This window comes from Sminthopsis crassicaudata, chromosome 2, assembly GCF_048593235.1.
Source record: "Sminthopsis crassicaudata isolate SCR6 chromosome 2, ASM4859323v1, whole genome shotgun sequence".
NCBI classification, from domain to species: Eukaryota; Metazoa; Chordata; class Mammalia; order Dasyuromorphia; family Dasyuridae; genus Sminthopsis; species Sminthopsis crassicaudata.
The window spans coordinates 136,590,724-136,879,081 of record NC_133618.1 but is presented as its reverse complement, the minus strand read 5'-3'; the positions used below and the strand labels follow the sequence as shown (position 1 = coordinate 136,879,081).

Below are 288,358 nucleotides of genomic sequence, written 5' to 3'. Positions count from 1 at the left end.
ATTATTTTTAAAAATTATTTTTATTAGATTCATTAAATGTTCTATTCTGTCAAGATCTTTTTGAATCCTAAGTCCAGTTTGGGATTATCATTATTTCCAAGTTTTGTGTTATATATAAATCTAACAAGCACACCATTTACTCCTTTATTCATTATGCTTTTATTTAAGTATGTCCCCATGTCCAATGTCTGGGGGCCCTAAAATTCTGGGTTAACATTAGACAAAGTTTGATCTTAGAGAAAGAACCAAAAAATCTGTTTCTTTTTTGTTCATTATGACTTCACCCAACATTTACTTTGGGAAATCTCTAAATATGTTCACATCTAGTTTTCCACAATTATGAGTAGTAGTGTCCCCAATTCCTTTATATTCATTGAAGGTAACAAATGTATATTTGATAAAATATGGAAAAAAATCTAGCCCCACAGAAAATGCAGATTTCCATATCTTCCAGGAGCCCATAAACAGATACAAAAACACATTAGCTCTCCTTGAAAGGGAAATTAACTTAGGGCTACTAGTAGGTTACATTCAGGTTTTCTAGGTCTCCCACAGGAACATGGTGCCTACCAGACTCATAGTACCACCTTCATGTTTGGTTCCCCGTGGAAAGCAAACACTCTTTGAGGCTGCTGGACAGGCAATCCCCTTCCCATTGCACCTGCACTATCTAAATAATTTGTGGCAATAGTAGAAGGGCAAAGTATATGTCTTGTACTTCCCCATCTCATGGCTTTAGTCTTTTATTACTTTAGCTGTGGAAGCCACATGGGTTATCCTGTTCTAGCTCCAAGGCATACTGCTGATGATTTTTCCTTCTTTCCTTTAAGTCATAACTGTAAAACTGTAAAGCACGGGTTTTCTTTTAAGGTACCAAGCACTCAAGACTGGCATTGATTGCCCAAGCTATTTCCCTTCTAAGCAAGAATGCTAGATTCAGGGATCATGCTTTTAAGTTCCCTTTCTTTTATAGAGGATATTTAGAAACATTTTCTATGAATTACCCTTCTTGGCCTTTGTGACAAGCACGTTGGCTTCCTTCTGCAAGAACTCTTGATGCTCTGCTATTGTCCAGCTGCTGTCACCATCTTTAGTGTTGGGAAATTCATTCTTAGTTCTTAGGCCTCTGAGCTATATTCAGAAAAGGAAACAAGGGCAGAAAGCAGCTATAAACCTGAGATGTATGAACTCCCTTCTCTGGACATCTGAGTGAGCACATACAGTCTACTGTGTGCTTCTGCAAAAGTCGGCCATTATGGACTCCTGTTTAGGGAGAAGATAAAAACTCCTCTCCCTTTCCTTTACCCAATCCATGCTACATTCCTAAAGAAAGGCACAAGTAAAAGAGAAAAAAGAGGATAAGGAGAGATGACCCCTCCAATAAGTTCATCCCTTAGGGTCTGACCAATCAAATCATCTTGGCTATAATTTCAAGTCACTGTTGTTGCTTGTCCTTCATTCTCGAAGTGGACCATGACATCAGGGAGGTCACTACAAAGTGCTAGTGGATTGAATTTAAGTGAGAAAGACTGTGCAAAGTCACCAGCCTCACTTTCTCCTCCAAAGCCATCTGGATGACTGTAGATGGCCCTGAATGCAATACTGTGCCTAAGGTATAATGGGGTTGCCTTGACACATATCAATCATTTCATATTGTTTCGGTTTTCACCTCTGAAACTTAATCAGAAGTTGTCTTTATCCTTTAGACTGTCAGATGCTTTTAAAACTTTAAGATAAAATCTTACCACCAATAAGCTTATCATGTTAATTGGGAAACTCCACAGATGAATCTTACTCTGTTAAAAAAGTCATTGATGAAAATTATAAAAAGCAGAGGACCAAGCACCAATCCCTAGGCATTCCAATGGAGATTATTATTGGCTCAAGAAAACACTCTAGAATTTTGCTAAGAGTTGAAGTCAAGCTCATTGATCTATAGTTTTCAGGCTCTGTCTCTCTGTCTCTCTTTTGTTCTCATTCTCTCTTTCTCTGCCTGTCTCTCTGTCTCTCACTGTATCTCTCTCCCTCTGTCTCTATTTTTCTGCCTCTCTGTTTCTGTCTCTGCCTGTCTATTGGTCTGTCTGTCTCTTTCTTAAATTAGGATATTCTTTTAGCACATTTCCCATTTTCCATGATCCTTCACAGATCACTGACAGTGATTCAGCAATCATATCTGCTAGTTCTTTCAGTCTCCAAGGATGTAGTTAATCATCTAGGCCAGTTGAACTGAACTCAAGGGCAACTAAGTACTCTCTTACTATTTCCTTGCTTACTTTGCTTATCAACACCCAATTATCTGTTCTTGCCCCGCACCTTGACTTTGACTGTCCAGAGACAGTTCTCCTAAAAGAGAATTGAAAAAAAAAAAACAGAAGTAAAATGAATCAAGCAGCAATGTCTTATCTCCATCAACAGTTATAATGCTCTCATGCACCCCAAGCACTAGTCCTATCCTTTCTTTTTATATTTAAATTTTTCTTTTTAATTATTTTATTACATTTTTGAGTTTCTATATCCCTTCTTTCTTTCCTCCCAACCTCACACTAGAGAAAACCAACATTTGACACAGATATATATATATATGGAACTATACAATACATACCTTCATATATCAGTTCTCCTTTGGAGGTAGATTGCATCTCCTTTCATAGGTCCTTTGCAGTTGATCTGCCTATATTATTCAGAGTAATTAAGTCATTCACAGTTACACTTCCAACAATATTATTCATACTGTATACAATATTCTCTGAGTTCTCTTAGTTTTACTTTTCATTATTTCATGCAAGTTTTTCAATTTTTCCTGAAAATTAACCTGCTCATCATTTCTTATTGCATTGTATCCATCACGATCATATACCACAAAGCATTTAGTCATTCTCCAATTGATAGACATCTTTTCAATTTCCAGTTTTTTGTTACAACAAAGAGAGCTGTTATAAATATTTTAGAACATATAAGTTCTTTGCCTTCTTCCCTGATCATCTTAGGACAAATCTAATCATAGTATTGCTGGGTCAAAGAGTTACACAAATTTATTACTCTTTGGGCATAATTCTATATTACTTTCCAAAATGGTTGAATCAGTTTACAATCCCACCAAAAGTGTATGAATTTCTCCACATCTCCTCCAACATTTGTCGTTTTCTCCAATTCTGACCTTCCTATAATCCTGGTTTCCCCGAAAAAATAATTTTAAAAACATTTTGGGGTTAACCTTTTCTTTCATTTTGTCACTACTCAATCTGAACTTTAAGATGCCTTATAGGCAATGTCATACTTTTGAATTAATTTTCTCTAATCAGCACTTGCTTGTATCTTCAGTACATTTATTTTTTAAAATCTAAATGCATTGGTTAGTTCCCTATGCATCAACATGGATTTATCTTTTTTTTTTTTTATCATAGCTTTTTATTTACAAGACATATTCATGGGTAATTTTTCAGCATTGACAATTGCAAAACCTTTTGTTCCAACTTTTCCCCTCCTTCTCCCCACCCCTTCCCCCAGATGGCAAGTTGACCAATGAATGTTAAATATGTTAAAGTATTAGTTAAATACAATATCTATATATCTATATATATACACATTATGTCCATAGTTATTTTGCTGTACAAAAAGAATCGGACTTTGAAATAGTGTACAATTAGCCTGTGGAGGAAATAAAAAATGTAGGCAGACAAAAATAGAGGGATTGGGAATTCTATGTAGTGGTTCACAACTATATGGGAATTCTTTCGCTGGGTGCAGCTGGTTCAATTCATTACTGCTCTGTTGAAGCTTATTTGGTTGATCTCATTGTTGAAGAGGGCCACATCCATCAGAATTGATCATCATATAGTATTGTTGCTGAAGTATATAATGATCTCCTGGTCCTGCTCATTTCACTCAGCATCAGTTCATGTAAGGGTGTCCAGGACTTTCTGAAATCATCCTGCAACATGGATTTATCTTTAGACAAATTATCTCTTCCTCTTCTTTGAAATTATTTTTCATTGTATCTTCAGTATTTCATTCTTGAGAACTTGTCATACCTCTCCAGGACTTTCCCTGTTTTATGTCATGAGAACTTGCTATTTTCCCCCTGAATACTCTGAAACCTCCTCTTTCCAAATCTAGAATGCATATCATATTGTTCTCAGCTTCCCTCTCTTTCTCTATCATAAATTCTTTGGTAGCATGAGTAGAGAATCTGATCTCAGGATGCTAGTCTATATGGGAAAGATTTCTCAAACTTGTATAAACTTGTATATAATTTACAATTTATAATTCAAAAACATATTTCTGAACCAGGATGATTCTGTTACTTTTGAAATTTCTCTCTCTCTTTATTTTTGTACACTTGGATCTCACCATCTCTGTCCTTTTACACTACTGAGCTTTCTGAGGCTTATTGGAATATTCCTTCCTTACATTGTTTAGATGGTCTCTATTTTCAATTCTATACAAAATCAGAGAGAATCACTTCTATTTTTCTCCCATCTTCCCTGGAACCAGGTTGATATGCCTCTAATTTGCCTGAGTATCACCCACTAAGTCATGAAATTTGAATGGAAGTCCAATCCTCTTTTCACTTCACTTTCAATCCCATCTTCCTTTGGGGCAACTGGCTGGGCTATTCAAATTACCTCAGGCTTGCTTGTGGAAAGAGCTTTAGAAGGAAAAAAAAAAGCTAACTCTCCCCAGAGTAGGTATTTGCTGAGAGAATTAAGGAAATATGAAGTTCTATATACAGTGTAATTTTGGGGGGTATTTCGCTTATAATGCCAACTGAGTTGTCCCTCTTAGGGACATAGACCAAATCTTATTTATTCTTATTTAACCTGAATTCCACTCCAGCCTACAGTTGTTTTACAGAGGAGACTTGAGTAGAAAAGACCTTTTGGGAGGCAATGGAAAATAGTAGCCTGGAGGCCTCTGAGCCAATGACACCTATGGGAGTGATTCCCATCATACTCCTGACCTCTAAGCCCTGAAATTATTGAAACGGCTGGAGTACTTCCTCTGGGTGATATAATTTTCTTTCTCTTGTTTTGGGTTCAAATCTTATATTTATTTCATTCCAACAGAAGAATATATCTACTTCTGTGTGTATTTTCTGTAGAACTTCTCTAAATCTCAGCTGTTTATTTGCATAACTAGAATTACTTACAATTCACCATTTGAGACTGTCTTTTATACAAATAGCATTTAGTGGATAAGGGTGACAAGTGTAAGCTAAAGGCTACCCTTCTTCTTAAGACTGATCAAAGGAAAGCTGTCAAAATTGACATTGTAGCCCATAGACCAGAGGGCAGATAAGTATCATTTTAGCCCTATACTCATCTTGAAGAATGGAGAAGAAACTGTCTAATGTTGACTATCCTGCATTTTGCCTTCCTCTGCGCATTGGTTGCTTATAGTCGGTGAAACAAGAAGTTTCTTCTAATCTCCTCCCCCCAAAAAAGGGGCAGAATTCCTATCATATCAACCCATATCACCTAAGAACCACAACTATTTATTTAGGCAACCCTTTCCTCCCCAAAACATACATCTTATATCTTGGTTATATTTCTTCCCAGAATAGACTTCCCTCTCCTTACACAATCTCCTCACATTAAGCACAATGCTTTGTACATAAAAGGTATTTAATTAATTTTGATTAATTGAATAAATTAATGAAGTGATAGTCTGGATAGCATTCGTTTCAGCCATTAGCACAAGCCTAGGGAAATAGAGAGGCCTGGAGTATTGATTGCTTCAATAACATTTTGGCCAGCTTCTTTGAAGAAGAGTGACAACTTTTGTGGTTTTTATAAACATAAACTTGTGGAAACAACTGAAAGTCCAATTTATATGCTGCAAGACTCCAGAGGGCCTGACACAAACAGAGGAAATCCATTCAAACTATTTGCTTCAGAAACACTTTGTTTCCTGACTTTGAATTGTTTTATATCTTGGCCTACTTTGTTATGGTGGAATAACTTTCTCAGTGTTTACACAACACAGGTGCAATAATACTGGATTTCCCTGTTGTGATTGGTCAAACTTTTTGACCAAATCTTTTTGACAAAGCTTGATTGCTAATTGGCCATTTTTTAATGCTGTGCAGGGATTAATTGATTTGGAGTGAATAAAGGCACTTCCAGTCACTTCAGCTTTTGATTAGTGAGAGCTCTGATAATATATGGGTTACTATCTTTCCCACAGTTGAGAAGTCTTGGAGTAGTTTGGTTATTTCCATTTCTGCATGCATTTCTTTGCCCAATAAACAGACTGATTTGATCTACTAGCAATTAAGTTTATAGAATATTTGCTGGCTCCAATTATTCAGTGTTTATATGTTTGATACCCATGTAAAGATTTCTGGGGAAAACATTCAAAATCCTTCATCTATAAACTTATTCAAGGGTCTAATAGTTCCTAGGAAAAGTCAGTTAATTAATGGAAAGAACATTAGTTCTGGAGTCAATGGGCATGGATTCAAATCCCATTTCTGCCATTTTTTACCTGTGTGACCTTGGGCAAATCATTTAACCTTTTTGGCACTCAATTTCCTCATGTGTGAAATGAGAAGGTAAAATTAGATGATTTCTGAAGTCTTTTTTTTTTTTTTTTTGCTTTAAGTATATGCTCCTATGCTTTTTTAGAGTTGGCTTTCTCATCTATAAAAATGAGAATACTAATAGCCATAGTGCTCACCTCATGGGATTATATGGAACAAAAGAGATATTATATGTAAAAATTACTTTTTAGAAAAACCATAAGATGCTATTTAAATGTCAATATTTATTTTTGTTATGATTATTGTTATCTGAATATTTTTCTATCAAGACAACAGAATCCCTACCATCATAATTTGATACCTGTAATAAAGAACATGATACATATACAAACATCAGGACGTGTAGTCATCTATATCCTTTTAAAACTGATTTTCCTACCACTTTTGGCCCAAAGAAGAGATGTGAGAAGATTTTTCCTTCCCTTTTATAGCACATGTGGGAGACTATTGATGTGGGACCTTTGTTATAATACTTTTCAATATGTAATTTTATTTTGCTAAACTATTTTTTCCCTTTTTAAAAAATGTGGCAGATGTGACTCTTTGGGTGAGGGAAGGAGAAAGAGGAGGGGTAAATGGGAAAATGTCATTAATGTAAAAACAAAACCCAGACATCAATAACTAATTTTTAGAGAATTGTCCCATTTTGGGAAAGGATTAAGAAGGAAGATCAGTAAGTAGTGTAATCATCAGTGTTAGCTTCTTTGTAGGCGCATTACAGAAAAGATCACTTGAATTCCTAGAATGAAGGGGCTGAACTGAATGAGCTACCTTCTAACTCTAAAATATTGGAGGCCCTTTGAAGTTAAGTAACTAAAGACCCTGACTAAGAACCAGTGAGGATCTTTACTGAAACAGGCTGCCTGTGATGGATAAAGGTCTGTGTAAGAGGATTTGGACTGACACATGGCTGACCTAATTAGAATCCTAGGGGTAGAAGTCATTGTAGACATCCTCTAGCTTAGATTCCTGCTTAGAACAGGAATCACTTCTACACATAGCCAATTTCAAGTTTTTCCCCACTTAATTAAAAAAATTATTAAATATATGTGTGTTATATATTCAATATACCTAAACCCAATAAGCAAAAAAGGCTAAAGTGAAAATAATGTGAAATTGCAAATAGAGCCAAGGGCAATTATTTCAGACAGAATATGAAGTGTTTTGAAAGTTTTGCATCTTAGTCACTTTAAAACTCTATCAAAGTTAGATAAGACCACTGAATTAAACTTCTCATTTATAGTCATTGAGGTAAAAAATCCATTTTAACTAAGTCAAATCAGCTAGTTAGTTTCTCAGTATGCTCTCCAGAATTTATTTTTGGAAACATAAGAAAGAACAGATCAAGAAATTTGTTCAAAATAAGGTGTTTACTATTTTGTGTATAGTAGTTAGAAGAGAATTTAGTCATAAAAAAGTTTCCTCTGAAAGACTTGTCAATTTCCTGTTTACCAATGGGAGTACTTAACAGGGGGAAAAAAAAAAGGAAAAAAAAAAAAAAAAAAAAACCTTGAGCAATTTACTACTTGTCCTTCACCCTCTGGACTTCCCATCACTAGATGAGTCGTGACCAAAAGTGAAACTAGAGATAGGCTGGGGTGGGGTGGGGACAGAATGGGAAAGCTGGGATGGCAGGAACTGGACTTTCTTGGTAGAACAATTTCCTGAGCATTTGTTATACTTTAACATTGGCCCAAACTTTTACATTTATTGCCTCAAAGTTAAAAGTTTTGGCTTACTTGGTTGAAAACTAAATTAAAATATATTGTTAATTTTAAAATCTCATTTTACCAATCTGCAACAGTGATTCTCTCAAACAAACCTCTTCTTGAGCTTGATTTTTTTAGCTCTATATCCTGTGCTGTGTCATTTCCCCTGACAACCATCAATTTCAGAATTAGATAAAATTTCATGACTCTTCTAATTGTTTTCTTTTAGGGAAGTGATTGCCAGGTTACACAGCCAGTAAGTGTCTGGGCCTGGGCCACTTAGCTGCCCCATTCTGCTGATTTTCCAAACCTTTCCTCTCCACTCATGTCTTGCAGCATTTCATTACTTCCCTCCCGCCTTTGACTTTTTCTTTTTCCCCCTCCCACAAAGACTTTTCCCTAGTAATATCCCAACTCTTTCAGTCTTTGTGCTGCTACTCACCACTATAAACGAGGATTGCCTCTTCACCCTTCACTTTCCAAATTACAATTTGGGGAACTGGTCAGGATGGGTTTATTGACCTCAAGAACTCACTGATTGAAAAGATTCATTGTATTAGGGAACACAGTGCAGTGGATAGAGAGCCAGGCCCACGGTCAAAAAGACTCATCTTTTTGAGTTCAAATCCAGCCTCAAGAGACTTCCCAGTTCTATGACTTTGAATAAGTCACTTTATTTGCCTCAGTTTCCTCATCTGTAAAATAAGCTGAAGAAAATCACTCCGGTATATTTGCCAACAACCCCCCCAAAGTGAAGTTATGAAGAATTGGACACACCCAAACAAAAACATTAGGGGACACAAGCCTCTTCAAGGAGAACTCTTGCTGAGGAATGTTGACAAGGGCATTCCTGTTCAAGTCCCGGTTACTCTAGATGACTTCTGGGTCCCTGTAATTTCCAGAATTTGTGATCAGCGGGTCCTAACCAAGTCCACTAACTTTCAGACATAGGGACACATGACATTGCACCAGCAGCATGTATAAACCCTTCTCTTAGGAGTCACCCTAAATCAGGTGACATGAATCTAGGGGGAGGAAAGACTTTGCCAGATGAATCAACGAACGAGCAGAAAAGGAGATCTGTGGCTAAAAAAGTACGTTGTTAGGCCTGGAAATGACACTTCACCGGGAGAGCCCAAGGCGCTTCCCAGCGGTTTGTCTAAGTGCGGATTTTAAGAATGGAGAATTTGTGTATCCGGCAGGGATGGGGATGGGGGTTGGGGAGAATGCAGATAACAGAGGAAATGAACAAGAGGGACTTAGGCAGTGACATGCGGCGTGGCTTGTCCCCAGCATTTGTTCCCTCTTCACAAGATGGGGTGCTGGTTGGGGGAAAAGTTGCGGAGCAGAGAAAAACAGTGGCGAGGAGAAGCCCAAACGTCTTTCATCCTCTTTAGACAAAGAAGTGCCTCTTTGGACAGCAGCTGCCAGTGCCACACACACCATACGGCACTAGGGGGGTGAAGGGGGGATGGAGGGAGAGGGGAGAAAGAGAGTGTCTGAAGCAGGAACTGGTTCTGACTTTCAATAATGGGGTGGTTGTCATGGCGACGAGCCATCCATCTAAAGGGGATTGCTGAAAGGACCCATTGTTCTGGGGTTAGGCTGCCCTGGCTGTGCCTGTCTCTAAGAGATACCTTTAAACACCTCCATTCTTTAAGGGAAGGGCTAGGGGACCTTCCTCTGAGAGAATGCCATTAGGCGTTTCACACGAGGCGCGTCCGCCCAAGGCACATAACTCCCACACAGCCTGTCCCCAGCAGCACTCTGGGACACATGGCATTCGCAACACACACACACACACACACACACACACACACACACACACACACACACACACACACACACGCGCACACACGCGCACACACACACACACACACACACGCTTACACGGTAGCACCCGGAGGTAAAGGGGCGCGGGCTTAGCTGAGCAAGCAGCCTGGATCTGGGGGGGGGGGGAGGGGGAGTCTGGTGCGGGGATGATGGGAGGGATGCTGGGGAAACCGAGCCAGGAGACCGACACACCCCCCCGCGGGCAAAAAGGGTTTTAGAGGTCTGGTTTAGTCCCCCCGTTTCACCCACGAGGTCACCGAGGCCGAGAGAAATCAAACCGCGTCCGAGCTGGCCCCAGTCAATCCCCGAAGGCCCAGACATCTCAAGTCAGTCCATCAAAAGTGAACGAGAAGTGCATTTGTTCTTGTGGGAGGCGGTGGGGACCCCAGCCCAGCGCGCTCCCCGCCCGGCCTCCCGCTAACTTTTGTCCGGGTAGAGGCAGAAGTCTGCACGCAGCAGCCTCGCGCAGGGGCGGGAGCTCCTCTGAGTAAAAGCGCTCTCCGGGGATCCCAGAGCTTCAGTACGTGTACATGAGCCGGGTGCGCTCACACGTCCGCGAGGGCTCCGAGGGCTTCGCAGCCTCGCTCCAGAACACGGGCTCTCACTCCTCCTTGGTCACCTTTCTCCCGCCTGCCCGGGAGCCGGCGGTCTCACCCAGAGCCCTGTGTATCATCCGCTGTGCATTTATTACATCAAATACATCGCGGGCCCCCAAACAAAACAAACGTTATGTTAGATCGGGAGGGACCGTCCCTGCTATAAAGCACACATCATTAAGGAAATGAAAGGTGGCCAGCGTCAAGGCCGCTCTTTTCTACAAGGAAAGTCCCGGGTGATCGCGTGCTGAGCGGTCGGCTGCACACCGGAGGACCCGGGCTCACACTCCACTTCTGACAATCACGAGCTGTCTTAAGTCACTCAGTCTCCTCCTCAAACCCCCACCCCAGACTCAGTATGCTCTTCTTTGAAATGGGGACAATAACGTCTATAATAGGTACCCTAGGTCTAGTGAGAGGGTCAAATGAAAGAGAGAAGTAAAACACTTTGAAAACTCCAGTGATATATAAATATCACTTATAACTGTGATTTTTTAAAAAAGATCTCCCCGCTCTCCCCCACCAAAAACCCTTTAGAGGAATGCAACTACATAGTGCACTCCTGAGACTAAATAAAGCACCAGGTTGCTCACAAAAAAGTTTGAGCATTAAAATACAGTGTTTGGTCTCAAATGTGTGCTTTGCTGAAATAGAAGCTTTATTCAAAATAATTGTCTGTAAAATTTCAGAATTCACAAACCCAGATAGATAGCCTTAGTGCTGTTATATTCTAATTATTATCCAAATCTACATATCCTGCCTTCATTTTTCTTGTATTACCAACTGTGGCTGGCCATCTGCAATGGAGTGTTCCATAAGTCACACTTTTGACTCTCCCTCAGCTCCTAAGGTATGTAGAAAGGCTTGCAAGAAGGAGCTGGCTGATAGGGAGAAATTGAAAGGGAGGGAAGGATAATGGAATCACTCCAATGGAGGAGATGGAAGAGGATGGGACCAACCAACTATGTAGTGAGTTTGGCCTTGGCAACCGGGATCACCTCTTAGAGACTGGATTTAAGAAGGAAATCGTGTATTTTTGTGGGAAAGGGAGGGGAAGCATGGTACCAAAAGCTTGTGAGACTATGGGGTGAGAAAAACAGAGAGTTTGATCTTTATTTGTTCCATCTAAAGGGCTGGGAAGGTCTAACCTGACCCCAATTAATCCTCAAAGATCCATCTCCAATCAATCAAAAGTAAACTAGAAGTGAATTTTGTTGTTGAGTCATTTCAGTCATATCTAACACTCCATGACCTCACTTAGGGTTTTCTTGGCAGAGTTGTTGGAGCGTTGTGCCAGTTCATTTTATAGATGAAGATCTGAGGTAAATAGGATTAAATGACTTTCCCAGAGTCAATAAGTAAAAAAGAGTCTAAAGTCAGATTTGAACTCAGGAAAGGGAGTCTTCTTGACTCCAACCCCAGTTCTCTATCCACTGTCATCTGGGAACTCTAAGTATGAATACAGTCTTAATCAATCAAAGGCTTTTATGAACTTTGGATCATTGGATGAAAATAGATGGAGCCACACAGGAAATATCTTGTGATTGGCTGAAAGAATCAGACATAACTCCAGGTCTATATATGATACAGAAAACCAAATCTTAGATTCTAGCAGTAATAAGTTCACCCATGGTTAAATCCAGTGTTAAAAGACTTGTTAAAAAGACTTGTCTTGTGGGGAGGATGGGGAAAAGATTCCTTCCCCTCTACTTTCCTCAACCAAGTGACAACTTTATTAACTTTAAAAGATTGGAAGACTTTGAATTCAGCAACAATATCCATTGAAGCAACAGTAGGCAACTAAGTGTCACTAAGGTTTCTAGTACTCTCATTCATTAACTTCCAACATTGTATTCCCCATTGAAGCAAGCATTAATTATCTTTTAGAAATGGAGTTAATTAAGCAAATAGAACAAGAACAATAAAACCCCCAACATTTTTCTCCCTCTAACCCTCTCCTCCCAAACTAGGGCCATACTTTTTCTTTATCCTTGGGGAGGTGGGCTCAAAATTTGAGAACATTGTGGCTTAAGAGTAAAATATAAGTGCTGGTTACCCTAAGGCAATAGTAGTCAACCACTCTCTGGGGTCTCACCTTACCAATAAAAGTGCCATTTGGACAAGTGAGCCCAGAGGGTGTGTTACACAGAAAAGTATGAGTAGCGCTCCTTACTTGAAAGGGCAGGAGGAGGGGGAGGTGAGAAATATGAGAGCAAAGTTTGGAACAGATCTTTCCAAGATGAAAGAAGGAGGGGAAGTACTTCTAAGAGCTGACTGGCTGTCTTGACAAGACTGGCTCTATCAGGCTCAGAATAGGGAACTGAGACTATTTTGAAACTCTCAGTTTCTTTCTCAACTCCTTCCCCAAACAAGCTTATATTCATTTTTTTTATATATGCTGTATATTATATATTGTCTACCCCATTAAATGTAAGCTCTTTAAGGGCAGGTGCTGTTTCACTTGTGTTTAATAGGGAAAGCCCTTAATAAACACTTGATTATTTATTGATTCATTTGCGAATGTGTGAGGGAAAGTCACCGGGGCAATTCTGCTCCAGAGGAAGTCTATTGTCTTGGTCAGTACTTGGTGGAGTTTCCTGTGCTTTTCCTATGATAGTGTGGCCACTCTAAGTCTGAAATGAACCTAGATCTTAAAAGTAGGGCCTAAATGGTATTCTATCCTATGCCTTTATAAACTACAAGTGGGCCACTCAAATCTGACACTCTGCAATTTTATCCAGTGGATTGGTGGACTCTGGAGCTGCCATACCTAGATCACCCTCCTGCCCACCTCCCCTCCCACATAGGTATCTCAAACTCAACATTTCCAAAGCAGAACATGTGATCTTTTCTCCAAGAACCCTATCTTTACTAATTTCCTGTTTGTCAAAGGTAATACCATTCTTCTACTCATCCAAGTTAACATCCTTGAAGTCACCACTGATTCCCTCCTCAACTCCAATCTGTTTAATTAGCATCTCTCTGCAGACAATTTCCAGATCTTTATTTTCAGCTCTAAGCTTTCTCCTGAGCCCTGCACTGCCAACTGACTATTCAACATTTTAAATTGGTTATCCCAAAATCAGCTCAGAATGTTCAAAATGAAACTCTCTCCTCCTTCCCCGACTCCAAGCCATCCCTTTTCTAAATTTCTTCATTACTTGCAAAATCATTACCATCACCACAGGCTTTAAGTTTCAAAACTTCGGAGTTATCCTGGACTTCTCACACTCCTTACCTAGCATATCCAGTCAGATGCCAAATATTGTCATTTATGTGGCTTTCTCCAACAATGAATTGATTCAGACCAGTTCCAATTGATCAGTAATGAAGAGAGCCATCTGCACCCAGGGAGAGGACTATGGGAGTGTGGACTACAATATAGCATTTCCATTCTTTCTGTTGTTGTTTGCTTGCATTTTTGTTTTCCTTTTCGGGTTTTTTTTTTCTTTCTAGATCCGAATTTTTCTTGTGCAGCAAGATAACTCTATGGATATGTATACATATATTGGATTACTTGCCATCTAGGGGAAAGAGTGGGGGAAGGAAGGGAAAATTAGGAACAGAAGGTTTTGCAAGGGTCAGTGTTGAAAAATTACCCATGCATATTTTTGTAAATAAAAAGCTTTAATAATAATAATAAACAAATATTGTCATTTATACAATATCTTTCCTATCTGGAATCTCACTATTCACATACCTTTATCACCTCTCACTAGTACTTTTGCAATAGTTGTCTAATTGGTCTCCCTGTTTTAAGTTTCTCCCCACTGTAATCTATCCTCCACAGAGTTGGCAAAGTGATTTTCCTTAAGTACATTCTGACTATGTCACTTCCCTAACTTATCACACTACATCGATCCCCGCACCTTCCCCCTCCCCATCATTGTCCCTAAGAGAAAATATAAATGTTACAAGGGTCTGGATTATGAACCCAGTTATTTCAAGCATTTGCGTCATGCTCTGTTTATGCAATCCCTACATTGAGCATGCATAGACATTCTGTAACAACTGGTTCCATCTTTTAACCATGATAAAATACAGACTTTTGATTGATTACTGAAGTGTATTGCATTCAAAAGACACTAACTAGTCAAAATCTTCTAATTTTTTCTGTCTTCTGATTCCAAGAAGATAAACATGCTATAACCTGGGGTTGACTTGTAGCCTATGAATATGTATCCCAGTCCCCTAGCTCTTTGTATTTGTTCTTTTTTGTATTTTTGGTGGCATATTGGAGAGAGCTATGGACTTCAAAAGGTCAGAATGGTGAGCCACCAGAGATCCAGGAACCAGATTCTGTGCCAGATTTTGTGACCAGCTGAGACCGTGAGGAGCAAAGTCCTGAATAACCAGTTTGACTAGAATAGATCAAAGAGAAACAATAGTCATTCATCCATTGGCTATTCTTCATGCTAAAGTGAACTTGAACTTGGTGGGCTAGGTGCCTTGAGCACTCTAAGTTTGAGTTCATTCTCCTGAGAGACCAAGATGGTATGGAGGAGAGTATTCCCTCAGGTGTTGGGGGAAATGTTTGTAATTTCTGTTTTTGCTGTTCTTTCTGCTAAATATCTTTTTCTAAAAACTTGTGAATTGGTTAAATGATACTGGGTGATAACTACTAGTGGTTAACATTGGGAGAACACATAGAGCCTTGAAAAATAATATTATATAAGAATCCCTCAAACCCTCAAGTATATCCCTAAAACTCTCAAAGGAATGTGTAGCCTTGTTCTGGGGCATCTGATTTCATCATTATGAGTGGTGAATTGAGATAGAGAAATCCAGAACTCGATAAAAACTCTATGTAGGGGCTCATCTGAGAACAGTCTACTCACACTGACAATCACTCCACTGCTATGACTTCCTCCTCTGATTGGGGAATTCTGAGGAAATTGAGATGATTAGGATAGCAAGTGGTTAATTGTGGGAATTGAGTGAACCACACTGACTCTTATCTTGTAACTCAATTCTGAGGCTAATTCAGTTCCCTTTTGATTCAATTATGGGTCTCATCCAAATTCTGTCTTGTGAGAGAAGTTTATTCATTTGTAAGAATTGGGAGAAAACTATTGCATTATTTGAACCTAGTCCTTTGTGGTCATGAAACTGGACCACTTCTCCCTGCTGCTTAGAGACCTTAAGGACCTAGGTTGTGCTCACCAGAAACTCAGTCAGATCCAAAGATCAATGCAAGGAATTTTTTTTTTCAAAATTGTATTATAAATAACCTATATGTCTTATCTGAAACCTGGTCCCTTACTGGTCAATTTGTTATTGTTTCCATATTCCTTTGATTGATTACAGACACTTGGGGGTAATGGGACATTTTCTTTTCTGATTTCAAGAAATTTCATCTTTTTACTCTTCCCCTCCCAACTTGGGAAGTTTTTAATTTTTCATGTAATTAGAAATCAGCTTACCTAATGTTGTATTGTTTCCCTTTAACTAATTGACTCTATTTGATTAATTGTCTTTAATGTATAAAGCCTGTCTCCTCCTATATTAGGATCTAACCCTAAGTTGAGAAAAAAGCCTGGTCCCAATTTGTTAAGCAGTTGGTATATAATGCTTATTATGCTCAGAAGATTGAACTTTTGTTTCTTCAGTCATTTCATCTTTCATCAGCCACAGTTCCTCTCATTTGAGAAAACTCACACCAGCTATGCTCACTTCAACGTTTTCTTAGCCCATGACTCCCCAGTCTACTTTTCTATCTTCGTCTCTTCTCTGAACACCTTGACCTAAACTTACCTCCTAACTCCCCTTTATTATGTTACCTTCCTCCCTTCAAATGTAAGGTCCTTGGGGACAAGAGATTGTCCTTTATGACTGTAGACTTACTTTTGCGTAAGTGCTTGGAGCATAGTAAGAACTTATTAAATACATACACTTTCTAACTACAAAGTTAGGCCCTATGTATTCATCAAGAATTTGAGATTCTCTGGCACTTCAGTTATTGGACGCTCTGGTTTTTTTTTAAATCCACTAAAGAAAAACCAGCCATTTCCCTTCCCTGTTATTTTAGACTAAAATTGAATAATCAGTTTCCTAGAGTGTTCCCTTTATGTCAGACTTGTTCTTTTTTGAGATCATTTTTGCAAACTTTTGCATTTGTTGAATGTTTAAATGTCACTATGTGACTGAATTCTCTTCAAGTATTGATATTGAAATTACTATGAGAATCATGTTTTTATATCACTAAAATACTGATGCCTAGTTGATAAATGTTTATATATATTTTTGGATCTAGATCTATATTTGCTTTATTTCAACATTATTAAGGATTGCAGATCCAGAGAACAAAGTTTGTCTATTGACATAGAAGCATCAAATACTCAATCCAATATCTTTAATTCCTTTTTTTATGAGCCATCCCTTACCTTCCATTCTGATTTTTTATAACAAGAAGTATGGAAAGAGAATGCTTATATAATTGTCCTTCCACTTTCTTATTTGATCTTATTTTCTTCAGTTTCTCATTTAACCTACTTATCCCGGTATTGGATAAGCTTGGAATTCTAGCAGAAATGCCCTTTTAGTGGCAAATATCCATTGAGGGAAAGTCCAGGTGCCTTTTGGTATGGGAATCCAAAGGAGATTTGCTTGGACTTCTGCAAGGATTCTCTGTGGGACTGACTCCTGGGGAAATTTTGATTGCCTGTATAGAAAGGGATATTTAGAGATTTGCATAGATTTCAATTAGGATGATCTTATGCTCTAATGCAGGGCTTCTTAAACTTTTTCTACTCACAACTCCTTTTTGCCCCAGAAATTTTTAGAAGAATAGAGATATGTAGGTTTGTAAAATAGGTATACAAATCAAACATTTACTGTTAATAACTCATAATTTTACAACCTCCACATATAGTTATAAGACCCCATATAAGATCATGATCCACAGTTTAAGAAGCTTGGCTCTAAAGGAATCATTGGGAGCATTGTCACCTAGTTTGTTGTCTTACCTGAGGATGATGGAGTAACTTCTAGTCAACTGTCAACTTCAAGAATTACTGTGGGATTCACACAAGACCCCTGAAGGACAAAAACTTTACTTCCAATAAGGATTGGTTTCCTTTTTTTTTTTTTTTAAGTAACATCATGATTAAACACAATTCTGTGAGTTAAGGATATAAAAGAAAAAGATGAGGGTAAAGTGCCCTAGGTCCTTAGGTCCATATTGGTTTAGTTTCTCACATGATGGCTTGTTTGGTGAGGTAGGGTGGGAGCTCAGGAGAAGCCTGACTCACCAGTGTGAGTTGAAATTGGGTTAATGATATGCAGAGCTTTATGTTATATAACTTCCTCTGTTTGGTAAAGTCTATCACAAATTTTCACCAATATCCTTTTTTTTTAAAATGAAATTTTATTCTTTTATTTTGAACTTAAACACCAAAAATATTTTTCCATATACGCAGCAAAACACAAAAGGATTGTTTATGATACATGAATCTCCATTTTACATTGCTTGATTTTCTTTAAAAGTATATCATAAAACCTACACATTACTTTCAAAACTGTGCTCCTTGTCTGTGTTTCCTTCTGAATTGTTTTTATATTCTTTTTTGTGTCTTTAAAAAGTGGCTCTAATTTTTTTGCAGGAGGCATGATTATTGCTACCCTTTATTTCCTCTGATCCATTTCCCCAATAAATTGAAAGAAGAAAAAAATACCCTTGTGACAAATCGTCCAGCAAATCTACACGATGGACATTTTTAAAAAGTGTGTTTTTGCACCTTGTATCCATCATCTTTTTGCTTCTTCTCATATACACTTCACATCTCATCATTTTTCTGCCGTTGTACAAATTGTTCCCCCACCCCTGAAATATACTCCATGGTCACCTCTACCTTACCCTTTATGTCTTTGAAAACTCTGTGCCATTTGAAGCCTTTCCTGATTTCCCAAGCTGCCTAGAACTTTGTTTTACTGTTTATTTTGGATGTATTCTTTATACACTTAGATATGTACATGTTATATTCCTTAATGGGTTATAAGTTTCTTGAAGTCAGGAACTGGTTCTGCTAGTATCGAACATAGTGCCTGGCAAAACAAATATTTGATTGATGCGAGACTCTGCTTTGCTCTACAATATAACCAGTTGCCAAGTCTTGTCAATTCTATTTCTGCACCAACCTTTGCATCTATCTTTCTGCTCACTTAGATATTGCCCTAATTTAATCAATCATCACCTCTCACTGGGATTATTGTAAGAAAGTCAAATGGTCTCACTTCTTCCAATCTCTCCCCTCTCTAATCAAGCTTTCACACAGCTGTCATCATATTATTATTTTGTCGCAATGGGATTAAGTGACTTGTTAAGGATCATACAACTAATATGTTTCTGAGGCAGGATTTGAACTCATAATCATATTCTGCCTCTATGATTATATTCTTAAGGCATGGGTCTGACCACATCAAACTCTTGCTCAGGAAGCTCCAATAGTTTCCTATTGTATCTAGGATAAGGATAAGATGCTATTTAACACCTTCCAGGGCAACTAGATGGCACAGTGGATAGAGCACCAACCCTGAAGACCTGAGTTCAAATCTCACCTCAGATACTTAATACTGGGCAAATCACTTAAACCCAATTACCTCAGGAAAAAAAAAATCTTTCAATCATGGCTCAATTTCTCTCCACAGATTTATCATATATTACTTCTTTCACATCCAAACTACCATACTCTAGCTAAACTACCATATTTGTAGACATTGTACCCTCCCTCCCTATGTAAGGGAGTTAATGAGAGGAATTTAATAAATTTACCAGAAACTCCCCAATCAGGAAGCAAGTCCAGTCTCTAAATTCAGTTAGCAAAAATGTCACTAAACAAAGTCCATTTCCATAGGAGGTGCCCATAGCAAAGGTCACACCCTGAGGCCTTATCAGATTATTGGAGCCAGGAGAGAAAGCTGTCAAGTTGATTAGCTCTTCCTTAGTTCCCTAACTTCTTTCTAGGCTCAGTTAACCTAATAATAGGCCTTTCCCAAGCTCCTGAATTACCAGTGCTGTCCCCCTCTCAAAGTCACTTCTTATATATCTTGTTCAGATTCTACATTTACTTATCTGTGACCATATTGTTCTCACAAGTAGAAGGTAAGCAGAAGAACTGCAGATTTTTTTGTCTTCATATACCCAGCTTCCATCATAGTTCTTGGTACATAATAGATGCATAAGTAAGCAGTTAGGTGATAAAATGGATACAGCACCAGGCCTGGAGTCAGAAAAATCTCAGTTCAAATCCAGCCTCAGACACTTGACAGTTGCTAGCTTTGTGACTCTGAGCAAGTCACTTAACCCTGATTGCCTTGCCAACCCCCCAAAAAACAAAACAACAATAACAAAAATAAATGAAATGAACTAAACTGAAGAGGTCTTGAAAAAGTTTCCTTCCTTTTCTAAAATGAAAGGTTAGATTAGATGCTCTCCAAGGTCCTTTCCAGCTCCAAATTTCATGTCAGTGGTAACTGGTCTACATTCATTTGTGAAGTCCTTTACTTAAATGTGGTTCTTGAGATTCTTGTCCATATCCTTTCATAAATCCTCCACAGAGGATCCACCTGATATGCTACAGGCCTTCCCGTTGGTTCCCTGAATAACTCTAGGATACCTACAAATGTAGCACCTGGCTGATCCATCTGTTATCTCTCTCTCTTGCCATAGGCCCCACTTACTACTTCCTTTTCTAGTCATCCATGTCCCTGATGAAATGTTTTATGCTTCTTCTCGCCCACAAACCATTATTGGTAATATCATACTGTGCCCTGCGGATACCCACCATATGTTTCTCCATTGCTTTTTGGGTCACCTGCAATGTCCAGTAATGTTGCCAAAATGGAAGAGAAATTTGACATTGTAGTTTCTGGACTCTCAGCATAGGTTTGAGGGATTATAACACTAAAGGAAAAATATAATAATAATAGCAATAATGTTGCAACAACAATAATAGCTTTTATGTAGAGTTTTAAGATTTGTAAAATGCTTTTATAAATATTCATGTAGTTCTCACAGAAACCCTGGGAGGAGAATGCCATTTTCATTCCCATTTTAGAGATGAAAAAACTGAGGTAGACTTGAGGGGAAACAATTTAGTAAATAAATGGCTCAGGCAGAATTTGAGGTCTTCCTGACTCCAGGTCCAACACTATCTATTGTACCATCCAGAGTAATTGAAGATTACGATAATAACTTTTGTTATGTTGGTTACTATCATTTTCCTGAATTATTTCAATGATACAATGGGACATTTCATTTTAAAGACTGACATGAATATTTTTTAGCAACAAACAGACAAAAAAATCTGGCAAAATAGGAAATAGTGAAAATGCCCTAGCTATGGAATCAGACCCCTGATATCAAATTCTGGCTCTGACACTTAATACCTGTGAGATCAAAGGCCAAATCACTAGTTTTCTGATTTGTTAATTGCATGAATAATAAAACATTTATTAAGTGTTTACTCTGTGCAAAGCACTGTTTCAGCTAGGTCCTGGGGCACAAATAAAGAAGTAGGACAGTCCCTGTTTCCCAGGAGCTCCCATCCAAGGGGGAAGACCATACATAGAGAAATTTTCAGCTGCATGGTTCTTACAGGGCAGAACAAAGATAAAATGATCTCAATTTCTAATGTTTCACCATATGACGGCATCAAGGATTTTTCTGGGTTTTCATTAGATGTACCTGCAGGAACAGTTGTCAGGTTGTTTCTCCAGGACTAAGGAAGAGGTTGTTCCAGATCCTTCTATCTGTAAATGATTCTTCTGGGAGGCATGAGAGGGTGTGGAGGAGACAGAGGCCACTCCTCATGGGTAAGGGACTCTCAGAAACCCTTTTCTGCACTGTTCCATCACCTCCATCCTTAGAAGAATGCCAGCTGCTCCACGCTTGTTGTGCTATTGCACAATGAAGAAATTCTAGCTTGTGCCCACAGACACCCTCTGCTTCTGTGAGCCAAAGGTTGTGGGTGTCCTTTGGGAAGAGAGCCAGCTCACTCTGAAATTTTGCTTCCATGCTCTGGGAACACAGGTCTCCAGATGCAACTCCACCCAGCTAACAGCTGACCTGTGTTGGCTTGTCTGCACTGATGAATCTGGCTTCAGTACAGAGCTCTTGAGAAGGGAGCATTGAACGGGTCACCAGATACTTCCCATCCCTCCCTCCTAATCTCCCCTGTGACACCTTACCTGGCTGGACCCACCTTACTGATGCAGAGCAGCAGAAGCTGTTATTTGGGAGCCTCCATATTCAAACTTTTTAGCATTCCTCTCAACTTTCTATCTGCCATTTCTTCCCCCATACCACACCCATTCTCCCCATGCCATTGAACTTTTCCTGGTGACTACGAAAAACAATTAAACAAAACATCCAGCATGGCGTCCCCACCCAGAAATGTGTGCTGTTCTCTCTCCTTGTCACTCCCTATTTCTCAGTATTCCATCATCTTTTCCTGAAGACTTTCATTGGTTTTGCCATTACTCAGTTTTAGCAATCGTTTTGTCTCCCCTGTTGCGGTTATCATGCTATCATTGTCTTTCTTTCCTTCACTCTGTGAGTTTGTGTAGATTTTCCCATTAGATTCTGGCCATCTGCTACTTAGCCAGGTAACCTTGAGAGCCCTGGAGAATAAGGGCAGCCTCCCCTGGGCAGCTTCTACTCAGGCACAGCCAGCCCCTAGGGAAGGACCCTTGTGTAGAAGCAGCCTGGAAGTGCCTTCTCAGTGTGCAGAGCTACTGAAGACCTGTAAAAGATACTTTAACATTCATAAGGACTATGGTTTTATTAATGGCAGTGACCCTAGATGAGATGAATTACCATAGACCCTGCCTTTGCACTCTAAGGACCTCTAACTTTTTCATTGAACTTGGAGCTGAAACTTCCTAGATTATTATCTTCCTGTATTAGAAAGTGAACTTTTGGGAACAGTACTGCCTTTTCTATCATCAGTGTAAATAGTAAGCTCTTAATAAATTTTTAAAAGTACTTAAGTATTAATTTCTCTGAATCTTTGTATTGGTCATTTTGTATTGTAGAAAAAAAATTCTATTTCACTATGGAGGGATAGGGATCAGACTAATGATATTATGGGTAAGAGAACAGCCAAGTGAGGAACTCTCTCTCTATCAGTAAAGGTCTATATCTTCTCTGCAACTTATATATGGTCTTAGAGAGTTGTCTAAACATTGAAATCTTAAGTAAAATGGCTCAGGTTCCCATAGCCTGTACATATCAGAAGAGACAACTTATACCCATGTCTTCTTAGTTGTAATTGATGGGCATCCATTTTGTTTCCGGTTCTTTGGTCCTACAAAAAGTGCTGCTATCAAATTCTTGGTATATGTTAGACTTTTGTTTCCATCCCTGACTATCTTGGAGATACATGTGTCCATAATTGGATGGCTTTGTCAAAAGGAATAGAAAGTTTAGCTACTTTTCTTTCATAATTCCAAACTAAAATCAAGAATAGGTGAAACTTTTCACAGCTCTCCCAATAATATAATGCATCTATCTTCCCATGGTCCCTCTATCAATATGGATTGTTCCCATTACTTCTCTCTATCTTCCATAGAAGGAAACAAAACTGATGTTTGGGACATTGAGAGAATTGCTCCTGTGGAAATCATTTGCAATCGAGTAAACTACACCTGAAAGAGAAAAAAGCTAGGTTAACAAGTTCTAACAGCTTCCATAGCTACTTTCAGAAATTTTGAGAACATGATAGAAGAAATCATCTGTGCTATTCCAAAGTGAATAATTCTGAGCTTAGGTTTTATCATTCCCCTCCCCCTACCCCAGTTATCGGTCATCTATAACTGGCATCAATAGTAATATTAATCAATAAACATAGTTAATATTAATTATATATTTGTGTAGTTCCATGAATTTCAATACTATATTTCATTTCCTATGCTTAATTATGTCTTTTAATTCTGAAAATTGCACTAAGCACCCTTAATGACTGTGTCAGTCTTCTGACACTTTTTCTCTGATTCCCTTAATATACACACACCAATTTCTTTCTGCTGCTCCCAGACTATCCATTAACTTTCCATCCAGCCCTTTCTTTTTAAACATGCAAATAAATTAAAATAAGTGCAATTTGACAAATGAACATTGCATATTCAGCTAATTAGTCTTAATAGCATTTCTTAGTTCATTGTTATGTGCTATGAAACCCCACCTCATCATGTTAATATCTGAACATGACAGAAGGTAGATTTTTTTTTATAAAGGCATATATCTTTAGATGAAAGAAAAATCACTTATTATACCCCACTATAAGCCTTTTAAATTTCTTCTCCATAAAGCCAATAAGAGTAAAACAGCAACCTGGAGAGATTGGATATAGGTAATAACCATCTTAAGAAAAAAATTACTAAATTAAATAAAACAATTGTATTTTCTTTCAAAAAAAGACTATCTTCACTTAGGATATGAAGGTTTTAATAAAGAAGCTAAGGCGTTTACATTGAACAAGAAACTGGGAATTAGTGACTAAAATGTTTCAAATTTCACCTCAGATTTACTAAATTATGGGACCTTGAACAAGTTAATTGACAAGAATTTATTAAGCACCTATTACATGCCAGACATTATGCTAAGCATTAGAGAATTCAAAGAAAATTAAAAAAAAAAGATCTTGCTCTCAATCTCAGTTTCCTCATTTGTAAAATGGGGATAATAAATTCTACTTCATAGAAATATTGTGAAGATCAATGAGATGCAATATGTAAAGTGCCATGCAAATCTTAAAGCACATTTATTATTATTATTATTATTATTATAGTAGTATGTTAAGACTTGAGGACACTTGAAGAAGTCATCTAGTCCATCCTTTTGCCATGAATTAGGGCCTCATATAAAATAAGCTAGAAAAATAGATTATTCCATTAAAAAAAAGAGACACATAAAGCCCACAACTTCCCTTAATAATGTGCTTCAAAGCATTTTAACTTCAAAGTTTTCTCAAAAAAAAATCAAATGTGGGTACTTACTCTAAGGATATAATGCCTCTGTGGTCTCTGATCTTTGAGAGGTGCTAGGGCCTCAAACTCTGTTATTAACAATGTGAGGAACCTCACCTAACTTAGCCAGGTTAGTTCACAGACTACAGAGATGCAATCCATCCTTGAGGCCATATTCAATCTTTCCAGCTTGGATGGACCTGTCCAAACTTGTACTCCACTGTGGTGACCTTGGTGACTATAGTCACCTCCAAACTGCGTGAAGAATTGAAATAGACCTAGTGAAAATTTGCTACCTCACTTGAAGAAAATTCTTCTCAAGTTCATTCTCTTTATTTTTCATTGTTGTATGTTCAAATACAAATAGTGTCTATCCCTTAGAACCCCTGAATTTTAGATTTGGAAGGGAATTTAGCTATTTGCTATTTCAACCTTCTTATTTTAGAGAAGTAGTCATATAAGTGAATAGTTGCTGGGCCAAAGCCCTAACCCTCTTGATTCCCATGCCAGGACTTTTTTATAGATGGAAAAGGAGAGGATGAAGACTATTATTAAGTTATATTTTTTTCCCACTCCAAGATGAATAAACCTAATAACTTTATAACCCTATATTCACAAGTCTGATTCCCCAACCAGTTGATCTCTTTTTTTTTTTCCTTTAAGCCAGCTCCATAAAAATCTAAAACTGTAACTAAAAATTCTTGAATCCAGAGCAAATCCACTGAAGGGAATGAGATGGTTCAGAGAGGAATTCACCCAAATTGAGTGTAGTCATAAAAAGAGAAGAGCAGCCTTCTCCCCAAAGGGGTCAGACTTTGCTAGATATAGCCAATAGTTCCTAACTCCCTATGCCTCTAAGAATAAGGAAAAATAGGCTAGGCTGGGGGGAGGAAGCAATCTCTGAGAAAGGGGGCACAATGAGACCCTGGGAAGTGAGCAAAGAAGCAATGACAGTCACGGGAAGGCATGAATTGTCCCTTGAAAGGACTCTGGGAATAAATCTTGTCATTCCACCCTAGTTGTGGTTGTATAATAATCCATATACTATATTGACTATGATCCTATGATCAGTAAAACTGTATTAATTCAATCGCCACTAGTTTAGAACCAATAACTTTTGAGCAAAGAAATTGAGATAATTTCTTCCTCTATGAATTTTTAGTATTTCACTCATGAACTAGGGAACTATAACAAAAAAATCATTATTTTTTTTTAAACTAAAGGACTAAAAACTTCAAAATTCCTTCTGTGTACCACTACAACCAGCAAATACAAGGGAAATGACTTTTTGTATTTATCATGCATTATTGTAAAATGAAAACTTATTATTAATGATTTCTCCTTAATCAGTATACAAGTATTGATTGGCCCTCCCAATTGAGTTTCTATGTGATGTGACAGGTATTGTGGGTTACATAAAGAAATAGAAATCACAGTTCTCTAAAAGAGAAATAGGATATAATTACATGAAACAACAGCATTTATTAAAGATTTATTATGTGCAGAGCACTATATGCTAAGCCCTGGGGGAAATACAAAGCTTAGTTAAAACCAGACAAGTTTAGTCTAGACTGGGATTTCAAGAAGCTTGCAGCCAGAGACTAAATGTTAGATTATAAACTCCTTGAGGGCAGGGCCTGTTTGGTTTTTTGTCCTTGTATTTCTAACATGTCCACAGTCCTTTGCACATAGGGGCTTAAACTTGATTGAATTTAATTCAGTGAGTTCATAAACATTTTCAAGAGACATTTGGTCATTTTGTCTTTCAGTGTTGACTGTGGGCACAAACAAATGGACTATCATGAAAATATGGCTTCTGCACCAACATCTGTTGCAGCTGATAAATAAGGAGAGAAATTTTATAGAGCATAATAAGATTCCAGCAGATTGTAAGTTTCTCAAAGACAGGAACTGTTTCATCTTATCTTAATTTCCCCAGGTCCTAGTCAAGGTCTTGTGCATAGTGAGTACTTAAAATTTTTATTTATTGTATTGAAGATCCTGTTGAACCAACACATCTACCTTATTATGCCTTAATTCCAAAAGAGAAAGAGACAGACAGACAGAGACAGAGAGAGAGAAAGGGAGGGAGGAAGTGAGAGGGGAGGAAGAAGGAGAGGGAAAAGAAGGAGGGAAGAGAAAGGAGAGGAGAAAAGAGGGGAGAGGCAAGGAAAGTGGAGGAAAGGAGGAGAGTCCACCTGGACTATGGCACCTTGTTCTTGGTCTCCTCATCTCTAGCTTCTTGTCCAGTCTCAGGGGCTTGGCAGGCCCTCTCCTCCATCCCCAGAATATTTTCTTTCTTTGTCTCTGCTCATAGAATCCCCTAGATTAGAGCACAACTCAGCATTTCTTCTTGTAGGAGGTATTTTCTGACAGTCCCCTCTCTCCCCTTGTAAGAGCTCTCTTCAACCTAAATTTCGTTTATGTTTATACTGTAGTCAGGATAGGGACTGTTTATGTAATCAGTGAAAAAAGTCCCCAATACTTAGTGTTGGCTGTTGTTCAGTTATTTCACTTGTGCCCGACTCTTGGTGACCCTATCTGGGGTTTTCTTGGCAGACACTAGAGAGGTTTGCCATTTCCTTCTCTAGCTCACTTTACAGATGAGGAAACTGAGGCAAGCAGGATTAAGTGACTTGCTCAGGATCACAGTCAATAAGTGTCTGAGGCCACATTTGAACTCACAGAAATGAATTTCCTGCACTACAGACCAGAGCTTTTAAATCTTAAACTCATTATTGTCCAAGGTCATTCAGTCAAGAAGATACATCAGAAAGGCAACTTAACCCCAAGTATTTTTTGCTTTTTTTTTTTTTTGCTTCAAGAGCAGATCTCTATTCATTGTTATATTGCTTTTTTTTTTTTTTTTAAACTGTTTCACTTCTTTGCTTGTTAAATTAAACTGAATCCAGAGGAATAATTCAGGGATATCCATGGTCAAGATTTTATATATTGAGTGAAAATGGAGATATCTAAAGAGCTTGGATGGTCTCCAGCTGCTCTGTAAAGTACAAAGTGAGGTAATCATTTGTTGAGAGTGATCTGAGAGAGGAAAAGATATGGAAAAATTCTTTTGAGACAATGCCAAGAAATCAATGAAGAGAATGAAAGTATTGATGAGCAGCGTCAAAGGACTGATGGAATCTAGAGTCTAGCTTCTGAGTTCTATCCATCATCCAGATCCCAACCTATTTCATCTTTTATTTTGTGCCATCTCTGTGTTTCTGCCCAGACAACCAAATATTATACTTAGCCCCTCTCTGAGTCCTCATTCAGAATTTCCCAGCTCCTACTAGGTTTTCTCTTGCCTGGAATGGTGCCCCCATGCTAACTTTCATCTTGACTCTTTCACAGATAGGTTTAAAATATATCGTCTCCAGGAACATTCCTGCAACAAAGTCAATCACTTTTGAGGGGGGAAGGGAAAGGCAGTGGGCTGGTCCTTCTAGAGCTAGAATATTACTGCCTGTTCTAGTCTATATTGTTGCTATATGTTAACTTGTGCTAGTTGGGGGTTTATAATCATTTCAATTGTATGTATTTTGACTTAATGTGTTTAATAAGATTATACTGAGGAGGAACCTAAAGGCTTCCCCAATAGTCAAAAGGGTTAAAAAAAAAAAAAAAAAAAGGTAAGAACCCTTTTGTTTTTTGAATTGGGCCACTTCTCAGATTGTTCCACGTGTTTGCTTGTGATAAATGCTACGGTCACAAATCAGTGTTTTTTCCATGAATAAAATGGTTTGGAGACAAAAGCACAGAAGAAAAACAAATTTCTTTTTTTCTCCCAAAGGGTTACAAGAAATAACAAGGAAAAAATGATTTTCCCCCCTGCTCAGTTTGTTAAACAGTTCTTTCTCCTCCCTCCTCTCTTCTTTTTCAAACTGACACTGACTTGGTGAGCTCCAGAATCAATTTTGTCATTTTCCAGGAGGTCCTAGTTCTTCCTTCCTTTTGGGAAAAATTATGTCTAACTCTTGCTAGTGTCTGTGTGGATGGCAATTTGAAAAATTACACAACTGCTTACTTCTTGAGAAATGCTGGCTAGCTGCTTCTGAGTTGTCAGCATCAAGGTCATATTTCATTTTAAAACTAAGTGAGTGTTCTGCTCTAGAATACTTGAGGGACCACAGGAAACTTGAAAGGGAGAAAGAACTCAAGGAAAGCAATCCTTAGAGTTCCAGGCTTAGAACTTCCCCTCCCTCAATCAAAGTACTAAGTACAACTGGTAGCACAAGTTTAGAATGTACTTTAGATCAGGGAGGAATTGAGCAATGATCTGATAAAATACATTTTTAGAGTAGGCAAAGCAGATTCATGTTTTAGGGATTGATGTTAGGAAATTTTCACTTTTAATTGTTCTGATGAACCAAAAGTCTTTATTGAACATTGAGATTGACTTCAAAACACGACTTTTAGAATTTCATTTTTGTGGACACTCCCTCCACTCTTGTTTTGTTATTTATGGAAGCCAAAACAATCATCATTGTCATCCACTGCCTGGTATCTAATTTTGTGGTAAAGAATGTAGCTAGCCTGATTCCTGGAATGAGAAAATTAAAGGCAGGGTCCATTTTGAATCCGTTCTCAAAGTCTTCTGCTCAATAGAAATCATTAAATCTTTTACTATGCTAGCCAGCATAGACTTCAAGAATACTATATCATTTTCACAATATGGAAAAGTATTAGAAGAAGACTTTAATGGAGATACATCTGGATTTTCTTTGTTTTCTTCATTTGGATTTTAAATGATCTAAATATGTTATAGGAAGAAATCAGATAAGAAACAAACTTTAGTCACAAAAATTCTTAAAAAGAGATAGTTGATGTACAAAATATTAATAGTTATGTTAAAATGAATGTACAGCAGCATAATAATTATAGAAATATGTATAGAAGAATTGCATATGTTTAACATATATTGGATTACTTGCTATCTAAGAGAAGAGTGGGGAGAAGGAAGGGAGGAAAAAATTTGGAACACAAGGTTTTGCAAAAGTAAATGTTGAAAACTATTTTTGCATGTATTTTGAAAATAAAAAAGCTATTGTTAAAAGATTAATGTACAGGGGCAGCTAGGTGGTATAGTGGTTAGAGCACCAACCCTGAAGTCAAGAAGACCTGAGTTCAAATGTGGACTCAGACACTTAACACTGCTTACCTGTGTGACCCTGGGCAAGTCACTTAACCCCAGTTGTCTCAGCAAAAAAATGAATGTACAATAGTATTTCATAACAATTAGAAACTATAAGTGTGCCTAGCCATTCCCCAGTTGATGGGCATTCCCTCAATTTCCGATTCTTTGCCACCACAACAGGAGAGGCTATAAATATTTTTGTACATAAAAAAATAAAAATGAATGTACATATATAACCTATATCAGATTGCTTTCTACCTTGGTGAGGAGGGTGGTAAGGGAAGAAGGCAGAAAAGAAAATTTGAAACTCAAAATCTTATAAAAATGAATGTTGAAAGCCATCTTTATATGTAGTTGGAAAAATAATATGCTATTAAAAATTTTAAAGAAAATATTAGTGGTAAAAGTTATTCTGTTTTTACTTTTAAAATCCTTAAAGAACTTAAAATATATAGTCATTAGTTAATTCCTTTTCGTATTATATGGATGTGAAGTGGTAAAGACACAGTGTTAATTGCTCTCTTTTTACCAGTGAAGAAATAGAGGCCCAGAAAGGTAATAAGCGTTTGTATAAGATGAGGAAGAACAAATTATCTAGAATGCCATCATCAGTCTGTGGGAAAAAGCCGCTTTAAAGGAAAAAGATTAGAAAAATGAGCATGTGAGTTTGGTATTAGGGTTCTATGAGAGGGCCGTTTGACTTCTGACCAGGCATACCCCCCCAAAATAGGAAAGGATTCAAAAGATGTCACATAGTTATTTTACGACCCAGATCATCATTTCTAAAACCCTTTAACAGTTAGTTGCTGTCCCTAAGACCTTAGAATTTAGAAATTAGCTTATACCTAGGAAATAGCTTAAAACTTTCTCAGGAACACACAGCAACACAAGAAAACACAGACATACAAGGTAAAACCTCTGGGTAACCACAGATTCACTTGATCTATGCCATTCTTCAAAGAAAAAGTTTCCCCTGGCTTTATTTGCCACCTCTCTGTGTAGGCAATCATCCTTGCATCTACACTAAAATGACCATATCATATAATCACTTGAGTTTCTCTTCTTTCACCTACTGTCTTTTTTTTTTTTAACAGTATCACCTAGATACAATATATGTGTGTAAATCCAATTTTCTTGTTGCACATTAAGTATTGGATTCCGAAGGTATAAGTAACCTGGGTAGATAGACAGTAGTGCTAACAATTTACATTCACTTCCCAGTGTTCCTTCTCTGGATGTACTTGTTTCTGTCCATCATTGATCAGTTGGAAGTGGGTTGGATCTTCTTTATGTTGAAGATTTCCACTTCCATCAGAATACATCTTCATACAGCATTGTTGTTGAAGTGTAAAGTTTCACCTACTGTCTTTAGGAAGTTTGAGAGCTGGGAGACAAACAGATGTCATCACTAGGAGTCCTGACAGGATGATTTCAGAGAGGTCTGAAGAGACTTACCTGAACTGATGCTGAGTGAAATGAGCAGGATCATTATATATTTCAACAACAATACTATATGATGATCAATTCTGATGGATGTGGTTCTCTTCAACATTGAGAAGATTCAAACCAGTTCCAGTTGTTCAGTGACAAAGAGAACCATCTACACCCAGTGAGAGGCCTGTGGGAACTGAGTGTGGACCACAACATAGTATTCTCACTCTCTCTGTTGTTGTTTGCTAGAATTTTGTTTTCTTTGTCTTTTTTCCCTTTTTGATCTACTTTTTCTTATGCAGCAAGATAATTGTATAAATGTGTTTACATATATTGGATTTAGATTTTTAATATGTTTAACATAGATTTCTAGGAGAGGGAGTGGGGGAAAGGGGAGGAAATTTTGAACACGGGGTTTTGCAATATTGAAAAATTATCCATACATATGTTTTGAAAATAAAAGACTTTGGGGCAGCTAGTTGGTACAGTGGTTAAAGCATCAGCTCTAAGTCAGGAGGACCTGAGTTCAAATCTAGCCTCAGTCACTTAACACTTGTCCAGGGTCACCTGGCAAGTCACTTAACCCCAATTGCCTCAGCAAAAAAGAAAATAAAAAGTTTTAAGAAAGGAAAAATTTTCTCCGTCAAGTTCACTTTTAGATGTGGGAAGGTTAAGGATGACTTGTTCCCTTGATTGACATTGTGTCTTGGCTATTATGTCAGGACAATATTAGGATGGCTTCTCATTAGGTTTGGCTATTGATACTACTAGCAGACTCAGTAATATATTCTAGTTGCTGGACCTCTGATAGTTCTTCCCACCTTTCAAAGCATACAAGATTATAGTTGTTGGCTTGTATTTTGTTTTCTTACTCATTTTCTTTCCTTCTTATAAAGCAAGATAATTGTATAAATATGTTTACATATATTGGATTTAACATATATTTTAACATGTATAACATATTGGATTGCTTGTCATCTATGGGAGGGGGTGGGGGAAAGGAGGGGAAGATTTGAAACACAAGGCAATGCAAGGGTCAATGTTGAAAAATTCTCCATCTATATGTTTTGAAAATAAGAAGCTCTAATAATAATAATAATAAAAGAAAACAGTAGACATATCATAAATGCTTGTTGGTACTGATTGGATTGATTCATCATTAAAATGTAAAAAAAAAAAAAGATCATAACTTGATCCATACAAGGGTATCTTTAATGAATGAATATTAACGATCAAGAAAGAATATACCCAACAGAGACGATATCCAGGTGGCCATACAAGCTACTGCCATATCGGTTATCTCTGTCTCTACTTGGAGGCTTCCAATAGTTCCTACCTCACTCTCACCTATGAGAACAGTGAAAGTTAATTCAAGTCTGTTGTATACTTTCAATCACAGCAGCCCAATTCATTAGCTAATTAATTTTTAGTCAACATGCAGTAATGGCTGGGATACCTGTACTTGTTCTGAATCATAGAGGGAAGACACTCCTCCATTAACATTTCTGTACATAAGCTTATTAAGCCTCCACGTGAATGTTTGCAGACATTATGCCCTCATTGCCCAGTAAAGCCTACGTTCCATTTCACCAAGAAGGAAGCAAAGGGACAAGGGAAATAAAATAGTATGACATAAAGTAAAGACATAGTATGACATAAAACTGATGTAACCAAGTATGTTAATTAGGAAAGTAAAAAAATATCAAGCCACATGAAAGGCAAAGGGAGCCACGTAAAATGACTTAAGAAGAAAATAATAGGTTTATTTTGGCAATAACAGTTTAAATAATTTCAGATGGTAGAGACAGTACCTGTGTTATCTACCATATATTTTATCTGATTCCATGTCTCTATTTTCAAACAATTTCAAGCAGAAACACTTGGGGTTTAACTTACCACACAAAGAGAGGTGCACAATGAGTGCAATGAGCCTTGGAGTAAGAGAGAAAATCTGGGTGTGCACCTCTCACTACTTGTGTGTGCCCTGTGTGACCTTGACAAGTCTCTTAAACTTCTTACAACATCAGTTTCTTCAAGTGCAAAATGGATTCTGAGGTTAATTCCAGCTTTAGAGCTATGATCCTATGGCTGAAATACTCTGCCTTGCTGAAGTGAGCACCATTATTCCTCAGTTGAAATTCATAGATTTAATGAGCTCTGGGGGTCTTGGTAAGAAGAGCAGTTCAGTACAGTAGAGCCAGCTCTGGCTTGTGCAGAAGGTATGGAGAGAAAAAGATGCAGAAAGATGGAAACAGGAACAGGAGAGGGACCAAAAAGGACAAATGACTGTGACAAACTACAGGACCAGAAAACAGTGTTCCCAATGACCACAATAGTGACTAAGACAACATAAACAGAAACAAAAAGAGATGAATACTATTTCATTATAAGGACCAAGCCTGGCCCAAGAGGTGAGATCAGGAAATCCTTCCCTTCTTTAGACAGATGACAGACTATGTGTATAGACTGTTGCACATACATTCAGATATGGTTTCTGTGCAGGTTTTGCTGAGCTGCCTTCTCCCATCCCTTTTTTCTTTATTATTTGTTTTAAGAGATGGCTCTCTGAGAATTGACTCTAATTTATAAGAAATCAAGCCTTTCTCCAATTGATAAATGGTCAAAGGATATGTTAATTTTTGGATGGTGAAATTGAAACTATTTCTATTCATATGAAAAGGTGTCCCAAATCATTATTAATCAGAGAAATGCAAATTAAGACAACTCTGAGATATCACTACACACCTGTCAGATTGGCTAAAATGACAGGGAAAGATAATGCGGAATGTTGGAGGGGATGTAGGAAAACTGGGACACTAATACATTGTTGGTGGAGTTGTGAACACATCCAGCCATTTTGGAGCGCGATTTGGAACTATGCTCAAAAAGTTATCAAACTGTGTATACCCTTTGATCCAGCAGTGTCACTACTGGGCTTATATCCCAAAGAGATCTTAAAGATGGGAAAGAGATACACATGTGCAAAAATGTTTGTAGGAGCCTCTTTGTAGTGGCCATCAATTGAAAAATGGCTGAATAAATTGTGGTGTATAAATATTATGGAATATTATTGTTCTGTAAGAAACGACCAGCAGGATGATTTCAGAAAGCCCTGGAGAGACTTACATGAACTGATACTGAGTGAAATGAGCAGAACCAGCAGATCATTGTACATGACAACAACAAGATCAATTCTGGCTCTTTTTAACAATGAGATGACTGATGCCAATTCCATTGGTTTTGTGATGAAGAGAGCCATCTATACTCAGAGAGACTGTGGGAATTGAATGTGGATCACAACACAGCATTTTCACTCTTTTTGCTATTTTTTGCTTGCATTTTGTTTTCTTTCTCATTTTTTTCCTTTCTGAGCTGATAATTGTAGATATTGACAGCACAATAATTGTAGAAATATGTATAGAAGAATTGCACATGTTTAACATATTAGATTACTTGCCATCTAAGGGAGGAGGTGGAGAAAAGGGAGGAAAATTTTGGAACACAAGCTTTTTGTAAGGGTCAATGTTGAAAATTTATCCTTGCATATGTTTTGAAAATAAAAATCTTTAATAAAATTAAAAAAGAGAGATTAGGAGAAGAGGAAGAATATATTTGGAAATTAAGAAGTGGTGAAAACAAAAATATCTATTAACATTACAAAACAAAAAAATAAAATACCTCCTCAAAAATGAGAGGGTGACTTTGAATAATGATGAGAATGATGAGGATGATAATGGTGGTGATGATGATGTCTAGCATTTACACAACACTTACTAGGTGCCAGAAGTAGAGTGATTTGACTGGAGTCACCTCTGACTCTTCCCAGTCACTTACCTGGTCAGGTAGGGTTTGGTCAGACCTCAGGCAGGGCCAGTGTATTTTAGTATTCTAGCTTGTTCTAAGTTTTGGACTTGGAGCCAGAAAACACGAAGTTTGTGAAATCATCTGTGAAATAATTTAATTTTTTTCTTGGTGCTTCTAGATAAGAATGGAACCTATGTCATACCTTTGTCTTTTACCTTTTCAAATGTTTGGAAGGAAACTGATTTCAATTCATTTTGTCACCCATGCCAGTATTTAACAAGATGGCTCTTTCAAGCTTAACTTAAACCTACAACTGAAGGAGTTCTCTAGGAGAAGACTGGTAAATCATTCCCTTTATAAATAATCCTTTATGTACTTCAGTAGGATGGAGGTTTCTTTTTTTCTGACTTTTGTTTTCTAAAATTCAATTTCTTTACCCTTAAAAAGAAAATCTCACTTTCTAAATCTGAAGTCAGTTTTTTCCCCCATTTCTTCTACATCTGGAAGGGGTGTGTATGTGTGTTTGTGTGTGTGTGTGTGTGTGTGTGTGTGTGTGTGTGTGTGTGTGTGTGTGTTGGGCAATAGAAAAGAATTGCAGCAGAGCAGAATCTTCCCTCTCAGCTAACACTTGGGAAATACTGCCTGGGAAGTTAGCCAGAGAGTTCTTATTCATGTTCATGGCAATTGTGGGCATGACTCGTCAATCTAAAAGACTCTCCATTATCCAACCCTAAAGTATTCACTTGGGACGCCCGCGGCAGAGACCTTCTGAATTTTTATTATTAAAGTTAGGTGAGACATTAACAGTTCAATTCAACAAATATCTATTAAGTGCCTGTTGTATACGCTGCACTGATGTATTTTTTCCTAAAGTAACAGTAATAATTCTCATTTAGAGAAGCAAACTATCTAAAGGTTTGAAAAACCTAGGATCAAGCCTTTTGCACAAAAGTTGTAGGATCCTGGGCAAATAACTTAATATTTCAGTGCCCCCAGGCAACCAGTACACAGTAAGAGCTTAATAAATACTTATTCCAGGAGCAGCTATGTGGTGTGGATAAGAGTATGGAGCTCTGGAGTTGGGAGGAACTGAGTTCAAATTTGGCCTCAGATACTTACTAGCTACATGAGCTTGGGTAAGTCACTTGACCCTGATGATTGCCTCTTCTTCCTCCCATCCTTCCCCTTACGTACTTGATCCTTTCTCTTCTCTTCTAAGACTATAATTATGGAACAATTGCTGATCCTCATTAACGGGAGGAAAGAAACAAGAATTTATTAAGCTTAACTTAAGTGCCAGGCACTATGCTTGCTCATATTCACTAAACCAAGGAAATCACCAGATCTAAGAGGGAAAAAAAAGTCACATTTAATAAGCTCTTTAAAGTTTATAGGAAAGTGCAGTCTTCATGACAACTTTGTGAAACAGGCAATGCAAACATGATTATTACCATTTTATGGATGAGAAAAATTGAGGCTCGGTAGGTTAGCATCAGAGGCAGATTCAAATCTAGGTCTTCATAACTAAAACAAGGGCCATTCTCCTCAAACTGCACTGTAGGCTAGTCTTGATTACATTATTTTTGAAGGCATCATAGCTCAGGGAGCTCTGAACAAGGAAATGGGGTATTCTGCTTATAGCTGGGATATAATTTCACTGTTCTTTCCACCTTGCACATCTTAGTTTCCCCATTTGTAAAATGAAAACAATAAAACTTGCCTTATCTTTACTACACAGGGATATGATGAGGGAAAAGCAAGATAATACCTATAAAGCCACTGTTTGAATGAGTAAATCATAGTATCATAGATTTAGAGCTAGAAGAGATCATAGGACGGTAGATTTAGAGCTAAAAGGAACCTCAGAGTTTTTTTTTTCCTTTCTCTTTTCTTTTTAAAAATACTGTTTTTGTAAGCATTGCTCTCTGAGAGGGGACATGGGAAAGATACTGGGGAAAACTATGAGAATATAAAAAATCAATAAAAACTTATCTAAAAAAGAAGATAAAAGCTACAATAATGCCATGATTCCTTTATGAGATGTGAACACCTTTCTCTGATGAAATTAAAGGGAGTGACTTTATAGGACAATAAAAACTAGACACCATTTTAAACACTATTTCAGAGCTTTAAACAGCTAGGAACCAAAGAATTGGAGGGAATGAAAAAATGAACTGCTGCATAGAAGGTGGGGTAAGGGAATTTTCTTCTCATGCCCCTCATCTATCATGTAGTAGATTCCCTAATTCTCTTAAATTCTCAGCCAAGCACTATTATCTACCTGAGTCCTTTCCTGATACACTTACCTAGTGCATATCATCCTGATGTAAATTTTGTTTTAACTCTGACTGTGAATATATATGCATTTATATAAAGGAGAAGGGACTGGACCACAAGAGAAGTAAGCCCAGTGGAGAAGTTCCTCAGTCAATGTGGATGGTAGTTGTTCAGTCTTGTCTGACTTGACAAAGATTCTGGAATGCTTTGCCATTTCTTTCTCCAACTCTTTTACAGGTGAGGAAACTAAGGCAAACAGGGATAAGGGTCACACAGCTAGTAAGTGTCCAAGATCAGATTTGAACTTTCATCTTTCTGAGTTCAAGTCCAGCACTCTATACACTGTGCTGCCTAGATGCCCTATTGTGTTAGCCCTGTATCAAATTGGAGAATTCTCTAATCAAAGAGTTTGGGCTATAGAATTAAAGAAATGAGCTACCTCATGGCCCATACATAAGCTGGTTCTCAGCCCAAATTCACCTATTTCCTTGCACTTTCTTCCAAAGAGTAGAAGGGATTTTTCTATTCCTCCATCTCATCCTAGATGACAAATTATAGTAAAATCTACTTCTTTCACTCCTGTTCCTGAATAGAGTTGGAGGAAGTCATGAAAAACAAGCTGATTGGAATTACTACAAATATATGCTATCTAACCTCAATTGTCCCCTCTCTGCATTCAGGCAGTCCAAGGCTGTATGGAATATTCAGGGAGGACTAGTACCTGTGATGTGAGGGCTTGCTGAGCTCTTTTCAGGACTGCTCATCTCCATCTATTCTGCTACCTTCAAACAGTCTCATCTATACTTAAAACCCTTCATAATCAATCAATCAATAATGTTTATTGATCACTACTATGGGCCAGGCTGTGCTAAGCTCTGGGGATACAAATACAAAAAAATACAGTCCTTGACTTCAACAAGCTCATAATCTAATGGGGGAAGACACCCACAAAAGGAAGTTGGAAAGCTGGAAATGAGAGAGAGGAGCATGTTTAAAAAGTTAGGGGTGTCCTAAAGTAGTGCAGTGCAACCAGGTGAGAAATAAGCCCTTTTCCTATCTTTCCCCCTTCCTTTCTCAGTCATACTTCTAGGAAAAAAACTATCTACCATCCTAGTTTCCACTTGAGGGAGGAAAATGATTTCATTGTATTACATAATTCTTAGTGATGAAATTCCCTCTATCAGGGATGACTGGCCACTGTTATTTACTTTATGGTTTTAGAGAATTGGCGAGGGCTTAAGGGGCTTGCTCAATAGCCACTAGGTGTCAAAGGCTGCACTTGAACTCTGTTCCTTCTGATTCCAAAGGCATTTTTCTGGTTAGTAAACCAAGAGTTTCTTTACATACTTTTTTTTTTCTGAGGCAATTGGGATTAAGTAACTTGCCAGAGTTATATAGTTAGTAAATATCTGGAAAAAAAAGTAAATATTTGAGGTTGGATTTGAACTCCATGGGAGGCCCTCTATCCACTGCACCATTTAGCTGCCCCTGTATATAAAGTCTAAGTCAGTTGGTGAGTTCTTTTATGTCCACATCAGTATCTTCAAAGTCCCAAAGTTTTAAATCTATAATCCTAAAATCCTTTTGTGTCTTCATAATTTCCTTCCCCAGTGTTTCCCTATCCATGTTGGTCTTTGCAAATAGAATTTTATTTCACTGAACTTCCTGTGGACTCTTTGAAGTCTGCTCTTAAATCTAGGATGCATGTCAGACTATATCCAGCTTTCCTCTTCTCTATCATAAACTTTAGGAGGGAGCGGTCATTTCCCCCAGTTTTCTCCTAATTTTCACTCCTGTAAGTAGTTTCTCTCAGTTAATGAAAATCTGATTTTGAATAAAATTTCCCTTTGTTGTTTCTCCATCTTTTGTACAATGAAATTACTATCTAGTCACATCAAAAAGCTATCAGTTGCTTTGCTTGTAGCAGAAAGTTCCATGCTTTTTTTGCTCTGGTTTTTGAAAGTCCTTAAATGAGTATGCCTTCTTAAAATATAATGCTATGTCTTTTTTACTTAATGTTTTTCTTTTGAATAAAGTATGCCCTCCTAGAATAAGACTGCAGTCTTGGGCATGCCTAAGTAATACTGTTAGCTGAAATTTCCAACCTTATGTGGGGATTTCCCTCTGGTTCATCTTTCTTATTGCTTAAAGCTTTGGATATTTGTGTATAAACATTGGAGTTTTACTATTGATTCTTTTCTTGATTATGGAGCTTACAATCTCGTAGGGAGATAAGATAAAAACACATCGAAACATACAATATTATATTCAAAGCAATTCTTTGTGGGCCTGTGACCCTGGGTTTTTTATCATTATTATTTACCAGTACTTTATTTTTCCAGTTACATGTAAAGATAATTTGAAATATTCATTTTTGGGAAAGATGATTTCTAAAATGTTTCATCCTCTCTCCCTTCTTCCCTCCCAAAGACAGCAAGCAATCTGATCAAAGTTATACATGTGCGATCATGTAAAACATATTAGTCATGTTGTAAAAGAAGAAATAGAACAAAATGAAAAAATCATGAGAAAAAAACAAACCAAAAAAAGTCCTTGAAAATTGTATGCTTAGATTCACATTCAGACTTCATCAGTTCTTTCTCTGGATGTGGATAGCATTTGCCATCATGAGTCTTTTGGAATTGTCTTTGAATTGCTGAGAAAAACCGAGTCAATTATAGATGATCATTACACAATGCTACTGTTAACTGTGCAATAATTTGTAAACCTGTTTTAAAAAATATTTTGAAAATCCTTTTAAAATATAATTGTTTTCCATTATAATTTTGTATTTTATGTATTTAAAAATGTGATTCTGAGAAGGGATTCCATAGACTTCACCAGACTATCTGTCAAAGTGGTCTATGACACAGAATGGCTAACTATAGAGGGACTCTTTTTTTTTGTTGTTGTAGAATTTGTTTCCTGAAGAATTGAAGGGACTCAAAGCTAACTCTCATGCTTTACTTTAAAAAAAAAGTAGATCACATTTTTTTCACTTGGGAAAATATTAGAAAGGTGACTTTACAATCAATATCTCATGACACTTGTATGCATTATAACAAAATCCTTAAGAGTGTCATGATAGTATGGGATAGTGGAAAGGGTGTTGGGTTTAAATCCTACTTTTGAATTTTACCGGACATGTGACTAGGCAACTTGCTTAGCTTGCCTTAACTTTGATTTCCTTATTTGTAAAATGAGGATACCATTTGTAGTCCCTATTTCATAAAATAGTTCTGAGAATCCAGTGAGATAATGTGTGGAGAAGGGAAAATGACTTGTGTGGGTATATAGAAGTAGATACATTAAAACCTATTTTCAGGAACTATTCTGTTTGCACATCAGTTGTCCTATTATCACATGCCAAGTACAAAAAATTTTAGTATAAATAAGAGCTTTATTGGAAGTTTAAAAAAAAAACCCAAGTATTTAACATTATTTTAATCGAATTTAAGACTATTTTCTTTATGTGGTGGAGAGAGAGAGAAGTTGATTAGGACACCCTGGTCAATTGATTTCTTTTTAGCCAAGTTGATGAAAATACAGAAGATAAGAAGATAACATACATTAAGGTCTTAAAGTGTCCCTTCTCTCTCTCTCACCCTCCCTCTCTGTTTCTCTTCTCCCCCCTTCTCTTTCTCCTTTTTTTCCTCTCCCCTCCTTTCTTTCTTCCTCTTTCTTCTCTTTCTCTCCTCCATCCTCTTTTTCCCTTCCCCTTTCCCCTCTTTTCATCTTTTTTCCTCCTGTCTCTTTCTCCTCCCCCTTTTTTTCTCATTCCCTCTCTCTCCTCTCTCCTTCCCTCTTTATTTCTTTTCCTTTTCTTCCTTCTTTCATTTTCCATCCTTTCTCACTCCCAAGGAGGCAGGAGACAAATCTAAGAAGGGTGACCTCTGGTAGCAGCTATGAAAGAAGAATACACCTCCTGGAAGGGAATTGCTTTCTTCTTGCTAGGGAAAGGATTCCACACACACCTCCTCCCCCACCCATCAACAATGGCTAGAAGGAAATGACTCACTCAGCAGAGAGCAGGCCCAGAAAGCCTGACTGCATAGTGGAAGAGCTGGATCTGGTAATTGGGAGGTGCAGATATGAACAGGAGCAGGGATACTGGTGGAGTGATTTGCCCAGAAGACATTGAGACCCAGGGAAATAGCATGAGGACATTATGGGAAAACTACAGATGTATAAGTACTAGTATACTCTATGTGTGATACCCATTCTTCCCACTGATGGTGTGGGTGTGAAGATAGAAAAGAAAATACACACACACACACACACACACACACACACACATATATATATATATATATATAGGAGAATGTGCTCCATATTTATAGGGAAAATGCTTTGTAGCTACTTTGTGACATTACAGTAAATGCCTTTGCTTTGAGCTAATTGTGTTATTTGACTCACAATTAAAGGCAAGTACACCGGTGGGGGCTTATGACCCAAAATTTTAGAAGCACAGAGTCCTGAGATACCTTTAATCTGCGGTAGCTATTCCCTAGGGAACAAAAACTATAAGTGTAAGAAGGAAAGTGCCACAGTTTAATTTACTGTCAACAATGTTACGAAGAAATGATTTTTTTAAAATTTGCACAGAATCTTGAGTTGAAAATGTCCTCAGAAAACATAGGCCAATCTATACCTAAACAGGAAATCTCAGACCACATCCTTTACAAAAGGCTATTCTAGCTGAAGACCTCTAGTAGAGGCAGACTGTCTCCCAAAGCAGTAACTTTTACTTTTGAAGATCTTTCAATGTACACACTTGGGTAATGCCAATTGTTTGTGGGTTTTTTAAACATGTAGTTGATGTGCATTATGTTCCTTAGCACCTAGGCAAGTGAACTGCAGACCAGCTGAGGTGGTTTGGGTTGTTTCCCTTAAGAGATGAGGAGTGGTTCTCTGGGGAATGGTACTTTACCTTTTTTCCAAAAGAATTGGAAAGATCCAGGTTAGAGTGAAATTATCAGTTACCCTACTTGATAGATCGAATCTATGACACCTCTTTCCCTGTCTCCCTTCTTCACAGAACAAAACACAAAGTATTAGCTGTAGCAGTTCCCAAAAGGAATCACCTTCCCATGTCACTTGTTGCCTTTATTTCTTCTCAAGACAAAGATGTCCCAGGATTAGTCCCCGGTTAGTTAGTTGCTGCTTAATAACAATTTGTGCGGTATAATGTGAAGGATTTGGAAGACCTGTGTTTAAATTCCTACTATGACTATTCAATCTGGGACTGTTGTCTTCTATAAAGATGAGGAATTTTGACTTGATCTTTAAGGTTTCCTTTAACTTTATAGCCTAGATATTGTAAAGGCTGATTTTTTTTTTTTTCCTTTTCTTTTAATCAAGCCATGCTGTCTCACATTGTGGCTAACTTGGAAATGGTGTCCAATGGAGGAATTTTCCCATATGGCTGAGGACTCTAATTAGCAAAGTCTAAGACACAACTGGATCTTGAGGCTGTTCTAGTTGCTCTAGGCTGCTCTAGTTTTTTTCTCCAATTTTCTTAGTACCCTTTGTCTAGGTCTCTTTTTCCTGTTCACACCCTACCCTGAGTTATCTTTATCCCAGCACATTTTGTATCTCCTTTCATAGAATGTAAACTTCTTGAGGAAGGGCATGTTTATCTTTGTATTTCTCACCCCAGCACAGTGCCTTACATAAAAGAGGTATTTAATAAAACTTTACTGAATTAAACTGAACAGAAGAATATAAGATGTAAGTCTTCCTTTCATTAACACATAGATGAGAAAATTTTCATTAAAAAACAAATAGAAAATCCTCTACCCCCAAATCAAGAACTTTTATCTCCGTAATTTGACTATTATTATCCTTATTATGAAGCATAAGGGCATTTCCCTGAAGTTTTGCATACTGGCATTATTACCATCAAGTACAATGTTCTTCAATGTCCTTGGTTAGCATTTGCATATTGTAGAACTGTTTAGTCTCTGGAGATTTGAATGTTTGGGAATGTGTCCACATTGAATGTTAGCCATGTACCACAGCAAATGAGAAGAGGTTGGAAAAATAAAACTACAAGGAAAGACAGGAAGAAATTCGTCTTGAAGCTCATGTTCCTACTGTTATTTTTAGCACGTGTGAGTTTCATTTTTTGTGTCCACAGGAATTTTGTTTAATTCAAGGAAATGCTATAGTTATTCTTTATGGGATTCTAATGGTCCCCTTCAATTTATTTTACTCATTCTGTTTATTTTTGTCCAGAGCTGTGATTTCATTGAGTTTAGGGAACTCCTGGCGAGCAAACTCCGTGTACCAAATGCAGTGAAAAGATTGTTTTGAAACAGCTTCCTGAAACACTGAGGAGTTAAGTGACTCCAGGCTTACACGCCCAGTATGCAGGAGAGGCAAGATGTGAATCCAGCCAGCTCTGGTTCTCTCCACTATGAATCAAATCCTTTAAAACCTTATTTTAAAAACACTTTCTGCTGATCTTCTCCTCTAAAGCCTTCTAGTTTGGGGGATAACAGGTCAGAATCTACGACCCTGAGGTCATCAAAGCTAGGCCAACAGAACATAGGCTCTGGAGGGCTCTCCCAAATGGCAAAATACTTCAAATATTTGTTTGATGTGTCAGTTATCCAAGAGCTGTAAAATGAGGGGATTGCACTAGGTGGCTTTGGGTTCTAAAATGATGATTTCATGACTGAATTTAGCTCCCTTCAGTGTGGTTCATCACAGGGTTTAACTGATTTTTTTTTGATCAAAGTAATTCTTGAAGATTACCTCATCTTTTAAATCATATTAGATTTGGGATCTACATTGAAGTGGGAGAGGACCTACAAGGATAACATTGTAGATCCTTGACCAACAAGTTTTAAAATACAGGTTCACTGTGTCTTCCTTTTATATTTGATTACCAAATAGGTTCTTTCTTCCATATGTTGGGAACAAAAAAAATGTACTACACATGATCCCCTTCTAAATTATTGTCTTCTGTCACCTAACTGGCATCCTTCTGGAATGGGCCTTCTCTGGGGATGTTATGTCTTCAGGGATTCATCAATTGAGAGCTGGGAGGGACCTTAGATAGCTATTGGGTCAACCTCATTATTATACAGAAAACTGAAATTCAGAGATACCAATTGATCTGTCCAGGGTTACAGAGCTAATCAAAATGTTAGCATCCAGTCTCAGGGCTTCTGATGAATCAATGGATTAAAAAACATTGATTAGTCCCTTGGCTTCTGAGATGGCAACAGAAAACAACTGAAAAACAAAACCCTGTGTCAGGGAACTCCCATTCTAAAGGAAGAAACAATACATAGAAGTTTCAATTGCAAGTCTAATGGGGAAAAAAATCGCATGGTCTTTACAGAGCATAAGCATCTTTAATATGTCTACTCAAAAAACCCTGTTTCTAATGCTGAACCATTAAATAGTGCTAAAGACTTTGGCTTTGAGACTTTGTTTTTCTGGGGCATCAGTAGCTGTGGCTACTCAGAGGCAGGGGCTGGAGCACCTACAGAAACTGCTGTCTGTTCCATTGGGTTGGCTCCTCCAGATGATGGCATCAAGAGCTCAGCTGCAAGCAGGACTGGTGGTCTCAGGGGTACCTGTACATGAATGGTAGTTGGGGCCAGCAGCAAAGCTGAGAGCCTCCTCCCCTTAATGATAACTAAAGATCCTGGGCTGGGGGGAAGGCCAGTGTCTGGTGGAGAGAGCACACTGCCCCAAAGCTTTTGATTCAAAATTCTGAATTATCCTCCTCAGGGTTGGGGGGGGTAGAAGTCCAGGTGATGGTTAAGGTTTGACAAAGGTGGGCAATTCTCTTTCTATGCTGATAAATAATATTCATGATTTTCTCTCCTCCCAATCCTATAGAACTCTGATGGTTTCTGATAGAATACAGCAATTTAAGAATAGCAGGGGTCTAATCAGTTAGCCAGTTCTCTGGATACTTAAAAAAATGTGTTTGTTTTAAACTTTAGTTACCACTCTAGTCAGACAAAAGCAATGCCGATTGTTTTGTATTAATAGAGGCCTCTGGGTTTCCAGAGTTTGGGATTGGTTGTTTGTTTGTTTGTTTGTTTGTTTTTCCTGTATTTTTTTTGTTTTTTGGTACAGACCTATAATTTTGTAGGTGTAAAGAACCCACAACATGTAAGGAATTTACCAATGCAAATTAGCTATTGTTCCACGATTTTTAGTCTTAAAGAGCTTGCTATATAAAAGTGATTTGCCTAGGGTCATACAGCCAATGTGTACAGAGCTGGGACTTGGACCCAAATCTCAGTGATGAGATTTCTAAAATTTCATAGATTTACAAAAGGGACAATCCTTGCCTTTCCAGCCTCCTCTTCCTTCTGGCCAAGAGCTATAACTTGTTGATCAAGAGGGTGGGAGTTACCTGCCCCCTCCACCAGATCAACCTGGAGCCATTTGACCTGGCAAATCTCCATTTGGGGCATGGTTGAGGTTGTATTCCTTCTGGTAGGGGGTCTGTGGCATCTCATCTGGTATCTCCCCTCTTCCTAGGTATTGGTTGTCCAGGGATAAGAGACAGAGACAGTGGCAGAATGGCCAGGAAGGAGAGTTGCCTTCAGAGGGAGAAATCAGATGGCAGAGCTCACCTGGCACTGATGAGGAAGTACGCATGGGGGTGAAATGCCAAAGAGCCCTCACGGGTGAGAGGATCCCATCAAAGCTAGCCTCTCAACTAACAGGACTCACTCTGAGATTCTTTGCTGTGCACTGTTCCCTTTCTGTGCCGGATTAAAAGTGCCTGTTCTTGATTCCTTTGCATACTCTGGTTACCTTTTTTTTTTTTTTTTTTTTTTTTTTTTTTTTTTTTTTTTTTTTTTAACTGCCTCTCTCTCCCATTCTGGGGAAGACCCTTTAGACTAAAACCAAAAAGAAAATGATTCCTCAGGAATCTGGGGGTGGAATTGAAGCACTAGGGAGTCGAGTTCTCCTACTGAGAAGACAGACAAGCCCAGAGCAAGGAAACAGGGGCCAATCAGGAGGGCAGGTAGAAGACAGGTGGACAGATAGCTCCCCTGTGGCTTCAGCCTAGGGTTGCCTGGCTAACTGCTGTGCTGCACTCCTCCCTGGGCATATCTTTACTACTCAGCACTTATACTGACATACACATACATCCATATTTCCAGATGTCCCAGATAGGCAGAAACCTTGAGAGCAATTACGAACAGAGAGAAGTAAAAATATCAGGGAAGTCCTTAACCTCTCCTAATTTCCTAATCTGTAAAATGAGGAAAGAAATACTTATCATACCCACTTCAGAGATGTTTATAAGGAAAGTCCTTTCCTAGTCTTTAAATGCTATATAAATAAATGTTTATTGTTATGCAGGGTGTCCCAAAAGACTAACTGCAGTATTAAGAAAGCTATTATAGTTTAAAACTTGGGAACTGAAGCTCAACATTGCACTAAGACTTTGGGGATATTCTGGATAGTGGTGCTAGAGCCACTATATGAGAATTTTCTCTCTGCCAAAAGCAGAGCAGCTTTCAAATTCTTGGCTAGCCTTCATCATAATTTTATTCCTCAAAACTTGGAAGGAATAGTAAGGGAAATGATCATGACTTAATTTTTATCAACAAGGATGAATTCAACAAATATTTATTAAATGCCTATTAGGGCTTTGGCAAAGAAAGACATAAAACAGAATGTCTGCTGCCCTCAGAGAACTTTATGTTCTGCTGGGGGAATATTTGAAGTGAAAGGACCTGGATTTGATCTCCATTTTGCCACTTGTTCAGGCATTTCCAACTTTTTGTGACTGAATTTTTCTGGCAAAGATAGTGGAGTGGTTTGCTATTTCCTTCTCCAGTTCACTTTACAGATAAAGAAACTGAGGCAAATAGAATTAAGTGATTTACCCAGGGTCATACGGCTAGTAAGCGTCTGAATTCAGGAAGAGGACTTTTCCTGACACCAGGCCCAGTGCTCTACCCAACCATCAAGGTGTCCTGCCATCTTGCCACTTACTCCCTATATAACCTACAATAAATCAATTGAGCTCTTTGGGTCTCAATTTTCTATAAAATGAGGGGTTTGGACTTGATAACTTTCTGAGGTCTCTTCCAGCTCTAGATCGATAAATTTTTATTAATAATTAATCTGAAAAATATGATGTATGTGGAGGAGGGTTTGGTTGGAGAGGGAAGGAGATTGGGAACTCTAGCTATACAAAGTAAATTGTGATAGCTATGCTAATGGTACTCATTTAACTTCCATTAGATGGATGTTAATTTGGAAACTTCTTGTCACTATTGTCTAAGGCCCAAATTCTTGCCTGTCCCCTGTGCTTGCAAATGAAGGATAAAAAGATGCTTAGCTTTGGTATAAAATAAGTCAGGTTGTGAGGGGCTAAGAGTTTTAATAACGAATCATAAAAATGTAATGGAATATTATTGTTCTGTAAGAAATGTAAGAGATGATGATATAATCTTGTTGTTGCCATATACAATGAACCAAGAGATCATTGTGCACGGCAACAGCAAGATTATATGATGATCAATTCTGATGGACGTGACTCTTCAACAATGAGGTGACTTAAGTCAATTTCCAATAGTCTTGTGATGGAGAAGGCCATCTGCATCCAGAGAGAGGATGAGGGGGACTGAATGTGGATCACAACAAAGTATTTTCTCCTTTTGTTCACTTGCTTGTTTTTTCTTTCTTGTTTTCCCCACTTGTGATCTGATTTTCCTTGTGTAGCATGATAAATGTGGAAATATGGTTAGAAGAATTACACATGTTTACCTATATTGAATTGATTGCTGTCTAGGGAAGGGGGTTGGGAGAAAGGAGGGAGAAAAATTTGGAACACAAGGTTTTGCAAGGGTGAATGTGGAAAATTATCTTTGCATGTATTTTGAAAACAGAAAACTATTATTAAAATTTTTAAAAGTTGTAACGAACTATTAAAAGTTATTGGCTTAAGTGAAAACAAAATAATGAATCATATACCACTATAGTTTTGAAGCTTGAAAGGAGCTCAAAAGTCATCTAGTCCAATCCTCTGATTTTATGGAAGAGGAAACAAGTCTAGACAGGTTGAGCTATGTGGCCAAAGCTCTACAAAAAGGGCCTGAGAGTTAAAGTCAAACTGTCTGACCCCAAATTCAGCATCTCTTCTAATGCACCAAGTCTCTAATAAGATACTTTATTAGGTCAACTTTTGTTATTAGAGATATATTACCATTGTACACTTCATCTGTGGTGCAGTGTACCATGGGCCAGAGAACCAAAATAAAAATAACTGCAGTCATCTAGGAGGACTTTTATTAAGGCAGAAATAAAATGTACATTAATAAGTATAACAAAAGATAAGATAAGAGTGTGATGGAGAAAAGAAAAGTCCCAAAGTGCCCAGGGAAAAATATAGTAGGAAGAAATAACTTTGAACTTGAAGTGAGGTGGGACAGGGAAGACTGGAGATGGAGTCACGAAAGAAGTGGGACTTGAAAAAGAGATTTCTGAAAGACAGGGATGAGGAAGGAATGAGGCACAGCCTGAGGAAATGTGTGGAGGCAGGAGACATGTCAAATTCTGGAAGTCATAAGCAGGGTAGTGGGTGTGGAAGAGAACATGTGTGAAAGGGAATAGCAAGAAAGAAGGCTAAAAAGGTAGAATGGAACCAGCTGGCAGAAGGACTTAAATGTCAGGTTTATGCAGAATTACTGAAACCACATAAGCAAAAAGATCACTAAAAGGAAGTTGAACTCTGCATAATTGAAAAACCATTGAAGGTCTTAAAAATCAAATAATGAAACATACACCCTCTTCAAAGCCAGGAAAGCTGAGGGTTACTGGGATAGAATATTGTAACAGATTTGGTTTTGCTTAATTGTTTGTTGTTGTTGTTGTTGTTACAAGAGAATCAATCTAGACTATGGTAGGTGGAACTGTTGAAATTATTGTGATGTAAAGAAAAAAATGCCTCAATAATTTTTTTTTAAATGCCAGGCTAAAGGTTTTTGTTCTATCTTAAACAATGACAGTAACAAACTACTGAGTTTGAGTAGCAGAGTAAAATGATCAGACCTATGTATTAGGAAGATTATTTTGGCAGCTGTGGGGGAAAAAAATCGATTGGAGATACTAGAAGCAGGGATATCAGCTGTGAGTACTAAAATGGTATAGGTGAGAAGTAATAGTAGCCTAAACAAGGTTGATAGCAGAGCCTGAGGAGAAAGGGTGTTGATTCTGTTTGTTTTTACAAAGATAAATGTAGTATTAATTGGAGGGGGAAGTAATCGAGGTGGGGAGCCTCAAAGCTGACTATTTTGTGTCTGAATGCCTGGGAGAGTTGGGATTCCATCTGCAAAAATAGGAAGATTAGATAGGGACAGAAGATAAGTTTAGTTTTAAATGTTTTGAGTTTAAGGTATCTGAAGGAAGTCCAGGTGGAGATATCCAAGATGCAAGATTGACCAAAGGGTTCTTTAGTCAACTCGAACTTGTACAGTAGTAAACCTTTGAGACTTTTAAATGTATCTTGTAAAATATATGGACATGCTCTTTAACAGGTTGGTAAGAAGACTAATGTACCTTCTAATTATTTCAGTGATCAAGACTGACCCCAAGATTAATTGATTGATTCTCATTGTTGTGGGATAACTTTTTTGAGAGGGACCACCTTTTTGCACTGGCTTATAAGAGGAAGCCTCAAAACTCTGTCCACCTTTTATTATAGAGAGTTTTTAATTTAGTAGGGAGGTGTTATCTTTGGGAGGTCTGTCTAGAAGGCAAAAGAGTAATATGGAGAGCTGCTTATGCTTATATAACCTGAAATAAAAGCTTCTGTACCTCAAATTCTTGGCTATTTTCATCTTCCTTTCCCCATTTTCTGCACATAGATAAGAGATTAGAGATCTAAAAGTGGACTTTCTCAGCCCAGGGACAAAAGCATCTAGATTAGGGTTGAGTATCACGAATTCCTAGAGAAGTTCATGGCAGAGACAGATACTTAACTGAGTGGCCTAAGGTGTGAATTCCAGGTCAGTGTACCTACCTTGCAGGGGTATGATCTCCCAGACACCTGGCAGTTATAGTTGGGGAGCTGATGATTAAGAAATGAAATTTCCTGAGTCTTCTCTTTAGTAGGCCTGAGTTTAAGAGTCTTAAAGGAGTAGGTCCTAGCTAGTGTGACTCTGGAAACTAGACTTTTAGCTGGAGAAAAGGAAAATGCTTATGAAACAGCCCCAAGTTTGAGAGTTTGGGAATTTGGCCTTAATAAAACCAAGAGTTTTATTGAACTTGAAGAGTGCTTCACTTGGTGAGAAGAGAGAACTGAGCACATACTGGGAAGGATAAGAGTAAGGAGCTGAAGTCACAACATGGAAGAGCAAGGAATTTGAATTTTGCATTCCTCTATTACATTGAGTTAGACAGTAAGGATCAAATGGCAAGCAGGTCACCAAATGTCGTTTTCTTCTGGGAAAGTCCAAGTCCTCAGGATAGTAGCAGAAAGCTGAATCTCTGTTTAATCCTTCCTTTGAGGTACTTCTCTAATTCGGCATTTGCAGGTTTTAAGGTTAAGTTCAAGATAAGGCTCAAGGTTTATTAGGTTCTAAAATACTTCTGAACTCCCATCAATGAGTTTACTGTTAATAGTTAGTAAATGGATACAATTAAGTTAAAACAAAAACATTTACTAAAATGATATAGCAAGAGCAGTAACTATAAGATAAAATGTTACCCTCCCAAACTTGGGGCACATTCTCCCACAAATGCACACAGCAACAATGGGAAGAGTAGGCAAAAAACAAAAACAAAAACAAAAACAGAATATACTTATGGTGAAGACAACATATATCTCTGTTGCTGAGGGACCTGATGACTTTTTTCTTATCATGGTATCTTCATACTCTTCCCTTATAATGCAAAGATTTTACCAGGCAGATGTTACCTAGACTCCCTGGATCTTCCTTACTCCACAAAGATATTCTTTATTGCTAGGACTATTTCTCTACTGAATTCTTTCTTTTCTGCTGCAAGAGGTAATGATCCTTGAAGCTGCTTCCTGCCTGACTCTTCTATGTTTGTGCCTTTCTGTCCTCCTTCTAAGTATATGTCTTATACTGGTCAAGTAGTTCTACTGCAAAATACTATGGTCTTCCTCTACTACTACCCATTTTCTGATATGGATGCAAGGATCACATTATAAAAAGCTAATCCTGCTTTGACTGAAACTCAATTTTTTTCAGGGCTGAAAGGTTTATCTTTTTTTTTTTTTTTTAAAGACCACCTGGATTATCCAACCAATGGCTAGCTGCCCTTCTAATTCCATCTCTGTATTTCATTTTAATGTATTAATACTGCAATACCTCATCTCTCTGTTACATGTCTCTCTGGTGATTTTGTCAACTAGGTTTAGGAATTCAATTCTAAACTTCCATCTTTATGGGTCTCTGTGGACTGAATGAGAGACTTACCGATCAGAGGGAAGTTCCAACAGTGTCAAGTTCACTTTTCTTTAAACTTCATAACACCACTGTTATTGTGGAAAAGTTTAAGAGTTGGAAAGAAAAGGAGAGGGAAAATAATTATATTTATTGCTTATGGGCTTCAGTTAATCTTTGGATTTTTCTGTAAGTAGAATAAAGGTTCTATTGCATCTGATAGTTGTAGTTTTGCCTTGAGTGCTGAGGATTGGCGGGGGGGGGGGGGGGGGGGGGGGGACCTTGTTATCTCTATCTGTGAAGATCTAAACACAAAATGCTGGATTACACAGCAGAAGCTCTGAGTTGGAGAATAATGAACCAAAGTGTAAGTGATCTTTTGTTGGGGTAGATTCCCAGACTAGAACCCAAACTCTGAAAATAGATCATAGCTCCCTGGTTCATGGCTTACTAACAAGTAATTGAAGATGAGATGTTGTAGTTTGGGAGAAATATTATGACTGGATTATAAATTAAGAAGTTATCTATATAGAGATAGATAGACAACAATAGAACTTGGAGGACACCATAGTTAAGGGGTGGTAGAAAGATGGACCAGTGAAGGATACTAAGAAGGAAAATTATTCAACAGATGGGAGAATTAGGAGAAACAGAAGCCTTGTGAGGAGAGAGTATTCAGGAGGAGTCATTCTACAAAAAATGTCAGGGATGATGAGGGCTGAAAAAAGGCCAATGGATTTAGCCATTAGGTTACTATTGATTTTTAAGAGAACAGTTCCAAATGAGTGATATCAGAAGACAAATAACAAAGGGTTGAGGAGTGAATGGATGGTGAATAAGTAGAAACTGGGAGTGATCTTGCAGTTGAACTGTCATTTATATGTCATTTCTTCCAATTAGAGTGTAAGCTCTTTGACAGCAGGAAATCTCTCAACTTTTTTTTTTTTCTATCCATATTTCCAGGATTTTCCAGAAACACTTAATACTTTTTAATCCATCTGTTAATTCATTCATTCAAGGAATACAGACTAGTCCTTCTAAGCATTTGGGAAGAAAGGTGTAGAAACATAGTTTGGGGAAATGGCAATGGTGAGGAATGGGTTTTTAAGCACTTGAGGAGACCTAACCATGTTTTCAGTCACTGCAGATGGAACAAGTAGCTGGACATTGAAGAGAAGATAGTGAGAGAGTATGATTAATGGATGGAAATAGGAGGGGGTTAGATCAAAATTAGGGATGGAGAGGACGTTAATTTTGATAAGGAGAAGGAACACCTCCTATGAGATTAAAATAAATGAGGAGAATATAGATGATGATTGTAAAGGGGTTTTAAATTGCAGAGTGAGAAATATGAAGACATTCACAATGATGGCTTAAATCTTTTGAGTTAAGTAGCAACCAAAGTTTTCTGCTAAGAGAGAATGATAAAGATATCAGTAAGGGCTTGAAGAGAGAGATGATTTGGAGCAGTCACTTCAATAAGCATCATCTTTTGTGAAGACTTTAGGGAAAAACTTGGCAAGAGTTACCCAGAATGGGAAGACCTGGAGAGATTTAGATGTGTGCTAGTGAAAGAGTAATGGACTCCAATAAAAAAACAGAATATTAGTGTTGAATGGGACCTTAAACATCAATTGGATCATGGTCCTCATTTTAGAGATTAGGAAATTGAGGTCCAGGGAAGGGAAGGAATTTGTCTATGGTCAAACAGTAACAGGCAAAACTCTTCTAGTTTGGAACTGCAATCCAGACAAAAATCCATAGATCCATCAATTTATAAGATGAGAATCAAGAAATTTTACTATATTCCCTAGCATATAATATTCAGCTTAATTTATAGAACTGAATAACAATATCTTTATATTTTATTTTTCCATGAAGCAGAAAGTGCCTTAGAGATATTCTCATTAATGTTCACATAATTCTTAGCTCCCATTTCTACAATATTTTATGGTTTACAAAGCAATTTCCTCATGAGAATCCTGTGAGGTATGTGGTAAATCACAGTGTTATCCCCATTTTACAGAGAGAAAACTGAAGATCAGAGAAGTAGAATGATTTGCCTAGTCACCCAGTCATTGAGGCCACGTTCAGTGCTTTTTTGTATGTTATAGATAGTGGAGAATGAATTCCATGGGAGCAGGGACTGTCTTGCTTTTCTACTTATATCTCCAACATTTCACACAAAGCTTTGCATATAGCAAGTGAATGTTTTTTTTTCATTGATTCATTCATTCATGACCATTTTATAAGTTGAAAACTCTGAGATAGAGATGCTAACTGCCAAAAGATGCCAAAAGATGCCAGTTCTACAGTTAGAGCACTTTCCCCAAAGTAGTAGTGCTGTCATTTATTATCAAATATTATTTAGCAAATAAGCACTCATGTGGATCTGAATCACTGTATCTAAAGCATTTGGGGGTGCCTTTTTTAACCTCTACCAATGCAGATTAGCTCTTCCTTATCTATGTTCAGAGAGTGGCTCAGACTCTAAGACATTAACTTTTCCAAGACTTGGACCTATGTCTCCAGAACTATAAGACCCACTCCCTATCCACTACATAGAATTTCTCAAAGTGTAGTCTGAGAATCATTGGGAGTCTTTTAGATCCTACCATTTAGTCTGCAAAGTCAAACCTAATTTTATAATAATGCTAAGATATTTAAATTTATAAAACAATAAATATTGTTATATGTATATTTATAAAATAGTGATAGAAATAATCTATATAAACAAATGTTCTCTGTGTGTGTGTATCTTCAATGATCTTTAAGAGTATAAAGGGGGAGCAGCTAGATGGCACAGTGATTAGAATACCACCCCTGAAGTCAGGAGGACCTCAGTTCAAATCTGTTCTCAGACATTTAAAATGTCCTGGCTGTGTGACCTGGGCAAGTCACTTAATCCCAATTGCCACAGGAAAAAAAAAAGACTATAAAAGGATCCTGAGATCAAAAATTTTGAGGGCTGCTGCATTATCCTCTACTGTCTTTGTTATAGTGTGAAACTAATACTTTGACTTGCAATTCAATGTTCGATTTTTTTTCTTTAAATACTATAGTTTAAAAAAAGTTAGCAAGCCCATGAATGCATCCCAGAATAACTATTCTATCATTTTTCTTCTTTACTCACAGGAAAAAAGTAAAGTAAAGGTGACATGAAGTTTGAATACAATTTAAACTAATTTTGTTCTACAAAAATTTTTCTTGACTTTCAAATCAAGAATGGGAAATGTTAACGTGGACACAATAAACATAAATCACATTTTAAAATAATCTTTATTTCCATATTATGTTTCACTAAAGGTTTGAAAGTCAGAAAACAAGAAAGAATCAGAAGGAAGTCAAATGGGAGGAAGAAAGACCAACAGGTAGAAAAAGAAATGGGAAAGGTGAATTAATGTAGTGAGAAAGTATTTATTAAGTGCTTACTGGATACAAAGCACTGTGATAAGTGCTAAGATACAAACAGAAAAAAAAAAGCAGTTTTTTTGCTTTTGTGGAAATCACCTTCTAATGGGACAGAAAGCACATATGGAAGGTTTCAGTGGCAAATCACATGGAAAGACCCTAAGGTTCACAGGGTTTAATCATACCATGCTTTAATGCCTCTATTCCCAGGACTCTTACTTGTCCTCAATTGACCCCATCAGGGTCTGAGGTAGATGGTGACTGGCACATTCTGCCTCCTGCCCCTTGCTTGCTGATCCAGCTAAGCCCACCCAGCTGACTCATGCGAGGAAGTAGTTTGGCTGTTGCTGAAGAAGGCTGACCCTGTCTCTCCAAGAGTTGCTTGCCCAGGTAATGGCTGTAAGGGCTAGACTGAATACTCCTGGGGCTTCTCTGTCTCTTGGTGGCAGCTGGTCAGCAATTGTTGGTGATGTTAAGGAACCAGGAACCTGTCTCCACAGTGGTTTTTCCTGTCACGGATACCTGCAGTAGCTGGATTACCAGTAGCTTTGGGGAGCATTGGTAATTCCCAACAACTTGGGAATTTCAGTCTTCCAAGAAAGATGATAGCCAAGGTAGTGATTTAAATTGCCTGGATACAGATAAATAGACCTTGTAGACTGAAATGGAGGGAGAACAGAAAGAAAGAGGAAATATCAGGGAGCCCAGAATTCCAGCAGATTCTGAATTAGTAACTAGTTCTATCATATGTTCTCTTCTCATGGATGTGTGTTCAGACTGCTGTCATCACATCTAACTATCAATTGTTTACAAACCTTCCACTGTTTTTGGCCTTTAAAATATCTACAGCTGCAGCTCTTCTCTGAATAAAAGAGCTGCAGCAACCCACCAAGAGGAAAATTATTACCTGGGATGTAGTTGTAGGACCAAAGTAAATTTTTTTTTTATCCCTCCTCTATAGTATTCTACACCTCATTGGTGACAAACAGGTATCAGCTACTTTTATCTAGTCATGTGCTTAATTTAGTTGGTGGCTCAAGAAAGAAATCATACAAGACAAATTTTATTACAAGTAATATAGTTAAAATGCAATAAAAATTCATCATAACTTTTTTCAAGCTCCAGTTATAAGCCATAGCAAAGCAGTTGCCTAGGACACAACACTAGGTAAATGAGAGGACACAATGAAGAATATCCTTTAATATTACCCCTAATAAATGCACATCTTTTTAATGTCAAAAAATCCTGCCTTCTTGGTACATAGATAAGTATTTTGTGATAAGTCAAGTCACTTGTGTTATATTGAAGGCTTAAAACCTCTGGGGAACAGTAACCTACACAGGTGTAATTTTCTAATCTTGTTTGGGATTCACAAATGCTTGTCTTGGCTCTGACCCACAGTCATTGTGTTCACACTGAAGGGAGATGAGATCAGTTATGCTTTGCAGAAATAGGAAGAAATAGGACTAAAGGATGGATGTTACAGGGAGAAAGGTTTTTGTTCAATATTACTCATAACTTGCTAATAACCTAAAGTGCTTCATTTATATATCATTTTAAGATTTGCAAAACAATCTCTTGAGAGCAACCTTGTAAGATAGATATAGTAAATATTATCCCCATTTCATAGATGAGGAAATTGAGGTATAAATGACTTGCCTATGGTTTCATGAGGCTCTATTTAAATTTAGGCTTCTTAACCATAAATTTAGTGCTATATCTACCACATAATAGTTCTCTCTCATCATAAGGAAAAATTTCTTAACAAGAATGATTGGGTTTGGGGTGAGGAGTGAAGTAAAGAATTGTGCCACTGGAAGCTTTTAAATAGAATAGGCTAACCACTTTTTATAGACATTGTGGACTAGATTCAAACTTTAGATAGGATTCGGACTTAAGTGATTCCCAAGGTCTCATCCTACTTTGCAATTCTATGAATTCATGATTGTAAGGTTGGTTGGTTATAAGGACATTCACTAGTGAAATTAATTCAGTCCAAGTACATACCTCCCTCTGTCCTGGCCAAGCCCTTGGAAAGGACTATCATAATTTTTGGATGTTAAGTCCTAAGTCAAAAGCATCAACTTTTAAATTACTTATGAATATAATCCATGGTCATGAACTTCCTAAAACTCCTAAGATCTGGTCCATCTAAGTTCCTGGTTCCTTCCAAAGCAAATATCTTCCTAACTTATTATCTATTATCCATTGTTATTATCTATGATTTATCCTGTATATATCTCATTTGTACACAGTGGCTTTCATGATACCATTCCATTAGACCATGTGCTCGTTGAAGGCAGGGATTGTTTTTGGCTTTTTTTGTATTCCCACCATTAATACAGTGTCTGGCATATAGTAGGCACTTAAATGCTTATTATATTTGAATTAAAATACATGGTAAACTAGAAGTAATTTCAAAAGGAAGGCACCAATAGTGGGAAAAGAGGTGGAAATACTTGGCTTCTTGAAGAATGTGGAATTTGAGCTAAGTCTTGAAGGAAGCCATAGAAGTCAGGAGACAAAGGGATGCAAATCTTAAATGATATATAAAGTCATGTTCCAGGAACAGCAAGAGGCCAGTCTTGGTGTAGAGAGAAGACTGGCAAGGCAAGAGAAGACCCAAATATGAAAGGTTTTAAAAGCCAGAGGATTTATGTTTAATCCTGGAAGTAATTGGGAGCCATTGGAATTCACTGTATAGTGGTGGGGAAGGTGACATGGTCAGATCAATGCTTTAGGAAGATTGCTTTGAGAGCTAAGTGGAGGATGGAATGGAATGGAGAGAAACTTAAGGAAGGCAGACTAACAAGGAGGCTTTTTGCTCTATTCCAGGTATGAGGTGATGAGAGCCTGAATAAAATGATGGCGATGTCAGAGGAGAGGAGGGGGAATTTTTGAGATGTTACAAAAGTAGAAATGACAATACTAGGAGACAGATTGGATATATGTGATGAGAGGAAGTGAGAAGCTGAGGATGATACCTAGATTTTGAAACTTGATAATTGGTAGTAGGGTAATTCCCTTAGTGGTAATAGGGGAATTAGGAAGAGAGGAGGGTTTGAGAAGGGAAATATAATTAGCTTAGTTATGGACATGCTGATTAAGATTTAAGGTAATTAACAGTTTGGCTCAAGAGATTCAAAACTTTGCTCCTTGAAAATGAGAATGAATCAAATAGAAATCAATGATTCCATGAGGCAACAAGAAATATGAAAACAAAGTCAAAAGACTAAAAAAAAGAATAAAATGTAAGTTATCTCATAACAAAAACAAATGACTTGGAAAATAGAACAAGGAGAAAAAATTTAAGTATCTTAAGACTACTTGAACACCATCACCAACAAAAGAGAGCATAGATGCCAAATTCTAAGAAATCAAGGACGACAACTCCCCAGATCTCTTAGAATGAGAAGATGAAGTGGAAATAGAAAGAATCCACTGCTTTCTGAAAGAAACTCCAAAATGAAAACTCTCAGGCACATGATAGTCAAAATCCAGAACTTCCAAGTCAAATTAAAATACTGCAAGCAGTCAGAAAGAAAAAAAATCAAGTTTATTGAAGGGGTAGGGATAGATGGGTAACATGGTTAAACCTGTGCTTTAGGAAAATCACTGAAGTGGATGAATGGAATTAAAAGTGGGGAGAGACTTGATGCAGGCAGACCCACCAGAAGGTTATTAAATAAGCCAGGCATGAGGTGATGAGGGCTGGCACCGGAATGGTGACAGTATCAAAGGAGAGAAGGGAATAAATTCAAAAGATGGCTTCAAAGGTGAAGTTGTTAGGCCTTGCCAGCAGCATGAATGGCAGGGGTGGGAGGAGTGAGAGACAATGAGGAATCCAAGATAATTCTAGGGGTGAAATCTCGAGGGGCTTCAGAAAATGTACAGTGTAGGGGAGGAAAGACCTGGGTGTCTACTAGACTGTCAGGTGTCTGACAGTTGGAGATGTGAGACTGGAAGTCAGCAGAGAGTTTGGAGCAGGATAGGTACATTGGGGAATCATCAGCATAGAGTTGGGAATTAAATCCTTGGGAGCTGATGAGGTAACAGAGAAGAAAAAAGTGCTAAGAACAGAATCCTGATGGACACTTACAGTTAGATAGCATGATCTGGAAAAGGAAACAGAGAAGCAGTGGAGAACCAGGAGGAAAACCAGGAGAGAGGTATCTCAAAAACCCAGAAGCAAAAGAGGTCAAGGTCGTCAAGAAGAGTATTTTCTGAAGAACTGAGAGGATGGAGTCAAGGATGCATGTACTTGGCAAGGAAAAAAGGTTACCTCTTTGTCTATAATAGGAGTGAAGGAGGACGTAGCAGGAGAAGACATCTAAGTGATGTGAGATTATGAGATGAGGAGAAGGGAGCTCTCAGCAAATGGCCTCAGCATTTTTCAGTAAAAGAGTTATTTAATTCTCCTTTACCTTAGCATTTTTATTGTCCTGCATTAAAACCTCGTGGAATCAAAATGTTTTAGTAGAGGCCAACCTAAAGAAATGGTTATTTCACATTTCATAGTATCTAAGGACAGGCCTGTTGTTGGTTTCAGAGGGTCATTTAGGATCCTTTTATAAATATCAGACCCCAGCTGGGAGTGTCCCAACTTAAATTCATTCCCACAGCTAATAACTATTGTAAGAAAAGCACCATTCTGAGGGACCAATCATTTTTACTCTTGCTTTACTGTACCCGACACGGTCTTCAGAAGACCCATCTTTTGAGTCCCTGTTTGATCATTTACAGATTGGATGACTCCTTAATCACTTTTCTCATCTGTTAAATGAGGGATAATACATTACCTACCTCATAGAACTGTTGTGAAGAAAATGTCAATTAAACATAAGGCCTTATAAAAAAGATGTGGTTTCCCTGTTTCTACATTCTTATGTAGAATGTATATATGTATGTACTACTCAGTCACCTAACTGAAATAGAGTATATAATCTTGGGTCCTTAAAGGCTGTGGTGAATGAGATCTGAAAGGTTTTACCAAGCTAGACAATGGAGAGTAAGGTCTGGTCAGATTGAGTCTACTATTTGAGTGCCAGTGAAACCAAGAATGGAAAAGCATACCACCAATAGGTTGGCTTCCAGGTGATGACATTTTTGGCCATAGCAATTCATGAAATAAAGAAAATGATACATTTTTAGGTGCCCCTAAGCCCTGTATGGTTATCTTCTACTAATGTTTCAGGGGCTCAGAACAAAATTCTTGTATGATGCTCAGATCAAAGTCATTTGACTCTGATTCTAAGGAATTTGGTAGAAGAAGAACTTATTGTTATTATTATTATTCTGGGCCCTCAGTAGATGTGTTTTATAGCATCTTCAGGAGCAACTGTTTGATTGCAACAGAAGTTTATTGCTTCCCAAGGTAGTTGAAGGTATTGGACTGGAAGCATTGCTATTACCAAGGTCCTCAAGTTCAAGGTCCTGGGCTTTCTCAATCAAGATCTGAGGGAAATGATGGTCATAGTCATGGTGGTGGTTTATCTTGACTGGCATCTGCTTCCTCCTGTCTCTCTTGCTGCTTCAGATAGAATTGTCTATCAGAGTGGAAAAAAGTAGAGATAGTAGTATGTACAACATGGTAGATACTGAGGTGCTCCTTCCCTCATGTTTCTCCCACTTCCCAAATGGACAAGCAGGCTTACTCCTTGTTCCTTACTATGAGTTCTAATCTGTCCCTTTGTCAGAATCACTCAGCAGCTACTCCCTTTTATAGGTTCATTCTGTTTGTCTGTAATGCCCAGGTCAGATGCTTGTTATAGTCTTCTGTTAGCCTCCAGGTTATTTGGTTCCTTTTCAGGGAGTTCAATATCTGGCTCACAGTCTTCCTCTCTACCACAACCCATACTCTTTGGTTTTTGAGTAAACGTGATGTCTTTTCAAATATTTTAGTCTTTATTTTTTAAAGCTTTTTATTTTCAAAACCTATGCATGGACAATTTTTCAACATTGATCCTTGCATAACCTTGTGTTTCAGATTTTCTTCTCCTTCCCCCCATCCCCTCCCCCAGATGGCAGGCAATCCAATGTATGTTATACAGGTTAAAATATATGTTAAATCCAACATATGTAAACAAAATATCTTAATCTTCCAGTTCATCAACTTCAATTCTTTGCTCCTAATTGCTATTTTCATATTCTCTATCACCATCACTCATTAACTTTTCCTTATTTGAGGTTTATGCTATCCAAACTTATCACCGAATCAAGAACTTGATGTCCTTTATCTATCTATTCCCAGAAAATTCTCTTGCTCTCATACTAGGGGACTTTAACGCATGAATTAATGATTCCTAAGATATAACAATTTCCCAGTTCATCAATCCATTTAGTTACCATGAATTACCCTTTTACTTCATGCTTACAAAGTCATGTTGATTGGGTCTACTACAAATTTATGCTATTTAATCTTAAGTAGCTCCTCACTGAAGTGCAGAAATCTAAAATCAAATCACTATTCCACTTTCCATATGGTCTATTATAAATATTTTTATTTTTTCTGAGTCTTCTCATGGCACTTTCTTCCCTACACTTTCAGCAAGACTTCAGTATATACTTCACTGAAAAAAAAATTGAGGCCATTTGGTAAGATCTCCCTCTTCTCTCCTGCTCATCACATGTTACTTAAATTTCATCCCCTAGTATCTTCTACTTCACTCTTATCTTGTATTAAGAGTGGCCTTTCTCCTTTCTAAGATAACTCCCTCTCTATGTATCCTAGATTCCTTTCCCTCATGTCTTCTCCATGAGATTGTCCCCACTAACATTTTTACTCTCTCTAATCTTCAATCTTTCCCTATCTATTGGCTCCTTACTGGCATTTTACCAAATGCTTCTTATGCCAAAATTTTCTTGGCTAGATCCTATTTTCTTATATGTATTGTAACTCTACTACAATGTAAGCTCATAATATATAGAATGTAGAAGTAGGTAGAGCAAAATCTCCAGTTTTTTCTTAGAGCAGTGGTTCTCAAAGTGTGATCCATAGAATCTTGGAGGGGAAGGTCTCTGAAACCATTTCAGAGGGTCTAATAAATTCAAAAGTAGTTTTTATTTCTAATATGATAAATATCTATAAATATAACTCACATTAAAAAATTCTTTGGACAGATTCTCAATAATTTTTAATAGTAAAAAGATACTTAGAACAAAAGTTTGAGAACCATTGTCTTAGAAGACTTGTACATTCCAATTTATACCATAATTAACTATCCTAGTCATCATCCTTAAAATCAACAGTGAACATTTCTTGAGGCTATGTAGAAGTCATTGTAAGGCCTTGGGGATTTAAAAAAGCATATCTATAACACAGTTCCTGTTGAGAGAATAACAAAATTTAGTTGAGAGACAATGTCTACAATATATGGTAGTATGTATTAAATGCAAGGTAAGTGGTAAAGACAATAAATGCTTGTGGAATTCAATGGAAGAAATGATAAATCATGCCTTGGGCAGTCAAAAAAATCTCCAAAGAAAAGCTGCTGTGATTTGGGCCTTAAAGGATGGATAGAACTAAGAAAGGTATGGTGACAGTAAAAGAAATGGTTGTAGCCTAGAAGTCTAAATGTACTGCCAGGATTTAGTGAGTACCTATTGAGTTCTTAGCTCCATGTTAGTTTGGAAGGAATTAAAGATGTTTTAGATTGAAAACTGGTTCTGGAGTTAGGAAAATATGAGTTTGAATCCTCATTGAGGATCACACAGCTATTATGTACAGGCATATTTTCTCAGCTTTATTTTCCCAATATATAAAGTGGGCATAATAATAGCACTAAATCACAGGAATATTGCTAGGGTCAAATGAGATAATATATGTTTATTATTTTGCAACCTTAAAATGTATATACATGTCAGTTATCATTATTAATACTTTTAGAGATGTAACAAAAGTATAAGACATTCTCTCAAGTACTGTGAATGTACTGAGAATGCAAAAAAAGGGGGAAAATAGTTCTTGCTCTCCAGAAGCTCTTAATTTAATACAAAAGATAACATGTAAATAACTATGTACAGATAAGATATACAAAGGTTGGTGTGAGATTATCAATAGAAGGAAGATGTGAATATTAAGGTAGATCAGGAGAGGCTTCTTGTAGAAGGTAGAATTTTGGCTGGGATATGAAGGAAGAGAAACCAGGATACAGAGATTAGGAAGAAGAGAATTCCAGGCATAGGGAACTGGTAGAAAAAATACATATAGTTATGAGATGTATGTGAGGAACAGCAAGGAACCCAATGGCACTGGATTGAAGAGTTTCTGGGCTAGAGTAGGGAACTAAGATATATAAGAAAGGCTATCCTGGAGACAGCTTTAATGAGAGAGCCAACTGTTCCATTTTTAGCACCAGCAATTACATCTCAGAGATTATCATAAATCAAGGTTTGATTTATTGTTTTTTGATTTCATAGACTTAAGAAAGTTTTAATAATATAGATTAAACATAAAAGTGTATATGCATATATTTCCCCCCCTAGAAAGATAGGTTGTTAAACATTTACCCCAACATGGTGGTATTGTTCTTTAAACAGTGCTTGAGCTTAGAAAGAATATGGTAGAAGGTTTAAGAAATCACCAGTAGATTAGAGGCCTGGGAACTGTAGGCTAATAATAACTGGCATTTATATAGCGATTTCAGTTTTGAAAAATCTTTACATCCATTATCTCATTTGAGACTTACAACATCCATGAGTATAAGAATACTAGAAAAGTTATGAGAGGGCCAGGTTATATAAAGGGCTGTTAATGCTGGACGGTTTTCTATTTGATCCTGGAGGTGAGAGCACTACTGGAATTTATGAAGTAGAAGAGAGATAACATGGTCACATATATGTTTTAGGAAGCTAATTTTGACAGTTGAGTGGAAGATGGACTGGAGTAGGGAGAAACTGGGGCAGTGAGACCAAGGGGAGGAAGGTCTACATGACAGTGGTGATAGTATCAGAGGAAAAAAGAGGCATAATGTGAGAGACATTTCAAAGAATTGACAAGATTTGGCAACAGGTTTGACATGGAAAGATGAGGGAGAAGAGGAGCTGAAGATGACACCTTTTGAGCCTGAGCGACTGGGAAGATGGTGGTACCCCCAACAGTAACAGGAAAATGAATTTAGGTGGAAAGATGATGTATATAACACCCAGAGAGGAAACTAGTACAGGTTAAACTGGGCTTGGGCTCCAGATGCTTGTATCTCCTACAGTACAGGAAATACTTTCTCTTAACCTTTTCCTTCAAGGTTGAACAGGTTGTGCTCCTCTTCCAACTGCATCTGGAAGTGATGCCTTATTCAGGTTGAGTTGCCTAGCCTGGGAACCTCAAGCCAGACTCACAGGTTAGTGTGAAATCAGTGTGGAAGGTGGTTTGCTTCTGACCTCACTAAACCTCTGAAACCTGAGTAAACTCAATTCTGGTTCTTTCTAATAACTGTTTTCTATTCTCCCTTCATTCATTCAACAAGTATTGATGAAGTAATAACTCTGATTCTTCCTAACAACTATTTTCTACTCTTCATTCATTCAAGAAGTACTGATGAAGCAACTACTATGTATTAAGCATAGGGGAAACAAGAGACTATAATTAATTAGGAGTCCCCGAGGTGTTCACATTCTAGGGCAGCAGTGGGGAAGAAACATATATAGAGAAAATTAAATGTAAAAAACATCAAAAGTTAAAGGGAGGAGGGCTTTAGTCACTGTGGGTTCTGGAAGGCTTTCTTTAGGAAGTAATACTTGAGTTGATTTTTGAGGGAATTGAGGATTGATCCTTTGGAGCTATAGTGAGCATGGAGTGCTTTCTAATTATGAAGCATAAGAGTCTTTGCAAAAGAGCAGGTGTCCTGGGGCTGGCAAGCAGTCCAGCTTGGTGAGAACCTAGAGTGGCAGAGTGATTGATGGGGAAGGAGAATGACCTTCTATTTTGGAGCAGTGGAAAGATCCTGGGTTTTGTGGGAGGATCTGAATTTGAATTCTGACTTTGCCACTCCCTGGCTTTGAGCCTCTGACATGCTCTCTGGGCCTTGGTGCTCTCATCTTTAAAGTGGGAAAGGTAGAGGAGATGGCCTCAGAGTTCCTTTCAGCTTTAAATCAATGATGCCAGACTGGTAAAAATCTAGCATCTTACTTCTTCTTCTTCTTCTTTTTTTTTAAATGTAGATTTTTATTTATCAGATATATGCATGGTAATTTTACAGCATTGACAATTGCCAAGCCTTTTGTTCCAATTTTTTCCCTCCTTCCCTTCACCCCTTCCCCCAGAGGGCAGGTTGACCAATACACGTTGAATATAGCACCTAACTTCTTTCTGCAATTTAGCTTTCTCCTAAAGACTCTTGGCACTTTCATGATGGACTTGCTCTGTCTATCACATTCCCTGACACTTAGGTCCTCCAGCAGTCAGTGGGCTTTCCCCCCTTTTCCCTGACCCACTGCCATTCTACAGTCTTTCAGATCCTTCCTCTTCCACCAGCACTCAGGAAACCTCTTTCAAACTTCACAATTAATTCCAATCTGCACAGACCTTGATTGTTGCAGTCTGTGGATTTCCAAGTCACTCTTCCTTTTTCCCAATAAATTCAATCTCTAGCTCATGGGTGGCTCCATTACATAATCCTTGCCTCCCAATTCTCCAGCCTCCTGAAACCCATTCACTACCTCTGCACCTGTTTATCACTACTAGAGATGAATTAACCTACCTTAGAACATTTCTCTCTTTCAGACACACACACAGACACAGACACACACAGAGACACAGACACACAGACACACTCTCTCTCTCGCTGGCTTCTCCCTCCCAGCTGAAATCCCAGAGTTTCTGGTTACGACTGTAACAGTAGCTGGCTGTTACAGACCGCTTTGTAATTGCAAGTGGCTTTACTGACTCCTCACTTGATACATTCCTGTGAGCTGTGGAGCCGCAAGTTACACTATCCTTACTTTCCAGACGAGGAGCCCCGATCTCAAATGCGGCTTCCCCTCAAGTAAGGGACTTGCTCAAGGTCACATAGCTAAGCCACCGGGAAACGGTAAGTAAGTCCTGGCTTTAAGACACCCAAGTCCAAGGGAGTTTTTTACGTACCCATGTAAGAGGCTTCTTGTTAAGGAAATTGCCGTCAATGGCAAGGCTGAGACACGTACAGAAGCCGTTGCAATAGAAAGTGGGATGTGTAAGGTGCCGCACCTCACAGACCCAGGTGAGCATGAGAAGTAGGGGCAAAGTGCTTGGGGGAAAGGGGCTCAGAGCGGGGAGAGACCAGCTCGCCAGGAGGGGAGTGGCACTGGGACGGGACCTGAAGGAACCGGGAGGAAGATCCGTTCCCAGAGTCCTGACAAAGAAAAACATGTGAGCCAGCTGTGGAGAAGTGAGCAGAGACCCAGGGTGGAGGGCACAAGGCCAGGTAAAGTTAGAGCTTGAATGAAAAAAACAAAAACAAAAAACCACGGGTTTTGAAGCACGGGATTACTTTCTGGTCCTGGCTAGCTGACACTTTAAGGAAGGCACGTGAGATGGGGTCTCAGTTTCCTCATCTGTAAAATGGGGATGCTAACATTTGCATCTTCATTTTCAAAGAGCAGTGAGGAAAGCATTTTGCAAATGAGTTTGTGGTTGAATAGCTACGGGGCTGCCTCCAGTGACACTGAAGTAAATCCAACCCCCAATGCCTCAGTTTCCCCATCTGTTAAATAAGAGATAAATCAGCTCTTTCTTTTTCTTAGCCCCTGCACCACCTAAAGGAGCTCTTGGAGGTAGGAAAGAGCTTCTAATTGTTGGTCTCCCACCTCACGAAGTCCTCCTCCCACTTTGGCTTTGGCCTTTTGTACCGGCCTCACGTGACCCTCTAGGCGGCTGTTTCCCCCCCCTACTCTCTTCCCACCACCCCCCGCCACGCCCCGCCCTCTGGCCCTTCCCCCCGCGAGGCGCCTTCGCCCTCCCGGCTCTTCCGGCTCCCGGGCCTCTCCCCCACTCTGGCGCTCACCCTACCTCCCTCCTCCCTCTCCGCTGCCTTTCCGGCTCTTCCCACTCTCTACCCCCGCCCCCCGTCCCCTCCACGACCGCCGTTCCCTCGCGACCGTCTCCCTCCCCCCGCGGCTGTTCCGCCGCCCCGCCTCCCCTCCCCCCGCCCCAAGCTCACTGTCTCCAAGATGGCGGCCGTGTCAGTTTGGGGCATCTCCGCCGTCCGGCCTGGGGCCCCGGGATCCAGGCTCTTCACCGCCTCGGTAAGTAGCTGTGGAGGCACCCGGTGCCGCCTTCCGCCGCCGAGTCCACGGCTGAGCTGCCTCGGGAGCCACCTGGCCGCCCCTGGGGTCCGCGGGCGGCTGCAGGCCCCGTCGCGGCCTGCGCCGCCTCCCGCTGCTCTGCGCCAGGCCTCGGGCCGGGGCGCCGCGGCCGCCCCCTCGCGCCGAGCCGGCGCCCGGCTTCCCCTGCCGCTTCTCCGCGCGCCGGGCTGCCTGCGCCTGGTCCAGGCCCCGGCTCCAGCCCCGCGCTCCCCGGGCCCTCCGCCCTGCCACCCGCCGGCCGGGCCCGGGTCCCGGTCCCAGGCCCGGGGAAAGGAAGAGAACGAGCGAGCGGGCGGGCGGCGCAGGCCTTGGAGTCGCAGGCTGGGCTGGGCTACCCCGGGGATCCCGCTCCTCCGGCCCTGCCTCCGCCTTCTCTCACCTCCCGCCAGCCGACGGAGCCCCGGAGTCCCCTGTCCGGGCCCGACGCCCGGCACCGGCACGGCCGGGATCGTCCGGGGACGGGGCCCCGGTAGCGGGGGGCGGGTGACAGGCGGGCGGGTGTTGTGGTGCGGAGGAGGCAGCACGTGTGTTGTGGTGTCTGTCGGGCTGTCAGTCCGGGTCCGTGCGGGTGGCGGGGGCGACGGGCAGGGGCTGCCTGTCAACGCCGAGCTCGGGCTTGGAGAGGAACTGTCCGACCTGTCAGCCCTCCCTGAAGCCCGGGCATCCCCTGGCCCGAAAGGCGCAGCCGGGCTCCGGCGTGCGCGGGGCTCGGGAGCTCCGGAGGTGCTGGGCTCGGGAGATGCTGCTCCACGTGATTTCATTGTTAACTTACTCCTCTGTTTCTGTTTTGACCTGATGGGAAGGGCGGAATGACTCGTTAGCAAGAAGCGGGGCTTGCCTTTTAAAGTTTGTAAAGTTGTCGTCCCTCTTTCTTTAAAAAGTGGGGGTGAGGGGGAGGGACTGCGAGTGATGATGCTCTTCCAGGTAAAGTGCTACACTTTCAGATGTACGGGCATCAAGTTTTGAGACGCTGCATCCAGAAGGCATGGGAGCGAAGGAAAACCCTTGTTGGAAGATTGAGGAGTTGTCACTCATTGGCTTACCTGAATGGTTCATTAGCAGGCAAATCCCAGTTTCTTAAAATCAGTCTGAAGCATCGTTATGCTAATTCTAACATATACATAATCAAATTTACTGAATTGATCCAGTTTAAAAAAAATTTTTTCCCTTACCGAAATGACAAGCATCTATCTTTGAGGAAAAAAAAAATCTTGTTAGGTTCAGGAGAACTAAATACTTTTTCTACTTACTTGTATGTCATTACTTTGTCTTTTGGAGGTAATCATTTGTCTCCTTTTAACTTTAATGTCTTAATTAAGAATAGTTGCTGAAGATCCTTTTTTTTCTGTTTATATTTACAGTGTCATTTATAAGTGCTTGATGAGACGTTAAAGTAATACTAGTTTAAGTATCAGCTTTAAGTAAAACACTTTTTAGGTGATGTCAACTTAGATTTGAAATGTATTATTATTATTTACCATTTTCAAAATGTTAGCAAGAAAAGAATAACAAAATTTGACTCACTAGAGGCAGTTTTGGCATGTTTTTAATCTGTTAGTTAAGGACATGTTTCTGTCTGGACAACAGCCTGAGAATCTTGAGGTCATATTTGTGTGACTTCTCCCTCCTTTATTATATGTTAAAACCAGTCATTAAATTTTTTTCTGTGCTCTACAGTTGACATGGAGGTGATTTGCTAGTCTTATCACTGCTATTTCTTTGATCCTGGACAAGTCCTTTAAAACCTCTGAATTTTATTTGCAAACTAGATGCTAATATTTTCCTTTTGATAACTAGTGGGTCATGTTTAGCTGATGGTTCATAGTGTGTGAGTTTTTATAGAAGTTCAGGATAAATTAAATTATTGCTTGCAAAGTATTTTAAGCATCCAAAAATAGTAAAATAAAACAACAAAATAACTTTTTTGTTTTGGCTTTTATTACTTTATTTGAGTTGTCTAGTATATTTTGTTGCTTCCATTTAGGACTCATAATAGTAACGTACTTGAAACAAGATTTGAATTTACACGTAAATTGTGTTTCCTTTTTTTTTAATATGTGAAGTAATAAGGTTTTTAAAGTTTGATTTTATATTAATTGAGTGATATGACCAGTCTAAAAATTCTGGAATTCTTTTGGAGATGGAAGATTCACTGTTGATTTCATTGCAGGATTCTTTCCACTAAATCTGTCCATTTGCTGAAGTATCGAATGTTTTCTTGGGGGAAGATATCAAGGAGCAGCTCAGTTGCAATTCACAGACTGGTGAGCAAGGGTTGTAGAAGATAGCTTAGCTGGCACCCTTCACGGAATTCTGAATTCATTGATTGTTTTCAAACTGTTATTACCTTTTTGTTGGTGTTTAGGACTGATTTGGAACATTTTTACTGGAAACATCTTCTTTATAAGGTATCAACACTGGGTTAGACACATAAGTGCTTATTAAATTATCTATATCTCTATGTTTAGATATATGTGTATATTTTGGGGCAGATTGACATGAAACTGACGTTTTGATTTTCTTTCAGGTGTAAGGTACACATTTTTCTCATGTGAGTCTGGACATCAAAAGGAGCTGTGAGATGATCTGATTTCTGTGCACCTTTTGAGGAAAACCCTATCTCTGCAGTGCTCTTTAGGAATCTATTGGGAAATATGCAGACATTTCAAACATTACATTGGTTTGGTTTTTAAATTAGAAGCGGAAAAGTGTTCTTGTTTCTGAAAGGAGGAGGGATTCAGGCCAGAAAACTGTATGCTATGGTTAACTGGTTCCCAGCCTCCGAGAATCTTTTTTTCCATGGTGTGAAACATATTCAGCATCAGGATAAGGGATAACGACTCTATGGATATACAGAATTCTTCACCATGGTAAAACTCGCTAACCCGCTGTATACGGAGTGGATTTTGGAGGCGATCAAAAAAGTGAAGAAGCAAAAACAGCGTCCTTCAGAAGAGAGGATATGCAATGCCGTGTCTTCGTCCCATGGCTTGGACCGGAAAACTGTTTTAGAGCAATTGGAGTTGAGTGTTAAAGATGGAACAATTTTAAAAGTCTCAAATAAAGGACTCAATTCCTACAAAGATCCTGATAATCCTGGGCGAATAGCACTTCCTAAACCTCGGAACCTTGGAAAGTTGGATGGCAAACAAAATGTGGATTGGAATAAACTTATCAAACGGGCAGTTGAAGGCTTGGCCGAATCCAGCGGTTCAACCTTGAAGAACATTGAACGTTTTTTGAAAGGTCAGAAAGATGTGTCTGCATTGTTTGGGGGCAGTGCTGCCTCTGTCTTTCACCAGCAGTTACGATTGGCTGTCAAACGTGCCGTTGGCCACGGCAGACTACTTAAAGATGGACCTCTTTATCGGCTCAACACTAAAGCGGCCAATGTGGATGGGAAAGAGAGTTGTGAGTCTCTTTCCTGTCTACCTCCTGTGTCTCTCCTTCCTCATGAAAAGGATAAGGTAAGTGTCATGTGCCTTAGCATTCTTTTATAGAGGGTAAAATAAGAAGATGCAAATAACACCATAACTGGCCTAGTGTGTTTTTGTGCAACATTGGGATTTGGGATCTTTTTTTGCAGTTATTAATGCTGTGTTTTATTTCTTTTGGGTAAGTTTAGTATGAGATCATTAATAGATAATAATTTATTTTCTCATATTTGGAAATACTTCATTTTATGCTTCAGTTGGGGAATAATGATGATAATACGATTCTGCCTAAAATGCATATTTTTCAGGATATTTAGCGTGTCATTAAAAAGGAACAAAACTTTAAAACTTCTGACAAGTAGTACTTCGGATCTATTTTGATATGGAAGATGACCTGCTGATCATTGGATACCAGAGAGTAAAGGAATTCCAAATTTGAATCCTATGTTGAGTGTCATGTTTATACTGAAATTGTGATTGACTTTCATGGCAAAGAGTAGTATCTAATGAAATTTGCCTTTTAGTCACATGACAGTTTTCAGTGTCACATCTTTGTAAGTGTTCTGGTCCCTTTATCATGGACTGTCTTGCTGTTTTAGTATGTTTTCCTTATCCTGATTTAATGGATTTTTAGCATATGAAATAGTTAAACATTTTAGTGATTTTGAGTTGCAGTGGAAATGTATTTTTTTTTTTTTTTGTTTGTTTGTTTTTTAGCATAGACTTTGCATTTTACATTAGAGTAACTGAAAATATATCTTCTTTGGGTAAATTATATTTGTGAAAATTTCAAGGATAACAATGTAGGGGTGATTTGAATTTGTTTCCTCAACTATGTGTGTTTTATTTATTTTATTAATAGCTTCACAAACTGAAATTGGCTTTTAGAATTCCCACATAACAAAGATTAGTATAAAATTAGTATATTAGGATTGTAAGTTTCTCTTTTACTTAAAATCTTGGATACTACTTCTAAGATCATTAAGTTAAAAACAAAAAGTAGAAAAATATCTAAATTTGACCTAAATTCATGCCAGGTATTATGGCCCACCATATGCAGACTTTTAAAAAGCTATTGAAAGGTTCTTTTGTTGATTAAGCAGAATTTATTTTAAAAATTTCCATTTAATCCTATATAGAAGTGGCACCATTATTTTTGTCTCATTATTTTGTTTTATTCATTATTTTTTTTTTTACTGAAATTAGCCTCAAAAATTAATCTAGTTCAGTCAAATATAAAAATACTAAGTATCCTAGTCATAATATTATTCATCATTTGAACACATGTTGAACATGTGGTAAAAATTCAAGGTGAGCAAAGAATTGAAATATTTGATTCCATATTTCAAGAACTTTACCTGTAAGAAGCATAGTCAGACTTGAGAATTGAAGGCAAAATTTAGATGAAGGAAATTTTGAATACTACTATTTTTGTTGAGTGAAGTAATTGATATGTAATCTGTAGTTTGTCCATGTTAATTTTTCATTCTATGTTTAAATATGATTTATTTTGTTAATATAAGCAACTAGTTAATGTAGATTAAATGGTGTTTATCCTATGAATGAAGATTTGTAATCCAAAGGTTAAATAAAGCTAGAAGAGACTATACAGATTATCTAATTCAACTTCCTTATTTTTTAGTTGAGGAACTGTGTCCCTTAGCCCTTAGTTAACTAGGAACAAAATTGGGACCAGACACCAGTTTTGTTTTATTATTTTACTCATTCCACTACATCCTTCTCTAGGTATTTCATAGATGAAGAAACTGCAACAACCAAGATGTTGATAGGATCAAAATTCTTAGAGATTTATTTTTGTAACTTGCTCAGGATGAAGCCTCCAAAATCCTGAATTCGTCCCAAATTCTAGGAACCAGCAGGACTACCTACATGCAAAATAAAAAACTTTAAAAGTTCATTATTGAAGACTGTATGATTCTTGAGGGCAGGGACTGTCATTTTTTCATCCTTGTATTCCCAGTTCCTCATATACTTCCTTCCATGTGGTGGGAAACTCTTAATAATTGTCTATTGAATTAAATTATCTGGAGTGCTCTTCTCAAGGGAAATGTTCCATCAACTTAAGTTTATGTGATTTGAGTGCCTTTCTCTTAAATCATTGTATTGCTGAGAGAGCATTTAAAATCTCACAGGACGTGGCTTTGATTTCTGGCTCTTATCTTTTTTGGCTGAAGAACCTTAATCAAGTCACTTAAGTTTTCTGAGCCAGATTTTCTTCAGTTGTAAAATGGAAATGATAATTCTTGTACTACTACCTACGTCATAGGGTTGTTGCTAAGCAATTGTTTTGTAAATCTTAAAAGTGCTATACAAATATGAGATATGGCTCTGTTAACTTGGTATGTAAGATTTATATTCATGTGGTTGAGCAAGACGTGTTAGTGCTTTTTCATATCACTTTAACATATTAAATTCTGAGTTGATAAGAGTTTGGACATGAAAAAAATGTTCCAAGTCAGGTAGGTTTTTGTATATGCATGCAGGTCACTGAAAAACTAATCATGGGATGGGCTATCTAAGAAATTTTGATTAAAGATATCTTTGACATAAGGTAGTACTTGGGAAACATCCTCATATTTTTGATAATGAATTTCTTGAATAAAATTTTCTTAAAGTTTCATTCTAAAACATAATGCAAAGTACTGTAGAGACTGGGTCCCCTTCTTCCCCTCAGCAGATCCATTTTCCCACTTTTTCTCCTATTATTGTATCTGTTTTTCTTCTTTTTTGAAGTACTGTTTTACAAAACTGTTTGGGGCTCTCTTAAGAACCAAACAGTGAACTCTAAAAAATTATTTTATGGTATGGAAAAAGAAAAGCATAAATGGGCAATGGTTGGAGTTAAAAACAAGGTGCTGCCTTCTCTGGAATAATACTACATTATATCAACTAGAGAATAGTATGGGATAATAAAGTTAAACACAAGAATCATTCCAGTCTTCCTGATAGTTATGCAGAATAACCTTTTTTTCTATTCCATATAAGAGTAATATCTAAAAATTCTGCTAATAATTTGAAATGTATTAAGCTGTTTGGGTTAACAGAGAGTATTTAAATTGAATGTGTAATTTCTGGGCAGCAGAATAATTTTTTTTCCCCTGAAAGGTCACTGTTGAGAAAAATTTCTTATTTTAAGTAATTTTTAGAATTCAGGGCTTTTAAAATCATGTTGATAAATAAATAAGAACTTGTTTGACAGTTAAAGAGTGATGTATATATTTTAGGAAGAAATCTTCTGAACCAGCTTTTGAGATTGATAATACATGATAAGTTCATAGTTATTCTGTGTACTCCTTACTACAGGATAATATTAACTGATAACTTACCTGTAAACTGGTAAATCCATCCCTTTGATAAGCCATTTATATTTTCTTTTCCTTTCTTTTTCTGTATTAAGTTGCAAAATTAGGGTTATGTTTAATCTTCATGAAATTTTATATTTGAACATCTTCCTTTGAAGATCATTTTTGCACAATAGGTTTTTTTTGGGGGGGATTGTTTTTTACAGCGTTAAATTTGGGGGATTTGGAAAACATGATTTTAGTAAAAGACCTTTATTTGATACCCAATTTTTTTTTCTTATTGTGGAGAACCTAGATTGTTTGGCCTTTAGGTTGTTTTTGTTTCTCTTTTTGTTTCTTTCTTTCTTTTTTTGTTGTTGAAGCAATTGGGGTTAAATGACTTGCCCAGGGTCACACAGCTAGGAAGTGTTAGGTGTCAGATCCACATTTGAACTCAGGTCCTCCTTTAAGGGCTGGTATTCTATCCACTGTGCTGCTTAGCTGCCCCCTAGTTCTCTTTTTCTTGAACAAGTTCATCTTCTATTATTAAAAAGGCACATTCTCCTAAACAATGTATACTTAAGATAAACAATCAAATTTCTTTTTGTCTTCTGTATTTATAGAGTACTCACTTTATAAATAAAATTACTAATATGCATGGAGGAGACTAGGAGTGAAATTTTGTCCAAGTGTGTGGTGTACAAGAAAGAGTATTAATACATTTGAAATCAGCAAACTTGATTTCTACTCCTGGCTCAGTGTCTCATCTGAGTTACTTTTGGTATTTCAATTCATGTATATATTTTTAATAGTACTTCAAGTTTTACAATTCTTTCCCTTTCTGAGAGGTAGATGGCATATAAGTTTTATCATCTTGATGAGGAAGATGAGGCTTAGAAAAGCTAAATAACTTGCCTATACATGACCACAAAGTTATTTTTAATGTTGAAAACTCAAGTCACCTTGTATATCCAGTGCTTGATTTTCTTCATTATGTTGCCTTTATTTTTATTTTAAATTTTTTTCATAGTACTTTGTGTATATACATATATACATGTTATCCATGTACATTCTTTTTTTTTTTTTTTAACATATTTTCATATGAGTTATTTTTGCCTTTATACTTAACATTTCTGAGTTTTCGTTTCCTTATCTTTAAAATGAGTTGGACTGGAATCATCTCCAAGTCTTTCCATTGCTAAAATCCTATGATCCCAGATTTCTTTGGCTTTACTAAGAAAAATCCATCATCTTAGAAATTTAAAAATGAACATTGAAAGGGGCATAAAATTGCAAATACCACACATTTACTTGACTTGATTTTCTTACAGGCAGTTGGTTACCTTGTCTGTTAGTATTTTTCATTGTTCTCCATCTAAACCACCAAAATCTTTAGATATGGGCCTGATCTTTTACTATTTAGAGTTGGTTTTAAGAATTTTCTAGGAATATAAATTTACCTGAAATTTATAGTGCAGCAGTAAAAATACATCTTTGCTTTAGTTCAAAGATGTGAAAATTAAAAGGTTGACAGATTTTTGTGATTTTAATTGTGAAATAAAGTCTTTCCACAGTATAACTTGAGCACAATATCAAATAGAATGTTTTTTCCCCTTTATCAAAAATAATGATAATAATAATTAGCTAGAATGATAAAAAAAATTTGGACTCTATACTACTGAGAAATGAATAGTTGCCTACCTTATTCCTGTTGATCATGATTATTAGTTGTCTTTAATATTATGGGATACTGAATGGACTTCATTTTTTGGGAGGAGAATTTCACTAGTTGGGAATTACAGGAATAGGCATTCTGATGCTGATATATTGGGGAACTTTAATCTACTTGGTTTTTCTGAGCTGGTTTGGTTTTCCTTACCTTAGGCAGTCTGTTCAGTATTAACTAAATTTTGATTTACTAAAGACACAATGTAAAAGAGGGCTTGAGCCCTCCTGCATCTAGCAGTCTAAGTCTACCCTAGAAAATTCAAGTGATTTACCAGTCTCAGCTTCACTTAAGTAGTGGGGATTACAGGCAAAAGTTATCACACCCATCTTGAGTGGATTTGATTTAAAATTTACTTTCCTTTGCTTTGCTCTCCTATCTTCCACATAGAAAATGTGGTAAGAGATGATTAAATGGCACATACCTATTTTTTCTCCATCATAAAACTGTAGTGACTTTTAAAATGCAATAAACTAAAAACAGTAAGATAAAATGTTTCTGCATTTTATTTACTCCAGAAATCTTTGACTTTTTTATTAAAGTGGACCAAATTATGGAATACATTGCTTATTTCTATAGAGCATACATTTCTCTAGAGCATACACAAAGTATTTTGTTTATAATAAACATGTGCCTATTCCAAGTATAGTTATTTCTACTTTACAGATACAGAAACTGAGGCAGACAGAACAGGTCATTTGACGTGCCAGAAGTTATTTCGTATCAATCAGAATCGGGACTTGACCTCTTATCTTCTGACTGTTAAGACCAATAATATTTCCACTGTGGAATATTGTAAAGTTAGTTTATAGATGAATTCTTTGGAATAAAATTTTAGTTTTTTTAATTTTTCAGTTTGAAAAGAGAATGGGGACAGAGATGTCTCTGAATAAAGTGTTGATTGGATTAGTTTTCTATTTGATTTTTAGCAAAAAGATAATTCATAATCAAGTGCAATTCATACACCTGTCGAATGACTTCTGTAGGCTGTCCAAGTAGTGTCATTTTGTTGTATTGACTTACTTGAAATAAGTTGGCCATTGACTGGGTTTTAGGCCTCAGATTTTGATAGTCACGTTTGTCACAATGAGATTTGACCTCTAGCATACTAACAATTAAGAATGATAATTGAAGGTTATTAAACCTGAAGAAATTGATAAGATTTTTGTTATTTTTAAAAGCAGGGTGTTTTATTACAGGCTTTATAGTAAATTTATTTCTCATGATCCATTATAAAATCATATCTTAGGTAAGAAAAATACACATAAGTCTATCTAAATTGCTTTTTTTTTTTCTGATATTTTATCACAATGACTAGTAGAAGAGGCTAAATAGTAGCTGTTTTTGGATTGAGAGATGTGTTTTTCTCTGGATGGCAGCTTGGCAAAATGATTGTTTGGTGTTATGTTGAATTCTTGTTTTATCAAATATGTTCAGAATAGTCAACAAATTATATGAAATGACACAGTAGTTACAAGTGAAGAGACATGTTTTTATACAGTTTTATAATTGGTTAGTAGAGCAAATATGCTGTATAGTAGAAATAAATTGCCATGCTACCTTTTAAAATTACAGATTTTAATTCTTATGCTTTGTAGGTCACTGAATTGTTATGCTGAAAATGAAGAAGACTGTGTCAATGTGCTCCTAAATTCCATGTAGTGAAACTTTCCTTAACCATTTATCATTGATCTTCGTGATTCACAGCAGCAGGGAAATAGTGACATAGTTAATTTAGACTTTGGAATTATTTTGGTTTTCTAGTTGATTTATCCTTAGGACTATATTTTTATAGCATTACTATTACATGTTTTATATTCTTTTTATTTCGCTTGATGATTGGGGGAAGTAAATGAAGATTGTGCTGCTTACAGGGAGGAAGTTGGCCTGCTATTAAAAATTTGTTATTAACAATCTTCACCATGAATGAAACACAAAGGAATAAACTAGAATTTGAGTTTCCTTAAATAACTATCCATTAAAATCTAAAGAGCTAGAATATGTTTTCATCAGCTGGAGATATTATATCTGATTTAAATTACCTTTTTCTTAAGCATGGTTGTAATCTCTTTTGCCAGCTTTGCAAATAGTTTAAGACCTATCTTTCCGTGTCTTAGTGTTTTTAGTCAATCATATATCATGATATTTCTACCATTCCAGTCATCTACTTAAAGACTGTCTATAGATATTCATGTCTCCAGTATGTATACACATACACTATCATCATCTTTTCTCCATCATGGTGACTATTTCATAGAATCGTAAGAGTATGGATTTAGACTTGGAAGGGACCTTAGAGATCATCAGATCCAATTCCCTTTTTTTACAGATGAGGAAACTGAGGCACAGAGAGGTTAAGTGACTTATCCGGGTTCATAGTAAATGTTTGAGGCAGGATTTGAACCCATGTCTTCCTGACTCCAGGGCCAATCCCTAATCTACTATGCCATGCTGCCTCTCATCAGCGGCTCCAGGTGAGGATTTAAATTCATTACCTTGGCATTTCTTGCCTTTGTACTGCTTCACAAGTACCATGTGCTAATGTAATGCCATTTTGGAACTTTTCATACCAGTTATTTTAGCCATCCATTCTAGCTTGCACTATCTTCTCTTCTTTCTCCTTAAAACATTAACAGATTATAGAGAGAAAAATGCAGAAAACTTTCTCCACATATTGATTGAAGGAATATAAATAACTGTCTGTCTTAATATATTTTTTGTTTTTCATGACAAATTCTCATGAAAAAATGAATAGAAAACTAAAATACCAGATAGTGAATTTTTCACCAGGTTTGCCATTTGATTTTCATTTGGCCCATCCAGCTTTTCATGATTTCAGGAGAATAAATAAATCATAGGTACAGATCTACAAATCAGGAAAATATTATTCTTTCAATATTTATACTACTTGAATTTGTGAGAATACTCTTGATATCCTTTGAATTCCCCCTCCTCTTTTTCTGTCAAATTTCTAGAAACCATAAACTGACTTAATTCTTGTCAGGCTGGTAGAACTCAAACCAAGTTCCATTTACCAACCTGATAATTGACATTGTTTTTTATTTTCTGATCAAATAGGTGATTTTGCAAGACATTGTAAAATGTGACAATAACATTTTTTATGCTGTATTTTGAAATATTTTAACAATGAACACATGGTAAATATAAAGACCAGGAGTTCTGTTCTGATAAAGTTGTTTATATGTTGGCTACTCTTGGGTGGAGTCATTGCACAAAGGATTTGTAGCAGATGAAGTATCATAATTAGACTAGGAGCGACTTCACCCTTCTGCCGTCGTTGTCCCAGCTGGAGCAGGATTAGGATTCATTCTGTTGCAGCTGGTTCCCAGGAAAATTAAGGCTGTTCCTTCTGGCTTTCTCCTTTGACAGAAAAGTCATAGCTTCCAACATATGGTTTTCATCACCACTGTACATAATTCTGGAAATTCAAATCCAAAGAATTATTTTCAACTTCATTAGAAAACAGGTGAATCAGTTCATAATACAATACTGTTGAGTCAGTCATGCTATTACATGCTGATTTTCTGAATATATTAAAGGATGATATGCCATGCAAGAGTTATGATTTTGGGGTGAAATAATATTAAATGCTTTTCAAATGAGTGGAATAAACCCACATTTTCTTCAGCATGCCTGGAAGAATGTGACTATATATATTGCATCTGATTTGTGTTCTCCATATACATTTTACATTCATTTCTAGAAAAAAAAAACACCTCATCTTCATTTTACAGAAGAAATTAAGAACCAGAAAATTTATGTGACTTGAGGAAGGTCACAGAGGTAGTATGAGCCAGAATAGATTTCAAACCCTGATCCCTTAACTTCAAATCCAGAGATTCTTTTTGTTATACCACAGGAAAGATACCTGCAACCTCATACAACAGCTGAAAAAATGACCTGGTCATAAGCCCCAAAGGAAGCATCATAGAACACAATTCTGGATGCACTCTGGTTAGAAGGGCTTTAAAACTGGAATATAATCATTATGCAAACAACTGATAATGCAATTGGTTTAATGATGAATAATGATTCTTCCTGAAGACAGTTTCCCTTCATTATATAGCTGAATATTACTACTTAAAAAAAAAATCCCTTATTTCAACCAACCAAGTTTTGAGAGTGCCATTAGGAAAGAAATATTATTAACTGGGCCATAAGAAAAAAGTTCAGTTTGAAAGCAACAAAAAACTGACCACAGTGCTTGAGGAAGAGAAGTAATGAGTATAAAAGTAAAAGGCAGCCTGAAACTAAATCAGGTGCTTAGTAGCAGAAACAATTGGGAACCATGATAACAGTACACTAAATTTGCAAAAGACTATTTGTAAAGCTTCATAGGTACTAGGAAATTCAAAAGGCATTAAGTACCTCCTTGCAGCCAATGACTGAGAAAAAAGAAAACATATACTCTACTAAGCAGAATGGATTAAAAACTAACACTTATAGCTGTTCTCTGGGTCAAATACAGTTCACGATCCCCTGGAGATGCAAAAGCCTATAGTACATGCAATGATAACACTGCCACACACTGAATCCACTTCTGCACAGAGGGTAAAGGTCAAAGGAATCAGCTGTCTTCTTTCACACATACAGATTTTTAGCTGCCAGATAGTCTAGTGCCTAGACATCAGTTATTTTCTCTTTAACAATAGTCTCAACAATGACCTTAAAATCAGCCAATTATTTCACCATAAAATTACCCCAACTTTAATCCTATTGTGAAATCTTTCTTTTTAACTTCCAAAATTCAATTTTAATACTAACAAATTAAAGTGATAAAAATATCAACTATTTAGAATCATGAGAACCAAAAAAGTCAGAAGACCTGCTATTATCCTGGGATTCTCTTTGATTTTTGTCCATTTATAATACAATTTCTCTAACATACTCAAAAGTCAAAATGCTATGTACACAATAATGAAGTCTAGCCTTCCACCTCCTGGTTTACTCATATTTTAAGTCTTATATTGTTAATGAATAACTTCATTAAGTAATTAACAGAATATTTGGGATATTCCTGTTATCCAAGTTTCAAGAATATTAGGTTCTTAGAAATATACTTTGCAATTAAAGTCAATTCTATCCTTCCAGAACGACTGAAGTCTCATCTCTAACACTAAGAAGGTCTCAACTAGTACAGTTTATTTAAACATGCAAACTCTTTAGTAGTTTACTTTGTACTTTCCTTCTAATTTTTAATTTAAAAACTTTCTAATCCTTTTAACTTTCCATATTAAAGCAGACTTCCTCCTAATTTTTTTCAGCTATTATTGCACCACAGTTGTATTCATATTTATATATTAATTTATATATTTATGGTTCACAAATATTCTCTAGACTATAGTTTACCCTATGGTTTTTGTCAGGTCTTATTGACATTATTATTATCTTATAAAATATTAGCATGTATGTGGTATCATGATATACTGGGAATATGCAGCGAACTGCAAACTGGGACACCTAGATGATTCTAGGCTTGTCTCCAATACTAACTAGCTATATGACTTTGGCCAAGTCACATAACCTCTCTGAGCTTTAGTTATTTCAGATGTAAAATGATGGAGTTGAGCTGCATAATCTCTAAAATCCTATGGAGTAAGAATGGACAGGATTTGACAACTGATTGGATATGTGGATGAGTTTAGCTTTGTACATATCAAGTTTAAGGTATTTCTGAGATATCTAGTTCAAGATATCCAGGAGACATTTGGAAATGTGAAATTGGAGGTCAGAATCTCCAGCATAGAGAGCATAATTGAATCCATGGAAACTGATAAGAGATGTATGGAGAGAGCAGTGTTTCTCAAACTTTTTGGCATTTGCACTCTTTAAATTATTGAGGATCCCAAAGAGCTTTTGTTTGTGAGTGTTATTTTTATTGCTCTTTACTATATAAGAAATTAAAACATCTTTAGTAGTATTATGAGAATAGTTTTGATTTTGAGAATCACCTGAAAGAATCTCTGTGACTCCTAGTTGTTTTTGGATCACCCTTTGAAAAACTCTGGTATAGAGGGAGAAGAGAATTAAGCTCCTATCAAGCTGGAAAGACTTTCAATATAGCAACTTTGCTGTCATTCAAGAATCTGTCTAACTAAATTGGAAGAGATATAGTATCCAATTAGCTTCAGGCTAGTGATTTTTTTTTTTTTTTTTTTTTTTTGTGGCAATACAAAAAGACTTTCAACTAAATTAGGGCAACCAGGTAAATCTTTACCTGGGGCCCATAGACTATTATATTATATTTCAATATAATGGGTTTCCTTTATCATCCTATATATTTTATTTAATGCATTTAAAACATTATCCTGAGAAGGGTTCTGTAGGTTTCATCAGACAGCCAAATAGGTCCATGACACTAAAAGATCCAATTGATACAGGGAATAAGAATGTTTGTATTAAATGATAGAAGATTTTGGTGAAGGAATATCATTACCAGTGAGACCATGTATCCCTGGTGGAGGTGAAGGCTGTGAGATAATAAGAGTAAATACAAATTTTAGACCTGTAATTTGGAAATGGTGTCATGTTTGTCAAAGAAAAAAATATTAGGGTTGGTAGTCAGCATGCCAACCACTATCTGCAGCAGCCTATTGCACTACCCTGGATCCTTCTGTTTTCTATTTCTTGTTGTCTTCTTAGGTTCCTGGATGCTATTATTAAATGATTAGCATTTTTTATTGGACTTTTTTCTTTGTTCATCTCAGTCATTTCCGGATAGTCTCCTTCCTCTGCCCAGTGACCTTTTCCTTGTAAACAGAGAAAAAATAGTTAAACAAAGCCAGCAGAGAAGATGATTTTTTTTTCTGATAGTATGCCACATTCTTCTCCTTTAAGTTTTCCATTTGTCTGCTGAAAGGGAGGGAGTATTCATTTTTCTCTTGAACCAAAATTGGATATTACAATTACTTAATGGTTGGGTTCATTATTAACTCATTTAAAATAGCATCAGTGCAGTTGGAGACTTTTTCAAACTCTGTTTCATTGGCTTTTGGAGACTAGGAGGACTCCTGTTCCTAAGAGAAAATAATCATTTTTACATGCCTATGAATATATATATATATATATATATATATATATATATATATATATATATATGCTTCAGTGAAAATTTCTAGAAACAATGGGCATTTTTGTTATCTTTAATATACATTTATTTGAATAACTTGATGGGCCAGATTTGTATTAAAAGACTATTAAAAATGCAGAGGTAAAGTTTTAGTTAGTGTGTTGAAGACTAAAAGTAGCATGCATTGCCCAGAATTTGGGACAAGTTTTTTAAAAAGGCATTTTTTGAAATGGAGAACATAAAATAAATAAATTGTTTAAGAATAGCCCACACTGGGAGATAGTATGTAAGCAGATTTTTTACTTAAGACTGTTATCTCGCTCTAAAGTTTAAGGTGACTATTGATAGATGGCTAGTGGATTTTTTAAAGAAATTTTAGAAAGATTTTTGTCACCTAACTTTGGAGGATAAAAATTATAGAGACATATCTTTAGTCACTGAATCCATAATATAGATAGATAAAATTTGTGTCACTAGAAAGGTATACTATGCAAAAGAGGAAGAATACTTCTTCAGGCTCACACATAACATGCATGAAATATTGAGACAATCCAGTTTTCCTTGTTTTAATTCCACGTTCAGCAATAATGTAGATAGCATGTTTTGAAGGTTGTCATCATCATTGTTGTTTTCTTCCCTCTCTTTCCCCTCTTCTTTCTTCTTCTTCCTCTTTTTTTCCTTGTCATTCTCTTCCTCTTTTCCTCTTTTTCCTTCTTTTCTTTTCCTTCCCCTTCTTCCTTTTCCTGTTTTCAGGTGAAGAAAGTGTTTGAGAGGTTAAATGACTTGTCCAGGGTCATGTTGGAATTTGAACTCAAGTGTTCTTGATTCACATTTTACTTACTGCTTGGTCCACTAACATGTTGTTTCCCAAGTAACCCCTATGATTAGCAATTTGGCTTCTCAGGTGCCCTGATATTGGGGATAGAGTGGCTGGATAGTAGTCATTAGTATGTATATACTGGAAAGGCATATTCCTTATTGTAAAATCGTACATTCAGATTTACATGTCTTTTGAGTTTGGTTAGTGTGAATCAGTTTCATAGAGCAATGATTATTGCTCTTTTTAAAATGATGTATTCCTATCATTAACCTTTTTTTTTTTTTTTTTTTTTGAGGATGCACTCCGGATATGTATTTAATGACACTATGTAGATGTTAACTATACTGATGATTAAAAAACTTTCACAAAAATAAAAACTAAAAGAAGATGAGATTAAAAATTAAAAGCCACTGGAGTTTGAGTATAGTAGTGACATAGATGGACCTATACACTAGGAAAATCACTGGCAACTATGGAAGATGGCTTAGGGGAAAAATTTGAGACAGGAAGACCAATTAGGAGATTATTGTAATTATTCCAGACCAGAGATGATTAAGTTCCTGAGTTGTGATGGTTGGATAAGTAGCGTGAAGGGGATAGATCAGTCATTTGTATGTTAAAAAAAAAATAAAATTACAAGATTTGGCAGTTGAATATATATGTACTGTGATTGGTATGGAGAGTGAGAATTTGTGACAGTGAAGATGACATCAAGGTTGTAAACCTGGGTGACAGAAAGGAAGGTGGTGCCCTTGACAGTAACTGAAAAAGAAGCGATGTAATGAGATCTGAAAATGTAGCACATAAAACCAGCCATACTTGCTTGCTCATCTTGTGTGACTCATTCTGTACCACCCTAAACAAAAATAGGTTAAATGGAAATCATATTTACTGGTCACTACCTAGAATACCTACTGTTCTCATGAGAGGATAACTGGGATTGGGGACCTGCTGCTGAAGACTTACACAGGAAATTTTTTCCAGTGACACTTGCACATCTCTTATGGGTGTATGGTAATAGCTCTAGGGTATGTCTGTCTTATGAGACTAATGACTGTCTTAGAAAAGGGGAGATTGTGAGCCAAGGATATGGAGTGTGGAAAAGTGATTTGCTGAAGATTTTATAGCTAGTTAGTAACAGAATTAGAGGTAAGGGACCATCTTCTCATTCTGACTTTTAGTGTAGCTTTCATTATGTTATATTAAATTGACTGCCATAACAAAGCAGAAAGTTGAGCATATTTGGAAATTCTTGTTTAGAAAAAGTTTGATTTAAAATGTAATAGGCTAGAGGTAATTCTGAAAAACATTGAAACACTTTGAAAATGTAAATCAGGTTTATTAGATAGGTAAAGTGGGAAAGAGCTTATTTTTAAGTTTACATGGTGAATTAGCTTTTCTTTTTTCAGATAAAAAGTCATATTTTTCTAACTTTAACATCATGAAGACAAAAAGGAGATAGCTTTAGGAAATGTTAAGAATTTTCAAAATAATTATTGCCTAGATTTCCTTCTCTTTTCTTTTTTATCAATTGTTCTTTGTTTCTCTATCCCATTACATTCAAGCCTAGTTTAATGATATATCTTCAGCTTTATATTCATTTTTGTCAACAAGTTGTCTTGTGATTACTTAACTACTTTATGCTTAATGATTTTCTGAAATAATTCAGTTATACAACCATTTCTTTTTTACATTTAAATTTATTTATTTTATTTTTAATATATATTGCTTTAAGAATCCATGTTGGGGGAGAAAAGTCAGAACAAAAGGGGAAAACTATGGGAGAGAAAAAAACAACGGAAAAAAGAAGTGAACATACCATGTGTTGCTTTACTATCAATCTCCATAGTTCTTTTTCTGAAAGCAGATGGCATTTTCTGTGCAAAGTCTATTGGGATTGCTTTGGATCTCACCAAGTTTTTCATAGTTGATCAATAGCATTCTTGTTGGTATTGTGTATAATATCTTGGTAATGCTTATATAGCTATTTCTTAAGCCTATTCTGTATGTAGAACCATCCAAAGCACTGGGAATTCGAAGGTGGGAAACCATTGATAGAAATCCTACCCTTGAGGACATTACATAAATAAAAATGATACAATTACAATGTGATAGGACAAAAAGAGATCCAGACAAAGTTTGATACGAAATTTGAGGAAAAGGAGCTCAGGAAGGGAATGATAGAATAGTTAGCTCCTCATTTGAGTCTTTAAGGAAAAAGAGGATTTTTAACAGGATGTACAGGGCCTCCTGATAGTATTTAGGTTCAGAATATGACTTAGAGAGGACAAGATTGGAAGTCCAGAAGGACTTAGTCCTTCCCTTAATCCAGAAGGAGATCATTGCAGAGAAGAAATGGAGTTTGGAGCCATAATGTGGTTTTACGTAATATTTTACATATATTCTTATTTAACGCTCATAAAAACCTTATGAGGTGTGCACTGCACTCATTAATATCTTTATACATAAATAAACTGAGTTTTTGAGTGTCATACAGCTGTTGTCTGATAATAGTGGAACCTAGATTTTTTTCTGAGTACTGTCGCTCACTGTGTTCAAGAACAAAATGTGAGATGTCAGGGGGAAGGTCTCTACCAATTCTGGGAGATAATGAGAAGCTTCCTGGAGAAAGTGGCATTTGAGTAGGAGGGGAGGGTATTTTGGGCAAAAGGAGTAGGGTGAATACTGATAAAGAGGTATGAGAACCTGGCTAGTATAAGAACTCATGTGGGGGTGGGAGGAGAAAAAGAGAGGGAGAGAGAGAGGGGAAAAAGGAGGGGAGAGGGAGAAGGAGAATATGTCTGTCTGTCTGTATGTATGTGTACTTTTTATGGACAAGTCAGAAAACCCCATCAACCCTTTAACCCTTCAAATAGTTGTTGTTCAGTCATGTCTAACTTGTGTCACCCCTGGACCATAACAGGCCAGGCCCTCTGTCTCCTGAAGTCTGTATGGTTGCCACAAACATTATAATTTATATTGACTTGCTAAAAGTTCCTGCCTAAATTCTCTGCCTTGCCATTATTTCCATGACATGGAGCTACATTCAGGTCCAAAATGATATTTTCCTTTGTTAAACAATTTTTAAATGAAAAAAAAATTTTTTTAACAACAGCTATTTTCCAGTACCTTTTCTCTATTCAATAAAGAAACATCATTCATGGTTATAAACTTGACTTTTAAAACCTTTCCTTTCTATGAGAGGCACTAAAGTTCTCTCCTGTTCCCTACCCTTGGAGGTCTCCCCTCTCCCCAATTCCTCCTCTCCACACACACTCATACCCAGAAATAGTGGTTCAGAGGGTATTCTTGAAGAGCTAATCTAGGCTCATCTCAGCAGTCAAAAAGAACAAATCTTTCTAAAAACCAGTGGAAAGGAGCACTGGATCTAGAGCCAAGGGATCTGGATTCAAATTCTGATTCTGCTAAGTAGAATAACTGTAGATTTTATTGGCCATGTAATTTCAGGCAGATTTTGGTTCTCACTTTCTTCATTTGTACAATGAGGGACTTGGTTTTGTAATATCTAAAATCCTCTATAACTTAGGATCTTAGTAAATACTCACTACTTTGCTAAGTATTGACCTCGCAGGTCATTAGCAAGAAAAAAGGGGTTCACAAAAGGAAAGTTTTTAGTTGATTCTAAAATATAATAAGACATCCATTTTATTTATTTATTTTTGCTATATTTGGTCTTTTATATCATCTTCATTTAAGAGTATTCTTCCCTTCCTCGGCTCTCCTTTGTTAGTGAGCTGTCCTTTAAAACAAAGTTTAAAAAGATGAGAAATTGAGCAAATTGGCAAAATCAACTATATCAGTCTTGGGTGACAGTGTATCTAATATTCCACACCCATGATCCCTTCTGGAAAAGAGAGCTGTCTTTTCTCAACTTTTCTCAGACCCAGTTTGGTTATTATAATTACACAACATTGAATTTTTCTTTAAATTGGTATTTTTAAAAATGCAATTTTACAGATGAGGAAATAGGCTTAGATAGATAAAGGGGCTTTGAAAGGGTAAATCATTGTTGACAGAACTGGGAAGTCAGGACAAAAATCTTAGACTACAAAAAACATAGCTGTGATAATAAGTGGAAAATGAAGGATTTAGAAAACCTCAAAATAGCTTTGCAAATTTTCATATTAGTAGACTATCTAGTATTCTGGTCAGCTTGAGACAATTTTAGTTCTAGAGGAAATTGCAAATGGTCAAATTTATTTCTGTTAAGTTCAGAGCCTTTCTTGAGTGTACAATGTATGCTGAGTAATATGTTAAATAAAATGGGTAGGTATAAGAGAAATAGAAATCAAAAGATGTTGACATTTACATAATGAGTTACAACATAGGAGAGGCAGCATGGAATAATGGATAAAGTGTTGACCTCAAAGTCACTACTGAGTTTGGATGTTGAAACCTGAGTTCAAGGCTTTGCCACTGACAGATGAATGAATGAAAATGATTTATGATGGGCTTATTGTGTGCCAGGCAATATTAATTGCTATGACAAAAACAAATATAGTTCCTTTGCTCAATGAGCTTACATTCTAAAAAAGGAGAGAGATTATATACAAGGAAACAGGGACCAGGTAGGGATACTTTGGCTTAGAAGTTACCTAGATTGTGTGGTTAGACCCTGAACCAAGCACTTAATCTCACAATTCTTCAGGTAACTCTCTTATATTATAAATTGCAGAACAGTTGTTTATCTTATTGGCAAAAGTTTCTTCTTGATGGGAGTTTCCTATATGAATGAAATCAGATGTTGTCTTCCTTGCCCCCCAGATAGTAACAATAAAAATCCATCATTATTAAAACACAAGATATGAATGAAAACAGATAGCTATAATGCAAAACATGTAAGAACATCTTTGATCAAGAATTGATCAGGTACTTAATAGAATGTTTTTTGTGCAATCATGGAGAATCCTAATATGCCTGCTCCCTTATTCATAGAGACTTCTTTTGGGGTGAGGGTGGTTAGAAAAATTGAAATATATGTGATTTTTAAATACCCATTAATAAACCTAAAATAATTTTGGTTAAGAATTTAGGAATACAATAAATGATTTAACTTGATTTGTTCATACAGTTATGTTTGGTATATTTAGATGAGTAAAGCGTCAGAACAAATTTCCCCTTTGAATTCAGCTCTTCCTGACTCTGGGCCTAGAGCTCTACCTTTCTCCCCTTCCCCAAAGCTCAGCAGAATGAAGTAACTGGCTCGGGTCACCAGCTTAGGGCTGGGATTTGCTTTAAAGAGACTTGGGAAAATCTTGTAGAAGGTGGTGTTTTACCTGGAATTTGAGGGAATCAAGTGAATCCAGGTGGTGAAGAGGTGGAGGGAGAGCATTCTGGATATGGAGATAGCCAGGAAGCTAGTGTAGGTGGATTGAAGAACACTGGTGAGAAGAGAAGTATAAATAAGATGTAAAAAAACTGGAAAGGTAGGAGGTGAGAGGACTAGTTATGAAGGACTTTGAATACTTGAGTGTTTTATATTTGATCCTGGAGGTCATAGGGAGCCACTGATGTTCATTGTGTGTGTGGGAGGGGAGCAGTGGGGTACAGGTGTGGCATTGTGGTGTTGGTGACATGCTCAAACCTGTGTGACAACAGAGTCTAGGATGGAAAGAGACTTCTAGCAGGTAGAACAATAAGCAGTTTTGTGTGTGTGTGTGTGTGTAGTGTGTGTGTGTGTGTGTGTGAGAGAGGGGGGGGGGGGAGGAAAATCTGTCCCAGGATGGTAGCAGTGTCAGAAGAGAGAAGGAAGTATATATAAGATAAACTCTCCAGGTTTTGGCCACAGATAGGATATGAAGGGATGAGAAAATGAAGAATCAAGGATAACAACCTGAGTGTTTGAACCTTGATGAGTCAACAGAAATAACAAAGTTAAGAATAGGGGAAGACTTGGAGTGTAGGAGGCGGGAACTCTGGAGAGTATATTTGGTGTTAACTCAGAAATGATGAGATTATTGTTCTCTAGATTACACATATACTCAGTACTTAGTATGGTGATGTAATGGTTCTCTAGTTCACACATATTTATTAGTATGCTATAATGATGTAATTGTACTAAGACATATAAGGGCTGAGAAGGATTAGAAATGAAGTATTCTACCTTTCACCAGCCTCTTGGTAGCTGTCCTGCCTCTAGTCTCCTGCACTAAGATTAAGGCCTTTCTGAAGGACCTCCAGAAAGCTAGCCTGAACATTACATTGGAAGGTGAGGAGAAGGGAGGAAGATAATTAGTTCAGTTTTGGAAATGGTGAGTTTAAGATGTCTGTGAGATATCCATTTCAACATATCCAAGAGGAAGCTGGAGATATGAGACAGCTCAGCAAAGAAGTTTGGGCTGCATAAGTAGATTTGAGAATGAGCCAGGTAGAGATGATAATTGAATCCATAGAAGTTGATGAGATCACCAAGGAAAATAGTACAGGAGAAGACAAGGGGGCCCAGAAAGAGAGTCCTGTGGGACATCAGCTATTAGCAGGAGGGATAAAGATTCATCAAGAGAGACTTTAAAAGCAATGATCTGATAGGAGAAGAACCAGGAGAGAGGTGACCTGAAAAACCTCAAGGAAAGGGAATATCAGCAGAAAAATGGTGAATGACAGTGTGAGAGCTTACAGAGAGGTAAAGAAGGATGAGAATTGAGAAAAAGTCATTAAATGGGGCAATTAAGAGTCATAACTTTGGGTAGAGCAGTTTCAGTTGAATGATGAGGTCAAATGCAAGACTACAGAATTAAGAGAATGAGAGGAAAAGAAACTGGAGGCACCTTTTGTAGAAAGCCTTCTCATGGAATAATTTAGGTATGAAATAGAGGAGAGATGAGATAATAGCTAGCAGGGATGAATTAATCAAGTGAGGATTATTTGAGGCTGGAAAAGATATATGGGCATGTTTATAGGCTGTAGGGAAGAGGCTAATAGATAGGAAGAGAATGAGGATAAATAAAAGTGGGGATGCCACAGGGGGCCATCTGGTGGATGTGACAGGATGGAATAAAATCACCCGTATGGAGTTTGCCTTGTGAAACAGGGGTGAAGGAGGAGATGAAGGCAGGAAATAAGCATTTATTAAGTAACTACATATGTCAAGACTCTGTATTAAGCACTTTACAAATTATCACTTAAAACTCAGAATCTTGTAAGATTAGAAGCTATTATGATCCTGATTTTATAGGTAAAGAAACTGAGTTAAGGAGTAGTTAAGTGACTTACCAATAGTCACTTACACAACCTAGTGTCTGAGATCAGATTTGAATTTGGGTCTTCCTGACTCTTAAGCTCAGAGTTCTTTCCTCTGCACCACTTAGTTGAAGAGGCAAAAGATATCCAAGTGATGAAATGAGGAGGGGGAGATAAGAGATCTTACTGAATGACCTTAATTTTTTCAGCAAAATATGAGGCAGGATGGTCTGAGAGGATATAGTGTGGGGAAACCATAAAGAGAGGTGAGGTGAGATGAAAAAATTTGGAAGAGTTGTTGTGTTGAGTGAATTGGTAAATTGAATAGTATGGTAAATCGATCGTCTTACTGTAATTGAGAGCTCAGGTGAAGTTTATAACATATATTTGCATTAAATCCAACCAGTGTCGTTTAGTCATTTTCTTTAGCTTCATTCCGCCCATGTGTGTAGAACCTAACATTGATGTGTGATAGGAGTAATTGAAAGCTGAGGTTGAGTAGAGCAAGATCAAAGATAGAACAAAAAATTAAGGGGCTCAACAATTTAGACTTGGAGTGGTTTATCATGAGGTTAAGATAGGAAAGAGATGAGAAAATCCCCTGATTCAAAGGGAAATAGCCTTTGAAAGAGGGAAGAAGGGAACAAACATTTATTTAGTATCATTGTGTGCCAAGCACAGGACTAAGCACTTAGGAATATCTCTTTTGATCAATCCTTTGAAGTAGGTGCTATTATCCCCATTTTACAGTTGTAGAAACTGAAGCAGAGGTCACTGCTAGTTTAGTGTTTGAGGCAGAATTTGAACTCAGGTTTTCTAGACACCAAGCCTAATGCTTTATCTACCTAGCTGCCTTGGGAAAGGAAAAGAACTGGATAATGGAGGAACTAGAGGTCAGAGTAAGAAGAAAAGTAGGTATAGGGGTTGTGAGGCAGAGGGAGAGGTGGTATGATCATAATCTATGATCAGATAAGGAATTTCAAAGTTCATGAACTTGGAATTGATGCATTTTTGGGTAATGGCATGATCAAAATTGTGAGTGTTTTATATGGGGCTGTGAGGTGGGTCATGAGTAAGTTGAGGAACTGTGAAGTTACTGACATCAGACTTGTGTTTGATTCTTTATATGGGGGTGTAATGTTGACCATTAGATTACTGGGTATTCCAGTAATGCACTCAGTTCCTAAACAGTGTGGGGAATGAAATAATGGCAAATTGACAGTTAAGACTTTATTATTGAATTGTCAGTTTGTACATAGGATTTTCAAGTTTAAAAAGTGTTTTCCAAACAATAATTTAGTAAGAGAGGTAGTACAGGGTCCCAGCTCTCTATCAAAACTAACTTTGTATGTCTGGCAATATCTTGGACATAGTAGACACAATCAATATTTGTCTGATGAATAAGTGAATGGAGAAGGCTTTGGGTAGTCTGCTTGTGAATATTGTAGATCAAAGGCATTGGATATTTATTATTTACTGTTGTGATAGAGGGTGCTGCTAGGTAGTACAATGGATAGAGCCTGGCACCAGGAAGACTTATCTTCTAAGTTCAAATATGACCTCAGACATTTACTAGCTATATGACCCTGAACAAATCACTTAAACTTGTCTGCCTCAGTTTCCACATTTGTAAAATGAGAATAATAATAATCATAATATCACCTACTTCTCAGATTATAGCTGTGAAGATCAAATGGGGTTATAATTGTAAAGTTCTTAGTATTAATATATGCTAAGTGCATTATGTTAGCTATAATAATAATACTTATCATTAATAGTAGTAGTGTACCTGGTGCCCAAGTCTTTTGAAGATAGCCTAAGCACCAAATTTAGTGGCCTCTTCTTAACCATAGATATCTCTTGTTCGTGTTAATCACTTTTTAATTCTTGGGACTTCCATCTTTCATAGTACTGTCCTTTTTTTGTTTTCCCACTTATTCTGACTTCTGCCTCCCTCAGTGCTTTCCCTACTTTTCTGCCTCTTTTTAAAAGTTTCTCTCATAGTGATCTTAGTAGTTCCTTACCCTCTGATACAGGTCATAGCTAAGAGACTAGGAAAAAGCTCAGAAGATAATGTAGTAGATGAAGCTGTAGTTTAGTATTTTTTGTGACTGCCACTTGGAACAATTAATAGCATAGCTTCCTGAAGGACAAGAAAGATCTTCCACTGACTCCATAGTACATAGTGGAATACAGGAACACAGGGAAGTAAGATCTACAGAACTATACAGTGTTTCCTTGTAGTAGTCTAATAACCTGGCTTGGATTTTATGGGACAGATTTAGCAAAGTAGGCAGTTCTATATATAGCATACTTCAGTCCAGAGGTTCTGGCTTTTCATCTACAGGCCACCTCAGAATAGTAAAAAGCTGGTGTACTTGTTGATGCTGTTACCAACAGCTTCTATCTTCATGTTTCACAGATCTTTGCCTTTGACTTCCTAATTGAAGTAGCATCTTGGTGGATGATTCCCACATTTCTTTCTCTGATCCTGGTTTCCCTGCTGACCTCCAATCTATTTCTAGTTCATCTAGCATTTACTAAGCACTTAATTTAATGTCAGGCTCTATGTCTGGCTTTTTGGCACACTAACACAAAAACAAAGTAGCCTTCACCCTCAAGGAGCTTTTATTCTCTTGGGAGAGACAAGTTCATCTGAAGTTCTTTACCTTTTTTTTTTTTTTTTTCTTTTGTTTTATTTTGGACTCCTTTGCAATGTGGCAAAGACTAGGGATTCCTCTGAATGTCTTTAAAGGCATAAAGTACAGACTATTACAAAGGAAACTATAATATTGAAATATAACTGTCAAAATATTTATAAAATGAATTCGTAGATTTCAAGTTAAGCTCCCTAGTTGTATACAAGTGAATAAAAATAAAGAAATTAAAAGGGAGGGGAAGATGTCTTATAATTTGATGCTTTAATTGAACTTTGAAGGAAGCTAAGGCTTCTAAGAGAAGGGAGAATTTTTATTTTTTATTTTTTTACTAATTTTATAATTATACATTTTTTGACAATACATATGCATGAGTAATTTTTTTTATAACATTATCCCTTGTATTCATTTTTCCAGATTTTCCCCTCCCTTCCTCTACTCCCTCCCCTAGATGACAGGCAATCTCATACATTTTACATGTGTTACAGTATAACCTAGATATAATATATGTGTGTAAATCCAATTTTCTTGTTGCACATTAAGTATTGGATTCCGAAGGTATAAGTAATCTGGGTAGATAGACAGTAGTGCTAACAATTTACATTCACTTCCCAGTGTTCCTTCTCTGGGTGTAGTTGTTTCTGTCCATCATTGATCAGCTGGAAGTGAGTTGGATCTTCTTTATGTTGAAAATATCCACTTCCATCAGAATATGTCCTCATACAGCATTGTTGTTGAAGTGTACAGTGATCTTCTGGTTCTGCTCATTTCACTCAGCATCAGTTCATGCAAGTCTCTCCAAGCCTTTCTGAATTCATCCTGCTGGTCATTTCTTATAGAACAATAATATTCCATAGCCTTCATATACCATAATTTACCCAACCATTCTCCAATTGATGGACATCCATTCATCTTCTAGTTTCTTGCCACTACAAAAAGAGCTGCCACAAACATTTTGGCACACACAGGTCCCTTTCCCCTCTTTAGCATTTCTTTGGATTATAAGTCCAGTAGTAGCACTGCTGGATCAAAGGGTATGTACAGTTTGATAACTTTTTGGGCATAATTCCAGATTGCTCTCCAGAATGGCTGGATTCTTTCACAACTCCACCAACAATGTATTAGTGTTCCAGTTTTCCCACATCCCCTCCAACCTTTATCATTATTTGTTCCTGTCATCTTAGCCAATCTGACAGGTGTGTAGTGGTATCTCAGAGGTGTCTTAATTTGCATTTCTCTGATCAATAGTGATTTGGAACACTTTCATATGAGTGGATATAGTTTCAATTTCATTATCTGAGAATTGTCTGTTCATATCCTTTGACCATTTATCAATTGGAGAATGGTTTGATTTCTTATAAATTAGGATCATTTCTCTATATATTTTGGAAATGAGACCATTATCAGAACCTTTAACTATAAAAATATTTTCCCAATTTGTTACTTCGAGAAGGGAGAATTTTTAAGCATGGAGGATAACCTGTGCAAAAGCATGGAGATTACAGATGGAGTGCCACATATATGACACCAGATAGTCTAGTCTGGCTGAATAGAGAGTGTTTAGAAATGTGCACATGTATGTGTGTAGGAGAGAGAATGAAGGTAGACTAACTAAGTAAGCTTATAGATTTGGAATTGCAGACTGGAGCCAGCTTACAGAGTTTGAAATACCAAATGAAAGAATTTCATTTTATATATTTTATCCCAAAAGCAGTGGGAAACTCCTAAAGTTTTTTGGGCTGGCAAGTAAGATGGGCCAAACCTCTTTGATTTAGGAAGATGATTTTGCTAACTGTGGAGAGGATGTTTTGGAAAGGGAAGAGATTAGAGTCAGAGGGAGGCTGGGGAGGCTGTTGTAGTGGTTCAGGCCAAGAGATAAGGATCAGATAGTGTGATCCTTACCTCTTGTGACCATGAGAATGGAAAAAAAAAGTTTGGATTAAAGTGATATGTGGAGGTAGAATTGAGTAGACTTAGCAAGTGATAAGATATAAGTGATGAAGGAGAATGAAAAATTTAGGATGGATGACTGGAGATTGATTATAGATCAGAGTGACTGGCAGGTCCCTGATTCTTTTAAAAAAGTAGAAATTAAGAAAGGATTCTCTATCCCTCATCTGAATTCCTCCACCACCCCTGTTATGCTTTCATCTCTGTGCAAATGATTCCTTCATCTGTGATTTAGTCCTAGTTACTTACTTGAGTTCTAATCCCAGATCACTTAATTCCTTAATAAACATTATCAACTCAAAAGATCCTCTAGGCACCTCAAACTCAACATGTCCAAAACAATTCATTGTTTTTTCTTCTACACTCTTTGTTAGTCATTTGACTTGTACTAAGCACTTAACTGTGAGAGATGTTGTGTTAAGTGTTGGGGATATAAAGAAAGGCAAAAAATAAAATCTCATTATGCTTTCTCTTATACTTTTCTCTTTATCCAAACTGGCCTCTGTTTCCTCAGACATGACAGTTCTCATACTTTGAGTTTCCTGGTCCTGGAAGAATGTACTCTCCTCTCATTTGTTCCTCATAGAACCCTTTTCTTTCTCTAGGGTGAACTTTATTCACTTTCTATGTGAAGCCTTTCCTAAACCTAATTGTTAATTAAGTAAAGTCATTTTTGTTATAATGTGTTCTTATAAATCATTTCCTTGTGAATAGAAACCACAAAAGGGGTTAATGTTTTAAGTTTTGAGGGGAAAATGGAGTTAAGGCCACAACACCTAAACCTTGTCAGAGACACGTTAAAAAAAAAGATAGGAACCTAATAAAAAAATTTGGTACCATTGTTTTATATATTCATTAAACTATTAATAATTACAAATAATACAAAAATAGTGGCTGGCTATGATACTACCTTCAGATTGCTCCTCCAATGATTCTGGAAAAGTTGATAACATAAGAGAAAAGAAAGAGTTCATGGCTGATGGTGTTGGGGAAGCTTGACCAGAGAAAAAGATTTGGAACAGATTGTGTAGGAGGACTGTGTGATAGTCAGTTTCAGAGAAGTGAAATTGATTTGTGGCAGTGAGGATCCAATTGAGATTGGATAATAAAAATTCATAGTGAACTTAAATCTTGACTTTATCACTGTAACAGCAGCATCAGAAGAAGAATGAGAATATTGGTGTTGAGAACAATCTAGGATTAGGACTTGGAAGGGCATGAACAATGTTAAGTCAGAGAACAACAGATTTGAGTGGAGAATACAATATAAAAGTGAACAATACAAAGGGCCAGATTTGGAAATGAGAAAAATTAAGCCAGAACCATAGTGTTCCTTTGTACCTCAAGTTCAAACTCAAACCAAACTTATATACCTCCTCAGGCTAATTTGTTCTTCTGTCTTCTCTTATCTTTGTTGCTGGTATCACCATTCAGTTATTTACCAAGCCTGCAAAGCCATATTTGCCTAGTATCTCTCTTCAGTTCTCTCTCCCTTCCCCCCATCCATGCTTCTCCTTGCCATTTCATCCTTTTGTTCACTTCTAGTTCAAGTTCTCAATACTTTTTCTCAGAATTCATTAGGGTGTTCTAACCCATTTTGTGTTAAAAGCACTGATTTGGTATTTGGAGGGGCCTGTTTCTGATCATGGTTCTATTAGTCAATAGCCATGTGACCTTGAATAAGTCATTTATCCTTTTAGAGCTTTAGTTTTTCTCTTTTAATACTTAGTCCTATCTGTCCATAGTGAATCAACCAATAAACATTTATGAAGCATTTAACTTTCTGCATTCTGGGAGAGTATAAAGAAAGGCAAAAGAATCTCTTCCCTCAAGGAGCTTACAATCTAATAGGAAAAGACTACACACAAAAAGAAATTGAAAGTGGGAAAGCAACAGGGGATGTACCTGGGAAGGACCTGATGGAGAAATCACAGAAAGTGCTTTGAAAATCTCAAAATGCCATAGAAATATAAGGCAGTACTCCAGTTTTCCTTTCTTCTGCTTACTGCTACCACCACACTAATTGTTCTCAAATAGAGCTTTCTGATCTTATTTCCATGCTCAAAAATCTCAAAAGTGAAGATCAGCTAAAATCCAAATTCCTTAGCATGAAATTCAAGGGTCTCAATGTTCAGGTTTTTAAAAAGTAACTTTCTAGCTTTTTTTCCCAGTCTAGCCAGAATTAATTTTATCTCCTTACTTTTCTTCAGAGACCCTTTGAGCTCATTCTTCCATCTGGAATGACCTTGTACAGACTTCAATAGTCTTTAAGGACTCAAATGCTATTTCTTTCATGAAATCTTTTCTAATCTTCTTCCAACTCTCAATTAGATGTAACTTATCATTACATTTCTTTCTTTTAGCATTTTTCATATTCATATTATACCTCCTGAGTCCTTAATATATCCTGATGTGTGTGTGTGTGTGTGTGTGATATCTAGGCATGTCACTTAACCTCTCAGTGCCTCAGGCAATTCTAAGATTAAACATTATAATTGAGTTGCTGTTCTTCATTGGTGATTTTTTTTCTTTTTTTCTTTTTTCTCTTTGCTGCTGGGATGGGAGTGAAAGAAGTGATGGGGTGGAAAGAGTAGAACCATTCTAACTAATTATAGTTTTGCCAGTTGTTAAATTCCCTCCTTCCACTCTAACCTGCCCCCACCAGATTGTAATTTCCTTGAGGACAAGAGCAAGAGGACAAGTTTGATACATTTTGTTAGTTTTTTTCCTTTTCCATACATATATTTGGTGTTTAATAAATATTTGTGAATGAGTAAATCAAAACATTTCTGAGCACAGGTTTAAAATTTAACAAATCATTAGCAACAATAGCAGTGAATAAAGATTTTCATTATAAAAAGTGTAAGGCAAAAAAAACTCTTTGAATTGGCATATTGGACTTGAGAATTGTGTAGTTCCTTTAGTGGGCTGGGAGGCTTTTGTTTTCTAGTGGGCCAATCTGAAACATTATCTCAAAGATAATTTTTTATGTACTTTGTTCAGACTCTGATGGTTCCTTCTTTTTTAAAAACAAACAAACTGATATTTTTGTTGTGGTCTAATTCTCTGCCATTGGATAAGCTATCCTAAATTAGAGACAGAATTGAATCGGACTCATGGATCTTGGCATATTTATGTACTTAGTGTGGTTGGGAGTGACTATTCAGTCAGGAGGATATGGCATGTATGCTCATCTTTGTAGAACAGGTTAAGTGACTAAGGAGATTTGTCCAAGCATATTCAGTAGAAGGTGATCATGAGACTAATCCTGACGATCAGGTGAGCCTGGAGCCACTCTAAAAATATTTGTGAACTGAATATGGACTATTAATTGTTGAGTACAGTGGGAATAGCATTTACTTAGCTCTATCACTTTGTGACCTGCAATGATAGATCATTCTATTTTTTAGATATTGGTCTGTAGAACAAAAGAGTTAGACTAGGAATTCTATTCTGCAGTCTGCAAAAAAAGTTTTAAAGCATCTTGGTAATTGTATTTCAATATCATTAGCTTCCTTTGAAGTACTATGTATTTTATTTTGTGCATTTAAAAACATTGTTCTGAAAAGGGTACATAGGCTCTACCAAACCCACAGGGGTTGTGATGCAGAAAAGCTTAAAAACCCCTGAATTAAATGATCAGAAGGTCTTTTTCAAATTCTGTGATATTGTGATTCTAATCATTACCTTTAAATTTCTTGTATAAAAAGATGCTACCTTAAGAATTATGTCCTCCTTTATCTTCCTTGGGTTAATCAAAGTACCTAGTATTATATTTTCACACTGTAGTCTCTTAGGGAGTAATTGTGTTGTTCTTTTATTATATGCCATTGACCTTTATCCCTAGAGCTGTGTTATAAGTAGTATTGATGGAGTTTTTTAATCCATTCATAATTTTCTTACCAGTCCCTCTTATGACTAGCAGGATAATTTTATCAGATCACATCTCACATTTATATAGTCCTTGAGAGTTATAAACCATTCTTGTTGTCTCATTTAATTCTTATAGTGACATTTTGATGTACAGGTACAGTGATTTTTCCAGATTACAATTTGCTTCATTTATACAAATTATACTTTATTCACACATGAAAATTTTATGAAGCATTCAAAATATAGAAATTCTTATGATAATGTGGGAAATAACTGCAGAAGATAGAGAAGAATCAAGTCATAGTTGGTTCAAATATGTAGGGTTTTTTTTAAAATGTAAAAGTAAGTGCTAAATCTGCTAGTATTTTTCACCTATCAATTCTGTAAGGTATACTAATGTGAAATCATATTTGTGTGGCTTTCAAGGCCTTCTACAATCTCTTCCCACCCTGATTTTTTGATCTATCTTATCGATTATCTGCCCTCCTTTCCTTAATTCCTATACCTAACATACTCTATTTTTTCTTTCTCTGTATCTGCTTAGTAATTCTTTTGGACCTTTTCTAGCATTTTGTTTTATCCTAATAGTTTTATTATGTATTGTTATCTATAACAGTTAACTCTGTATATATCTTATTTTTTTCTTTATGTATTATAGCTTTTTATTTACAAGATATATGCATGGGTAATTTTTCAAAATTGACTCTTGCAAAACCTTCTGTTCCAACTTTTCTTCTCCTTCCCTCCACTCCCTCCCCTAGATGGAAGGTAGTCTAATGGATGTTAAACATGTTAAAGTATATATTAAATATAATATATGTACACATATTTATACAGTTAACTTGCTGCACAAGAAAAATCGTATTTAGAAATAAGTAAAAAACCTGAGAGGGAAATAAGAAATGCAAGTGGACAAATAACAGAAGGAGTGGAAATGCTATGTTGTGGTCCACGCTCATTTCCCATACTTCTTTCATTGGATATAGCTGGCTCTCTTCAATACTGAACAATTACAACTGATTTGGTTCATCTCATTGTAGAAGAGGGCCACATCCATCAGAATTGATCATCATATAGTATTGTTGTTGAAGTGTATAATGATCTCCTGGTCCTGCTCATTTCATTCAGCATCAGTTCATGTAAGTCTCTCCAGGCCTTTCTGAAATCATCCTGTTGGTCATTTCTTACAGAACAATAATATTCCAAAATATTAATATGCCACAATTTATTCAGCCATTCTCCAATTGATGGGCATCCACTCAATTTCCAGTTTCTGGCCACCACAAAGAGGGCTGCCACACACATTCTTGCATATACAGGTCCCTTTCCCTTCTTTAAGATCTCTTTGGGATATAAGCCCAGTAGTAGCACTGCCGGGTCAAAGGGTAGGAACAGTTTGGTAACTTTTTGAGTTCTCCAGAATGGTTGGATCCATTCGCAGTTCCACCAACAATGTATCAGTGTCCCAGTTTCCCACATTCCCTCCAACATTCGTCATTATCTTTTCCTGTCATCTTAGCCAATCTAAAAGGTGTGTAGTGGTATCTCAACTCTGTATATATCTTATAATAATAACTTACATCTTTGTAGTTCTTTACTTTATCTTACTTGAACCTCACAACAGTTCTCTGAGATGAGAACAATAGCTTATTATTATCCTCATCTTTATAAATGAAGAAACTGAAGTCCATGGGTTTTAGCTGACTTTCTCTTTATTATAGATGGCTGGTAAATGTTGGAGATGGGATTTGAACCCAGGTCTTCCTGCCCATAAGTCCAGTATACTGTTCACCAGGCCCCATTGGGCCTTTTGTTTACTTATCCCTTCTGGTAGAGTATTAAGTACCGACAGGGCAGGATTATGTCTTAAGCCGAAAATTTTATTTCATACAGTACCTATTCAGTATATAGTACTTCTTCACTACTTAAATGTGTCTATGATACCATTGATGTGGATATATTCCCTTGAACAGTGCTGGTCATAATCCACCAAATCATCTCATTCTGTGTAACTTGTTTACATCTTCCAACAAAAACTTCTTAGGGTGACTGTTCATTAGCTGATGGCTGCCTTTTAGTTCTTTTGACATTGAATAGGCATTAGTGTTATACTCTCACTCTGTAATCTTTTTTCATTTTACATGATAAATTTATGTCTTTTCTGGTCATACATCTTTCTGATGAGAGATACTCCATCAATTTTGTTTTGGACAGATCCTGAAGCTGGCCAGTGAACTTGGCCTGGGGTTGAATAGGGGAAGAGCTCAGGTTAGATTATATTTGGGAAATTGTGAAGTAGTTGTGAAGCTTCTATCTTTTTAACACCAGTATTCTGGGGGTACTATCTCTAAATCATGGAATACTATAATCTCTGAGCAATCAAAATTGAGGACAGCAAATGGCATAGTAGATATGAATAGACTTCAGCATGCCACTAATGATGAACTGCATAAGAACAATATAGTGCATGCATATAATGTGTTAGGTAGAATTGAATTGAATCTGCTACTCCTATATCATGTGGCAGCTTGAACTACAGCACAAACTAAGGGTTTGCACACTGCAACCCTTAGATTAGAAAGCAGCTGTTCTTTAGATGTGGAACCTGAAACTCAGATGGGCCAACTAATATGTTCTAGGTCACACAGCTATTAAGTGGCAGAGAACACATAAATTTTTTTTTTTTTTTTTAATGACTGCTTTGGTTAGTTTGGGGTTAGAAATAGGGTCTTAAAACTGATTTGATATGAAAATATGTTTAAAATGATTGTAATTGCTGTCTGAGGAAGGGGAGGGAGGGGAAAAATTTGGAAGTCATAATCTTATAAAAATAAGAGTTGAAAAATACTTTTACATGTAATTGAAAAAATAAAATACTGTTGAGGGAAGCAAACAACTGATTTGAGCCTTAGACTGGGGACTCATATGTTATTAAACTAAAGCTCTCTACAATTAGAAAGGAAGGCATTTAAGACAAGGATCCAGCATAGAAAATACCCTGTTCCTGATTTTCTAATCTGAAAACTGTTAACAGAAACACTGTAATTGAGATTAATTGCTTTGACAGTGCTTAGGAAGTAGAGATGTTTTCTAAATAAGTCTGTCACTTCCATATTGGATTGATTTGTGTTTTGTCCAATAAATATATGATTTTATTTTAATAGAACATTATTCTCATGTACTAGCATTTTCATTATCATGCTGAAAAACTTGTAGTTAATGAGTATGACTTTAAATCAGTTTCCTAAAATGATTTGAAAATAGTATGGAAGTAAAAATGTAAATTCCAGTGAGAAATACTACTAGAGGAGCATTGTACAGGTTTCAGTCAATCAAATCAGACAATTAATAAGTAATTATTAAGTATCTTTTGTGTGTCCTATAATGTACTACATGCTGGTGATGGAAAGACAAGTTAAGTAGCTTAATTTTGTGAGAATATTTTGAACTTTGACATTTTCTAGGGGTATCAGGGCATAAAAGAAAGAAAATCTTTTTAGCTTTAGGATTCCTGTCTTGTCACTTGGGTTTTTAACATTTTCTCCTAATTGATCCTAACCAAAATCCCATGGGGGAAGTAGGGAAAGTATCTGTCAATTAGCATTTGATAAACACTTGAAGTGTGCCAGGCAGCATTAGGCAGTGAGATAGAAAGACAGAAATGAAACAATTTTTCCTTTCCTAAGAATGGATGGAGATGTGTACACATAAAAGTAAATATAAAATATATTCAAAATAAAGTGTTAAGTTAATTTTTTGGGGGGAGGTAGAAGCATTAGTTTCTGGGACATTAGGAAAAGACTTTTGTAGGAGGTGTCCTTTGTGCTGAACTTTGCAGGAACCTAAGAATGAATAAGGGAGGAATTCTCGGTATGGGAGTAGCCTGAGTAAAAACATGGAGATGGAATGTCCTATTTGAAAAATAGCAAGAAATATAGTTTCACTACACTATAAAGTACGTGAAAAGGAATACTGTGTATTAAGTCTAATATGGTAAATTAGAGTTAGATTGGGAAGGGATATAAATGCCAGATGAATTTATATTTGATCTTGGGGGGATAGAGAGCCATTAGGATTTAACAAGCATGGTAATGCAGAGATAGTCAGACCTGTGCTGTAGGAATTTAATTTTGGCAGCTATGTGTATTGTAGTTGAGGCAGGGAGACCAATTAAGAGAGTGTTGAAATAGTCTTGGTCATAGAGATTAAAGGAGTGTTTTGGGGCAGTGGTTATATAAATGGAGAAAGATACGGACTTGGCAATTGATAGGATATATGACGTGAGAGTGAGGAGTCACAAATGACTGTGGTTGTAAATCTGGGTGGGTACAGTCAACAGAAATAGGAAATTTGGAAGGGAGTGTGTCTTGGGGGAGAGATCATTCTGTTTTCAGCATATTGAGTTTGAAATGCTTACAGGACACTTACAGGCATGACTGTCCCCCCTTTTTTTTTTTTTATAGATAATAAAACATACGGAAATAGGTGAAATGATTTGCCAATGGTCAATAACTAGTTAATGATATACACTGTAAATCTTTTCTTGAGTTACATATTTCATTTTCAATATTGTGATTAAGTGCACAACTTAGTTTTTGTCATTTTAGTAAGTCACTTTCTCTCTGTGAGCCTTAGTTACCTCATCTGTAAATGAGGAAGTTGGATTAGCTATCTTCTAAATCCCTTCAGCTCTAAATTTGTGAGCCTATAAACATATCTTAAATGACATGATACTAAAAGTTATGCACAGTTTATGTAATCACACTGGGCAATGGTCTAGCTCAATTTGTAGTTGAAATGATCATTTTCTAGTTGAAAAAAAAATCATCTACATTATAGTTGTATGGAAAAATCATTATATTGAAGAGAGAAGCAGGAAAGAGGGAAATAAGCATTTATATAATACCTGCTATGTGCTACTATAAGACACTTTGCAAATATTATCTCATTTAATCCTCACAATCACCTTGGGAAGCAAGATATTCTCATTTTATAGTTGAGGAAACTGAGGCAGACAAGTTAAATGATTTGCCCAGGGTCACATAGTGTCTGGGGCAGGATTTGAATTCAAGTTTTCCTGACTAGCATCTAATGCTCCATCCATTACATCACCTCACTGCCTCAGGAGGCTTTGTTTCAGATCCCAGTTTTGCCATCTAGCTGTGGAATCTTTGGCAGCTCAAAAAACATTACACTATTATAAACCATCTGCAAGAGTTTGCTGTTCTTAAAGTACTTTACTGAGTTTTGGATGTGCAAATATAGATAGATTTCAGGCCTTATTTTAATTTTATTTTTTAATCTCCCCCCCCCCACTTAATAGTATTTTATTTTCTCCAATTACAATGCATAGATAGTTTTCAACATTCATTTTTGTAAGATTTTGAGTTCTATTTTTTTCCCTTCCTCTTTTTTCTCTTCCTCCCAAGACATCTGATATATGTTATATATGTACAATCATTTAAAACCTATTTCCATATTAGTCATATTGTATAAGAAAAATCAGAACTAAAGGAAAAAGCCATAAGAAAGAAAATACAAACAACAAAAAGTGAATATAGTATACTCTGATCTGCAATTGATCTCCATAGTTCTTTCTCTGGATGCAGATGGCATTTTCCATTTCAAGCCTATTGAAGTTGTCTTGGATCACTGCATTGCTGAGAAGAGCAAGGTTTGTCATGGTTGATCGTCACATAATCTTGTTTTTGCCAAGTACAATGTTCTCCTGGTTCTGCTCACTTCATTCAGTATCAGTTCATATAAGTCTTTTCAGGTTTTTTTTGAAATCAGAGTGGCCCTATTTTTAGTATAAATCTCTATTTGCAATCTAAAAATGTGTGGGGAGATGATGCAAAGGATTAGGGAGAGAAGTGCAGAGGAAAGGGCTGAGCGGTTGTGGGGCATTCAGGAAGCCAAGGCACAAGTAGTCAAGAAGGCAATTCAAATCCCATTTTAGACATGTAGTGGTTTTGCGATCTCCTGGGCAAATTCATTCCTCACTCAGTGCCTCAGTTTTTCTTACCTGTAAAATTAAGGCCATAAGGAAATTTGGGATGAGAAACGACTTTACTGGTGAAGAAGGGTCTAGAAGGACTTTAAGAGGTCACTTAGTTCAATTATTTAATTTTATGAATGAGAAACAGGGCCAGACAGTTGAAGCCCAAGGTATCATGGTAGAGCCAATGTTTGAATCCAGGCTCTCTGATTCTAAATAGTTTTCTCTGACTCAATTATTTTTTTTGGAGGTGACACCTAAAAAAGGGCCCTCAAGACATGAGGTCTAATGGGAACATCCAGAGATGGAAGCAACAGGAGGAGAATAGGAGACAAAGTAGTACAATTTCTTGAAATATAGATCATGAAAGGGAGTAGCAAAATGAAACTAGGCAAGTAGATTGAAGACATTAGAGACTCTTGTATGCTAGACCGGGAAGTTTTATATACTATTTAGGATTAAATAGAAGTACAAATGGAGGAGCATCTTTTTCATTTTAGCAAGGACTGCTATTTCTGAGAGTTGGAGAGGAGATAGGCTAGGTGATGATATTGAGAGACTTATAAATGGAGACTATTTGAGAGAGTTCACTACAGTAGCCTTAGTGTTTTGGGGAAAGCAGAAGGCAAAGTCAGCTGAAAGAGGAAGAAGGGATGAATGAATTTGGAGTTTGAAGGAAAATGAGTTTTCAAATAGTGGTACTGTAATAACTAATAAAAAATAAATAAAAAGATTGTGGTACATACAGCGGTCAAAGTTGACCAGAAGATAGCATATATTTATAGTAGACCTAGAAGGCATGATAATGTGATTTCTAGAATTATTTGACATTTTGGTAAGAAGGAGCAGAGGAAGTAGGTGATGAATTATTGGAACTAAGTCTTATTATTTAATCTCTTTGGATCTCACTTTCTCATCTGTAAAATGAGAGTGACCTAACTAAGCTCCCTTCTAGTTTATAAATATTTTATGATTCTGTGATATCCAATTCAGAGAGATGCTGCAGAGATCCCTTCTTGTAGTTGTACTGGACTAGCGAGATCTGTGTTTTAGTTAGTACCAGTCACTTAGTAACTCTGTAATCTTAGGCAAATTTCTTGAACTTTCAGAGCTTTAATTTCTCTATAGGGTTAAAATAGGGCTCCTTTAAAGATGAAATTAAGTAGATTTATTAATTGTTTACCATCTATGGGAATATAGAACTGAAATGTTTCAGTCCCTTGACCAACAGGCTCTTCAGATGTAATATTAGAAAGGAATTTGACAGGTGATTAAGTAACTATATAATGCTAGGCAGAATGTGATTAGGATAAAGGTATAGTCTAAATAATGCACTATATATAGGCGATTTGAGGTGCAAGGAATGATTTCAGCTGGGAGCATCATAGAAAATTTCATGGAATATGTTGAAGAAAAATAGTTCATCCAGCAGGCACTACCCAATAGGGCAGTGGTCCTCAAACTTTTAAAATAGGGGGCCAGTTCACTGTTCCTCAGACTGTGGGAGGGCCAGACTATAGTAAAAACAAAAACTCACACTCTGTCTCCACCCCTCAGCCCATTTGCCATAACCTGGTGGGCCGCATAAACGTCCTCAGCGGGCTGCAGTTCGAGAACCCCTGGAATAGGGAGAGAAATCATTCTAAGTATGGGAGAAGGCAGGACTAGAAAACATGGCCTTAAAAGAATTTTTGAGCATTAGGGAGCTTTCTCACTAAAATAGCTGGTTATGTACTGAGAAAGGGACCTGTAATGATTTAGATGAAGGAAGTTTGAGGAGAGATGTGGTAGATAATTAGAATATACCATGTAGCTGTGAGGGCTCAGTTGAAATTAGGTAATAGAAATTTATAGAAACTCAATCGGACAAATTTCATTATTTGCTTCGACAGTTTTGTCATGAGATGAGCAGGAAGAGATTCATTGAAATTATTGATCATTGGGTCAAGATTAGGTATGGTGGAGCTCAATGAGACCAGATAGGGTCAATGGCCCTGGGAAAATGGAGAGGTGTTAAAGAGTGAAGGTGGCCGACATTGACTTTTGAACTGATTGGGGAAAATAGGAGCTTATGATCAAAGATAGTATCTTTCGATGTGGCTTGCAAATTGCAAAAGTAATACACAAATTGTAGCTCTTTAATGTAGTAATTCAATTCATGTTCATATCATCTCGCTACTAGACTCTTAAGCCCCAAGAGATGGAACTTGTTTTATCTGAACTCAGATTTCTCTCAGGGTTTAACACAACATGCATACATTAAGGTAATAAATGTGTATATATAGTGTTGAGGAAAATATAATTATTCCTAAACTCTTTTGAGTAAATGAATGAAAGTGTCTTTTTTGTTATCAGCCAGTATTTAAGCCTCTATTGTGTTCCCTGGCATTGTTAGATGTATACACAAGAGCAAAGAATGGAAACATTTCTTACTTTCAGATAGCTTCGATTTGATCCTGTATAATATTGAGTTGCTGGAAGTTGCTTTGCAACTAGAGGATTTAAGGAAATCTTATTCAACATATTAATTCTAAAACATTTATTAGGTGCCTGCTATTCACTGAGTATTATATTAGTCTCTGGGGAAATATACAATTTAGATAAGATATGGAATTTAAATTAATATACTTCATTAATGAAACATGCATCGGAGAGTGCAGAACAAACTGCTCTGTGACATCTTGATTGTTAAAGCCTTCGTGGAGGAAATGGGATTTGAGATGAGATTTTAAGAATGGATAGAAATTCTTCGATAGAATCTTAAATTTTAGACTAGTTCATCCTATTGGGATTATGGAAATTGAGAGATAATGGATATTATAGATCAACTTCTTTTAGGATTATAGTTCTAAAACTGGAAGCAAAGTGAGATTGACTAGACTAAGAAAACCCAAGGGAGTTTCTTAGGAGGCTAAGCTTAGGATGTCAGAGATAGGAAGCTTCAGGAGCAAGGACTGAACCCTTGTTACCTTCTCTGTGTAGTTCCTCTATCCCTCTCATTCTGAAAAGTGAAAAGTAATTGTCCAAGTTTCATAATAATTAACAGAGTCTGGATTTAAACTGCGGTCCTCTGTCTCCAATTCCAAGATCCTTTCTATTCACTATATTATAACTTCACAATTGACTATTTTTGCATAATATGATGACTTTTTTCTTTGTACATAATGTTGAGGAAAAAATAAAATTAATTTTTTTGTTTGTTTAAGGGAGAGGGAAGGAGGGAAGAAGGGAGGGAAGGAGGGAGGGAGGAAGAGAGGGAGAGAGAGAGGGAGAGAGAGAGAGAGAGAGAGAGAGAGAGAGAGAGAGAGAGAGAGAGAGAGAGAGAAAGAAAGAGAGAGAGACAGAGAGACAGAGAGACAGAGAGAGATATCTTGTTTAAGAGGCTCTGCAGCTCATGAGTTGATGCATAATTGGCACAATTTACTCCTCAAATGAGCATCTTGAGGACCTTGGTATATAGGAAATTCCTCTTCAATTTAGACTATTATGATGATAAATATTTTTTGTCAAACATATATTTCCCTGATTTATGCTTCACTTAGTTTTAATAATCAGAGGATAATCTTATCAACAAGCTATCTCTGTTAAACATTTCAGAAAGTTTTATGTAATTTTGACGTATCCATAGAAAGATGCCATGTTGGAGGAAAGCCTTTAAGGATAAATTTTGCTTTACTAAATTAAATGCTTTTTCTGAGGTCCACAAAAAATAAACACAGTAAGATCTCATATAGACTTTTCATTCAGTTGTGTGACTATAAAGATATGCTCAGTTCTTCAACAGATGTTGGTTCTAAAGCTACTATTATTTTCATGGTGATTTTTGCAAATGCTTATTATGAACACTGTAATATGAGATGATCAAGTTATCCAATGAAGTGATGTTTCTGGTTGCTTCTGGATGAACAATAAAAATCAACTCTGCCAACTCCTTTATGTGTCTCTCTGGGAGAACTTTTGAACCATCCTTAACTTATACTGCAACTTAACCTTCTAATTTCATTTATAATGATAATGTCAAGGTTAATATGATATCTGTTTATTGGTTGTTAAATAAGGATCTCACATTTAAAAGTCTGTGTTTACAGATGATCTAACAATTTGGGTAATTCTCAAAGTACCTATTGCTCCCTTTCTTTTACTCTTTCACTGTCTTTGGAAAACCAGAAAGGAGGCTGAATAGGACTTCAGTACTACTTTAATATTTCTTAGCATTTTTCCTTTATTTTCTGATTTGCCATGGTTAAAAAATCTGTCACCAAATGGCTACTTTATTAATAACAACGAGACTCTTCACACTTAGCTAAGTACCAGGAAAGCACAATAAGTTTTGTCAGAACAGTCTTCAAGAAGCTAGGACTGTTACTTCAAAGCCATGATAAGGCAACATGTAGTAGAATTATCATTGAGTTCAAATCCATCATTTTAAAGGGAACAAAATAAAGACATGAATGGGAAAAATGATTACCTGAAGGTCATATAGTTAGCTAATGTCAAGATCAGTAATTGAACCCAATTCAGCTCTTTGGAGCCTTCTATTCCTTTCCATATATTTCAGACCTTACCTGAATTTTTGTAGAGAGATAAAAGAGTAAGAGGGAGATATAAATTAAACAGTGTAGTACAGTTTAAACTTCAATATTTTTGTTAGGGTGCTGCTGTTCTTCCAGTTGTTCAGGTTTATGCCTTTGGTTCATTCTTGAACCATCCTTTTCTAGTATCCCCATCAGTATCTGATTACTCTTATCAATTCTAGTATCTCACCATCTCTTTCATCCATGCTTTTTCTCATTCAAACCACTAACCTGGTTTAGGTCATTATGATGTTTTGACTGAACTACTACTGTAGTATCCTATTTTTCCTCTTGCTCTCCTCTCTCTCCTTTTGCCAATCTATTTTGTATATAGCTAGCTGTGCTGCTTAAGAATTTCAGTAGTTTCCTATTGCTTCCAGAATAAAATAAAAAAAAATCAATCTGATATTTAAAGCTGTGTACAATCTGGCTCCCATCTACCTTTCCAGAATTATTTCATTTATTTCCTCTCTCCTATATGCTCTTTCCAGCCAAAATGACCTATTAGAATTATTCCCTGAAGTAGTTATTCTATTATTCACTTTTGTTTATTTGCACAATTTCCTTCTTAAGGTAATAATTCACTACCTCCATATCTCTACCTCTAAAAACTATTCTCTTGATTTTTGACTCAGTTCAGGATACCTCCTTCATGTGAACTTCTTTCTGATTCCCTAGTTAGTCATCTCAAAATATCTTATATTCATTTATATGTGTAAATATTATATCAAGTAATTTCTGAGAAGGGAATGTTTAATTTTTTTGGCTTTATATTATGTCAGTGTCTAGCACACTGTAAATAGTAGATGCTTAATAAATGTTTTAGAATTGGAAAAATTTGACTGATAGGGCCTCAGGATTTTTTAAAATCTCTGTTAAATAAGGTAAGGATAATGAAGGGGAGTCTACCTAATCACCAGGCCCAGCTTAAGTCCATTATTCCACTCCACTCCATCCTAATTTCTTATAATTATTATTACATACACTACCATTATTAAATGATTTCCAACAATTTTTCCTGGTTATCTCATATTATCATGATGTTTCCCATCTGGATTGTAAGCTTTTTGAAGGCAAAGACTATGTCCTAGTGCTGAATGGGTAATAATAACCATTCGTGTTTATGTAAAATTTAATAGTTGATTTTCATAATAGCTCTTTTGGTTAGGTATTTACAGATATTATCATCATCATTTTACAGATAATTTATAATGGGAATAAATTGAAAAAAGTTGTTAATAAATGGAAAAGCACATATATTACAGGCCAAGTCTAGTGATTGCAAATGCACTTCTCTTTCCATGATATTTACTTCTTAGTAAGTAGAAGGTTTTAGAATTGGAAGGAACCGTAGACTTTATCTTACTCAAGCTTTTCTCTTTATTGATGGTGTGAAAATTGACTAATTAGCAGATCAGGGATTATGTATCTCAAATGACCATGCTCCCTTTTCTTTCTCCTTTCTATCATACCTGACTGCATTCTAGTTGATTGCTTGATTAAAACAAAGCAGTATTAAAGTTCTGTAAATGCACAAACTCTAGCCAAATCTTTTTGTTTTTGAATTCCTTCATATTATATGTGTATTTCTTTTTTCCTATGCTGTTAGATTAATTTGAAGCAGATTGGATGTCATTTTCAGCAGCACAGTATGTAGGAGTATGACCTTGAGCACGACAGGAATAGAAAGACTGGTAGTTTACTTGGTTAATTTATTATCCAGGGTGGGCTGTGCTTCTATGAATTCTTACTTTTTAAAATAATTATGCTAATTGTAATTATTGTATTGGTGTGGCCACATGGATAGTAATCTGCATATCTAAATAGTTGATACATGCTTTGATTTTATTATTATATTTTAAATTTTAGCTTTGTAGTTAGATAATAGAAGTTAGAGAAGGGATATTATTATTTTCCTTTTCCAGTTTATATAACGGAGATTTGCATCTTTTTTCTCTCAAAAGTGGTAGTACACCTTATACCTTTTCACTTCCCTATCTTCTTCCCCACAAAAAAAAAAAAATGGAACACAGGATTTTGGGGGATAGGGAACATAGGGATATTTGTTCCTTCCAGTGCTTAATATAGTATTGGGTGCATAGTAAGTGCTTAGCGAATTCTTGTTGATGGAATTGATCACTTTAATTTTTAGAGCATCATTTTGTTTGTTCATACAGTAGCATATTTGTGGCTGGCCAAGTGTCAATAAATCATGACCTTACACTGGCATTTTGTAGGGTAGTTGTTGTTTTTTTCTGCAGGATAGAGGCAATTTTTTTCTTTGCTGAATTCAGAGTTTTTAAAACTGAGTCATTGGCTGTGAATCAAATCTTTAATTAAAGGCTTTCTTCTTTCCATAGGCTGTTCTCTTCTCTGCAGTTGTCTTTGGGTGGGGTATGTGTGCGCAGTCTTTGAATCTGTGTAGCGCGTTGGCTTTCTAGACATCCTTTGTATAGTAACAGCATGTGCTGAGGGACTGGCAGCCTGTAAAACATTCTCCCTCCACTCCCCTTCCTCCCTCCCCACCACCCCCAATCCCTGGATATGGTGACATTACATAGATAAATGTGCTTGCTAGAAAACAGCAGAAGGAGTTGAATGTCTGCCAAAAATTTGCAGCATGAAACTGAGCTGGCTGCTTTCAGCCTCGTTTTCCTGATCTCTCATTGTGTGTATGCAGTCTGCACTTGCCAGGGCTTTCCTTGTTGAGCATTACGTCAATATATTCTCCACCCTTATTGCATTGCTTTCTCTAATATAAAGCTCCATATCCTCTCCCCTAAGGCCCATTAAATACTTTAAAGTTGTCCTTATATTGTTGTAAAGGTGAAATTGAAGCTATATATTTTTACTATAAACCTCAAAAAGAAAAATTTAAATTATTGAGTAAAAATATGTTAATTTAACTTGATAGTTTTGGGATATATATATTATGGAATCTTTTTATTTTTATTTTTATCAGTAATGGGAGTGGATTAGGAAGTTTAATGCACATAGAATAGTGTACATTGGCAAATACTGACTGTTAGTGTACTATGAATTACTTCTCCTTGCCAAAAAAAAGTACCTTCCTAATGTCTAGAAAACTGGTTGTCCTTTCCAAGGTAACTTGGTGGAAATCTTTTTTTTTTTTTTTTTTTAATAATATGTGTAGATTAGCATCAAAATCACTTATTCAGGGCTTTGGGTATAGAAGATTGATTTTATTTATTCCTTTTTTCTTTCCTAAGCTGAAGTCTGTTTTGGAATGAATGAAGAGAAAAAGGAAGACTGAGAGCTAGAAAGTTTTGCCTCTTATTTTACATGCTAATGATAATGAATTTAAGAGTTCATTAGACAAAGTATGTACAATGAATTGATAATTTTATGTTACTTGAAAAATTGTACTTTTCCTTTCAAAAGTTTAGTAAGGATAACATTAAAAAATTCTGCTTGGTAGTCAAAGCCCTTCATAATCTAGATTCCCCCATCCCTCTCCAGTCTTGTACTTTATACCTTTCCATATCATCTTTTATTCTGTAGCACAGGCATCTCCTTGCTATTCTTGACACTCCTGACTCTGAGCACTTTCACAAGCTGTCTGCCATGATGTAATGCTCTCCATGACATACATGAGGATATGCCTCAACTCTTTCTTCCTGGCTTTGGCTTCCTTCAAGTCCCAGCTAAAATTTTAGTTTTTACAAGAAGCCTTTCCTGATCTCTTTTAGGTATTCATTCTTTAAATTATATGCAGTCAGAAGGTAATGTTTTTGATACCTCTGATACATGTTTGCATATCCTTTTTTTTTTTTGCATATCCTTGAATGACATATCACCTAATTTAATTTATGAATTACTTTTGAGTCAGAAACAAAATTATTTTTACAGTTGTTCCTAAATGTAGAAAAACAACCTGAAATGCTTCAAATTTGAAAAAAGAAAACTATTGATATTATGTAAGTAATAATGGGTAGTTTAAAATTTTTTAGATGCTTATGTAGTGACAATACACATTTTAAATTTTGCAAATCTTGTTCTCTTTGAGCTAACAATTTCTTTTGTTGTTTGTTTTGGAGGTTTATTTTGATTCCATTTCCAAAGATAATTCTTAGCCAGTGGTTGCCTCCAAATTTATCGATATCTTTAAAAAATACGTGACTGACTCTTTAGTTAAGGAAGGCTTCCTATGTAAGAGATGGAAGAAAGAATCTTGAGAGTGATCAAAACAATTTCAGAAGAATATGATTTAGTTGGGAATAGAGTGGCCCTTGTATGGGGGGGAGGGGTTGGTTTAAATTAAAGGCTTAAGACATACAACGAATCAGAATTTGTCAGCTGGAAGAAGGTATGGTTTTCTTTATTGTGAATTCTTTTCCAGAAAACACGAAATTAGGATAAATTATATTATAGGTGGCAACCAGTTCCACAGGAACAATGTATAGGTGTTGTAAATGAGTTATTGTAATGTCACTTTGAGCGAGGGTTTTGACTTTTATAGTGGTGTTTGGTTTTAGTGCAGTAGGGATGGTGTTATTGTTGGGAGGAAGCAGTATTGATCAGGGCAGTCTTATGTGGGAATATACTTGTAGTATATTCCAGTTAAGTTTTAGAAACAGTAAGCTCTATTTCCCTATTGTCTTCCATTTTTCTGAGGGGAAAAAGTTTTCCAAAGCAGATATAATTCATCCAAAGTCTTTAATTAATTCCAGCAAAAAAAAAAAAAAAATAGTGTTAGGTTTAACAGTGTTATATGGAACAATTAGTTCCATAGGAACAAAGTTAAAAATGGGCATTGAATGCCCTGACATTATAGTTGGAGTTCATAATTTTATGACATATTTTAATTATAGGGTGACTATGTAGGGTTTGCCCATGATTAGGAAGCTTTTGGTGAAAAAAGAAGTTATGCTCATTAATTCATAATCATTATTCTATAGTTATTTTATATGTTTTAGTGGTTAGTCATAAGAATAAGAAGACATGAAGAAGGGACATTACAGGTAAAACAGACAAATAAGCATTTATTAAGTCATTCATTGTCTTGTGTCAGTCACTATGATAAAATGAAGGGGATACAAAGACAAAAAATGAAGAGTTCCTGCCACCTAGAAGTTTCTAAGTCGGATTAGAGGTATACTATGTTTTCATATAAGGAGATAAAATATAATTTTGAAGTAATAAAAGGACTTCCCAAAAAGCTTAGTGTAGTTTTAAAGGTTTTAATAGTTTAAAAAGCAGCACTAAGACTTTTGGGACAACCTATAATAGAGTATTGCAGAGGTGGTGAAGGCATTAGCAAATGGAAGGAACAGTAAAGGCTTTGTGTAGGAGATGGCATTTGAGCTGGGTTTTTGAAGAACCTAAGGTTTTGAAGAAGCAGAGATTGAGGAAGAAGTGCTTTCTGATAATGGGAGGATGGTAGGTATAAAGGCTGAAGTGGAATGTTGTGTGATTGATTGCAAGTAGGATAATTTGACTTGACCGTAGAAGAGGCATGATAAGAAATAAGTTTGGAAAGGTAGGCTTGGAGATTTTTAATACCAAACATGTATTTGAGTTTGATCATAAGAGGCAAAAAGAAGTTATAGTAGTTTCTTGAGTAGGGAAATGACATGATTCAAACCTTTGCTTTGGAGGTACCCTCTTCACCTAATTGGAGAGGGGAGAGACTTGAAAACAGGTATCAATTAGGAGCCTCTTCCTGTAATAATTCAGGCAAGAGGTGATGAGGACTTGAATTAAAGAGATAGTAAAATAAATAAATGAATGAATGAATAAACAAACAAACAAACAAACAAATAAATAAATAACAGCTCCAAAACACCAAGCATCTATTATGTGCCAGCACTGAGGATATAAAAAAAGGCAAAAGATAAGTCCTCTACAAGGAGCTCATAGTCAAATGAGTGAGACAAAATGAAAATAACTATGTACAAATAAGCTATCTGTAGGGTAAATGGGAAATAATCAACACAGAGAAAGCACTAATTAAAAGAGATCAGGAAAGGCTTCTTGTAAAAACTAAAATTTTAGCTGGGACTTGAAGGAAGCCTGGAAAGCCAGGAAGATAGAGTTGAGGCATATCCTCATGTATGTCATGGAGAGCATTACATCATGGCAGACAGCTTGTGAAAGTGCTCAGAGTCAGGAGTGTCAAGAATAGCAAGGAGATGCCGGTGCTAGAGATTAAAAGATGATATGGAAAGGTATAAAGTACAAGACTGGAGAGGGATGGGGGAATCTAGATTATGAAGGGCTTTGACTACCAAGCAGAATTTTTTAATGTTATCCTGGAGGTAATAGAGAGCCACTAGACTTTATTGAATAGGGTGAGGAGTGGAAGAGAGTGCAATCTATTTATACCTGCTCTTTATTATTTTTTTTAATTAAAGCTTTTTATTTTTCAAAACATATGCATGGATAATTCTTTGACAATTAATCCTTGCAAAACCTAGTGTTCTAATTTTCCCTTCCTTCCCCCACCCCCTCCCCTAGATGGCAAGTAGTCCAATATATGTTAAACATGGTAGAAATATATGTTAAATCTAATATATACATACATATTTATACAATTATCTTACTTCACAAGAAAAATCAAATCAAACTGGAAAAAAATGAGAAAGAAAATAAAATGTAAGCAAACAACAGCAGATAGAGTGAAAATGCTATGTTGTGAATCACACTCAGTTCCCACAGTCTTCTCTATGGCTCTCTTCATCACAAGATCATTGGAACTGTATACCTGCTCTTTAGAAAAGTTACTTGGGAAACTTGGAAGATGGATTGTAGCTAGGAGAAACTTGAGGCAAGCACATCCAACTGCAGGCTATTTCAGGAGTCTAGGTATGAGGAAATAATGCCCTTCACCAAGGTGAGGCCATTTGTTGGAAAGAAAAGGAGTTATATTTGAGAGATATTAAGGAAGGAGGAAAATCAACTGACCTTGGTTACTGACTGGATTTAGGGAATGAGAAATAATGAGTAATTCAATCCACAAAAGAATTATCAGCTGATTTTGGATGTGGCTTAGTTTACTGACCCAAGGAAACTGAGATCCAAGAAGGTTGTGTCTTGCCCAAGGTCACACAGGGATCCAGCAGCAGACCTGAGATTTGAACCATGAATCTAGTATTCTTTCCACTACATGTTCCTTTTATTTGTAATGTCCTAAAAGACAAAGAAGACATTTTTAACTTGCTTGTTTCCCCTACAATCCCTCTAATGGTACTGGCATATATAAATCATAAATTTAGACAAATCTCAAAATAGAGTGTAGAACTTCCTTAAGAAAGAGAGATAGAGTACACAAATTAGGAGAAACCTGAACTTGAATCTTAGTTATCATTTATCAGCAGCTTCCCTTTTAGCGAAGTCCCACAGTCTTCTTGGGCAAAACCTTAGAGGTAATATAGTCCAACTCCTTTATGTTACAGATAAAGAGGATGAACCTATTTGGTTGAACTTGCCTTGGGTCAAGTAGATAGCCAGTGTCTGCCAAGTGGTAAGAATTTAAATGTTTTTTGACGTGTAAGTGGCAAAGCTAGGATTCAAATCCAGGCCTTTTGGATTCTGTAAACATAGCACCCACTGCAGTGTACCATTTTTTGTTTAGTAGGTACTCAGTAGAAGCATGATGGGTTGACTGTGTTGGCAAATAATGCAGGATGGAGATTACAATACTTTGAGTCCTGTAACATTTTGAGAATTTTATAATATTTTTCTGATTCAAGGATTTTTCCTCTGCTATTGAATAATACTTCTGGACTGTCTGTCTTCATACTTTTTGAATTTTTTAAGTGACTAAGAATCTTCTAAACTAATACTTATTCATATTTATATTTATTTATATTCTCTGTCTTGCTTCATTAGGAGCTATTGTTATAGAAAATTCCTTAAGTCTGAAGTTCTGGAAGATGAATTGTCCCTTACCACCTCCTCCTTTTTTGACCAGATTTCTATATTTGAAATTCTATGGTATAGTGAAAGATCCTTTTAAGAGGCAAGTAGGATGAGATCATATGTTAGTGATTTGAAATTTAATAAATTTATACTGATTTTGAGATTTTCTTGGGTGTCACTTAGCAACATGGAAGATTATTTAATCTGTAGTTTGGAGAAAGTTTTAAAGTAGAGAGAGAGGTACTAACTGTGTAGTTTGGAAAGGAAATTATAATTAATTATGCACAAAGTACAGACTGTTGGTTACTAGAGAACATTCTACCAGCCATTGTAGAAAATTCTAAAAAGATATGATTAATTGGATTTATTACTGTTAATAATAATTATTATTATTATTGATTTCATAGAGCAGGATTACATTAGAAATGTAGACCCATTGTAAAAAAGGGAAATTTACATTAGATTTAAGGAAGAATTCATAAGAATTAACTTCAAAAGTGAAATGGGTTGTGGTGGAAGTTGTAGATTCCAGTTTATTAGACATCTTGAGACAAAACAGTGATATTCATGACTACTTATTTAATATCATATTGTTAATATCATGTAGTAAGTGTTTTTTTTAAGGTGTGGTTTGAATTATATGGCTTCTAAGGGTTTTCCCCACTCTAATTCTGTGATAATGGCATAATAATTGAAATTTATATAATGCTTGGAGGTTTACAAAGTATTTTACATATATGATCTCATTTCTGTTTTAAGAACAACCTTGTGAAAGAAATGTCATAGGATATTATGATCATCACTATTTTATTTTACAGGTCATAGGATCATGAATTTAGAGTTAAAATTTAGACTAATATCTTCATTTTACAGAAGAGAGAATTGTATCCCAGGGATTTTACTGGGAAATGACAGAACTGAGATTCAAATTCATGTCTCTGCTGACTTCCACACACTATCTCCCTTTCTTAAGGAATCCTAGAATCTGTTCTGGTATTTGTCCTGACTTACTTTAAAATTATAATTGAGATAAAAATTGATTAGTTATTCTCTTTCTGTGGTAAGGTTAAAGATGTTCACTTTATATATTATATAAGTCCATTGCTAAAATTAAATTATAGGTAGTTTTTGTATTGTTTAAGTACTATTTGGAACCACAGCTATTACAAACCAGATCAGTTCACCAAGTCTGTCCCACAGTAAATCTTCAGGTTTTAGAGGATGGAAGAGTAGCAAATTTTATTCTGATTATTAATTATATTTCTGACTTATAAACGTATTTTGGAAATAGAGTCTGATAAGAATGGATCAAGGGAAAACCATTATAGTTAAAAAATGTTTTGTATACTTTTTATGTATTTATTTGCTGTGAATTTCACATATATAGAATGTGAGCTTGTGAAGGGATATTTTGTCTTGTATCCCTAGTGCCTAACATAATACCTGGAATATAATAGATGCTTAATTTAGAAGTATTGTGTCCTTAGATCTAAAAGAAGTTTGGATGTAACTTCATTTCTTTATTTTTTGTATTTCTTTGATAAATTTATTGTTTCAGTTATGTGCATCACCAGTGCAGATGATAACCTTTTTATGGTATATGATTTTTATCTGTATTTCCCTATAATTCTTCCTTAGACAATCTGCTCTTTTAATTGAAGATTTTTTTTTTTTAAGGTCTTTTGTAACATTTCAGTGTTATCATTTGAACCCTTAGGCTTCTATGAGTATATGCGCACACACAAACATATATATACATACATGCACACACATATTTACTCATTTGTCTCTATATCACTGTACTTTCATCTTTCTCAACTCCTGCCCTCCCATTGAACCATTCATTATGTCCAAAAAAAAGTTAGGTAAAAATATCCAGTCTAGTGACTGCATCTGACAAAGCGCGCGCGTGTGTGTGTGTGTGTGTGTGTGTGTGTGTGTGTGTGTGTGTGTGTGTGTGATCTTTGCCATGTGGGAAAGAGGTAGGTTCTCCAGTACCTTTCTCTTTTTTCTTTACTTGTCGTTTGAGTACTCAGGCTTATTTTTGATTTGTGATTAATTCTATTTTTTTCTTTTCAAGTCACATATTTTCTGGTTAATTTCTTTTTACCAATTCTTTTATCCAAGTCATCTTTGACCACCTTGTGTAGCCTATTTTCAATATTCCATTTTATGTCATTTCTATGTTCACAGTTTTTTTTTGTACAGATTATGGTTCCTTATTCATAGGTAGCATCACTAGAAGAGTACTGGTATTAAGAAGATAGGTTTTTGTCTCAGGGGGCATTAGGAATAATTGAAAGTACTGTATAATTTGTCTAGTACAATTAAGTCTGCTCCCTTCTTTCTGTTTAATCCTGGGATCAATTTGTTTTCCATCTAGGGTATTTGTCCAAGACATGTTTATTGATAGAGTTGTTCAGTGAGTTGACCATATAATTCTAATTTTATAACGTGGGGTATATTCATTCTTTATAAGTTTGATTTTTCTTTTATCATTTGTTAGTTTGAGTGAGTGTGTATTGAGGTCAGGAGGTCTGCAGTATTTGGGATTTTGATGCAGTCAGTACTAGAATAGTGTCTTGCTCAGCAGGAATGTTTGGAAGACCTTACCTTCTATTGGGAATTCCTCTCTTGTTTGGGTTCTGCATCCTAACAGTAGGAGATGATTCTTGAACATATGCATTTTTGTTTTATGTCTTATGTAGATACTGATAATCAAAGGATGGATTATTTTAAAATTTCCCTTTTTGTTACTGTGAACTTGACAAAAATAATATGTATGTATATATATATGTGTGTGTGTGAATATATATAATATGCATATGTATGTGTGTATGTATAGTGTTTTAAAGTTTGCAAAGTGCTTTATAAATATTATCTCATTTGATCCTCACAATAACCTTGGGAGATAAATGTTATCATTGTCCTTATTTTACAGATGAGGAACCTGAGGCAGATAGAGTTTAAGTGACTTGCCCAGGGTCATACAGCTAGTAAGTATCTAAGGCAGGATTTGAATTTAAGTTTTTCTGAATTAAGTTCACTGTGTCACCTAACTATTTAGCATAGAAAAAGAGGACTATCTGTCTGTCTGTCTATCCATCTGACTATCTATCTATAATTTTACATGGTAGTTCACCTACATTGTCCAATTTATCTAGTTTCTGTACTTCATTTTGTTCTCTTCTATGTATATTTTTTAATGATTCTTGTTCTTCCTTTTTAAAAAAAAGTGTCACTGTTACTACTATTCCTACTTTCCTCTCTCCAAATAAGATAAGCTTTCCTTATTACAAATAAGCCTAGTTAAGAAAAACAAATCCACACATTGACCTTATTTGAGAATGGAATACCTGACTTTAAATCTAGTCTTAACCTATTATTAGCTGTGTGACCGGGGCAAACCACTTAATGTCTGTTTGCCTCAGTTTCATCAAGTGTGAAATAGGGTACCTAGTGGCACCTACCTTCTAGGATTGTTGGGAAGATCAAATGAAATATTTGCCAGACACATAATACAGTGCTCTCTCTTTGTCCTCCTCTTTCTCCTCTTCCCTATCCTCCCAACCTCCTCTTTCTCACGATGATTCATTACCAATTCTGCCCATCAGTCTTTTGGACTTAAAAACTATGACCAATGCAATGACTAGTTGATTTTATAGTCCTTCACAAATTGTTTTCCTTTATATTACAGTCGTATAATTTGTTCTGGTTTTGTTCACTTTACTCTGCATCAGTCTATAAAACTTTTTTGTTTGTTTTCTGTTTTTTTCTTTTTGCTTTAATAATTTTTTTTTTAAACATTTAGTGGTAAAATTTTGAGATTAAATTCTCTTCCTTTAGATCCTTCCCCACCCATTAAGAAGACAAGCAATATGTTACCTATTACATAAGTGTGAAATTATGCAAATAATTTTCCATATTAATACCATATTGTAAAAAAAAAAGCAAGAAAAATAAAGAAAAGGGGGAGAAGGAAATACTGCATTCATACTTTTATCAATTCTCTCTCTGGAGGAGCATAGTATTTTTCATCTGGAATCTTAGAATTCTCAGGGATCATTGTATTGATCAGAGTAGCTAGTCTTTCACAATTGTTTATCAGTACAACATTGTGTAATTGTTGGCATTTCCTTAGTTTTCAGTTCTTTTCCACTAAAAAAAAAAAAAAACCGAGCTGCTATATATATATTTTAATGTATGGATCCTTATCTTTTTCCTTTGATCTTTTTGAGAGATAATCCTAGCAATGATCTTGTGTTAAAGAGAATGCACAGTTTTATAGCATTTTGGGCATGGTTTCAAGATGTTCTCCAGAATATTTTCTAGTTAATATATGGTGTGAATTATTAATACATCTTTTTTCTGCCAGTCTCCATTTTTTCTCAGAAGTTTTTTTTTTTTTTTTTTTGAATGGTGAATTCTTATACTTAAAGCTTATGCTTTGGTTTTTATCAAATATTAGATTACTGGAGTCATTGTCTACTTAATCTCTTCCACTGATCACTATTTCTTATCCAAGTACCAAATTGTTTTGATGATTACCCTTTATAGTATAATTTGAAATCTAGTACTACTAGGCCTTCCTTCACGTTTTTTCATTGATTCCCTTAAAATTCTTGATCTTTTTATTCTTCCAGATAAATGTTATTATTTTTCTAGTTCCACAAAGTAACCTGTGAGTAGTTATAGTAACATAACATTGAATCTGTTAATTTAAGAAGCATTGATCTTATTATTTTCTTCTCGTTCTATACGAATTCACTTACAGATATTGGTGATCTCTTCAACTTCTGTGAATTTAACCACCATCTCTTTGCTCATCATTCTATGCCAGGGCTTCTTAAACTTGTTCCCTCTGCAACTCCTCTTCACCTGAAAAGTTTTCATTCAACCCTGGATATATAGTTATATAAAATAAATATACATATCAAACATTTACTAATAATAAGTCCCAATTTCTTGACCTACACATTCAGTTATACCACCCCATATGGGGTCTTAACCCATAGTTTAAGAAACTTTGCTCTATGCTAGCCTAATCTTTTTTCTGATCTCCAATTTCACACCTCTAGATGTCCAGTAGACACCTTAAACTCAACATATCCAAAACTGAAATATCTTTTCTCTCTAAACCTTCCCCTTCTCTTTTCTTTTACTATTGAAGGTATTACCATCCTTCTAATTTGTTAGGCTCACATCATAGGTGTTATCCTCAATTCCTCATTGCCTCTCACCTTATATCTAAACTTTTACCAAGGCATATTGGTTCACCTTTGTGTCATCTTTTGAATATATGCCCTTATTTTTCCTCTCACACTATACTCTGGCACAGGTCTTTTATTGCCTCATGTATGTGCAAATACAATAGCTTACTTATTGGTCTATCTGCCATATGCCTCTCCCTCCTAGAATCCATCCTCTCTTTGGCCATCAATCTGACCATGTAACAACTTAATCAGTAAATTTCAGCGGCTCCTTCATGGCTCCAGGATTAGATACAAAGTTCTCTGGCATTCAAAGCTCCTTCATAACATAGCCTTACCCATATTGAAGTCTTACACATTGTTACCTACTATGTTTTCAATTTAGTGACAATAACCTCTTTGCTGTTTCATGAACATGATCTCTTGTCTTTGGGCATTTTCTCTGCCTATTTTCTCATACTGTGTTAAGGACCATACTTAGGTGAAGGGGCAGGTCAATTCTCCTAGAGTCTCCACAGGTGTGGATCATAACATCTGAAGAAGTTGCAAAGTAGCCTTTACTAACACCGGTGTTACTTGTGGACTGGGAATGAAATAAAGTGGAGGCAGAGGGAAGAGGAAAGAGAACAGCAACTGCCTCTCAGTCTTCTTGTATCATCATCTCACATGAAGAGATCTATTCTACAAGTCTGAGTTAGACTTCCAGGAGCCACTGGCAGATGGCTCCCATACCACAGCATACTTCCTTATCTTGGTCTTTTGGCTTTTCCTGCTCTCTTTGAGCCTCAACTAAAATTTCATCTTCTATAAGGAGCTTTTTTCAACCCATCTTAATTCTTATGCCTTCCTGCTCTTATTCACTTTATATATATGCTCTGTGTTGTGTGTGTGTGTGTGTGTGTATGTGTGTGTGTGTGTGTGTGTGTGTGTGTGAGAGAGAGAGAGAGAGAGAGAGAGAGACAGAGAGACAAACACACACAGAGAAAGAGAGACAAGAGAGAGACACATAGAGACACACACACACACACACAGAGAGAGACAGAGAGACACATACAGAGATACATAGAGACACACACAAACACATACACTGAGAGAGACACATACAGATATGTGTGTGTGTGTGTGTGTGTGTGTGTGTGTGTTTGCACATATTTATTTGGTTATTGCCTCTGTCTTTAGGATTGTAAGCTCCTTGAGGGCAGGGGCTATCTTTGTATCTTGTCTTTTGTATTTTGTCCCTTTTTTAACCCTGCTAATTTAGTACAGTGCTTGGTACATAGTAGGTGCTTAAGAAATGTATATTCATTGCTTAACTTAATTATATTGACTGGACACAATTATGGGCAGCTTCTCTCTCTCCTATTAAATACTTTCTGCAATGTAATAGCTTGCAAATAATTTGTTAGGATAGAACTAATTGTTCTTTTTTATCTTTGATAAAGTAATTCCATGTATGAGTGAAATCTCATTCACTTTTACATTTATGATGGTTAATTTTTTTGTCTTTCCATCATAACTTTTTTTTTTTTTTTTTTTTTTGCTGAGGCAATTGGGTTTAAGTGACTTGCCCAGGGTCACACAACTAGGAATTGTTAAGTGTCTGAAGTCAAGTTTGAACTCAGATCCTCTTGACTTTAGGGATGGTACTCTTATCACTGTGCCACCTATCTGCTCCTATCATAACCTTTTATATTTTTTTCCCTCTTCCCCTGGCCATCTTTTTTCTGTACAAGTAGGTGGGTGAAGTGGGGGCTTTGAGAAAGAAAAGAAATCAATGATAAATACTGATAATTTATGATTGAAGTAGTCTGTTTTCACTTCTTTGTTTTTCCTTTTTTGTTTGTTTCTTTACTAAGTCCAGATTTCAGTCTGTTTTTCTTATTCTTTGTTTCCCTTTTTAATCTGACTCACCCTCCAAAGTATCTGATTATACCTTTTCTGTCTCTACTCTCCTTATAATCCCCTCTTCCCTGTACCTATTCCTGTCAATTTTTTCACCAAACTTGAAGAGAAAAAAAGGGGAGACAGAGACAGAGACAAAGATAATGAGAGAATTCAATCTTCCTTTTCTTGGCTTGGATAATAAAAGTTCCCTTCCTCTAATTCTCAAATACTCCATTTACACAAATAGGTATTCCTCATTTCTTTTCCAGTGTATTCTCTCTCCCTTCCCCCTTTTCTTTACACTTTTAATACTAACACAAGAGAACAGCTCTATATTGATGCTGTTTTTCTGACTGAATTTTCTGTGTAGTCCTTGAAGACATAGAATTCTTAAAGGACATGTTTCTTTTCCTTCTATTAGATCGTGATTTTATTATCATTTAGTCCCTTCCACTTCCTCACTTTTTTTTTTTTAAACTTTACTCCTGAATTTGCATGTTAGAGTTTCTACTCAGTTTAGTCCATTTTATTAGGAATGCTTGAAAGTCCTATATTCTGTGAAATTTTTTCCTCTAAAGTAATAAACTCAATTTTTAAGGGTAATTCCATTTTTGTTTGTAAATCTTTTAAGCATTTTGGAATATTTTATTCCAATATTTTCTTTCTGTTATAGTTAACGCTATCCACTTAAAGGCCATTGTTAATTCATTATTTAACAATTTTTTTTAATTTGATTATGCTTTAGCAGTCTATTCTTAAATTCTCATTCTTCAACCTGTATTGTTTTTATTTTTATTTTTTTCTATTATAGGTTTTTATTTACAAAACATATGCATAGGTAGTTTTTCAACACGGATCCTTAAAAAACCTTCTGTTCCAACTTTTCCCCTCCTTTCCTCCACTTCCTTCCCTAGATGGCAAGTAGTCCAATACATGTTAAATATATTCAACCTGTTTTTCAGGGCTTTTTTGTTGTTGTTTTTTAATAGTGGATAACCTTACATTTTCTTCTATTTACAATCATTTGACTTTATTCTAATCCTTATTGTCTTATGGAGCCATTGAATTCCGTTTGGCTTATCCTTTCCCTCCCTCCCTTCCTCCCTCCCTTCCTCCCTTCCTTCCTCTGTCTCTCTCTTTTTCTTTCTCTCTATTTCTCTCTTTAATCTTTCTTTTTTTCTTTTTCTTTCTTTCACTTCAAACACTCTAGTTTCACTTTTTTATTTCTGTATCTTGTGGTCAGACCTATTTTCCTTCCTTTACTCTTTTTTCCCCTCCTGAGTTTACCTTGTAAGCTTCTCTTAATCTTTAGTATTTCTTTGTTGAATTTAGTGTTTTCTTCTCTTTACTCATATTTCTAACTTCTCTTCTTAGTTTGGGATTTTGTGCCTGGGCAGATGCTTTCCAGTACTCTTCGATAGTATGTATATTCTTATTTCATTTTCTCCTGTGTAGTCTTGGATGTCTTTGATACAATCAGCTTTGATGACCTGACTAGTACTAAGTCTCTTTCTCTGCTTCAATCTCTTGGCAGTTCACTTTGAATTTTGGTCCTGTGCATAATCTCTTAATTTCAGAGTAGGTTCTGCTCCGTGTCGTGTCTCTGACAGGCTCTGTTTGGATGTTGTAGCTCAGTTTGGTCTTGGTTCTTTTTACACCACTACTCTATTCCCCCTTCCACACATGTACATGCACTAAGTTAGTCTTTTCTTCTGCTGTGGTTGTCAGAAATCTATAGCTGGGCCCTGTCTCCTTTCACAGTGACTTGTGAGTCGTTTGATTTCTGTTCTAAGCAGTCCAGACCTGATTTCTCGCTTGAGACTCAAAAGTAGTAGTTTTCCTTAGTTGCAACTCTCCAGTTCAGATTACCAGTTGGCTTCAGGACTGTTTGATGGAGTTTGAAAATCCTCTCCTAACCAAAGTTTATACTGGCTTCTCTCTACTGTGGCTTTCTTTGTCATCCTTTTGTACAGTTTTGCATTGAATGGAGCAACTAGTTTCTATTTCTCTTTGATTATCTTAATCATTTGCTTATGTAGGATCCTTTTCACATATTAGCTGAAACTTATATAGGAGATCTGTGCACTTCTATGATTTTAACAGAAAGTGAAAAGATTGATCAATTAAACAAAGTTGTTCAAACAGGTTATATTGGAGCTATTATAACCTAACTTTACATGGCGCAGCTAGAGACTCAATCCAGGAGTCAGAGAAATTTGGATTCAAATGTAGCCTCTGACACACATTGGTGGTGTCATCGTGGGCAAGTCAATCTCTCAGGACTCTAGACAACTCTTAGCACAGTTTAAAAAGAGCATTTATTATTAAGTTTTTAGTATATGCCAGGCACTCTGGTAAAGTGCTGAAAATACAAATATGAGCAAAAGCACATATAGTCCCTGTCCTTAAAAAGCTTAAATTCTAAGTATTAAAGAAAGGTGAAAATGGGAGAGAGGGTGAAGATGCTTGATGCTGAGACATGGAGGAGAAATCTGGAGGAGCACAGCTTAATAAGAAATGAAAAGATAGCTGGGCTGAGTGCCTTCCTTAAATGGAACTTCTAGAAGGAGCCAGCCAGCCAGAGGCAAGGGTCCCAGGAGCAAAGGGGTATTTCTGAAGTTTGAATTAGTGAATGCAGAGCTGAAGTATCATTCAAGGTATTGAACTTGCAGCAGGCATGAAGGTTCCTTCATTTTAATAAGTTATACCTAAATATTTTAATAAGTTATGCCTAAAAGTTGATCTGCATAGGTAGAGGCAGTTTGTTTGCTAGATTTGGTCTCATATCAATGAAATCAGGTGGGTTGGAAAGCAAAACAAAACCCAATGGTATAACATTCATTTTTGTGTGTGTGTGATGATTTTTACATCCTATAGCTTTTGATTCTTTTTTGAAGAAAATATTTATGACTATTTATTTGAAATTTTTGAATATTCTCCAAGCTCATGGTCCCATTGATTCCTTTCTCATTCATTCTATAAGCTTTTCTTAATCTTAAATCTTGGATTCCCCTCCCCCCCAGCCCCTTCCTGTTTCTATTCTATGCTTACCTTAGGATTAAAGTCACCAATAATGGTGTATATTTTGACTTGGTTTGGAAAATTTTATTTTTAATTTTTCATAGAACCGTTTTCACTTTATTCTCTGCATCAGATATAAAATGTATCATTTCTTTGTGGTGATCTTTTTGCTTATTCTCATTATTCCCACTGCAAGGTTAAATGATCAAAATATTTCATTAGATGATTTTCTTTAGATACATAGTAAAACCAACTCTCAATTTCTTTATTTGCTTCTTTGTGAATCTTTTAGCTGAAACTTTTTTTTTTTTTTTTTTTTTTTGGTGATATTTATACTGAGAATGTCAATGTTGACATTATCCAGTTCCCTTATATGATTGAAATACTATGTCCTTCATCCTTTTGCCTATTCTACTTGATCACTGCTGAAGAGCTAGCTTACATAAAATTCAGGACTTTTTTGTATTTTCCCTTTTTTCATAGGTTGTCACACCAGAACATTTTATCATTTAATTGTCAGCTTTCTGGTAATGAGCTCTCCATGGTCCTTGGAGAATAGTAACAATCTTTGGCTTTATTGGGAACCTTTTAAGATTGGTAGAACTTGCCAAAACTTGTGCTTTGCAGCTTTTGAATTTGTTCACTCACTGCCAAGATGGAATTGGAAAAGGAGGCAGGAGGCATATTTAGGTTGGATAGAAGTAAAAGCTTCTAATAATGAAAGCTATTCAAAAGAGGAATGGCCTTCCTTAGGAAGTACAGAGGCTAGATTACCACTTGTTCAGTACTTGGTAGAAGGGGTTTCTATTCAGGTATAGTTTGGTCTCTTTAGTGACCTTCTAACTCTGAGATCTTATTAAATTATTATTGTTGTCAATTGTGTAAAAATTAAAGATTAGAAATTTTGGAGAAATGTGCCCATACCAAATTAATCTGAAAAGTAGCTTGAGTAGAAAAAGTTATGCTAGCTTCAAATAATAACAGTTGAAAGGAATAAATATTCTTATCAGCTTCAATTTCTTTTAAAAATCTTTCCTAGTGCATCAAATCAGAATTTGTATATAATAATTATGAAAGCTTCTATAATAGATATTTCCTTAACGCTGCCATCTGGTGGGTCTCTGGGAAATATCTGTTTGGTATTTGAGGGCAACAGAAGAAACAATTTAGAATTTCAGTGTCATTTTCCTGTGGTTTATATGCACTTTGTAACTTTATGCTGCAAAGTGGCTAGTATCTAGCTGTTTGGACTCCTGCATGCTGCTCATTTGTCTCTCTGCAGTTGATTGAGAAATACCAGCATATTTTAAAAAACAATATAGACATACATAAAATTTCAAAAAATTGCTGAATCTCCTAGATACTTCAATTATATGTCTACCTATTTGCCATAAAATTTCCTCAAAATATAGTATTAACTATCAATGTGTTTATTTAGATAACAGTTATAAAGACAAACATATATTTAAGACTAAAGTTATGAAAAAGTATGGGAAGACTGACGTAAGAGAATTCCTCTTCTGTTTTGCACTGTCATTAAAAACTTAGGAAGTGAAATTGTTTAAATAGCTTTATAGCTTAAATAGTCTAATTGAATACATTCAAGAGTCAAGCAAGTTCACAAATAGGTTGATATAGAAGATTTATCTCAACTTAGTAATGCTCTATCACCAATAATTTTCAGGAAGAAAGCCTTACTTATGACCAAGATGCTTTATTGAAATTATTTTAATTTGCAGTTCAAAAGTCAAATGACTAGTTTCAAATTGCCAATACTTCCTACTGAAATGAGTAGGGGGTAGGTAGGAAACACAGTTACAAACTATTTTAATTATCATTATCATCATGCCATTAAAGTTGCTTTTGTATAACCATTTAGGTTCAGTCTTATTTGGGAAGATATAAAGTGCATCATTCTTATCTACATTTTATCCATGTAATGAGTTTGAGTGAACAGCAGTCTTCAATGTTTAGATAACTGAATGTAACCTCACATATTTAAAAAAGAATGAAACATTTTATTCTTTCCAGCTAATTGGGAATATTAATTTAGGCCCATATGATTTTTTTTTTTAAACTTGAGAAATATACTTTCAGGTTGTAAGTTCAGTATTCTTTTGAAAAATAGTGGTAATGAATAGAGCGACTAGCCTTGTCAGAATCATCTGGCTTGAAGCCTCACCTCTCTGACTCATACTGGTTGTATGAACTTGAGCAATTCTCTTAATCTCTCAGTGCCACAATCAGATTTTTAAGGCTGATTGTTTCATCATTGATCTGCATCGAAGAAGATGGTTTTCTTGACTTGAGTTGCCTACATTACTACATTTGATTACAATCACAGATCCCTACCAACATAAAGGTCAAGATTCTTCTTATTTCAGCCTTAGTCATACTTAACACATCAACTATTTCATACTACTAACAAATGGGATGTAAAGTAGTCATCATTATAATGCTGTACTTTAACTTCTAAGATAATAGGATTATTGATTTAGAACTTAAAAGTTAACTAGTCCTAACTCTTCATTTTTGTGTGAGGAAAGTAAGACCCAGAGGGGTAAAGTAGTTTGTTCAGGGTTACACAGAAAGTAATTGACGTGGCTGCAATTCAAACTTAGGTTATTCTAGGCTCCAGTTCGTTGCTCTTTTTCCTGTCCTAGGATAGTTTCCCATTTAATTGATAGTGGAATAGTTGTATGTTTTCATCCCATTTTCTCTTTTATTTCCTCTTTTAATCTTCTTCCTTTGAGCATTGACAGACAGAAACAGATTCACTTGGTATGTTGTCAGGCTTAATAAATGTTAGTTAAACTGTGGTAGCATCTTTAGCTTACATAATTTTCTATACTATTTCTGTAGTTTGCTTCCTTTATCTTGTTTTTTTTTTTTTTTGTTTTTTGGTTTTTTTTCCCCAACTGTTTGATGCCTGATCCATATGGCCAATATTTGGTTCTTTATTTTTCTGGTTGATTCCAGTTTCCTTTTGTCAACTAGAATGCTGATGTCACAATGAACCAAGTTTGAGTATCATAGGTCATATAGTCAAAAGCTCACAAGATCCTACATTTAGAACTGGAAGGGACCTCAGGCTCTTTATCTTACAGATGAAGAAACTGAGGCTTAGAGAGATTGTAACTTGACTAATCTCATAGCTGTAAGTATCATAGATGAGATTATTTCCCTGATTACCTAACTTCAAATCCAATAATTTACCTTCTGTGACATGTTAGTTCTCTTTTGATTTGCGTTATTTTCTGAGTAGAATCCATTGGTAGTTTATTCAGAATGATGCATCCACATTTTTTCTTCCAGGCTCATTATGATCAGTATGTTATATCTTCAGAGTTATGAGTTCAGCCCATGTGGAATGAAGTCACTTTAGTGTTGAGCAGATGTAAACACAGTCATACACATACATTTACATATAGATAAACCTCTGTCTGCAAGGAGCTGTGAAGTGCAATTTGACTACCTTTATAAATTTGTTCTTTTACTAGCCAGTTTACTGAAAGAAATGTAATCTATATGAATGAATTATGTTTGTTTCTTTACAGCCAGTTGCTGAACCAATTCCAATCTGTAGTTTTTGTCTTGGTACAAAGGAACAAAACCGAGAGAAGAAACCAGAAGAACTCATCTCTTGTGCTGACTGTGGCAACAGTGGTATGTGATCCTCTATGTTCCTTATAAAATATGTTATAAGAGGCATAGTAAAATATAGTTATCAGAATTCACAAGCTGTTCCTGAATGAGCTAAGTTATATTTGTATGATTTTACTTTTAGGGTTCTGGGAAGAGTCTAGCCAAGCAGCTCTTTGCCTGACCTAGACTGGGTGATCTGGGAATGTGACCCAAATTTTGTTTAGCTTGATGAATCCATTTTTAGTTTTACTCAGTCCTTAGTGATTAAAACACACACACACACACACACACACACACACACACACACACACACACACACACACACACACACACACACCCCACAACTTTCTGTAGACTTAATTTTCCTTCTGTTTATCCTCATAGTTGCTCATGAAACATCTGCTAGGAGGAACTGCAAATCATTTTGTAGTTATTACTGGTTTCTTTAATAATCAGTATTTGTTTTGCTCAGTTTTGCCAGGATGAATGGGACTGGGATGATTCCAAATTTGTTTTCCCTAATGTGAACCTGAATTTATCTCATTGAAAATAGATGCCTGACACAGCAGTTTAATGAACAGTGGTGTCAATTTAAATTCTATGCCTCCTAGTAAAATTTTGCAGAGAGGCTTCCCACCAACCTGTCACCCCCCAGCTCCCAGAAATATTACCACTTTGCACTCTAAGAACTGCTTTTTAATATTGCAGGATGGCTACCTAATTTAATTAATCTCTTGCTGATAACTATTTTCATTGATATCTTTAATTTATATTAAAATTATGTAAAGTAACTTTTCCTTTTACTGCCAGACTTCTTCAACGAGAGTTTACACATACTGACTACTTCTCCAACTATTTATTCATGCTTTATTATCTTGTAGTTTGAGTTCCATTCCCATCACCCTACTGAAAGTGCTCTATCCAAGAGCACTTAGACTTCTTTAAGATATTGATCTGAGTGAAATCCATTCATTCAGTTATTATCTTTGATCTTTCTGCAGAATTTAACATACTTGACCACACTTTTCCTTATTCCCATGAGGTCTTTGGCAATTCTATTTGAACATTCTTTTTTTTTTTTTTTTTTTTTTTTTTTTTAATTAAAGCGTTTTATTTACAAGATATATGCATGGGTAAATTTTTAGCATTGACAGTTGCAAAACCTTTTGTTCCAATTTTTCCCCTCCTTCCCTCCACCCCCTTCCCCAGATGGCAGGTAGACCAATACATGTTAAATATGTTAAAGCATTTGTTAAGTACAGTGTATATATATATATATATATATATATATATATATACATATACATACAGTTATTTTGCTGCACAAAAAGAATTGGACTTTGAAATAGTGTACAATTAACCTGTGAAGAAAATAAAAAATGCAGGCGGACAAAAATAGAGGGATTGGGAATTCTGTGTAGTGGTTGAACATTATTTCTGTTGTGTCTTCCCCTTTCTAATCTAGTTCAGGGCCATACTGTTTTTTGTTTGTTTGTTTTATTGTTGTCAACTCCTAACTGGTTTCACTGTTTTAAATTTTTCCCTTCTTTAACTCATCTTTAATAATGCTGCTAATATAATCTTCCTAATGTACCACTCTTATTATGTTTAGTTGCTTTAAAAAAATAACTTTCTGTTACTCTCAAAGTATAAATTCTTAATTATAGTATTCTGGTCTATTAGCAATCTGATTCCAATCATTGACTTTCTGTTATGTTAATTGCTTCTAAATATGTTACAGCCAAATTAGAAAAATATCTTCCTTTCTTACCAACCTACCTACTTCTGTCTTTCTAACTTTACTCACCCTTTTCCCATTTCTAGAATGCTCACTCTCCTTACCTCCAACTCTGCTTGTCAAAATCCCTTCTTTCAAATCCTTCCTAAATTCTGCCACCCCCCCCACCCCCCAATCCCTCCTCTTTTTCATATACAGCAAGATTTTGGTACCTAATGCAGGTTCCTAATTGAATAACAGAATTTGACTCAATGTCATAGGTCATGAAATCTGATCCTTATTTCAGTTATGGCATCTTCTACAACAACATAATGATTTGTTTATATATTGCCTTAAAGTTTTTGAGACAATGAGATATAGTGAATAGAGCAGTAGTATCAGTGCCAGAAGGACTTAGGTTCATGTCCTGTGTCCCATACTGACTTTTACTCTGGGCAAAACACTTACTTGTTAGAGCTGTAGGCAACTATCTGAGATTGAATTGCAGCACAGGTGTTGACCTGTATTAAGGGAGGTTTTTTTTTTATCCAGAATTAGCATAAACTAGTCAAATCACTGGTTTAGTTTGTCTGCTCTTTCACTTCCTAATTTTTTAAATGCTTTCCTCATTAATGCCCTTATAAAGTAATATGAATTGAATATTATTTCTATTTTACAGATGAAGAAACAACTCCTAGAGGTTTTAATTTGTCCATGATCACATAAGCTAATGTGGAGAGATTGAATTTGTACCCAAGTCTCTTGGTTCCATATCCAGCACTTTATCCATTTTACCTTGCTGTCTCTAATCTTCAGCCAAGTTGTAATTTACTTCTCTAAGGTATACTTACCTCTAGTGGTGGTAAAACAATATCTCCCAGAGCTAGCCAGTTTACTTTTTAATGGACTCAGATTGTTAGGAGGATGTTCTTTTTATTGGCTGAAATATGCCTCAGTAATTTTGAGACATTGGTGCTCTTCTGTTTTTTGGGTCTCAGTCAACAACAAAAAAAAGTATGACTTTGATTTTATATGACAGGCCATCTAAACTTGAAGATACTATCATATATGCCCTCTTCCTTATAACCTGCTTCCTCCCTCCCAGGTTTTCCTTCTTCAGGCTAAACATCCCTGGTTTCTTCAGTTGATTCCTTTGTGGTATTGAGCTTCATCACCATTTATTCATTCAATCATTGAATTATTTATTCAACAAGCATTTTATTACTCTGTGCTAAATACTGGGGGAATACAGAGATAAAAATGAAATAATGCCTACCCCCAAGGAGCTTGCATTCTATTGGGGAGAAACAATAGGAATAGAGCTAAATACATGCAAAGTAATTACAAAATAATTTCCAGAAATGAGATAGAAAAGGGAGTACTAGCAACTGGGAGGATTGAGATAGGCTTTGTATTGGAAATGGTGCTTGAGCTAATTAAGATTCTAAGAAGTGGAGGTGAGGGGAGAGTATTCCAGGAATAAGTGCTACTCTTTGTAAAAATACAGAGATTGAAGGTGAAATACATGTAGGGAAGAGCAAATAAGTTGAAAGAAAATAACGTATAATAAAATCGAAAACAAAGGTTAGAGACCTATTTGAAAGATTTTAAATATCAGAGTTGTTTATCTTATATCCTTGAGGCATGTAAGGACCAGTAGAGCTTCTTGAGTTAAGGAAGTAACATGGTCAGACCTGTGCTTTAAAAATATATTGTTGGCAACTGTGTGGGGAAAGGATTGGAGAGGAAAGAGCCTGGGTACAAGAGAGCAATTAGGAAGCTATTTCAGTAGCCTCCTTTTTTGATGAAGACTTGATTTACGAAGATAGTGGAAAGAAGATTTAAAAGATGTTACTGAAGTAGAATTGACATGACTTGGTAACTGGTTGAATATATAGGTTGAGCAAAAGAGGGGAAGAATCAAAGATACTCAGTAGTCTTGCTCTTTAGTAGTTATAGTTTCATGGAAAAACAAAAAGTGGACATGGGGCCAGAGTAAAAGGACAAAGCTTATTAAAAAAAAAAAATCAGATCACCAGCACTAGCAAATACTTTTTCTCACAAAAGATATCTTTTTTCCTGTCACAAGTGAACTTTTAAGAGAGGTCAATAATATGTATGTATGTATATAGAATGTATTTCATTTTAACTTCTTGCCATTTTGGTCAGTTTACTAGAGAATTTCCTCCATTTTTTTTCTCCTTTTGGTAGATGTTGAGCTATTATTTCTTCTAGTTACTCATCATAGCATAGAGATGGCCTTGGATTCTCAAAGACTGCCCCCAGAGGCCCACAACCATCCATTCCTAAGGAGCCTTCTAATCTTAAGGTTTTAATACCAGCTTGCTTCCTTTCCCTCTTTGAGTCTAATGGCTTTTCTTTGGCTTGCATCTTCCCTCAGCCCAGTTGCTCTCCTTTTCAGACTCCAGTCCAGAATGGGTCCTGTCCAGGAGTAAGTTTGAAAGTAAAAGTTGTTCTTGCTTCGTTTCTCTAGGGCCTCCTATTGTCTTATGGCTCACAAGGAATCTATCCACAAATCTATTTTTTGATTGCTTAATTAAATGTGCAGCATAAAACACCCACACAGGTAGCTCTGACAAAATCTAAATGCCATTGTATTCAATCTGTTGCCTTTTTACAATTTGTCCCCTCTCTACTTCAGTCTCAATTCCCACATTCAAGTAAGCAGAATAGGCACAATTTCAAATTGGCTTCAAATTTTAATATGTTGTGATGATACACATATCACAAAACATTTAAAACAATAACATTTACTTAAACACTAATTTTAGAAGTGACAGTCACATTTGCAGCTGTTGGTGTGGAGAGAGGATGTAGGAACAAGCATGGCTTACTTGGCCTTTGACCAATTTTCCAAAAGAGAATTGATAAAGCAAAGTAATAAATAGGATAAGTGACAGGAGCAGATCTTAGTTTTCTGTAAAAAACTAGAGGTGAGGGGAGGCATTAAAAAAGTCTCATCAGTACCCTTTTTCTTGCATTTCCATTGATCACTTGTTAGAATTCTATATTTGCCTGACTCTTGAGTTTGACCCTCTCATTTCGCAAAAACAATGCTTGGGGTTTCAGAAAAACCAGGAAAGACTTATATGAACTCATGCTGAGTATAGTGAGCAGACCAGGAAAACATTGTACACCGATTATTTATGATAAACAGCTTTTCTCAGCAATACAGTGATCCAGAACAGTTCCAAAAAACTCATATTAGAAAATGCTATCTACACTGGAGATACTATTTTGTTTTATTTTTTTTTTTTCTTTTCCCTTTTGTTCTCTTTCTTCTTTCATTATGATTAATGTGGAAATATGTTTAATTTGATTTTATATGTATAATCTATATCACATTGCTTGGTGTCTTGGGAAGGAGACAGAGAAGAAATTGGAACTCAGAATCTTAGAAAAAAAGAAATACTGCTTACTCTAAAAACAAATAAATAAATAAATGAAAAATAAAGGCAGCACCTTATGATGCTCAGTCAACTCTCTGGAAAAACTCAGCATAATAGGTTTCAATTGATTCTGTTTTTGTTTCAACCTTTGCCAATATTCACTGTCTAATAATGTCAAAGTCTTTTGTATTCCCAGTATTTCACTTCCTTGACTTAACTTGTGTTCCCCATATCCACAAGCTCCTTTCTTAAAGTTCAGGGTCTGAGAGTTGCTGGGTTTACATCAGGTAAAGCCTAAAATCCTCTTAAAATTTAAAGAATGTCAGAGATAGAATAATGTATCATCAGACAACCATGTCCCCAACTCCTTTGGCACAACTCCAAAAGGTAGATTTTGATCCTCCCCAGGGACATAACATTTTACAGTCCCTTGTAAAATCAGTTGTGACAGATTTAATACTTGTCAATACATAGTTGAAGTACTCAAACATCACCACTTTAAAGAATTGTGATGATTATCTCTGTGTCTCAGGTAATCATCTCAGAGTTCTGTTTACAGTAAACATATCTTAGTAGTATCAGCACTAGACCATGAGGACAAATAGCAGGCTACATTAGTAACTATATTTCTAAATTGCATGCAGGACATGTTTGTTATATTCATGTCATGGCAGCACATATACATATTCATGGATCAAAAACAGGAGTATAATCAATTGGCAAATATTTAAGGATAGCAAAATGATACAAATTAGGAAAACATTACTAGTGGACCTATAAACAATGTGATTAAGCAGTACAAGCAGTACCATATGTGTAAATAAACAGCACAATGTATAATTGACAAAGTAATTGTATGACATTGATCGAGCAAGCATAAACAGGGTTATATAGTTAACATATGCATCACTAAACAAGAATAATAATTCTTCATAGGCCATTGAGAATTGTTCAGATATATAGGAATTAAAAAACATATAGAGAATTCAATGTCATGAAAACCCATTTAAACGGGTATCTCAAGGCAGGGGGTCAGCATTATCAATTACTAAAAGAGGTCCAGAGGACAACTATCTGGTGTAGGGGAGATAGAGTTCTGGGCCTGGAGTCAGGAAGATTTGTGAGTTCAAATCTAACCTTGCACACTTTTTTGCCTATATGAATCCTGGGCAAGTCACTTAACCTTGTTTACCTCAGTTTTTTCCTCTGTAAAAAATGAGCTGGAGAAGCTAGTGTCTTTGCCAAGAAAACCTAAGTCATAAAGAGTTAGACATGATTGAAAAACAACTGACCGACAGCAGAGAGATGTAAAAGGAGGAGTCAAATTTTGGATTTAGAAATTTGGAGATTGATTATTGATCTTAGAGTTTCATAAAAACTAAATGGCAAATGATTGAGAAGTGGGAAGTAGGATGTGCAACAGAGAGATGAACAAAGATGAATAAAAGGATTGGCATAGAGTGAGATTAGACGTCTACTTTTTTTTTGGGAAATAGTATAGTTTTGTGACTTAACTGGCATTCAGTAAATCTTGAGCAAGAATGGAGAAGATGGTAATACAGAATTGGAGTTTGGAAAGATAGTGAATGAGCTGTGATAGGGGCAGTGGGGTAAAAGATTGGTTTTTGTACTGCTTACCTGAAAAAATGAACAATTTGAAGGAAGGAGAATGAGGCCCAAACAGGAATCATGTAGGAAAGCAAAGGGAGGGACAGTGATTAGAGGCTGCTGTGAAGATAGAGAAGGGGTTTCAGAGAGAGCCACCCTTGGGAGTGCTGAAAGGACCACTCTTTGAAGACCTCTTTCCTGTCCTCTTAGCTCTTCTTGGGAATGCTACATGTTTTCAATTCCCATCCTGCTTCACCCCTTTTTTCTTAGTGCTGATCCTTTTGTCACACTTTTGTAGATTAGAGTGATGAGATTGACCTCTTTGTCCAAGATGGTGGATTAGAAGTACAGAATGCAGTGTGTATTTTCTGATCTGGTTGACACATGGTTTGACAGTATATGTTATGCATATTCCCTGACCTGATTGCACTGCCTGCCGTTGGTTTCCATAATGTCTCCAGAAACATTTTCATAAAAGAAATTCATTACAAGAAGATATAGCTATAGCTTATAGCTATAATGCTTATGTCTCCCCAGGATCCTTGGTATCCTTAGGCCCACTTCTGACAGAAGGGCCAAGTAAAGAAGTCCTCCAAAAGTTTCCATATCAAGATAGCTTCCACCAACTATCTCTTCTTTTTTCTCTGACAGCTGCATTTTTTTGGAGTGCAATCCTTTTCACTTTATTTTTCTATATTATCCATTCCCTTTAGATTGAAAACTTCTTGAGGGAGGGATCAGCCTTTTTAGTATGTTTCTCCAACATTTAATACACCCTGCCTGGCCTTCAGTGGGTGCTTGTTGTTGTTATTTTTTCCTTTGTGAATGATTCTTGTTGATCCCAATTGGGCTTTTCTTATCAAAAATACTGGAACGATTTGCTATTTCCTTATTTCATTGATGAGGAAACTGAGGTAAACAGGATTAAGAGACTTGCCCAAGGTCACATAACAGTTTTTCTGACTCCAGCCAGGCCCAGTGCTCTATCTACTATACCAACTAGCTGTCCCTTAAGAGGTGTTTATTGACTGACTGTTTTGTTACCCAGGAGAGAACTTTGGGTAATTTGTTCTGTTTGTTTGAAGTAGGGGGAGAGGCCTAAGGAAAGGGAATATATTTGTGATGCCAAAAAAGAAAAAAAAATCATAAAATACCCAGAAAAGAAGGAAATTAAGATAGTTGGAATTGCAGTTTTAAATTTGTTTTATTAAATATATATACATATATATATGTATATATATATGTATATATATATATATATATATATATATATGAACACATGCATAAAAATAAACTATTCAAATTCATGATTTCATTCACAATTCTCTCTTTTCTCTATGGGAATGGTTGTGTTTATGGCTTTACAAGTTATTTTAAAAAATAGCATTGAGAGTTGGAAAGGACCCCAGAACTCACTGATTCCAAGTCTCATTTTGCTGATGTGGAAATGAAGGGTCTGGAAGCTGTAGCAACTTGCTTAATGTCAGGGCAGCATTCTTAAATTTTAAAAAAATGTCCTTTTTTTTGTTATAATAAACTTGACAAAAATCAACAAACATGGACATTTCCTAGTACAAAAAAAAAAATCAGAAAGAGGATGGTATATGATTTGTAAATCTTTGTAGTTTTTTTTTTTAAAGCATATGTGAAATTTAACAGTGATTCTACTATTGCTCTGTTTATCTGAATCTTTTTCTGAGCTTCCTTCTTCTCTTATGCATATTTTTAAATGTTTTATTCACACTTTCATTTTTTGTTTGTTTGTTTGTTTTACTATCATTACCTCTTCTACTGCTCCCTCTCAACTCCCCTTTCCCACCAAAATCAAGGCCCTCTTTGGTAACTTGTGCAAATGATTCGAGAAAAATAAACCCATTCATTATGTGCACCTCCAATTCTTCACTTCTTTGCTAAAAATGGAAAGAGTTAATTCATCATCAGACTTCTTGAGTAATGGTTGATCATTGCATTGATCATATATAGTATGTAATCTTTCATAGTTGATTTCCTTTATAGTATTGTAGCCATTGTACAGATGTTCCTTTCTTATACTCCTGCTCAATCAATATACATTTGATGAGTGCGTACTATGTGCTAGGCACTGTACTAAGTGCTGGGGATACAAAAACAGGCAAAAAGCAATTGTCAGCAAAGTGGTTACAGTCTAATGGAGGAGACTTTGTTTAAATGAATATACAAAGCAAGCTATATTATAGGATAAATAGGGAATAACAGAAGGAAAGTACTAGAATTAAACAAAGTTGGGAGGACTTTTCTGTAGAAGACAGGATTTTAATTGGTACATAAAGGAAACCATTGGAGACCAGCAGTCAGAGCAAAAGAGTGAGAGCATTCCATACATGGGAGACAGCCAGAGAAAATGTCTAGAGCTAAGACATAAAGCATCGCTTTAGGAGAACAGCCCAGGATGCCATAGTCATTGGATTGAAGACTAACTGTTAGGGAGTAAAGTGTAAGAAGGGGGTAGGTAATAAAAGTCTTTGCCAAACGAAGAATTTTGTACTTTATCCTGGAGAAAATAGGAATCCATTGGAATTTATTGAATGTGGCAGGATAGGGGTATGTTGGAGAAGTGTTGGCATGGTCAGGCCTCCATGAGATGCTCACCAGTAAGTTATTACAGGGGTTCAGGCATGAGGTGAGAAGGGCCTACACCCTGGTGGCAGTATCGGAGGAGAGGAGGGGACATATTCAAGAGATAATGAAAAAAGTGAAATCGCCAAGCATTGGCAGCAGATTAGATATTGGGAGTGGAGTGATGGGAGTGAGGAATCTAGTATAACTCCTAGATTGGGCACCTCTGGTACTGGAAGGATGATATTGCCCTCTGTAGTAATAAGGTAGAGATGAGAGATTGGAGATCAGAGAAAGATTAGGCTCAGTACAGTAGATCTGAGAATCATCAGCACAGATACAGTAGTTAAAATTGTAGAGCTGATAAGATCACCAAGTGAAGTAGTACAGAGCAAAGATGACTCTTGAAATATATTAGTTTATTCTGGTTCAGTTTGTACAATTCTTTCCAATTTTTTTCCCTTAATCTACCCCTGTTATAATTTCTTATACTATAGTAGCATTTTATTTGTTTCATAAACAATAATTTGTTCAGCCATTCCTCAGTTGATGGGAAACCACTTTGTTTCCAATTCCTTGCTACTTCAAAAAATCTTGCTATAAATATATGAATGGATATTTGCCCTCGTTCTTTGATATCTTTGGGATATAAACTGAGTTGTAATATGTATGGGTTGCAGTGTTTGTATACTTTTTTGATCTTTGGGATACAGTTCTAAAATACTTTACAAAATGGTTGGTTCAGTTATTCATAGCTCCACTAACAGGTGTTGTTTTAGTATACTTTATTTTTTTTTTTGCAGTTCCTCCAATAATTGTATTTTTTTTCTTTTTTGTCATCTTTCTCAATCTAATGAGCATGTGGTAAGATCTGTATTAATGATTCTTAGAATCACTCTTCCTACCCTAAGTCTCTTTCCTGACTTTGTCTTACATCTCCAATTGCCTTTCAGGCATCTTGAATTGTATGTTCAATATATATCAGAAACTCAGTATATCCAAAGTGGAACTTGTGATTTTTCACTTTAACCCTTCTCCCTTCCCCCTTACCTTCCCTTTTGGTGTTGAGGACAATTTCAGCTTTCTCTGCCCTTCCTCCTTCCTTTCCTTCCCTTCCTTCCTTTCTATCCCTTTTTCCTTCCTTCCTTTCTCTCTCCATCTGTCCTTCCCTCTCTTCTCTTCCTTCTCTCCTTCCCTCCCTCAACATACCTGAAACCCAAATTCAATGATTGGCCAACAATAGGTCCCAGTCCAAGTCTTTACTTGCTCATTGGGTTCTGATGGCCTTGAAAGAGCGTAAATAGTAATTGTTTCTGTTTTGGGCAGAAATGCTGAGGGTCTTCCCCTCCCACAATTTTTTTTTTTAAAAACTAAGTAAAAGAGAACATTTTTTGGTCTCACATCTTCCCTAGGTTTGATCATTGGATATAGGCAAACCTAAGACCTGGGAAAGACAAACTTGAAAAGGCCAAGATAACGCTTTGCATCCAGGGCTGCTTCTAGTTATCCTAACCTATATTTTGCCACTTGGACCCAAGTGGCTTCAGAAGAAAGAAGGGGTGACTTTGCATAGCCCTATCCCACTTCATTCAAATTTACTTGCTAGTCAAGACACTACCTTCCTGAAATCATTGATCCTCTTAAATGTGACAGCTTTTGAATACACACTTTTCTTTGTTATTGCTGATGGGTTTGTCTGCCTCTAGTCTCTGCCCACTTCAGTCCATCCTCCTACTCTCTCTTCATCCACTAAATTGATTTTTCTAAAAGACAGGACACTATCTCTCCTCCATTCTATTGGCTTTCTATGTCCTCCAGGATCAAGCACAAAATTCTTTGTTTGGCATTCAAAGACTTTCATATCCTTGCTTCTTGCTTCCTTTCCAGTCTTCCAGTCTTGTATTGTTCCTCCCACAAGATTTTCTCTAGTTGTCCCCTAGCTCTGAAAAGCTCTGAAAAATCTAATAGTATTCTGACTGTTGACCTTTCTGGCTTCCTTAAAGACTCATCTAAAATCTTCTAAAGGAAGCCTTCCCTGAACCCTTTTAAATTCCAGGTGATGAGGAGAAACTGAGGCTCTAAGCCGAGATGGGTCAACTCCTTTTCTGGTGGTGTGATTACCTCTCTCTCCTTCCCCAAAGTACCAAGGCCAGGTCCAGATAGCGAATGAATTCGCTACTCAATGCTGTGTTAAAACAAAGTCTTTATTGATAGTAAAGGAATAGACAGGCATTTGGCCTCTAGAAAGGCCAAACTGCCTGGCAAGGGGACGCCAGTTGGCGGGCACAAGGCAAGGATACCGAGTGCAAGTAATGCAATTTTAGAAATTCATTTTATACATAACCAGGGTCATAAAACAAAATTTGTATAGAGATGTTATCCAAGAGGTTCCAGAGAGATTTGCAAATAAGACAAGAATTTCAAAAATTCTATTAATTATTTGTCTCAACTTATCTCCTTTAACCTCTCCTCAGACAAGAATTTCCTGTTAATTATTTTTATCTTGTGCTATCTCTTTTTGACCTTATCACAGGGACTTCCCTCATTATTTCTTATTTTATCCTTTGTGATCGATTTGTTATATTGTCATCCCCATTAAATTTGTAAGTTTCTCAAGAGCAGGATCTGTCTTTTGACTCTTTTAAAAATCTCCATTGCTTAGCCACTGTTGCCTGGCTCATAGCAGGCACTTAAGAAATTTTTATTGGGTGGTTGATTGAATCTCAGTTGTTGTAATTTGTAGTTATCTTATTAGTCATATGGAATCTTTTGAAAAATACAGTTGTTAATAACTTTTTTATTTTCTGAGAACTACATTTTTTACATATTTTATCCATCTAAATATTGGGGACATGGTTCTTGTGCTTATATATTTGTATCTTATATTAGACCTTTATCAGGAAAATTTGTTGTAAAGGTTTTTTTTTTTTTTCTCCTAGTTAACTGTTTTCATTTTAACTTTACTGCTTTGATTTTGTGCAAAAGTTTTGAGGTTTATATGATGAAAATTCTTCATTTTATGTCCTTTGATCCTTTTTATCCATTATTTGGTCAGGATCTCTTTCCTTATCAATAATTGTGAAAGTATTTTCTTTCTTAGTTCCGCTAATTTGTTTATGATGTGACAGCTCAGAAGTTCTTGACTTGGAGTAAGTAAACTTGTTTTAAAAATATTTTGATAACTATTTCAATATAATTGGATTTCCTTTGTAATCCTATATATTTTGCGCATTTGAAAATGTTATTCTGAGGAGGTTCAAAGGTTTCATCAGACTACCAAAAGTAGTCTATGACATAAAAAAAGACCAGAACTGATCTAAACCATGTATTCATTTAGAACTTGCTGTATGATACACAGTGTAAGGTGGTGGACTCAAAACACATTTCTGTCAAATTGTTTTCCAGTTTTCCCAGCAATATTCTTTCCCCCTTTTCCCCCCTTCCCCTCAAATAGCAACAAGAACAAAAACAAACCCAAAAGTAAGTTTACCTGGTTGGTACCTTGAATTTGTTGACTATTATGATGCTGTGTTCATTTCCTTCTGAGAACTTTTATACTTAATATATTTTAAGATATCAGCCTTTCTCTTTTTTAATCATCAGCAAGTACTTTTGATGATGATGATTGATTTATAGTGTAGTTTAAGATCTGGAACTGTTAGGTTCCCTTTCTTGCTCTTTTTTTCATTATTTCCCTTGAGACTCATAATCATTCATAAGATAAAATACATAGAATTACAAAGAAAACCAATTACACTGAAATCTAGTTATTAAAATATTTTTTAAAGAAGTTCATATATCCCAAATTTAAAATTCTAATTTAGAGACAGGAAAGATTATGAGAGGATAAAAGTGTTGGAAGGAGAGGGTAGTCACTAATGCTAAATACTTCAGAGAGATTGAGAATGATGATGATTGAGAAGATATTAGATTTGGTCATTGAATACTCTGTAGTCTGAGCATGTTATTCCTTGTTATTCCTTGCACTAAATGCTCCATCTTCTTGACTCTAGGCTTTTTCAATTGCTATCCTCCAGGCCTGAAATTCTCTCCTGAATATCTACTTTCTGGCTTCACTGGCTTTCTTCACATCTCAGCTAAAATTCCATCTTCTGTAAGAGGCTTTTCCCTATCTTCCTTAATGCTGGGATTTCCTTCTGAGATCATCTAATTTATCTTGTATATGTCTGTTTGCATGTTATTTTCCCCCCTAAACCTTGAGTTCTTTGAGAACAGGGACTATCTTTTCTATTCTTTTTGTACCCTCAACCACTTGGTGTAGTTGCTTAATAAATTCTTGTTGACTGACTGACTTTGGAGAGAGCAGTTTCATTTTAGTGAAGAAATAGAAAGCTAGGCAGAGAGTTTGTAAATGAATTAAGTGCAGAGGAATTGGAGGTGCTAGATCTGTACAGCTTTTTTTAAGGAATTTGGCTGAAAATAGAAGAAAAGCTATAGAAAAAAACTAGTATTTGGTGAAGGAGTAAAGGTTTAGTTTAAGGATAACGGACACCTGGGCATGTTTGTAGTTATAAGAGAAGAAGCTGTTACATAATACAAGATTATCAAACATTCTTTGTTTTATACTTTGTAATAATGAATGTTAGTTTTGGAAACAGAACTGAATTAGGAGTGTGAGTAGTTGTGTTATTTCATTTTAACATAGGCAGTGGTCCTATCTGTCCTTTGTATTTTTCCTTTGCCTTCTTGTCCATGTACTAACTTGAAAATTTCCTTGTCATTAAAAAATTAAATAAAATAAAATTCATTAAAAAAATCTCAGCTCATTTCTGGACTTTATAGTTATAAACTATATTCTTAACAGGACTATGTCATTTGGGGGGTTACTTAGATTATGTTTCCATAAGGTTCCGGTTGCACATTCATTTCTCTTGAACTAAACCTAATTTTTGTGTTTTGTGTATTTTGAATGTTCTGATTGAGAATTACTTGCAGTTATCACAAAATTCTATATATGACTATTACAATAAAGAGTTTGCTTGTTAGTTTCCCCATATAGCCACATCAATCTCTTAGATGCACCTACTTGTTTCATTCAAATTGTTTGTCAGAACTTTGTACTTAACATCCATATCATCTCTTTTCTGTGGTGATCTTCTATAGAATCTTAGGTGTTTGTAGATCTTACTTTCCCTGTCCCATTTAATTATATAATAATTTATAATACTTTGTACATGTCTCATGCTCTCTATTTGTTTATAAGCTTTACTGAGGAAGGAAAGGAACTGTTGTCTTTTTGTTTCCCTGTGAGCACTATGCATTATACCGAGTAGGCACTTAACAATGTTTGAATTAAATGATACCTTTTATAAATACAGCTTATGGAAAAATTTTAATAAAGATTAGAAATAGAGAATATCAGCTACATAAAATTAAAAGGCTTTTTGTATTAATATAATCAACGCAACTGGAATGTTGAAGGGGGAAAACCACTTTGTATCAAATATCTCTTATACAAGCATGATACCCAAGATACTTAGGTAGTTGACACAAATATATACAACCTAGGGATATTCCCCAGTAAATTAGTTAAAAGTTTATGAACAGTTTCAGTAGCAGAATTGGAAGATAATCAACATTAGTCTAAAAGATTACTTTGTCACTAATTATAAGAAAAATGTAAATGAAGACAACTTGCAGTGTGGGTCTTTGGAAAGAACACTGAATTTGGAGTTATTAAGCTTGAGTCTGAATATAAAATGAGGGTTTGGGATATGATTACCTTAGAGATACCATGCAATTTTAAATCCATGCACTTAGGATTCTACATCCACCAAACTGGTAAAGGTGATAGAATTCAGAAATAATCAGTCTTGGAGTGGTTGTAGGAAGGGAAGAGTAGAATCATATTGATAAAAATGTGAATAGGTCTGATAATTCTGGAAAAGTTTGGAATTATGCAAAAAAAAATCACTAAGCTTTTAATATAACCTTTTATCCCAGCAATATTCGTATTAATACTCTCCAATAATACAAAAGGCCCATATGTACCAAAATATTCATAGTACCTTTTGTAGTTAGAGAGCATTTAAAAATAAACTTGAATGACCATTGATTTGAAGTGACTGGATAAATTATTATATATTGATATAATTTTGTTATAAGGAATGGTGAACATAAAATAATTAAGAGTGACATGAGAAAACTTAAATGAATGGATGCCAAATAAAATAAAAGGAGAATAATAGATGAGCATTTATAAGAATCTGTTACATACCAGGCACTGTGCTTGTGCTAAGTATTTTACTAATTAAAGGTATGATAATGAAAAATTGCTAAAACTCAATTCAACTCTATTTAACTGTAATATTGCAAATCAGTAACTTTTCTGTAATTTATAGCAATTAAAGTAAGATGGTCAGGGTCTCAAAGCTAGTTTGTATTCAATGTATGACTTGAACTCAGATCTTCCTGATTTTAGACCAGCTTTCTATCCATTATGTTGTATTGTCTCTCTAATTCCTTTTGAGATTTATAATATAACTGCTTACTTTGGAGATATATAACTTCTTTATACTTTATAAATTTTAATATTCTTTACTGTTATAAAAAAAAAAGAAGAAGACAATGTGGAAGATCCTATTTTTCCCCCTTTATTTCAACAAACAAATAAGAGTATATTATCCAATTTTAGAGGAGAAAGTTCCATTTTAGAAATGAGTATTTTATATTTTTTCCTAAAGATTTTGTTTGAAATCACCTTAAATTTTTTTCTTTAAAAATTTTTATGCATTTAACTTGAAACAAACAAATCTAAATAAAGTGATAAATATTAACATCAGAGACAGATACAGAAAGACAAAAAGGGAGGGGAGGAAGAGACAGAGACACAGAGAGACAGAAGAGGAGAGAGGGGGTAGAGGAAGAGAGGGGAAAGGGGAAAGAGAGAATATTTAATGAAAAGGAATGAGTTTTCCCACCAGACCAGGGTAGGCTCACACTCAGCTCAGAAGAAAGTTCATTTGGAACTTGCTCAGTGGAGGATGGGGGAATATATATATGTGCAGGGGAATGTTAGGTGTAGTTGTATTGGAATCAGCCTCACAATTAGCTGTCTTGGGAAGATGGGAGGAGAGTTGTTTTTTTGTCCTATGATTGGCTGCTCTTATACATACCCCCTTTGATTCAGGCTGTGGCATTTCTTGATGACCTAGGTGGCTAACTTTGAAGATCATTGATATGTATATAATGGCTTGAACCTGGTTTTGGAGGTGGGAAGACTTGGGTTAAAATATTGTGTTGAATATAAATGGGCTTTGGAACTATGGACAAATAACTTAAACCTTTAGTGCCCCAGGCAACTCCGAATGTGTAAATTAAAAATAAGTTGTTGATTTATGTCTCTAGAGAGAGTTCTTAGACCTATACCAATGAAATCACAAAAGGAATAAATACCTGAAGTTTATATAGTATTTTTCTATTTATAAGACATTTTCATTGTTTCATGGAAAATTAAAACTTTGTGATTTATGTGCTCCAGTCATTACTGCCTCTTTCACATATCATGTCAAGATTTGAATGATCTTCCTACTTTCAAGATTAGCATTTATTGTCCACTTTACCTTACTGCCACTTCTTATGTAATTATAATTAGTGTGTATTGTGGTCTTTATCTTGGCATTATTTCAAATAATCTTTTAAAAAATTCCTGGCATTCCTTATTTATTTATTTTTAAATGATAATTGCATTCTGTTGTTGATATACTGTAATTTAATTCAATTATTTAAGTTTGGTTGTTGGCAGTTCTGCAGTTACACATACGGTCACTGTATATGTTTTTTGAATATGTTATTTTTTTCATTATAATATGCAAAGTATATTAGCAATAATGGGAAGGCCATTTTATATTGTGAACTCACAATGCTGAGATGGGATATATAAAATTTTGGATTTTACTAAACTTAATCCAGTGTAATTTTAATTTTGTTTCATTTCTAAATTGCTTAAAACATTGATCTTGAAAACTAAATACAATGGAAATCACTTGTAATATTAAGGTAAATAGGATGCAACTATGAATTTCCACATATATTTAAGTGTACTTTTATATCATTTAAAAAATGTATCTGTGATTAATTCTGTTTTTTTGTATATTACCGTTTCAGTACACTAATAGAATTCATGATGATTATTTCAGTGTCAGTCATATCCTCTTTTGATAGGTCATCCATCCTGTTTAAAGTTCTCTCCAGAGTTAACAGTTCGAGTAAAGGCCTTACGGTGGCAGTGCATTGAGTGTAAAACGTGCAGCTCTTGTCGAGACCAGGGCAAAAATGCAGTGAGTACTTCTCCTTTCCTGATTAGATATTCTGTTTATAAAGAGATATTTGGCATTTAGAGAGAATATTTAAACCACTTTAAATAAAACAGCTATTTTCTTGAGACTCTTGGGTTAAGTTAGAAGCATCTATTTCCACTACATTAAATGGCATGCTAATTATAGATCATTCTTACCTGTGAATTAAAGCAGGTTTTTGTAGGGACTTATATTGTCCTGTTTTTTGAAAGCTTTGTTTCATATATCTTATATATTTGATGAAAGTAATGAAATTATAGTTTTTTAAAAAATCTTACAAAATACCTTTGCATTAATTCATATTAGAGTCTCATTCTTTTAGTCCAAATTAAGGAGTTTTTGTTTTTTCATTCATTTGATTTGGTTTATTCAAGAATGTAACCCAACTCTATTAAGAGTTCTTAAAGACTTGGGTCAGGTATATTTTGTTAGGCATGTTTTGTTAAAACTACTTTTTCTTGTCATTTTTTGTAGGATAACATGCTCTTCTGTGATTCCTGTGACCGAGGTTTTCACATGGAATGCTGTGATCCACCACTCACCAGGATGCCAAAAGGTAATGCATTCTGAAATCTAACTAGAAAAAAAAAAAAAAAAAAAAAAAGGAACACTGTGGAAGTGGGTTAAAGATAACTTTCTTCACTTCTTAAAAATAAGAGAATTCTCTAGAACTTTCTATTTGAAAATACATAATATAAGTAGAAAGATACTTGTTTCTCTGAAGTTGAGATAGTCTTTCTATTTATACATGTGAGAATTCCTGTAGCATGAATTTAATACTGTTTGACTATAATTTTCACAGGTGATGTTTATGGAAATTATGGTGATTCAGTGTCAAAATTTGATAATTTTTGGTTCCATTTTTAACTTTCTTCAACTCTCTTCCTGTGATGTGTAGCATTTAATCCAAGGCTGTTAGCTTATTGGTGAAAAAAAGCCTATCATAGCTCATACACTGATTTTCTCTGGTTTTGAAGGTGGGTTTGAAGGTGGGAGTGGCTTACATGCTTCACCTTGTGTGTGTGTGTGTGTGTGTGTGTGTGTGTGTGTGTGTGTGTGTGTGTGTGAGAGAGAGAGAGAGTGAGAGAGAGAGAGAGAGAGAGAGAGACACACACAAGAGATAGACAGAGAGACACACACACAGAGTTTAATGAATAATAATAGAAGGGAAAGTTTGTTGGAACAGAAAGATTATATTGCTTGTATAATGAATGACTTCGAAAAATCCTAACAGTCCTGTAGAAATTCGATCTTCTTAGGACTCTCACATTTTACAGAATTTAGGAAAGTCTGAAATGAAAATTTTCCATTACCTTAATGTTTCTGAAGTCATTGAGACTATTTATACCAGCACTTACTTGACATGCGATTTTAATTTTTTGTAGGCATGTGGATATGTCAGATTTGTCGACCTCGGAAAAAAGGAAGAAAACTTCTACATAAAAAAGCAGCACAGATAAAACGGCGCTATGCCAATCCAATAGGACGCCCTAAAAACAGGTTAAAGAAGCAAAATACAGTGTAAGTACTTTTTGTAGGAGGATCAAATAGAAGGAAAAGGGAAGAAAGGACCCATTCTAAGAAGATAGTGTCTATCTTTTATGACTAATTTCCATAGTACAAAATTTTAATAAGAAATGTCATTGCTCACTTAAGGTAAAGTTTGTTTGTTTATCCCTGAGGCTGGGGTTAAGTGACTTGCCCAGGGTCACACAGCTAGGAAGTATCTGAGATCAGATTTGAACTCCTGTCCTCCTGAATTCAGGGCTGGTGCTCTATCCACTGCGCCACCTAGCTGCCCCACTTAGGTAAAGTTTTACTGATCACATTTATATTTCCTTCAAAGGCAATAATACATAGTGAATATGAAACTGTTAAAGCAAAGTCTAGATGGCCATCTGTCGGGAATGTTGTAGAAAGGGTTATTCATCTCTGAATTTTAGACTTCAAATAGGCTTCTGAAGATTTCTTGTTTACTTCAAGAGTATCTTTATTTGGATAATGCCAGTAAAAGAGAAATTACTGTCTCCTACAGCAGCCCATTCTACTTTTGGTTAACTTTTAATTGTTTGGAAATTTTGTCTTACATCAAGTCTAAATTTTCATCTCTGCAAGTTTTTCCCTTCCGAGGCCAAGCAGAATAAGTGTAATCCCTCTTTCATATGATTGCTTGTCAGATATTTGAAGGCAGCTGTCATGTCCCTTATCCCTACTCCATTAGTCTTTTCTTCTTTGGGATAAAAATCTCCAATTTTTCCAGCTTCCAGATGAATCTGGGCCATGATGTCATGTTATGCTTTCAGTTATCATATTTTCCCTCTTCTTCCCCCCAACATACACAAATTACATTCTCTTAATGTAGCCTAATGAGTAGCTTTTGGGGCTGCCATATCACACTGTTGACTGACTTGGACATTGCAGTCCACCAAAACTCCCAGATCTTTTCAAGAAAAATGATTTCTGTAGGTATGCCCCTGTTGCACCTCCTTGCCTCTTTCCCCTCTTCTTTTTCCCCCATACCCTCATTTTGTGCCTGTGAAGTTGATTTATTGACTTTAGGGGTAAGATCTTATCCATATTAAAATCCATCTTGTCTGATTTGATGATGTAGTCTAATCAGTTAACATCTTCTTGTGAGCTGTCAGTTATTGTGTTACTTATCCCTTCTAGATTTGTGACCTTTGTAAATATGATAAGCCTTTCATTACTATCTTTATGTCAAATGTTAATGAACTATTCAAACATTCACGTTAAGCATTTACTCTTTGTTAGGTACTGTGGTGGCATTGGGGATTACACAGAAAAGAAAGTCCCTTAAGGGGATCTTAATATTTAAGAGCCTTAACATTTATCGAAGTCTGAAGAGAAAAAAGTGCACATAAATGTATACACAAAATATACACAAAACTAGATAGTTACTAATTTGGAGGGGAAAGTACTAGCTATGGACATCAGGAAAGACTTTATATAGAAAATGATTCCCGGATTGAGTTTTTTAAAGAATCCAGAGATTCTAAGAAGTGGAGTTGAGGAGGGACAATGTTCCAGTTATGGAGACTGGCCAGTGCAATGGTATGACAAAAAGAAGTTAAAACTGTTGATACTAAGGAACAAAAATTCAGAGTGATTAAACTATAGGATATGTTGAAGGAAAGTAATGTGTCATAAGATTAGTTTAGGCCAGATTGTGAAGGAATTTAAATTCCAAACAAACTTATATTCGATCTGCATTAACAGAGATAGAGAGCCACTGGAATTAACAAACATATATATTTGATCTATTGATTTGATATATTGATATATAGAGAGCCACTGGAATTTATTAAGTAAGAGGGTGGTATTGTAGGACTTATTTTTTAGAAACATTACTTTGGCAGTTTTTTGTTGTATTGGAATGGGAAGAGACAAAAGCCAGAGATAACATTCAATTGACTATTTCAGTAATGCAGGTGAGAGATGATAAGAGCCTGAACTAGAATGGTGGTTATATGAGTGGAGGAAAGGAGATGAATGTAAGAAATGATGTGAAAGGTAGAAATGATAATTTAGCAACTGGATATGAGTATGAATAAGAGTAGTTGTGGATGACTCTAAAGTTATAAACCTGCGTGGCTGAAAGTATGGCGATGGATTGAAGATGAAATAGGAATGTTTGGGGAAAGGTTGGCTTTAGGAGAAAGATAATATTTTCTTTTCTATGTTGCATTTGTTGTATTGTCCATTAGGTAGTTAATATTAAACTAGAACTTAGGAGAGAGACTGGGGCTAATTACATAGCATTGGGAATATTCTGAGTAGTAATGATAATTAAATTTATATAAATTGATGAGGTCACAGAGAGAGACAGAAAAAGGGAAGAAAAAAGGAAGGGGGAGATAATGTATACAAAAAAAGACAATAATTTAAAAAAGGACTCAGGATTAAATCTCAGTTTTACCCACCTTTAGAGGTCATGCTATATCTGCTGCTCCACCAGAAAAGATTCAATAGAAGGAAACACAATTATTTCAGTTATGGCAAAAGGAATAATTGGATAGATAGAAGAAATAAGAAGAGAGTAGTGTACTGAAAACCCAAAGAAGAGAGTGTTTCTCTTATGAGGTGAGGTTGGTGAACTATGTAAGGTGCTGTAGAAAGATCAAAAGGATGAAGAATGAGATAGAACCGTCAGATTTTGCACCTATATCATTGGTAATTTTGGATAGATCTGTTTCCATTGAATGATGATATTAGCCAGATTTGCGGACGTTTTTAGAAGAGAGGGAAGAAATAGAAGGCAATAAGTATAGACAACTTAAGGCATTGCCTCAAAAAGAGAAGAGAGCTATAGAATGATAGCAAGCAAAGATAGCAAAATCTCTAGTAAAGGAGTTTTTGATGGTTTGTGCTGGAACTCTGTCTTCCCAGAAATCAGCCGGAGTCAGGATCACTAAACATCTTTATTCTTGATCTTTTATGGTCACCCTCCAACGCCAGGTCACGAGTGCGAGAGAGCATGAGTTCCGTGACCCAAGTTTCTCCTCCTCCTCCTCCCACACAAGTCACTTTGTCCCTCTTTGTACCACCAATCTAGTCACCACAGAACAGCTGGGGAGGGTCAACCTTCAAACAAGTTAATAGGGAACCGTCCAATTGGCAATTAGTCTCACGTGCTTCATTATCGAAGTGCATTGCTCAGTTCTAGCCCTTTACAGTTTGTTTGTTTTTTAATTAAAGAGGAGCCCTGAGTTTTTCAACAGGCAGCAGGAAAGGGAATCATCAAAGATTAAAGAGATGGGATAATAATGGAGGTAATCTCTGGAGGACATGGAGGGCTGGATCAACTAGAACAAATATTGGCCTTGGAGTAGAGGGGCCACATCTTCGTCAGACATTGAAGGAAAGGAGGAAATAGTTTTGGTCAAAGGAATTGAAAACGAGAAGAATGAGTAGTTCATAGCAAGTGATTGTTATTTTCTCAGTTAAAGATGAGGTTCTGAGGTTTGGGGGTAGGGTGTAGGGTATAGCATAAAAAGCTTGGAATAGCTGTACTGAATGAGGTAGAAAATCACTTTGAGAAGAGTAAAAAGTTCAAACAAAAATCACCTTCAAATTTATTTTATTAGAGATCATCTGCTTAACAGTACAAGTATTAGTGTGCATCTCTTCACAGCAATAACATGAGAGGTTTTGCCAATTTTTTTTGTAAATCTAATAAACATATCTGTAATGTAGCCCACTAATCTCTACTTTTTGCTTTTTACTTTTTTTTGTATTATATTGTTATATATTATAAATTATTATCATTTATTAATATGTTATGGATCATAGTATTCTATGATATCCTTAGAAAGGACCTTAGATATCAACTAAGCCAGTTCCCTCATTTTATAGGTTAAGAAACAAGGCTTAGGGGAAAGATTTATCCAAAATCAAGCAGGTAGTAAATGGCAGAATCAAGATTCGAACTCCAGGGTTTCCTCTTGACTGCAAATCCATTGTGATTCCCTCTTTCTTTCATGAAGCTTGTTTTAGGAGATGAAGGAAGAGTCCATTTTAGTCCATGCATTCTATTGTGAGCCAGGGCAAAGAGATAGTAGTCTAGCAAGACAAGAACAGGGAACACAAAATTGTTTAGTTTGGCTTGTGCTTTAGCCTTGAAAATATGATTAAATATCTTTAGGTCTGCGGGGCTTTTTGCTTCAGCCATTTTTAAATAATTTAATACTATCATGAAGATAGAGTGAGCATTAGCAGTCTTAAGAATATATACATCAAATACTATAGTTTGTATTTTGTTATGAAAACATTTCTTTCCCTAACACAGATTTTTGAACTTTGGGCCTCTGGGCTAGCATATTTTAATTTTTTGCCATTGAAAGTCACCATGTAGCACTGAATGAATATAGTAGTCAAGATTTCTCTAGGGCAGAGTGTGTATACCTATGATTCCTTTCTATGTTTTGCCATAAAGCTAGAATTGAGTCTGGGATTTTAGAGGGATCATTTAGTTACAAGGATTCTTAACCTAGGGTCATAGACTTAGAAGTCCATGAATAAATTTCAGGGTCCCCATATACTTGCATGGGAAAAGGGTTACATATTTATTACCACTTTTTATATTATGATTGTAGGTAATAAACCATTATTCTGAGAAAGAGTCCATAGGCATCACCACACTGCTTAAAGGGATCCATAATACCAAAAAGGTTAAGAAGCCCTGATCTGATCTAATCCCTTCACCATGAAATAGGAGAAACTTCAATGTAGTTTGTTTCCATCTTTGTAGTTGTACAAGTCCCCACAATGCCTGGGGCATATTAACGATAGTAAATAAATGCTTATTTATTGATAAGAACTGGAAATTTTTTAGAAGCATCAACTAATCAGATGACAAAGAAGAGACCTCAAAAAACTTTTTACATCCAGAACAGCATTTTGATATTTTTCTTTTTTCTTGACCAATTTTTTAGATCAAAAGGCCCTTTCAGCAAAGTTCGAACTGGACCTGGTCGGGGTCGGAAACGTAAAATCACTCTCTCCAGCCAATCAGCATCTTCATCAGAAGAAGGCTATTTGGAGCAAATGGACTTAGACTTCTGCAGAGATGGTAGTACACCCCTGAAATTCAATAAGAAAACCAAAGGGCTCATTGACGGCCTTACCAAATTCTTCACCCCTTCCCCTGATGGGCGAAAAGCTCGTGGGGAAGTGGTGGACTACTCTGAGCAATACAGGATCAGGAAAAAGGGCAACAGGAAATCAAGTACTTCAGAGTGGCCCACAGGTAAGGGTTTGCTCACTTGTCAGCAAAAGTGTTCTTAAAGATCTGTAATTTGGAATCATTAATTATTCATATTTGATTTTTCTATGCATAGAGGAAACATTTTTGGCAACAAGAAAAAAATTGGTAAAGATGCAGATTTCAATACAGAAAAGAGCCAGAGATAAATTTTAGGAATAGGTTGGCTAAAAGTGTGGAAACTGGGGAAAGATTGGTTTTTGAGTTTGCTTGTTGATATTTTGAACATAAATATTGTTATCACTCATTTTTGTTGTGAGAAAAAAGCATGTGGTGGGTCTGTTCCTGAAAGTATGGAGTTGGTTAAAATGTTATTGACTATTAAAGGTGAAATTAGGCTTTGCATTTATGGAATACTGTTTTAGATGTTCATCTTCACAAATTTACTTATAATTTTAAAAAATGTCATTGTTTCTTTTCAGTGGTGCTGTACCACAGTATGAAAAGCATTGTTTATCAAATTAAGCTTCCACTTTTCAAAGCAGAAAACTAATAAAGCCATAAACTTATGGCTGGGAAAACACCAGATATAACAGATAGGTCAGGCAAGAAAAGATTTTTTAAAATGAATTGTTCACTGAGTTCAAATCTGGTCTAGACACTTAACATTTCCTAGCTGTGTGACCCTGGGCTTAATCCCAGCCTCAGGAAAAAAAAAAAAAAAAAGATTATTAGATCCAATCATTCTGGAGAACAATTTGGAACTATGCTCAAAAAGTTATCAAACTGTGCATAAACTTTGATCCAGAAGTGTTTCTAGAGGCTTATATCTCAAAGAGATCTTAAAGGAGAGAAAGAGAACCAAATGTTTGTTGCAGCCCTTTTTGTATGGCAAAAAACTGAAAACTGAATGGATCTTCTGTGAGAAATGACTAGCAGCATGGTTTTGGAGAGGCCTGGAGAGACTTAACGTGCTGAGCGGAATCAAGAGATCATTATACACAGCAACAAGAAGATTATAAGATAATAAATTCTGATAGATGTGACTCTCTTGAACAATGAGATGATTCAAACCAGTTCCAATTATTTAGTGATAGAGCCATCTACACCCAAAGAGAGGACTATGGGAACTGAGTGTGGTTCACAACATAGCATTTTCACTCTTTTTGTTGTTTGCTTGCATTTTATTTTGCTTTCCTTTTTTTTCTGGTTTGATTTGATTTTTCTTTGAGGCAAGATAATTGTATAAATATGTATGTATATATTGGCTTTAACATATATTTCTACCAATGTTTAATATATATTGGACTACTGCCATCTAGGGGAGGGCATGGGGGAAGGAGGGGTAATTGCAACACAAGGTTTTGCAAGGGCTAATGTTGAAGAATTATTCACATATATGTTTTAAAAAACAAAAAGCTTTAATAATAATAAAATAAAATAACTAAAAAAAATTAATTGTTCAGATAAACCTAAGAGTCAGCTTCAGTTTACATTTTGCCTTAATTACTAGAGACCTATACTATATGAACAAGTTGCATAGAGAAAAAGATAAGGAATAGAGGACTTGAAATACTTTGGAAGTTGAATAACAGAGGCATGTTCTTATGTATAGTTAGGAAATTTCTTTGTCTTCTCACTCTTAAATACACATTGTTGGCCAGTGACTGCCTCTTCATTCCTTTTTGATCCCACAGTTGATTTTTTGAAGTGCAGAAGGGAATTCTTAGTATTTTAAGCTCTATTTTTATCTTTTGTTAAAAATATCACTCATATTATTTTATCCCTAAGTAGATTTATACTTTAAGTCACAGAAAAATGTCTTAGATTGTTTTATGATTTTGCCATTTGAGCAAAAGTTAAAATGTTCATTGATTTTAAAATAACTGATGAATTATGCATTCTATTTTCCTAACTAATTATAATTGGGTAATCTGTTAACCTTTATAAGTCCCCCTTCTCTCCCCAGGCAGTTGGGGTTAACTGACTTGCCCTGGGTCACACAGCTAGGAAGTGTTAAGTGTCTTGAAGTCAGATTTGAACTCGGGTCCTCCTGACTTCAGGGCAGATTCACTGCCCCATCTAACTGATCCAACCTTTGTAAGTTTTGATATCTTCATTTATAAATAATGAGGTGGGTTATACCTTGTTAGTGAGCTTTTTAGGTGAGTGAGAGATCAAATTCATTCAGAAACACATGCAGTTCTGGTGGTATTTTTACTTTTTTCCCAATTAGAATGTAGTATTCATTGGGATAAGTTGCAGAATTTTAAATATCATGAGTTGAAAGAAACTTTAGAAGTTAACTAGTATCCCCCACAAATTGTTTGTCATCCATCTTTTGCTTGAAAACATCCAGTGGGGGGAAGAGTTCTCACAAATTCCTGAGACATCATTTCTACTTTGTGATATCTCTTGTTCAGAATTTTTCTTTTCATGAAGCCAATATTTGATTCTCTGAAATATGTTACTCCTAATTCAGCCATTTGAATCTAATCCTGCTTTCACATGGGCCTTGAAAGACTTAAAAATGTTGTCAAATTTCCCTGAGTCTTCTCTTCTCCAGGCTAATCAATCATTTCTCTAGAAGTGGTTCTCTAGTTCTTCATCATCCTTGTTACTACCCTCCTCTCAAAGTGTGACAGACCCTCCATGTGTTTTGTCCATGTAGCCTTTTTTCCCTGCCAGGGCTACTGAGATGGACCTCTTTGAATCACTAGTTACCTTCTGCTTGCCAAATCTGATAGCTTTTTTTTTTTTTTTTTTTTTTGTCCTTATTCTTCCTTGATGTCCCTAACACTGAATTATCTTTCCATGTAGACTTTCATGATATTGTTACTGCCTAATTTACTTTCTGCATAAGTGACTATTCATTCTTGGATTCCCAGAAGCTCATTTTTTAAGATACGCTTCAGGTTTCAGTCCTGTTGTCTTCTCTTTCTATAATTTTTCCATTGGATCACATGGATCTCATCCATATTATTAGTATGGGATAGAACTCTAGAATATGTGGAACAGATAATAATGAAAAGTATTTTTAAATAACTTTTTTATATAAGATACAGAATGGATCCTTAATTGAAGTCCAATAATAGGTGTGAAAATTTTCTTTAATAAGCTTCATAATTTTTTCTCGAGTTGTAAAGATTGAAAAGATCTATAAGGTTTTTAAAAATTGTCTGTTTCTCCTTATTGTGATATTAAAATGTTCTTGCATAGAGCTGCATCATGAAGCAGGGGGGGCTATTAAATTCATGAAATAGCTTCAGATTTTAATTATTTTTTTCATTTTAGGAATGTTGTCAAGAATGTATCTTTGACCTTTCTTTAGGCTTTAAATGAATAACAGAATACCTATACATAGAATTCATGTAAAAAGAGTTTGTCATAAATTGCTCTTTTCAGTCACATTCTTCCAGAGAGGAAATGATAATATTAACAATGTCAACTGCAGATACAAAAAATTAATGATCTACATAAACCTCAGGTGCTCTATTTATAGGTTTCTTTGCACAATTAAAGAAATATCACTTGGTGGATTATCATCATTATTGTTGTTATTTTCTCATACTATCTAGAGCATTTACATATACGATTCTCAAATTTGTGGATTTTTGTGTTTTGTAAGAGTATGTGGTTTACAGGAAATTGTTGATTTATATCTCTGTCAAGTATTTTATTAGATCTTAACTGGTTGAGATGGGCTCTATGAAGTCTCCCTTTCTGCTCAGATAAGAATATAGTATTCTTGTGAAGTTCTCAATAGATAAAATATTAAAAGAGCCCAGTATCCAAGTTTTTTATTCCATTTTTCTTGGCAATGAGGCTAATGCCCCTATTCTCTAGTACTTGGGGGATAAGAAATGTAAGCTTTGGACAGTGTGACAAATGTAGAGATAGAGAATTATCATTTTTACACTATATCAAGTTAATTTACACAAATAATTTGTGTTCCCAAGTTCCTTTTTTCTCTGTACATAGCATAATATAATGGAATTTAAAATGAGATGTGTGATGTTTAATAAGAAACATTAAGTCAATATAAACATTATGTTTATAGATACAGATAGCTCTTTTTCTAACTTTAAGGCCAACTATCTTAAAAGTATTGAGATAGCTATAGAACTTCATATTGTTTTTGTAATCTTTAACTTCCTTTAATTTACAGACAATCAGGATGGCTGGGATGGAAAACAGGAAAATGAGGAGCGACTTTTTGGAAGTCAGGAAGACATGACTGAAAAAGATATGGAATTATTTCGAGATATCCAGGAACAAGCACTGCAGGTAAAATTTAAGGCTAACAAATTATATAATTTTTCAGGAGAGGTAGAGAGAGCTGATTTTATTGGAATTAGAACAGTGGACCACAGTCAATTTATTTAACTATCATTTTCAGTTGCTTATATACATGTGGTCCTACTGATTTGCATGTTATTTTTTAGTTCTTATAGAGAGCTTTCCATGATAACTACTTAGGAGTGTGTATGCATGTGTGTGTTGTGTTGTGTTGTGTGGTGTGGTGTGTATGTGTGTGTGTGTGTTCCAGTAATGGAAGAGCTCTTTTTTTCTTACATTATATGCATCTTAGAAAGCAGATAGGCCTTGATGTTTGGGGATAGGGTCTGACAGAAATTCTTGTCACAATGACAACATCCTTTATCATTTGATTTTTGTACCTTTTTTTTCCCTCCTGGCGTTTTTTTCTTCACCCCCTTTCTATAAGTTGATTAGTATGGCTTAAATCCTCTCTTCAGGGATAGAAAAAAAAGATTTTTCATTGATTGGCAGGTAGGATTCTTTATACTAATGGCTATGTTAGCATACTTGTGATTTGAGGTAAAAAAACAAAAACAATACACATAGTTTTCATGTATAATTTATTATATGAGAGAGAGAGAGAGAGAGAGAGAGAGAGAGAGAGAGAGAGAGAGAGAGAGAGAGAGAGAGAGAGAGAGAGAGAGTGTGTGTGTGTGTGGGTGTGGGTGGGTGGGTGTGGGTGTGGGTGTGTAAATAAAAACAATTGCAGCACTCAAATATTCAACACTGAAAAATTGTAAAAACTGGAATTAATATTCAGCATAGTTCTTCATACATAATTAACCTGTCTACATTGTCTTGAACGATGCTTATTTGTAAATATTTCTTTAATTAAATTAAACAACCAGTTAAAGTTGTGGAAACAATTAGTTTCATTGATGTTTAGTGGCACTAATTTTAGATCCTAAAATCCACAAGATGGCAGTGTTTCTCCATGAAGTTAGTATAAATGGTGAAAATGAGGCAGTATGGCTTAATGGAAAGAGATGCTGGATTTGGAGGGATGACTTGCAAGCTCCTCTTCCGCATACTCCCCACTCTCCCCATCATCTGTCTTCTTATGTGATCAGAGGAAAATCTCTCTAGGCCTCAATTTCCTTATTGGTTAAAAGAAGAAAAGAATAAATAGTAGCTATACTACCTACTTCACAATGGTAGGAGGATCATAAAATATAATAATTTGTGTAAAGTACCTTGCAAACTGCAAAATGTTACCTAAAATTAAAGTGGGATGAAGCTTTAGGAGATCAAAGTAGTTACTCATATTCAAATAAGAGTGTTTTGAATGTTCTACAAGTGAGACTTTGGTAATGTTAATTTTGTTTATTTTTATAATTAACAGTGTTAATGGCTTGAAGACCACTTAGGCAAAGATTTCTTCAGCATTTACTTCGGTATCTTATAGAAAAGCTGTGACTTTACACTGTTTTACATATTTGGACACTGCTTTTATGAGAAGGCGGCAAGAAAATAGTTAGTCAAAGTACTAGCAGGGATTTAATAAAGCAAGTTCCAAAATGAATACAGGGGCCACATTGCATATTTAGGCTAGTGTCACATATTTTTAGCTATATCTTAATATAGTAATTAATCATAATGTGATCCTTAGTTATTATTAAATTATGCTTATTACCTCCTATTTACTAAAATGGGAAACTATTTAGCAACTTCAGAATGTATTGAAGAGGAATGGACAAAGTCTTGGTGAGTTAGGGTTGACCTGTAGGTTGCAGATGTTTTCATTTTTTTCAAAATTAGTAATTCTCCAGAAATGTAATTATGATATATATATATATATAGTAGGAATTAATGTTATATGTTTTAAATAAAGAAAATACTGGGTTCTATGATGATTGGCCAATTTGTATTATCTGGAGCAGAATTATCAAATATGTGACAAAGTTATCAAAAATATAATGCAATATAGGTAACATAATATTTTAACATTAAACATATGTGGCTTGTCGGGATCATTATGTATGGTTAGTGACATTGTGTATGGTCTGGTGGAATAGCAATTTATAAGAATTTTTATTCTTATTTTTTATATGCACATATTCCTATAGGATATATTTAGTCCTAAGGAAATAAAAATACATTTAGCTAAGTTTATGTTTTGGAACTTCATTAGCCATCTGATATTATGGTGATCTTAAAAATACTGTCCACATATGAAGCTTCTTTATTGTACATAGTAGAATAGTTGGGTTCAGAGTTTTTCACTATGGATGTATGTGTCTTTTAAATAAAGTCTAGTCAGGTTTCATCATAGGATGTTATTATCTTGCTTGTAATTATTTACTTATTAATTTTCATAAATCTCAATCCAGAATGAAGGCATTTTGTTGAGACACTAGAAAGTTGTAAAGTGTTTTTGAAATTTTAATGATGTGAAAAAAGATTTTTTTATATAAAGGCATTTTTTGGCACAATTATATCTACAAATGAGGCAAACTAAATATAGTATATAAATTAATATATAAAATATGACAGAGAAGCTTAGTTGTTCATTCAACAAGTATTTATTAGCCATTTAAATTTTGTTTCATTCTACAAGAGGTGTCTTTAGCTATCCTAAAATTAATCAGTTGTTGCTATCTGCTTGTTCATGTAGGGGATTCAGAAATAGTAAAAGATAAGAGTTTCTACTTATAGTTCATTTGGAAAGACAGTGATAAATTACAAGATAGAGATGTGATGCAGATACACATATTTTGAATATACTGCCAAAAAGACTTATTTCTGTCCATTCCTTTTATACATCCCTATTTCCCTTCCCACTTCCCAAAGCTATAAGAGCTGTCACTAATACTGAGAGCTATAATATCTTTTTTTCATGTGTTACTTGGCATGAGAACTGAAATGGACCACTTGATTTAAAAAAAAAAATAGCCTCCAATAATATAGCACTATGTGCCAAAGTATGCTAAGCATACTATAAATAAAAATTATTTCATTTCATCCTGATAATAATCTTGGGAGGTAGGTAGTATTATTATCATCACTTTATGAAAGAAACTGAGACAGACAAAAGAAGTGACTTGTTCAAGGCTATACAGCTAGTAAGTTTCTGAGCCTGGAACAGTTTTCTATGTGCTGCGTCACCTTGTTCTACTTAGTAAATGTTGAATGAATGTTTTAGAACTCTGAATATATTTTCCTAAAGAAATATTATTATATAGGATGAATTAGGTTTATTAAAGTACTTTTCTTTCAGGAATATTAGGAGTTTCTAGATGATTAGACTTTTATGGAATAAGTAAGCTTCCTAACTGCTATGTATAATATGATTTCAATGGAAAACCTATGTTTGTAGTTCCAATTACTGATTTACAAATTATGTTGATAGCTTCATATGCCAAGGAATGCAAAGCAAGAGAGTAATTAATGTGTTTTTGATCATTTATTGTGTATAACAGATTTGGGTTTGTTTGTTTTTTTTGGTAAAAGATAGTGGAGTGGCTTGCCATTTCTTTCTCCACCTTATGAGAAAACTGAGGTAAACAGGAGTAAATGACTTACCTAGAATCACACAGCTAATAAGTGTTTGAAGCTTGATTTTGAAGACAGGAAAAAAAGTTTTCCTGATTCCAGGTCCAGTGCTCTATCCACTGTGCCACCTAGCTGCCCCTGTTTAATATTTTGGGGAGTTCTGTTTTTAGATATTTTTGAAAAATTGATGTTTATGTTTCTATCTCACAATAGTTTTCCTACATTTTCTTCTCCCTTGAAACTAAAGAAAAATAGTTAAGCAAAACTTCCCAGTATAGTAGTTGCTTCTGTCCAGGGATGTCCATTTGACTTTCTAAAACAGTTGGCAGCTAAATTCAATTTTGGTCCTTGGATCTATATCCTGAATTCAGTTGCAATTTTGTGTTGTTTTTAACAGCATGATGTAGTCATTGCATATATTGTTCTTTCGGTTCTGCTTGCTTCAATCTCAAATCATATGTGAGTCCTTATTTTCTTTGAATGCGTTATTTGTTATTTTTATAGTATCCCATCATACTCATATCCTAATTTGTAGTAGCTAAACATTAAAGGAAATTTTGAAACTAGAGTATCAGAAAATAACGAGGCAGGCAGCAGTGTTTCTTGTTTTACATCTTCACAAGTAAAGGAGACTCTCTAGAGGAAAAATAGCATTGTGTAGGTTGCCAGTTGTTAGGGGACTGTATTTTCCCACAAGATTAATAATGCATTCTGGTTTGGGTTTTAAGTTTACAGAATCTGGCAGATATAAAAATTTTGCTTTTTTAGTTTAGTTCCAGAAAAAAAGAGCATTTAATATAGTTTTAAATCTCTCTTGACTTATTCCATTCCAATTTAGAAATAGGTCATTAATTTCAGCTAAATAATTGATAGTGTTAACATTTAAAAAGTGTCTGCCTGTAAAAATTAATGTTTATATTAAAGCAGGGGAACTAGAGCTAGATATTTGAAAAATATTCTCTTAAATTGAATTGGAAAACAAGAACAAAATATATTTAGTAGAAAGATAACATGACCAAAATTTTGTAATAAAGTGATATTGTAATAAATTAATGGGTTAGTATTCTTGGCAAGGATTGGGCTAAAACTTAGTTTAAATGTAGTTGTTGCTGAGTTAACATATGGAACTTTGTTAACCTCCTCCTGAACAAAAGGAAATGCGTAGAGTAAGGCAGGCTATGAGAAGCACATTGGGGATTTGTAAATGGGTGCTGTAGAAGGAACAGGAGGGCGACTCTTGGGAGAAGAGGAAAGAAAAGAGCATGTGCAAAAAGCATTTCTAGGTGAGGAAAAATCAGGGAAACTGCAGACAGTGTGGAAGTCTTGGCAAGTGTGTCTTTTGGTGTAGACCTGTGGTGGTTGTGATGTGCAAACAATTGTACTGGAGTTGGCTCTCCACATCTGCAGTAGGCATTCACCTGGAAGAGAGACGGGGAGTTGATGGGAAAACATTCATTGAACAAGCAGTATCACCGCAGGTCTATCTATCTTCACTTCTTGGACTACTTAGTGAACCTTGCTTTAGGAAGATATATCTGGTCTCAGTTGTACTGATAACTTTGTGTGTGTGTGTGTGTGTGTGTGTGTGTGTGTGTGTGTAACTAGTAATTTTTTGTTATTTAAAGTTTTGAGGATAGAGTATAAAATATTATATTCATTGTGAATTATAAAATATTATATTCATTGTGAATTAGAATACTTGCAGATTCATGAAAAATACAGTATTTGTTTTATTTTAAAAGCTTTTTGTCAAATTATTTATGCATTTAAACTGTTTTCTATATTATAATATTATCTTACATATTATGACTTTTGATCTTAGTGTGGATATCATAAACTGAGTTGTACAGCTAAATAATTTAACCCAGTTGGTGTTAGGCTCTTTTGTTTAGAGGTGTCTAAGGTAGAATTACTTTAAAAATTTTTTTTAAAAATTTGGCTGTCTTCCCATTGTAACCTGAGACAAATCCCTTGGCTATTTCTTTAATAAAAGGATAGTGGAGACTCAACAAGAGCTTTTTAAATGAGCTGTTGTGAAGAGGCATTTTTCTTCCAGATGAACTTATTAATATAAAATTACTAAATAAACAATCTTACCTCTTTTATAGTAATTACTTTTTTTTTTTTTAAACTTTTTTTGGAGATGAAGCATACAACAAAGAGCTTTCATTATGATCCTAATCTGTACAATGCTCCCCTCCTCCCCAATAAAATGTAAAGTTTTCATAGCAACTCTTCTAGGGAGAGGGGTTGAATTTCAGATTTCTGTGTATGAAGAAGTTCAGAATCTGCCTCACTCAATAATTCTGCAACATTTCTATGGCAGGTGCTATCCTAGACAGAATTTGTATTCAGGAATTCATAATATAGTCTTCATGTATTGGAAAATTGGCTTGTGTTTGAATTGTGTAGAGTATGCAATATTCCCTTTAAGCCATTGAAGACTGTAGTAAGAAGTTAACACAAATTACTAAATTTATTGTTTTTCCCTGAACAACTAACTTTATAGGATACTCCAAGGGTGGATTACTTAGGCCATATGATTATTTTTTAAAAAGTCACTTGGCATATCCCTTGGAAGAAAAATGGATAAAAAGTACGTCATAGGACAACAAATGTTGAACAAAATGATCAAGTTTGTTGAGAAATTTCTTTAGGTGTAAAACCAAATACTGAGAATTTGGATTTTATATTTGTGTTTCATGATATTCTTAAATATCAGGCATCTCTAAAAAAAAGTCATTCTTTCTCTTAGCTATATCTTTTTGTCTATATAGAATCTTTTACATTTTATGTGTTGAATATGCATATGTATATACAGCCTTAGAAGTCTATTTGCCTTTTTATTGTATTTATTAATATCTTTTACATCAATCATTTCTTTTGTAATATCTAATCACTTGTACATCTAGAAAGTAAGTCAGTAAATACAATACTTTGATGAAAATTTTGGCCAAGTATTTAAATGTATGGAATTTTTAAATAGAAAGTGAATATAATATCAAGAGCATCTTATTTTTAAGGAATTTTATCCCAGAGACCTATTGTAAAGAGTAATATTATTAATAAAACGTGACAAACTATTTTTACCAATTGCTGGAATTCCAATAAAGTAATAACTTAACTCATATCTTTCTTTCACACTGGTCTCAGTGTTCTTAATTTGGCTAATTTCTGTAATGTGTTTCTTTACTGCACAGAAAGTTGGAGTGACTGGTCCCCCTGATCCACAAGTCCGCTGTCCCTCTGTCATTGAGTTTGGAAAATATGAAATTCATACCTGGTACTCCTCCCCATATCCACAAGAATACTCAAGGTACGTTGTGAGACACTATTAAGTCTTATTTTTATAGTGATAGAATATTAAATTTGGAAGTAGACTCCACATCCTCATGTTCTCTTATATCAATCCTCTGTTCTTTATAGGTCTTGTTAGACTTTTATTATTCTTTACCTGAATTACTACAGTTAGATTCCTTATAGACCATGTCATCTCCCTCTTCCCTTTCCCCCCAAAAAGCTATTCTACATATTGCTATAAATTTTCTTATATATAGTTGTGATGTAGCTGTTGGCTATATCATTCTTCAGAAATCTTTAGTAGATCCTAGTTTCTATAGAGTTCAGACTTCTTTGCCAAGCATTCAAACCTATCATAATCGGGCACTATTCTAGTTTTATGCTATAATATTCTCCCCAACACATTCTATACTATAGCCAAATTAAATATTCTTTTTCCCTAAAATACATACTATTTTCTCATCCCCCTCAGTGCCTTTTCTCACTCATTAAAATTTCATTCCTATTCCTCTGCATGGAAAATTTTCTTCTTCTGTTAAATTCCTACCTATTCTCTTAATCCCAGCTCATATGCTAACTCCTCTAAGAGGTCTTCCTTAATATCCCTATTGGTGAGACTTTCTCAGATTTCATGATACTTTGTTTTAGGACTCTCTCATATATTTATTATGTAATTTGTGTTATAGTTAACTTGGTATCATGTCTCTTTCTCCCACTCCCTTTCCCCTGCCTGGACTACTAAAATTTCTAAGAGGGCAGGGACTGCATGATAAACACTTTGTTTCTTTCTCATTGTGTAGTATAGTACTTTCCATACAGTAATATACTTGAAATTGTTGGAGTCTACAGTTCAGGAAACAGAGATCAGAGGGTCCTTGTGGTAACATTGATATTCACAGTTACTTTTTTTTTTTTTTTAAATCTTAATTATGTGTGATTTTAAGTAATTTTATATGCACAATATAAAAACTTTTTTAATATTTGAAACTTCACAAATAAAACAAATTGGAAAAACTTATATAACTCCTTTCTTCATCATTAAAACTAAGTAATTTAGAAATGTATTAATTTGTAATTAGCTATAGATAAATTGAAAGATTGATTTAGATATGACTTTATGTTAAAATATGAAATTTTAACCAGCTTAAATTTTATAATTGAATTTGCTTCTCAGAAATTAATAGTCTTTTTTGAAAAAGGAAAAATATTAGTTTAGAAACTGTACCTTATACTTGAATGAATTGGCTTTCCACATAGTTTTTTGGGATTTCTAGCTTCTTCCTTGTTCCATCCCCATTTTCCATTTACTGAGAATTAATTTGTACAGTTATTAGACCTATATTAAACTTTAAGAGTAGAGATTCGGGGCAGTGGAAGATGGAATTGGTTTAGAGAATAAATCTGAAGTAGCAGAATTACTGAGTTTATTGCACTATATAAACCATTAATGCTTCAGTTTCTTTGCTTTGTTAACCACCTTTCAGTAAACTGTTGTGAAGCTTAATGAGTTATTATTTGGAAAGTGCTTTGATTTCCTAAAAAAAATATAATTTTAAAAAAGATTTTTTTTGGAAGCCTTCACCTAACCTGAGTTCAGCTCTCTAATACTTACTTTAGTTATATAAAAAATATAGGAACTTTAGTTCACCTTACTTCTGTTCTACAACAAATTAGACCTTGTTCCTGCAATCATCTTCTTTCTGTTTTAAACCTCTTCTATCTTACTCCTTTCATTGACTTTTTCTTACCTATTTACACATGTAGTTTGAGCTTTCTAATTCTAGACTAGTTTTCACTCTTCAACTCAAATCAGTTACCAACCATCTTTTATCTTTCCTTGACTTCTTAAAAAGTCACCTATAATTATGACTCTACTTCTTCATTGTTTTTTCTTGTATTTCTTCCTTCTCCTCTTACCACTATGCTGAAAGTGCCCTCTCAAAGATTAACTATTTTCCTGTACCACAAAGTCCCAATAGCTTTTTCTCAGTCCTTATGAAGTGAACATAGGTGCAAATCAAGGCATTATCTTCCTAATGTCATTAGTCCTTTTCAAGAACAAAGAACAAATAACACTGGACAACTGTGCTAATCACTGCAATACAAAAAAGGCAAAACTCCAAGGTTGGGAAAAAACTCTGCCCTTAAGGGGTTCACAATTAAATGGCAGAGAGCATATGCAAATAACTGTATAAGTAAGATTTGTTCAGAATAAACTCAGAAGGAAGGAACTAGTGTGAAAGAAATCCAGAAAAGACTTCTATCAGAAGTTGGGATCTTGGCTGAGACTTGAAAACCAAGGAAGGTGGAAGGCATAGATGAGGATGAAGAAGATGGTAGGAGTAGGAATGCAGCTGGTGGAAATGCACAGGATAAAGAAGTGAAAGGTATATTTTATGCAAAGAAGAGCAAGGATGGGACAGGGAGAGCACAGTGTGTTGAAAACCCAGTTAGTTTCAAAAAGAGGTTAATCTACAGAGTCAAAGAATGCAAAAATGTTGAAAATGATAACAGCATCGTAAGATTTTCAAAACATTTTACATATGTTAACTCAAGAAAGATAGGGATTTTTTAAAAAGCCATTAGATTAGGAATTAATAGATCAATTGTAACTCTGGAGAGATCCATTTCAGTGGAATGATACTGTTGAAAGCCAGACTATAGAAAATTAAGATGAAAATGAGAGGAAAGAGTTTGAGACACCCATTATAGAGACTTTTCAAGGAGTTAGCCTTGAAATGGATGAAAGAAATTAGGTGATAACTAAGGGATAGATAGATCAAATGAGAGGTTTTTGAGGATGGAAAACATGAGTATATCCATAGGCAGCAAGGAACCAGCAGACACAGGGAGAATTTGAAGGTTAATAAGTGTAGAGATGATAGAGAAAGTAATTTGCTGGTAGAAGACAAGATGGGATAGAATCACTTGTGCAAGGAGAGAGAGGCTATCTCTTAATGTGAGACAAGTAAAGGAGAGAATAGTGGCAGAAGCCATCTCTGAGAGTGATACAAAATGAAGAGCAGGGGACAAGAGGGATTTTTAATGAATGGCTTTAGTGGTTTTTTTTTTTTTTTTCTTTTTTTTTTGTTTACCAAAATATGAGAGGTTTCTTAATTGAGAAGCTAGGGGCAAAGGAGGTTATGGAAGGTTTGGAAAAGCAACTGTGGGGAATAGATCAATGAATTGTGAAAGGATTGCCTTGCTGCAGTGAGTACCTAGTTGAATTTATGTAGCATAAATGTGTAATGAATGCATTCAGCAGAGTTGTGTGTTTTTGTTTTTTGTTTGTTTGTTTTTAATTTTATTTTCCTAGCTTTATTCATCAGCATGTGATTAAGAGCCAAGACAGCATGGATAGGAGTAATTCAAGACTTGAACTTGGCAGAGCAAGATCATCACTAGGAAAAGAAGGCAGAGGACTCACAAGAGAGGATAGTGTAGAATTGAACTGATTTATCATGGGGTCAAGGTAGGGAAAGGAGGCCAGTGCCAGATGATGCCCTGGGATAAAAATTAAGGGATAGAGGGGAGTGATGGTCACAGCACATCATTTGATGTTATTAGCCCACTCTTGGTTTTTAGATAGTATCTCTTCTTTTAACTTTTGACACACTGTGCTCTCCTTGTATTTCTTTCCTAATTTTGTTCTTTTGTTTGCTTCTTTGATGATTCTTCTCTGAGCCACCTGCCTTTCCCCTTTTCCCTAATCCTTCTATATTTCCCCTCCCCCCCTTTTTTCCCAAAATTATAGTGGATATTCTCTAATATTCTCTCCTTGGGTTTCTCCTTTGGCAATCACATTTTCTCTCATGATTTTAATTAGTCTTAATTGAGGTGACTCCCAGATTTCTATCTCATTCATTTATCTATTTGTTCAGTAAATGTTTATTCTGAATTAATTTGTGGCAAACATTATGCTAGGCAGTGGGGATACAAAGACAAAAACAAAACAGATTCTACCTTTTTGGTACATTGTTTCTTAAGAATTAGCATTTATCTTGGGCTTTTAAGTTTTCAGAGCACTGTACACAAATTAGCTCTTTTTGATCCTTGTAGTAATCATGAGAGATAGCTTCTATTATTATCCTCATTTTAAGATGAGAAAATTGAGGCTGAGAAAGGTTAAGTAGATTCCTAATGTCACTAATAAGTTTCTGAAGCAGAATTTGGTCTCAAGTCTTCCTGATTTCAACTCCTCCTATCCATTGCACACCTGGTTACTATTGAATAGAAAATTTCCAAACTATAGCTTTCATTTTCTAGTGTCTAGTATAATATCTGGCATATAGAGGGTTCTTGATAAGTGCTTATTAAATTGAATATAGAAAAAAAAAATCTATATTCCACTGGTGTCACAAACTCAGCTTATTAAAAATCAGTCCTTTTCTTTACTTCAAAACTTCTTATTCCTTCTGAATTCATTCTTTCTCTTAGCAGACCACCATTTTAAAAATTTCCTATGTTTAATTGTGTATATGATCTTTGACCCTTTTCTTTCTTTCCCCTTTCACATCTTTTCATGTTCTTTTTAATCTGAAGCTATATCTCTAGCACCTTTCTTTCTTCTGTTTTACTAGCACCTAATGTAAACCCTAATTGCTACCCACCTGGATTATTGTAATAGACTTATAACTCATCTTTGTGCTTCTATTCTCAGCCAATATTAGTATTTTTGTACTCATGCCAGATTAATTATTTTTCTGTAGGATCTAATCACTTCATTACTCTGTTCAGTCCTTTAATATATCTCACTTGTCTACCAGTAAAGTACAATTATCTAAACCTGGTATTCAACCTCTTCTGTAATATAGTTCTGTCCTACCTTTCTAGCTTAAATCTGTCTTATTCCTTTCAGACAGCAATTCTTAACCTTTGTTATATGAAACCTACAGACCTCAGAATAAAAAAACTTAAGTAACAACTCATCTTTTGTTTAAAAGTGATCTATGGACTAAACCATATTTGGCCTTTAAGCCAAATTTACTTACCTGTCCTCTAAAATTTAGAAACCATTTACGATCAATCAGTAATCATGTCAGCCAGTAAACATTTATCCAGAACCTACTATGTGTTGGACATTGTGCTGAGTGCTAGTGATACAAACCAAAGGCATTTCCTGTCTTTCAAGTAACATAGTCAAATGGGGGAAACATCAGGTAAATAAGTACAAACAAGCTGTATACAGGATAAATAGATAATAATTAAGGGAAGGAAGACACTGGGGTTATGAGAGGTTGGGGAAGACTTTCCTTTCTAGAAGAGTTGTTAGTTGGATGAAGAGGGAGATCATTCCAGGCATGAGGAGAACAGCCTGTGAAAATGCTGAGTTGAGAGATGGATTGTCTTGTTGATGGATCAGGAGGCCACTGTCACTAGATCAAAGAGTATATATGTTAGTAAGATGTAAGAAGACTGGAAAGCTTAGGATGGGATCAGGTTATTGAGGTCTTTGGACAAAAAATTTTATGTTTGATCCGGGAGGTGATAAAGAACCACTAAAGTTTATTGAATAGGGGAGTAATGGGGAAGGATTTACACTTGAAGAAAATCACTTTGGTGACTGACTAGAGGATGTATTGGAGTGGGGAGAGACTTGAGGCAGAGAGACCCACCAGAGGGCTATCAGAGTGTCCAGGTAGGAGTTGATAAGGGTCTGAAACCAGGATGGGGATAGTATTAGAAAAGAGAAGGGGACATAATTGAGAGATCTTGCAAAACTTAAATGAACAGATCGTGGCAACAAATTGGTTATGGAGGACGAGAGAGAATGAGGAGTAAAGGATGACTTCTAGGGTGTGGAGTGGAGAGACACTAGAAGGTGTGATATTGACTTCTGCTGTAATAGAGAAAATGAGCAGGGGAAGGTTGGGGGAAAGTTAAGGAGTTTTGGATATCTTAAACTAAGATGTCTACCTGACATCCATATTGAGGTGTTTGAAATGCAGTTGGAGATGTGAGTCAATAGAGAAGTTAGGTTAGGATAGGGAAGTTTGAAAATATAGGTAATTAAATCCAAAGGAGGTAATGAGTTCACGAAATGAAGTAGTATAGAAGAAGAAAGGAAGAGGTCTCAGGACAGAACCTCTGGATGTGATGTGGAAGAGGTCACAAAAGAGGAGTGGTGAGATAGGGAAACCAGGAGAGAAGGGAGTATCAAGAAGGAGAGAGAGACCAGCAGTGTCAAAGGCTTCAAGGAAATGAGAGAGAATGAGGATTGAGAAAAAGTCTTTGGGTTTAGTGATTCTTTTCCATTCATTAGATCCAGAGCTAGAAGGTGCTTTCAGAAGTCATATAGTCTAGGAAGAGATGTAGATGCAGAGTGGTAAATGACTTGCCCAAGATCTTACCATATAGTAAAATAGAAGAGTCAGGATTTGAATTCAGGCCCTTTGATTCCCCATCCAGTCGTCTTTTCATGGCATAAAAGTGCCTCCCATATTTCAGTAGATCTCAATCATCTTTCTGTTTGTTCGAAGTTAAATTCTTTCCAAGTTATTGACCAAATGTTGAGGCCTTGATGTTAACTTTTAAAAATTTATTTGCCTTTTAAAACAAAATCTAGTCCCAATAATGTGTCAAAAATTAGAGAAATTGAAATCTTTAAAAAATTTCATAGAGTGGGGGCAGCTAGGTAGCGCAGTGGATAGAGCATTAGTCCTAAAGTCAGGAGGACCTGAGTTCAAATCTGTCCTCAGACACTTAACACTGCCTAGCTGTGTGGCCCTGGACAAGTCACTTAATCCCAATTGTCTCAGAAAAAAAAAATGAAAAAATCATAAAGTAATTACTGTTGGAAAGGATGGTTACGTTTCAGGGAACCCATATTAGATTAAATTGATGTGTTTCAACAAGCAACCCTCTGTCTCACTCTCAAAGGAATATGGTTATTTTTTCCTCTACTCTGGAATAGCTAAAATAATTAATGAATAGCCACAATTAGAATTTGTCCTTCTTAGCCTTCAACTCTTTTCTTCCATGTCATGTTGCTTATACAATCTATTCTCTAGTAGGAGAAATGAAGAGGTTAAAGACAGCTTGATATAAAAGAAATAACACTAAGAGACCAATGATCTGGATTTGGGTCCCAAATCTTCCAGTAGTTATTTGACTAATAAGGCTATGAGCCTTAGTTTCCACATCTATAAAATTATTGGATTATACTAGATAATTCCTAACTCCTCTTCCAGTAAGTTCTATGATTCTCTTAACATTTTTATATTTTTTATATTCCTTATTTTATATTTACATTACCATTAAGTTTTGTGAGCCAATGTTTGTACAATCAGGTAAAAAGATAAGTAAATAATTTTAAAAAGGAAAGAGTGCTAGCAATTAGGGGAATCTAGAAAGACTTCCTATAGGAGGAGATACATGAGCTATATCTTGAGGGCTGTTAAGGATTCTGAGAGATGGAGGTGAAAGTACATCCAAGGGAAAATAGATATTCTGTTTAAAACGGCATAGCAGCTGACAATGGAATTTCAAGTTTAGTATAATTTTGACTGGAACAGCAATTATATGAAGGGGAATAATATGCAATAAGTCTAGAAAAGTGGGTTTTCACTTGCCAGATTAAAGGGCTTTAATAGCTAAATTCAGGAATATACATTTTATTCTAAAAGCCAAGGCAGCTACTGAAAATTCTTGAACAAGGAAGTGACATGATTAGTCTTGTACCTTAGGAATATTAATTTGGTAGCTATACATTGGAAGAATACTTTGGAGAAGATTCTTGAAAGCCTGGAGTCCAGTTAGGACCCTATTGCAATCGTATTAATTGAGAAATGATTATGGTGTGAATTAGAATGGTAGCTTTGGGAATTTACAAAAAGTATGAATGTGTGAAGAATGTTACAGAGATGAAAGTGGTAAGAGTTGGGCAACTATTTGGATATGGGAAACCTAGGAAAGGAAAGGGTTGATGTATATGATTTAGTGCCCTCAGGAGAAATAAGGGAGAAGTTTTGAAACAAAGATAATAAGCTCCATTTTGGACTCAGTGAGTTTGAGATGCTTAGGTGAAGTCCAAGTGGAAATGTCTATTAATCCATTAGTTCTCCTGGATAGGAGTTCAGGTGATATTAGAGTAGAGATCACTACTAATCCACGTGCTTGCTTTGGGGGTACTAGGATGAGAACCCTTCCTGAGAAGCATTTCGTTAGATACTTTAGAATCAAGAGAAGCATTGCTTCCACAGTCCTTAAAAACTGCAAGCTCATGCTTGTTTCCCAGGATAGGAGGGATTCATCATAATGGTTGAACTAAGGCTGTATCACATAGGACTCCTCAGGACCATATCCCAAGAGTTCAGCAAAATGCTCTAGTAATCCACTTATCTTTAAGAATGACACTTAGCATTTCTCCACAATCTAGAAATATTCAAACTTAACTCTTATTGCACAACTTATAGTAGCTGTTGGGAAGTGATCTTTCAAAAATAGAAGTTTTAGTACTACATGTTACCTAATGTTTTTGTATGGTGGTATTTCTATGCACTATTACTAGAGTTTTATGTACTAATAATACCAGAAGAAATATTTTTATTTAAGCTTAAAAGACATTTCTCTTTAGATCAACAGCTTCCATTCCTGGAATTGGTTATTCCATTGGAATAGGTATTAAAAAATGAGTATTTAATATGGGATCTGACAGGATAGAAATAAATAAGGTGATAATACTATCTCTCCTTTTATACATAATAGTAAATCTTTTAGTTTGGTTAGACCAGGGGCTAATAATCTTTCAAGGGAGAAGAACAAGGTTTTGTGATATTTTTTTAGTCTTCCTTCCTCTTTCCTTTCTTCTATCTTTTATCTTTCTGCTTTTCTTTCAGTTGGTATTAGGAGTTTTGCATCATTTGGATCTGTACTAGCTTATGTGTTTTTAATTTATACAGGTTAGTTCAGTAACTTAATAATTTACAGCCATCAAAAAGTACTTGTTATATAATAAGCATATATGTAAGCCAGGAACTAGAAAAAGGTCCTGAACTTAAATGCTGCATTTTCCAACGCAAATTATCCTGTAGACCAATAATATACCAAAATTCTTTACCATGGACTGTGTTGCTTTTTGAAGCTTTGTTGTGGCATCTCATGGGAGTTACCATTGAGAGAGAAAGGAGTAAAAGGAAAAAGAGAGAAAGAGTTCTATAGGTTTTGGTTTTTTTGTTTTGTTTATAAATTTTAAGAACCAAATACTTTTGATAGTAAAAATTTTGTGGACCAGTAAACAACAAAATAATTTTTGGATTGGGTTGTCACTGAAGCTTTTAAAAGAAGGAAAAATCTCTTACATATCTTAGGAAGTCAGTATTATTATTATTTTGTGACTTTGTAGTTAGAATGAAATTATTAGTTGCTATTAAAATTTAGACAGCTTATTTGATTCACTTATTATTTTTATTCCCTTCACAAACACAATGCAATAAAAAGAAAAAACAATTTTTTGAAGTTTCTAATAATCACATAGAAAGGAACATTTGCTTATCACTGAGTTGCAACATTTTATACTTAAAGAAGTGAAATCACCTCTTGAGAATTACTTCTGAGGCTTCAACAAGGTTAGATATACATTGAGGTTTTACTATTAGTGAATTGAGATAGAGTAGAAAAATGAAAGGCATGTTTTATCCATTTTCATAGTCATTATGTGAATATTATTCCCTTTGTAGGTTTCACCCTTCCTATTGGGAGAAAGTTATTTCAAACTCCAACAAAGCCCACTAGCAGTTATAAGATACTTATCAGTCAATTAATAGAACTATTGGACCACTTTAAATGCCTAGATTTATGGATGATTTCTTTAAGCAGCTAGGTTAGGAAAGTTTGTAGTAAAGAAGAGATAAGTTATTTATCTTTCTATGCTCTTACTGAGAAAGTAAGCAGTGAATTTTGAGGTAGCATAGGGAAATAAACAAAGAGGCTTAGAAAAAACTTGGTGTCTGCTATATAGTTTTACCATTGCTGATTAAAAGGTTATTTTGAAGGTTTATTTTGATAAGATTTGTACAAATATTAGAAACTATATTAACTTGTCAAAAATGAGGAATAGTTAGAAAACATACGCTGTGCTAACTCAGAAATGCCAAATGAGAGCAACTTTTCAAACTTAAAATGAATGCCTAGTTTAAAAAAAAATTAAGACTACAACTCAAACATCACAGAAAAAGAAATATAATACTATTGCCAGTTTAGAGATTTTAATGTCGAACATCTTACACAATTGGATGTAAATTTAATGAAGATAGAAATTATTTAAAGGTGCCAAAGGCATTCAACAGTAGTTGATGATAATAATAAGGCAGAATGATAACAGTAGCAATCACTGAAGATATAGTAAGAGGCTAGATTGGACCAAAAATCTTTTTTTTTTTTTTTTTAAGCTACTATCTAAAAGATCACCACAAATAATGTATTTGTAGCAAGATATGATTTTATTATTTTAAAGAACATTCGTTAATATTGGGGACAAAGAAAGTATAAAAACCTTAGAAAAACCTATTTAAAAAACATGTCTTCTACATGACCACATTCTTTAAATCAAAACCTTTTTCTAATGTGCTGCTATTTGAAGTTTATTTACAGTTTTTATTGAGTATGCTTAACATTTTTACATCATGTTTACTACTAGCAAGATCTGGGTTCAAGTCCTGGCTTTCTGACCCTGGAAAAGTCACTTACCTCTTATGTTGTAGGCCACTTACTCTTTTAGTGTATAAAATTGCAGAGAAAGTGTTAACCTATGTCAAAAGAGTTCCTCAGTCAGCATTTTCCTATGCTAGTGAAATCAGAAGCCCACTCCCTGTTCCTATTCCGTTTATTATTATTTTCATACTACTAATGTATGTAACCAGGTCCTTTTTTTCTTAAATGATGAAAATGTTTTTTGAGCTAGCAGTTAAAAACCAAAAAATTTGCTGTGTGCGATTTTATCTTGATTATATTATGTATCAACTTGTTATATTATGATTTCATAAATTTAATTTAGAATGAATAATTGATTATATTTTCTTTTTTTGAAGAGAAATGATGAACCCTGAGTTTTAGAGTCCAGGGTAGAATAAAAACTAACTCTGTATTCAAAATATGTGGAGTCTATTCTTTTTTTATACTCCATTAAAGCCTTATTTCAGTGTTTCATCTTGTATGAAGGTGACACACCAAGTTCTCAAAAGCCATGCCACTGGAGTTCAAGCCCTGAAAGGACTTTGATTATGGGTCTGACAATGGATGGCACATCTGTCATCAGAAGACCAGACTAAGTTTGGAGAGCCTTATTACCAGAATGTTGGCTACCAGGTGATATATTTTTTTGGCCTTGGCTTAGTCAGAAAAACTGGGTTCTGGTCCTGGCTTTGTTGATAACTAGTTGTGTGGCCTTAGGCAAGTCATTCTTTGTGCCTCAGTTTACTCATCTTTAAAATTAGAGGAGTAGACTAAATGATTCTTTAAAGTCCCTTAGCTACATAAATTCTGGGATCCTTTGATTTGTAAAACATGGTTAGGAACGTTTTTACCAGAAAAAGTTGTATATATCATATGATAGCTAGGAGTATATCAATGAAATATTTTGACCCTTTCATCATAAAACCAAACTGAAACATAGTTCAAGAATCATTTAATTCAACTCCCATGTTTTCAAGAGGAGGGAACTGAGCTTCAGAAAGGTTAAGTGACTTGCCTAAGGTTAAAGAACTGCTTACAGTCAGACCTTGGACTCAAACCCAGGTCTTCTGACTCCCAAGTCTAGTCCGTTTTCCAATGTGCCATGCTGGCTCTAACCTATTCCTTTCTATTGTTAGATAATAGGTTGTATATTCAGCATGGTCTGGTAGAAAGAGCACAGAACTAAGAAACTGGGTTCTAATCCTGCTTCTGCCACTAATTAATTAGCTGTATGTGATTGTAGCCAAGCCATTTAATTTTTCTTGGCTTTAGTTTCCTTATCTTTCAAATGGGGATAATGATACATACTGGTCCTTGCTTTATAAGGGTAGTTATGAAGCTCAGATAAGATCATCAATGTGGGGGTGGGGGTAAGCTTTTGAAAGTTTTAAAAGACCCTGTAAAAAATAAGGTGGTAGTACTTGTTATTATTATTTAGTGTGGCCCAGATCAATCAAAAGCCCCATTTTTTCATCTTTATTTACAGGCTGCCTAAGTTGTACCTTTGTGAATTTTGTCTAAAGTATATGAAAAGTAGAACTATTCTACAACAGCACATGAAGAAATGTGGTTGGTTCCACCCTCCTGCTAATGAGATTTACAGAAAGAATAATATCTCTGTCTTTGAGGTAAGGTATACATTTTTAGTGGTTCTTCTCTGTTTAATTTTTAAATTGTAGTGATTTTTTTTTGTAGTATCCAACTCTGTATTCTGGTCATTCTTTAGATCTTTAGAAACTTGATTAATCTTATTGTGACATACATACATCAAAGAAGACAGTAGTGTGAAGAGTGAACATAATTCTACCAATCCTGAATAGACTTAGGCTATAGTATTATTTAAAATTGAGTCCACAACTCTGTTTAGAGACATCATTCATTGCTTTTAAGTAACTAGACTTAGTGATTTTTCTGAGTGCATGCTGTTATATTGATAGGCACTGTGTCTATGACATTATGATTATATTTCTTTCTGTATGCCCCTTTTCTATTCAGTTAAAGACATACTGTTGTTCATCTGTCTCTATCTTGTGCCTAAAAATGAAGTACTGTAGAAGACATGTTCTCTCTCCTTAAGTAAGCCATATAGATAAATACATAAAACAACTAGTTAACAATGTAAGATATTAAGAGCCCAACTGAGCAGTGCATTTAAGTGCCAGAGAAATTTAAAGTCAGAAGAAATAATGCTAATTTGAGCTGAAATAAAACAGTGTAGTATCTTTTACTGTTATGTTTGCAATAGGCACAATAAATTCTTGTTGCACGAGTGAATTCTATGTCATCAGTACATGAATCACTTGTGGGTTAAAAGACAATTCTTTTCTATGTATGTTTTTTGAGCAGGCATCCCCAGAAAGCTAATAGTGACCCAACTATTGACTGTAAAACTTGACATAATCACTCAAAGCTTAGTAAATGACACTCAGTTCTTCCTTTTCTCTCTTTCCTCTTCCGTTTCCCTCTCTTAAAATTCTGATAAGGATTAGGCAAGGCACATGGTGTGGTGCTGGTTTCTGGCTATGCTACATACTCTCTTTTTCTTCCCCCCCCTCTTAAGTTGTCAGCATATTTCCCAACTTCTCTCCTTTTACTACCTGAAATCTGGTTTTCCCCTGAGAGACGTTTTTTGGTTGGCTTCTTTAATGCTGGTTGTTTCCCCTCTTCTGATTTCAGAGGATTTAGGAGGAGTTACCTTTTACTCCCTCATTGTCAGTTCTGTACTTTTGCTTTACTGTTGTATTTTAACATCTCTTTTGAAGTTTATTCCAGCTTATTATAACTTCCCTCTCTGTCATTTTCATTGACATTTCATCTCTTTCATTTTCATGCCATCATCTCATCTTCCCTGCCATCATCCTGAGACTGTGCCTATTGACTGTGTTGTTTTCACACTTTCTTAAAAATTTTAACTCCCTTAATTTCTCCTTCATCTCTACATCAGCCACTAACTTGAGTGGGCATACCTCCACTCCCAATGTCAATTGAAAGAAAGTTCTCAGCTTCTATGTCCTAAAATCTGGGATTCTTCTATCTGACCATAGTCCTTTGTCTTTCCAAGCATCCCTTTTCTCTTTATTATTGTTGCACTTGTTCTTGACCTCCATTATGACTTTTGGTCTTGGAATTTTCTGTATCTTCTAGTCTATCAAGCCTATTCTACCTTTCTTTCATTCCTACTAGTTTTGATCCTTCTAGTCAGCTAATTTAATAATCTAACGAGATAACATTCGTAAAGTGCTTATTAGCACAGTATTTAGCACATGGTAGATGCTATATATAAATGGTTATTCCTTTTCATCCTTTCCTAATACTTTCTCCACCATTTGTCTTTCAGAATCTTCTGACACTGCCATCCCAGTCAGTAGCTTCTTCCATATATTTTTCCTTCTCATGTTTTTAACCTGCTGTAAGCTGCTAAAAATATCACCAAAATGATATTTACCACAAGTTATGCTTTTATCAGCCTAGCCCTTGCTGCTGCATTGTAATCCTTAAATTCATTTTAATTTATACTTTTATATTAATTATATGCAACACTGATTTCTCCATCCCTTTCCTTAAGTCCCAAATATATACTCTCTTCTTTACTCTCAACAGATGACATTACAGTCCCTCTGACTTTACTGAGATTATTGACATCATTGGACTTGAAATCTGAGTTCTTGTCTATTCATTCTAACTACTCAGTGCTCTAATATAGTCTCACAGGAAATGGTGACTCTTCTTTTTGCTGAAGATGTACCCTAAATATACTGTCGTGATCTCCTTTGTGACCTTGCTCCACCAAATAATCTCCCTTTCCTTTTCCCTCTTCTCTCTCCCGTTTTCCCTCCCTCTTCCTCTCCTTCTTTCCCTCCCTCTTGCCCTTCTCTTCTTTCTTTTCCCCTTACCAGATTCTACCTCTTCCCTCTCTCCCTTCACCTTCCTTACTGCTTTCTTTTCTTGCCTCTCTGGCTTTGTCTCCCTCCTATTTCTCTACTGTTTGTTTCTTCCCTCAGCCTACAAATATGCCTCATTTAGTCTGTAGAAAAAAGGCCTAAAACTGTGATTTTCTTAGTATTGGGAACTCCTGGATGAGGAAATTCTGTTGATAAAGGGGGAATGCCTTCTTTTCAGCTTTCATTAATATAATAAGACTTTAAGTGCTCCCACGTCACACAGCAGGTATGTGTCAGAGGCAGGTCTTGCACCAAAATTTTCTCTGCTTTGAAGTTGATTCAACATTATTTTATCCCACCTCTTAAACTTTCTATCCTTAAGAAAACCTTTCCTTGACTCTGCTACACCCTCAAACTATCTTTCTTTTTTCTTTACTATCAGATTTTTAGGAGGAATAAATTACATACCACCTTTCCCTTGCTATTACTTCACTTATCATCTTGTGATCTGGCTTCCATCCTTAGTACTAAATTCAAATGCCTTTATTAAGGCTCCTAATGACCTCTTCTATCCTTATCTACCTCTGCATGATTTAACACTGTTTCACCATCTCTTCTTTGGGCTTTTAAAGTACTGTCTTTTCTTGGTTCTCCTACTTTTCTGACTATTCCTCTTTGTTTCTGATAACTCACCAACATTCTGTTCCTTAAACATGGATATTTCCCAGAAGTCTAACCTTGATACTTTCCTCTTTCTATATTTTTTCCTTCAGTGATCTTACCCATTTTCATGCTTTCAGTAATCATTTCTAAGCAGACTATTTTCAAAGTTTTATATTTATACTCCCCAGCCTCTTTCTAGATCTCCTGTTTCGTATCTTCAAGTACTCACTGTACATTTGTTTTAATGACACCTCAAACTAATCAAAACTAGAACTGAATCATTACCTTATGCCACACCCCATCCCCCCCCCCAAAAAGTAAAAAATACAAGAGAGAACTAATTCCTGTCTCTAACTTTCTGTCTGATGACATCTGACTATCATTTTAGTCATTTAGGCATGTAGTCTTGCAGTTTATTTTGGTAATCTCAATTGCTTAATTCTGTTAATTCCATTATATATAATATCTCAGATCTTTCCTTACAAGCAACTCCACTATAAACCCTTATTCAGGCACTTTTTTTTTTCTTTTTGTAATAGCTTCTTAACTCCTTGTGTTGTTTCTGGTAATTCCTTTTCAATCTAATTTACCCTTTATAGTGTTTGCCTGTGTACTCTTGCTAGTCTACTTATATAAGTGTATTTATGATAATCACTCTTCTACCCTAAAAGCTTCAGTAACTCATTCTTGGGTACTGCAATTAAAATATGACTAGATGACTAAAATCATTAAAATCTGAGTAAAATATTAAAATGATCCTGGCATTTTAAGATCCTTTGTAATCAGACACTTTTTTTTTTAACCTTTCTAGTTTTAAATTACTGTTCTTTATTATCATTATAATTAGCATTTCTATAACACTTTAAGGTTTACAAAGCACTTTACAGATATTATTTGATTTTGTCATCACAACTCTAGTAGGTAGATGTTATTATTAATCCCATTTTACCGATAAGGAAATTGAGGCAGAGATAAGTAGAATTTCCCAACAACTCTGATCTCTCCCCTCAACCTTTTCCTTTATCCTATTCATAAAAGTCATCTTTCCTTCAGATTTTTCAGATTTTTCATACCATCCACACTGCCGGGGCTATTCCTTTGCATTCATTCATCCCCTTAAATATTTGCATATCTATCCTTCTACCTCTTCCCATTAAATCATAAATTCCTTAAGGGAAACATTAATTTAGTATCTGATGATTTTGGATGGTTTATTATGGTGAAGCAATAAGTAATTTAGAAGCAGTCCTTGAAATTAGAAACATATATAAAGGGCTGTCACAAATGTTGATCCTAGAATTTTTTACTAATGTAACATAAGTAGATTTGCATGGCTAAAAAGTAGACTTGAAACTAGGTCTTTCTTCTTATAAATCCATGTTTATTTTCTGAATATCAAAGGCATTTTGTAGTTATTCTCAAAACTAGATTTATCTTTTAGTCTTATTTGACTCAAAATCTGGTAAAAACTTTAAAACCATGAATTAATGTTTCATTTTATTATATCTAAACTTTTGACATGCCTTTCCACAAAGATGAGGCCCTTATGTCTACTCTTTATTAAATATCAAAACAGTACTAAATTCTAGAAACTCATCAGCATCTCAATATCAATTATTTACAATGTTCCCCCCCCCTTTTTTTTTTTAATGTGGTTAAGTGAAGCAGCATGGCCTAGTGCTTTGGAGGCTGATCTTTGAGTTGGGAACAGCTTAGTTTAATTCCTACCTCTAATACTGAATGTGTGACTGTGGGCAAATCACTTAATTTCTCAGTATTCCCAGGGAGCTCTCAAGTTTATTACTCATAGATCAGTTAATCTGCATTGGAGGAATACATACAAATCCACCCCTCATTACTCTTTAATCTCTTATACCCCCAATACTACATGGGACAATATATTTTGATTGCTAAACAGATTGGGATTTATGAATTCAGGCAATGGACAGCATTTCTCTTAACAGATATAGCCATGTCAACATGAAGGTTGTATTAATATGCATGTTGATTAAGAAATAGGAATAGCTTTCTTTTTGAAAGGAAAGTGCTATTGCAGAAACATAATTCTACTAATATATTTTTATTAGACTTAAACCAGTCAGTCTATTTTTGCTGGACAACTAATAAAAAATTGAATTTGCTTATAAAAAATTTACCTATTCATTAGTTTTCAGAAGTAATTGCTTCTCACTTTTCCAAGGTGAGAAATGTTGAATAAATGAATGAGATTGCACATAGTAAGTCCATTAGAAGAAACATGGAGATCCCTCTTTTAAAGGGAAAAAATAGATTCATATAACTTTGGCTTTCAAATTTTGCCAACCCATCCTTTTCTTTAAATGATCCCATAGCTCAGCTAATAGCTATCTTTTGGAGAGTAACAGCCAGTATATCTGATTGAGAGAAATCAAATCTTAGTAGCTATTAGGAAAAAGGAAATGTGAAAACCAACAAGACATTCTCTACTTCTACTCTTAATCATTCTAGTTCGAAGAGAGCTCTTGCTTGGCTGATTGCTCTCTTGGGTGCTTTAGCCCAGCAACAGGGACTTCAGCATTCCTCCTTTTAAAGCTGTAACAGTGTTATTGGAACCATCAACAATGGAGGACATTTTAGTATCCCTGGCCATTAGGATACACCATTCTAAAAAAAAAAAAAAAAAAAAAAAGTATTGTGATAGGTGTGAAAAAAAATGTATGAATTAAATTTTTGTTAGTCTTTTTAATGCATTAAGGAACTTTGTTCAGTGAATCCTTCAGAGAATACTTTTGTAAGTTTGACTGATTTGTGAAGCAAACTTTTACTTTAAAAAGTTCAATTTTTTGGCATTTTGGGGATCACTCTAGCTTCTAGAAATATCTTCATTATTATGATCTTAAACAGTAGCTGTATTGTAAAATACTTATACCTAATTCTGTAACTTTTGTAGAAGTTTCTATGAAACCATTTTGTTTTGTTTTGTTTTTCCCTCTAGGTTGATGGAAATGTCAGTACAATTTACTGTCAAAACTTGTGCTTATTGGCAAAGCTGTTTCTTGACCACAAGACACTCTATTATGATGTGGAACCATTTCTTTTCTATGTTTTAACACAGAATGATGTAAAAGGTTGCCATCTTGTTGGCTACTTCTCTAAGGTAAGCACTTCAGAATGAAAGTATTATGGGCTGGTACTGAAAATATATAGATTCACATGGGAGACTTGGAGGTGTACTTACTTCAGTCTTTTCCATTAGAAAAGGGTTATGGTATTCTCTGGATACCATCCGGGTTTTAAAATCTAGATTTTATGTAGAAAGAATTCAGAAACTCAGGGCATGAAGCTGCTTAGTAACACTGAACAGAATGTATTCTCTTAGGGACCTAAACTACAGTTACCACTCAAGGGGAAAGGTTTTTAAATGACTTTTTATCCCCTTGGGTGGTGATGGATAGAACTTCTTGTGAAGTAAACACAATCATTACCCACCATGTTCTGTGAATTCATTTCTAGTTTTTGTCATCTCTTCCTGATAGGCATTTTTGATTCTTTTAAGCTAGCTAGTACTTCATGGAGCCTTAGCATAATTATTTCAGTGAAGAAGCCAGATTTCACAAAAGTTTTCACTTTACCTTGCCTTTCTATTCTAACTGTAGCATTGTTTTTAATTTTATTTGAAGCAGACATTTTTGAAAATCCTGATTTACAAAACAGATTGTTTAGGGTGTTATGATCAGTTTTATAGAACAATTTACCATAAGATTCTCTTAAACTGTAAAGATTCTTAATACAAATATGATTTAAAATATAATTTGACTATTTGCTACTTCTTTGGTACACACAAAGATGGGTTTGTCTGCCTTTTCTTTTAGGTTACACAGCATTAGAGTAGTATTAGAATAGAAGTCTCAGACCTATGAACCTTATGTGCTTATCCTTTCATTTCTAAAAAGGCTTTTATAGTCTTTTAGCAATTATATTTCCATGAAATTGGTGAAATTCCTACACTGAACTTTGCCAGTGACAGTTTCTGAGTTGTTGAAAGTTTTAGGTATTGCCATTTTCTTAAGAGTTATTACTTTATGGTTATTGTCCTGTTTTTCCTTGTGAGATATTTCTCTTTGCTATTCCCAGAAGGCTATGACTTTTATTGGTAGCCTTTATTTCATGATAATTAAACCTGCTGCTCAGTATTACTAGCCTGTTGTTTTTAAATTTTGTTTCTCTTTTTTTTTTTTTGGCCACCAGGAAAAGCACTGCCAACAGAAGTACAATGTTTCCTGCATAATGATTCTTCCACAGTACCAGCGCAAGGGTTATGGCAGGTTCCTCATTGACTTCAGTAAGGAACATATTAAAATGTCCTTCATTTCTTTACAGAGGGGTTCATTATTTTAAAATTAATTATGAAACACAAAATTGTTTTTGTTGTCAATGCCTTTTGACATATTCATATGTGGAATCTTTTGCACAGAACTATTAATCTTTTTCTTTTTGGTTAGAAATAAAGTATTTTAAAATAATAGTGTCATATGCCAATTCCTTGTATCTCCTATAAAAATTACTTGGATGAGGAATTATAGAGTTCATATGGAACTTAATTTCATGTAGTCTTTCTTTCTAAAGAATGCCAAAAGTAATGCCAGTAACAGAACTATAGGACTCAAAGACTTGCTGATTTACATTTACCAAAGTTCCATGGTACTTTGGAAAATGTTGCATGCCTGTTAGGATTGTTGTTGTTGTTAAAATGTTCTGCCACATGGGAAAATATATATTACACCTTAATCATTTGTGAAATTTTAAATTTTAATTCACAGAAACTAAAACTGCAGATTAATGCTAAAAAGCCATGTTATTTATAAAGATATAATGTTACCTCAAATATAACAATACAATTTCATGAAATTGTTGTAATAGTTTAAAAAGTATCAGAAAATGTCATTCTACACTGGTAGTATTCTGACCCATATGGCCTGAGTGATTGTCAGAATAATAAAATAACCAGAGCTGAGTGATTTATCTTCACGAGCTAAGTTGGCAGTATCCCATACACAGAATATATTCAATAAATGCTTATTGAATTGAAAGACCATTTCATACATTTATGTGGCCCTTTTGTTATAATAGTATAATTATAAGATGATGAAAAGATACAATTAGTATAATTAGGTAGTAAATAAATGTATATTTGTAAAGACTAGAAGCAAACAGAGAAAAGCAGTGAAGAAAATGTACTAGTAAAAGACTTAGTGACTTAAGGTGATATAGCTTTAGTGGTATAAGAAATAACCTGTAAATGTAAATAGGGCTTTAGGTTGTAGGAGGTTCACAGTAAAAGATACGCTGTTTAGAAATCTCTTTGGAAGTTGTTCAGTTCATATTAGACTTGTCCAGTAATCTGGTCCAATTCTTATATTTTGTAGATGAGAGAACTGGATTAAAACAAAACAAAATCAGCAAACTCCAGACAACTCAGAAATCACTGATTTACCGCCTCCCCCCAAAACCCTTTCTTATTTGGAGAATCAAGTGGTTAGGAGCCTGAGTATAATTGAACCAGATGATCTTTTAGTTCTGAATGATCATCCTCTGATTCTGAATCCTCTAAATACTTCCCTTCCACTCTCTGTACACACTGGTAAAATCTTTTGTACTGTCCTTTCCTGGCCAGCAGGGATATATGATGATGAGCATTAAGTATTTCACTTTCCCTCTGTGTAAAGTGGAGATGACACTTATCATCTTAATTCATAGGAACAATGTAATCTTGATAAAGAGATTGCAAAGTTTTTAGTGTTTTTTTCTTCTTTTGTAATTTAAAACTAGCAACTATTGCCATCTAGTGGTCCTAGTGTGTACTTTACCCAACAACAGGCAATTTAATGGCTTATATAGCATCCTCATAGCATTTGAAAGCAGGATAGAAGCTTGACAGTCATTTGGTTCTAATATAGTATAACTTCAAAAACAGAACAAAAGGCGTGTTAATTTAGTCTTTTAATAAAATGCCCTGTTTTTTAAAACAATACTTACGAATAATACCCAATATTTTAAACAATGCTCTCAGCAAGTTATTTTACATTTAAAAACGGCTCACTTTTAGGACACTGTTGAATGTAGTGCCTAGTGATTAATATAGGTTCAATAACTGATGAACTATAGTTCTCATAAATTTGATTTTTTTTTTAAAGGTTATTTGTTGTCAAAGCGTGAAGGTCAAGCCGGATCTCCAGAGAAACCATTATCTGATTTAGGGCGTCTTTCCTATATGGCTTATTGGAAAAGTGTAATATTGGAGTGCCTTTATCATCAAAATGACAAGCAAATCAGCATTAAAAAATTAAGCAAATTGACTGGAATCTGCCCTCAAGACATCACTTCCACACTCCATCACTTACGAATGCTGGATTTCCGTAGTGACCAGTGAGTATACTATTTTCCTTCAGTTAGTGCTATGGTCATCATTAGTGATATGGCCAATGCTCTTACCAAATTCTTTTTTGCCCTCCATTCAACTACTCTACCAAAATTGTGCTCTTGGAGGGCATTAGTGGCCTCTTTACCAAAAACCTGTTTGCTTTTCCAACCTCTGTTCTTGACTTTTGAGGCATGTGATGTTGATTGCTCTTGTTTTCCTTAAAATTCTTTTGGGGCTTCTGAACCCTGGGTTTTCTTTGTTTTGCTCTTAGTAACGGAAAGAAGTCTGGAAGAGAGAAGACCTAGAGTTGAATCTTGTCTTTGCCGTCTATTCCTCTTGTAACTTTGGATAATTTGCTTTATCACTTTGGCCCTCAGCTTCTTCATCTGTAAAAAAGAGTAAGGGGAGGTGGTAACCTATAGCATCCCTTCTAGTTCTAAAACTAAGATTTTATACTTCTCTAAATTGCTAAGTCTTTGCTTTGGTTTGTTGTTGTTGTTGTTCCCTTCTCTCTTTACATTTTCAGATAACAACCATTTAAAACACTTCAATTATTACTTTTATATGGATGATTCTATGAATTTATTAGCTCTAATTTTAGTAACCAATTCCTCCAAATTCATATTGACATTTCCACTCATGTGTTGCTATTAATTTAGATTCAATATACTGATAATTCAATTCGACAGTCCCCTACCACACTCCACACCCTAATCTTAGTAAATTGGCTCTTCTTCTAGTACCCTATTTCTGTCAAATGAAACAACATTTTACTCATTCAAGGATCTCATTTAGTGACATTCTTGAATTTTCCTTTCTTAAAAATTTCTTGTATTTGTTTAGTTATAAAGTTCTATCTTTTCTTCCATTTAAATGTTTCTTTTATTTTTTCATCCTTCATTGATCTTTATGTGGAGTTCCAATATTTCTCTCATCAATTGTTAAAGTATCCCTGGTCATCTTTCTACTTTCATTCTCTTTGCTTTCTCTTCTCTCCTTCACTATGACACCAGATTAGTAATCTAAAATGTCATTTTCATTATGTCATTAAGCAGGGCTCACTTGCTCAGAAGCCTTCAGTAATTTCACACTACTTGTAGCATGAGCAGACGGCAGTGGCAACTTTTGTTATGTATCTCTGAGTTTAAAATGTTTTTTACATTTTTAAATAAAATAAAACAAAAAATGTAAAAATATGTAGCCTTATAAAAATAGATTATAGGGATTTGGGCTGCTTGTGGTAGTTTGCCAATTCCTGGTCAATAGGGTAAAGCTCAGAAATCTTGTTTGGCATTCAAGGCTCTACAGTTATGGTCCCAGCCCTGCCCTGTCCAAACTTATTTTCCACTAATCCCCAGCATAAACTTTTTTCTTCAAATACGTATTTTTTCACTCTTGCACAAAATATCATTCTCAATTCATTCTCCCAACCTTTGTTCATGGTGTTTCATATTGTTTCTCCCAATCTATGTTCATGTTGTTTCATATATTGTTTGGAAGGCCATCCCCTTCCTCTTTACCAGTATATAAATGTTAACCATTTTGTAGGGCCCCGCTCAAATTTCATTTTCTTGATAAAATTCTATTCTAGTTTATCTTGCTCACTCAAATTTAAGTTATTGTCTCTACAACTAATTTCGGCATTTAACCCATGTTACTTTATTTCCCATAATTATTTCTTGAGGGCAAAAATTGTTTCTAATTCTTTATACATTCTATAGCACTTAACACCTAATGGGAACTTAGCAGTTACTTGTTGAATTGATAACATTCAAATAATATTAAGATCGGCTACAATAGGCTTTTACAAGAACTTTTCTGCTACCAAATTATAAATGCTCTGGATTTTTAACTCTCAACTCATTTTTAAAATTAATTTTATAATTATAACATTTTTTGACAGTACATATGCGTAGGTAATTTTTTACAATATTATCCCTTGTACTCCTTTCTGTTCTGAATTTTTCCCCTCCTTCCCTCCTCCCCCTCCCCCTCCCCTAGATGGCAGGCATTCCCATACATATTAAATATTTTATAGTATATCCTAGGTACAATATATATGTGCAGAACCGGATTTTGTTGTTGTTGTTGTTGCAAAGGAAGAATTGGATTTGGAAGGTAAAAATAATCTGGGAAGAAAAACAAAAAATGCAAACAGTTTACACTCATTTCCCAGTTCCTTTTCTGGGGGTAGCTGATTCTGTCCATCATTGATCAATTGGAATTGGATTAGCTCTTCTCTATGTTGAAGATTTCCACTTCCATCAGCATACATCCTCATACAGTATCATTGTTGAAGTGTATAATGATCTCCTAGTTCTGCTCATTTCACTCAGCATCAGTTGATGTAAGTCTCTCCAAGCCTCTCTGCATTCATCCTGCTGGTCATTTCTTACAGAACAATAATATTCCATAACATTCATATACCATAATTTACCCAACCATTCTCCAATTGATGGGCATCCATTCAGTTTCCAGTTTCTAGCCACTACAAAAAGGGCTGCCACAAACACTTTGGCACATACAGGTCCCTTTCCCTTCTTTAGTATTTCCTTGGGATATAAGCCCAGTAGTAGTATGGCTGGGTCAAAGGGTATGCACAGTTTGATAACTTTTTGGTCATAACTCCAGATTGCTCTCCAGAATGGCTGGATTCTTTCACAACTCCACCAACAATGCATCAGTGTCCCAGTTTTCCCACAGCCCCTCCAACATTCATCATTATCTTTTCCTGTCATCTTAGCCAATCTGACAGGTGTGTAGTGGTATCTCAGAGTTGTCTTAATTTGCATTTCTCTGATCAACAGTGATTTGGACCACTCTTTCATATGAGTGGAAATAGTTTCAATTTCATCATCTGAAAATTGTCTGTTCATATCCTTTAACCATTTATCAATTAGAGAATGGCTTGATTTCTTATAAATTAGAGTCAATTCTCTGTATATTTTGGAGATGAGGCGTTTATCAGAACCTTTAACTGTAAAAATGTTTTCCCAATTTGTTACTTCCCTTCTAATCTTGCTTGCATTAGTTTTGTTTGTACAAAGGCTTTTTAATTTGATATAATCAAAATTTTCTATTTTGTGATCAATAATGGTCTCTAGTTCTCCTTTGGAAATAAATTCCTTCCTCCTCCACAAGTCTGAGAGGTAAACCATCCCATGTTCCTCTAATTTATTTATGATTTCGTTCTTTATGCCTAAATCATGGACCCATTTTGATCTTATCTTAGTATGTGGTGTTAAATGTGGGTCCATGCCTAGTTTCTGCCATAATAATTTCCAGTTTTCCCAGCAGTTTTTGTCAAATAATGAATTCTTATCCCAAAAGTTGGTATCTTTGGGTTTGTCAAACAATAGATTGCTATTTTTATTCACTATCTTGCCCTGTGAACCTAACCTATGCCACTGATCAACTAGTCTATTTCTTAGCCAATACCAAATGGTTTTGGTGACTGCTGCTTTATAATACAGTTCTAGATCAGATACAGCTAGACCACCTTCATTTAATTTTTTTTTTTTTATTACTTCCCTTGAAATTCTCAACCTTTTGTTGTTCCATATGAATTCTGTTGTTATTTTTTTCTAGGTCATTAAAATAGTTTCTTGGGAGTCTGATTGGTATAGCACTAAATAAATAGATTAGTTTAGGGAGTATTGTCATCTTAATTATATTCGCTCGGCCTATCCAAGAGCACTGAATGTCTTTCCAGTTATTCAAATCTGACTTTATTTTTGTGACAAGTGTTTTGTAATTTTGTTCATATAATTCCTGACTTTCCTCTGGTAGATATATTCCCAAATATTTTATACTATCAACCGTTATTTTGAATGGAATTTCTCTTTTTATCTCTTGCTGTTGGATTGTGTTGGTAATGTATAAAAATGCTGAGGATTTATGTGGATTTATTTTGTATCCTGCAACTTTGCTAAAATTCTGAATTATTTTTAATAGCTTTTTAGCAGAGTCTTTGGGGTTCTCTAAGTATACCATCATGTCATCTGCAGAGAGTGAATGCTCAACTCTTAAAATGCCTTTTTTTTTTTTTTAAACTGTCCTGTGTGACAAAATGCGAAGTACACATACACTTTTACAGTATACAGAAATGGCTACCTTAAGAAAAAGTCCTTGTGCCATGTGATTGTTTGAGTTGAGTAGTTGCTTCCTTTCCCACTCCCACCCTTTTTCTTTTTTTCTTTTAAATTATATTTTGATGTGATTTTTTTTCCCCAGTGTTTGCAAAACCCTGCCTTCTTTACAACCCTCCCCCTCAACTCTCCCCAGAGAACAAAAGAAAAATAAAGCCTGTATTAAAAATGTGCATAGTCAAGCAAAAAACATTTCTGTACTGACCATGTTAAAAAATGTATATTATTTTCACTTAGAATCTTTAATTGCTTTGTTAGGATGTGGGGTAGCTTGTGGTTGCTCATCACAATAATCAGTTATTAAGTTTTTCAAAGTTAATTTGTCTTTATGATATTGCTGTCATTGTATTAGTAGTTCTTCTGATTCTGTTGCTCTATATTAATTCATGCCAGTTTTTAGATTTCTCTGAAGTTATCCCTTTCATTATTTCTTATAGCATAATTGTATTCTATCACATAGCTTATTCAGCCTTTCCCCAACTTTTTGGGTAGCTTCTTGCCCACCTCAAAAAGAGCTATAAGTATTTTTGTGCACATTTTTAGAATTTGTTTTATTCCTTTAATGTACTTTCCTAATACATTATACCTTCTGTCCTCCTTTTTCTCCCATTTCCCTTCTGAGTGAAATATATTTTTGTATTTAACGCTTATGTGTATATATGTATTCTCTTCTCTAAGTGTCAATTGCTCCTCCCTTTCTCTTTATTTAGTTAGATGCCTGTTTGCTCAACCTGAGTAACTTTCCCTAACGTTTTCTGTTTCTTTTCCCTATTATGTGTTCCTCTTGACTTCTTTCCATTCTTAAGATCCTTAAAACACAAAAAAAATTACTTAGAAGTCTTGTCTAATTAGACTCCCTATGTGAATCCAGATTAATACAGGGTTTAAAAGGGGATACATGTAATTTCTCCACATTTGAATGTACACAGTTTATATTGTTTTGTCTCTTTTGACTTGATTTAAGTTTACCTTTTTATGTTTCAATTCCTGTGTTTGAAGAGTTTCTACAGAATTCTGATCTTTTCATTGAGAATATCTGGAAGTCCTCTGTTTCTTAAAAACTTTTTCACCCTAGAGCAATTCTCAGTTTTATTAGAGAAGTTGTTCTTGGTTGTAAACCTTATATCCTTTGCCTCCTAGAATATCACCAAGTTCTCAGTGATAGACTAAATCATGATTCCTTGGTATTTGAATTCTTATATTTCTGATTGCTTATAATATTTTTCTTTGACTTGGAAGGTCCTGGATTATGAATCCCCAGAATTTTTCAGAAATTTTTTTTTTCATTTTGGAGTTTCTTTTAAGAAGTGATCATTTTATTCTTTTTATTTCCACTTTACCCTTAGGTTCTAAGAAGTCTAGGCAGTTTCCTTTTTAAATTTCTTGAAATACGATGACTGGATTCATTAAGTCTTTTATAATTGGTCTTTAGTATTTGTATTTCTCCTGGATGTTATATATCAAATTTTCCCTTAAGTTTTACTATTTTTGTTACAGATAAAGACTTTTACTTCATTAAATGTTCTTTTTTTTCTTTAGGATTATAGTTAACTTTATTGGGTAAGTTATCCTTGGGTGGTAACCTAACCCCAGCTGTTTTGCTCTATGAAATATAATATTCCAAGACCTATGGTCTTTCAACATAGTAGCGGTTAGGTCTTGTGTAATCCTTATTATAGTTCCATCATATTTAAATAGATGTTGTTGTTTTTCTTCTTGCTTCCAAAAGTTTTTCCTTAACCTAGGAGTTTTGAAACTTGATTTGAAAACTTGTACCTGGGATCTCTTTGAGGTGGTGATCATTGGATTTTTTCTATTTCTGCTTTGCCTTCTTGTTCTAGAACTCCAAGATAATTTTCCTTGATACTTTCTTTTAATATTGTATAAAATTATTTTTCTAATTGTAATTTTTTAGTGTGGCTGCTTATTGTTTCTCCATCTGCTCTGCAGATCAGCTGTTTTTCTGATGAGATGTTATCTATGGTTGTATTCTTTCTCCTTTGCTTAGTCATTTTTATTTATTTTTAAAAATTTAGTTTTTAGCAGCTATTCATGTAATCTAGTTCTAGATCTGAGGTATGGGGAATGATGCTGTAAGTCTCAGGTTCTTGTTACTGTTATTTTCTGAGTCTGTCTTGGAATTCAGCCTTGGACTCTTCTTTATATTCCTAAGCCGAGGCTAGGGCTCCCAGTCACAGTTTTGCAAATGATCATCCTCCTTGCAGTATCTCAGATGGCTGCAAACTACAGCTGTCTTCTCTGCCCTGGGACTAGAAACTAGGGACTCTGCTCTCCTGTAAGTGCCTACAGCCAACAGCTATTGCTGTTACAGTTGCATTTACTGAAAGTGTGCTAGCTCCCCCTCATCTCTGCTACTGCAGCCAACATAATTGTGCTTAGTGCCCCTAGACAGTGAAAGAGCCTTTAGTTTTCCCCTACTCAGTCATCAAAAACCCCATACTGTGAGATGAAAGTTTCTAAAGCTTGTGGTTACTTCCAACCCCAGTTGCTTTCCAGAGCTTATTGATTGTACAGGGCCAGCCTTGGAGGTGTTTGCACTTCAGTCAGGCTGAACTTCTGCCCTAGAGGTGGGATCTTTCCTGCAATCTTCTCAAGTTATTTTACAAAAATTGCTTATTCCTAATTTTTGTGTATTTCTGCGATTCTATATTCTCTCTGAGGCAGTGCTCTTTTTTTGTGGAGAAAATTTGGAAAGCTGAAAGTTTTCTGACCTACTTCACTATCTTGCCATAATCTTTTCTAATACATTAATTCTTTAATTTCTTCTCCATGATCTCTCTTCTTGATCAATTGTTTTTACTTTGGGTTAAACTATGAAATTCCTTATATTTGCTTTTATATTTTTACCCCATCTTTTGACTTTGCTTTAATATTTCTTGTGTGTGTGTGTGTGTGTGTTTTTTTTTTTTTTTTTTTTTTTTTTTTTTTTTAGGAGCATTTGATTTCTTCTGTTGACTTATTCTAATTTTTAGAAAGTTTCTTGCCTGGGCAGGATTTTATACATGTTATGCCAAGCTGTTAATTCCCTTTGCAGTTCTTTCTTCCATAGCTCTCATTTCTTTTCCATTTTTTTCCCTCAAATACTCTCATTTAATTTATAAAAAATATTATAAAATTTTTGTTTCAACTTTTCTAAGACTCCTTGTTGAACTTGTTCCCAAATTTTTTTTTTGAGACGGTTCTAGATGGTTCTAGACTCTACATGAGTCACTCTCTTCTTCCATGTTTGTATTTTGAGTATCTCTGCCACCATAATAATAGCTCTTTAGAGTAGGATTATTTTTGTTTGTTTGTTTGCTCATTCTTCCAGCCTGCTACCTAACTTTGAACTTCAACTTAGTACTGCATATTTTTAGAGGGAAGATTTTTTGGGGGTAATGAGTGTTATATTATTCCAGGATTCTAGGTGTGGGCTGGAGACCTACAAGCTTTTAGTATTCTTACCTAAAAGGATCTGATCACTAACCCCCGTTCAGAACTTTGCTAGTTTCTGACCTGAACTAAAAGTTGAGCAGTGGTTTTACGAGTTTATTACTCCATTTGGAGTTTCAGTAGACTGCTGCTTGACAGAAGCTTTTTGGTTGTTGTTGTTGAGTGACAAAACTTCAGGCTTTTCTTTGTTCTGGGATTCCTGTCCTGATTATTATTCGGTAAGTTTCAAAGTAAACAAGATTCTGGATCTGAAATCCTTTTCTTCTTTTGAAGTCTTAAGGCACACCACAACTGCTAGTTTCTGAACTTACTCATTTATTGGTATATTGCCCAAAATCTTTTTACTCAAGAATGCTATCTTTTGGGAACACATCCCCTTCTCAGTTTATCCTAGATCTGTGACTTGAAAACTGGGTAGTAGGTCCCAAAACTATCTGTTGATAACTTTTACTGTATTCTATATACAGTACTCCAGTATAAGTCTGGAAATTCCTTTTGCCCCATATACAGCTTCTCCCTTTGCATTGGAGTTCTCCCTGCATACTCTGGGACTTGTGGCCAGTTCTTGTCCCCTGTGTCTGCAGACCTTTCAGTCTGTCTCCTTATGTTCTTCACTTCACTTCTATACACCTTTGGACTTGTCCATTATATGCTCCAGAATCCCATTGTCCTGCTAGATCACATAGCCCCTGGGACTTAGATTGCATTCTGGCCCTCTGACTTGGTAGCTCTGTGATTGGAATATATATATAGCACTTTTCCCCAGATCCTCCATTTAATAAGGGCTGTTAAAGGCTATCTATCTCTTCAGTTTCCATCCAGCTATCTATCTTTGGATTTTTCTATCAAGTCCCTATTCTCAAACCTCTTCTTAGCTTCCTTTTACTTGTTGTTTTCTCCCACCAGATTATAAGGGTAGGGACTCTCTTTTTTTTAAATATCTGTATCCTCATAATAGGCATTTAAATACATGTTTATTGACTGACTGACTATGTTGACCTAGGCTGAAAAGAATGATTCTCAATGACTTCCCCCCCCACACACACACAATCTATCAGGATTTGGTATAGTACATTTTCTAGTGCCGTTTCTTTTTTTTTCCTTCAGGAGTAGGACAGCCTTGCTGCACTTCTTCTTACCCTGTTATCTTTTTTTTTTTTTTAATGTCCTGTTAATAATTATATCTCTTTTTGCATCCTTCAAGCATGGCAATTTTTGCCATAAATACATAAAAACCATAATTTTGTTTCATAAAGCTATGCATCTTGTTTTTCTTTTTCAGGCCCATGGTGGTTCCTTAACACATTGGTATTTTGAGTATTTTATTATTTCTTCAGTAGGAGTCTTCCGTATTTATTTTGCCAATACACAAGCATTTATTAAGTGTCTACCATTTGGCAGGGACCGTACTAAGTGATGAGGGTACTAAATCAAAGATTAAAATAATCCCCATTCAAAAAGAGTTTATTTCCTAATAGGGAAGACAAATATAAAACTTACCTCCACCCCCAAATAAATAAAAAGTAGTTAAAGAGAACATATTTTTGGTAGGGAAAGTTCTAGCAGTTGGGGGCATCAGGAAAGGCTTCATGTATATGACAGTACTTTAGTTGTGTCTTAAAAGAAATTAGGAGTTCTCAGAGGTAGAGATAAGCAGAAGCATTCTAATGACTTGAGATGACTTGAGTACAAAGACAAGGAAATGGGACATATGTAGTATAATAGAAGAGAATTAGAGCAGGCCAATTAACTTGGTTGCAGAGGAAGGGAGAAGATGCAGTGTCAAATGCATCTGGAAAGAAAGGTTGGGGCCGGGTTATGAAGAGCCTTAAAAATGAATCCAAGAATTATATATTATATGGTAATGGTATGGTATATAAGAGAATTATGAGACCAAAAAGTTTAAGAACTGCAGTTCTTAAACTTTTTGGTCTCATAATTCTTTTATAATCTTAAAAATTATTGAGAACCTTTTCATACTCTTAAAAAATAATTGAGGATTCCAAAGGACTTTTATTTTTGTCTTTGTTATATTAGAATTTAAAACTGAAAAGATTTTTAAATGATAATAATCCCATTACTTACTAACACACATACACACACACACACACACACACACACACACACACACACACACACACACACACACACACACAAATTTCCCCCTGAGGCAAGTGGGATTAAGTGTTGGGCCCAGGGTCACACAGCTAGGAAGTGTTAAGTATCTGAAATCAAATTTGAACTCAGGTCCTCCTGACTTTAGGGCTGTTGCTGTATATAATGTCTGGCCTAATAGCTGAATTTTCATATTTGCTTCTATATTCAGTCTAGGGTGGTATGTTGTTTTGGTTGAAGCATATGAAGAAAATCTGACCTCAGACACATGTATGAGGGAGGGCATTAGTAGACAAATAATGTTTTTATATTATTGTGAAATTATATGAATTAAATTATATTATAAAAATAGCTTTGACTTCATGGACTCCCTGAGTGGGCTGCTCAGACCACACATTGAGAACCACTATCCTAGAGGCAATAGAAAAAAGCTGGATTTGAGTAGGAGACTGACATAGTCAGATTTGTTTTAAGTAAAATCATATGGTAGCAGTCCTTAGGATAGCCTGGAGTAGGGAAAGACTGGTGGCAGGAAGACCAGGTAAAAGGCTTTTGCCATTATCTTGGTAAAAAGTGATAGGGTAGCTTTGTGAGTGGAGAAAAAGAGTTGAATTTGGGAGATGTCAGTAGAGGTACAAATGTCAAGATTTAGCAGCTGATTTCATATATATATATATATATATATATATATATATATATATATGAAATGAGGGAGAATGAGTACAAACCTGGACTAGTGGTATCTTTAACAGAAATAGGAAAGTTTAAAAGAGGAAGGAAAGTATTTTAGACGAGAATAATGATAGCAATAACATTTATAAGTGTGCAAGTCATTTTACATGTAATTCATAAAGATAATTAATTTTTTTGGACATAATGAGTTTGTGTTGTCTCTGGGACATCTGATGTGAAATGTCCAACAGGCTATTGGGGTGGCAGGACTGACTCTTAGGAAAGAGACTAGGATTGCATATAGAGATGTGAGAATCATCTACATAAAGATGATATATCCTTAGGAAGTAATGAGGTCACCAAGAGAAAATGGAAAGAAGAGAAAAGGTTTTATTTAGTATAGAACCTTGGGAAATTCTCAGTTAAGGGTTATAATGACTGAAGAAAAAGAAAAAAAGATTATAATGACTCCAGGAAAAAGAAGACTGAGAAAGTATAGTCACATAGCAGTTGAGATTTAGAAAGAGAAGACTAGGAGAAAATAAGGTCATGAAATCCCATAGAATAGAGAGTATGTTGGAGGGAGAAGGTGGTCAGAAGTATCAAATAACAATAGTTAACACTTATATAGTATTTGTTTGTAAGTAACTTTAAAAATTTTTTATTTAATCTTCACTGTGCCATCTAGCTGTCCTCTGACAGAATAGATAGACTAAGAAGGATGAGAACTGAAAAAGACTGGAAGATTTGGTGATTTAAGACATTATTGGTAACTTTGGAGAGAGTAGTTTCATTTAAATGATGTGATGGAAAAATAGATTGCCAAGAGTTGAGTAAGATAGAGAAGAAAAAATGGGAACAGAGTGGAGAGAGAGGTTTTAAAAATTGTCTGAGAACTCTGAGGTACCACTTCACACCTCTTCAATTGACTTAAGATGACAAGAAAGGATAATTAAGGCAAAGTGTTGGAGGGAATGTGAGAGAATTGGGACACTAATACATTGTGGGTGGAGTTGTGAACTGATCCAACTATTCTGGAGAGCAATTTGGAACTATGCCCAAAGGGCCATTAAACTGTGCAAACTCTGTGATCCAGAAGTGACTCTACTGGGCCTGTATCCTAGAAAGATCATAAAAAAGGGAAAAGGACCTACATGTGCAAAAATGTTTGTGACATCCCTTTTCGAAATAGCAAGGAACTGGAAACTGATTGGATGCCCATTGATTGGAGAATGGCTGTCTGAATAAGTTTTGATGTATGAATGCTATGGAATATTAATGTTTTATAAAAAACGATCAGCAAGATGATTTCAGAGAGGCTTGGGGAGACTTACAGGAATGGAAGCTAGGTGAGGTGAGTAGAACCAAAAGAACATTGTACCTAGCAACAAGATTATATGAGGATCAATTACGATGGATGTGGCTTTTTTCAACAATGAGGTCATTCAGGCCAGTTCCAATAGACTTATGATGGGGGAGAGAGCCATCTTCATCCAGAAGGAGAATGGTGGGAACTGAATATGAATCACACATAGTATTTTCAGTGTTTTGTTGTTGTTGTTTGCTTACTTGTTTTTACTTTCTCATTTTTTCCCCCTTTTGATCTAATTTTTCTTGTGCAGCATGATAAATGTAGAAATATGGTTAGAAGAATTGCACATGTTTAACCTATCTATATTGGATTACTTGTCTTGGAAAGAGGAGAAGTAGGGAGGGAGGGAGAAAAATATGGAAAGGGAGGGAGGGAGAAAAATATGGAACACAAGGTTTTGTAAGAGTGGATTTTAAAAATAATTATTTAAGAAAAAAAAAAAAGATAGACCCAGAATAGTGCAAGTTTTAAGAACAGATTAGCTTCCTTTAATTTCACTGTCTAAATTGTAAGGGTTTTTGTTAGAGCTAAAAAGAACTTTAGGATTCAACCTTTGATTAGTGCCTTAATATTATTGCTTTTTTGAAAACAAGAGCTCCTCAATTACAACTCCATTTAAAAAAAAAAAAAAAAGCCAGAACTTAGAAGGCACATTAGGGGAAAAAATTTGTCTGAGAAAGGGGGAAGCTACAGGATTTTAAAGGCATGGTAGAAGGATGAGGGAGAGACTTTTGAGCATCCTTAAAAACTCATATCAAAATCAAATGATCTTAATTAGAGAAAGAAGAGGAGATGTAGGAAACTTGAGATGGAAAGGGCAGGTTTGGAAGTTTCTGTCTGAAGTGAGAGAGGGAATCAATTAGGGAGCAATAAAAAGAATATGCTGAATTGAGGGCGCAGGTGAAGTTGGGAAACTTGAATTTATAATGTATTTGGTTAGCATGATTGTAAGACTTCCTTTGGCTTTATTGGACATTCTTAATAGTAGTAGGGGAGATAGACAGTAGAAGTAATCCAGCACTTCTAAATACACAAACCTCAATATTTTTGACGAGATAAATTGCAATTATTGTACCTTAAAAACCTTTGTTAGGATTTTGCTGAGTTCTTAATCCTTTTGAATTGACTGATTTTTATACATGAACTGAGTCCTAACTGCCTTCCCATCGTTTAAGGTACTAGTAGTCAATTTATCAATGTTTACTCAGTTATAGGAAATTTTACTAAACCTCATTATAATTTTATCATAACATTTCTTCATACCAGTTTATAGTTTTCTGCCTTAGATACTGTCTTATCACTTATGTGATTATAAGTTTCTCAAGGACAGAGACTGTTTTATTTTTCTTGGTTAAATTGTTAAAATAAAAACCTATTAGTATGATAATCTCTATTCAACTGGCAACATTGATTGTCTGCTTTATGAAAGATACCTTTTTAAGTTCTGACAATGAAGAGAAGTATAAGATGTGGTTTGTATCTCAAAGTGCTTACACTCCTTGGAATTTTGGGGAGAGAAAATAGAAACATAAAAGTTAGTTAGCATTATAAATGGAGATAATATGGGTCACAAGGTCATATGAAAAGGTCATGCTGAATGTGAAAACATTAAGTGTTGGGGTATTCTGAGAAGTAGAAGCAGGAGTGCTTGAGGGTGAGTCTTGAAGAATGAGGAGGTTGTAGATTGGTAAAGCAGGGAAGGTGAGAAAATGTGAACAAGACTTGCAAGGCTTTTTGAGGGTGGGGAGGAACCTTCCTCTAGGCCTCTTCTTGGGCTTCTCATTTGCTGGCTGTACCTTTCTTTACAGAGTAGAATGTGTGGAACCTTCATCATTATTATCATCATCATCATCACCATCTACATTTCTTTGTAGTCAGAGTATTTATAGTTCTGTCTTCATTATGTGTAGCCCACACATCATTGACTACTATAGACTTTTTTCTGATTACAGATTTGTGATTATCCGCCGGGAAAAACTGATCCAGGATCATATGGCAAAGCTCCAAGTGAATCTGAGACCTGTAGATGTAGATCCTGAATGTTTGCGTTGGACTCCTGTCATTGTCTCCAATTCTGTAGTCTCAGAGGAAGAGGAAGAAGATGCAGAGGAAGGAGAAAATGAAGAGCAGCAGTGCCAGGAAAAGGAACTGGATTCCAGTGTAAGGATATAAGTAAAGGTTCTTCTTTCCCCTCCATTGTCCTCTCCTCCCTTCATGGTCAAAAGCATCTTTAGAGACATTGTTATATGGGAAAGCATACTGCATTTGGAATTTGAGGACTTGGGTTCAAATCCTATGTTTGTCACAATTTGCTTATCTGTAAAATGCAAGAGAGGGAAAATAAATGGCTTCCATAGCCTCTTTCAGCTCCTAATCTGTGATTCTATGATATGTTTTGAATTGCCATCAGTGTTAGTATTATCATAATATGAGATTTCATAATTTATTTTGTCATTGTCTACCCAGCAAAGCTGATTTGCACATTGAATAATTTAATAGCAGAACATTTAGGAAGATTTGTTTGGTATAGTTAGGAAAAAAAAAAAAAAGAGCACTGAATTTTAAATCACAAAATGTGACTTCAGATCTTACCCTCAGCCTCTTACTGAGAATTTGGCCAAATCACTTCATCTCTCTGGGTGTCTGTTTCTTCATCTGTAAAAAGAAAGGGTTGAAAAGGAAGATTTTTAAGGTTTCTTCCAACTCTAAGTCTATGATCTCATGATCTGTATTTTGTTATTCTTGGCTACTGTGAATAGTATCAAAATGAACATAATGTGTTTCTTATAGAGATTTCATTTTATAATTATAAGTAAACACCTAATTTCTGAGCAATAGAAATCACTTTGGTAATTAAAGAAAATATTATAAATCTGAAAATCAGGCATAATGAAATTGGATCAATTTCTCTTGAAGTGACTGTAAAATAAACTGATGAAAGTGTGTGTGTGTGTGTGTGTGTGTGTGTGTGTGTGTGTGTGTGTGTGTGTGTGTGTATGTGTGCGCGCCTGTGTGTATGCATCCATAGGTAGATCATGTGGTTGTCTTAAATATTTTCTTGTTAAAAAGTTTCATTTTCTGGATTTTTAAATATTAAATATTACATCATATATTACACAGAAAATCTTTTCAGTTCTCTGTACTTATGGATGCATTTTTAGTCACTTCTGGATATTAAATATCTATTTAAAAAAGATAGCTGTTATTTTTTTTTCCCTTAATAGCTTGTTTAATTTGTTTTCTTCTTTTCTTAACAGTTAGTCTTAGCACCTAAAATTCTGGAAGAGATAGGTACAACCTGTAGGATACTGAAAAAACTAACGAAATTTTTTTTCTTTTGGAATCAGATGTCAAAGTCAGTGTCTTGGGAGAAAAAAGAAGATTCTTATTCAATAGAGAATGAAAAGAAACCAGATATTATTGCACCAGCTAATTCTACACGACTAAACAAGGAAGTTCTTCCCCTAGATAGTCTTCCAGCAAATAGTCAACCATCTCGGAGAGGCCGATGGGGACGAAAGAACAAAAAAGTCCGAGAGCCTTTTAGTGAGAAAGATTCTAAACTTCCCTTGGAAGAAACACCATCGGTTCCTCGGGGAAGATATGGTGAATGTGAAGAAAAATCTGAAGCCTCCCAGGAACAGTTCACTGAGAGTGAAGAGCATTCAACAGCTTTAGAGGGGCGGTTTGGGAAAGATGAAAAACCAGAAGTCCCCAAAAGACGACTAAATGAAAATGTAGAGATATGGCGAGGACCACTGAAAAAAAGTCCAGAGCCCCTCAAATGCAGATTATCGGAAGGGAGTGATCGACTGCCTCACCGGTATAATGATGGAGACAGAGCCATTTTGAGGGGCTTTAGTGAGAGTAGTGAAGAGGAAGAAGAACCTGAGAGTCCTCGGTCAAATTCACCACCTGTGCTTACTAAACCCACATTAAAACGAAAGGTATAGTGCATCATATTTCCAGTCTTCTAATTCCAGTCAACTTAAATTGTGGGTTTACCTCGTCCTGTAATATTGCAGGAGCTAAAGCATAATGTTTGTTGCTTTTGTCTATAAAAGTACATGCAGTTATCTCATTATAGCCATTACTGGATCCTTCAGACACAAATTTGATATGTATGTCACTGATGGATAAAGAAAATATTCCTCATAACCTTCAAGAATTGGCTGAAGGGTTATGGGCTTAGATTTTTGGTTTGAGATTTAAACCATGATTGCAGAAGATTTGAAACACTTTTATTCTCTTAAGTTTGCAAAGATGGTATAGAGGTGTTTATGATGAGACAGTGGAACCAGGTGTTGAGTTAGGAGGAAACTTGGGTAGGGCTTTTCTACAGGGATCTTCAAGAGGGTAGTAGTATGGCTCTGCTATTGGGGCCCATTTCCCTCCTCCCCCCCACCAGAGTTGTTTTTATTGTTTCCCTTCCCTCAAATGTTTTGGTTCAAGTTTATTTAATAGATCTTTTTTTCTGAACAATGATGAATGATAGTAACATTGGCAAAGGTTAAAGGCAGGTATTGAGGTAAGTGTATTTTAGGCAGTTTTGTGATAGAAGTGTCACCTAGAGCCTGATGTAAGCTAAAATGTTTTCACCTCTAGTGGCCATAAGTTGCTAGACATGTTGTAGTTGGATGTCTGGTTCAAGACTAGGATACTAGATTCAATCTTAGGCCCTCTCCATTTCATAATCATGTGATTTTTTTTTTTTTTTTTTTTTTTTAGTAATGGACATTTTCACAGTATTTGACAATTACGTTTTCCAGTAGGAGGACTAAAATGGAAATTAAAGGAATTAAGTTCTGATTCTGGCTTGGTGGTTAACTACATGATCACAAATTTATAAGTTCTCATATCTTATTGTACTTTCTGTAACTTGGAAGAAATAATCTATATTGTTTCTGTCCCACAGAAGTTCATTAAAAGGCTTTATAAATAAGATAATGTATAATGCATTTTGAGGGTCTTAATAAAACAACACTAAATAAATTAGAATATCAGTAATTTCTTGTCACTGTACTATCAGAATCATTTTTTAGTTAATGTGTTTTGTGACACATTTAATAAAACAAAATTGCCTTTATTTCCAAATAGCTTCGTTATCACTGAGTGTATAAATTTCAAATTTAGTATTTCTGTGCTATGTTGCCTTTTTTCTAGCACACCTTTCTTGTTACAAAATCTCTAGAAGATTTATACTGATGTTCTGTTAACCTTTTTCTTTCTTTCTTTCTTTCTTTTTTCTTTTTCCTGTTAACCTTCTTAAGTTCTTTGAGGCAAATTTTTTTTTTGTCCTCATTTGACTCTTAAGACATGGAAAAAAGTTGTACATTACTTCGAGGGAGAGAGAAAGTTATTTCAGTATTGAATGTCTCTTTCCATTTCCCAGGATATTCTTCCCTTCCTCAAATAGACTGAAGAAAAGTAAATGAATCTTATCTAATCTTTGTGAAAATTACATGAGATAACATGTAAAGAACTTTACTTACAAACCTTTAAATTTCATTATAAGTGCCAGTTTTAATCTATCTTAATTGCCTTTTACCTCTGTTCACAGTAATATTACATGTACAGTATTTAACTAGGGAAAATTTCATACATATTAGCTACATCTAGTGGTAAACATTTAATGTGCTGCTTGCTCTCCCTTCCCCCCCCCACCAAGTCCCATATGTCTGAATACTGTGAAATTGGGGGCAAAAACACTTCAGTAACCAGCAGAAAAATGAAAATACTCTGTTCATAAAATTGTCTCGCTTTTAGTTCTATTAGTTTCATTTTATTGAGGATACTAAAAGAAAATTCTTTATTTTGAAAATAGAAACCAATTCTTCACCGGAGAAGGAGAGTCCGAAAGCGAAAACACCACAATAGCAGTGTGGTCACAGAAACTATCTCTGAGACCACAGAAGTGTTAGATGAACCCTTTGAGGATTCCGACTCTGAGAGGCCAATGCCAAGATTAGAACCTACATTTGAAATTGATGAAGAGGAGGAAGAAGAGGATGAAAATGAACTGTTTCCCAGAGGATACTTTCATTGTTTACCCTCCCAGGAGGTCCTTAGGCATCGATCTTCTTCTAAGAGGAAGTCTAAAGATATAGAGGAAGAATCAGATGATGCTGATGGTATGTGTCATAGGACTTTTTAATTGTCCATTATTGTAATTCAGAATATATAATCATCTTTAAAGAATTTTAAAGAAACCTCACAATCCTGGCTTTGTTACTAAGTTCATAAAAGTAAGACTTTGGAGACCCTCTGATGTTTCTATTTAGACATTCTTTAATCTCTTAAAAATACAAGTATGCTCTTTGTACATTTTTCTTTAATGGACAGCTAGGTAACTCATATATAGAGTATTGGGCCTGGAGATAGGAAGACCCATCTTACTGAATTCCAGTCTGACCTCAGACACTTACTGGCTTGGGATACCCTAGGCAAAGCATTTAACTTGGTTAGCCTCAATTTCCTTGTCTGTAAAGTGGTCTGGAGAAGGAAATAGCAAACCATTCCAGTATTTCTGCCCAAAAAAACCCAGCACCCTTATGAGATCACAGAGTCTGACATGACTGAAAGATGATTTAATGGCAGTAACATTTTAAACATATCTTTCACTGTCCATTGAGCACATCTTCCTCCATTTAGCAGGCAGAAGGTACATGTGCATATGTGTACGCACACATACACACATTTCATACTGTGGGTACTTTATCAATTTTGTTTCAGTAAAACTTATACCAAGATATTTCTGGAAAAGTGTAAAGTCAAGAAACTATGAGGTAATAAGGATTATGATGCTAAAAAATTCATGCAGGTAAAAAAAAAAAAATCTTATACAGAAAAATGAAGCTTTGGCTGATTCATTGCCTAAATTGCAGATTTAGTTTAAGATAAAGAGAACTTGAAAATAGTAAAACTCGGGTTATTTTGTATCTTTCTAAAGCTTATGACAGATTCAACCATGTCATTCTTCTGCTCAGTAAACTCCAAGGACTTCCTTTCATCTCTACTGTCAATTACAAAATCTTTGATTTGGCATTCAAAACTCTTTATAAGCTAGTCCCTTCATACTTTTCCAGTCTTCTTGTACTTACTTCTTACCAGATAGTCTTCAGTCCAATGACATTAGCCTCCTGGCTTTTCCATGGACAATGACACTTCATCTTTCAGCTCTGGGCATTTTCTCTAACTGCCTTCCATTCCTGGAATGCTCTTCCTTCTCATTTCTACTCCCTGACTTCTTTCAAGTCTCAATTAAAATTCCACTTTCTACATGAAGTTTTTCTTAATTTCCCTTAATTCTAGTGCTTCCCTTTGTTTCCTACATCAGATTATGAGTTCCTTGAGGGCAGGAATTGCTTCTTGTTTCTTTTTGCCCCGTTGCTTAGAAAAATTAGTAGCTGGCACCTAGAATGAGCTTAATAAATGCTATTGACTGACTGAAAAGTGTGACTTGTAGTAAGGATAATTATCATCTCTCCATTTCTCAGAAATCCAAACTTATCTCCATCATTCTAATTGAAACTTCACATGATAATTGTGACTTCATATGATTCATTATTACTCATATTGTTTTCTGTGAAGTAGCTATAGGATTCTGGCACTGGATAGAACCTTAAACATCTTCTTGCCAGCCCCCTCATATTACAAATGAGTAAACTAAGGCTAGTGAGAGGACTAAGAGTGTCAGTTTCCTCAATTTGTAGCCCTGTGCTCATTTAGTTATTACTCCAGTGGTACACTTTGGAATTTGTATGTGCACCAAATTCCAAGGAAGATTTTGTTTAAAACTTGTTATAGAATTAATGAGCTACACAAAGGAATGATTCTATCATTCATGATAATAACAATTTTTTAAAGTAGAAGACTGTCTCAAAATTTTGTGGTCTCTAATTTGTAAATAATCTTAAATCTTTTCACCCATCTGGAAAGGGGAAAGCGGGGAGGGAAGGATAACCTGTGAACATTTTTGATTCTTGGGTAGAAACAATGTTAGAAGACAGCATACTTGATAACTAAATTTCCAATCATGACACTTCACTGTGACTTAGTTTTCTTAGCCATATAGTCAAAATGTTTTATTTATTCTCTATTATTCCTTTCTAATCAGTTTATGATTATATATAAAATCATCTCTGTTAAGTATTTTCAGTTTCTTACAGAAAGACAAAATAGAAAAAATTCAGAGAATGACTACTTTCTTTTGTTTTCTCTGCAGGCACTCCTATTCTGAAGCCAGTGTCCATGTTGAGAAAATGTGATGTGAGGGATTCCCCACTTGAGCCAGATACTTCTACACCTTTGAAAAAGAAGAAGGGATGGCCCAAAGGCAAAAGTCGCAAACCAATCCACTGGAAGAAAAGACCTGGCCGAAAACCAGGATTCAAGCTGAACCGAGAAATGATTACAATATCTACTCAAGAATGTAGACCTGACCCCATGGTACCTCTTCCTAAAGCTGGACGCAAGCCCAAAATTCAAGACAAAGAAGAGACTGCTGAACCAAAAGAAGACTTGCCCCTTTCTGAAGAAAGGAAGGAAAATGATATCCATGGAGAAACAGAAGAGGTAGGGGAGGGAGAAGATGAGGATACAACCAGCAGTGAGGTGAGAGCAGCTTCCCCAGTGGACAGTCGTGGTAGCCCAGTGACAGAATCTAAAGAACCTGAGATAGAAGAAGAAGAGGTTGAGGAGAAACCCCGGGTTTCAGAAGAAGAGCAAAGGCAATCAGAGGAAGAGCAGGCAGAGCTGGAAGAGCAGGAACACGAGGAAGAGGATGAGGTGGCCCTGGGAACAAACCAGAATGAGGACCATGACGCAGATGATGAAGATGATGGTCACCTAGAATCCACAAAGAAAAAGGAATCAGAGGAACAGACAATTAGAGAAGGAGTCAAAGAAGAGCCTGGGGGTCAGGAATCTTTTTTAGAAACAAATACACAAAGCAATCGAGAGGAAATAAAGAGCAAAAATGAAACAGACCCAGATTCTGAGGAAGAACAGGCTTCCCATGAGACATCAGTTGTATCAGAGCATATGCCAGGGTCTGAGGATGACCATGAAGAAGAAGCAAGCACTAAGGAAGAATTAATTGAATTAAAAGAAGAAGAAGAGATTCCTCATAGTGAATTGGATCTGGAAACAGTGCAAGCAGTACAGTCACTGACCCAGGAAGAAAGCAATGAGGATGGTGGAACATACCAGGACTGTGAAGAAACACTTGCAGCTTGTCAGACTTTGCAAAGTTATACCCAAGCTGATGAAGACCCTCAGATATCAATGGTCGAAGACTGCCATGCTTCAGAACACAACAGCCCAATATCTTCTGTTCAGTCTCATCCTAGCCAATCAGTCCGTTCAGTCAGCAGTCCTAACGTGCCTGCTCTTGAGAGTGGTTATACCCAGATCAGCCCTGAACAAGGATCCCTGTCCGCACCCTCTATGCAGAACATGGAGACCAGCCCCATGATGGATGTGCCTTCGGTGTCAGACCACTCTCAGCAGGTGGTGGACAGTGGCTTCAGTGACCTGGGCAGCATTGAGAGCACCACAGAAAATTATGAGAACCCTAGCAGCTATGATTCCACTATGGGCGGCAGCATTTGTGGAAATAACTCTTCCCAGAGCAGTTGCTCTTATGGAGGACTGTCTTCCTCCAGTAGCCTCACTCAGAACAGTTGTGTTGTCACTCAACAGATGGCCAATATGGGCAGTAGCTGTAGCATGATGCAGCAGAACAATGTGCAACCTGCTGCCAACTGTAACATCAAGTCACCTCAGAGTTGTGTGGTGGAAAGACCACCGAGTAACCAGCAGCAGCCGCCCGCACCACAGCAGCAACAGCAGCAGCAACAGCAGCCAGCACCGCCACCTCCCCAGCAGCAGCCCCAGTCCCAGCCCCAGCCCCAGCCCCAGCCTCCTCAGCCCCCTCCGCCACCCCAGCAGCAGCCACCACTGTCACAGTGCAGTATGAATAACAGCTTCACCCCAGCCCCGATGATCATGGAAATACCAGAATCCGGAAGCACTGGGAACATAAGTATTTATGAAAGGATTCCAGGGGATTTTGGTGCCAGCAGCTATTCCCAACCATCAGCCACCTTCAGTTTAGCTAAGTTACAGCAGCTGACTAACACCATTATGGACCCACATGCCATGCCTTATAGCCATTCTCCTGCTGTGACCTCCTATGCAACCAGTGTTTCTTTGTCCAACACAGGACTGGCTCAGCTAGCTCCATCCCATCCATTAGCTGGGGCCCCTCAAGCACAAGCCACCATGACGCCACCCCCAAACTTGGCATCCACTACCATGAACCTCACCTCACCTCTGCTCCAGTGCAACATGTCTGCCACCAACATTGGCATTCCCCACACTCAGAGGTTGCAAGGACAAATGCCAGTCAAGGGGCACATTTCCATCCGTTCTAAATCAGCACCACTGCCCTCGGCAGCTGCTCACCAGCAGCAGCTTTATGGTCGCAGCCCGCCAGCAGTTGCCATGCAGGCTGGCCCTCGTGCATTAGCTGTTCAGCGTGGTATGAACATGGGGGTTAATTTAATGCCAACGACCCCTTATAATGTCAATTCTATGAATATGAACACTTTGAATGCCATGAACAGTTACCGAATGACACAGCCCATGATGAACAGCAGTTACCATAGTAACCCTGCCTACATGAACCAGACAGCACAGTATCCTATGCAGATGCAGATGGGAATGATGGGGAGCCAGGCCTATACCCAGCAGCCTATGCAGCCAAACCCTCATGGGAACATGATGTACACTGGCCCCTCCCATCACAGCTACATGAATACTGCTGGCGTGCCCAAGCAGTCTCTTAATGGACCTTACATGAGAAGATGAGCAAGATGAACTTGCAGTTTAAAAACTTAAATATATATAAATAAAGGAACCTTTTATACTGACAAACCAGAGAAAATGGACCTTTTTCCAGTTAAAATATTGCTGTAGATTTAGAGGGATTCTTCTTTGGTTTATTTTATTTTTTAGAAAGCCTGGTCTCTTTTTTTTTTTTTTTTTTTTTTTTTTTGGTTCATTTTGTTCTGGGTTTTGCTTTTCTTCACAATCCTGAAACATTTTACAGTAGAATTCGTCTAAGAATGGATTTAGGGAGGGGGGAACCATGCACAAAATCTTTTCATAATTAAAAAGAGCCTTACTTTCTTTACATACCACATGGACAGAATTTGTGTAAAAGTGAATTTATCTTTATTTTATTTTAAAATGTATGTTCCCCCCTCACTGTGTGCAGCTCCAATGTTGTCATTTTTAAGTGTTAGCTATACATCTCGAGGGTTAAGCAGACCCTTCCCTCCAAACCCAACCTTTCATTTCCTACTTCATTCCAGCAGGAGGCACTTATGGGAGGCTCGGAAGGGGACATGGAGAACAACCCAAACTCCTTAAACTTATTGTTATTATTATTATTAATATTATTATTATTATTAAAGTGAGGCAGGAAATATTTCTCCTCTTTAAATCCCCTCCTCTCCCTATACACACACCTCTTGAAACCTTTCCCACAATCTTTTTCTTTGTAGATGAATTTCATTGGAATGTTTGTTTCGCTTAAGCCAAGTATAATGTAATTTTCTAATATTCTCATCCAGCACTCAGAACAAAAAATGCTATTTAAGTCTCATCTGACAGCAGTATCTCTGAGTAATATTTGCAATCCAAATCCTAGTCTTTGTATGAATATAGAATGTTCAGCTAGCCATCAAGGAGACAAAATTGACCTCTTATTTTTTAATCACCTAGTGAATCAGCCATAAATCTCATAGTTCATCAAAAATCTTGTTTTTTAGTATGTACTTTGAAATGCTAAGGGTCTTGATTCTTGAGCCTGCAAATCTGACTGAATTCAAATAGCAGTCTCTAGTGGTTTGCCTCTTTTTAAACTACATTATTCACTAAGCATCAGTGGACAAACTACATTTCAGTGAATTAAAAAAAAATAACCTGAAAAAATTTTAGTCACTATTTATTTAATGTTGAAAGGAATAATGAGAAATGTCTGTGTTTCCTAAGGGAATTTATGACATGAGTTGTATAACTGTTCAAATAGCACATACCTCCAGTTCCCTAGTGTCCTTTGAGATTTTTTTTCCCCTAAATTCATCCCCTGTGAATCAGAGTGTATCAACCCATTTCCTATGAGAGGTTGACTAGAAGAAGGACAGGCCACCAGCACAATTCCATAGAGTCTAGTCAGCAAGATTTCACTACGTTAGTATATTATTCCAACCCCATCCTCCTTTCCCTTGTACAATCAGTTCTCTAATATTTTCCTGATACTCTCTTCTGGGATAGAAAAAGAGACATTTTCCATCAGTGAAAAGATGGAAACTGCTGTACTACTTGGTATATGCAGTCACATATCCAAAAGGGGAAAATACTGCTTAATGAAATACTCATAAGCATGTTATCTCCTTTATTTGTATATTTTATATAAATAAAAATTTTAAAAGTACTAATTAGGCATTAAAAATTTTCAAATGCACAGATTATTGGGAGTTTTTCTCCAGATGCACTTAAATTGACTTTCCCAATTAAGTGTTAGATAGAAACGGCAGAATTCCACATCTTATTGCTATTAATTTTGAGCATGTGCAAGGCTGTGTAGGACCCAGTTTCTCTGTATATACTCTTCCAATTCCCAATCATCTATGTAGAAAGTACACTGTGCTGCCCTCTCCTTCCTACATCTTCAGCTGTGTCATTGCTTCCTGGTTGGGTGGGGGTGGGGGGGAAGGTATACTGGGAGGAGGGTGGGTCAAGGCAGAAGGAGAAGCTGTTGAAATGAGGGCCGTGAATTCAGTTTCTTTTGGTTTGCGGTTGTGTTTGGTTTGGTTTCTTTCTTTAAAAAAAAAAAAAAAAATCAATCGGGCAGCTCCCTTTTTCCACAAGCCTCTTTGTGACTGTAGAACTATTGTAGAGAAAAACGTTCTTTTCTATATTATAAAAGAAATTATCCAACACAGTAATATTGGTACCTGTCATTTTTTCACTTCTGTTTAAAAAAAAAATGTATTTTTAGCAAGATAACTTGGGTAATCTTCTAAAAGAAATTAAAAAAAAAACTCACTGTTAGTGACTTTGATGCCTTTTAAAATAAGAGCTTTTTCATTTCATTCCATCTTTAAAATTTTTTATCTTTGTTGTAGAATATTAAAAACTATTTTAAGAAAGATAAAATTCTCTTTAAAGAGATTCTCTAGAGTGTGTGAATAGAGCTCCAGATGCCTCTAAAAGCCGCATGTACAAATGAAGCTAAGTCTATTCCTGTCTGTTTATATTTGCTTTTCCTGTTTTGTAACTTCTTTGTACTTTGTTCATGGTGACTTGTAAGCTAAGGGGAAGGGGTGCCTAGATGCCTTTGTAATTCTCCATGTCATGCGCTCCTGGGCCAGTTGGCCTCCCTTCCTCTCCTTGTATGTAATATCACTTTTTTTTCCCTTTCTAGCAAGTACTTTCAAAAGAACTCTGTACATTTTAACATAAAAAAAATAAATTATGTTGAGCCATTTTGGATGTCTGTCTTGCCTGTGTAATTCTTCCTTCCCTAATGCTTTGAATTTTTAGTTCAGTGATTATTCAGTTTTGTTCATAAAGCAGATATGTAAAAAAAAGGCCCCATTTATTTTGTTTTGAAACCCCAATTTTTATTTAGATATCTATTTAAGTGGCTAGTGATATAGGGTTGTGGTTTTTTTTTTTTTTTTTTTTGTCTTTTCATTAGAAAATGTGTGGCATTTTATTAGTTGAGTTTGGGGGAAGTCCTTCTGTCAGGAGTGTCCTGGACTTTGAACAGAAAACTGACTGAAGTGACTCAAACATTTCTTACACTTAAAGTAGAGGGGAGGAGGGGAAGGAATCAGTAGTTTAATTCTACTGTGAGAAAAAAATTGTATATAATTAGTTTTAATTTTTGTTGTACAAATTAAAAATTTACCAGCTATTTCCTCAATTTTTTAACTGCTTGTATTGGCTATGGTTATTTGTCACTTTCTAACCATTTAAATAGCTTTTTACATCTTTGGAGGCATTCTGGCCAGCTTCAGAAAATGCAGGATTAGGTAGTGTATAAAAGATGCTGTCAGAGAGCTTATCAAGTAGCATTTGTTATGGACGGGGCATTGTTGATTTGTGTCTTTTCGCCTGTTCTGAAGACAAACTGGTATGAGTACTTGGCCTTTGTCCTTTAAAACAATTAGAATTAATATAGGAACGCTTTACAGTTTTCAAAGATCTAAATTGATTCCTTTAGTAGCCAATTTGCTATAGATGGTGTGTCCCCCTTTTGAGATGAAGGAACTACGTTCTAGAGATAGTAGCAAGGTCACACTCATAAATGGAGGGACTTTGGATTTGAACCCAATTTTTTGGTATCGTATCCAATGTTCTTTCCCCTAAACTACAACTGGCCCTGGGATAAAAATATTATAAATACAAAAAATTGTAAAATCAGGCAATTGAGGGGTACTTTAGAAAATGTTTAAAATTTAATCTTATGGTGGCTTAAAGTGAACTTGGGCATTATTAAATATACTGGCGATAAGTTCCTTTTAGAGTTAATATGCAGATCATTCTGGCTACCACTGCTACAAATAGATAAAAATTTAGGACATGCACCATATGAAAGTGGCTGCTTCAAGAAGTGCCTACCATGTGCCAGGTCCTGTGCTGGAGGCTGGTGATTCAAACATACTTCCACAACTGGTATTTTACTAGAGTGTTACAACATATTCATAGATTAGTAAGTGCAGGACATATGAACCAATTTATATACTGGGATAGCAGTGGCACTTGAGAAAGTAAAAGATTCTTTGAAGGGTGGGTGAAAAGATCCTGGGGAACAACTTGTGCAAAAGCAAGAAGGACAATTTTTCTATGGAGAACAGCAAGTTGGGTGGGTTAATATGGTGAGGAAGAGTAATGTATCATCAGTTTAGAAGGATAGGCTGGAGTCAGATTGAAAGGCTTTAAATGCCACAAGAGTTTATTTTTTTTTTCTAAAAGCAATAATTGAGAGCACTATCACTGCTTAAGCAGAGCGATGCCATGGCCACACAATAATTTAGATCGTAAAATTTGGTATATATATGGAGCATAAATTTTAGGAAGGAGAGACCAAACACAGTGAAGCCATAAATCATATTTAGCCTAGGTGGAATGTAAGGAGAGTTGAAAGGAGGTAAAAAATTGGAGAGCATCTTGATGAAACGGAATCAACAAGACTTGCCAATTGATTATATGGTAGAGGGTGCATGGTTAGTGAGAGTGAAAAGTTAAAATGATGACTAGGTTGTAAGTTTAGGTGATTGGAAGGAAAATGGCACCCTTGACAAACAGGAAAATTAAGTGGATGGATAGACTGAGGAGAAGAGAAAGATTGATTTTGTTCAGTTTGAAGTTCTGATACCTCATCCAGATAGAGAAGTCAAGCAGCCTAATTATAAAGAATGGTCCATGTTACAGGAGTTCCTCATTGATCGTCTTTAAATGACAATCTCAAAGTTAGATCCATGTTTACTGTCTGTTCTCTGTTAGTATTTGTGTGAAAGCTAGAGAAGGTGTCCTTTCCTGTGGGTAGATTGGAGGACTGCCATGAATAAGAGTCCTCCAGTATGTGGAGGCATAGGTGGGTACCTATCAGCACAGTTGGGAGGAAATACATTGATGAAATCATGAATCTATTTAAAGTATCCAATACTCATTGTGGCCAATATTTACTGCCCATTTCATTCATTTCCTAGCAAGGGGGTGAATGGAAACAGAAAATGAGGTGAATCTTAATATTGATGAAGGAAGCCTGATTAAAATGAGTCTTGACGTGATCAAATTACCCCAATCCATCCTTTGATTTAGGATATATCTTGACTTCTTTGTCCAGTGGTGGCTGACATTGACTGAAGTTCAGACTGAGAGGATGTGAAAATATCCCGAGTACCTAGAAAAAATTAGGGGATAGCATTGTACAAATTCAAGCCTGGATTTTATTGTAATGGCTTTTGCCAAAGATTCCTTATTCTTTTCTTTTTGCCATATATTTCTTTTGTAGTGGAGATGAGCCATTGATGGGAATAGTTGGAAAGGAAAATTATGAAATGCTTATCTTGTAGAACAGCAATAAAAATTAAACTAAAATGTTTGATCTAGGGAAGATTAGTTTGGTAGAAGTAAATACACTTATGAATGTTGATTATTGCATGTACTTGGATGTGTTTTTTTGGAAAAGTTTCTACTATGCAAATTCAAGTGAGTTCTAATGTATGGGCATCTGTTGATCTTTTAGTTGCCACAGGATAAGGTAGTATAGTTCTTGCTTGTCTGAGTTACTGACGGCATGGCAGATAATCAACATAGATCATATATCAAGCCTTATTGTAACCACCTTCCTAACTTAGACAATGCAGAATTAAATAATTTTCAATATGGGTTGTCTCTAGAATTCTTGAGGGGGTCCTTAATGAAAAGCTATTTTGTTTACTGAAGTGTTTTAGAGAGGTAGAGGAAGAGTTTATTATATAACAACTTAATTACATAAATGCATCATGGACCTAGGGGATTTGAGTTGTTGCTAAAACAATGCCTAAAAAGTGTACATAATGGAGATCTTTTACGATATCGAAAAGTAGGATATAATCGTCAAATGATAATTCCATGTTAAGCCTAGCCTGCTGGCTTTCTGATCTTTCGAAACACTAGGTGGAGATAGTCACTGAAAATTATTTTTATAAGGAAGTTGTAGAGAAGCAGTTCATTTGTTTCTGTTAAGCAGCAATCATTTCTCCTTCAAATATTTAAGTCATTGCCCAAAGTTATTTTAAGGAAAGCATTTTTTTTAGTTTTCAAAATATAGGTCATTAAACGGGCCTTCTAGGGCACTTTGGGATGAATTTGGGATATGGAGATATAGACACATATATATGTATGAACACACACATATACATGTATGCATGTGTTTATGCATGTATATATATATATATATTATAAGTGACCTTTTTAGGTTATTTAGGCATAAAGATAAAGAGAAATGGAATCAATTTAGATAAAGGGTTTTTGCTCTTTAAAGTCTTTTTATAATCACTGATGCATTTTAGTGAAATATTATAATGCTATTACAGCTGAGGGCCATCAGAATTTCTATGTATAATAGTCTGCATAGACATTCTGATTAATGTTGAAATAACAGACTATTTTAAGTGCCCAAGCTCAAGTTATTCAAAACATAATTATATAGAATGTTAGAGCTGGAAGAGACTGAAGACATTATCTAGTTTTAACCCTCTCATTTACAGATGAGGAAGCAGGCCCAGGGAGATTTTAAGAATATTTTTTTAAGCTGCAATGTCTGATTTAAATATGACTAAATTGTGATATTTTAAGCCCATTGTTATTGGTCCATCTCAGTCATATCCTCATTTTAAAATAGCATTGTTCTCCTGTCACCTTTATGCTAAGACTAGGTGAAGTGCTATATGTGCACAAACAATAAGGTGAGATAGTGATGACTAAATCAGTCAATTTAAATAATTAATTTGAGTTCATCAAAAAATCAGAGGGTAAAAACAACTTTGCAACCAGTTAATTCACTGTAAAGATGGATAAACCAGTTTCAATCAACAAGCGATATTTTTTAATTTAAAAATTTATTATTTTTTAAGCATTCATTTTTTCTTCCTACCTTATTGAATTGAAGGTTGGGGCAGTGATGGAGAATGGAAAAACAAACTCATAACAAATATGTATAGTCAAGCAAAACAAATTTCCATTTTGGCTGTATACAAAAATACGTCTCATTCAATACTCTGAGTCCATCATCTCTGTCAGGAGGTAACAGTCTTTGATCATAGGTTCTCCAGAATAGTTGATCATTGTGTTGGAACAAATTGAATTTTGGGGCAGTTTCAAATTTATCCATGTTTACAATGTTATTAAAGTATAAATTTCAACAAGCATTTATTAAGTACTTAATATGTGCTAAAAATCTGAGGATAATTTCGAATGCAAAAAATAGTCTAAGGAGGAGGGACAGTATGTAAATAGCAAGATGTGCACAGAGTAGGTGGAAGATCACTCTAGAGGTCGATGCTTGGGCCTGGTGGGATTGGGGAGCTAGGTCTGAGAGAGACCTGCAGAAGGCAGCATTTGAATCGAGTCTCAGAGGAAGACAAGGATTCTAAGAAGTTTGGGTGAGAGAGTTTGAGGTAGAGAGTATTGTTCAAAAGACAGTAATAGAATAAGAAAAGAAATAGAATATAAGAGAACTTGGAAGAGACTAGATTGCTTTAAGAGATTTTATACACTCAATAAATGTTCGTTGATTAATGTGTTGATCCTGGACATAAGGAACAAGGGATTTAATCTCTTTTTTTTTTTTTTTCCCCTGAGGCTGGGGTTAAGTGACTTGCCCAGGGTCACTCGGGTCCTCCTGAATTCAGGGCTGGTGCTCCATCCACTGCGCCACCTAGCTGCCCCTGGGAACAAGGGATTTATTGAGAAAGGGTGACATGGTCAGGCATATGCTTTAGGAAAATTGTTTGGAGGCAGAGTAGAGGATGAATTGGAATCAGGATTCACTTGAGACAAGGAGAGCAGAACCTGTAATAGTCTAGGGCAAAGGTAATGAAGGTGGTGACTGTCAGAGGAGAGAAAAGGAAAGAGATGAAAGAGAAAATGTGAAGTTAAAAGTGACAAAATTGGTAACTAGTAATAAAACTGACATTAGGAAGACCTGAGTTCAACTATATCAAAACCTTAGGAAAGATATATACATTAAATTTCATGCTGTCTCTGTTTCCTCTTCTGGACGATATATATTATGAGGATAAAATGATATGATATTTGTAAAATGAATTGCAAGTCTTAAAGTGCTATATAAATGCTAACTATTATTATTGGTTGTTATAATTACAATTTCTTACTCAAGTGACTGGGAGTTGCTGATGTACTCAACAGGGATGGGGAAGTTTGGATAAGGGGAGGGTTCAGTGATTCACGGATGTCTTCTGTGTTCAAAAACAGTCATAGTGTTTTGGAGGGAGGGAATATTTTATTTTAAAGAATGAATGAATAAAACATTTATTAAGCGCTTATTAATATCTCAGTGCTGTATTAAGTGTTAGGGATACAAAAGCAAGCAAGTCCTCAGTGAACTCATCTTAATAGAGAAAGACAACACAAAAATAGGAGTTTAAAAATCCCTGTGGGATATTCATACTGCGGCACTGTTTGGAAATAGCTAGGAAGAGACATGGTCAGATAAGATAAAGTAGACCTGCGTTCTTTTGGAAAGGAGATAAGCAGGATGGCCAGAGAATACAGCTAGCATGGTTTGTGAATAGCCCGGAAGGTAGACTATGTCCAAATTTACCAGTGAAATATGATGAAGATCTTGCTGATGTCAGTGATTTTGAGTTGAGGGACATATACAAGATATTAAACTCAGTTCTAGAATACAGGGTTTTTTTTTAACCTGGGTTCTGTGAACTTGAACTTTTATACATACACACATATATATGTGGTAAATATTTTAGTGAGCAATTAGGTGGTTGTGGACTGGAGTCCGGAAGATTCATCTTTCTGAGTTCAAATCTGGCCTCAGAAACATTCTACCTGTGTGACCCTGGACAGGTCATTTAATCATGTTTGCCTGTTTGCCTGAGTTTCCTTATCTGTAAACAACTGGTGAAGGAAATGGCAAAGCATTCCAGTATATTTGCCAAGAAAAGGCCAAATTGGGTCATGAAGAGTTGGGGAACAAAACTATTTTAGTATATTTAAATACAATTGGTTATCTCTATAAGTCTATGAATTTTATTTACCTATTTAAAAACATCATTCTGAAAAAAGAATTTATAGACTTCGACAGATTTCCACAACAACAATAAAAATGGTTAAGAAGTCCTGGCTCAGACTAGGTGATGAATTCAAAATGTGGAGAATTAACTCATTTAAAGAATCATAACAGAGCTCTAAAAGCTTTTTGGTTTGAAGTTTAAAATCTAAAAACTAGCGAATTTAGCACATAATTAATTTAACTACTAGTGTAAATTTTAAACACTTTAAAGGGGGAAAATAAATAATTTTGGTGGGTTTTTTGAGGGGAGGTAGGGGTAAGAAGACCACTTTAATTTCTGGTGGTGCCAGTTCTCTCTGATTAAGTGACGTTAGATTGTGACTACAAGCCAATGACAGACAACTCTTTAAGCTCTCATTTTGGAAGGAAGGAAGCTATGGTAATGGTGAAATAAGCTCCGGATTTTATAGTCAGACAACTGATGTTTAAATACCAAATCTGATCCCCAGAGGATCACAGGATCATAAGTTTAGAGCTTGGTTGAGAAAACTGAAGTTTAGAAAGGCTGGGATTTTCCAAAAGTTACAGAGGCTTAGGAAGTATCAGAAGCAGGAGAGATTCAACTGACATTTATGAAATGCTTGCCATGGTTTTTGTCTAGTGTAGATCTTTGGCAGGTCATGGACATACAAAGACAATCCCTTCAGTGACCTTATAATCTATAGGGAAAGGGAGATACAATATGCAATCAAATTAAATACAAGGCAAAGACAGTTAAGGAGGCCTCATTCCCTAAGAAGGGAGGGACCAGAAGAAATAGTGAAATAAAGAAATAAACCTGGACACAAAAAAAGATGAGGATAATATACTTAGCTAAGAGGGACAGCTCCCTAATAATTCAGTTTGGTAATAAGGTGAGTGTTGTTGAGTTTTTTCAGTTGTGTCCAACTCATTATGATCCCATTTGGTGTTTTCTTGGCAATGGTACTGGAATTGTTTTCTAATTTCCTTCTCCAGCTCATTTTACAAACGAGGAAACTGAGGCAAAACACTGACTTGCTCAGAGTCACATAGCTGGTAATTGTCTGAGGCCAGATTTGAACTCAGGAAAATGGCTCTTTTTAACTCCAGGCCTGAAACTCTATCCACTGCACCTAAATGCTCAGTGAGTACTGTGAAACAAATCTGTTAAAGTAGATGGGAGCCAGGTTGCAGATTCCATACCAGATTAAAGAAGTTGTATTTATTTTATTTTAATGATAGTTGAGAGCCTCAATTTTCTGAAGAGTGGGTTAATTTGTTCATATTTGTTCCTTAAAAGGATCAGAGAGGGAAAGATTAGCAGAAGATAGAAGGTATTAACAGTAGGGCAGTGGCTGTATGGGAGGAGAAGAGAAGGATTCCAGCTTTCTTATGGAGGTAGAATCCACAGGATGGATTGTATGTGGGGGAAAGCAGAGTGAGAGAGAAAGTGTCTGCTGTGTTTCTGAGGCTATTAACACAGATGATCAGAAGGATAGTCGTCCCTTCCCCAGAACTAGGGAAGTTTCAGAAAGATAGACAATTTCTTCTGTTTTGGACATGTTGAGTTGGAGATACCTGTATTATATGCAGGTGGAATAATTTAGTAGGAAGTTGACAATGTGTAGCTTGGAATCTAGAAGACTGACTAGAATTGAATATATACATTTGGGAGTTATCAGCATAGAGATGATTGGGGGCTGATGAGATCTTTAAGAGACCATGTGAATTTATGTAGAGAAAGAAAAGAGGGTCCGAGCTAAGGATACAGGAAATAGATGGTGATTAGACAGGATGCTGAGGCGGAGCGGTCATAGGAGAGGAGAGGAGAGCAGTGTCAAGAAATCCAAAGGAAGAAAAGAGTTTCCAAGAAGACTGGTGGTCAACAGTATTAAAACCTGCAAAGGTCAAAGCAGGATGAGATCTGAGAAAAGGCCTGATATAGCAATTAAGAGATCATTTGGTAACCTTTGAGGTCACATTTTCAATCAAGATTTGTGAATAGAAGCCAGATTGGAAGGGATTGAGGAGCAAATGGATCCAATGCAGACGTAGAGGCAATGAACACAAATCATTCTAGGAGTTTGGCAGTGAAAACTATTATTATTTGTATCTTTCCCCAAAAAATTAATAGTGGTGCATTTTGAACCCATTCTCTAAATCCTCATTAGAACAGTTCTCTGGAATTCTTGGGAGGTTTAAGTATTGCTTTTTTTTTCTTTTAAATTAATAGAAATCTATTTTTCTCTTCCTCCTACCCTTTTGAAAAGGAAAACATTCCTCAAGACAGTTATTCAGAGTCAAGCAAGACATTGGTCATGTTCAAAAAATAGATGTTTCATTTAGTACTCTAAATTCCTCACCTTCCTGTTGGGAAAGAATTGAATGTTTCATAATTAGTCTTCTAGAATCATGGCTGCTCATTGCATTAACCAAAGAATCTCAAACCCCTACGGTGAGTTAGGTTGTCTGCTCCAGTTATACAAAGAGTTCCCCTGGTAGGATAGACAAATGAGAACAATTTGTTGCAACGGCCATGAAGGCAGGTGAAGCAGGTGCTGTGGAGGGCTTAGAGCTTGCTTAGACATCACAGGCACCATGGTCATCCCCAGGGGTCTTGACTATGCCCTGCCACTGGACAGTGATGACTTTAGAAGAAAGAGTGAGGCTGATGACTTCGTGCAACTCAGCCATTTAAATCCAATTTATGCAAAAATTAAAAAATCAGAGTTCTTAACAGTTTTCAAAGATGTTACATTTTTACAATGTTATATAAATTGTTCTGACTCTGCTTATTTTATTCTTCCTCAGTTTATAAAAAGTCTTCAGAATTAAAAAAAAAAAAGGACTGATGGTATAAATTGTTCCTTTAGACAGCAGTTCAAGCATGCCTTTCTAGGTCTCTTTGACATCATATATTTCCCTATATCTTAGTCTTTTCATACAATCTCTTTCATACAGCACAATTTATTTGGCTATTCCCCGATTAATGAATATCACCTTAGTTTCCAAGTGTTTGCAGATTTTTTGCCAGCACAAAAAGAGCTGCTGTAAATATTTTCATGCATCTTTCTTTCCAAGCATTGTCCTTAAAAAAAAAAAAAAACCACTTCCTCAATTATGGGACTTAGGGATATAAGAAAAGCTCTGAGATACAGGTCTTACAGTTTACCAATCTGACAGGTAGAAATCACAATCACCTCCAAATATAGCCTGGTACCAATTCAACAAAGGATATTTTGCAAAACTTGTCAGAAATTAGAAATTGTTTAGTATTCAAAAGAGACCTATCATAACCCATCCAAACGTTGTGTTCAGTTATTTTCAGTCATGTCCAACTCTTTGTGTTATCTCACTTGGGCTTTTCTTGGCAAAGATACTGGAGTGGCTTGCCATTTCCTTCTCCAGCTTATTGTATAGATGAGGAAACTGGGGTGAGCAGGGTTAAGTAAGTTGCCCAGGATCACACAGAAAGTTTTTGAGACCAGATTTGAATTCAGGAAGACTCTTCCTGACTCTCCCCCTGGCACTGTACCCATAGTGCCACCTAGCTGCCAAATCTCATACAAGTAGAGAAAAACAAAAAATTAAAAATAATGGGAATAATCAGAACTGGCAAAAGTTAAAAGGAGCATGCAACTTCTTCTTTGAGAGAAAGAAACTCTAATTCTAGCCTAGCTCCAAAAAAGAGGCAGAACTCTCCTGGAAGGGTTTGGGGACAACTGGAAGAAAGGCTTCTTTCTCCTCCCCGCCTCTCCCTTAAAACCAAATCTTTTTGCCTGGAGAATTCCTTTGAATTCTTGCAATCCCTTGTAAAATCAGCTGTAGCACCCTTGGCATCTGAAATCAACAAGCATAACATTAACTATTGCATAAAGTGCACATTAGTGCATAATAGAACAAGAAGGATTAACTCAATATTCTCGGTAATCACCTTAAAACCAGCAAATACACCCCAAGCACATACGAAATAGACATAACAGGGCAAACATCTGTTGGCAAGTTCTTCAGTGACTACTGATCTATTAAATGCTCCTCATTGAACAACAGCAAACAAAGCCATGAGGTAGGTCTACAAAACAACAAAATAAGCAAAACAGTAAAAGCCAGGCACAGAGCTAACAAAAGAAGGCACAATTTAAAAATGCACGTAGCTAGGAGATGGTAATTATACAAGATACCCTAGAGTGGGGAGGGGTTTGAGGCAGAGAGACCCACCTGCAGCTATGACTTGCAGCATACCTAAAGTTGAAACTCTGAAGTCTGCTGATGACAAGGATGATGGCAATATTAATGTCATTTACAATAGTGAGAATGAGCTTATAATATAGTGCTTCATTTTTCTTTTCATTTTTAGCTAGAAATGCAACATATACCTGCAGAAGCTAAAATGGCTTAACCTCATGTTACACTTTGTATTCAAAATGACTTTTTACTTTATGAGTAGACTCCTGTAACCAAGTCCAATGAGACAACTGGGGACCATATACATCAGTGCCCAGATTTAGTTTGTTTATTTATAGCATGTTACTTTGAGGACAAAACAAATGATGGACACATTGTTTATTTAGATAAAAGCATAAAAATATATTTTTCAGTCATTCTTTAGTTTGTTACTTTGAGACTAAAATAGCACTGACTTTAGTGGACCTGGGCGAAAAGTTGATTGTTTGACCCTAGTCAATCTTGGTTAACAATGTATGAGAAAAGTAAAATGCCTCCATTTCTAACTCTTCATATTTGGTATTTGAAATTGTTCTTTAGAGCGGTAAATAAAAATGATGGAATAACACCTTCATTCACTGAAAGTTGAGGACATAAGTGTGAATAAAAGTTGAAAGGGTTTTTTGAAACTGCCTGCAAATTTATGTATGTTTATTCCATGTTGTCATTGAGAATTAATGCAGTGTACATGTGAGCTAAGCTGAGTTCTGTATTAATAAATGGAATATTTCTGCATGCATAGCAATTCTGCTGAGTGAAATTTCAAACTTTTTGAATGTGATTAAATAGGTTGACCTATAACAGCCAAATTGAAGATTTATTGTAGGGGAAACAGGGAGAAGAAGTACAGTAATCTAAAACTGAACATCACTGAGAATCTTTCAGCCTCGACCTTGATAGTCTAGAAAAGTAACTTCAAAATGTTTGGACATTTCTTATACTTTTCTAATATGTTCTGATATTTTGTTTTGATATCTTTCTATATTGATATAGCTTGTGCTGTTTTGAGCTTGGGAACTCTCTTGCCAAAATTTTTAAGAAGTGTTAATGTGTCTAACTTGATTTTTCTAAACATTCTTATTTTGAAAGACTGAAATAAAATTAAAAATATACTTTATAAGTAAACAATATGTGTTTTTTTTTACATTTATATTATATTTTATTCTGGAAGAAACAGAAGAACCACTGGAATTGATCCAGGGAGAGAAGTAACATGGCTTTAGGGAAATCACTTTGGCAACTGAGTGGAGGAGGGACTGGTGTGGGAAGGGTCTTGAAGCCCTCCCCCCAACAATTAGTGCAAGAGTTTACATGTGAAGTGAGGGCCTGGATCAGGGGGACAGCTGTGTGAGTATAGAGAAGAAAACATATACAAGAGATGTGAAAGGAAAAACAACACCATTTGGCAACGGATTGGGTTGGGGAGTGTTGAATGAGAGCAGAGACTTGAGAATGATATATCTTCATTTGCTAATTTTATGATGGCTTACTTAGAAAATCTTAGGGAATCATCAAAGATATTAATTGAGACAGTGGCTTGCAAATGTGCAAATCACAAAAATCAACAGCATTTATGTATTATAATAAAATCCAAGAGGCAAAAATAAAAAAGGAAATATTATTCAAAATAACAATTATATATACTTATATAAGACCTAAGGCTTGTCTTCAATATTTAGGTGGTCAAATAAACAGTTCTCAAAAGGAAAAAATGGCCTAAATCACTAATAATAAGAAAAATGCAAAACAAAACAACCCTGAATTCTTTCTTAATCTAGCAAATTAGTGCAGATTTCAAAAGATGAGAAGTCTATGGAAGAGAGGCACACTTTTGCATTGCTGTTGGAGGTATGAATCAATGCAACCATTTTAGAAAGCAATTATGCAAATAAAACCATTAAAATTTCTATACTCTTTCAGCCAGAGATTGTGCATTTACCCTAAGAAGGTCGTTAGTAAGAAAAACCCTACATATACACCAAAATATTTATAGGAGCACTTTTTGTGGTAACAAAGACCTGGCAATAAAGTAGATGTGCATTGGTTGAAGAATGGCTGCACAAATTGCAATTCAAGAATTTAATGGAATATTACTGTACTATGAAAAAGGACAAATATGATGCATACAGTGAAACATGAAAAGACTTGCATGAACTGTTGTAGAATGAAAGAAACACAGCCAAGAAAAAAATATAATCAATGACAATAACCACCACATAACAATCAAAAGTGAATTTTGAGGCTAAAAGAGGATAAACATGATTCCAAAAAGAGATGAGAAACAACAATTTCCATTTGCACAAGTAGAAAGTTTGTGGGGATGGAATATTACATATATTTTCTGCCCTTTTTTTTTTACTGTTCTAATCAGTTTTGCTGATTTTTCTCTTTCTACTTTCTTTTAAAAAATTCTTTCTTATACAGGATGGCTCTCTGGGAGGGAGTGAGAAAAGGATACTGACAATTTAGGTGATATAAAAAACCCAAAGTATATCAGTAAAAAAAACTTTTTTTAAAGTCTAGGCTAGAGAGAAGGAAACACAGAAGGAGGGTCGAGGTTGCCAATGGCCTCATTCTCAATGCTACCCCCGACATCACACTCTGAAGGAAGCCAAGAGGGTCGGAGATCTCATATTTCCACATGAATTTCATTATTATCTCTGTGGAGATGATTCTCTGATCTACTTGTCTGGCCTTGATTTCTCTCATTACTAATCTCACATCTCCAACTGCCTATTGACCATCTCATACTAGATGTCCTAGAGGCATTTTAAACTCAACATATCTAAAACTGAATTCATTAACTTTCCCTCCCTTCTTTATAATTTTTCAATTTTCCAAAAGTTCACATGATATCATTTTCAACTCCTCACAAACCTCTCCCACCCCTACCTTGCCAAGTCCTCCTACTCTACCTTGGAAACATCACTTGTATTTACTTTCTCCTCTGACACAGCTACCACTCTACTGTAAGCCCTCCAAAATCTCACCTAGACTATGATAGTAGCTTTCTGCTTAGTCTTTCTGCTTCAAATCTCTCTCCACTCCAGTCCAATTTCTGCTCAGCTTCCAATATGATCTTTCTAAAGCACAGGTCTGGCCATATTACATCCCCTATCCCTATTCAACAAACTCCAGAACACAGGATTCAATATAAAACCATGAATTTTACTTGACTATTTACTTAAAAAAAACAACTATGTGATAAATACTACGCATTGTTTTCAAAGCTATCCGGTCTTTCTGTGCTTTCTTCTGTTTTCTTTTGTTCTGTGCTGCGTACTTTAAACTTTTTTTCTCCCTCCATCCCCTGTCATCCTTGAAAAGGCTATAATTAAACATGAATATTAATACATACATATATATGTGTGCACACATACATATATACATGCATACACACATGTAAAACTATGGTATTTATCAGTTCTTTCTCTGGAGGTAAACAGTATCTTCTTTCATAGGTCCCTTGAAGTTGGTTTATGTATTTATGATATTCAGGATGAATTAGTCATTCAAAGTTGTTCTTAAGACAAATTTTCTGTTACATTATTCTCTTGGTATTGTTCATTTCATTTTTTTCATGCAAGTTTTTCCATGTTTTTCAGTGATCAACTACCTCATCACTCCTTGTAGCAGAGTTGTATTCCTAAATAATATATCTAAAATAATATATCACAACTTGTTCAGCCATTCCTCAATTCAAGGACATTTATTATTTTAGCCAATCTGATAGATTTAAAATGATATCTCAAAATTGTTTAACTTGTATTTCTCTAAGCAACAATGGTTTAGAGCGTTTTATATGACTATATATAATTTTGATTTCTTCATCAAAAACTGGCTATTCATATCTTTTGATCATTTATCAATTGGAGTGTGACTAATATTCTTATAAATTTGACAAAATTCTTTATGTATTTGAGAAATGAGATCTTTATCTGAGAGACTATGAAATTGTTTCCCAAAATTTCCTCCTAATCTTGACTACAATGATCTTATTTATACAAACCCATTTCAAATTTGATCAAAGTTATCTATTTTATACCACACTATGCTCTCTAACCTTTGTTTATTCATAAATTGTTCTCCTATCCATAAATCTAAGAGATAATATGTTCCATATTCTCCTAATTTTCTTATGATATCTTTCTTTATATCTAGGTCACACATCCTTTTGATCTTATCTTGATACATGGTTTAAAATATTGATCTATGCTCAGTTTTTTGTACTCTACATTTCAGCTATGCTGATAATTTTTTTTTTACCAGATAATGAATTCTTATTCCAAAAACTTTTATCTTTACAAATGTCAAGCACAAGGCTACTATAATCTTTTATTATTCTGTATTGTGTGTCTGCTAAAATTTCACTGATCTACCTTTCTATTTCTTAGACAGCATCTGATAGTTTAGGTGTTTACTGACTTTTAATATAGTTTGAAATCTGGTACTGCTGAACCTCCTTTCTTTATATTTTAAAAAATCATTACTTTCTTTGAAATGCTTGACCTGTCCTTCCAAATGAATTTTGTTATTTTTTTTACAAACTCAATAAAATAATTTTTTAGTAATTTCACTGAGATGGCATTGAATAAATAGCTAAAATTGTCATTTTATTTTATTGGCTTTGCCTACCCATGGACAATGAATATTTCTCCAATTATTTAAATCTAGTTTTATTTGTGTAAAGAATGTTTTATAATTATGTTTATTTAGTTTCTGAGTCTATTTTGGTATGTATACTATTATCTGTAGTTATTTTAGATGGGATATCTCTTGTTATTTCTCCTTGCAGGGTTTTATTGGTGATATGTAAAAATGTCGATATCTATATGTATTTATTTTATATCCTATTACTTTGCTAAAATCATTAATTGTATCAACTAATTTTAGTTGAATCTTTAGGATTTTCCAAATATATCATCATATGTCTGCAAAAAAGGGATAATTTATCACCTCGTTTTCCATTCTGATTTCTTTAATTTCTTTTTCTTCTCTTATTACTATTGTTAGCATTTCTAAAACAATGTTGAATAATACTGGTGACACAGTGTAGTTTCTTCATTTATCTTTTTTAATTAAATCTTTTTTTAGCTTAAACTTTGTCTGAGATTATGATTGCTACTCTTGCTTTTTTTACATCAGCTGAAGCATAAAAAATTCTACTCCAGTGACTAAAATATTTGTACCATGTACCTCAAAGAATTGTTAGAATAGTTTTGCAAATATTTTAAAATGATTTATTGTAAACTTAATAGCTAGTAATAAAACTAATCAAATATATATACAAACCAGTTTAAGCTTATATCACATATTTAACAAATTAGAACCAACAAAAATGTGTTTGCTTTAATCCCATTTTGATGAGATCATCTGATGCTCTAATCCCATTGGAAATATCTTTGGTCTTGTGAGATAATCTATCTATCCATCCATCCATCCACTCCCTCTCTGCTTTTCTCTGTGTCTATCTGACTTTCTAGCTCTTCCTGTCTCCCTCTGTATTTCATAGCTCACCTTTCTCCTATATAGCTTTCTCCATTCTCCTCCTCATCTTCATCATCATTACCACTTCTGGAACCAAGAAGGCTGAGGGCATTTGCTCACCCCTTTTCAACTAAAGAATACTTTTCAGTTCTGTACCTGCGAGAACCTGACCACCTAAAATAAGGATCAGGCTCTTTTTCTTGGGCTATTTAGTTTTTATTGTACTACTGGGGACTGGGTCTCCAACCTAGCATCCAGACAGAAGTTACTTAAAGTTTAGATTTGAGTAATATCTAGGATCTCCTCAAAAGGACAGAGTAGAAAGGAAATATAGTTTGGGATAGTTGTTTATATTCTTCACACAAAAGAAATGCTAAAAACCAAAGGTTCCAACAAGCATGCATTAACAAAGACTTAAGTAGCATATAATAATTTTTAACTATTTTATACTGTCCTGAGAGATTGGCAATCAAAACATCAAGACATGATGCACTTCGAAGGACTGATGAATAGATATTTTATATTTTATCTCACCTCTACACTGTCCAAACCATTTCATTCTGCTAACAAGTCAAGATTAGGGGTTGGATTCATTCTTTAGCAAGCAAGCACTTTTCCTCTAAGAAGATTTCTGGTGGATGCAGAGAGGTAGATATTATCAGAAATTCTAACCAAAGGGTCACTACCCTGTGTGCTTTTCTAGTTGACAGGGAACATGCATAGAAGATGTCCTTGATCCTATTACCAAGATGCAGTGAACATGACCATGTCCCTCATAGAGAGATGCTTTCACAGTCCTTAGAAAGTCTCCCTAGTCACAGATAATGCACACGTATATGTTCACATGCATGCACAAACACATGTGTATACATATATATGCAAGCAATGCTTTGTGAATATATATACTTATTATACACATATATACATGCTTACACATGTATACAGTTCTAGTGTTGCTGATCTTTCTTTTCATAACATTCTATAGGCTTTTCTATATATTTGTCATTTTATGACAATATTTCATTAAACATGTATTAGGGAACAGGGAAAGGAATAAACATTTATATAATACTATGTACCCAGGCTTTATAAATATTATCTCATTTGATTCTCACAATTCTGTGAAGTAGATAATAGGAAGGGAATTGATAAAGTACTTCTGATTAATTGATTTCCCTCCAACTTATTTGGAAGAAAGGAGAAAAAAAGGGAAAAAGGAAGAAAGAGAAGCTGGAAAGGAGAGAGGAAAGGAAGTGGCAGAGAGAAAAGAAAGGGTGGGAGAAAAGAAGAAAGGAAAAAAAAAAGGAAATAAACATTTATTAAGCATCTACATTGTGCCAGAAAATGTGCCAAACATTTTATAAACACTATTTTATTTAATCCTCACAAAATCCCTAAGAAATAGATGCTTTTATAATCTCCATTATATAGTTGTAGAACCTGAAGCAAACAGAAATGGTGGGACTTACCCAGGGGCACACAGCTAATATATCTAAAACTGGATTTGAACTCAAATCTTGTATTTTATCAAGTTTGCCACTTAGCTGCTTTGATGAGGTATTATATTTTTAAAATGTAAAGTATAAAATGTATGGTTCATGGTTTAAGCTGTTTACAAGTTTTTAAACTCTTGGATAAAAAAGAAATGAGATTAGAGGAAAGTTAGTCATTGACTAGCCAAGGATTGACCCCCAATTCTAGTAGCCCTTTAAAAACAGAGAGACATTCTTTTTGTAAGGAAATTGAGGTTAAATGATTTAAGCAGGATCACACAACCAGTGTTTTTCTTTTTTGTTTTATTTTTGGAAGATACATTCTTGAAGGAGTCATTTGAGACAGAAAACACCTGACAAAAAAGAGAAAGGAACCAACTATGGAAGAATAACTCAGTCCTCAAGGAGGTTACTAAACTCCTAGAAAGGGGGAGATAAATCTCTCCTCTCCTCTCCAATCTTCTTGCTGTGGAGTGATTTGCACCTTAGGAGACATCACACCATCAAGAAGCAGTAGCCAGACAGCTACGATGAGTGGGGACTCTGCAAGTCGAGAAGAAAGCCAGTCCTTAGCTATCTGGAATTGAGCTGCTCAGAGGAACAGGCTGGGGGTCCCAGGTGAGTGACCTACCCCAAGGAAACTATATCTGGTAGAGCTGCATGAGGCCATAAAGAAGAGACAAGAGATGGCACAGTGGATAGAGTTCTAGCCCTCGAGTCAGGAATTCAAATCCAACTTCAGACACTCAACATTTCCTAATTGTAAGATCCTGGGCTAGTCACTTAACCCTAATTGCCTCCCAAAAAAGTAAAACGAGAGAGAAAGGTAAAAGACAAGGAGCCCCTATGGTGCTGGAAGTGTGAATTACCTTGGCTATAGGTAGTCTAAGAGTAAGTTGCCTATTCGTGTATTTTTCCTGTGTGTCTATTCTTTGTACTGACACTAGGTGTAGTCATGGTAAAGTATGTGCCAGATTTAAGAGGGGAAGGAGAAAGGGAATCTTTTTGTCCATGACATGATAATTCAGTAGTTACTTTTGTGAGCTAACTGTGTCAATCAATTGATTTGCCATATTGACCTTTAATATATTTGCATCTGACTACTATCTTACCACAAGAAATTATCATTACTGTTTCCCTACAGTTCTTGTAACATTGGATTTTATGTGTTTGTGGATCTTTTCTATTTTGGTGGATAAAAGCTAGTATTTATAATGAGCATGCTCTCATTTTGAGGAGAATTTTTTAGCATAATAGAATTTTCTCTTTTACCCCAAGAGTTTCATATTTTCTAGTTTGAATGACATTTCTTCTGTTGTCATTAGTGCTCCTCTGCTCCTTTGTAGTTTGGTAGTAGCAATAATATAATTTTAGGCTGTCATTTTTATTTTCAGTTTAAGTTAAATATTCCGATGTGTGTGCTTTATTTAAACAACATGTTACCAAATTCTGGTTTTAACCCATTCTGTTTTTAGCTACTTTTTTATTAGAGAATTTAGTCTATGTTTGGTGATAGTTATTTGGTTTGTCTTTTCTTTGTTTTTTTTTTTTTTTTTTTTTTTTTTTTTTTTTTTTTTTTTTGGACAACCACTTGTCATTTCTTTTATAATTTTAATAGATTTTGTTGGTTTAATTTTTATGTAGCCTTAATTCTCCCCCCTTCCTTCCAGGGACCTATTTCATACAATAAAATCTCTTCTTAAAGAAAAAAAATTAAAGATGAGGAAAATAATAAAATCAGCACACCAATCAATATGTCCTTCAAATCTTAAAAATATATGCAATATTTCACATCCATATACTACCCCCCTCTGCAAAGGATCTGGGGGTGGGGAAAATAGAGTCTTTTTTTTAAGAGCCTTGTTTTTTATTTTTAATTTTGCACCATTCATTTTTAATTTATTTTTTGTAGTCATTGTGTATCTTATTTTCCTGGCTTATTTTACTTAACTTTGCATCATTTAATCTAAATTTTCCCATGCTTCCTATATTTTCCACATTTGCTGTTTCTTACATTATTCCATTACATTCATGTACCATAATTTGTTTAGCCAATCTCTAATCATTGGTCTCATTTTTTTTCAGTCCAATGCACTGAGGTATGATGGGAGTCGGTGAGAGCATCAATATAGCCCAATGTATATACCTAGCCAGCAGTGCAATCCCTAGGTCAAAAATTATAGATATTTTAGTCACTTTATTAATATAATTCCACATTGCTTTCTATAATAATTATGCCAGTTTATATCTCTACCAACAATGCACTACTGGGACTATCTTTCCATACTCTTCCAATTCCCATTTTTTGTCATTTTTACCAATTTTCTGGGTATGAGGCAAAATCTCAGGATTGTTTTGATTTTCACTTTTCTTATTACTATTCCACTCACATTTATGTACATATGTATCCACACATTTTCTCTGGTTCATCAGATAATGGGTTGTTGAGTTAAATTCCTTTTTGACTCATTCTTATCTAGTTGGTTCCATTGATCTACTTTTCTATTTTTAACTACTATCAAATGATTTTTGATTGCTAATGATTTATAATATAGTTCAAGATCTGGAAGTGTTATCCCTCTTTTATACCTATATTTTTAAAAATCAATTCTCTGAAACCTTTTGTTCCTCCAATGAATTTTAGCCTGTAAAGTACTTTTTTTTTGCATGCAAAAAGAAAAGTTCTGTATACATCAACTTATGAATAATAGCTCTTTCAATAGTTTTGGTAGGTTGGTTGGCATGGCATTAAATTTGTAGGTAACTTTTGATAGTATTATCATTTTTCATTTGACACAACCTAGACATGAGCACTGAATGTTCCTCTAGCTCTCTAAGTTGTTCTTTATTTCTCTAAAGAGCATTTTGTAATTGAATCTGTACAAGTATTGAGCGTGCTTTGGTAGATTGATTCCAAGATATTTTTTGCACTTCATAGTTGTTTTGAATGGAACTTCCCTTGCTCCTAGATTCTGTTATTATTATATTAAAATGCTGGGGATTTTGTCATTGAGAGCTTTAATGAATCAATTAATTGACTCAAATAGTTTTATTTTTTATTTCTTAGGATTCTTCTTTTTTTGCTTCTAACTCTAAGTCTGAGTCAAACATTTACTAGCTCTGTAGGCTTGGACAAGTCACTGCAGCTTTCCAAACTTATTTTTTCCTCAAGTGTAAAATGAGGACAATAATACTTGTTCTATATTATTTCCTTCATAGGGTGATTGTGAAGAAATTTTACCTGCTATATATTTTATATTTTACTTGCTATATAAAGGCAGAGGCAGAAAAGCTTAGTAATGTTGGGATGAGAATTGGCTAGAAGGAGCTGCGTTCAAATCCTGCTTCTGACCTTTATTAGTTCTGATAATCAAGAGCTTAGTTTCCCTGGACAGTATGTCAGGAAGCTCCCTGAGAAATAATGACCATGTCACTGACAAGTCTCTATTATAGAAACACAGAAATTAGAATTAGAAAGAACAGCAACCAGTCAATCCAGCTCATATATGAAAACAACTTCCACTATAACATGCCCTACAAATGGTCACCTGATCTTTTCTTGGAGTTCTACATTAAGTGTTTCTCATAATGTAGTCCTACAAAATATTAGCTTTTTGGGGACAGAATGCTGTGCAATACTAGATCAAATGCTTTGCTTAAAAATCCATGTAAATGATCTCTATAGCATCCTCCTTATCTACAAATGTCATAACCCTTTTAAGAAAGGAAACAATATTATTCTGGCATGATTTATTCTTAATGAAGTCATACTTGATCTTTGTAATCAGCTTTACTTATTTTACCTTTCTATATGTTCATTTGCTGTCCATTGTTCAGCTATTTTTTTAGTGGGGTCCAACTTTCCATGACTCCCATTTGGGGTTTTCTTGGCAAAGATACTGAAAGAGTTTGCCATTTCCTTCTCTAGGTCATTTTTATAGATGAGAAACTCAAGCAAACAAGATTAAGTGACTTTCACAGATTTAATAAGTGTCTGAGGCTAGAGTTCTAGATTTGAATTCTGGAAGATAGATCTTTCTGACTATAGGCCCAACACTCTATCCACTGTGCCACCTAACTACCCAGAAGTTGATTAACTATAATTTTGTTGATCTATTCTAAAATCTTTCCAGAAATTGAAATAAATTCCCAGAGTTTTTTCAGTTGTATTAAAATACTTTATTTTAAAATCACAACATTTACATTTTGTGTGAGATCTCATAATAAACAGCTAAGTAAAACTAATAATATAGTGATTTCCTGTGAAAGTTCATGCAACATTTCACATCTATATCCCTTATTCAACTTTATTTTTTAAATAAAATAATTGAGATCTATTTTCTATCTTTCCCACTCTTTGGGACAAAAAGAACAGAAAAACACAGGATTTGTTTTCTGTAACAAATGTACACAGTCAAGCAAAACATATTCTGTATTGGATAGTGTGTTTCATTATCAGTCCTCTCTAATCATGAATGATCATTGTGTTCTTTGTAGTTTTTTAAATAACTTTTTTTAAATGTTAAAAATAGTATTTTATTTTTTCCAATTATATGTAAAGACAATTTTTAACATTCATTTAAATTTTTTTTTGAGTTTCAGATTTTCTTCTTTCCTTCCCTTCCCCCAGATGGTGAGCAATTTGAAATAGATTGTATATTTGCAATCATGTAAAACATTTCCAATATTTGTCATGTTGTTTTCTTTCACAACCCCCCAAAAAAAAACAGGAAAAAAATAAAGGAAGCGAAAATAGTATGTTTTGAGCTGCATTTAGACTCCATCAGTTCTTTCTCTGTATGTGGGTAGCATTTTTTATCCTGAGTTCTTTGGAAATATCTTGGATCATTGTATTGCTGAAAAGAGTTAAGTTATTCATAGTTGATCATTACACAATATTGTTGTTACTGGGTATATTGTTTTTCTGCTACTGCTCACTTCACATTGCCTCAGTTCATGTAAGTCTTTCCAGGTTTTTTTGAAATCTGCCTGTTTTCTATAGCACAGTAATATCCTATTACATTCATATACCACAACTTGTTCAGCCATTCCCCAACTGGTAGATTTCCCTTCAAAGTCAATTTTTTACCACCACAAAAAGAGCTGTTTACAAATTTTTTTTGTATATGTGGGCCCTGTTCTCTTTTTTATGATGTCGTTAAGATATAGACCTTGTAATGGTATTGTTAGATCAAAAGGTTTGATTTCCCTTTGGGCATAATTCTAAATTGCAGTCTTTGATACTATTCATCACATTTTCCAACTTTATCCTCTTTTCTTTCTAGGTTTTCAAGACATTACTCTTTCCTAGTTCTCCTTCCACCTATCAGATACTTCCTGGTCTCCTTTGCTGGATTCTCCTCCAGATTATATCCTCTATAAGTATGCCCAGATTTATGTCCTGCATCATCTCTTTTTCCTCTCTACTACGCTTAATGATTTTATCAACTCCCATTCATTAAATTACCATCTCTAAGCTGATGATTCTCAAATCTATCTTTCCTCCCCAAACTCCCCCAAACTAACTTCCATTCCTCTTATTTCCAACAGCCTTTCAGATACCTTGAACTGTATGTTAAACAGACACTTAAAACTAGATCCCGGGTGAATTAAGGCAATTACAATATAAGTGTGATGGAAAGAGCCATCTGTATGCAGAGAAAAGACTATGGAGACTGAATGTGGATTGAAGCATAGTATTTTTACCTTTTTTGTTATTGTTTGCTTGGTTTTTTCTTTCTCATTTTCCCTCTTTTGATCTGATTTTCTTTGTGCAGTATGATGAATGTGGAAATATATTTAGAAGAATTGCACATGTTTAACCTATATTGGATTACTTGCTGTCTAGGAGAGGCGAGGAGAGGGAGGGAGAAAAATTTGGAACATAAGGTTTTACAAGGGCAAATGTTGAAAACTATCTTTGCATGTGTTTTGAAAAATAAAAGGCTATTATTATTTTTTAAAAAAGAAAGTTCTGAAAATCTGCAAAAAACCCCAAACAAAAAATAAACGAAATATGTCCAAAACAACTTGTCTTTCCTTCTAAATTTTCCCCACCTTCACCTCCTACCTTCTCTATCGTTGGCCAGGACTTTTTTAGCCCTATAGTATAAGTTAGTCCAAAGTCCCATTTAAGACCTATTCTTAATCACCACCTGCTTACCACCTGTTCACTTTCCAAATTGGTTTTTCTCTTCTGTATCCCTTTCCTTTAATAGGAATCAGAGATGTTGGAAAATAAAAATAAAACAATAACAAAAAACAACACAATGTGCTTTCTTGGTCTTCAATTTCTTGCCAAAAACTACACAATCCCTAGTGATACCTTTCTTATTAAAACTATTGTTTTTGTGCTTACATGAATCACCAAAAAGTGGTGATAAGTCTGGAAAGATGACTGTTTTGTTTCAGAGACATGCACTCTAGGAAGACAACAAAACTCACTCTATGAGCAGGTCAACAAATCTATGTTTCAGTACCCCCAAACTGGGAATAAAACTTTCTCTTTCCTTCTCCCTATGAACCCTTTTCTTTTTTGGCAAGGAAATTGGGGTTAAATGACTTGCCCAGGGTGACACAGCTAGCAAATATTAAGCATCTGAGGCTGGATTTGAACCCAGGCTCCCTTGACTTTAGGACTGTGCCATCTAGCTGCTGCCTCCCTGTAACCCTTAATGATCTTCTATCTTTCCTGATAGCTTCTCATACTCTCTCATTTTTTTGGAGGTCATGTAGCAGCTTTCTTTTCAGGGCATCCTCTTCAGGAAAGTTCTCACAATTTTTTTTAGTTCCAAGAGTACATTTTGTAGTCTTTCTTCCCTCTTCCTCTGTGTGTCATTCTTCTACTCTCCAAGCTCCTGGCAAGGGTCAAGTTGGTTGCTTGGGACTGGGATCTGGAGATCTGCCTTGGTGAAGAAAGTTCCTGTGCTGGGAGTTCCCCACATGGATGAAATCATGTTGGAGAATAAATGTGAGCTATTATTATTATACTCAGCCTTTTAAAGCTCCAGCTGGCCAGAGCTATTTCCTCCCTGGCTCATCCCCAAGCTGCTTCCCTGAGTCATAGTCTAGTTGATTGATCACTTGTTCAAGGAAAGCCCTCAAAGTATGGGATCAGGGACTGTCATCCTGTCTAGGCAAGGCTTTATCTGGTACTACAAATAAATCCTAATCAAGGAGCAAACGATCCCAAATTAGCCAAACACCTTCCTCATTTTCTCATCCTTGAACTAGAGCTAGCCCTAAGCTACTAGTCCAAAGTCTTTGATGAACTCAGATCAAAGCTAAATTTAGCGATGAGGTTGTAGGAAATTTAAGGGATTCATTGAATATGTTAATCTCCACTGGAGAGTCACAACTTGAAGTGAAAGTAAAAAAAACGAGGAATATGAAAAATCTTGTGTTTTCCATAGGACTTTTGCTCCCCAAACAGTACTAATAGAAGAAGTTTTAAGTGATAGTGGTGGCCCTGAAGAGGTTTTAAATGCATTAGAGGAGTTCACAGCTTAAAGGCATCTCAAGGTGAGCTTTTTTGTAAAGAATCCTTTTGTAAATTAATTTGCCACTTCTCTTAATTTTACCTCCTAGTTAAATTTGGCTTTTTGTATATTGATTTATCTTAAATTAAGGTCCACTAATACAGGCAATCCACTCAATAGAAGAGGGATGTGCCATGAGTGTTATCATAAACTCTTGTCCCTCAGAGAGGAGGAGCAGGGGGGCAAATGCAGAAGTTACTTTTGCCAAAAAGACATTAAGAAGCTAAAGGATTTTACAGTCAAATTCAAGAAAAGGGCACTGGAGGAAAAAAACAGTCTGGTAATAAACAAGCAGAAGCATGGAATTAATTATAACAACAGACTTTGAATAACAACAAGCTCATAAAAAAATGTGAGCCTTTAATAAGAAAAACTGGAGGAATTAGCTTCAGTGAGGAAATTGTGGATGTTTTGTAGAAATAGCTGTGGTAGACACAAAATATCAAGTAAAGGGAATATTTAAAAATTAAGTTGTACCTTAATACAATGTGAAATCACTGACCAGGTCATAAGGGTTTGTCATTCAAGAACCTCCATTTTTCCAGTTTTATCTCACATTCTCCACTCCACTCATACCAACCTTTAGGGAAACAAAACAGCTTTATATGTCCCCCTGAATGTCCCTCATTCACTCTTCTCATTTATCAGAATCCCAGATATGTATCTGACAAATGACCAGCCACTCTTTGTTTCAAGAACTCTATTGTTGGGAGAACCCATGATCTTTGAAAATAGTCTAGTATGCCTTTGTGACTTAGTTCTAATTGTTAGAAAAACTTTCCTTATATAAAACGAAAACCTGCTTCTCTTCAGGTTCTACCCATTACTACTCTTCTATATGACAGCTCCTCAAATATTTGAAGACAATGTTAGCTCCAGTTTTTTTCCCCAACTGTCTTCATTTGACATGATTCTTCTTATCCTGGTAACCCTCCTTTGGATGTTGTCCATTTTGTCACTGTCCTTCTTAAAATGCGGTACCCAAAATTTAAAAAAATCCCCTATTTATCATCTGACTAGGGCAGGACTCTTACCTCCTTAAAATCCTGGATACCATGTCTCTTGTTAAGGCAATCTGAGAAAACATTAGATTTTCTGTTTGTTTTGTTTTTATTTTTTGTTCCTTGTCAAATCACAATATGGATTTTACAACCAATTAAACTTCCAGACCTTTTTTTAAAAAATATAAACTGCTATCATCTATCCACATACTATCCATCTTGAATTTGTGAAGTCAACTATAAATCTTTACATTTATAATCCAATCTTATACTGAATTTGTAACTTTTTCTGTTTAAGTATATGACCTACTGATGCCAGTTGCCATCCATCCATACCTACTGCTCTAAACAATTCGTGTCAACGTGCTTCCATAGAGTCATCACAAAGGGATCCACACACTATGCTGGGAGCTTTATAGCATTCTATTCATATTGCATAGATACAAGTAGAGCATATGGGCTTTCAATAGTTTGCCCCTCTCTATTATTTCATGACAGACCCATCTTTTTTTTTTCTGGTCACCAATTTCTCTGATGCATCCTTTTATAACACTTTATCTGCATGATTGCTCATCCATATTGCTTTACAGCCACAACCCATAATGCTTCTCTCCATTTTCTTTGAGAGTCATCAAATGATATTGTATACACAAGTCTGCTATTTTGAAAACAAAATAGACTAGCAACTTTAAAAAAAATGTACAATTTTCCAAAGGCAAGCCAGCCCACTCAATTCTTCCTGTTGAATTTTGGGCCGAGCTTTACTCCAGTGCTTTGTCTTAGCCTAAAGATTACTCTGGTTTTTCAAAGATTATGCTAGTTGAGAATAATCTCTGGCCAGTTGAGTCTAGTCCTGGTAACAAACTATCCTTTCCTTTTGAGGACCACCGTAGGTAAGTATGGATAGCTGGCTAGTGAGTCATAAATCCTTTGACCATGATAACCCATGTAACAAAGACTTTATATTTATCCCTATTAAATTTTATCTTGTAGGAATGTAGATCAGGAAGTCCCTGATTAAATTAAGCAGTTTTCCTAAATGCTGTGGTAATGGTGTAGCCAAATGGGATCTTGCAAACAACCTGATAACATAATAGGATGTTGGCTGTTGGATGAAAGCATCTGTGGGGCCGAAGGGATTCTAAAAACTATCTGGTTGATCATGAGATCATTAACTCTGCCTCTTAGGCCTTTCAGAAATTAGCTGGCCTGACTTTGAGGTAGTCACCTTGTGCTATAAGTTCAAAAGTTACCTCTAGAGGAAGTACTGAGCTACTGAGGAAGCTCTGAGTGTTTGACGATTGATTCATTTGTACTTTTTAAAAATGGTATTTTGTGACAGAAGCACATGTCTAATGATGATGTGCTTGCATGAATCCAGAGAGGGAAGTTCAAGGATCTTGGTTCCTGAATATCAACCTATATAAAGAGAATCAAAAAATGAGAGAGCTTGGCCCCTGGGTCTAGCTGGAGATTCCTACTGCTGGTCCTACAATAAGAATTTTGTTTCTTTCTGAAAAGAGGGTAGCAGTATCTAGCAAAGGGCTGGAGACAGCAGAGATAATAGCTAGCTGGTGCAATAGATCTGGATCATCATCAGATCTGAAATCAGGAAGACCTGACTCAAATACTGATCAGTTATGTAAGTCTGGGCAAGTCAGTAAACCTGGTTTGCCTCAGTCTCCTCATCTTTAAAATGGAGATAATAATAGAACCCACTTCTCAATGTTGTTGGGATGAAATAATAATTGTAAAGTGCTTATAACTGTACCTGGCACAAAGCAGGCACTATAAATGTTAGCTATCACCATCCTCATTCTCACTATTATTACTATTATTTCAACCAAATGGAAATAATGATAATTATTATAATAAAATAATAATCACAACCAAATTGTGAGGAATGTTCTCTGCAGTGGTCCAGTAGGGAGCAGACTTAATGATCTGGGCAAGACAACACATCCAACTAAGATATTTCTCCCAAAAAGGAGTTATTTGGGGACACCCTGAAAGGCATGAAGGGCCATTTCACTTCAGAAGTATAAAGTGTGTCCCCCATCATATGCAATTTCTGCATTTGTGTCATTTTTTTTCATTATTGATGGTGTACCTGTTTGTGGAAGCACATTCCCTGAATGTACATGGAGGATATTTTACTTCTTATTATGCCCTTCACTGCAGTGAGACAATTATATTTTCTGGCTGACTGTAAAGAGGTAAATATCTAGTTGGGGCTTAGGAGCAGTAAAATTTAGGAGTATGGAACCACAGGATACCTAGAATCTTGGGTAGATCCAGTTCTACATGTCATCTGTACTTTTGTCCAAGTCATGGGTAACATTGTTAAATAGCACAGGGCCAAGTATAGATCCCTGGGGCACACTACTGGAAAGTCCTTTCAAGCTAACATGGATCCATTAATGTCAATTCTTTGAGTCTGAAAATTCAGCCATTTCTGAATGCATTTAATTTTATGATCTTCTACACTTAATCTTACCACCACAAGAATGACTTGAGATTTTTTACCAAAATCATTTCTAAAATCTAGGTAAATTTTGTATTTGTAGAACTTCCCCTCATCTACCAGTTAAATAACTCTGTCACAAAAAAGGAGATAAATTTAAGACCTGTTTATGATGAAATCTTTTTAAATTTTAATTTGTTTTTTGATCATCATATAATTTTTAAAAATTTCTTCAACATTAATTCTTGCAAAACTTTGTGTTCCAATTTCCTCCCCTTTCCCCATCCTCTCCCCTAGGTGGCAAGTAATCCAATATATATATATATATATATATATATATTAAACATGGTAGAAATATATGTTAAATCCAATATATGCATACATATTTATACAATTAACTTGCTTCACAAGAAAAAAAATCAAATCAAACCAGAAAAAAAATCAGAAAGAAAATAAAATGCAAACAATTTTTAAAAAGAGTGAAAATGCTATGTTGTGAACCACACTCAGTTCCCACAGTTTTCTCTCTGGGTGTAGATAGCATCATTTTGATGAAATCTTGCTGGCTTTTAATGATAACTAATTCTTTACAGAGAAAAGAGAGAACAGAGATTGAAAACTACAGACCAGTGAGTCTTACTTAAGTTCCTGGGGAAATTTTAGAACATATTAAAGAGATTGTGAACATCTCTAAAAGGAATTAGTTATCATCAAGAGCCTTCAAGACTTCATCAAAAACAGGTCACCTGGCTGCCCCTCTTCCTACCTGAAGCCTCCCCAGATCCTCTCCAATCAGTAATCACTTTTTCCTCCCTTGTACCTCACATAGCAATTTATTTTTCAGCTGCCTAATGTGCTTATCATATTATTGAGTAATACAGTCAGATAATGATGACATTTAGAGCTGTAAAGGATCCCTAAAGATCACTTATTTCAATCTTTCATTGTACTAAAGAAGAAACTAAGACAAAGGATTTTTTTTCTGTGTGTGTTTTATAGCCATTCCAGAATGGAAACTTCATGAGGGAAAAGATGGTGTCTAAAATAATATAGTGTATGTTTTTGCCCCACATGGGATAGGTGTGTGTGTGTATGCATTCATACACAATGCATATTATATTGTATACACATATATACATCTATATGCATGTGTATATATAATATATAGACACACACATGCATATATTTATAACATCAGTGAAAATAAATGAGATATGGGGAATGAATGAGAGCATGATACCTAAGAAATCATTATATTGTAGACATTATAATTAAGGTGCAGTTCAGTAGACACAAAAGCACAGGGATAAGTCCTGCAACCAGGCTACTAATTATGGGATCTGACCCAGCTCCAGAATATGGTAAGCAGAGGATGCAGGGCTATCAGAGCTTACCTTTATTTTTGACCATATGTTTCTTATTACTACCTAATTAATTTATCTAGCCTAATTTGGCTCCCTAATTTAGCTACCATATTACTAATTTGACCCTCTAATTTATCTAAACCACTTCACTAATCTATTAACTATTTTCCTTAGTGACTCTCTAGACTGTTTATCATTTGATTCACTAGCTGCAAAATACACAGGCCTGAAGGGCATTGCAGCCTGCAACTTTCCTAAGGCCTGAATTAGATTAAAATTTAAATAGGAAATATTTAACAAAACAAATAAAAATATAATAGAACACAGATAATGTTAATGCATGGTTTTCTAATATAACTTATATATCTTCCAGGGATCCTTAAGTAAGGTTTAGTGGCTCTCTATTCTCCCAAATAAATACACTTGAAACCTTGAAGAGAAGAATGAAGCTGACCAAGATGTGTTTAGCTGTCCTTTCTCTGGTGACCATTTGGGTGGGTTTTCCTTTAGGAAGCAGCTGTGGTGAGCTGAAATAGGAACTGCTGCTATTTACAATAGATGACATGATCACCATTGGCCATGTGTTTCTGTTACAAAATACCATTTTTAAGAAGTACAAGTGAATGGCCAAACACTGTTCTATTTGAATTTGACATTACTGCAGCCCCTTAATGAACATCTCTTTAATTTGACTTTCTAATCTATTAGCTATTTTCCCTAAATAAGTTTGATCTGGCCAAGTTCTGAGAACTTGGTCATTGGTTCCCATTCCATAACAGAAAGACTGCCTTCATTTCAGAGTTTCTGTCCAGTGTATTTGAACTTCCTTCTGCTCTCCTGATAGCCCACCTTTGACTCAATTCTTGAAAGTCTTTATCTTGTTTCTACCTACTCTCTTGCACCTAAATGCTTATCGACTGAAGGAAAGAAGAAAAGAAACATTTATTTATCACCAATTAGATGCCGGGTATTGTGACCAGGGCTTTATAAACTTTATCCCATTTGATCTTCATAATATCCCTGAGAGGTAGGTGCTATTATTAAACAACTGAACAAGATCCAGTAATAACTAGCAGAACAACATCCAGAAAGGGTATTGTACCTAGCAGAAATGCTCAGTGGAGTGATATGGCTCAATAAAGTAGAATGAGGACATTTCCAGAAGACACTGTGGACCCTGATGCATCATAGGTATAAATTGTTCCACCCATACTGCAACCTTTGTACTTGTTTGTTCTTCTCATAGATGGGTGTATATTTCCGAGGGAGTGGGCCATAGATTTATGAAACTGTAGCTTTTGGAATGCAAACCTTGAACTTAAAATAGTCATTCTTTGGGAAACCCATTCTATGGGTGACCTGAAGGTCACCATCTAGGATCCTTAAATTCATTCATGTGAGTACTTCTGATGCAAATCACAAGCATGGCACTTTTTTTGATGATATGTGGCACAGGAAATAGAGAGTTGGGCCTAGATTTAGGAAGACTCACCTTTCTGAATTCAAATGTGACCTCAGACACTCTTTAGCTATGAGACCTTGAACAAGTCACTTAACCCTGTTTGCCTCAGTTTCCTCATCTGTAAAATAAGCTAGAGGAGGTAAAAACAAACTACTCCAGTCTTTCCCAAGAAAACCCCAAATGGGGTCATGAAAGTCAATCATGAATGAAATGACCAAATTTCATGAGTTGCTTGTTATTTAAAAAATATTCATCACCTGGATGAATTATCTTATCTAGGTTGGCCCTCGGATAACAGATATGATCTATACCTAGAAGCTTTTTTTTAATTACAAATTTATTTTTCATTGATTTTCTTGATGATGATGCTAAATTTTACAGACATCAACAAACTTGAACATTACCATATATAGTTTAAAGAACTGGGTTTTCAATCAAGCCTGGGGCATTTTGTGTACTACTATATGTAGTAGTTTCTTCTTTTGGAAGAGGACCAGTGACATTACAGGTAATGTTTTGAATGTGTGTGAATTGGATTTCAGGGAAGTACAAAATTATCAGCTTCATTCTCTCTGAGACATCAAAATTCAATGACAAAAGTCAGGATGACCCACACGGGAAAAGACAGAATTCCTAATTAGTGGAGAGAATGCTGAGTGTGACACCATACCTAGAACTTGCATTGAAGTTGATGGTAGAGCTTTATCGAGAGAGACAAATGGTTCCACACACTCTTTGGGAGCAAGACTTGTAAAAAATATCTTGGAAGCTGCAGATGTGTGCAGAAGGAAGGAAACAACATTTATTATGCGACCAATATACACTAGCCAGACACTGTATCCTCCAAACTTCTAATACTACCCTGTGCTCCTTAGGGGATTTTACACTTTAGTTTGCTAGATAGTCAATCCTCATAGAACTACACAGTCCACAAAACTCATAATAATAAGGGAAGGCGAGGTCCAGGTTTGCTCCTCTGTGTCATGGCTTTGTCCCTTGCTCTTTGTTTAGAAACATCTTCATCACGACTCCTCCCTCCCCCTTTTCATGAGGACTGCTCTAAGAGTTTACAAGTTGCACCATTGCCCCTGTCTCCTGTTTCTGAGCACTGGTATTTCTGAGACTGCTGGCCAAGTTCTCTCTTGGGGCCATGTGGTTCCCCCTCTAAGAATTCCTTTACGGGGTGCCACTCCCTCTCCTTCTCTGGAGCTGGAAGATTCTTTGGGGAACTGTACAGAAATGAAGACTGGAATTCCACAAATGTGGTAATAATCTTTCCAGCTCACTTATTCAAGGGGGAAAAGCATACTGGGTAAATAAGGCAGCCTTAATGTTACCTCCACAGAATAGGCAAAAGGTACCATGAAATCACAGTAGCTCATAAATTCTTATATGAAACACACAGTGAATTCAAAATAGCCCCTACATTTTCCTTAGAAGGTGATGGAATTAAATAGAGGAACAACATTCCAACTTTCTGATAAATTCTGGCTCTACCATGGGGTTTTTACACAGTTCACCCCAGATTTGTAGTGTCACCCTGTGGTTTATCCTCTTGTCCAGGAGGCAAACATTTTGGGACTACTGGACAGCAACTCCCTTGTCATTAGATACACATTATCTGAGTGACTTAAAACAATATTAGGGTGGAAAGTAGAAATCTGCTATTCTCCAGTTGTTTTATGATTTTATGGTTTGAGTTTTTAAATACTTCTCCAGCTATAGAAGTCATGTGGGAAAATTGTCTTACTCATTTCTCCAAGAGGTTTGATGGTCCAGAAGTTTCCTTCTTTCTCTAGAGTAGACATTCTTAACCTGGAGTCCATGAACTTGTCTTCTTTAAAAAAATTTGATAAGCATTCCTACTTTCTTTTAGTAGTTTTCCAAATTATACCGACTCAAAAAAGGGGATATTTAATTCTACAGAATTATGCTTTAGTTGGAAGAGACCTCTAGTGGGTAATATCATCTTCTATTTATCATTTGGGGAAAATGTCAAAATGCTATAAAGTATAATATTTAATCTTTGTATCGTGCATAATAGTGCTAGATAGTGTAATAGTTAATCTTGAAAATATATTTATATTATAAATTTAAATTTAAAATATACTTTAATTTGGACCATATCATGCATAAAAGTTAGTTAATATCTGTTTTGAGAATTTGTAATTAAAATATAATGAAAATATTAACAAAAATTTTTGATAACTATATCTCAATGTAGTTTGTTTTATTTGAAATCTTACACATTTCATTTTATACATTTAAAATGTGACTTTCAAATGATTTTGCTGGTAATAGTGGTCAAATATTTTTGTCTCATGGACAAAAATTAGATCCAAAAAGTAAAAATTGAAGCAATGGACAGAAGTTGTATAGTGCATGATTTATGGTAGGATAAAAAAAAATCCCAACAATAAGATCTGTCCAAGAAATAGAATATGCTATTTCGTGAGGTAGGGAGTTTCTCGTCAGCTGAAGTCTTCAAGGGGAGGCTTAATGACCACTTGGTTAGATATGTAATCAGAAATAAGTTGAATTAGCTTAACTATGAGTCAAGTAAACAGAAATTTACCAAATATCTATTATGGGTACAAGGTCCCTTCCAATCCTGTGATTGTGCTTCTACCTAACACATGCCTGCTTTTACTGGTTTTTGGCATCTATTCTCTACTTTCCAAAAAGGAATCAAGAAAGCAACCCAGAAAAAATACAAGAGCAGACCAGGAGGGAGACAAGCCTCATGACCTATTCCCTTGTGTCAATGACTGCTTTTATCTTTTGAAACATTGTGAATTATTAATATTTTCTTCAAAACCCAAATCAATCTGGCATAAACTCACAGATGTATCATAGAATCTTAAAGTTGAAAAAGACCTTAGAGGTCATCTACTCTACTATATATTCACCACAGGAAGACCCTCTATAAGTATCCCTTAATAACCTCTGCTTAAATAATTCCAGTGATGGGGAACTCATTACCATTCAGGAGAGTTCATTTCATTTTTTGAACAGGTCTAATTGTTAAAAATTCTTCCTTAGATTAAGCTGATATCTGACTCTCTGTAACTTCCACCCACTGTCCCTACTTTTGCCTAAAGAGAATACATTTCTCCTCTCTTCCATATGTCAACTTTCAAATAGAAGAAGAAATAATGTCCATCCATTTGGCTTCTTCCCTTCCATCCACCTACTCTTTGTTCTTCTTCAGCCTAAATATATTTAACTCCTTTAACTATTCATAATATGACATCATTTTGAGTTTATTCATCATGTTGCTCACCTTCCTCTAAACATGTAAATATCCTTTTCAAAATATAGCACTAAGACTCTTGATTAAGGCTGAACACAAGGGGACTATCACCTCCCTTATTCTGGATATTATATTTTTGTTAATGCAGCCTAAGATGGTATTAGGTGGGGTTTTTTGACTCACAGTGAGTTTTCAGTCAACTAACACCTCAATTCTTTTCACATGAACTGCTTTCTAGTCATGTCTTCCCCCATTCTGTAGTTGATATATTTTTTTAAAACCTAGATGCAATATTCAACATTTTCCCCTATCAACCTGCATTTCATTTCATTTAGCTGTTGAGGCATTTGTGGATTCAACTCTGTTATGCCTTCAGGCATCTGCAAATTTATTTCAATTCATTTTGTCAAATATTTATTAAATACCTACAATTTGTAAGGCATTGTGTGGAAGAGACCATAATGAAAAATCACATAATGTTTGCCCTCTAAGAGATTATAATTTACTAGGCTGTAGAGCATGCTACCTATGTTTTCATTCATATCCTTGAAAAAAATATTAAATAAAAAAGTCTATTAAAATGTAAGCTCTATTAAGACAAATATTGTGTTTTCTCTAAACTTTGTATTTTTTAGGGTGACCATAAAGTTCCACACCTGGTACACTATACTCATTATCCAGGAGTAATCTGGTAAATATTTAATCATTAGGCCCTCCCAAAAAAAGAAAAAGGAGATATGCATAGGCATTTAATCTGCATTATCAATAATTTATTAAGTCTAGAAATCAAGAAAACAATCATTTGAGCCCTAATTTATAGCCTCAATTTCTGAAATATAAATACTTCCACTAAAAATTTAATCAGGCTTTTGAAAGCCAGTTAGAGCTGGCTCTAGCACATCCTGGAGACAACTCAGGTTGACATAAATAATAGTTTATTGTTAATAATAATTGTTATTAATCAATAAGTAAGTATTGATTAATAATCGTTCTTTTGGTAAATTCAATCAGTTATGGATGTGCCCAATTATCCAATAATCCCATATAAATTTCTTCATCTTGTCCACAAAAATATTTGCAGGGATAGCCTAAAAAACTTTATCAAATGCCTTGCTGAAATCCAGGTGTATTGTCTGTACAATATTTTTTCTGAATAGCTAGTTTGCTAACTCTATTACAAAAGGTAATAAGGAGACTATCACGTAAATTGTGCCTAGTGACTTCAGTCTAGCATCTGACAATATAGCCAGATATTGTGATTGAACGAACTGGTATCTGATTTGGTAGCCCTGCCTTCTTTTTTCCTTTTCTATCTTTTTTAATCATGTTATTTATTGCCTCCAGATTTCTGGCATGTTTCTGCTTCATGGCTCTGCCAAAGTCACTGACCATGAATCAGCAGTTTACCCTTTGAAAGTTCTTTCCATACTTTCTATTGGAATTCTTCTGAGCCAAAATACTGGATACCATTTACAGCTGTCAGATACTCTTGCACCATCTCCTCACCTATCTAGGACTCCCATTTCCTCTTAATCATTCTTTTCCAATTTTTCTAATCTAAAGATTTCCTTGACAGAAAAAATAGAAGCAAAATAGGAACTGAACAAATTTACTTTCTCTTGATTATTTTTTAATCTGACATCATTTGCCCTACCCAGTAAACCCATCTTCTTTTAGGTTTTTTAACCAATGCCTAATACAATGTTGTGAATACAGTGAGCTCTCAAATAATAATGAATTAAGAAATTCTCTGAGCAGTTTTTTAAAAGGGCTTTTTTGTTATCATCCTGGGCATTTTTCACAAGCTCCAGCTCATCATGGAATGTAGCATTCCTGACAGAAAGGCTCTATTTGTTGTTCTGACCAAAACTTTTGATACTGTCAGTTGTGAGAACTTGTGGAAGATCATGGCAAAATTTGGTTGCCAGAAGTTTATCAGTCTTATATGCCACTTCTATGATGACATACTTGCTGAATAATGGATGATTCTCTTGTACTTTCCAAGTCATAAAAGGGCTACATGCTTGCTCCTATGCTTCTTAGCATTATGTTTTTAGTGTTGTTGTCAGACACTAACAAGAACAAAAATGGCATCAAGGTTAGCTACCACACTAAACAGTAAATTATTTAACTTGAAAGCCAACACTAAAGTGGAGGGAGAGTTAGGGTGCAACTTTTTGTTCTCAACTGATTAAGTCCTCAGTGTAGCCTCTGAAGCTGAAATCTAGTAAAGTATGGATTGATTCTCTGCTTCTTGTGCTAATTTCAGTTTGACAATTAACACTAAGAAAAACACAGGTTTTCCATTAGCCAGCTCTGCCCCACACATTTATGGAACCATTGGTTACAGAAAATAGGGAAATTTTGAATACTGCGGTTAAGTTCTCTTACCATGGCAATATGCTTTCTAGGGATGCCCACAAAGAGATGAGATTGACACACACATTTCCAGAGACAGCTCAGTGTTTTGGAGGTTCTGAAAGAAGTTGTAGGAGAAAAGAGGTGTTAGTCTGCCTATCAAGCTGAAGATCTACAAAATCATAGTGCTGATCTAATTGTATATACCTGTGAAAGCTGGACAGTATACCAGTTCCATGCCAGGAAACTGAATTGCTTCCACTTGAATTATCTTAGGAAAATTCTAAGATCACTTGACAAGGTAAGGTAGTGGACATTGAAGTACTTTCTTGACTGAACTGACAAACGTTCAAACTCTACTGAAGAAAGCACAATTCTGATGAACCGGCCATGCTCCCCAAATGTCAAGCATATGTTTCCCTTTCTATAAGAAATGACCAGCAGTGGAGTTGCGAAAGAATCCAGCCATTCTGGAGAGCAATCTGGAATTATGCCCCAAAAGTTATCAAACTGTGCATACCCTTTGACCCAGCAGCGCTACTACTGGGATTATATCCCAAAGAAATACTAAAGAGCGGAAAGAGACATATATGTGCCAAAATGTTTGTGGCAGCTCTTTTTGTTGTAGCTAGAAACTGGAAGATGAATGGATGTCCATCAGTTGGAGAATGGTTGGGTAAATTGTGGTATATGAAGGTTATGGAATATTATTGCTCTGTAAGAAATGACCAGCAGGAGGAATACAGAGAGGCCTGGAGAGACTTAAATCAACTGATGCTGAGTGAAATGAGCAGAACCAGAAGATCGCTGTACACTTCAACAACAATACTGTATGAGGATGTATTCTGATGGAGGTGGAAATCTTCAACATAAAGAAGATCCAACTCACTTCCAGTTGATCAATGATGGACAGAGGTAGCTGCACCCAGAGAAGAAACACTGGGAGGGGAATGAAAATTGTTAGCACTAATATCTGTCTGCCCAGGTTGCATGTACCTTCGGATTCTAATGTTTATAGTGCAACAAGAAAATGATATTCACACACATGTATTGTACCTAGACTATATTGTAACACATGTAAAATGTATGGGATTGCCTGTCATCGGTGGGAGGGAATTGAGGGAGGGGGGGATAATTTGGAAAGATGAATACAAGGGATAATATTATAAAAATATATATATAATAAAAAATTTAAAAAAAAAAAAAAAAGAAAAAGAAATGACCAGCAGGATGATTTCAGAGAGGGCTGGAGAGACTTACATGACCTGATGCTGAGTGAAGTGAGAAGAACCAAGAGAACATTGTATAACAACAATATTATATTATGGTCATCTCTGATGGATTTGGCTCTTTTCAACAATGAAGTGATTCAGGCCAATTCCAATAGATTTGTGATGGAGAAGAGCCATCTACATTCAGACAGAGAACTATGGAGACTGAATGTGGATTAAAACATAGTATTTTTCACTTTATGTTGTGATTGTTATTTGTTTACTTGCTTTGTTCCTTTCTCGTGTTTTTCCCCTTTTGATCTGATTTTTCTTGTGCAGTATGACAGATAAGGAAATATGTTGATAAGTTGCATATGTTAACCTATATTGGATTACTTCCTATCTAGGGAAGGAGGGAGTAAAGAAGAAAAGGTGAAGGGTGAATGCTGAAAACTAGTTATCTTTGCATATATTTTGAAAAATAAAAAAAAACTATTATTATTTTTAAATTCCCCCCAAAATAGTTCCTCATTTTTATCATGCTTTTAACCTTATAAAGCATTTTCTTCATACTAACTTTGTGAGGTAGGTATTATTGTCTCATTTTAAAAGTAAAGAAAAAGAATCTGTGACTGTTACTGCTACTCAAATAAATGTGACAAGATATCATATTGCCAGCACAGTAGTTTTAGATTAAGTGCAATGGAAAATATATTGGATTTGTAGTTAAAGGAACTGGATTCAAATACTGACTCTGCCACTTAATTCTCTTAATCTTTCAGAGCTTCATTTTTCTTATCTGTAACATGAAAGGTTGGACTAGATGATATCTAATGTCCTTTCCAAATTTATATTCATGATTCTATGTCACAATCTTCCTGATGACATGTGTCCAGATTCCTTATGAAATATAATGATGAATTCCGATTTTGTAAAATATGCTTTTAATTCTTGTGAAACTCCCCCCAGCTATGGTTCTTCCCATTTAATATTTGATCTAGCATCTGTGTCAGAGTTGCTGTTATGGCTATCATAATCATTTAGATTAATCTAAGAAATAGTGTGATGTAATTTAAAAGGCAATTGCTCAACCCCAGAGGCAGGTGAGATCCCTAGAAGGTGTAGCTACAATTACTTTTAGGGTTGTAGGTGGTAATTCTAGGTGGCTCTATCCTAATACAAGCTCATGAGACCTCATCACTGTGCTTTCCCCTAACAATAAAAGAGCACACTCTTCTTTAGCAAAGACATTTTGGCACTGGTACAACAAGAACAGTACTTTAAAAATATTTTACCTCTAAACAGAGGCATAGACTTCTATAAATATATAAAGAATTTGTTGGAATAAAGAGTGGGCACAAATTTAATACCATTGTTGTGAGAATACATATAGCGAGGTAACTCACAATTCAGAAATTTTAATATCCTTTATTTCTGCAGAGTCCTAATGAAGTTCACTGGGATATATAGTGTCGATGATAGATGAGTTGCTGTGTTGCTCAGATGTAGTGGTTCCTCAAAGGACATGGAGTTTCTTTTAGATGACCAGATAATGATAGATTGAGCATGGTGTCTTATAGAAGTCAATCTACTCTTTGGGTGAAGGGTTGGGATGTCAAACAAGTAGCTTGGCTGCTGCTGGATTGCTTACTATTTGACAGTACAGAGGAAGCAGCTCCACCAATGTCATATTCAGTCATGGATATCAGTGAGTCACCTGTCTCCTCTCAGGGCATATAATCTCTACTGGATGGGTCTCTTTATTAGACTCCTTGGGATTGATCTTTGATGGGCAGCTTCAATCTCTTTTCATCTCCAGCCACTGATTCAACTGGATGGTACTGCACTCTCTTCAGCTAGAGTGCTATAGAATCTAAGGTAATGATAAGTAGTTTAAGGCAGGAGTGGGATAGATGTATAGGAAGATATCTTGGGGTTTACAAAGAAAGGCTATATTTTTTCCCCTTAGGACCTTGCCTCAAACCCAAATCACTCTGATTTTCATTGATTGGCCAAAAATAGTTCCCAGGTTTTTTTTTTTTTTCTGGACTAGATGAAAGAAGTTATTCTTTGCCTCAATTGCTAGCTAATCTTAAACACTGAATGGGTGTGACTTCAAACTGAAACCTGTTGAAGACTTTAGCTTAAAAAGATCATCTGGAACCATTTCCACTAGTTCTGATCTATATCTGGCCATTGGACCCAGATGGCTCTGGAGGAGAAAGGGAGGCAAGTGACCTTGCACAGTCCTTCCTCACTTAAATCTAGTTCATTTGCATGTCATGGAATTACCTCCTTGATGTCATAGTCCTCTTCCAGAACAAAGGACAAAACAACAACAGATTATTACTTGTAATGTTCTGTTCTTCTAAAATGTAATCGTTTCTTGGGGGCGGGTTTCTTGTGGGGCTTCTAGAGGCAGCCTTAGTTTCAGTTCAGTTCAATTAATCCCAAAATGCAGCCAGGAGTTAAAGTCCTTTACTGTCTCTTTCCAAATCTTATCTCCAGATTCTTTATTTTCTCCTTCAAGTCTTGTCTCCTTCACTTGGGGCTCGGCTAGCTTTCTTAGAGGCCTCTCTCTCTCTCTCTCTCTCTCTCTCTCTCTCTCTCTCTCTCTCTTTGTCCTGAGAGCTAGTCCTTTGTCTCTTCTAGCTCCAGACTTTAGCTCCCTCGGAATCCAAAGCCTTCCAGCCAGCATGAAGGTTGAAATGTGAATGAATCAGATTCCGCCTCCAAGAGTATGGGATTGTGGTTTCCAGAAGTCAATTCCATAGTTGTGAATCTCCCAAAGTCCTCTCACTCCGAAGTCCCCTGAAGTTCTCCTGGAAGTTCTTCTCCTTGAATTAATCCAGACTCTCCCCTCCCCACTGAATCCTGGCTCCCTTTATCCTCCCAGAGAATGGCTTGTGGGTATCCCTGGGCTTGTGGGAACTCCTTAAAGGACCAATGAGCAAACTCCTTTAAAGGTTTGAACTCCTTTAAAGGTATGCACCTCTTTAAAGGTGTGAACTAAGTGCATAAGTACCTTGAAAGAATCCTAACAATTACTAAATGAGAAATATCCTTGTTATGGGACAAATGTATAAAGTATTACTGTTTGAATGAACTTTAAGGTTATAAAATATTTTGTTATTTGCTGCTTTGTTCTTTTAGTCATTCTAATCATTCATTCATCTGTTCAACAAAATTTGAAGTGCCTACTGCAGGCAGAACACTGTCAGGCACTTACTTGTCAGTCAGTCAGGCAATAAGCAAGTATTAGGTACCAACTGTGTGCAGGAGGAATGATAATCATTAGGTATACCAAGAAAGGCAAAAGATAATCCCCACTTTCTAGAAGCTTATACTCTAATTGGGGAGACAATAAATAACTATATATAAACAAGATGTTGACAGGATAAGTTGGGAGTAGTCTTAGAAGAAAGATGCTAAGATGAAGGAGGACCAAGAAAGACTTCTTTTGGAAGGCATTGTCTTAGATACTGGAGAACAAAAAAAGCAGTTCTTGTCCTCAGTGAACTTACATTTGATTGATGAAATAAAAAATATGTTCTCAACTAAGTATAAAAGAAGGGAATTGAGGAGCAAAAGAGCATTAGTAATTATGGGAACAGATCAGTCTTAATAGAGGAGGTGGATAGTTGTACCTGAGTTGATTCTGAAGGAAGATGATTCTGAAAGATGGCAATGAAAAAGGAATGCATTCTGTGTATGGAGACAGCTTCTCTGATGATGATAAGCTAACATTTATATAGTGCTTTGAGGTCTGCTAAATGCTTCATCTATGTTATCTCATTTGATTCTCACAACAACTCTGTAAGTCAGGTGCTATATTTTATGGAGAACAAACTGAGGCATATAAAAATTAACAGACTTTCCCAGGGTTAAACAGCTAGTGAAAACCTGGGGCAAAATTTAAATTCTGATCTTCCTGACTACAGGATCAATGCTATAGTTACTTTACTATCTTGGGAGATGGAATGTCTGATTTGGGAGATGGAACACTGAATAAGTAAAGGGAATAATAAGAAATGAGGCTGGGAAGTTAGGTTGGGATTGGATTTTAAATGGCTTTAGAAGCCAGCTTAAAGAGTTTGTATTTATATTATAGGCAATAGTTTGTCACTATTGCAGGGAAGAGATGTGATTATACCTCTGCCTTAGGATGATTATTTTGGCAGCTGTGTGGAGAATGGATTGGAAAGTGGAGAAACTGGAAGCCAGAAGGCCAATTAGAAGGCTATTTTAAAAGTCCCTGTGAACTCAGGTGGTGGCTGTGTGAGTGCAGACAAAGGGATAAATGCAAGAGATGTTGTGAAGGTAGAATCAACAACACTTGACAACTGAAGAAAAATAAAGGATGTTTCTATGCCTTTAAAATTGGATTTTTTGAGAAGTTGGTGGTTTCCTCAATATAAATTGGAATGCCTGAAGAGGAGGATTAAGGGGGAAGGATAATTTGTTCTCTTTTGATACATCGAATTTTGAGATGTTAGCTGCACACTCTGAGGTGGACGTAGCCAATTTGTGGTCAACAAGGATATGATGATTGGGCGGGCATTAAGGAGGCAGATTAAGTGTGGATATATAGATTTAAGAGCTATCTGCATGGAAGTAATTGGCTCCAAGAAAGTGAATGAGATTAATGAAAGAAAATGTGAAGAGAGAATATTCCCCAGAACAGAGTATTGGGATATATACATATTCTGAATTGGATTTGAGATGAATAATGATCTAACAAAGGAGACTGACTGGTCAGGCAGAAGGAGAACCAGGAGAGATCATTTGAAATGGAATCTAAAAGAGGAAAGAGCATCCAAGAAGAAAGAGTAATCACTAGTGTCAAAAGCTACAGAGAGGTGGAGAAAAAGGATAGGGGAAAATGCCATTGGATTTAGCAGAGCAGACCACAAGAGACTTTTGGAAAGAGTTGATAATGGAAATCTGAGTGTAAGGAGTTGAGCAGTGAGTGGGTAGATGGCAAGGAAGTAGAGGCAACTAGCTTAATTATTAAGAGCAAGTTGACTACTTTTTCTAAAAGTCTCGTGGTGAGAGGATAGAAATAGGATAATATAAGGAGATAGCTTGAAGAGTTTTTTGAGTATAGGCAGAATCTTAATATTTTTGAGACAACTATGAAGGAGTAGATTGTGAGAAGTTAAAAATGCGAAATCAAAATAGAGGGGAAATAATATATAAGGAAAACTCATTGATGAGATAGGAAGAGATGGGGTTAAATGTACAAAGAAAGGATTTAGATTAGACGTGGTCTTTACCCTTATGGAACTTTTAGTTTAGTAAGGACACAATGAAATGCTCACATTTTTGTACCATTTATCCTCAACTAGAGTCCTTCTGTGTTATGTCTTCATGGGATGGATACAACCCCAGATTTTTGACAGCTGTGCAAATGGAGGAATAGCTGTCAGGTCTTTTCAAGCTGGAAAGGAACTAAGCATGGTCTGGTGATAGACTGTGTATCTATCACCTGACTACCATTCTAGCTAAATTGCTGAAATATTAATTATCAGAAAGCTTACCATTACCATATGCCTATGTCTAGACATAAAGAGATTGCGTTCTGGATTGGTAAAGAGAGTACGCAGACGGATGGTTCCACGAAGCACTCACTGTTGTAATTTAAAAGGTAATTTTTATTCACAAAAGCCTCATGGGGGGTAATGGGTGAGATAGGATTCATTACTGAAGGCATTCCAGTTCTTATTTTATCAACAAAGAAACTGAAGCTTAGGAAGGTTCTATGACTTGCCTGTGTTAGTAAGTGTTGGAGCCCAGATCCTCTAGCTCTTCCTACTCCAAATCAGAAGTCACCCTCAAATCCAGTTCATTTTCCAGACTGTTCTATCTCCCCATCTATTGTATTAGTTGGAATGATTTCTACCTAAGACTTGATCACTGGACTGGTGAGTACTGGGGCCAGTTCACCATTTCCTGAGATTGACCTAGTCATGTTGCTCACTTTACTTTCAACTCAATATACTCTTTCAATTGTTTTACATTCCTACAAATAATCCTTCCAGTTCCTCCTTTGTTTTGTCTTCCCGTTTGAATGTTAGTTTCTTGAAAATAGGGGCCACCTTTTTTTGAACTTTAAGCTTAAGAAATGCTTTACTTATGTATACATGCATGCATGCCTGCATCCATGTGTCTATCCATCCAAATTCAGCGCTCTTTCCAATGTCACCAACTAAACACCTGGTGTGATTTGGTAGTGCAGCAAGAAAGATTCCCTACCCCCAAAATTATCAAATCCACTGTCTACTTCCATAATCACTTTCTTCATTTGATTCTAGAAAGACTCTTGCTATTTGAAGACTCCCTACTGGAATTTATCTTCCTCTGGGAAGGATTAAGCCATATCATTTCAAACAATGCATTGATAACTAAATTGTGAACCTCTAAAGCTATTGGAACAGAAGACAAGATCATGGGGGAGAGGGAGAAGAGAGAAAGTACCAAGATGAATAGAAGGATGGATACTGACTGTTGACACAAAAGGTTGGTGGGGCTAAGGATAAACTTTGTTTAGGGCAGGCCTTACTTCTTGCTATGTCAATCCTTTCATCTAATTTTAAATGTGACTCTTTTAGTTAATATTGGTGGCCAGTTATGTTTCTACACTAAGGCCAAAAAGTTGTTTTCTTCTCTTCTCAATTCAGTAGCCAACTGTACGTAATGTGTATATATACATATATGACATATGTGCACACATATATGTTGCTTAGCACAGTGCCTGGTTCACAGGCATTTAATAGATGCTTGTTGATTGATCTATTGATATAAAGAACAATTTATCTATCTCAGATCTGTTATTTGATACCTTTTTTCCAAGTATTTAACCTTGATTTTCCCCCCTTAATATCTTTTTGCTCTTTTTTTGGAACAATGCCAATGAGACCAAAGCTAAAGAGTGCTTGACATGTGCTGTGGGAAACTTTAATAGGGCTTATGCTGTCTGCTGGGAGCAGTGGTGCAGAGACCCGCCTGACTCAGTATGGAATGGGGCCGCCGCCGGGAGTGTGCATGTCAGGGGACGGGGAGGAAAGGGGCATTCTGACTCCATTCCTGTCAACTGTTACCTTCATTCTGGGCACGTTTTCTATCTATAATTGGTAAATATGCAAATGAAATCCCCACATGGTCTGAAAAGGGCAAATCAAGTTCTCGGCGGGTGACAGTAGGGGGAAGAATCTTCCACCTCTTCTCCTGGGCTCTCTGGAACTGCAGCCCTGGGGAGGAAATGGTACCCGGCTGAGTGTGACCCAGTAGGAGGAGGAGAGAGGCTGAGGTATTGCAATTTACTACTCCTCCCCACCCTCCCTCGATGCTGCCTGCGTAGACGGAAAGCACAATGAATCCCTGGCTTAGTCCTCTCAGTCTCAGTCAGCATCCGTCCCCTCCCCCGCCCCCCTCTGCTCGTCGGAGGGGCTGAGCCTGGAGATGCTGCTGCTGCTGGGGCTACGTGGTAGAGTACTTCGCCCCAGCCTTTGGCGGTAGCAGAGATGCCTTTTCCAATAGGGTGTAGGGCGAACCTACTCCCTAGCTCTCCGTAAAAATAAATAAAGGGAAGGGGGGGTGCGGTGGCGGGACGGGGAAGGGGGAGGCTTAGGGGGTGAAGGAGACGGCTTTGTCACCTCAAAACCACCTCGACGGCAGCGGCGGCGAGAGCGGCAGTCCTTTCAGAAAATGTGCGCACCTCAGCAGCATTGCAGTGGTAAAGCCACGGACTGACTGGCTGCCTGGAGCTTCCAGCTCCCAGCTCGGCGCCGCAGCAAGCTAGGGAGGGGAAGCCTCTCCCCTCTGCCCGGCCCGGCCTGGCCCGGCTCGGCTCCCCTGCTCGATGCCTCGCCGCTGTCCTCCTCCTGCATCCAGCACTGGCAGCGATTCCCCCGCCCCCTCCCGCGGACAGCTCTTTCTCTCTCTCTCTGCATTAAGAGCTGTCTCCCCCACCCCCTGCCGCCGCGGCTCCTGCAGCAGGAGAGGCGGCCCGAGCCTCCATCCCCGTCCCAGAAGGAGGACACCGCGGCTCTCACGTTCCGGGGCTGGACCGGGCGCGGGGAGCCTCTGGGGACGCTGGATCGGGGGCGTCTCAACGCCACCGCGTAAAGGGTTCCTCGCCACTTGCTTGGGCTAAGGACCCAGGCTGCTCCTGAGCCCGCTCGGATTGTCTTCGGGGTAGTGAAGCTCCCAGCCCGGGTGAAGCCGGGAGAGAGAGAAAGAGAGAGGGAGGGAGGAGGGAGGGCAGGGACTTTTTTTTGGTGGTGGTGGTGGGGAGGGTGTCGGTGCTCTGAGCAGCGAAGTGTGAACTGGGGCTCCAGGGGAGGCGGGGACTGCAGCTCCGTAACCCGCCATGGCTCAAGCCGCCAAACAGCTGAAGAAAATTAAAGACATCGAGGCTCAGGCCCTCCAAGAGCAAAAGGAAAAGGAGGAATCCAACAGGAAACGGAGGAACCGCTCTCGTGACCGAAAGAAAAAGGTAAAGAGCCCGGGGCGGGGGTATAAAAACCTCTGGGCTGGAAGACCGGGGGAACCGACTGTTGGGGGTAAGGGGAGGATCGGGGATCCTGAGGAAGGATCTCGGCGGGGCTGGACCCTGGGAGAGGACGAGAGCTAGAGAGTGGATGCAGACCGAGGCTGGAGAGCTCGGAGGCGGAGAAAGCCTCTACTGACCACGGAGGGCGGGAGAAGGAGATGTGACTGGGTGGTGGTGAGAATGGGAGAGAAGTAAGGTGAAAGATCAGGAGGCCCGAAGGGCGAAAAGAGCCAGGTGTCGGAGGCTGGACCTCCCAGCCGCTGGTGAGGTGTGCTGCTCTTGCTGCTGCCTCTCTATCCGGGGCAGGGAGACTCGCTCCAGGGCGGGAGGGCTGGCTGGAGGCGGGCTTCCTAAGGAGGAGGTCCACGGGAGGCGGTGTCCTCCAACCCGCCCTCCCGCCGGCCCAGCAGCTCGCCAGCCCGCCTGCCCCGCGGAGGCAGCAGACCCCTCTTCAGCACTCTGGACAGATCCTCCAGTGAGCGCCGGGTCTTGCTCAGAAAGGAACTTTTTAGGGTCTCAGACATATCACCTGAAAAGAAGCTGGATTTCTTAACGGTTCCTCCGTGCTTCTCTCAAAGCTTGTTGCCCTAAATTCCCGGCACAGGCTGGCTTCCAGGGTAGAAAAGGCAGCCGCAGGGTGCACGGCCCCCGCTCTAGGGTCCAGGCTGAGGAGTCCACTCTGCATCCACCTCCCCTGCCACTTTTGGGTCACTTAGTGCAACTCTCCCGCTACTCTAAAGAACTGAACTAGCCTGGTCTCCGTGAAATCCTTCTTGGATGTGCATTATTCTTTCTTCTCCTTAGGAGCTCCCTTGTCTGGGCCCGCTCTGGGCGAATGCTTGGGTTGTAAACATCTTGGAGTCTGTTCATTTTAGATCTGAGTGAGCAACTACTGGACTGGCAAAGTTGTTTTTAAAAAGCAGGGCATTAGTGCAGGCGGATAGCATCGCACTAAACAGGGGTGGGAGCTGAACTAGGCGGGGTCCCGTGGGAGCACACCCAATAGCATCTTCAGGGCTGAAGATTTGAGGGGGAGAGATGGCAGAGGAACCACATTCCTTTCTAGTGCCCTCCAAGGCCCTAAGTAACCTGCTGCTAACTGCAGTTCTGACACAGCGGCCTGGGTTTCCTTCCCTTCATTAAAGCTCTGTTACCTACGAATACCCTTGGAAGATCGAGGGCTGGGAAAGCAAAACTGAGCATGGTATCCAGTGCCTACCAAATCTGGGTACTTAATATATGTTTGCTAAATTGAAGTGAACCAAACTTTCTGAGGAGTTTGTAGAAGGATTAGGGAACATGGATGTATGACACAGAGTCTGAAATGAAGCTGAACTTTTGGCTCAGGAAGAGCCATTTTAACTAAAGGTGTATGATCTATTCAACATCCTTTATGCCCCTGTGCAGAACTGGGCCTTCCTGGATTGATGTCAAGGTTCCACACTGTTCTAAAAGCTTCCAATGGCTGTTGTATTAAACAAGAGAAGAGAAGAAAAACCTCTCGTGGAATTATTTCACTTTGACTACTAAAGTTTGGAGTTTGTCCTTGAAAAGGGAGTTAGATGATTTGCTAGTTTGTGAATGATAAATTATTCAATAGTAGATTAATAAAATAACACCCATTAATTTCCTGTTAATCACTGGCTCATCTTTCTTCTTATGAAGGAATAGTAATTGGCTTTGTTTTGTTTTTTAAAAATTCAAACCTTCAAGGAAGTAAAGAAAAGATGATCAGTGCTGAACACAATGTGTAGCATTTATTATATAGTTTTCTTGAAATGAAAATTTATTGTTTTTATATTTTGAATCCTCTCATGTTTTGCTTTTTTTCTTTTCCCATTTTCTATTAAATTTAAATAAATTAATTAAAAATGATAGTAATCCAATTAGTCCCAAAAATCTCCCTTTCAAAATTTCTCCATTCTCAAGAAAAAGTTTCTTCTTTCTATTTATGTAAATAGTAGAGTAGTAGGCACCCATTCCTTCAGTAGAACCTAAAAATCTTAAATGATATAGTCCTTCATTTGGATTTGGATTAGTTAGGATATGTTGTAAGTGGTGTGTATGTGTGTGTGTGTGTGTGTGTGTGTGTGTGTGTGTGTGTGTGTATGTGTGTGTGTGTATGACAGAGAAAGTGGGGAGGGAGGGAAAATGAGAGAAAATCAGGTTCCTTCTAAAATATCAGAACTTATTCTGGTGAATTAGGAAAGGGTTGTGTGCTTATTTATGACTGTTTTAACCCACTCCTTGGCATGAATGTAAACGTCTCTTTGTGAAGATATGTTCTATATCCCCTTTTTGGTCTATTGAATTTGTGAGCCAAACATTCTCTTAAACTTCTCTCCAAACTGCTCACTCAATTTTCAAACCTACTTCCTGTTCTGCACCTTTTTCCTGGAAGTTATTTAGATTTCTAATTAATTCCTTCAACATTTATAAGAAAATGCTGTTTACCTCACCCTTTTCTATTCTTTAATTCCCATCTGTTCTATGATGCTGAACCATCTCTAGCACATTCCTGACCCTGTCTCTTGTTTTTGGACAATGAGAAGCAGTTTTTTCTGTTATTTTTTTTTTTTACTACTTTAGTCCTCATTCTTTTAACAATTGGGAACTCTTATTTTCCATTTTTCTTGGTGTGTAATGACACTATCTCTCTCCCTTTCCCTACTACCCTGAAGCTACAATCTCTTCAGCTTGTTTTGTTTTACTGGTTTCAGCATTCTGCACCAGCTAAGTGTGTGTGTGTGTGTGTGTGTGTGTGTGTGTGTGTGTGTGTGTTTAATAATTTATAAGGATTTTATTTTATGTAGCATTCCAGGTTCTATAGTTGATAGAATAGTTTTGAATAAATATTAATTAAAGGTCACAGGATGTAGAACAAATATCACTGGACTTGGAGTCAGAAGAGTTGGATTTGAGTACCAACTCTGAGTTATTAACTTTGTACTTTCTGGTAAGTCATTTAACCTCTCTATGTTTTATGTGCAAAATGAGGCTAATGATACTTAGACTATGTACCTTGTAGGATGTAACATTTTATAAACCTTGCAGCATTATATTCATGTGAACTATTAATATTAAAGGAACTAAATCTTAAATTGTAATTTTAGAGTGCAAAATAAATACTTTTACCACCAACACCACCAAAGATAATAATAATAAAGACAATCATTTATTACCTAGAAAATTTGTATTATAACAGACTTTCTGGTACATGGATTTACTTGATATTGTACAATATCTGTATTTTATAGTAGTTTTAAAAGGCTACAGTACCTATTAATTTCCCACACATGCAAGAGTACATGCAAGAATCATGTAAGAGAATAAAATGTGAACTTAAAAGGTGAATAATCAGAACAGAATAGAATACAAGAGTGAAGAGGGCTTAAATAATTAGGGGAAAAAAGAAGACTTATCAAGACTTGGAAAGGTAATTAGAAGTGAGATTGGATAGCAGTTTAGAATATATTACCAAGGTAATAAACATTCATTTATTAAGGCAATCAATTAGTAAACATTTATTAAGTACTTTCTGTGTGCCAGGTATTAGACTAAGTCCTGGTGATATAAAAAAGGGCAAAAGATACCATTAAGGAGGTCATAATCTAATGAAGGAGACAAATTGCAAAAGTAAATGTTTTTAAAATGGGGGACATCTAAGTGGGACAGTGGATAGAGCAACAACCTTGAAGTTAGGAGGACCTGAGTTCAAATCTGACCTCAGATACTTAACATTTCCTAGCTGTGTGACCCTGAGCAAGTCACCTGACCTCAACTGCCTCAGCAAAAAAGAAATTAAAAAATAAAATTGGAGGGGGGGAGTTTTAAAGCACAGAAAGTGATGTCCTGTTGGGCTTCTACTACTAAGTGGGGAATTTGCCTTCCTTCTCAATCTCTCCTTTATATAAGGAAAGGACTTTCACTCACATCTTGAGGAAGCTATGAATAGAGCTTTGAACCTCTGATAGAGGAAGACTTTAATTTAAATCCAGCCACAGACATTTTCTTATTATCTTATTATTTTACTACCTTACTACCAGAGCAAGTCACTTAACCTTTCTCTACCTCAGTTCCCTCATGTGTAAAAAAAAAAAAAAAGAGAGAGAGATAATAATAGCATCTATGTCACCTATTTCCCAGAGTTATTATAAAGACAAAATGAAATAATATTCATAAAACTCTGCAAACCTTAAAGTTCTATATAAATGCTAGCAATTCCTATAAGGATCCTATAAGATCCTATAAAGATCTAGGGTAGCACTGGTGTGAACATTTTTTTCACTAGTATAGATTATGATCATTTACACTTTCCCATTATGTCTAGTTTTAGTTCATAGCCTTCCATAAACCTCCCATGATAGTGTCTCACCTATTAACACAAAATGAACCTCAGTGAATTAACTATTCATATACTCAAAGGCTGAGGGATTTCTGAATTTGCCTTCATTTTTTAGGCAAATGAGAGCTGTTTGGATGGGAATATAGTCATTTATTTTTTGGAAAATTTGTTTGGAAACTGTCGTTACAGTTGTAACTTCAGGACCAGTTGCCTTTTTTCCCCTTCTGTGGATTATCTTGTGTGGGAAGGTGCTCACTAAAGGCTGTGTTATCAGAGGAAAGGAAGGGAGCTGATGTGTGACGCATCCAAGTGACACAGATAGAAACCTGCTCAACCCAAGGAATAGAACTGAAATGATGAAACTGTGAAGATGCCTCAGGTCTTTTGGCATCCCATTCAGCTTTTCATTTATGCAAAGTCAATCTTTGCCACAAAATCTTTTGCCAGGGGTTGTAGCCTAAGGATTTTTGAATTCTAATCTTTGACTTTTCTTGATATTTTTTTCAGCACCATTGGCTGAAGTTTAAGTTAATTGATGACCACGTATATTTAAAAGATCCAACTGTATGGAGATTTTTCAGAAAAACATATGGTGTCAAGGTTTAAAATGATTGACTTTTCAAAATATACCAGTACATGAATCTAGCTTCCTGAAGACCTTATTCCATATTGTTTCCCCTTTGTATGCTCTATATTCTATCCCAAATGGACTACTCAGTATTCTCTGACCTGTTCTGTTCCACTGAGGCATTTGAGCAGGCCATTCCCTGGTTCCTGGATTGGACTTTGCTTCTACTCCTCTATCACTATATACTGAAATGCTCTTCCCAAGGCTGAGCTCAGAGACTATCTCCTAAATGATGATTTCCTAGATTCCCCAGAAAGTTATAATTCTTTGATCCTAGACTTTCTCAGACCACTGTTTATATTCTCTGATGGGTTTAATCACAGTGTAACTTGTGTTGTAGTTATTTGTGCGCATATTTTACTTTGCTTCTCATTAATCATGTCGTAAGATTGTAAGCTCCTTGAGGGCAGTGATTGTGATGTTTGTTATCTTTTCCCCCTCAGTACTATGTATATTTCCTAGCGTAGAATAAGTGGCTAATAAATGTTTGTTAAACTTAGTTTTATCTTTTCTCTCTCTTATTTATTCATTCAACAAACATTTATTAAGAAAAATATACAGAAAATTGTACTAGATGCTTTGGAAAAAACAGGAAATGTAGATAAAAAAGATGAAAACTGTTTCTGTTCTCATGGAGTTTACTGCCTAGCAATGTTGTTTGTAACAAACCCAAATAATTGTGCAATATAACACAGGTATAGTTGAAAAGTGAAAAACACAGGATAATGTGAGACTTTAAAGGAAAGATTTTGAAGCTGGGGAATAAATGAATCAAAAAGCATTTATTAAATACCAAATGTTTGTCATGCTAGGGACAGAAACAGACAAGTAAGGGAATCCATGCCATAAAAGAATTTAGATTCTAATAAAAGGAAGATAAAGATGAAAAGGAAGATAGTAAGGTGGTTGGGATATACTTGCCCAGGAATAACTTGGAAATGGCCAAATAGTAGCATAATAGTCTGGTTCTACTATTCTCTCTGATTTTGTCTCTGTCTCTTCTCTTCTTTTTTCACTATCTCTCTTTTTCTGTCTCTCTTCCTCTCTGTCTCTTTCCTCTCTATGTCTCTGTCTCTGGTCCCTAAGGTGAAAAAGAAAGAAGAAAGACAAGAGAGAGATAGTGACAGATAGACAGACACATAGCCAGCAAGAGGTGGGGAAGGGAGGGAGGGAGCAAGAGACATAGACAGAGACGCAGAGATACAGAGGGACAGAGACAGAAAGACCGAGACAGAGATAGAGAGACAGAGGAAGAGACAGAAATAGAGACAGAGACACAAAGAAACAGAGAAAGACAGACAGATGATAAACTTCTTTTGGAAGGGAAGGTTTATACAGAAGAGAATTAAGGATTAGACTACTTATGATGAAGAGTAGGTGAGTGATAGACAATTCTTATCCAAATCCTTGTGGTTCCTTCCAATCTTAGTACATCAAAATAAAAACTTAAAGGATCTTGTCATTACAGAAAATATCATGAAGGAGCAATTAGTTTCTGTGACAAATAAAAATCTTAATTATGACTGCATTTACAGAACAATTTAAGGTTCACAAATCCTGAGTAATGGGTTTTATCACTCTCATTTTACAGATGTATTCACTGAGATAATCAAAGGTCAAATGATTTCCCAGGGTAAAGCAACTAAAGTATCTGAGGCAGCTTTTGACTTCAAGTCTTTCTGACTTCAAGTCCAGTTCTTTATTCACTATACAGCTTCCTTGGACCCAGTGGAAAAAGCCTTGGATGCTAAAATAAACAGACTTGGATTTTAAGCTACCGGTGACAAGGATTCCCTTAAATATTGCTTAATGGTAATCAATATAAAAGATGCTGCTGCTGCTTTAACATGACATGTAATATTGGCCATAGACAATAGGTAAGAAGAAGAGAGAAAGTCTTATAGTCCTAGTGATTTTTAAAAAGGTATCTCAGATTGCAGCAGGGTTAATATCCTTATCTTTCATTTATATTACATTTGTAACTCTTCAGAGTATTTTTTTTGCTTAGTTTCTTAAATTTTTTTCCACTTGTGACCCCTTTTTGCCTGAGAAATTTTTATGTGACCCTGGGTATATAGATATATGAAATAAGCGTGCAAATCAAAAATTTATTGATAAAAATAATTAAGAAATTTATTTTTTAAAAATTCTTTCTTAGACATAAAATTTTGCCATTTGTTAAGGATAAAAGCAAATTTGCATACTAATGAGATGGATGTGCTTGTTTTATTTTTACATAAAGAATTAAATCTTAGCTGAATATTTGATCTCTTTTACTGTTGCCAAATTTTTCACAAATCCCACATGTGACTCCATATTGGGTCATGGCCTACAGTTTAAGAAGTTGTGCTTTATTTGACTACATCAGGGCTGTTTATATACCTTTGGTGTGCCCTGATTCACCCAATTCTCGCTTGGGGCTCCAAGACACTGTACCCTGGTAAAACCATTTAGTCAGATAAGCTAAATCAGCTAAAGGGTAACACAAACAGGCCTTAAAACCATTGGTGAATCACTACCCCAAGCATGTGAAGACATTCCCATGAAATGGATGTATGAGAACAATTTGTTCCAATAGCCAAGAAGGCAGAGGAAACAGTTTGGTGGGTCAGACACTGAAAATACCAAGATCATCCACTTCATCCTGGGCTATCATCAGTTATCTTGACTTTTGTCTGGCAAGACTGGACTTCCATGATTCTGGAAGAGAGAGTTGGACTGACTGACAACTTGTACAACTTTGCCTCACTTGAGTCCAATTCTTGACTCATGCATGAATTGGACCCAAGTGAGGCAAAGTTGTACAAGTTGTCAGTCCTTTTTGAAAACAAAGGAAAAACAACAGCAATAGCACTACAACTCTCTAAAAATACTTGAAGGCATATTTAACTCTTTCTTCTCTCTCACAGTCCACATTGAATCAGTCACCAAGCCTTCTGATTCTACTTCTGCATTAGGCATCTGCCCCTTCCTTTCTATTCAAACTGCTATCATCCTAGCTCAGGTCCTAATCTCTTCTACCTTGGAGTAGACATGTTTTACTAGCTTTCTAATTAGGTTTTTTTCCCTAATCTATCCTCTCTTCCAGACAGTTTTCTAAGCACTTTGAAGAACTCAAAATAATTCTTCTACTACATATTTATGGCTGTGCCATTATCCCATTTAAAAACCTTTTTTGGCTCCCTGTTGCTTTTAGGATACACCATTTTAAACATAGTAGGTGCCAAAAATGTCTGTTGAATTTCACAACAATTGTTTCATTTGAATCTCATAATAACCCTGAGAAGACACTATTTTCCCAGTTTATAGATGGAGAAACTGAGCCTTAGATAAGTGAAATACTATATAGCAAGAGGGCATATATTAACTATGTTATTAGCCAGGCACTTGGTTCTCCCTAAACAATGAGGAATTTTATTTAGAATAAGATATAATATAATGGAGTAAGAGTAATGATGAAGAATTAGCAGGAAACAAAGACTGGTGGAGACGTCATTTTGCCACTTACTACTACTAACCATAGGATCATTATGGTTGTACTTTGGGCAGATCACTTTTTAGAACCTTGTTGTTCCTTACCTTTAAATGTGGTGAAAGGATACTCACACTTTTTCACAGTGTTGTTCTGAGGATGAAATAAGAAAATTAATTTTAAAAAATTGGAATTGTAGAACATCCTATAAATGTGACTTCCTACCATCAGCGGCAACAATAACATCAACAACCTCACCAAATAAATTTGTGACTGAGGAACATGTAGTTGAAAGAGGGAGTATAGTCTCAATATTATTAGAACTGAAGGAGTTTGGTATAGAATCCATAGTATAAACTTGTGTGAATAGATTAACTAGTGCTCCTAACCTAAGTTCTGAACATCTATTAGACTTTGATTCAGCAAACATTGATTAAACATTTACTATAAAGAGCACACTGTACTAGCATGAGAGAGACAAATCTAGACAATCTAGTAGGCAAATCTATCATAAAAAGTTTATATTTAATAGCATAAAAGGCCAAGTATACAAATAGCTAGCATACAAGAGAGAGTGAGGCAGGAGCACAGGAAAGAGAAATCAATCTTGTTTGAGGAGGCAGGGGCAGGTGAGGGAAAACTCTGTGAAGGAGATGCCATCTAACGTGGATCTTGAAGGAAAGGACTGCAAGAGATAGAGAAAGTAAAGGGGAGAAGGAGCCCATTCCAAGAACAGCAACTGGTATGAGCTCAGGCACATCAATTGTAGAGCACATGATGAGTAAAGGGGACAGAACCCATCCAGTGGGGCTGGATCATAGGATACATCTAGGTAGATGATATAAGATAAGGTAGGACTGGTGACACATTGTGGATATCAAGAATAAATTGGTATGCCAAGAATAGGAGTCTATATTTTCTTTGGTAAGGAATGAGGAACCACTTGAAGTCTGAAAGTACAGGAATATTGACTTGGGTATAATAGTGCATTGGTAAGATTGCTCAGGCAGTGCTGTAGAAGGATGTATTGGAGGTGGAGAACAGCTAGAGTTGGGAAGATGAATTAGAAAGTTACTGTAATAATATAGGAAAGAAGAGATAAGAACCTGAAACATAGTAGTTATAATGTGAGTATAGAGCAAGTGATGAATGTGAAAATATATCAGAAGTAGAAACAAGAATACTTTGTAAATGAAGTGAGTTTGAGACTGAAACACAATGGTTACAGTGTGAATGTAGAGCAAGTGACAGGTGTGAAAATATGCCAGACGTAGAAACAAGAGAACTTTGTAACTGTAGCAGGTTTGAAGTAAAGAGGAGGAAACGATCAAACACATCTGAAGGTTAAATGATTGAGCTGGGGCTCAATAAATCTTTGCTTCAATAGCTCTGAATTGTTTTTTTTTAAGGTTATCAGACTGGTCATTGTTCATACATTAACCAAGTCAACCCTCTTCTTTCCATTCAAAACACTTTATTTATGTGGTTTTTGGCCAATAGTAACTGATAAAAGGAGAGAGGAAGATAAAGAAGCAGGGTTTTAATATGCATAATAGTATTCTAGCAGAACCCTCTAGACCAGAGGGGAGTCAAGAAAGCCATGGCTAATGAAATAAGTGATATTTTTATACTCTAAGTGAGGAGAAGGGGAGGAGAAGTCAGTGCTTCTCAAACTTGCTAGTACAAAGAGGAAAAGAGGTGATAAAGTATCAAAGGCTTTTCAATTCAATTTGATTCAACAAACATTTGTTAAATATTTAGTGTTTGAAGGGTGTTATACTCTGTGCTATTATCTATGTAATCTAGGACAAGTCACTTGTCTCTGAAGACCTCAGTTTTCCTTATCTGTAAAATAAGGAAGTTGAGGCACATAGTTTTTAAAGTCCACAGTTCTAGATCTTATGAACTTTGTTGGGGAAACCATGGTGAAAAAGAACCCAGTCATTAAAAGTGTTAACTAGAGTGAAAGAAAATATGAACATAATTGTAAAATTCTTTACAATTTGGAAAGAATAGCAATCACAACTAAAAAACAAATCGAACACTTTACTATTATAGTAATTGAGTTTGGTAGGGAAGAGAGGAGATAATGCTTCCTTTTCCTGTTCTCTGATTTTTGCAGATGTAGCTGAACATGGGTATGAAAGATGGCCTATTCTATCAGATGTGACTGATATATTGTTAAGCTTTGCTAAACTGAGTTTCCCCATTCCTTTTCAAATAATTATTATAAGGGATGCCTATCTGGGGAAGAGAAGAGAATGGGTTCTATTTAGAAATTCCAGTGATATAAACACAAAGGTACTAATAGGTTTTTTTAAAAAATATGTATAGACGTCAAAGAAAAAAGTATGGGAAATTTTCAAGGTGGCGAGATAATTTTCAGCTGCTCAGGGACTGATGGCTAGGGTAGGGGTAGAGGGAAGGAGTCAAATGCAGGGAATAAAGAAAGACTTTGTGGAGAAGGTGGCAATAGGATACTAAGGAAAGAAAACAATTTTAAAAGTCAGAGATATGGAAAGAATAATTTCAAGCATGCAAATGCATGAAGGCTAGGATAAAATGTGAAAAATAGTCCCCTCTGGATGGAATGAAAAGTGCACAAAGGCAACTGATATAAATTTGGACTAGAAAGTTCATTTGGAGACAGATTGTGGTAGGGCTTAAAAACTAGGTTATGAAATTTGTATTTTAACCAGTCAGCAATAGTAAGCCATTAAAAGTATTTGAGCAGGGAAGTGATGTGATCAGATCATTCATTCAGTAGATGCTTTCGAGATCTGTGTGGAGAGGTTTAAGGGGGCTCATGTGATTATAAAGTTAGAGCTAGAAGGGACCTTAGAGGGCATCTCTTCTAATCTACCTAATTTTATAAATGAAGGAATTGATGCCTAGAAAAGTTAATTGAACTGCTGGAGAACACTCTCCTAGCTCTTCACATTCTTTTGCTTTAGACCCTGAGGGATATGCTCACAATGGTGGCAGTGGTCATGTAGATCATTGTCAAACACAAATAAAAACTAATCAAAAGTGCCCCAACCCCCTCATTTTACAGATAAGGAAAACTGAGATCCTCAGAGATGAAGTGACTTGTCATAGATTACATAGATAGTAGCAAAGAGTATAATACCCTTTATACACTAAGTATTTAATAAATGTTTATTCAATCAAATTGAATTTAAAAGCCCCTTTTCCTCTTTGTACTTGCAATTGCTTTGTATTTACATATTGACCCCAAAAATGACAAATTGACATTATCTATGTTGGGTTGTATTCTTATTTATTTTTAAAAATATTTCCTAATTAAATTTTAATCTGGTCCTACCAAGAAAGCCCACTGGCCTTGAGTTGAACACTTCTGATCTAGGGAAATATAAGCTCCAGGGACACAAAACAAGTAGTCCAGACAATTTTTGCCACCACACAAAAAGAAGCTTGTCTAGGTTTAAAAACCTCATCCAATTCCAGGCTGACTCTGATCTTTTCTCCCAACAATAATAAAAAGTGATAGGTCTGAAGCTTTTCACTAAGTTAGAAGATCCTGGAGAAATGTGACTGTTATCTTTTTTTGAGTAGAAAAGTGATGGGATCAGAACCTGCCCCTAAGGAAAATAAACTTGATTTTTTTTCAAAGCACCCTGAACAATTCTTTGTATGTAATAAATACTTAATAAATAGTGAATGAAAGATTTTAAATAAAAAGATCTAGGATTATTTTAAGTATAAGGCCCAATTATCAAAAGCCATTTCTTTTATCTTTGTGATTATCATAAAATAAGGTGCTAATGTTACACTGGATGAAACCGGGTTAATGTATTACTTCTCTTGGGTGGCACATTTACTTTTCTACATGAGTTTTCTGAAAAAGATTCTTTTTCCCTTTAAATCAAACCAGGTTGAAGGTAGCTTGCTGACTTGTGTATTTGTGTCTATCTGTTCTTTTGAGTCTGTGTATTGGAGGGAAGAATAAGCACTCAACTGGCCTTACTCCCATATAATATCTATATATCTATAGATATCTATAAATATATCTATATAACTATTAAAGGCTGTAAATTTAAAATATCAGGCAGAGGCTAGTGGGTCAGTTGAGTTTAGGAGTTCTGAGCCACAGAAGGGCTAAAGCCACTTACAAGGCCATATTAAGTGCAGCTCAGAGAAACACCAGGCTGCACATGGATTGATAAGCAAACTTAGAACTAAAAATGAAGGCTGAAACATGTGTCTATCACAAATAAGCAGTTAGGAGGTACTATTGTGCACAGAGCAATGAGCCTTGGATGAGGAAGATCTGAGTTTAAATCTAGTCTCAAATACTTGCTAGCTATGTGACCCTGGATAAGTCACTTCTGTTTGCCTCAGTTTCCTTATCTATAAATTAGGAATAATAATAGTACCTATCTTCTAAGGTTATTGTGAGGCTCAAATGAAATAATATTTGTGATGCCCTTAGCACAGTGTCTGGCATATTTTTGTTATTTAGTTGCATCAGTCATATTTGACAATCCGTTTGGAGTCTTCTTAGCAAAGATATTAGAGTGGTTTGCCATTTTCTTCTCCAGTTCACTTTACAAATGAGGAAATTGAGGCAAACAGGACTAAGTGATTTGTTCAGAATCACAGTATTTATTGCCAGATTTGAACTTAGGAAAATAAATCTTCCAGGCCTATCATTCCATCCACTGTGCCACCTGGCTGCCAAAAAAGAAAGGAAGGAAGAAAAAGAGAGAGAGAAAGAAAGAATGAATGAAAGAAAAAGGAAGGAAGGAAGGAGGGAAGAAAGATAAAGAGAAAATGAGGAAGAGAGGGAGGAAGGGAAGGAAGAAGGGAGGCAGGGAGAGAGGGAGGAAGAAAAGAAGGAAGAAAGGAAGGAAGAAAGGGAAGGAGAGAAGGAAGAAAAGAGAGAAAAAAGAAAGGGAAGAAGGATGGGAAGAAGGAATGGTGGGAGGGAAGAAGAGACGAAGAAAGAAAGAGGAAGGAAGAATGAAGGAAGGAAAGAAAAAGAGATAGAGAAAGAAAAAGAAATGCATAAATATGTGCAATTTTCTAAATCAATATACAGCCCACAGGGATCCTTATGTGTATGGCTTGTGATCCCTTATTCTGACACTGATGAGCCAGATGATTTCTAAGGTATCTCCTAGCCCTTAGCTCTATCACACTCTTCACTCAGGTGCCCTAATAACCAGTCCAGTGCTCTCTTCATTACATCTTTTATGGGGGATGCTAAGCCATTTCAGTTTAAGTATGAGTTATGCAAAATGTTTTCAAAGGCCCCATCTTACTCTGTAATGCTCACAAATATATACATACAGGAAGAGGCAGGACACACAGACATATTCTCTACCATTTGGGAGTTTTATAGTATAAAAAACAACAATGACAAGAACAAATTATAATCAGATGGACAAGCACAATTTACAACAGAGAATACATATCCATCTCTTAATCTCCACATTTGGTGGCCTATTCTCAGTCTTCATTCTTCTCTGTAGCATTTGATATTGTTCCCCTTCCTTCTTCTCAATGAATCAATAGCATATATGAAGCTTTTACCACTTTCTCTTGTCTCTTCTCTGATCTGTCTGCCCATTTCTTTGTGTTCTCTTTTTCTGAATAACCATTTGTATAACTCTCCCTGACTGTAGCTGTTCCCCAAGGCTTTGTCTTGGGTCCCATTTTCTTCTCTCTCTTTACTTCCTCCCCTGATTGTTACCTCATCAGCTCCCATGGGTTTAATTATCATCCCTTCGAGGATGACACCTAGATATATATTCACCCCTAATCTGTCTCCGGAGATCCAGTCCCACATCACAAACTATTGTACATTTAGAATTGAATGGCCTGTAGGCATCTCCAAATCAACATGTCCAACACAGAACTTATTATTTTTCTCTCCATACCTTGCCAAATTCACCTCTCTCTCAAACTTCTCTATGACTGACAAGCATCCTTCAAGCCACCCGAGTTTGCAAGCTCAATGTCATGCCTAATGTCTCACTCTCCCTCACTCCAAGTATTCAATCAGATGCCAACTCCTATAATTTTTTATTTTATCATCACAGCATCTCTAAAAATCTGATTAATCTCTACCCACACAACCATAACCTAAGCTCAGATTCTTGTCTTACCTGGACTATGGAAATAACTCTCTAATTGATGTACCTGCCTCATGTCTCCCTCTACAATTTCTTCTTCATACAGCTGCCAAATGGTTTCCTTAAGTGCAGAGCAAACCATGTAACTTTTCTATGCAAACTCCAGTAACTCCCTATTATGCCTTGGAAGAGCTGTAAAGTCTGTTTGGCATTTAAACAGAAGGGCATTTGAAGCCCTTCAAAATTTGGCCCTGACTTACTTTTTTCACCCTTATTACACATTGTACTCCTCTATACACTCTCCAATCCAATTGATCTGGCTTCTTTACTATTTGTCATCCATGACAGTCCATTTTGAAGTCTTTCACTTGCCATCCTTTATGCTTATAATGCATTTTAACTCCTTACCTCCATCTGTCAGAAACTTCAGTTTCCTTCAAGACTCAGCTTAAGCACCACAAGCTTTTTTTAATGCCTTTTTTAATTCTCCCAGATTCTAGTTCATACCCTCTTACAACTTATCTTGTATTTTGCATGTGCATATTTATATGTATACATACATACATATATACACATATACATGTGCATATATGTGTTTATGCTCACACACACATACACACACATGCTGTCTTCCCCAGGGAGAATGTAAGCTCCTTAAGATCAGGTATTGCTTTCATTTTTATTTACATATCCCTCGGACCTGGCACAGTTCTAGTATCTAGAGGAAGCCTTAGAGTTGCAAAGATCTTGGTTGAAGTCTTTCCTCTTACATGAAGGATCAAAGAAACATGTTTGATAGCTATAGGCAGCTAGGAGGAGACAGTGTTATCCAATGGAAAGAGTGAATCTGAAATTCTTGATTTGAAATTCTTTCTCTCATGCCAATTATCTTGGGCAAATCATTAAACTTCCCCAGCAGGTTGGGTTAAATGGACTCCCAGCTCTAAATCTATGATCTCATGAGAACTAGAGGACTTTAGTTTAAAACTTGCTTATATGATCTTGGGTAAATTATTTAATTTTCTGGGATCCTGTCCTCACATATAAAATGAAAGATGGCTTTAAAGACCCTTTTCACACTTTTATTCCAAATCATTAAATCTCTTATTGTCTCAGGAAAAAATTTAAGAATATAAATCACATCTTCTAAGAGGGAATTACTGCTTATGTAAGATATATAGTAAAGCTAATATTCCCCCCCCCCTTATTGATTGTTAGTTTTTTAATGATGTTTGTATGTTAGAGTTAACTAAATACAGAAGAAATACTTAGCCATCTAATCTAAGAAAGAACCTCCTAGAATGCATTTTTATTAAAGTTTTTCCTTAAAATTCATTTGTATTCCATGGAGTGTTACAATTATTTTTTAAGTTAGATACCAGTTAAACTGGAGTTTCTGATTTGCATTTGTAGAAGGAATTTCCAGATTAGGAAGTTGGCCATGCAGGTCCAGAGGAACAACAACAAAAGTGTCATAGTCAAGAGCACTAGACTTAGAGTTAGATGACCTGGGTTCAAATTTGTATCTTATAACCCATGGAAGCCATTTAACCTCTTGAGCTTCATTTGTTTCCTTATCTGTAAAAATGGTTGAATGGACTAACAGGGAACTCTTGAGCTAGACTCTGAAAACTTGCCTTTTAAAAATATTTAAATAAATTTATTTCCATGTAATTATTTTCCTTTTTAATCTATGCATTTAGTTTTAGTATATAAAAACATGTTTCTGCTACAGGGTCCTTAAGCTTCATTTAATTTCCAAAAGGATCCATGACAGACACAAAAAAGACTGAGAATCGCTGCACTAAATAATCTCTTAAGACCCTTCCAGCTCTTGTATTCCATGAACCTATAAAGAATTAGAATACCAGTCAATTATCTAGGGATGGGGGAAGCTGGGACCTAATAAACCCTTTATACTTTCTGTAGCACTTTTTTTCATACTAATCAAATCAAACACTGGGATGCAATGTGAGAGACTTTAAAAGTTCCATAGGATGATTCTATTTTTTTCTGGAATTTTATGTGACATCTAAAATCTTGCTCTGATACCTCTTTGACATGGAGGTCAATGATCTAAGGTTCTTGTTGATGGAATACACTTTCTAATCTATCCTAAATTGGACAGGCTTGAAGGCCAGGCTGAAAAACACCTAGCCAGATTGTATGTCTGGTATTGGAGGACTTGCTTAGCTATGTATGACTGAAGAGCACTATCACCAGAGCATTGGAACCTCCAAGTAATGAATTATTTTGCTCACAAAAAATCAGAAAGAACTGTCTACAAAAACATGGAGGATAATACTGGATAATTTGTCAGTGACCTCACTGACAAAACCACTCATTTATAGTGTATTAAAGGATGTAGAATGTACTTTATCTCTTGTCTCTGTACTTTGCCCAGGTTGTCCCCCAAAGTTTTGTCTTTTCACTTTTGACTTTCAGAATCATTAGCTCCTCATACAGTTCAGCTCAGGGCTTTTTTTTCTTTTTTTCTTTTTCTTGTCTAATCATAAATATTCTCTAGATTTCAGGAAATTATTTTGTATTAACTTTGTGTGTATATTGAATTCCCTTTGTAGAATATCAGAAACTATTATAATTGAGGGTAGGAGGAGGCTCTTTGTATCACAAACACCCAGCACAATACTTTACACTTAATAAGACTTTAAATGGTTATTGATTTGAAGTGCATATCCATGAAAAACTTCATGGATAAGATAGGAATTTAGTCCATCTCCAGAGGGGGAGAGGAGTTTATGATAGAAATGGACAAGGGAAACATGTCTTTTATAGAAGCCAGACTTTAAGGTATGTGGAGCATAGCAGCCACTAAATCATAAATGGTCATCTGGTGGTTCCAATATTATGTGAAAATTGTGGTAAGTATGAGCCCACTCTCCCCAGAGATAGATATAGTACAGTGGGTTGTGTGCCCCAAAATTGTTTGGAGTAATGAGGGAATGTTTGTACTCCTTACCAAATCTTTGAAGTATATATCTCTTTGCAAAAGCTAAAAAATGATAATAATTGTTCGTCTTTCTCCTATATTCTTTCCAATACTCCAAATAGCTTTCTACTATGCCTTTCATTGCCAGTGTTTGCTCCCCTCCTTAGTACGATTTAAAATTGGATTTGAGAGGACAGAATGTTGTTAAGGTATGGTTCACATTTAATGCTTCATTGATGGACAATAAAAACCCCTTACAACAAACTCCAAGAGACTGCCCTTATTCCTTAATTGTACTACAGCTTTGTTGTATTGATTACCACTTGAAAAGAGCGAGCCTGTAAGTGGGGTTTGGGAATCACCACTTGAAATGAGTGAGCCTCTAAGTGGGACTTGGGAATCATTATTATTAGAGATTATGCTGGTGATGGTATTTATGAGAAGTAGTTTGGCAGAGCAGATAAAATCCTAGCTCTGGAATCACGAGGACTGGGGTTCAAATCTTGCTCAGATAGTTACTTGCTGTGTGACATTAGGCAAGTCATTTTATCTCTTTCAACTTCTCCATATGTAAAAATAAGGGTAATAGTAATAATAGCACTCACTTCATGGATCATTGTAAGGAAAAAAACTTAAAGGATTATATAAATGTGAGTTATTCTTAATTCTTGTAGGATTTAATTTGTAATATTCTTTTTTGAGAAGAAAAGGAAGTAATATGAAAGCAATATTTTCAGGAGTACTTGCTTCCTCATTTTTTTTTATATAGCAATTCAGACTAATTCAAGGGAAGAATAGTTTGAATGAGAAAAATTCCTAAATCATAGAATGTTTTAAACCATATTCGGCTTTAATTGCTTTCAAATGCATCATTAACTGGAATGAGGCTAACCAAAGCACTGCCCACAGAGTTGTGGCCTTAATGAATAGGTAAAAGAGATTTTCCATTAACATATCAAAGAAAAGATTGTTTATTTTGCCACCATATTATTTCATTTAATTAATTACCTTACTTTAAAAACTTTATGATTTTTTGTGTGATCTTTGTTCTTATATCACAATCATATTCAAATAATAGCTAACATAATTAACATTAATTTGGTGCTCACTATGTATCAAGTGCTGTGATAAATGCTTTATAATTATTGTCATTTTCACAACAGCCTCAAGAGAGAGGTGCTTTTATTATCCCAAAGGAAAGTGAGGCAGACAGAGTTCAATGACTTACTTGCCCAGAGCCACCAAATGTCTAAGGTAAAATTTGAATTCGGTTCTTCCTCACTCTAGGAAGATTTTGCTTCCTTTACTTTATATCAGTTCACATCCTTCTTCCCAAGTTTCTTTGAATTCTTTATTTCTTTCAGTCCCATAATTTTCCATTACACTCTTGTATTGTTACATTATTTTTGGTTTGTAAATGAACACTCCCAAACTTCTTGAAAACAGTTCTCTGAAATAATTAAATATTTCTCCTCTACTTTTCTTTACAGTCTCTATTTGCTTTGTTCCTGGAGTATTACCACATCCTGAAATCCTACCTACATCCTACAGTGTCCAACCCAAATGATGCCTTCTCCATGAAGTGTTCCCTTATCCCCTCAGTCAGGAGTTATTTTTTACCTTCTGGGAACTACCACAGCATTTTGTTTTCTATGACATTTAATCAAATTCTACTTTACTTTAACATTAATTGTATTCATGTCTTATCTTCCTAATAGACTATAAATGTCTTGACCTCATTCTGAAGAGCCCAGTGTCTTATTCTCCTCCTTCCTTCAGTTTAATAGCCTTTCAGTGCAAAGCATGTTCATAGATGCTAGACATCAGAACTGGTGAGGACAGTAGAGGTTATTTGGTTCATCCCTCTCATTTTATGGGGGAGAAACCCGGAAGCCCAAAGAATAGAATGCTGAAGGCTATACAGGGAGAGTTATGATAGAGCCAGAATTCTGTTGAAAGGATTTACATATCACCCGCCAAAATACACACACACACAGAGTGGGGGGAGAAGGGAGGAGGAGAGAGAGATACACACACAGAGACACAGAGACAGAGAGAGAAAGAAAGAGAGGAAGAGAGAGACAGGGGGAGAAAGAGAAAGAGAATTTCCACCCAATTTTGCTTAAATGACCAGCAATTCTAAAATCATGACTTTAGTACTAGAAGAAATCCTTAAGTCTCTCATTTTGCAGATATGGAAACTATAGCTTACGAAGACTGAGATATCTAAAACTATACTGATAGTAAGCAGCAAAAGCAAGATTTGATATCAGATCCACTACTCTTTCTTTGCCTCAACTTCTCAAATACAATTTTAAAACTGCTTTTATGTTATGAGCTATAGCAAAATAAGTGGCAATTAATCTGGGTAGACACAATATTGAGAAGCTATAATTAACTAGTTCAGAGATTAATATTGCCAAAAGAAATTAAATTCTTACTGTGAATCTCTGTTTAGCTTGAGGGGTAAGTTTGTCTTGAAAAGGGGAAGCCAAATTGTATTTCTCAGTGAACCACTCTTGGCTTCCTGCCTTCCTAAGTGTTTACTGGTTTTGTGGGATAATTAGCATAGCTTGGTTCTATGGCTACAGAATGTATTCCATTTTTTAACTAGACATCTTGATGATGCATGTTAATATTCAGATAGGTAGTACAGTGGATGGAGTGCTGGACCCGAGTTAGGAAGATGTGAGAGTCAAGTCTAACATCAGATATTTACTAACCACATAATTTTAGGCAATTCATTTAAACTCTGACTGTCCCAATTTCCTCAAATGTAAAATGGGGTAATTAACACTACCTGCCTCTCAGAGCTGTGGAGAGGATCAAATGAGTACATGTTTGAGTTTTTTCTATTTCTCCCATCCCCTAAGTAAAGTGTAAATTCCTTGAGGGCAGAGGCCATTTCATTTTTCCCTATGTTTCTATGTACCTTCCACATTTGTTAAATAACATTACTTTATTTCTTGGCCTATACTCAAAACTCTTTCCAAATTGGTAGAACTCATCAGAGCTTAAGTTTTGCTAGTATAGCCTTTGAGAACCCAGGGGTCACTTCCATGAAGCAGTTTAGGAGGATTATAGGGTTAAAGTACATTATTATTATTATTATTTGAAAATGGTATTTTAAATCACATCTTACATTTAATTTATAGCAATGAAATGAATTTTATATATTGACACGATTTATTTTTGTGAAACTATCTTGATTATTTATGTGGGTTCAATCTGTAACTTCTTAACATGATAGGATACTTCTATGATTTACTGAGGTCTTGCATGGTGATTTCAGCTATATATCAGAAAGAAAAATAAATACAGTGGTTAATGGTTCTCAGAAGAGGATCTTTGTCTTAACCAATAAATTAGTAATTTGAAATATTACAAGCAGTATTATTTCCCAAGCCCTGGTGCTGTGAAAAAAGTATTGACACTTGGAACTAGTCATCTTGGGTTTGAAGCCCAGCTTTGACACCAGTTATATGATGCTAAGGGGGACTTAGTGGATAGAATGCTAGACCTGGAGTCAAGAAAACTACTCTTCCTGAGTGCCAATCTAGCCTCAGATACTCTCTAGATGTATGACCTCGGGCAAATCATTTAATTCTGTTTGCCTCAGTTCCTCATCTGTAAAATGAGCTAGAGAAAGAAATGGCAAACTAACCCAGTATCTTTATCAAGAAAACTCCAAATGAGGTCATGAAGAGTCAGACAAGACTAATTGGCTAAACAACAACAAAAATGTGATGCTGAACAAGTCACTTAAACCTCTCTGACCTTAAGTTTTTTCATCTGGAAAATGGAATAATGACACTTACGTTACCTATCTCATAGCCTTGTGGATCTTAAAACATTAACATGGATATGAATTACTATTATTATGAGGATAGGATACATACACAATTAATTGTAATACAAACAAGTGACCTTCAAATCAATGAGGGAACTTTTCATTTCTTTTCTATTTTTTAGTCTCTCGGAGGGGGTGGCTGGGTGCAGTTGTCTGCATCTGCCACAGAGATTATGAAGCCAGAGCTTATAGGAAGCTCCAGGGAGTTTCACTGAAAGAAATGCAGAGGTGATGTGAGTTAAATCCAAATAAATGAGAATGCACAGGTTGAAACATTTTGCAAGGTCTTTGAGGGATTAGGCAGTTTTTGCCTAGAATATGCAACAACTTCAAATGAAAATGAAGATGGTAATCAAATCTAATATAAAAATCAAAAAGTCCCCCAATCCACCTCCTTTAATGTCTTCATTGGAATGTTCCCTGCTTTCAATGAGATGGCTTAGAATAATAATAATTACTGTATAATAGCATTTCGATAGTGCTTGCTTCATAACAATCCAGGGTCATAGATGGCACTGGGTATTTTATATTTTGGCAGAGTGGTAAGTACAGATGTTATCCTCTCCATGCCCTTTATGATTCTTGTTCATTATTTTTTCTTTTTCTGTGAACCCTCTAAAGAGAATTTCCCTAGGATACTAGGTGCCCTCATTTAGTTTTGACTTGTAGGAATTGTGTGTGTGTGTGGACGCATACACTTCTGTGTTTAAATAGAGGCAGAAAGGTGCAAGTATTATCATCACCCTCTCAAAGGTGAGGAAAGCCTATGACCAGTGAATGTTAGAGTCAAGATATGAATCCAGGGACCTTGTGGCAAAGAGGTGATGATCTAGATGTGGAGAATAAGATACCAATATATGAATTTGTTTTGCTTAATTACAGAGCTTCTTTAAGCTTTAAACTTTAAACTTCTTTAAGGATCCTTAGCCCAAAAATCACTCTCAGAGATGGATCTTAGATCTCAGATGAAAAGTTCTAGGGCTATCTCTGAGAAGTTAAGGGTCATTCTCTAATGCTATTATCTCAAGTCCCAAACAGTATGTCTCAACTCCCTCTCCAGAATAATTAATTGAGAATTGTTTTAATTGGCTAGTTTCAAGTAGCTCTTAGAAATTTAGAGGTATTTACTAAGGCGGTACAAAACATTCTCCCTGCCCCAAAGTCTGTAACACTCTCTCTCTGACAAATACATACAGAATTCATGATAAAGTGGATTTAAACTTAGAATATCTGTGTTAAAAGAGTAACTCATAACTCTGGGGTGCTAATAGTCCTTTCCTCCCATTAGTGGGGTACTCAAAAAATACTACTTCAATCTAATGTCGTTTCTTTACTGGATTCTTTGAGGAACTATGAATCTATAACTAATTTGATTTTGGTTTTCAGTGCAGCAAAATCATCTTGGCACTGTTGACCAGGCTTCTAGAGATGCTATTAGGACATAGAAGGGAACATAGGAAATTCAATATCGTCTAACTCTTTGAATCTTGCAAGATCCTCCTGTCAGAGCAGTAGGGCTGACCACCTAGACCAATGTTGAAGCTGGTGGCTTTCTTTCCTTCACTTTCAGGCAATTTCTCATCAGGAGTTTGCTAGAACACTCTCTCCTGGCTTGCCACTGGCAGATTCCAATTTAACTTGATGCTTTTATATAAGACTAGAGAGTATGATGAAATCCCTCAGTCAATATGAATTTGAACAGACTTCCTGTCTGGCATCATTTCATTTCATGAAGAGGTTTTCAAATCTTTTCACACTTAGTCTAAAGCTATGATTGAGATTGATTGATTGCTTGGGCATCTTATTACTTTAAGTGGGGGTGATTTGATTAAATAAGTCAATTCTTACAGCTACACTTATAAGAGAGGCCTTTTCATTAGTCAGTCAACAAGCATTTATTATTTACCATATACTAAGTTCTGGGAATGCTAAAAAAGATAAAAATATTATCCCTGCTCTCAAGGAGTTCACATTCTGATGGGAGGGACAATATAAAAATAAATTGTACATATAAGACATATACAGTGTATATGGAAGTAGGTAGAAAGCCATCTCGGAGGGAAGGAACTAGTTGTAAATCAAACTAAGAAAAGCCTCCAGCAGAAGGGGGGATTGTCTTGAAAAAAGTCAGCAAAGCTAAAAAATAGTCACATGAAGAGGGAGAGTATTCCAGGCATGGGGAATCCTTATTCCAAGATCCAATGTCAGGAGGGAATGGGTAGTAATAGCAATAGAAAAAAAAAAGAAAATAGGACCAATTGAACATTTAAAAATACACAGAAGAAAGTAAAAAGCATTTCAGAAGTGGACATTAACAATCAGAGCAGGCTTGGTACTATTGTGTTAAATGTAACATATATTTACAATTATAAATAATAAACTATTTCACTACTTTATACACAATCTTTTTCTGTTCTTTGTATTTTGAAATATTTGAGTTTATGTTTTTTTAATTCATAATAAAAATAGGAGGGGAAAATAAAATTTGCTTCTTTCCCTTTTTTTTGCCAGACAAAGAGTTACCAAGGGTAAGAAGAATACATACTGTTAGATAAGGCAGATGTGTTGATTGTATTTTTCTGAACGGCATTTCTATCTTTCCTTTAAATCTTTGTTGTAAGGGAATAGATTTCAGATGGTGGAAAGAGGAGAATGTGATCTTATAAAAACAGTTATCAATACAAATATATTTTTAAAATAAAGACTTCTTTTGGGGGCAGCTAGGTGGCACAATGGATAGAGCCTCAGCCCTGAAGTCAGGAGGACCTGAGTTCAAATTTGATCTCAAACATTTAATACTTCCTAGCTGTGTGACCCTGGGCAAGTTACTTAACCCCAAATTCCTCAGCAAAAAAAGAAAAAGAAAAAGAAAAGAAAAGAAAGATTTCTTCAATTTAGCCTAATGTTTTAGCTAGTTAGATGCTATATCATTTAGTGTGCCATACAATGCAATTCCTCCCAACTTCATCTCATTTTCAAATTTGATAAACATATTATATTATGCCTTTATCTAAATCCTGGGGTAACTGGGTAGTGAAGTGGATGGAATGCAAGATCCAGAGTCAGGAATCTATGAGTTCATGTCTTCAGGCTTCAAACACTTACTGTGTAATGCTGGCGTCACTTGATTTCTGCTTGCCTCAGCTTACACAACTCTAAAAATGGGGGATAATAATGTACTTATCTCAGAGGATTATTGTGAAAATCAAATGAAAAATATTTGTGAAAAGCACTTATCACAGTGCTTGGCACATAGTAGGTGCTTTACAAATACTTATTATTTCCCTCTTCCCTTCCCTTCCCTAATCATTGGGAGAAATCTTTAAAAATACAGGGTCAGGAATATACCTCCCCTCATTACCTCATACCACTGAAGAACTTTCATATTGACATCAAACAATCAGTGACTATTCTTTGGGTCTAGTTGTTGAACCAAGTCTAAATCCACCTAACTGGTCTATAATCTATATAACTTCAGCCAATCTTTTCTGATAAAGCATAGAGCAAAAGGATTTGTCAAATAAGCAGATTAAATTTAGATAAACTGTATCCATAACATTCTGATATATAACCCTATTAACCTTATAACAAATGGAAATTATGTTAGTCTAGCATAATACATTTTTAAAGTTAAATTTTACTTTTTAATCTATCCATAAAAATTAACTTTCTTTTCCTCCCATCCCTCTACTTACTCTCCATTGAGAAAGTAGAACAAAACTCCATTACAAACACGTATAGTCAAGCAAAAAGAATTCCTACATTGGCCTTGTCCCAGAAAATGGTATAAATATTCTTGATGAAGCCATGCTGGCTCTTTGTGATGACTCCTTCTTTTTCTGGATGTTTACTGACCATATCTTTAATATATTGAATCTTTGTGCCAGGAGTCAAAGTGAAGCTCAGTAGTCTACCATTTGGAGATTCCGTTTCCTTCCCTTTTATGATATTTGGGGCAACCTTTGCCTTTCTTTGAGTTTCTCAGATTTCTCTCTCATTCTCCATGGTAACAAAAATGGAAATAAAAAATCGAGGAATTGCCATCTATGATCATTTTCCTATCTCTTTTATGCATTTATCCTATTTTATCTTTAATCTTTTTCTTATCCTTATTGTAACTATAAACATTTTTGTTCTTTGCCTTTCCTGACTAGACTCAGCTCATTCTGAGCTTTTAATATGCCAACACTATTCTTGCAGGACTCTTCCATGCTTTTATATTCCTCCTCAGTTACTTGTACTTGCTTCCATCTTTAGTGTTGATCTTTTAAAAAATCTCAATTGATTGATGCTGTGTGTTGTTCCTATAAATATACATTGCTGTTCAGAAACAAATGTTCCTTCTCCTTCTTATTGGAGTTATTTTTCCGGGTTTCCAGAATTTCATTTTTGAGAGCTCCTTATCTTTCCACATCTGAATTCTCCTATGAAACTTTAGGCCATAGGATCTTACTTATTGTTTCTCTGAATAGGCAGAGATCTCTGAAAACTGCTTTCCTAAAATCCAGGGTGCATATAGACTGTACTTAATCTTTGTCTTTTTTTTCTCTACCACAAATTCAAAAATGGAGTAGTCACTTCTTCTAAAGGTTCCCATAATTTGCACCCTAGGAACCAGTTCCTCCTTGTTGATGAGAATCCAGTCTAGAATAGAAGTTTTCTTTGTAGTTTTCTCAGCCTTTTGAAGAAAGAAATTATCATTAAGGCAAGTCAAATTATTTAATATTTTGCTTTTCACAGAGAAACAGCTCCAGCAGATGTCTACATAATTTCATTTCCCCCATTAATGCAAATATGCTTCAGCTTAGATGTCACAGTCACAGCAGGTGGAACACTATCATTTTTCAACTTCCTTTTTCATGTGTTGCCTTCTCTCTTATTAAAATGTAAGCTCCTTGAGGTCAGGGATTATATCTTCATTTTTTCCTCCAGTACTTATCCCTGTGCTTAATAGGGACTCTGAATGAGTAAATAAAGAAGAAACACATATGACATCATGTTTCTATTTCAAGCTTGTGATTTGCTTCCCCAAACTTCTCATCTATTTCTTCATTCTGACCAGGTAGTTCACAGTACACTCCAATGATGATTTACTATTCTTTTGTGCCTTTGCTAATCATCACCTGAATACCCTACCAAGATTCTTTCCTTTGGTTCTTGTATTTTTACATATACCTATAACTTTTCAATCTAAAGTGTGACCCTGCTTTCTCCTTCCTTTCTACAAACCTTGTTCTGTTTGAGACACACTAGTACTTCTGGTGTCATATTACACTTATGTTTCATCATCCCAACTCTTAGTAAAACCTTGTTCTTGAATTGTGTCCAACCATTGTGACTCCATTTGGGGTTTTCTTGGCAATAATAATGAAGTGATTTTCTATTTCCTTCTTCAGCTCATTTTACAGATGAGGAAACTGAGGCAAATAAAATTAAGTGACTTTGCCAGGATCATACAGCTAGTAAGTGTCTGAGGCCAGATTTGAATTCCAGGCTGGTGCTCTATTCACTGCACCACCTAGCTGCTTCATAATGTCCCATTTGCTTTGAAGTTAGTTTCCTTGATTCACCTTGATTGCTACACACAATTGTTCCACTGACACTTACCCTGATGCCTTGGGCAAATCACTTAAATTCCTTAAGTGTCACTTTTGTCATCTGTAGAATGAGGGAACTGGACCAGATGATCTCTGAGGTCCCTTCTAGCTCTCATCTATAATTTCTAAGATCTAACATCTCTATGATCTCACTTGGTTACACTGAAGTAGGTGAGGGACTGTAAAACCTAGAGACCAACCAATTGAATCTGAGTGGAGGTGGGGATTACCCTTGCTTATATTGTGATGTACTTATTATTTTACCTCTGAAGGAGATAGAAATTTAACAAGACCAGAGAATCCCTTGGGAGTTGGGGGAAAGGACATAGATGTTAATCTCCCAGCTAGAATTTTTGAATACCGGCATGTACTAAGTGTTGGAATATGTCAGAGAGGAGGGGCAGAAATATACTAACTTTCCACAGTACTAAGGTGAATGTACTTCAATGGATCCATGATCTCAAAGGTCTGGACATTCATTTCTTGGGTGCAGATTAATCAGTTAATAAATATTTATTGAGTACCTACTGCATGTGAAGCTTTGTGCTAAGCTCTGAGAACACTAAGAAATGCAAAAGATGATTCCTATAATCTAATGGAGGACACAATCTGCAAATAGCCAAATACAAACAAATTACAAACAGG

General features: G+C 36.0%; 2 protein-coding genes across 8 annotated transcripts in view; both read left to right on the top strand.

The window, feature by feature from the left end:
• Nucleotides 1–67,209: 67,209 nt before the first annotated feature.
• Nucleotides 67,210–214,072, top strand: KAT6A (lysine acetyltransferase 6A). 6 transcript variants are annotated; one of them, XM_074287349.1, is made up of 19 exons: nt 67,235–67,328; nt 69,559–69,652; nt 69,754–69,796; nt 69,916–70,855; nt 131,566–131,674; nt 149,168–149,283; nt 149,776–149,857; nt 150,687–150,822; nt 155,754–156,067; nt 160,191–160,309; nt 167,035–167,150; nt 179,292–179,433; nt 185,324–185,485; nt 186,577–186,670; nt 188,523–188,754; nt 202,444–202,669; nt 203,857–204,456; nt 206,334–206,640; nt 208,734–214,072. In XM_074287349.1, the coding sequence occupies exons 4-19, from the start codon at nt 70,256–70,258 to the stop codon at nt 211,379–211,381; spliced, it is 6,003 nt and encodes a 2,000-aa protein (XP_074143450.1). In that variant the 5' UTR covers nt 67,235–67,328; nt 69,559–69,652; nt 69,754–69,796; nt 69,916–70,255; the 3' UTR covers nt 211,382–214,072. The 6 variants fall into 6 exon arrangements, with proteins under 6 accessions (XP_074143448.1, XP_074143451.1, XP_074143450.1 ...); XM_074287348.1 differs by lacking the exon at nt 69,754–69,796; XM_074287347.1 differs by lacking the exons at nt 69,559–69,652; nt 69,754–69,796 and having other exon boundaries at nt 67,210–67,328.
• A 46,485-nt stretch (nt 214,073–260,557) lies between these two features.
• The window catches only part of ANK1 (ankyrin 1), a 322,933-nt gene continuing 295,132 nt past the window's right edge, over nt 260,558–288,358 (top strand). For both annotated transcript variants that reach the window (XM_074287345.1, XM_074287342.1), the window contains exon 1: nt 260,558–260,716. In XM_074287345.1, the coding sequence (XP_074143446.1) occupies nt 260,591–260,716 (126 nt within the window). In that variant the 5' untranslated portion in view covers nt 260,558–260,590. The remainder of the gene's footprint in view (nt 260,717–288,358) is intronic.

Excerpts from the sequence above, each read along its gene's own strand:
- KAT6A (XM_074287347.1), top strand. The coding sequence starts at position 70,256 with ATGGTAAAACTCGCTAACCCGCTGTATACGGAGTGGATTTTGGAGGCG. Across the intron at positions 160,310-167,034 it reads TCCAGGAACAAGCACTGCAG|AAAGTTGGAGTGACTGGTCC; the intron begins GTAAAATTTAAG and ends TTTACTGCACAG. Across the intron at positions 188,755-202,443 it reads CTGGATTTCCGTAGTGACCA|ACTTTTTTCTGATTACAGAT; the intron begins GTGAGTATACTA and ends TGACTACTATAG.